Here is a 247,884-nt window from a genome sequence, read left to right on the forward strand (position 1 = left end):
CTTCCACCTCATGGATTCCGATAACCATTACAACAGCAACAACAACGACAACAATAGCAGGAACAACGATTCAGCCACAATAAAAATAAATTCCCATACTGAGGTCAGCTTTAAATTCTTTAGCTGTATATGGTATCAAAGGCATTTTCTTTTGGTAGCAGTGATAATCTTTGGTAACAAAGATTTCGGCTCCACAGATGGGATCAACACAGTCCAACTCAGTGTTTGAGTTCGAGGATCAGAGCCTAGTTGGGGGCGAGAAACATTCATTGGACGAGGTTCCCCTCAGGGCTCTATATTCTGGTGGTGCAAATGACTATTGTCCCTGTTTGAATTAATATTTGAACATTGGGCTGCAAGTGAGAAGAAGCCCAAAGATGCCAACTAAAAGAAGACTTGCCCGAAGCCCAGCACCAAGCCCAGAGACAAATTAGCGTCTCCCCATTAATATATAGGCCAAATACCTATGCATTAAATGCCAAGTGATGGAGACTAACTCACAATCAGCCAAAAAACACTTTTCAGTGGCAATACAAGTAAAAAGTTGATGACTCACTACCCTCCAAGTTGCTTTCAGGAAAATGCAAAGACACAACAGTCGGGCTAATTCATCTATAAAAGGAGGAAGAGGCCTTAGAGACAAGGACACTCAACCAATCAAACAAACAAACATACAAACTCTACTCAAGCTAGAGATTTGCATCTAAAAGTTGTAATTAGCCCATATATCAGTCATTTTCAGGATCATTCCCCACAAAAGACATCTTTTGTCTAGTTTAAAGCTCTGTTATCACCCCTAGTGGCATATCGATTTCCTTGTGTAAACTTGTTTACCATCCATCCATTTTTAGCATACAAACCCCTGTAAACTCAAAGAGAAGTGATCGCAAGAGGTTCAACTTTGCCCGACGATGTCAAATCTTAATCAAAGCTCTTTGTTTGTTTTCTAAGTTAATAGATCTACTGCTTAATGTATTCTCCAACATGTATCCAAATCATACCCATCAGTTTTCTTACTTTAAGAACCTGATTAGCACCTGGATCTGGTTAGTTTAATGGATATGCTTTCATTTAAAAACCAAGTAAATGGCTTAAGGGGATCTGGACTTCCTTCATTCGAACGTACAAGATTATAAACTATAAGTCCTTGGGTCACAGGGCAAGAAAAAGAACTTAATGTGGACTAAACTCATCCACGACAATCATTTGATAACAAGAATTCCGAGTAACTTGGGGTGCAAGTAATCGACTAAACACGCTCTTGTTCTACATCTGCTATACTGAGATAGAAGTGGCACGCCTAATACTTAGTTAGTTTTGATTGCGAGCCTTAAGGCCTAAACCTAAGACCCCACAAAGACACCTTTCAAAACTAACTTTGTTCTCTTCTTGCAGTACATCAGCAAGCAAGAGCCCGACTACACATCACAAGTGTCAATCCCTTGGGAAGCTGTGTTGAGTGCCAAGGAGCCCTCTTTGGAGAAATCTTCGCCCGAACAGTCCCCATATGTCATGAAGAATAGTGTGGTCGATAGCATCAGGATTGTAGTTTTCTCTGCCAAAATTAATTTGCTCATGCCTTTTGGCCCTTTAGCAATCGTGGTTGATAAATTAACAGGCATCATGTGAGTTTTCACTATCTTTTTCTGCGTGTGAATCTCTCGGATCATGACACGATTGTATATATGCTTAGTTTGTTTGATTTTTTTTAACGCGTTTCAGGGTTGGGTCTGATCGATTAGGATATGCAACAGAGTAAGATTTCTGCGTTCTCTTTGTATTCTTTGTTTACAACTATCCAGTTAACTTGATGTATTACAAAACAACATTTGTTAGGGTTTAATCCGCGTGCACATGAGACGGACGTCCATATTAACGGGTAAGCATGTTGTAAATGCAAATATCCGTTTTTTCTATTTCCAAAAAGTCTTCATAAAGCTTCCAGTTTGAGTCACTGATCAATGCAAGATTCCATAAATCTTCATAAAGCTTTTAAGTTTGGTTTGAGCATTCTAAAATTATCTTCATCCAGCCGGTACTTCACCCGCATCACATGCTTCCTTTCACATTTAACCCTAAAATTTGAAAGCGGTTACACTAACTTTACAATTAGTATTCATTTGTTGATCCAAAAATGTTATCCCTAACTCCAATTATGCCTTAATTCTGCAGTTGGCGGTCTTTTAAATGCCACCTTCGGAAACGCAACAGAATTGATAATATCAATTTACGCTCTGAAAAGAGGCATGATTCGTGTTGTTCAACAATCCTTACTAGGCTCAATCCTATCGAACATGTTGCTCGTGCTTGGATGCGCATTCTTTGCTAGTGGACTTGTGCATTCACAGAGGGAGCAAGTGTTCAACAAGGTACATTTCGTCTGTAAAAAAGAGGGCTTTGTTTATTTGGTTTTATTTTATTTTATTCGATCTTCCATATCTTTTTCTCGCAACTAAAGTTCAAAGTTTCTATATTCTCAGGCAACTTCTGGAGTGAACTATGGATTGCTATTGATGGCAGTCATGGGTCTGCTCTTTCCAGCAGTACTGCACTCTACTCGGACAGAGTTGCACCATATCTTTTTCTCGCAACTATGAAAGTCCTAGGAAGGATACTAACTTAATCTATAAATGACAACTTAACGCTAAAGCAAATTATGGTTTCGATTAATCAGTTATGCTAAATTAATCCTACACAAATATTCAACATGAATATAAAAAGCACACACATGATGTAGGATTTAACGAGGCAAAACCCACCACTGGGAAAATCCTCGGGCTACCAAGCCAAGAAGCACTAAGAAAGAAAGAATACATAAAGACTTACAAAACTCATCAACTAGACACTCATACCAGTTGGCAGCTTTGTCTCCGCGCTTTGCTACTCGATCTTTCTTCAGTCCTCGAGTTGAAGTGGCACGGTACTAACGCGACCGTCAATCACCTTTCTCTCGAACTTTGCACAATGCTAACTCGATCATGCAGAATGTTTATATGATGAAGTTTTTGTTTAGAAAACAATCAATTACGAAAATCACAAGGCTCATTTCCATAATTGATATTCAATTTAAAACCTCAAAGAAAAACAACATGAAAAATAATATCTTCTCTTAAAAACCCATGCTGTTGGAACCATAAGCAAACAACAGTATTTCAATTATTTTTTCACGCACACGAAAACCCAATTGATGCTTCTTCAAAAATCCTTTTCAATAAAATCAGTTTCTCTGCATAAATGGTTCCCTTTAAAAACACATGCTAATGAAAAACCACCATATGGCAGCCACTGAAAAATAATGTTATATGCTTTAAAATCACAAAGTTGCTGCACATATATCTTCCAAGAAAAACATGCATATATGCGGCTCCCAAACCAACACGTCCCTGACTTCCCATATATAATCAAAAAGCACCGCAACCGTTTTAATTGATAAGGACGGCATCCATGAGTTAGATGACTCCCACCAACATGCAATCACTTAAGTTTCAAAACACGGTTTGAACACTCAGTTTGATAAGTTCCAATACAATCAGATTCTTTTGCATGCGTGTTTTATTAAGTGATAAAGAAAGGATAAGTTATTTGAAAAGATAAACCACACAATGGTTAAGAGTCCTATCTCAAAACAATAATATGAAATATAGATGAATGTAGTTGGATGCATGCATGCAAACGTACCTGAATATTTATCGCGTGTAGGTAACATCTTTGCATCGAAAGTGTGAGAACCCTTCCTAGACTTAAACTAATACAATTGAAAATATATAACAAGTCTAAGCTATTACAGACTCAGGCAATTTGTCAGGGATTGCCAATTTTACCCTAACAATCTCCCCCTTTGGCATTTCCTTGACAAAACCCTCAATAACAACATTTTAGAAATCTTAATCCTAATGCACTGAAGTCTGTAATCTGCACACAGTTAAACAAAACACCCGTGACGTACAAAAGATAGATGTTGCAAGAATGTTAAGATAATCATTCAAACATATCAACATCCCTCATCGTTCAACAATTAAAAAGAGACTTTATTAAGAAATCCAAATAAGAACATAAATATGGAAACTCTCACAACTAAAAACTAAAAGGTAACTGCTAGCTAAAATCTCTCCCCCTAACTAAACTGTCTAGCTAAAGTCTCTCCCCCTAACTATAGGCTCTCCCCCTTTTTGACACAGGAAAAGCCAAAGACGATAGTAAATTAATCATGCTTGGCGAAACCGTCGTCATCAGAAATCCAGTAGAGATCTTCTTCTGGATCCTCTTCGGAATCCTCTTCGGGATCATCTGCGTGATTCTCTTAGGGATTCTCTTCTGGATCATCTTCTGGAGTAAGAGTAGGTAGCGGTGAGTGGTCCTGAATAGGTGGACAAGGAGTACTAGTAGACGGTGGAACACAATCAGCGCGGAAGTCAACCTCGTCATCAGATGAAGAAATTTGAATAAGAGGAGCAAATAAGTGGCTGCGAAGACGATGAAAACATTGCTCCAAATTAGAAATACGATGACTGAGATCATTTGTGGAGGACTTAATGAAACGTTCGAGCAAAGAAAGTTGCTTGTTCAGATCAAGCATTTGTTGGAAGACCGCTTGGGAAAAATTAATATTAGGCGAAGCTGAACAATCAGATGGGGAAGAAAACAATTTACGTTTCACAGAACGTGTATGGGGAGGAGAGAAGGAAGGATTAATAACAAGAGTCTTGCCTTTCAGAACAGGAGGAACTGCAGACTTGCGTGAGGATGCCATGACAAAAAAAAATGTTTTGTGTACAACGTGCAAAGAACAAGGAGAAAACCCGACTATAAATAATAGAGAAACACAAGGTGACTCCAATTGCAAAGCAACCAAAAGACCAAAAGGATAAAGAATAAAATAAAATACACTATGTAATGTCCACAGAAACATAATACGAACGGGAGACTGCCAAAACAATCGAAACCATAGGCATGCAATATGATGAAACAAGCCAACTTACCAGCAACCCCTAGATTCACACGGAATAGTATCAAATATCACTCAAAGTGTTTGGGTTAAAGTGTATACACTCAAAAAGAATCATTATGTGAATGCTTTACCATAGGCTTGCAGATCAATCTCATCTCCACACATCAACAACCTACCCTCAAGAGATGAAGTAAGTTCTTACGAAGGATTGGAATAGGGCTTAGGCACTGGATGAAGTTAGAAGGGAATAAGGAGAACAGAAGTTCGAGAAGCTATAGAGTCCTTGAGACTCAAAACTGGAGAGAGTTTGATGCAGAGAGAACCACTAGAGCAATATAGAGTGGTATGCACAGTGGATATATTCGTGGTCTTCAAGTGCAACTTGACCTTTGAGGATTGTCAGAGATAAACACCCACTATGTATGTCATACATACACCTTTTGATTCCCTTTGTCGTGTTTTTTTTTTTTTTTTTTTTTTTTTTCTGGGAATCTTTTCTTAACTGGGGAGGGTGCTATCATCACAATATTGTGGTCCACCATGTATGTCATACATACACCTTTTGATTCCCTTTGTCGTGTTCTTTTTTTTTTTTTTTTTTTCTTGGAATCTTTTCTTAACTGGGGAGGGTGCTATCATCACAATATTGTGGTCTTCAGTAGTGAACCAACCGTGGGCCTTTCTTAAAAAAAATATTTGATGCAACTGTCTTTGATGTTGCAACGGAGGTGAGAATTAGTGTATAATAATGGAAGAGGGTAAGATACACTTAAGGAGAGGCTCTATAATGCAGATAGGGAAAATAATAAGGCACTGGCTTTATAGGATAATGATGAAGAACGTAAGTCCTAATTTCATCTCAAGAGGAGAGTAAAAAGTGATACAAAGCCTTGAGAGATCTCAAAGCAAGTTCTAGAAAGTCAAATCACATAAGATATAGCACACAGAAACAATTAAGAGTGTATGAAAAATGCATACACTAATGGAGGCTCAAAAGCTCACAGGGTGCAGAGATTCTGGCAAGTAGTCATGTTTAATCAGAAAACATACATATAGTATCAACCACCAAGGCAAAATATATCATGTTTAGCACAAAGCAAAGAATTTTGTGGACAAAAGTTGTGCATAAAAAGATATGGTTTTTTTTTTTTTATAAAAATAACTAGAAAAATGAAAAGAGAGAAAAAGAAACATCAAAAATGAAAACCAACAGAAGTTAAGACACACGACATATTCCTAAAGCCTTGCGAAGGGTTTCAAAACGATGAGTGTCTAAAGGCTTAGTAAACAAGTCTGCAAGTTGATGTTCAGTGGCAATATATTCCAATACTAAAACCCTCTCTTCGACCAAAACACGAATAAAGTGATGACGAATGTCAATATGTTTGGTACGAGAATGTTGAACAGGATTCTTGGAAATGTTTATGGCACTAGTGTTGTCACAGAAAACAGAAAAGGAACTTTGATGAATGCCATAATCATTAAGCATTTGCTTCATCCAAAGCAATTGCGTACAACAACTACCAGCAGCTATATATTCGGCTTCGGCAGTGGATAAAGAAACACAGTTTTGTTTCTTACTATGCCAAGAAACAAGATTATTTCCAACATAGAAACAACCTCCAGAAGTACTTTTCCGGTCATCAGCATTTCCTGCCCAATCGGCATCGGAAAATCCAGCAATTTCAGAATTTGTTTCAAATGAATAATGAAGACCATAATCAATTGTACCACTCACATACCTGATGATTCTTTTGACAGTTTCCAGATGCGATTCTTTTGGATCAGCTTGATAACGTGCACAAGCACCAACGTTGAAAGAGATATCAGGCCTACTAGCAGTAAGGTACAAGAAGCTTCCAATCATGCTCCTGTAAAGTGTTTGATCAACACTTTTTCCATTTGGATCCTTGTGAAGTTTTGTGGTTGTTGCCATGGGATTTGAGACGGGTTTTGCTGAATGCAAGCCAAATTTTTTAACTAGTTCACTAGCATATTTTGTCTGAAAGACAAAAATACCATCTTCACTTTGTTTGACTTGTAGTCCCAAGAAAAAATTTAGTTCTCCACACATGCTCATTTCGAATTCACTCTGCATGACCTCAGTAAATTCTTTTACAAGTGTGGCAGATGTGGAACCAAACACTATATCATCCACATATACTTGTGCTATCACCACGTCCTTCTTGATTCTTTTGACAAACAAAGTCTTGTCAACAGCTCCACGTGTATAACCTTTTCTTAACAAGTACGATGAGAGTTTGCCGTACCATGCTCTCAGAGCTTGTTTTAAACCGTACAAGGCTTTTTTTAATCGGTACACATAATCAGGATGCTTTGGATCAACAAATCCCTTTGGCTGCTCCACATAGACTTCTTCTTGAAGTATTCCGTTTAAGAAAGCACTCTTGACATCCATTTGATATAATTTGAAACGCAGATGACAAGCAAAAGCAAGTAACAACCGAATGGACTCCAATCTCGCAACGGGTGCAAACGTCTCATCAAAATCCAAACCTTCTACCTGAGTGTATCCTTGAGCCACGAGACGAGCTTTATTTCTCGTGATGATGCCATGTTCATCAGTTTTGTTCCGAAACACCCACTTTGTTCCTATAACATTTGTTTCTTGGGGTCGGGGAACAAGGTACCATACATCATTGCGAACAAATTGATTGAGTTCCTCTTGCATGGCCATAATCCAGTCATCATCTAAAAGAGCTTCCTTGGTATTTTTTGGCTCAATCTTTGATATGTAGCACGTAAAGTTTACTACAGCAGTAGTTTTACTTCTTGTCAACATTTGATCTTCTACGTCACCAATGATGTCTGACTTGGAATGATCTTTCTGCACTTGCTTGTGTCCTTTCCTCAAAACTTTTGTTGAGTCAATATTTTGGTGCACTTCTCCCTGAGTAGCGGATAACCCATCAATTGATTTGCTTTGAAAGAATTCTTCATCTGAGGCAGGTTGTTCAACATTTAAGAGAGAGTCATTCACAATGACATTAATGGACTCCATAACATGTTGTGTTCTCTTGTTGAACACCCTGTATGCTCTACTTGTGAGAGAGTATCCTAGAAAAATTCCAATATCACTTCTTGAATCAAATTTTGCTAACATTTCTCTATCTCTGTAAATGTAGCATATACTACCGAATACTCGCAAATGCTTAACATTTGGTTTCTTCCCTTTCCAGATCTCATAAGGTGTGCATTTTGTACCGGGTCTAAGATAGACTCTATTTGCCGTGTAGCACGCAGTGCTAACTGCTTCAGCCCAGAAATGCTTTGCCAAATGAGCGCTTGTTAGCATGACACGACTCATGTCAAGTAAAACACGATTCTTTCTTTCCACAACTCCGTTTTGTTGAGGAGTAATTGGAGCAGAAAAGTTGTGATCAATACCTTTTTCATCACAAAACTTAGAAAACGATATGTTTTCAAATTCAGTTCCGTGATCAGTTCTGAGTTTTACCACACGATCATTTGAATCAACTCTATCATTTTGAATTTTATTCAATAAACCAAAGAATGCAGTGAACGCATCAGATTTCTCTCGCAAGAAGGCAACCCAAGTAAAGCGTGAGAAATCATCCACCAAGACAAGTATGTATTTTTTTCCCCCAATGCTTTCGGTTTGTACTGGTCCAACCAAGTCCATGTGCATCAGTTCTAAAGGCCGTGAAGTTGAGATGTAATTTGTGGATTTGTGTGCACTCTTTGTTTGCTTTCCCACTTGACATTCTCCACAAATTCCAAGTTCTCCAGTCAACATCGGTAAGCCCCTCACATACTCTTTCTTGGAAAGCTTGATCAAATCCTTACAGTTCATGTGACCTAATCGTTTATGCCATAAATCCAAAATATCATCAGTTGCCTTATTGCATATCTCAGGCACATGTAACTCATTTGCATTCACACAATAACAATTGTCCTTAGACCTTTTTCCTTCAAAACTGTCAATCTCTTTAGCAACCTTTACACTACATTTCAATTTATTGAAAAGTACTTCAGCATCATCATCGTCACAAATTTGACTAATGCTAATTAGGTTAGCTTTAAGCCCATCCACTAACATGACATTTTTTAAGCATGGAATTCCTAGTGTTTTGATTTCTCCTTTTCCAACGATCCTTGCTCGTTTTCCATCTCCAAATGTGACTGCTCCATTTTTACAATCCTCAGTGAAAGATGTGAACCATCTTTTGTCTCCAGTCATGTGCCTTGAGCAACCACTGTCTAGATACCAAGTATCAGACTGACAAGATGAGAGAGCAGTGAAGGCCACCAAGCATGTAAAATTGTCTTCCTCAGATGAAGGTGACACCTTATCCAATAGACAAATTTGAGTCTCTTTTCTTCTCCATACTTGCTTTAAGTTTGGAGTAAGGAAGTTAGGCATTATTTTTGAAATCCTATTCATTCCCTTTGGGTGAGCAACAAATCTCCCTTTGAGATTTGATTTTTCAGAAATCCAAGAAGTTTTAGTCTTATTTTCCTTTCGAAGCTTGTAACACCTAGGTCTAATATGTCCTATTTTTTCACAGAAGTGACAAATAGGAATAAAAGTTTTTGACCTAACGAACTTCTTTGTAGTGATACACGAATTTCTAAAAGGTTCATCACTACTCACTTTCATGCTAGGTTCTTGTAACGCTTTAACAAACTTGGTAACAGAAGTGGACGAACTTCTAGTTATATCAAAACCTAGACCACTTTTGTCACCAGAAATCTTTCCATAGCTCAACATTTTGTCAATTTTGCTTGAGCCAATGCTAAACTCTTCAACTTTCTTCTTTATGTTACTTAATTCATTTTCAAGACCTTTGTTGTCTGATGCTAGCATATGTAACTTCTCCAACATTGACTCTCGTAGCTTTTCTGCATGTTCCATTTGAGATTGATGCTCGATTTCTGCTTCATTCTTCTCACTTTCAAGCTGCACGAGTTTATTTTTCAGTTCTTCATTTTCCTTCTTCACTTTCATGGTGATATCATACAGTGCAGTGTACTTTTGTAAGACTTCTACGGAATCAGGCTCTTCAACTTCCGAATCATCCGTCTCATATCCATCAAAAGTTCCAAAAAATGCAACCACTTCCTCATCATCTTTAGATGCCGTGTCTTTCTCTGAATCACTGTCACTCCACGTGGAAGTTAAAGCCTTATTTTTTTCATCTTTCAGCCTTTTAAGAGTATTGGCACATTCATGAGCATGATGTCCATACCCTTGACACTCGAAACACTTATCTTTGTCATTCCAACTTTTCTTTTCACCAAGTTTGACAGACTTAGATGTATTTCCATGAGAACCATCTCTAGAACGAGGGACTTTGGAGTTTGAATCAAAATTGTTTCGATTTTCACGTCCCCTAGAACTTCTAAGTTTCAAAAATTTCCTAGCTTGTTTGGTAAGAAGAGCAAATTCATCTTGAGTCAAGGTTTCAAATGGATCCTCATTCATTTTTTCATTATTGACTTTAAAGGCAACATTTTTCCCTTTCTTGCCTTCTGTAAAGTCGGACTCATATGTTTGTAATGATCCAATCAATTGTTCCAACTTGTAAGTGTTCAAATCTTTCGATTCTTCTATAGCTGTCCTTTTTGCATGAAACCTTGAAGGAAGAGATCTTAGAATTTTCTTAACAACCCTATGCTCTGGAATGCTATCACCAAGATTGTGACAACCATTGACAATTACACTAAGCTTAGCATAGAAGTCAGAAAAACTCTCATCATCTAGCATTTTGATATTTTCAAATTTTGTGATGAGATTTTGAAGCTTGGATTCTTTGACAGTAGAGTTACCTTCATGAGTAACTTCAAGAATATCCCAAGCTTCTTTCGCTGTTATGCATTTACTAATGTAGTTAAATTGCTCAGGCGAAACGGCAGTGAACAAAGCATTCAGTGCCCTTTGATTGAACGTGCTAGAGCTGCGTTCTTCTTCGCTCCATTCCCTTCTAGGCTTAAGCGATGACATGGTTACTGAAGACTGTCCTTCGTCTTTGGTTTCTTTAACTGTTGGAGGTTCCCAACCTTCTTCAACCGCAAGCCATACTCTGTCGTCAAGCGCCCAAAGAAATGATTTCATCTTTGCTTTCCATGCAGCATAGTTGTCACCATCAAAATGTGGTGGATGAGAAACTGAACCCATAGCACGATTCATCCTAGACTACCCACGGATCTCACTAGATATTTTTAGTGACCTGCTCTGGTGCCAATTGAAAGTCCTAGGAAGGATACTAACTTAATCTATAAATGACAACTTAACGCTAAAGCAAATTATGGTTTCGATTAATCAGTTATGCTAAATTAATCCTACACAAATATTCAACATGAATATAAAAAGCACACACATGATGTAGGATTTAACGAGGCAAAACCCACCACTGGGAAAATCCTCGGGCTACCAAGCCAGGAAGCACTAAGAAAGAAAGAATACATAAAGACTTACAAAACTCATCAACTAGACACTCATACCAGTTGGCAGCTTTGTCTCCGCGCTTTGCTACTCGATCTTTCTTCAGTCCTCGAGTTGAAGTGGCACGGTACTAACGCGACCGTCAATCACCTTTCTCTCGAACTTTGCACAATGCTAACTCGATCATGCAGAATGTTTATATGATGAAGTGTTTGTTTAGAAAACAATCAATTACGAAAATCACAAGGCTCATTTCCATAATTGATATTCAATTTAAAACCTCAAAGAAAAACAGCATGAAAAATAATATCTTCTCTTAAAAACCCATGCTGTTGGAACCATAAGCAAACAACAGTATTTCAATTATTTTTTCACGCACACGAAAAACCCAACTGATGCTTCTTCAGAAATCCTTTTCAATAAAATCAGTTTCTCTGCATAAATGGTTCCCTTTAAAAACACATGCTAATGAAAAACCACCATATGGCAGCCACTGAAAAATAATGTTATATGCTTTAAAATCACAAAGTTGCTGCACATATATCTTCCAAGAAAAACATGCATATATGCGGCTCCCAAACCAACACGTCCCTGACTTCCCATATATAATCAAAAAGCACCACAACCGTTTTAATTGATAAGGACGGCATCCATGAGTTAGATGACTCCCACCAACATGCAATCACTTAAGTTTCAAAACACGGTTTGAACACTCAGTTTGATAAGTTCCAATACAATCAGATTCTTTTGCATGCGTGTTTTATTAAGTGATAAAGAAAGGATAAGTTATTTGAAAAGATAAACCACACAATGGTTAAGAGTCCTATCTCAAAACAATAATATGAAATATAGATGAATGTAGTTGGATGCATGCATGCAAACGTACCTGAATATTTATCGCGTGTAGGTAACATCTTTGCATCGAAAGTGTGAGAACCCTTCCTAGACTTAAACTAATACAATTGAAAATATATAACAAGTCTAAGCTATTACAGACTCAGGCAATTTGTCAAGGATTGCCAATTTTACCCTAACAAACTAAAGTTCAAAGTTTCTAGGCATCTTCCTCGTCACTCTCTTCACCAACCCCTCTCTCTCCCCTCTTTGTCAAACCAGTTTCTCATCAATCTCCATCCATGTCAATAGGCCATATCCAAAGGCACCAAGAATCCCAAAGATCCCAAGAGGTTAAGTTGTAAGTTCCAAATATCCAATCCCCTTTCATTCTCATTAGCATTAGGTTTCAAGATCCACAATTGAAAAAAAAAAAAAAAAAAAAAAAAAAAAAATTCAATGTGAAACTTTTTACCTAACCTATTCAATGATTGCTAACCCAACAATTTTACATATTTGTTGGTGTAGCACATGAAAATGGAGGTGGCAAGAAATATTTGATTATTAAATTACTACTGATCAAATCTTAAACATTACACATCTCTTTCTCATCCTCAATTCGCAATATTATTATAATTTTTTCAAATCATCAACTTCTATAGGAAGTATATGTCGGTTTTGGTGAACAAATTTCGCGACTCTAGCATTATTGTTTCGAGAAAGCATCTACATTTGCAAAGATGCAGTCTTTGAGTCGATCAATACGAGGTCAATCATTATATGACCCTCCACCATTTGCAGAGAAGATCACAGACGACCCTGTGACAACGAAAACCGCACAAAGCACGGTGACTTGCGTCTACCTTGCAAATATTGCGACATTTTGGCGGAAGGTGACGATCATATGGTGTAAGAAGCTCATGAATCATTCCCTCAGCATTCGGATTGATAGTTTAGACGGCGGTTTTCATTATACGCGCAAAACCGACCTAAAGCCATGGCATTTTTGGAACAATCAAAAAACAAAAAAAAAAAACCAAAAAAATTAAAATAGAGAAAAAAACAAAAAAAAATAAGTGGCACTCCTATTGGTTAGAAGGAAGAGCAGGAAGAAAATGAAGGTTGGTTCGAAGGTAGTGTTTCTGCTGAGAGACTCAGAGGGCTTCGGCGAAGCCATCTCAGCTGCTTTCCGCCCAAGTCCAAGCAATTATACTGTGTAAGATCTCTTCCTATCAACCCTTTTAAGTTTGAGATCAAATTCATATTATATCGATTGATTTCGATGCGTCAATTTGTTGCAGAGAAGAAAGTTTCGAGCTTTCTTTGGAGCTCTATGGAATCCAAAATTGCAAAGCTTCTGGAATCCTTCGCCACTTCCTCGATCCCCAGGGCCAATATGAGGTTCCCCTTCTCTCTCTCCCTCTGTCTCTCATGGAATTGTTTAGGACCCAGAAACGGGTTTGTATTAGTATAGATTAGATTCTATGTGGGATTTGGGTGTTGAGAAATGGGTCGTGTATTTTCTAATGGAACGTGTTCTAGTTTTTATGGTGAAAGGTGAAATTTGTGACAATTTGGGGTTTAGATAGTGAGTGATTGAAATTGAAAATGATGTTAGTTTTTCAAAACCATGTGGGGTATAAAATCGACTCGGTTTTATGAAATTGTGAGTGATCTGTAAGGTCTAAAGGGACTTGATTGCAGGCGTTTTTCAAAGAATGCTTGTAGATTTGGTTTCTATGCCCATAGTGGTAGAAACCCATTAAATTACTTTGTAAAAATTTTGTTCCTTTGTGTTTCAGAACTCATGCGGTGACGATAACAGTGGAAGGTTCCACATTATTTTTTTTATGCAGTTTTCTGTTTTTCATAAAGTTTATCGATCTACCACTGCTCTGAAATGCTTTAGTTGTTAGGATGTGAGCCAACAGCTTTGATATTGTGTTGAAGTTTGTCGATTTATTGCTGTTGGGCTTGAGTTACTAGGACAGAAGTATTTATCTTCTAACATATCTTGAAGATAACAAATTAGGGGAGCTTTATAAAAAATTTCTCTTCAATTTTCTATTTTTCAGGTGCCTGTGCTGCTTATGGAATATGAACCGCCAATACTAGCCTGCGGTATTATAGAAATTCATCCTCAGTTTCTACAGTCGTTGCCCCGTTTTTCCTAGAGTCATCCAAGCTAAAGGGGGAAAGTAAATCTGCAACAAAATTTGAAAGCAAATGTTCACTTTATGGTATAGAGATTGGTTCAGAAACAGCCATAAGCAAGGCTATGGCAACCAAAACCCAGAAGCCACCGCCATCCTTGCAGATTCATCATGAACATTTGGCTTGCTTTCTTCAGTTGGTCCGTATTTGAAGTTGCCAATATATGTTCTTATCGGGCAAAGAGGTCACATTTCTGATAAAGAAGAGTTTCAGGTATACAGCTTTTTTATTACTTTATCTAATGCAACTGTCAACATTCAGTTTACCTAGAATTGTTGTGACATATGGTTGAATTCAAGTAGGGTTTGGAGGCCATGATAGGATAGTAATTTGTATTTCTACGATTTGCTCGAGAGATGAATGGGAAAAATAGTGTATGCTCAGTTTCTCCATGTTCCAATGCTGAAAGTAAGTCGCTTAGCCTTGTTTCTTTCTCTTCCCTTTACTTGTCTATCAATCTGTCTGTTTCCCGAGTGTACGTATATTGTCTAACTCTAGATGGTTTCTTTTTCAGATACTTTATGAGATTGGAGAACTTTTAGCAAGCACCTTGAACCTTTCCTTTTCAAGAGACAAGATCACATGGAATCCAACAAGAAAATCAAAAGACGATCGGGAGCCATGGTGTGCATTATATGGTTAAACCTCTACTGTCTGTAACATTAGAGGTTGGGACAAGATCTATCGTTGGGTGCATCAGGTTGAAAAAACTTTCAGTTCTTACTGTGATTGATATATCTATGTTCAACATCATAGTGCTTAGATGTAAAACTACTTCATCTGGATTCCCAGTTTGTGAACTGGCCATGAAGGTAATGAAATAGCTTTTGCTACAATTTAAATTTACTTATGGCTTTTCGTTTCCTTTCTTTCTTGGTTTCATTAGTGAACTGGTCTATTGTCTTAAAGATGATGCGATAATCTGAATGAGTAGTTCATGTGCTCATCCTGTTGGGTGCCTTGTGGGGTTCTTATTCGAACCTGTAATGTAGTAACTACAATCATATCATTCATCAAACAACAAAAACGAATTAGTCAACACAGAAAAACAAAGACTTCCCTTAGTAATACGGTCTAGTGGTGTTTCTCTTCACTTGTAAGTGAAAGGTCCCTCATAAACCACCAATTTATTCCTTAATATATAATCCATCAAATCAGTTACACCTCTAATTTTAGGATCCCACATAAACAGATACAATAAGAAATATAAAAGAATGAAATAGCTTTACAACCAACGTTCCACATTCCTATTAAATATTCCTTTCCCGTAAGTAGAAATGGTAATTCTAACTAGGAGGGGGAATTGCATCCAAGCAAATAAAGTAACTGGAACACTTGAAAGAAGTATGGTTGGAATCACAATCCAAGAATGTCCACGAACTATAATTAGAAGGGCAGCAGAAAACGCAATAATCATGGTTGCAATAGCGAAGAAAAGAGTGGCAAGACCAATTATCATCTGTGTGGGTAAGGACTTTAGGAAATCATCTTCTGCGTAACGTGATGTGAGAATTCCGAGAAACGTCAGCGTAGCAGTTGTGGAAGAAAAGAGTGATATAGCATCTGAAATCATAAATAACATAAACAATTTTTCATCGATGAATGCGGGAAAGCCGGTATCTTTGTTTCCTCCAGGAATTGTGATTATTGCAGCAAACATGATGGTAATAATAAGAGCACCTACAACAGTGTAAGAAGTTGCTGTCTCTTTCATCCATTTTTCTCCCTCCTTTAGCAATCCACTGTGACTCTTTGTGAATAGTTCCCTTGCTGTCAAAATTTCGTTGTTCCTCCACTCAAGAAACCTAGGAGGTATAATAGTCTCTACTTCCTGCATTGCATTGAACAAGAAGTACTGACTTATGAGAGCATAAAACATAATTTTCTATAATCTTTATTATATTAGGATTAACTAGGTACATTTTACATTCCAAGGTTGGTAACATGTGTTAGGTTGTGTTAATTTTAACATTTGTACTGACATATGAGAGCACCTACAATTGGTCACGATGTTCAATTTTAACATTTTACACATTAAGGTTTTAAGATTGTGTTAAATTTACAACTTGTGTTAGGTTGAACATCTGCTTACAATAAATCGAAAAAGCAAATAACTCTCTTTCAAAATGCAGCACCTTTAATGCAAGAAACGTTTTAGGATAACAACACCTAGGAAGTGGATAATGGGGACTTGTAATTCAGTTGGTTACGAACATTTTCCCGAAGTGTCGAGTCCAATTCTTCCCTCCCTCCCCCAGTCCCTAATAGTTGATGCTGATTTGGGTGATTATTACAAAAAGGGAAAACAAATTCAGAACCTCCCGAATACTTAATTTGATTCTTTCAGTTTATATGTCATATAGGCAACGTAATTAAGAATTATGTCGAATCAGAAATCCTAACCTTGTACCATTGCAGTTCACGCTGCATTTGCAATGCTGCCCCTGGAATACGATTAAGTTGTGCTTGTGCAGATGGGGACAACAGCCCAGCCATGTGTAGCTTGGTATGACTTTCGCTATCGGTAATCTGCATCACCCGCTCTTTCGCAGAGATCCCATATAGAAGGTTATAAATCTTTTCTTGACGACATTCAATGGCAAAGGCAAATATGCACCTTCCCTCGTCATTTGTTCGCCACAGAAGTTCAGGATTTGCTTTACATATATGAGTAATAAACTCCACATTCCCATTCCTAACAGCTTCGAAGATTGCACAATTCGCATTGGGATAACTCATTTGATGCATTTCCAAATCTTTATTTATCTCTTCGCACGCGAGCTTTAAAAATGCAAGTGAGTTGACGTGGACAATCTTCATTTCATATATGCGTTTGATTCCTGAGTTCGACATTTAAAGCCTAAATATTTAGAACTGAAGCTACTTTGAATAATTGATTTGAATTTCAATTTACGACAAATGAAATTGTTACTAGCATACCAAGTATCTCAACGATTTTCGAAACAAGCCCTTCCTTCTGCTTTTTTGAATGAGAAACAAGCTGTTCCACTAAACCTCCGACTGCAATGGAAAAAATGTTGGTGAAACTCATGGAGCATGTTGTTAGATGTACGACCGACCTAATGCAACTTGCATAATGGAAATTCAATGTTTGTAGACCAAGAAGGGTTTCATAACCCTAGAGGGGCCAGTTTGACCAACAGTTGACTTTTTAACCAACATGCTTCAAGTCCTATCCTAAGATACCACTAAATATGACAGTAATTAGACCTCACACATTTAAGTTCTCATTTTTTTATAGTACATTGTCTCGGCCACGGAAACTATGAAAAGTGAGACATGTATACTTCGGCTTGATAACTTTTTGACAGAACATAAGACACAAAAACTTTTGTCTCTAAAAATAGGATCTGTTAAATAGTATATAATGTGTGACAAACAGGCTTTTGTGCCTTTACAGAAGCTACTAAACGAGGCCCTAGCGTTTAGTATATTTAAATAATATGTAAATTTTGTATAAATATATCGTGCCTGTTGTGTAAAATACAATTTATAAAAATTATGAAAAAAAAAAGTTATTAATCCTCTCTCCTCTCACCCCCTTGGAGAAGTCTCTCCTCCCTCCTGCATCCTCGCTCCCTCTTCTCTTTCACGCAACGGCGCTGCGGTCCACCGGTCATCAACGACTGTCAAATTATATCTCCATAATCCTCTTCCCGTCCTCTTTCCAAACCCCATGTTAGTTTCTACAAACTCGTAATCGAATTTCCTCAATTTTCGATCTAAGAAACGTAAGGATTTTGATCTAAGAAGTTGAAAGTTGACGAAGATTTTCCACAGAGACGTAAGTTGTTTGTCTATTTTCAATATATTGTTCTTAGCTCATCGCATTTTCTTTCGACTATGTTCTGTAAAAGCTTTATTTTTCAATTCATAAAAGCTGTGGGACTCTTAAAAGTTATAGGCAAGAAGGGAATGTGGTAAAGTGAGCTTCATTGCATCCAACGCCTGCGAGTATTGCATTGAGTTTTCTTGGTAGTAATGCATTTTTTTTGTTTTTAATGTTTGAAAGTTTTGGTCTTGAACATCACTGGAATATGTGGTAGTTGATATCATATCTCTTCGAAGGCATTTGGCCTTACTTTTGCTAGGTGTGTTGATATCATATCTTTTCAACTGTTTCTTAATTTAAGTTTGTATTTTTTTTAATGGGTTAAACAGCTAATGATGAGAATTGAATTTTTAAGTAGAGTACTTATTTATAGGAAGCAGGGTCTTAGAGAAAATTGTAGTAAATTCAAATTCATTATTGTTATTTTCCTTTTATGGGTCTATTCTTAAAAACTAACACAAACGCATTTTGTATTTCTCATTGCCAAACATGCACTTATGCTCCCAATAATCTCCACAAATGAAGAAAACTCGCCTAATAATCTCTCAAATTTAGCAAGGTAGGGAGGTATTAGTGATACTAATTTAGTGTCGAACTTGTCATCTATGTGAGTTATAATTGAGACCTTCTACATACAAGTAAAGATAAATATCATGTCCTCCCTTGGTTAAAGTTAATCAGGAATTCGAAGTGGATAACCCAAAGTAGATCGTACCTTTTATGCAACACTTCCTAACTTGTTAATGATGGGAGAGGAAGGGGATAGCAAACCTGAGCGAATTGACCTCCTTCCGTTATTAGCTTGGGAATTTTCTTCATTTTGAACAGTTACAGAAATATGGTTGATGCGACGAGGAGGTTGTATGTCTATGCCTATCAAGACAAGAAAAAATGTCATAAAAGTGAAAGCAAATAATTAATAGAAAGTGAAGGGAGTATGTTGTACACTAACTGTCATAAATCCGTTGTTGCCAGAAATTGAGCTCCACTCCACTCCGGAATGAAGAAGCCCAACGAGCCAAAATTTCTAAGGAGGCCGCGTATCCGTCGATCGAAGTAAGGGCCAATTTTGAGCAACGGTTAATTAAATCCCATGAGATATCTGTTTATTTTAAACGTTAAGAATTTTTCAAAATAATTAGTTTGCTATAATAATTTGTAGCTATGGGAAAAAGAGTAAACTGTAGCTAGTTTTGTAATCACGATTTTAATTTGAAAACCCAAAACTTGTTTGATAAATAGTTTTAATTTTCAGGTTTCATTAAAAAATAATAATAATAATAATAAAAAATAAAAAATAAACTGAAAGCTATTTTTTCGGTTTTCAAACTTCGAATTTCAGTTTTTTTTTTTTTTTTTGGAAATTTGGAAGTAGTTTACTAAACAACTGAAATCATTATTAAAATAACCCTTAATTTTCATTTTTGTAGTCCTCAACAGCATGTTAGTACTCATATTTAATAACTTTTACCAAATTCTTTGGATAGAAAACAATTGGAGATTATTGTAGCGCCATGAGGTCCTTTGTCTGGCATTAAATCTTCAAGTGGAGTGACGGAGTAGAGATATCGAGCCACATGCCAATGACCATACAAACAAGCTAGCACAAGTGGAGTGTCGTTTGCAACATTGGGAATGCTGAGTAATTTTTTGTTCTTTGTTACCATGCATTGAGCCATTTCGGTAATCCCTTTAATTGCAGCAATAGCAAGAGCTGTCAGATCACCCTGTGATTTTATTTCCAAGTCGCCCTCTTCCATCAACGACACCAATTCTTTCACAATATCCACATGCCCAGCCTCAACTGCAATGTGAAGAGCTGTCTTCCCGGAGAATGGATGGCTTACTCTTACTGCGTCCGGATGTTGGATGTGAAAGTCCCTTGCAGTTTCCCAACGACCAGCTTGCACAGCCTCAAAGAAAGGTTTACACCGACTATAATCAAATCCTGTCAACGACACCAATTCTCTGACAATATCCACATGCCCAGCTTCAACTGCAATGTGAAGAGCTGTCTTCCCAGAAGATGGATGTCTTACTCTTACTGCCTCCGGATGTTGGATGTAAAAGTCTTTTGCAGTTTCCCAACGGCCAGCTTGCACAGCCTCAAAGAAAGGTTTACACCGACTATATTCAAATCCTGTCAAATTTATCGTGTTTGTTATTGTTAATTTCCCCATACTTGTTTAGTTTGATGCATGAACTATTCTGTAGTTAAACTTCAATCATAGAAACGATGGAAGATAATGTTAAGGGTTCCTTGTTATTTAACTTTTTAATGAAGTTATATGGAATTATATGACAACTAGAAATCATTCATGATTTCTACCAAGAAATCATTCATGCCATTTATTAAATACACAGTTTAAATTTGTTCGAATAATAACAAAATAATGCTAAATGCACATGAATATGAATATGATTACAAATATATGAAATTTATGATAAAATTAGCATATATGTCCTTGAGATAATTTACATTTTAATACAATACTCATGATTGTTGACGAGTGTGTGATTGTGCAAGGGAAAAGTGATCCAATATGATTGGAGGAGACTCATTTACAATAAAATCGCTATATAGTAATAATGTTATGACCAAAATATTTTGTAAGCATAGGAAGGTTATTACTTAATAAAGGTATAGTTAAGAAAATGACTTAGTTATCTTTAATGAAAGGTATAGTTAAGGAAAGTTTTATCTTTTACCATGCACATAATATGCACATACTTAGTACCATGCTTGCATTGTGCACATAACATGCACAGAAAATGACAAACTATGAAAAGCTCAGATTTGTGATCATATCATGTGCATGTCGTGTCAGCAATGAAAATTACTTATTGGTTATGACTTAATTAATCTGCTTGAAGTTGATGAACAAACAAAGTGAACAAACACTTATTCACTAATCATGACATTTTATCAACTTAATTTATTCCCAGCTGCCTTCAACTCTACCCATTAAAATCAAGGGTTACCCAAATCAAAAGTAGTAGGAAAAAAAGGAAATAAGAGTGGATTATTCTGAGAGATTCTTGCGCGCAGGCACAGAATAGGAGGGGACATCTGCTGGAGGCAAAGGGAGGAGCGTCAGATGAGCGGAAAGAGAAGAAAGGATTGGGGTGGGGTTAAGGGTTAGGATTAAGGGTTTCCATCTCTTCCAGGAAGCCGCGACCGCAAAGAGGGCAAACAAGATTGGAGGTAGGTGAGGGGGTGATGGAAACCGTACGGTAGCACGGTGGCAAAAGTAAAGCTGGGGGCGATTGGACCGCCAACACTGCCGGAGGGAGAAACAAGAGAGAGACCTATTGATCGAAATAACCCATTTATATACGAGGGAATTTGGTCATTTTAAGTATTAAGAAAATCCTATTTTGGTCATATTGTTGTGCACATTGTGTGCATGCTTTGTACATATCCCAAAAGATTGAAATGATATATAGTATTAGTATTTAATTTTTTTTTTTTTTTTATCAATATATGTATTGTAGTTTGATATGACATTCCATAAAGTGCCATCTTAAATTTTCACGTTTTGAGCTTTGTTTAAGGTAACTTATACTGATATCGATATATTTATTGATATTTGTATAAATTTGTATATCGATACTTTAAACCATACACAATTGTACAATTGTGGTATAAAAATATAGAAAAAATTAGTATCCAGTCCTTAAGTTACTAATGTTCTTTGATTGAAACCTTATTAGTTTTCAGATTTTGATCGAGGTCCCTAGCATTAATGTAATAATGAATTTCCATATCAGTTACATAATTTTTAAAATAAAAATTAATAATTTATTTAGGATTTTAGTACTCACACATTTATTAAACTTCTAACTAATTTTCAATTCAAATCATTTCCAAAATAAATAAAAAATTAGAATAAGTTTGTACCCCTTAATTTTTTATGAAAAGGTTTCCAATTTTTTAATCTTATATGTACCCATTCATGTAATTTTTTAATTTTTTAATCTTAAAATGTACCTATTCTTAAATATACCAATTTGTTGTAGTGAAATGTACCCTTTTTTTTATATAAAATCTGTTCAAATTTTTTCTAATCCATTTTTAAACTTATATGGGTACATTCTTTTTCTTGATTTGAGAATGTATCCATGTCAATTTTAATCAAAGAAATTTACTAATGTTATTCAGCCTAATATCTATTTTTTTTTTTTGTGTGGTTTTGAAGAATGTACCCATATTTTGGTACAATAATTTTTTTTTGTTAATTTTTGATGAATGTACCCATGTTTACATACATACACACACACACACACAATCTATTGGATGGTATAATTTATATTTTAATAATTTTAATCCACAAATTATGGGTTTTTTTAATTTAAAATCTCATTAATACAAACTATAAATTTTAATTTTTAATTTAAAAAATATAGTAACCTACATAGAAATACGATATCACATTAATTTTAGAGATTTCGATCAAAAATTGAAAACCAACAAGATTTCAGTCAAACAATATTAATAATTAGGAATCGCATCTAAAGTGTCCCAAAAATATATCATAACATTTTCTTAAAAAGATATAGACGATTATTTAATTAGATAAAGAAATAATAAATGATTGTTTTGGCAGGCAGAGACACACCTGCCCATGCCATGGTCACCCACACCTTGTGCCACGTTCAACCTGTGATTCCGGTGGAGCATATCACATATACACACATAAGTAGGAGGACTAGAATTTGTGAGACTTTATAATACGTATAAAATGAAAGGTTATACCAATTAAATTACTACTTTTTAATTCTAATATATAGATTATAAGTTCATAACCCTAGCCCATTCCCATTTTGGGCGGAACAGATCTACAAATTCTTTGATTCCAGTTAGTAAGAGGGATCTTGAACTAAGAAATAGATTCTAGAAGCTAAAAAAGGGTATCCTGAGCAATTTCAATAATCGGGTTCATTGATATTCCTGGTATAGTAGATGCTATCACACATACAATCATACTCAATTCGATGGAATTGTTTGATCTTAAAGGGGATCTTCTATAATTTCGCACGTGAGGGGTTAGGTTTATGGAATTCTATGGGTTCTTGTTCCTATTTTGACTCTTGTATACAAAGCCAGTCTCCCTGGACTCTCTAGCCACGTACACCTCTCTCTTCCATCTTCTTCACAGTTTCACCGCCAAATCATCTACGGCAGGCTTCACTGCCAAACCCATCTCAAAACCCCATTTGGAGCGGGAGAAATATGGGTGCTCTGCCTATGAAGATTCAATATAGTCTTTGAGTATGATTTTTTTTGCGTGCTTGATGGAAAATTAGAAAATGCTGGTTAAGGTAGAAATTGGAATTGAAAAATACAGAAATTTTGAGTTCAAATTGCTCAAATTCTTCTTCCTAATTTTTTGTCATTAATTTCCCATTTCCACTTGAAGTACACAAGTTTCAGATCTTGTGTTATTTTTTTCCGGACCCATACACCACAACACATTCTAAGACAATCCTTACGTGGCTAGCGAGTCGGTAGAGACTTGTGAGCGAGTGTCCGTAGCAAATCTCATATATAAATTATTTAAACAAATAAAAAATTAGCTGTCAAAGTAAAGTAGTCTAATTACTACTTACAGATTGAAAGGAATTACTAGGTAAGAACAAAACCATTGAACATACATATATTTGAAAAGCAACTTCATAGTATAAAGTCATTCATCATCTATACTATAAAGAGATGTTCAAAACATGTTCTAAATATTATATCGTCATTCATCAAATATTTTATAAAGAACACGAGTTATAGGAAAAATAGTAATAATTCAAAATAACCTCAATAAGCATGTTGTCTCATAAAACGTAATCAGTAAATCATGCTTTTCATGTATGCATTACTACTGTTAAAACATGCATTTTTAGAAAGGGTCCACTCACAGATACTTTGCTGCCGAAGAGACACGCAAACTAGTAAAGATGAAAACGCCACAGATAATTGCCCCTAAGCACATAAAGTATACAATTAATAAAACTCTACTCAAATGATTTAATTTGGAAAAATGAATTTCAAAAACGGATTCAGGACGTCGAAATTAGCCTACGAGGGATTCCAGGTGAAACTCGAAAAAGTCAACGCTGACAGTTGATCGGGTCAAAGTCAACGGGTCTGGGCCTAAGGGGCTTGGGTCCAATAGGTTTTAGGGTTTAAAGGGTATTGGGTGAATTGGGCCGAAGGCCCTAGGTGAACAGCCCAAAGGTCTCAATTCAAAAGGTTCAGATTCCAAGGGTTTTGGGTTGGGTTTAAAGCTCATGGGCCGAAGCCCTTTTTGGTCGGGTTAAGAGTTTAGCGGGCTAAGGGCCCTAGTTTCTCGGCCCAAAGGCCTTGGTTGGGCTGCTGGGTTTTGGGGTTAATTGGCTGGGTAACCCGGCCCAAAGGCCTGGGTTGAGGGTGGTTTTCAGGCCACTCTTTGGCTGGTTTCTGGGCTACTTTCAAACGCTCATAACTTATTCATTACTCGATGAAATCAAGTGAAACAAAAATAAAAGTTGTAGTTCTCGACGAGACAAAGAGATTGATACCTCATACGCCGGCCAACTCGCAATGGTTTGACCGGAACATTCCTCGAAAGGGGCGGTGCTAGCTGGAAAATTTGGAAAAGCTTCCCCGAGCTATTTTCTGCGATTGAAATGTATACACAACTTAAAACAAGCTTCGATCTAACCCTAAAACACATCCCAAGGGTTTTTAGAAGCTTACCAATGTTGGAAAATCACGAAACTCGATGGAGAAGATGATGAACAGTACCGGCGAAAGGAAGATAAGGTTTGGGGTGTTCTTTCTTCGAATCTTAGTTCGCAGGGGTGATGGTGTTTAGTTGTTGTTATGTGGTATGATGGTGAGGGAGGTGAGGGTTTGTAGAGAGGGAGGGCACGGATGAGAGGGACAGAGTTAAGGGAGGGTGAGATATATAAGAAATGTATTTTCATTAAATGAAACTGGTTACATTTGGAGTATTTATACACAGCAGCTAATAATATTTAGTTAACAACTAATGTAACTAATTAAGCTATCTATGAATTAGTTACAATAGAAAACTTAAAGACTAAGCAATTGATGACTTGGACTCATTGTTGGCTGTTGGGTTGACTGAGAATAATGTGTCTTTAAGATAGAGAGTGACAGAGAGACTGCGAGAGTCAGAGAGACTGCGAGAGTGAGAGAGATTGCGAGATCGGGAAAAGAGAGAATGGGAGTTGGTGTTTGCCACGTAGCAGCGTGAGGCAGAAGAGAAATCGAGATAAAGGGTCCGGATTAGATTAGGATAAGGAACCAAAATGTAACTTCCAAAAACGTGTAAATATAGACACTCGTTTGACCACCAGCACAAAATGACGATATCACTACTATTAAAATTCAAAGTTTCAAATTGTTTTTCATTATTATTTTTTTACCCTTTTCGCTTTAACCGACAAGATATGACTTGCCTTTCCGTTATTTTTTGCCGCCTTTTGCTAGTGGGTTCTTTGAAAAGAGAGAATGGGAGTTGGTGTTTGCCACGTAGCAGCGTGAGGCAGAAGAGAAATCGAGATAAAGGGTCCGGATTAGATTAGGATAAGGAACCAAAATGTAACTTCCAAAAACGTGTAAATATAGACACTCGTTTGACCACCAGCACAAAATGACGACATCACTACTGTTAAAATTCAAAGTTTCAAATCGTTTTTCATTATTATTTTTTTACCCTTTTCGCTTTAATCGACAAGATATGACCTGCCTTCCCGTTATTTTTTGCCGCCTTTTGCTAGTGGGTTCTTTGAAAAGAGAGAATGGGAGTTGGTGTTTGCCACGTAGCAACGTGAGGCAGAAGAGAAATCGAGATAAAGGGTCCGGATTAGATTAGGATAAGGAACCAAAATGTAACTTCCAAAAACGTGTAAATATAGACACTCGTTTGACCACCAGCACAAAATGACGACATCACTACTGTTAAAATTCAAAGTTTCAAATCGTTTTTCATTATTATTTTTTTACCCTTTTCGCTTTAACCGACAAGATATGACTTGCCTTTCCGTTATTTTTTGCCGCCTTTTGCTAGTGGGTTCTTTGAAAAGAGAGAATGGGAGTTGGCGTTTGCCACGTAGCAGCGTGAGGCAGAAGAGAAATCGAGATAAAGGGTCCGGATTACATCAGGATAAGGGACCAAAAGGTAACTTCCAAAAACGTGTAAATATAGACACTCGTTTGACCACGGGCACAAAATGACGACATCACTACTGTTAAAATTCAAAGTTTCAAATCGTTTTTCATTATTATTTTTTTCCCCTTTTCGCTTTATCCAACAAGATATGACTTGCCTTTCCTTTATTTTTTGGCGCCTTTTGCTAGTGGGTTCTTTGTTCTTTGCTCTTTGCTCTTTGCTAAAGGAAAATAAAGATTTCGGTATCTTTTTGGGATTTACCGATCAATGAGATATGGAAACCGATTCCATTCCAATGATTTTGGTATCTTTTGGACGGAGTTACTGGGATTTTTCGGTTGGATTTGGAATTGTCAGGAATTTTTAGGGAAAAGTGAGAAGTACATGAAAAATGATGGAATTATAATAATAGGGAGATTAATTTTTTTTTTAATAAATTTACAAACCAATTGACGTGGTTGTTGATAATTGAATTATTACTTAATTGTTGATTAACATATTTTGAGCTTTTTGGTATAATAGTTATATTTGTTCTGTGTTCTTTCTTTTTGTTTTCTTTCTGTCCGTTCTTAGAATGTACTCCTTATCCAGTGAAGTGTAATTTGATGTGTTAGCTTAAATGAAAGGTTTATCTCTTCTCAAAAATGATGAATCCAACATGTTACTCTGATCTTCTGATCATTGCCCTTCTATTCAATATCTTTTAAATTCAACTGTGAGTTCGAAGTTAAAACTAAGTAGATTTGTTGCATATTCTTCGTGTGAAGATATTCCAAAGAGCCAGAATTCTATTATGCGTGAGAAGCAAAATATATGTGATGAATTTGGATTTTGCAGTCTCTAGATGAGGAGAGGCTCCACGCCTCTTCCTTTGGTTTTGTGGGATTTTAATTTAATTAATTTTTTTGGTCATTTACTTTGCCTCCCTTTTGGTTTATAGTGTGATGTGCATCATTGGTGATGGGCTCCAATGATATCGGATGCTTTAGGATTGAGAGCAAAACATCTAAATTGATTGGTGAATCAAGTATTGGATGCTAGCATCGGCTAAATTCTCTCGATAATTGGTTTAGTTAGTACATATTTGTATAAAATTTTGATAGCAAATGGGTTATATTCTTTCTGTATTTGGTTCACAAAGGGAGGGCAACATTTTTCGGGCTTTGGATATTAAAGACTAAAGATGGTTTTACTTTGCTAATTAGTTTAATTAGTATGTAGTTTGGTGGGACAGAAGAATCACAGTTGGTAATTTGTTTGGACCTAAAAGTACACTATGGACCCAAGTAATCAAAACCTTTGAATGAGCAGAGTTCTAGATCATCACATGAGTAAAATATCAAGAGGTGTTCGAATGCAATCACATTTGTGATGGCGAGATCACCTAACCAGGCCTAAGATCACGCATGCCAGCATGCTGTTATTCATTATTCGTTATTATCCTTTGGATAAAGGATTTAAACGAGATAATAGGATGCAAATTATACCTCCAAGCAAGTAGTGTGGTTCAAATGGGTTTGGGATTCTTGTCATCGGATTGGAGCAGCATGGGGGTTTAATCATAAATGTTAGGATGCATGGTCTTCATGCATGCATAGGTAACTTACAAAGAGGATGAACTCCAGTAGCAAATTAGATAGGCATCTGCAACGTGTAGGGCATATGGACATTGAGAAAAGCAAGGTGATTGTTTTGGCAAGTGAATAGAACCGTGTGTGATATTCCAACCAATTCAATAATGGGATAAATGATAATTCAATTGAGTTGGCAACGGCAGCATAAACAGTGATAATAGCAGTCCTTATTATTCAACTCAGACTAGTAACTCAACATCTTCTGACTTCTGCCTGTTTCTTCATGCATATAAGATTGAGTAAGGGAAACTAGCTTATAGAAAAATGAAAAAGAAAAATGGAAAAGAAAAAAAAAAAAAACAGAAAATGGTTGTAAAATTGTAAATTATGGCCGTAGCATTGCTTCATATATAAGGGTACTCTAATATTCATTTGATAATTTGTAAATTGAACTTTTTTAATTGTTGGTGTCACCCGTTTAGTGCTGTTATACTGGGTAGCCTTTGGTAGGGCAGGTATTTGGAGGATGATGAATGGTGGGAGGCATATATGATAATGTAAAATTGTATTCAGATTATATATGCAGGAAATTAAGAAAATTAAGGTCTAGAAATGCTATTCCATGATCTCCTACTTATTCTTGCAATTTTTCAAGTGGATTGATTATTATATTCTTGCCACTTTTATTTTCTCTGCGTGGAAAATTGGAGGGGTGTTGGTATAATGTGGATATGGCTAGGGTTTAAGAACCAATATTGCTGCTAATTTTTCAGGATAAGAAAGTGAAAAGAAAATGCTTCGAGTCAATATTCAAGTATCAAAAGTTACGACATTGTACGAACAAGTTCCAAAATTTAATTGTAGCCCAAACCATGAAAAAAGGGTGGATGAATTGATCACTCATTTTACACTTGTTTCGATAGATTAATCCAAGGCAAGTCATGTAAAATTACTTTTGATTTTCTTATTCACTGGTGTTAAATTGGTTGAACTGGAAAAAGTTCAACAAGATCAATGGTCAAGAGATTCTAGCAAATTAGGGTTACATATATGAAATTTTAGCAAAAAGTTCATCCAAATTTTGAAACCACCTGGAATTCAGACTAGCTAAGCTGCTTCCAATTTCAACAAAACCTCATCTGTCTTAATTTTTAAGAGATGTATGTCAAAACATCGGCCATTATATTAAATTTGAATATTTCCTATTCTAACTTATTTTCATTTTATCAATAAATAATATGTGACGTTTGTATGTTGCTTTGAAAAAGTGTGCAATTCTTTCACTTTTTGGGGAAAAAAAACGTATAATTTAACTACTCCTTGAAATTGTATGAAAAAATAAAAATATGTATGTATGATCGTAAAATGAGTATTAAGTAGCACTGTACTTTCATATCTCATCACCGCACCATAGCGAAATACTCTTTATTGGCTCCAATGGACGGAGGAAGCTAGGTTGGCCAAAATATATTTATCAGTTCAAACATGGTGTGCCATTAATTTTTTAGAATAAGAAAAGATGGAAAAAGTTTCTCAAGCCAATATTCAAGTATCAAGCATATATCACGAGGTGTGCCATTAATTCTACACTTGATTTGTTAGAGAAATTGGTCTGTTCTACTCATTTGCCACTTGAAACAAGATTTGAATCGTACTGTACTTTCTAAAATTGAAAAGTCGTCTTCTTTTCATCTACTCTATCTACAATCTAATTAAGTTGGGTTCTATGACTTTCAAGGATTAGTGACAAATTTTTAAAATGTTAGAGCGAGATTTTACCTTGACGTCATAAACCTTACCCCAGAAAGAAGAAAAAACAAATGCCATTGATTTAGCTAGTCAGCATTACGGTTTGCTGGTATTCTTCTTCACTCGGAAGTGAGAGGTCTTAGATTCGAATCTCGTGGATGGCGAATTCGATATCAAATTAGGCTGCTCGTTGTGTGGCTTAGCCGAATTCCCCATTCCTTTAGTGTAAAAATATCGATGTACTCAAAAAAAAAAAAAAAAAAAAAAAACAAATGCCACTGATTTTTTTTAGGTAGGATTTTATTATTTAAACTCCACACAAAAAAAAAAAAAAAACAAAACAAAACAAAAAAACAAAAGCGGCACTCGATCTCCTATATATTGCTAGTGCGCGCGCCTCCGGACATTAGTTAGGAGAAACAGCAGAAAGAAAATGAAGGTCGGTTCTGTTAACCCAGTATCTTAGATTCTTATGAAGATAGAAAGAAATAGAGACAGAGAACAAAGATTATAGAGAGAGAGAGATCAGAGAGAAAAATATCTGATTGAATTAATATCTGTATCTTACTATTCAAGCTATTACAAGATGGAGTTTTTATATCCTTAGTAAACCGACTCTTATAACAACTATAACAGACAAGCTAATCTGTTTACATGTGGCATCATCTCAGCCTTACATTCTTATACTTCTAACATCCCCCCACAATTTCATGCATGGAACCGCCAAGCATTAGATTGGTACAATGAATTCTAAACAAAGGAGCACTCAATCCCTTGGTGAGAATATCAGCAAATTGTTCTTGAGAAGACACAAATTGAACAATCAATTTGTTCTTGGCAACCCTCTCTCAAACAAAGTGAACATCTATCTCAATATGCTTAGTGCGCTGATGTTGGACTGGATTGAAGGATAATGCAATTGCTGAAAGATTATCACAAAATAATACAGGAGAAGAACAAACAGAAACCTTCAAGAAAGCCAGAAGCTGTTGTATCCAATCTAACTCAGCAGCCGTGGAAGAGAGGGCTCGATATTCAGCCTCAGTAGACGATCGAGAAACAGTTTGTTGTTTCTTAGATGACCAAGAGATGGGATTGGTACCTAAGAAGACAACTAAACCGGTTGTAGACCTCCTATCATTAGGATCACCTGCCCAGTCAGCATCACTAAAAGATTTCAGACTCAAATCACCCTTGGAATATGTGAGCCCCAGATTCATAGTCCCTTTTAAGTACCTTAAGATCCTCTTGACTGCTGTAAAATGAGAATTCATGGGTGCTTGCATAAACTGACACACCTGATGCACAGAAAAGGCAATATCGGGCCTAGTAAATGTGAGGTACTGAAGAGCCCCTACTATACTCCTGTACATGGTTGGATTGTTATAAGGCTGACCATCATCCTTCAATAGCCGAGTATAAGGGAGACAGGGAGTATCACAAGCTTTAGAATCAATCATTTCAGTTTTATGCAGCAGATCCCTTATATATTTAGTCTGTGATAAGAACAAACCATTTGGACCCCTAGTAATCTGAATCCCCAAGAAAAAATGGAGAGGTCCCAAATCCTTTATATCAAACTCAGTTGTGAGAGAGTGAATGACTTGTGTAATAGCTGCAGAACTGCTCCCTGTGATGATTATATCATCAACATACAACAATAATATCACAACAGATTCACCAGCATGCTTGACAAAAAGAGAAGAATCAGAATATGTATGTTGAAACCCCAGAGAAGGTAGAAATGCAGTAAACCTTTCATTCCAAGCCCTAGGGGCTTGTTTCAACCCATAGAGGGACTTGTGTAACTTACAAACAAGCTCAGGGTGTTTAACATCTACAAACCCAGGAGGTTGAGCCATATATACCTCTTCTTGAAGAACTCCATGCAGAAAAGCGTTTTTGACATCAAGTTGTCGAAGGGGCCAATCAAATTGAGCTGCTAATGCCAAAACTAACCTGACAGTAGTTGGCTTTACTACAGGACTGAAGATTTCTCCATAGTCTAAACCAGGTTCTTGGCTAAACCCTTTAGCAACCAACCGAGCCTTATGCCTAGCTATAGACCCATCAGAATGCTTTTTGACCTTGAATACCCATTTGCAGCCCACTAAGTTCTTTTGAGGTGGTAAAGGAACCAAACTCCATGTCCCTTGTTTATACAATGCATCTAATTCTTCTGTCATAGCATGGAACCAAACTGGAACCTTGAGTGCAGATTTGTAAGTAGCAGGTTCCACCAAAGAAAGATCAACAGGTGGAGACTCATCAAAAGTAGTCAATAGTGCCTTCTTTTTAACAATTCCACTTTTACTCCTTGTTTGCATAGGGTGTAAATTGAGTGGGGGTATTGGTAATATAACTGGCAGACTATCAGGACTAAAATCAGTTGCCACAGGGATCTCAGGAGAGGAATTTGCAGCTGCAGTAATGGACTGAGAAACAGGATTGAAGATGACTGGTTGTGAGGGTACGAATGAAGGGGAAGTGGAAACAGAATGGTGTAATGGTGTAACAACAGGACTATGAGGTGAAACACTTGGGGACACAGGTATAGAAGATGTATGTGAGGAGAAATGATATGGGAAAGTAACTAATTCATTAAGACTATTAGGAATAGGTAATGGATGTGTAAAAGGAGCTGCTGTAGAAGACTGTGAAGAAACCTTAGGTAAAGAATTCACTGCTGTCAATAAGGCTAAATAAGGAAACTCTGTCTCAGCAAAGATCACATGTCGAGAAATGTAGAATTTTTTACTTAACACCTCATAACAGATATACCCTTTATATTTGGAAGCATACCCAAGAAAGACACATTTGATTGTTTTTGGTTGCAATTTGGTAGTAGTATAAGGCTTAAGAAGAGGATAACAAGAACACCCGAAGACCCTTAAGTGTGAAATAACAGGTAAATCCCCAAACAAAAGCTCAAAAGGTGACTTATTGTGCAAAGTTGCAGAGGGCATCCTATTGATAAGATAGTTAGCAGTTTGACAACCAAACGTCCAAAATTGGGATGGCAATTGAGCATTTTGTAGAAGGGTAATTGTGGTTTCTACCAAGTGTCTATGTTTCCTTTCTGCTAACCCGTTTTGCTCAGGGGTATAAGGACACGAAATTTGATGAGAAATGCCTTTTTCTGTAAGAAACTTTTGAAATCTGTGACTAAGGTATTCCCCACTGAAGGAAAATTTGTGAAAAACATGTTCATTTAAGCAACATCAATAGCATGCAATTAACATATTAAAGGCGGAATCATGCTTGTATGCACTTAAAACAAAACATTTACCCATGAAATTCAAAGCCTAGTAGATAGGTGAATCAAGACTCAACTCAAAAATAAAGTGAGTTGAGAAATCAATACCTTTGTAGATTCCTCTTTGCATAAGCAAAGGCTAATCACCCAAAGAGAGGGTCTTCATTCCTTGCATCTTGGATCCATGGATTTGGATGGATGAAAAGGTTTCTCCAAGTTCCCAAAATTGAGAACCTCTAAGTCTCCACACCAAGGTATATTGAAAGAAGAAATGAGTGACCTAGAGGAAGTAAGATTGCTAGATTTTCCCCTCTAGATTGGCCGAATTCTTTGAGAGCAAAGGGAGGTTTATGTTCTCATCATTACTCCCTAGAAAACCCTAAGGATGAAATGGCTATAAAGATGTCTTTATACCACCTCACAATGGAGTGGCAAACTTGCAATTAAGCCAAGTTCACTACCCTCCTCTAAATGGCCGGCCTATGGGGATTAATTGGGCTATTTAGGCCTTTGTGAATCATTATTCATTAAGTTGTCATACAACTTAAGTCAATGGGCTTGACGTTCGAAGCCCATTGGGCCTTAAGGTCCAAAACTATCCCGAGGTCTTCAACGAACTTATTCGTTTGATTAATAATCATATTAATTAATCCTTGCCATAAATAATTAAACCATTTAATTATTCTTACTCATCTCCGTTGAATCTTCAAACTCTACCTTACACGGTGTACGATCCATTAGGTTCCTTTTAGCGAGGCAGTGGGCGATTCAAACTCTTTCAAATCGATTGTGAATTGAAACTTACTTTCAATTCTCCCGTTAGTGATAATACACTTTTAGGGCTTCCACAAACCATGAGTGACACCTAGCAGCATATCATGGTTACCCAAGCTAATCAGAAGAGGTGGAGAACCTATTCAGTTTAGGATTACAAATGCAATACGGTCTTTCTCTAATACAATACTCTTGACCACATTGTTTGGTTTGATAGTTTATTCATGTCTACTATCCAATGTGAATCTTGTGCTTATATGATTACCTTGAATGTGATCTGGAACGCATTCCAACATTTCATTCATACTCTGGCCAGAGATTCCAAATCATATCATAGAGTATTCTCCCTCAAACAGTTTGAAGGTTAGAGATCCCTTGTTGCGCATTCACTTGCCTCCATGGCTAAGTGGCTTAACCCCGACGATGCCGTCGACACCCTGATAGAGTGACTTTGACATAATCAAAGATTAAGGACCTAACCACAAGACAACTGTGATGCCTCAGGTCAAAAGACTAATTTGCATTATCCCAACCATGAGTTCTCATGTGACATGAATATGAGAACTCTTCGTTGATCGTGTTCAGTGAACTCATTCTCTATTGAGCACCTACGTACTTGTCTTGATGTCACATACACCAATGACTCGAGACTAGTCACTCTCCCTGAGAGAAGACATAGCACGTACTGATCTTAACGGACTGTCAATGCCCAATTGACAATCCTATGATCAGGAACGTTTAGGATGTGTCAACGAAAGAATGGTCTCATGAATCTAACTTCTTTAGATCGCATTCTTCCAATCACATATTCCTTGGACTTATCGTTTAAGCATATAACATTTATATGAGACGGCTCAAACAATAATGTTTGCCCTTTAAACTACATTAGTTTGAAATGTCCGTAAAGTATCATCATATGATTGGTTTTAGGGCACATTTCCAACAATCTCCCACTTGCACTAGAGCCAATCAGCTTAGTCATCATTGATGATACCTCTTCTGTAATTCATTTCATAAATGGCTGAGTAGTAGGCCTAGACAATGGATATCTATATGTTATCCATAGAAGCAACCTTGAGAATAACGACGTCACCATTATACATGATTCTCAATCATGTGGTTCAGTCTCTCTTTTGAGTTCGGACCTTGATGAGACCTTGATTCCCTGGCTTGAGTTATCGCCCCATTAGTGTCATACACTTTCTGGTTGGAACCGAATGAAGAGTTCATGAATGAACTTTCCCATCCAAACAACAATGTTGTAAGCTTCTATATGGCAATATATTTTGCATACATGATGGAACACATTAAAGTCATTTACTTTTAACGTTTCCACCCAAATATCTCTTTAGTCATAATAAAGAGATATCTCTTTATCACTTCATTCATAATGAAGAGATATTCTATGATGGATTAGATTCATAATCTAATACATTTACGCTTCCATTACGTTACTCTAATTCTTCCTCATTCTTGAGGAATCCATCCTTAATATTTCTTAAATACCTAAGGATTCACTTGACAGTTGCCATGGTTCTGATCCTGGGCTTGCATTGATATCATCTTGTACCGTTCTAGGTACGACTTATATCAATGTTTTCATACAATATGAAATACATAAATCACCTTTCTGCGTATGCATAAAGGATTCTATTTACGCATTATTTCTTTGGGAGTCAAAGGGTACATTCCCTTTGATAAGAACAACTTCCTAGTCTCACTAGAATTGTCATTCTAATTGAAGTTTATCATCATATGAGAAACTTCCTAGCATCTCATTGTCTATTTTAGGGATTGATATAATCCAATTATATCTTGAAATCTATCATTATAGATTTCCATCCCATGTATATAGACTATGTCTCCCATATACATTCTATCATTATAGAATGTTTAAAGTCATAACTTTAACGATGAAGAATTCCTTTCATTTTCAAAATTAATATATATCATGTATATATATTCTAATTTAGGAATATGATCAACTCCCACTAATCTTTTGTAAACCTAGTAAACAAAAGATTCATTTACATCTTTATGAGAAATCAAACAATTGATCTTTTCTCATAAGACGCTTATGGTTCCCACTAGCTTGCTAAGATCCATGATGGATGGATCTCTACAACTAACATGTCTTAGAAGTATATATCATATATATATGGGTAATTGATAATGTCCAACGAACTAAATCTTATTTATGTTCATTCTTCTCCTAATGGAGAAATACATTATCTTACGATGCTACTTTCCTTGATATTTTTCAAGGAAATTAATCTAAAGTGTTACTTTTTCCTTGGATCAAATCTAAGGAGGTAAATACTTTAGACGTCTTACTCATCTACTTACATTTCTTGAATTCTTTGAAACCTTTTGCAAAGTATTCGGACTTGTGTTTATTCAAAATAAACTATAGTCCAACCGAGAGTGATCTTCGGTGAATGTCATACAACATGAGTAGTATTATGTTGTGGACAAGTGCCACTAACATCTAAGTGAATTAACCTCAACAACTTTGTGATTCTTTCTTCTTTCCAAAAGAATAAAGATTCGAACATTTCGCCTCTATACAATTTTAACAAGAAGGTATTGGATCCGGATCTAACGATCCAAAGCATCCATCTATGACCAACTCATAACTTATGTTTTAGAGGTATCACAACTCAGTTGGGATTAGTCACTACCTTGCAACCTTTTGGGTTTTAAGCATCATCGTATTCTAAACAGTTTAAACTACCACATCATCTCTACTATAGAGATAACCAATTAAATTACAATAATCTAATTTTTGATTAATAAAGAACAATGTTTTGTCAAACAAAACATTTATCCATCTCTACTATAGTGATGGATTTAAGTTCCTTAAAATTGGAATGTAAAGACAATCTTTAGTATTTTCCAATTTCTTTGGTAGTTCATATGAGGAAGTAAGTACAATCCGCTTTCGCAGAGATCTATATTCGATTCACGTTTGGAATGTGAAGTACTTTCTCTTCTCTCATTTAATCTTCTACTTCTTATTAGCACACTTTTACATCATTGTAAAACATAGTTACTAATATAGAATCATGTATTCAAGTAGAAGAACCAACTGTTGTGAACTTTTCAAGAACATTTTACAACACCTTCGAAAGGTGTGTTCTTGACACTTGCAAGACATTTCTTGCAAATACCCCTTCCAATGTCCATCCTTTCATAAAGAAAGTTTGTTCCCTTGGAGTTATTTTGCCTTCTTCATTTGACTTCCCTTTTGATTACAATAGTCATGGTCCCTAAACTCCCACTATCTCTCTTGAAACTCATTTCAAATGTGTTATACACATCAAACGATTTGGAGAGCGTGCGGTTATTGTTCACTATATAGTTTACAATAAACTTAGTGAACCATTAGGATAGGGACACAAAGGTGAAGTCCTTGCCTAGTTTCCGTCTCATTAAGTGGTTTAACACTTCAATCACTCAATGATTCAAAATCATCATAAGTCCATATAAATGGACTATTTTTGTCAACCAACCATTATGTTCTAAACATAACAACAAACTCTGAAGAGTTGTTCAAGGCAACTCTCATTTCTTCATACAACAATTTGTAAGTGAAGAATCATGGCACATAAAGTGTCCATGCCCTTGTGCTTACTTCTCAAGTTCCTTGTTCGTGTAACAAAGAGACAAGCACTAAAGTTTGTGTTGATTAAGGGTTGTTCAAAGCAACTCTTATTTCTTCATACAACAATTTGTATTTGAAGAATTATGACATTAAAAGTGTTGTCCTTCTCATGTTAGACTTATCTAACATATTCTTCCAATGATACATTATCAATAGGAAGATTGTGAGGATGAGACTACTTAGTTACATCTACAAGCCATTAAAGACAATCTATGGGATTGTAGAACTAAGTCCGGAAATTAAAGCGTTCGGTTTTTTCTTTGTCAAGTTTTGGATAGTGTTTGCAAATATATTGGTAAACAAATACATAACAAATATAAATTGATTGATTTTAAGCCATTTGATTCGGGTCTTTAAATCAAATAGCACCACCCACTATTTTTGGCAAATTCCATATCCCTCATCGGAATTCGAGAGTTTTGGAGGAAACTCTTAGTAGGGTATGGGAGGCTCACTATTACCAAGCCCACCTCACGATGATACGATATTGGCTAGCATTAATAATAATGAGAGAGTACGCTTACTCATTTGCATCTTATGCAAGTACCCATCTTATTTGGCCTCTAGAGAATGTTGCCTCACAATGATATGATATCGGCGCCATTGCACTTAGTTAAGTTATTCCCACCATGCTTAGTTCATGAAGGGGTTCAAGAATAACCTCACAATGATATGATATTGGCCATCCTCGTTGCCTACACTCACCTCATCATATGCGTATAGACTCCTCCTGAGTGTAAGCATGCACTTTGTACTCCCCCATGATAGGGTGAAGCCGGTGTACAAGTCACAAACGATTGGAGCCTACCACGGTGGAAGGCCACGAAGAGATATTCAAAGCATCTCTCGCTTATCAACTTAATATTGATTTGTTGAGGGTTTTAGGTCTCATCACATATAAACATACATTTTAATCCAATTAAAACATTTTGATCCTATTACAACTATTGGTCCATTTGATTGATTTAGTTGTATATAATACTCCCACTAAGCTTTTAAAACGGTTTTTAAAGCAAAAGTATATGATACTACTAACATAAGGTTTGCATTCATTGATGGACTATATAGTTGCCTTAGGGCCTTAGGATGACTATGAACCTTTGATTCGATTCAAACACGAGCCTAGTGTTGAATCTCGGTCTAGGGATGGTGATTGATTTTAGTTACGCGTTTAATCACATTAAGGCGTGTTGTCTTATTGGGCGTTGGACCCAACTACTCCAATTTCATGCATATCGAATAAAACAAGAAAGGAGTACTTCAAAGTAAATAAGAGCTTATGCTCTTTTACAACAATTGATCAAATCAAATTACTTTAAAGTAAAGAAGAGCTTATGCCCTTTTACAACAATTGATCATATCAAATTACAACCAAAATTTAATCTACACATTCCCATGGTTCAAACAAATTTGAAACGGCCTTTCACATAGCTCAATTATCGTAGGCTAAGGTTCATAATCACCATTTCTTTAATTAATTAACGCTTTTAACTAATTAAACTTGAATGCAACATTTTCATTTGGTTTTTGTATCCATAGAATTGATTTAAATGGAACTAAATATAATGAAAATCCAATTCTCATTAAAGAGACAAAACAATTTTTGTTCTCATTCTATTTGGGCCATTTTGCAAAAACACAAACTTTTGGGTCAAAATACAAATACACAAAAGTATCAAAACTTTATTTAATTGCACAAAAGCACCCCACTATAGGGGTGGCCGGCCATAGGATAGTAACATAGAGATTTTTGATAAAAAGAATTTTGTAAGTGGATTTTGGTGGGTGAGATTAAAGATGGTGGGGATGGTTTGAAAAGAAAATATACCTTTGATATAATTAAAAACATTTAATTATTTCTTACCAACAAACATCATCCATCAACTAATATTCAAAATTATATCTTTGACATAATCATCACCCATTAACTAATAATCAAAATTATATCTTTGACATAATCATCACCCATCAACTAATAATCAAAACTTTATGTAAAACATAAAACTTTTGAATCAAAACTTCAAAACTTTTTGTTCTTGATAAGAACTTCAAGAAATATGAAGAACATACATGAAAACTCATAATAGCTCCATGGATGTTTTCTTTCATCAAAAACTCAAATTTTCACAACTCAAAAGAGGGTTAATATCCTAGGGTACTTAGGGGTTCCAAAAAGCACTTTAAAACCATTTTAACAAGCCTAACATGAACCCAAAAAATCACCCTTTGGATTTGGCCGAATTTCCCAAAACACTTGGCACCAACTTTTAGTTCCATTATTCATGCTCATATGAACTACATCTACAACATTTGAGATGGCAAATTTTCTAACAAAATTTACATTCAAAGAAGCAAGAATAAAGCTTGTAACAATTACAACATTCAAATCATAAACTATGAACTACAAAACCCAAAAGGATTCACCAACTACTAGGCTTAGGCTCTTGATACCACTTGAAGGAAAATTTGTGAAAAACATGTTCATTTAAGCAACATCAATAGCATGCAATTAACATATTAAAGGCGGAATCATGCTTGTATGCACTTAAAACAAAACATTTACCCATGAAATTCAAAGCCTAGTAGATAGGTGAATCAAGACTCAACTCAAAAATAAAGTGAGTTGAGAAATCAATACCTTTGTAGATTCCTCTTTGCATAAGCAAAGGCTAATCACCCAAAGAGAGGGTCTTCATTCCTTGCATCTTGGATCCATGGATTTGGATGGATGAAAAGGTTTCTCCAAGTTCCCAAAATTGAGAACCTCTAAGTCTCCACACCAAGGTATATTGAAAGAAGAAATGAGTGACCTAGAGGAAGTAAGATTGCTAGATTTTCCCCTCTAGATTGGCCGAATTCTTTGAGAGCAAAGGGAGGTTTATGTTCTCATCATTACTCCCTAGAAAACCCTAAGGATGAAATGGCTATAAAGATGTCTTTATACCACCTCACAATGGAGTGGCAAACTTGCAATTAAGCCAAGTTCACTACCCTCCTCTAAATGGCCGGCCTATGGGGATTAATTGGGCTATTTGGGCCTTGGTGAATCATTATTCATTAAGTTGTCATACAACTTAAGTCAATGGGCTTGACGTTCGAAGCCCATTGGGCCTTAAGGTCCAAAACTATCCCGAGGTCTTCAACGAACTTATTCGTTTGATTAATAATCATATTAATTAATCCTTGCCATAAATAATTAAACCATTTCATTATTCTTACTCATCTCCGTTGAATCTTCAAACTCTACCTTACACGGTGTACGATCCATTAGGTTCCTTTTAGCGAGGCAGTGGGCGATTCAAACTCTTTCAAATCGATTGTGAATTGAAACTTACTTTCAATTCTCCCGTTAGTGATAATACACTTTTAGGGCTTCCACAAACCATGAGTGACACCTAGCAGCATATCATGGTTACCCAAGCTAATCAGAAGAGGTGGAGAACCTATTCAGTTTAGGATTACAAATGCAATACGGTCTTTCTCTAATACAATACTCTTGACCACATTGTTTGGTTTGATAGTTTATTCATGTCTACTATCCAATGTGAATCTTGTGCTTATATGATTACCTTGAATGTGATCTGGAACGCATTCCAACATTTCATTCATACTCTGGCCAGAGATTCCAAATCATATCATAGAGTATTCACCCTCAAACAGTTTGAAGGTTAGAGATCCCTTGTTGCGCATTCACTTGCCTCCATGGCTAAGTGGCTTAACGCCGACGATGCCGTGGACACCCTGATAGAGTGACTTTGACATAATCAAAGATTAAGGACCTAACCACAAGACAACTGTGATGCCTCATGTCAAAAGACTAATTTGCATTATCCCAACCATGAGTTCTCATGTGACATGAATATGAGAACTCTTCGTTGATCGTGTTCAGTGAACTCATTCTCTATTGAGCACCTACGTACTTGTCTTGATGTCACACACACCAATGACTCGAGACTAGTCACTCTCCCTGAGAGAAGACATAGCACGTACTGATCTTAACGGACTGTCAATGCCCAATTGACAATCCTATGATCAGGAACGTTTAGGATGTGTCAACGAAAGAATGGTCTCATGAATCTAACTTCTTTAGATCGCATTCTTCCAATCACATATTCCTTGGACTTATCGTTTAAGCATATAACATTTATATGAGACGGCTCAAACAATAATGTTTGCCCTTTAAACTACATTAGTTTGAAATGTCCGTAAAGTATCATCATATGATTGGTTTTAGGGCACATTTCCAACACCCACCCCCATCACTTTGTAACACTTGAAGGGAAACTGAGAAGTGATTCAAAACAAATGAATAAAAACCAACAAATGTGGCAAACAAATCTGATTTATTGATGAGAGGAAACAGCCAACAAAACCTAGTACATTCATCAATGAATGTTACATAATATCTAAAACCATCAGCAGAAATACATGGTGCTGGCCCCCAAATGTCACTATGAACAACTTCAAAAGGTTTAACAGCCTTATTGACACTACAATGAAATGGCAGTTTGCTAAACTTGCCTTGTAAACAACTTGGACACAACACAGGTAATGAAGATTTTGTACAAGGTATTTTAGCTTTACTGAGCATTAAAGACACAACAGGGTTTGAGGGATGACCTAGTCTACTATGCCAAAGAGTAGATGAGACAAGTTGACCAAGGAAGGCTGTGGGTTGTAAAACCGATTTCTAAGATGCAGGATGATGATTGACAGGTGAAGGGAATGGATATAGCCCATTACTGCAAATTCCTTTGAATAGTATCCTCCCTGTAGCTTTGTCCTGTATCCAAAAATTATAGGCATCAAATATGACCCAACAGTTGTTGTCAAGGCAGAGTCTATGCACAAATAACAAGTTTTGAGACAATTTAGGCACATATAGTATAGAATTCAGCTTAATGGGATGAAGATGAGGTTTGAGAATTGTACTCCCAATATGAGATACTTTCAGACCTTCACCATTAGCAGTGTGCACTGTTTCAGAAGTAGGATAAGGAGTAGCCAAGGTCAAATTGTTGAAGTCAGCAGTCATATGGTTGGTGGCACCAGAATCCGCAATCCAAACTGGAGGTGAAGCAGCTGAATTGGAGGACAGTCCAGGTGATGACTGTGAGGAATTAGGAAACACAGTGTTCATTGCTTGCATAGAATATTGTGGAGAAGAGGAAGAATTAGGGAACATGCCAAACTGTGGTTGTGAGAAACGAGGATCTTTATCCTTGTGAAAACAAAACTGTGCCGTGTGATTCTGTCGCCCACAAATGTAACACTTAGGCTTGGACCGGAACTGATTAGGACAGAAAGGTGCAGTGTGACCTTCTTGATAGCACAATTGACAAGTATTATAAGGATCTGAACAACTCCCATAAGCTTGCGGAGGGGCATGACCAAGAAGACCTGGACTTGGAGTTGGAAGCACTCGAGTTTGAGTATTATATGACTGTCTTGGCATGTTGAATCTGTTGCCTTGAGGAACCTTGCCCTTCCCTTTGTATTTATTGGTGTATTGCCGAAAACCATAGTTTGATTGCCCAGAATTAGAAGAATGACCAGAGGAATGATCACTAGAACCCCTGTCAGTAGAAGAAGAATTGGTAACCAACATTGCAGACAACATATGAGCATTAGTACTGGCATCAACAATTCCTTCCTCAGCAAGCAATTGAGATCGAAATTCTTTCAACGAGATAACCTTTTCTCTTCCACGAATGACACACCGAAATGTGTTATATTCAGAAGGTAAACCATTTAGAGCCAAAATCACAATATCTTCATCTTCAAAGAACACTCCAGCAGCAGAGAGATAATCTCGAGCCTCTTTGATTCTCTGCAGATACTGAGAAATTGTATTGGAGCCTTTTTTAATATTTTGTAAGTCAGACTTCATCTGAAAGATACTAGTTCTTGAAACTGTCGAGAAATTATCTTTGAGACGAGTCCAAATGTCCTGAGAACTAGTACTCCCTATAGCGCAAGAAACAGCTACAGGGGATAGGGTAGCCGTGATCAACTGCATAAGGGCACGATCATGCAGTTTCCACACTTTATATTCATCAGATTCAACATGAGCAGATGAATCACCAGAACTGACTTCAGATGCAACAGAAGAAGAAGATACAAAACGAGGAGGACATGGGGACGAACCATCAACAAACCCCATAATTCCATATCCTTCCAGCATTAATTCCATTTGAAAATGCCAATTAAGGTAATTAGAGTCATCCAATTTGACATTCACAGAAGTGGACACAGAAGAAATCAACCCAGTAATCGGAGATTGCAAAATCTGAAGTTGCGAAGCAGTCACCATGATTGTATACAGAGAAACTGAAAATTACCTTTCTATGGCTCAGACAAGAAAGCAAACACCTGGTGTGCAGTCAAAAAACACCCAGAAAAACAAGAATCGTGACGTGATCTAGAAACCCTAGAATCTTGAACACCAAGAGAAATCACCAAGCAAAATCACCAAGAGAAGAGACGATTCAGCTCCAGAGTAGCAGACGAAGATTTGTAGAATGCGGAAGCAACAAAGGATCGGATCTTTATGCGTGAGCAACAATGGCGATTGATACCATGTTAACCCAGTATCTTAGATTCTTATGAAGATAGAAAGAAATAGAGACAGAGAACAAAGATTATAGAGAGAGAGATCAGAGAGAAAAATATCTGATTGAATTAATATCTGTATCTTACTATTCAAGCTATTACAAGATGGAGTTTTTATATCCTTAGTAAACCGACTCTTATAACAACTATAACAGACAAGCTAATCTGTTTACATGTGGCATCATCTCAGCCTTACATTCTTATACTTCTAACAGGTTCGAAGGTAGTGTTTCTGCTGAGAGACTCAGAGGGCTTCGGCGAAGCCATCTCAGCTGCTTTCCGCCGAAATCCAAGCAATTCTACTGTGTAAGATCTCTTCCTATGAACCCTTTTAAGTTTGAGATCAAATTCATATTATATCGATTGATGTCGATGCGCCAATTTGTTGCAGAGAAGAAAGTTTCGAGCTTTCATTGGAGCGCTATGGAATCCAAAATTGCAAAGCTTCTGGAATCCTTCACCACTTCCTCGATCCCCAGGGCCAATATGAGGTTCCCCTTCTCTCTCTTCCTCTCTCTCTCATGGAATTGTTTAGGACCCAGAAACGGGTTTGTATTCGTATAGATTCTGTCTCGTATAGATTAGATTCTATGTGGGATTTGGGTGTTGAGAAATGGTTCGTGTATTTTCTAATGGAATGTGTTCTAGTTTTTATGGTGAAAGTGAAATTTGTGACAATTTGGAGTTTAGATTGTGTGTGATTGAAATTGAAAATGATGCTGGTTTTTCAAAACCATGTGGGGTATAAAATCGACTCGGTGTTATGGAATTGTGAGTGATCTGTGAGGTCTTAAGGGACTTGATTGCAGGCGTTTTTCAAAGAATGCTTGTAGGTTTGGTTTCTATGCCCATAGTGGTTGAAACCCATTAAATTACTTTGCAATAGTTTTGTTCCTTTGTGGTTCAGAACTCATGCTGTGACGATAACAGTGGAAGGTTCCACATTATTTTTTTATGCAGTTTTCTGTTTTTCATAAAGTTTGTCGATCTACCACTGCCCTGAAATGCTTTAGTTGTTAGGATGTGAGCCAACAGCTCTGATATTGTATTACTATTTCCAACAGCTTGAGTTACTAGGACAGAGTGAATAACTATTGTATTCATCTTCTAACATATCTTGAAGATAACAAATTAGAGGAACCTTATAAAAAATTTCTCTTCAATTTTGTATTTTTCAGGTGTCTGTGCTGCTTATGGAATACTATGAACCGCCAATACTAGCCTGCGCTATTAATGAAGTTCTAGCGCAATTAGCAGGGCGGAGTTCATCCTCAGTTCCTACAGTCGTTGCCCCATTTTTCCTAGAGTCATCCAAGCTAAAGGGGGAAAGTAAATCTGCAACAAAATTTGAAAGCAAATGTTCACTTTATGGTATAGGGATTGGTTCAGAAACAGCCATAAGCAAGGCTATGGCAACCAAAACCCAGAAGCCACCGCCATCCTTGCAGATTCATCATGAACCTTTGGCTTGCTTTCTTCAGTTGGTCCGTGTTTTGAAGTTGCCAACATATGTTCTTATCGGGCAAAGAGGTCAACGCATTTCTGATAAAGAAGAGATTCAGGTATACAGGTTTTTTTCTTTTTTTTAATTACTTTATCTAATGTAACTGTCAACATTCAGTTTACCTAGAATTGTCGTGACATATGACTGAATTCAAGTTGGGTTTGGAGGCCATGATATGATAGTAATTTTTATTTCTATGATTTGCTTGAGAAATGAATGGGAAAAAAATTAGTGTTTGCTCAGTTTCTTTCTCTTCCTTTTAGTTCTCTATGAATCTTTCTGTTTCCCGAGTGTATGTATATCGTCTAACTATAGATGGTTTCTTTTTCAGATACTTTATGAGATTGGAGAACTTTTAGCAAGCACTTTGAACCTTTCCTTTTCAAGAGACAAGATCACATGGAATCCAACAAGAAAATCAAAAGACGATGGGGAGCCATGGCGTGCATTATATGGTTAGACCTCTACTGTCTGTGACATTAGAGGTTGAGACAAGATCTATCATCGGGTGCATCAGGTTGAAAAAAGTTTCAGTTCATACTGTGATTGGTAGATCTATGTTCAACATCATAGTGCTTAAACTTTCATTTATGGATTATATATTAAGGATGATGGGATAATCTGAATGATTAGTTCATGTGCTTATCCTGTTGGGTGCCTATTCGAACCTATATGTTGAGCAAAAATCGTACACAATATGTAAACAAATAATTCACTCGACACAATTTCACTCTTGTCCATTTTTTTGAAGAGGGTTTTATTAATTTGAGTTCGACCCATTCTAGGCTACGCGCCTATTAATTACAACCCTTCTTTTGGGAAAGGAATACCCTTTGATTCCAATATGAATAAATCGTAACTTGGGGATTTGGGTGTTTATTTGATTTTGTGACTGCACCTAGATAGAGCCCTAGGTTGCCTACGTACCCTCATTGAGGGATCAAGTCACTTGTAGTTCCTTATGTATTTGTTCGGTTTGATGCCTTATACAGTTTCAGCTCATGCAAGCAAGGAGCATTTGATGCCTTGTGTAGTTTTAGCTCGTGCGGGCGAGGACTTTGAGTCATTCGAGCGTTTGATGCCTTGTGCAATTTTAGCTCGTGAGGGCGAGAACTTTAAGCCATTGAAGCATCAAGTAAAATTAATGGGTATATTTGTGATCAACCCACTAATAATTTGGTATTTGACTTTGTCTTGGTGCCGTGCATCTCAGACTTCATGAATAATTTTAATTTTGATGGAGGCCATATTCATGAAGGCCACATGACTGGCATGGAGGTGTGCTTTTATTTTTCCACTGTAGCTTCTTTCTTTGCACAATGCACTCAAAGAGTCAAAATTGGAGTAGTACTTGAGGGAAAAGAAAACGTTGGCATCTGTTCCCTTTCTCTTTTCGCCGTTGCTTTTATCCATGTGATGCTTCCTTCCATCCTTTTTATTTCTTGGACAAAAGACGTAGGGGTAGTAATTCAGAGGTTTTTGTCTTGTTTCTTCGTAGGCCAATGGCCTCATTATTTTAAGTATGCTTTTGCTGGGACTTTCCTAATTGTAGGAAGACATCATTTTCTTTTTTGGTTTCACCACCGAAGCTTGCTGCAACACCCACGTGATGAACAATACGTTTTCTTCTTTTCCCTCTCTATTTTCCATTTTCTACTGTAGCTTTCTTTGTTCTTTTGTTGTCCCAATTTTAATGGGATCTTTACAAAAGACATACAACAACCCAGCAGATATGGTCCTTGAAATCATAGTGGAGATTGCTTTGTTCATCTTCATTACTTTTCACTTCCCATATTTGCACGAGAAGAAAATAAATGAATGAGGGTGGGTAAGGGGTCGCCCTCCTCTCATTTGCTGCAGCCATCAGAGTCGGTGGTTTCTTTCCCCTCTTTGAAGACTTGAATTTTCCAAGTCTCGAATAGTACTGCATGGCTGTCGGGTATGGCTGCAGGAACTTCACAGAGAGCTTTTGAGCTTCTGCAATCTGTTTTACAGTGCAACTTTAGAGCCACTTCCGCAACATCCTTGGACCTGGGGACTTTTTCTTTCCTCAAATTCTCGGCTTTCTTGCCTTCGGATGTCTTTCGCATTTTCTGAAGGCTTTGGGTTATTCTCGCCACTGTAGATGGGATGGGAATGGCTCGCAATGATTGGTGTTGCATTTTTTTGCCTTCTTTAACTTCTTCACATTGACCACCGCTGCCATCTTCTTACGTCGTATTTGTTGATGGTCTGGACCCGCGCGCCCAACTACATCGCTTGGTTCACCGTCCTCGGATTGAGAATTGCGGATTGCACTGCCCTTGGGCTTCTTCCGGAGGACTGCCGGAGACAACGGTTGAAGAGCGGCGGTGTTGCAGTTTGGTTGCTGCAGTGCAGTGATCACTTAGACTTGGTTGGAACTTTACGGGGTGGTTTAGACCACCCACAAGAAATTCATGGAGTTGACGGTAGTGGCGGGGAGCCGATCACTTAGATTGATTGGAACTTCACGGGGTGGTTTAGACCACCCTGAAGAAATTCATGGGACTAACGGCAGCGGCGGGGATGGGAGAGGTTGAAGAAACAAATTGTGTTTTTTGTTTTCCTGCAAAGCCGAGAGAAACCAAAGAAGGAAAGATTTAGAAGGATAGATTTTATACCTTTAAATGCTCTGTAGCTTCTCCTGCTCTTTGTTCTTGCGTGTAGCACATGATATGCTCTCCCTTTTTTTTCTCTGTTTCTCTTTTGCTTTTGTTCTCTTGCTTTGCCTCTCCTACTGTGCCCTTCTCTATTGTCTTTTTTTGTCGATTCCTCCCCCCTGCTTTTGCAGTCAATCTCCCCTTTTACAGACAGGGTGACAGGAAGAGTGGGGTGAGAAAGTGGGTTGTTTTTCACCAACTCCCTTTTGCACGTTGGAGGAAATGGGCAACTCCTCACACGTTCCAGCAACATGGTTCTTTAATTTTTCTGATTTAATTCATTTTTTATTTGTTTGAAAAAAAATAAGTGGTGCAGATTTTCTTGGTTAATCTTCACCGTGGATTTTTATTGCCAACATCATCTCCACTTTCCTTGAATTGAGGAACCATTTTTTTTTTACCCCAACACTGTAATGTAATGACTACAATCAAATCATTCATCATACAATAAAAACGAATCAGGCAATACACTAAAACAAGACATCATTTAGTAATACAGTCTAGTGGTGTTCCTCTTTACTTATAAGTGAGAGGTCCCACATAAACCACCAATTTATTCCTTAATATATAATTCATCGAATCAGTTACACCCCTAATTTTAGGATCTCACATAAACAGATACAATAAGAACTTTACAACCAACGTTCCACATTCCTATTAAATATTCCTTTTTCGTAGGTAGAAACGGTAATTTTAACTAGGAGGGGGAATTGCATCCAAGCAAATAAAGTGACTGGAACACTTGAAAGAAGTATGGTCGGAATCACAATCTAGGACTCTCGACGAACTATAATTAGAAGGCCAGCAGAAAATGCAATCATCATGGTTGCGATAGCAAAAAAAAGAGTGGCAAGACCAATTATCATCGTTGTGGGCAAGGACTTCAGGAAATCATCTTCTGCGTAACGTGACGTGAGAATTCCGAGAAACGTCAACGTTGCAGTCGTGGAAGAAAATAGTGATATAGCATGTGAAATCATAAATAACATTAACAATTTTTCATCGATGAATGTGGGAAAGCCAGTATCTCCATTTCCTCCAGGAATTGTGATTACTGCAGCAAACATGATGGTAATAATAAGAGCACCTACAACAGTGTAAGAAGTTGCAGTCTCTTTCATCCATTTTTCTCCTTCCTTTAGCAATTCACTGTGATTCTTTGTAAATAGTTCCCTTGGTGTCAAAAGTTTATCTTTGTTCCTATACTCACGACACTTAGGAGGTAAAATAGTCGCTACTTCCTGCATTGCATTGAACAAGTACTGACATATGAGAGCATAATATATAATTTTCTATAATCTTTATTATATTAGGATTAACTACCTACATTTTACATACCAAGATTTGTAACTTGTGTTAGGTTGTGTTAATTTAAACATTTGTACTGACATATGAGAGGACCTACAATTGGCCACGAATCATGTTGTTCAATTTTAACATTCTACGCATTAAGGCTTTAAGATTGTGTTAATTTTACAACTTGTGTTAGGTTGAACATCTGCTTACAATAAATCGAAAAAGCAAATAACTCTCTTTCAAAATGCAGCTAGCACCTTGAATGCAAGAAACTTTTCAGGAAAACAAACTAAGATTGACATCTGGTACGTGGACAAGGGGACTTATAGTTTAGTTGGTTAAGAGCATTTTCCCGAAGTGTCGAGTCCAATTCTTCCCTCCCTCCCCCAGTACCTAATAGTTGATGATGGATTTGGATGATTATTACAAAAAGGGAAAACAAATTCAGAACCTCCCAAACACTTAATTTGATTCTTTCAGTTTATATTTCATATAGGCAATGTAATCAAGAATTATGTCGAGTGAGAAATCCTAACCTTGTACCATTGTAGTTCACGCTGCATTTGCAATGCTGCACCTGGAATACGATTAAGTTGTGCTTGTGCAGATGGGGACAACAACCCAGCCATATGTAGCTTGTTATTAAAATCTCTATCGGCAAGATTTGTCACCCAGTCTTTCGCAGAGATCCCATATATAAGGTTATAAATCTTTTCTTGACGACATTCGATGGCAACGTGAAATATGCCCCTTACCTTACCTTCTCATTTGTTGCCCACAAAAGTTCAGGATTTGCTTTACACATATGAGTAACAAATTCCACGTTCCCCCTCCTAACAGCTAGGAAGATTACCGAACGCACATAGGGAGAACTCATTTGTTGCATATCCCAATCTTTATTTATCTCTTCGCACATGAGCTTTAAAAATGCAAGTGAGTGGACATGGACAATCTTCATTTCATATATACGTTTGATTCCTGAGATGACATTTAAAACCCAAATGTTGAGGACATAAACTGTTTTGGATAATTGATTTGAATTCAAATCTACAACAAATAAAATTGTTACTAGCATACCAAGTATCTCAACGATTTTCGAAACAAGCCCTTCCTCTTGTTTTTTTGAATAAGAAACAAGCTGTTCCACTAAACCTTCCACTGCAATGGAAAAAATGTTGGTGAAACTTATGGAGCATGTTGTTAGATGTACGACCGACCTAACGGAACTTGTATAATGGAAATCCAATGTTTGTACTTTGTAGACCAAGAAGGGTTTCAAACCCTAGAGGTGCCCCTTTGACCAATAGTTGACTTTTCAACCAACATGCCTTAAGTCCTATTTTAGGATCCCATTAATGGCTCGTTTACGTAACCGTAATCAAAATAAAAGGAATCAAATTGAGAAGAAACTGAATTGATGAGGAGTTGGAATGAGAAAAAGTCAGAATCAGATTCCTGTTGAGGTTATTTACTTAAATTGGGTGGAATCGGACTAAAGTTGAAACTGAGTTCATATAAGTTGTTTACTAATTCACCTCAATCGGAATAGAAATTAATATAATTACTAAAACGCCCATTTCCATAATAAATTATTTTATGGTCTAATTTTTTTTCCATTATTTTATATACTAATTAAATTGTTCGTATATAATTAAACTTTAATTAGTTTTATTCATTTTTTCCTATGCATTTCAAATAAATTATTATTACTCTTTTTTTATTAGTAAATAAGTTATTTTATAGTCTAATTAATAGAAAACATTAATTAATTTCTTATTAAGAGAAAAATAAAAAACAAAAAAAAACTTGTCAAACTTATCTATCACCGTAGCACTCTCCATCTCTCTCTATTCCCCACCGCCACACTCTCTATTCTCCCACCGTAACACTCTATCTCCAATGCATCTCAGGCAACTCCTGATAAAGAACTGAGCCACCACCACACCATAACTCTTTCACTCACTTCCAGTGTTCTGATTACAAAATTCTCTAGAGACAAACAGAGAGAGATGGTTGGGAATGGTTGCAGTGGGCATGAGATGTGGCCCTGGACGAAGGAGGGTGCGGTGGTGAAGGGATGAAAAATTTGCAGAGCTGGGCAATGTCTCTCTGGTGAGATGAAGGGCCATGTTGGAATACTAAAAACCAACTGATGACACAATTGGTAAAACAAGTCCATTCCGATTACCCACTTCTTTCGGAATCCAAATCCCTCCCTCTCATACAGGGAGTCCAAATCCTCCAAAAACAAGAATTGGATTTCAGAATTTAGATGGGACCCACATAAATTTTAATTCCTCCATGTTTGGAAAACAAAGAAGTGTTTCGTAATTAGAAATTAATTTCGTATTTTATTTCTGATTATGAGTACGTAAACATGTTGTAAATATGAGAGTCGTTAGACCTCACATATTTAAGTCTACATTTCTTGATAGTACATTGTCTCGGCCACGGGAACCATGAGAACTGAGAAGTGAGACATGTATACTTTGGCTTGATTACTTTTTGACGGAACATGGCTTTTGTGCCTTTACAGAAGCTACCAAACATGGCCCTTGGTTTAGTATATTTAAATATTATGTAAATTTTGTATAAAAATATCGTGTGCCTATTGTGTAAAATAAAATTTTAAAAAATTATGGAAAAAAAGTTATTAATCTTCTCTCTCCTCTCTCCTCTCTCCCCCTCGAAGAAATCCCTCCTGCATCCTAGCTCCCTCTTCTCTTTCACGCAACAACGCTGTCGTCCACCGGTTACAAATGATCGTCAAATTATACCTTCAGGATCCTTTTCCCGCCCTCTCTTTGTTATGAACTGAGGATTGTGATTATCTTAATCACAAATTAAGAGTCAAGTTAGTTGTAATTGAGGGTCTTTCTTGTTATTAGGGAAATTAATTAGAAATGCCAGCTGGCAGTAGTCACACTTCATGTAAAAGAGCACTTGCTATTTGGTTTGTAAGGAGATCAGAATTTACAAACAGAAATACAAAACCAAAAAACAATTCAAGAGCTCTGCTCTGCTCTCTCTCTCTCTCTTCCTTCCCTCTCGATCACACTTCATGTATAAGAGCACTTGCTCTTTGGTTTGTAAGGAGATCAGAATTTACAAACAGAAATACAAAACCAAAAAACAATTCAAGAGCTCTGCTCTGCTCTCTCTCTCTCTCTTCCTTCCCTCTCGATCACACTTCATGTATAAGAGCACTTGCTCTTTGGTTTGTAAGGAGATCAGAATTTACAAACAGAAATACAAAACCAAAAAACAATTCAAGAGCTCTGCTCTGCTCTCTCTCTCTCTCTCTTCCTTCCCTCTCGATCCCTCTCTATCCTCTGTGACTTGCAGGTTGATTAAGGGGTTAGAGATTTGGATCATATTGTAGAAATTTACAAACAGAAATACAAAACCAAAAAACAATTCAAGAGCTCTGCTCTGCTCTCTCTCTCTCTCTCTCTTCCTTCCCTCTCGATCCTCTGTGACTTGCAGGTTGATTAAGGGGTTAGAGATTTGGATCATATTGTAGAAATTTTCAGGTCGACGGGTCGAGGGCCCACTCCAACAACAACGATAATGTCCCCACTTAACCACCTGCACAATCCTCAGGTGTGGGGTATTTCTATTTAAAGCACTCTTCTCTTCTCCCTCTGTCCGATGTGGGACTGGGGGTTCCAACACTCCCCACTTATGGGTCACACGTGAATTTCCACACATCGGCAACCACATGAAGCCATGTCGGGACTCACCCAATCATGTGGGGCCAATGGGGACCCACCCAAACGCGTGGCATCTTTGGCCTACATGGACAATCACGCGGGGCCAACGGGGACCCACCCAATCACGTGGCAGTACGGGCCCCCCTCCTGGCTCTGATACCATGTAGAAATTTTCAGGTCGACGGGCCGAGGGCCCACTCCAACAACACCGATACTATCCCCACTTAACCACCTGCACAATCCTCAGGTGTGGGGTTTTATCACAAAAGGCCTCGATGTTAGTTAGAGAGGGGTATTTCTATTTAAAGCACTCTTCTCTTCTCCCTCTGTCCGATGTGGGACTGGGGGTTCCAACACATATCACTTTCCAAACCCCAGGCTAGTCTCTACAAATTCGTAACCAAATTTCCTCAATTTCAGATCTAAGAAATGTAAGGATTTTGATCGGCTTTTGTGTGTTTTGTAGGTATGGGATAGGCGGGACGGCGAAGAACGGAGTTGGAGTGGCGTCGATGTGTGTGATGAGGCCGGAGCTGGCGGTGAAGTCGAGCCGGTGGTTATAGCGCGAGTTTTGTGTATTTTTGCATTTTCAATCTCGATTTTACACTGCTTCAATTTGAATTAGGATTTTTTGTTGCTGTTTTGTTATTTTAATCTGTCACTGGTTGTATAGATTGCAATACAACATCAATTAATTGGATTGTTGAAGAGTCAAGTTTTCTTGGTGTAATTATTGTTCTACCTAGATGCTAAGAGTGTGAACATTGATTTGATGCTTGTGTGTGTGTGTGTACATACATATATATACATATATATATATATATATTTATATGCAGGTGGAGCGGAGGTGAAAGCAAACAAAGATGTTCCACAGAGACGTAAGTTGTTTATCTATTTTCAATATATTGTTCTTAGCTTATCACGTTTTCTTTCAAATATGTCCTGTAAAAGCTTTATTTTTCAATTCATAAAAAGTTGCGGGACTCTTAAAAGTTATAGGCAAGAAGGGAATGTGGTAAAGTGAGCTTCATTGCATGAAAAATTGGGGTCCAACGCCTGTGAGTAATGCATTGATTTTTTTTTGGTAGTAATGCATTTTTTTTGTTTTGGCCCTTGAACATCACTGGAATATGTGGTAGTTGATATCATATCTCTTCGAAGGGATTTGGCCTTACTTTTGCTAAAGGTGTTGATATCATATCTTTTCAACTGTTTCTTAATTTAAGTTTTTATTTTTTCAATGGGTTAAACTCCGCCTCTGTAAGTTTATCTTACATTTGCCGGTCCCAAGCTCGGATAAAGGAGGAGGAAGAGGACGTCAGGTAGTTAACAGCCGACACTCCTATCTTATGTCGAATCCTTGGGATGCGATCATACCAACTCACATGCATCGGATCTCATAAGAACTCCGAAGTTAAGCGAGTCTGGACGAGAATAGTACTAGGATGATGACCTCCTGGGAAGTCATCGTGTTGCATCACCCCACAGCTGACCCCACCTAATGGGAAAACGTTTTGTTGTGTTGTTATTTTTTTAATGGGATAAACAGCTAACGATGAGAATTGAATTTTTAAATAGAGTACTTATTTATAGGAAGCAGGGTCTTAGAGAAAATTGTAGTAAATTCAAATTCATTATTGTTATTTTCCTTTTTTCACAGGTTCCTGAAGCTTATGATCGGCCTCTCTTCTCATGTATTGATATAACCTGGTAAAGTCACAGGTGCGATCAATATTTTCGAAAGATGATTGTGGCGTGGGGAATCCAAATCATGCAATCATCTTCTCTTGTCAGTAAGTGCTATAAAGTCAAAAAGGGTAATCATGATTGTATTTTATGCTATTCATTTTATGGGTCTATAAAAACATGTCAAACGCATTTTATTCTCGTTTTGTATCCGTAAAATGAAAAATTATTTTGCAACATTACCAAACATGCACTTATCCTCCCACTAATCTCCACAAATGAAGAAAACTCTCCTAATAATCTCTACAAATTTAGCAAGTTAGGGAGGGATTAGTCATAGTAATTAAGTATTGAACTTGTCATCTATGTGAGTTATACTTGAGATCGTATCATTTATACAACGTTTTTAACTTGTTAATGATGGGAGAGGAAGGGGATAGCAAACCTGAGCGAATTAAACTCCTTCCGTTATTAGCTTGGGGATTTTCTTCATTTTGAACAGTTACACGGATATGATTGATGCGAGGAGGAGGTTGTATGTATAGACCTATCAAGACAAGAAAATATGTCATATAAAAGTGAAAGAAAATAATTAATAGAAAGAGAAGGGAGTCTGTGGTACACTAATAGTTGTAAACCCATTGTTGCCAGAAACTGAGCTTCGCTCCGCTTGGGAATGAAGAAGCGTCCCTAGCTAAATATTCTAAAGGGGTCAACTGTAGGCGGTCCCGAGTAACAGTCAATTTTGGGCAACGATGAATTAAATCCCATGAGATATCTGTTGATTTTTAACGTTACAAATTTTCCAGAAATAATTAGTTTGCTATAGTAATTTGTAGCTATGGGAAAAAAGAGTCAACTGTAGCTAGAATAAGCTATTTATTTTTCAAGTTGCGAATTGATAACCATTTCTTTTTTAGTTTTTGTAATCACGTTTTTAATTTGAAAACCAAAAACTTGTTTGATAACTACATTTAGTTTTCAAGTTTCAAAAAAATAAAAATTGAAGGCAATTTTTTTTATAGTTTTCAAACTTTTAATTTCAGTTTTCATTTTTTTTTTTTTTAGAAAATTGAAAGTAGTTTACCAAACAACTAAAATGATTATCAAACGAACCCTCAACAGCATGTTATTACTCATATTTAAAAACTTTTACCAAATTCTTTGGATGTAAAACAATTGGAGATTATTGTAGCGCCATGAGGTCCTTTGTCTGGCATTAAATCTTCAAGTGGAGTGACGGAGTAGAGATATCGAGCCATATGCCAATGCCCAAGCAAATAAGCTAACACAATTGGAAGTTCGTTGTTTGAATCGGGAATGCCGAGTAATTTTTCGTTCTTTGTTACCATGCATTGAGCCATTTCGGTAATCCCTTTAATTGCAGCAATAGCAAGAGCTGTCCGACCATCCTGTGTTGATTTTATTTCCAAGTCGCCCTCTTCCATCAACGACACCAATTCTTTCACAATATCCACATGCCCAGCTTCAACTGCAATGTGAAGAGCTGTCTTCCCCGAAGATGGATGTCTTACTCTTACTGCCTCAGGATGTTGGATGTAAAAGTCCTTTGCAGTTTCCCAACGGCCAGCTTGCACAGCCTCAAAGAAAGGTTTACACAGACATTCAAATCCTGTCAAATTTATCGTGTTTGTTATTGTTAATTTCCCCATACTAGTTTAGTTTGATGCATGAACTATTCTGTAGTTAAACTTCAATCATAGAAACGATGGAAGATAATGTTAAGGGTTCCTTGTTATTTAACTTTTTAATGAAGTTATATGGAATTATATGACAACTAGAAAAATTATATGGGATCATTGTGATTAACACTCCAAAGTTTTAGGAAAATAGATCACTGAAATTTAATCACAAAGAAAACCAAGAAATCATTCATGCCATTAATTAAATACACAGTTTAAATATGTTCAAACAAGGCTTTTTAGCCGAAATAGTTATTGAGATTTGCAAACTTTGGTCCCTGAGATTTAAAATCAATGGAAGTGGGTCCCTGAGATTATCCATCATTAATCATTTTGGTTATTCGGTGAAAAATCATGTTAAATAAGAATCAAAATGATAAAAAAAAAAATACCCTCAATTTAATAAATAATAGGCCAAAATGATTTGACAAAATTTGAGGATATTTTTTTTATCTTATCCTTATTTTATGGAGATTTTTCAAGGAATGATCAAAATAATTATTTGTAGATAAATTCAGGGACCAATTCTATCGATTTCAAATCTTAGGGACCAAAATGATGAGTCATTCAAATCTCCAGGACCATTTTGGCTAAAAAAACCTTCAAACAATAAAAAATAATGCTAAATGCACATGAATATGAATATGGTTATAAAATTTATGGTATAATTACACATTATATGTCCTTGAGATCATTTACATTTTACTACAATGCTCAAGATTGATTAAGTGTGTGGGATTGTGCAAGGGAAAAGTGATCCCAATATGATTGCAGGAGACTCATTTACAGTAAAATCTCTGTATAGTAATAATGTTATGACAAAACCAATTTTATAAGTATAGGAAGATTATTACTTAATAAAGGTGTATTTAAAAAAAAAAGGTTAATCTCAGTTTACTACCTTGGAGTTTTTTTTGTTTTTAACATTTAATACATGAAGTTTTTGTTATCCCAAAGTGGAATATAAAGTCATAATTTTGGACACTTTCATACATCCATTAAGTTTGCTGTTAAAACAAACGTTAACTAGTGACTTGGCGCTCACATGGACAGTGACTAGGTGCCACGTGTCATAGGGGCCCACATAAATATTAAAAAAATTAAAAAAAAAGTTTTTGGGCCCTACCTCAACCCCTGACCCCCTACCTCCCTCCCTTCTTTCATCGCTCAGCTCCAAGTACCTCTCCCCCCACACCTTGATCAACACCACTGTCGCCCTTTGCTCCAGCAATCTTCCCTTCCTCCATCGCTGCTTCGCCCTTGCTGCTTACTTGATGACAGGAAAGCTAGGGTTAGGGTTTTGTTCTGAGTCGGCGGCACCAGCCGCACCACCACTGTCACTGTAATCCGACCGTTCTGCCTCTGTGACGCCAGTGACAAGATCTCGTCATCCTTTTCCATCGATGCAACTGTTATCCCATGCCGATCTGGATCAGTCCGATCTAGATCCAAGACTCGGTGGCAAACTGCGCAGAGGTGTGTTGAATATCACTGATCTAAGAGCTGGGATTGGTTTAGAGGGATTGAGAGTAAGGATATGGTAAGTGCTACCATTCGCTAGAGGTCATATGATATGAGATATCGGCGATGTGAATTTTAGGTTTTTGGGGAAGGAGAAAAGGCTTGGTGGTAAGGGTGGGTATTAGGGAAGGGGAAGGGTGTCAGTGGGTGAGGGGTGGATGGGATGGAGGGGTGGAGCCGTGGACAGGGTGGAGGGGATGGACGGGGTGGGGAAGACGAAGGGGGTTCTGGGTTTCTTCTTCTTCTTTTTTTTTTTTTATTATTATTTTTTTAAGACTTTTATTTAATTAATTATTTTAATATTTTAAATTTGGGTGAGAATTTTTTTTTTTTTTTTGAAATTTTAATTTCCACGTGGACCCATTAATGACACGTGACAGCCAGTCATTATCCACATAGGCGCCACATCATCAGTTAACGGGAGACTTAACAACCAGACTAACGGATGTACGAGACTATCCTAAAATTAACACTTTAGGTATGACTCTGAGACGAAAAAAACTTCATGTACTAAATGTTGAAAACCACAAAACTTGAGGGTAGTAAACTGAGATTTACCCTTAATAAAATGACTTAGATATCCTTAATGAAAGTTATATGGATACAAAAAACAACATTAGTATTGGAGCATACCAATTTTGAAGATGTAACGTTGGAAAAAGAGTCACGTAATCCCTAAAAGCTAGTACATATATGTAACAATAAATTATTGGCTTATTAATTGATTCCCCCCCCTCTTTGAAACTACCATTTAGTCTTACTTTACTCTTTGAAACTGGTTTTGTCTCACTTTGCCCCTGAAATTGCAATTTTTTGTCTCATTTAGTCTCATGTCATCGAAATCAATGGGAGTGAACTGAGACTAAATGAGACAAAATCAGAACCAAAATCGCCAAATTAATTCAAGGAGTTAGATTTGTACATTGTATCAAATTAATTCAAGGATTTATATTTCTACATGGAACTAAAATTGCGCACATCTGCGGACGGAGGTGAAGATGAGAGTTGCCCTTGCACTACGGCGTAAGTTCGAACCTCATCGACTCCATAATCTAACATCTAATCTAACAAATCTATTGTTTGACAAAAAAGATTAAATGTGTTGGAATGATTTTTTCTATTGATATTGTTTTCATTTGAATTAAGTTATATATTATGTTTGAATTGTACATCAGTGGGATAAGATTCGGTAAGAAAAAAGATTTGTGGGATAAGGACTCCTTGAATCTCTTATCTGCGCAAAAGATGGACATGTTATGTAATCATTAATTTTTTTTTATTAATACATATATTGTGGTTTGATATGACATTCCTTAAAGTATTATTTTAAATTCTTACGTTTTTTAACAAATTTTCGACATTTTCTATAAAGGCAACCGATATTAATATTTTTATAAATTTTTATTTAATATTTCCACCTATATCGATATTTTAAATACTAGATGACACACAAATGTGGCATGAAAACGTAGTATCTTAGTATTTTCTTAAGAAAAAAGCATAGACGATTATTTAATTAGATAATGAAATAGGAAAGGATTTTCATTTTTTCCCTGTTCTTTTGGCAAGGAGGGACAGACGCACCTGTGCTTGTATTGGGCACTAATGGATGAAACACGCGTGACATGGCCGCCCAAAACACCTTGTGCCATGGTCTCCCAAAGACCTTGTGCCATGTTCCACCTGTGATTCGGTGCAGCATATCATATGTAGTATCTAAACAAACAAAAACTTAGCAATGAAATTAATGTAGTCTAATTACTACTTACGGATTGGAAGGAATGGAAGCCAACAAACTGCAGGTAGCTAGTTATTAAACTCTATTAAGTATGCAAATAAAACAAAGGATTGCATTGGCAAACTAATAAGAAGAAAATGGGGGAAAGTGGGAAGCTACTTAGAAATGAAGAGGTGCATGGGCTGCTTTTCCTGGAATAATATTACGGATCAGCTGGACACGCAACTTCCGCTGGAATATTGGTGTCATATTCCTAACATAAATGCAAAGTTGGGCAAAGCCTTGTTATTAACTGAAGAGGATTCAATAATTAAACCTACCTAAAGGTCGAAGGAGTAATCAAATGTAACCAATACAAAATAACAAAAAGAAAAAGGAGGCAATAGCCACGCTCAGAAAGCCAGGAAAGAAAGAAAAGGGAGGTGACTTGAGTCCAGAGCCCTCACGATTGTTCCTTAGTATTCTAGGGATTCCTGGCAATCTATTTGTCTGTTTGTTTAAAAATATTATCTCGGTAACCAGTGATCAATGAACGCATGGTTACTTGTTTTTAGATTTGATATTAAGAATGAAGAATAAATAGATATGCTTTTAGTGTTTTAACCTCTACTCTTAGTATCACACAGGAGAGTGACCAAGAAATTGAGATTCCAGTATTTTTGCTTATGTCATATATTCTTTGTTGAAAGTTGACCCGTAGAGTTTGTCTTTTTTTATGTAACAACGATTTATTTAAACTAAGATTAGTTAAGGATTTAGTACAGAAATTGACATTCACAATAGTCAATTGAAAACGAATACCACTAGATTGTATTTCCAATCTAAAACTTGAAGGTTAAAAGTTATGAAGTCATATTTGACTCTAAATGTGGTGCTGCAAGTTATTTTATATGCAATGCATATGAAATCAAATTTGACTTTTAACTTTAACTCTTGTAAATTAGGAGTCTAGTCAAATTTAGAGACAAATATAATTTTTGTATCTTATGTGGTGAGAATCCCATGTTTAGAGCTATATCAAATGTCAAATATGACTTTGCACTTGAATCATATATGAGTATAACTTTTCTAGTACATTGAAGATATCTTATAGTTTTATTAATATATAGTAATATATATTCTCCACACCTGCAATGGCCCCAATTCATGTTAGGGAACGGTGAAGCAACCCACCTTTTACGAATGGTGTAAAATATGCTCATTGTTCAAGGTTTAATTTACACATTTGATTTGGGGCATTTTGGCCATGATTTGGAGCTTTTCACTCATACTCCCCCACAACTTTGATTCAATCCTCCAATTAAGTTAATCTTGTACCATTGATTAAGTTGAAAACAAAGCAGTTACTAAGAAATATAAATGATTTATTCTACTCTAAGTTTTCATTTCTTTCTTCTTCTTTTGTGATTCTTCTTCTTCTCTGTTATTATCATGATGGTATCAACGAGCTAGTCTTGCTTGCGCATTTGATTTTGAAGATTTTGCAGTTGCATTCCAAGTAAAATGTGAGATAAAAGCTAATCTTCATCCCAAGAATCTTGTTCTTCAAGCTCCCAAACCTACTGTCACACACGTTAATGATAAAAACTTGTTTTTTTTTTTTTTCATGAATTGAACATGAAATTGAAGTTTGGAGGCACCACATGAGAAATGGCATATTATACAGCCAATCAGACCATGAGACAATTTTCAGTAGGTTTTGATTTATCTAAAACAATATATTTAAAGTTTGATCTACACTCAGCATTGTATTAGTTAGAGCATACATGTCAAACGAACGGCCCGACCAACATAAAACCCTGCCTAGCCTGTAGGTTTGGGTTGGCTATTTCAGCCCAACAACTTTAATTTAGTGGACATCAAAATGTTGCTTAATTATGTGGTTTATGATGCTTGGAGCCCTAGTACTACAAATCATCATCACCATATCTTGTCAATGTGAATGTTTTTTCACATTTGTTGGTTACAATAATGGGCTGGTCGATCGGGGGGACTCGTTAGTTTATAACTTCATATACATTGACCAACTTTAACTCAAATGTAACAGAACTTAGGATTTGGCAGTTGAGCTATAGTCTGCTGATTTGGCATGGGATCTGGTTGACCTGGCCCTGTCTTTATTTCTCTGGGAGAATATACATTATCTGACTGTTTTGTGCTGAAATTCGGGTAAATTAAATAAAATCGTTTGTAGAAAATAACAAAACAATGCACAGGGAATGTTGGATGAAATTTTATAATTTTTATCATATTATCCTTTGCTGCAGGCTGTTTGGTTTATGTGTTTGGAAGGAGGCAAATCCATTTTTTTAGTTTGAACTTGTGAAGCTCTGAGAGCATCTAAAGTGAAGTGCTTAAATAGGGACGATCACCATATAAAACGAGTATAAAATAAATATTGGAACAAAATAAATCTCTAATAGATCAGAGAATGAATCCCGAAAATATAATGACTCACCGAATATTTGATGTATGTACCCACATATACTGACTGTATAGCAACTGAAATAGTAGACCCATTTTTGCAATTTGAGTGGAAAAGTTGGTAATGAAATAACATCTACGTTTAGATGTCGGTAAAATGGCTGGGAAGTAAATATGTCCACTGCAAAGCAACAACTTGCACTTTGTAAAACTATTTATATATTACTCAAGTCTATACAAATTGTGGTTGTCATAACAATTTGGAATTTAGCCAATGGTAGTATGTCATTTTATTCCCCCAACTAGTCAATCCCCAGTCACCCTCCCTGGCCATCGAATAGATCCGCCCCTTTCCCTACTCATTGGTTTGGTGATAGAATATTCTCCACATATTTCTATTCCTTTGTTATCTATATGCCAAAATGGATATTTGTAAACATATAGTAATAATGAATTTCTCTCACTGTCAGGGTTAAAGGACGAAGTCAAGAGATTTGTATGAATAAAGTATCATTAAACAATAAAGTTACACTTCAAAAACTTAAGAATTTATTGAACAATTATATATTAATTTATACAGTTTTTTATACAATATATTGCAATATCTTTACGCATTTTCAAGTTTTAAAAACGTTACATAACAATATTATTACCAATACCATCAAATATCTATCTATAACAATAATTATATTATCATTTATTCATTGATCTCCCTTTTGATTTCTTAATTAATTCTTCAAAAATTTCTTGACTGAAAATGCTATATCAATGATGGCAGTAGCTACTGAAAGAGTTAGTATTAATGTCACAAGCAAATAAACTAGCGGATACACCTTATCTTTTTTGCACTGAACCATTTTTTTGCAAGATATCCAATCCCTTTTAAACCGGAAAACTCAATACTAAATCGCATATCCACAATGTTAAGTTTAAAATTGAATCCTAAGTATCTCCAACTCATTTATAGAGAAATCCTTAGAATAAAACTGAGCAAGACGCAGTTAAATTAATTATATTAATTTAATTGCCATCACGTGGGCCTTTGGGGGATGCAAACGGTAGAATTATTTTAATTGTCTACCCATTTTTTCAATTGTAGTTTAATTAGGGTGGTCATTGGGAAGTAAATGTGCTAATTAAGTTTACATAATCTAATTTTTCAACCAATTCTTTTTCATTTCCCTATGATTTTATTTTTTGATATTTTTATTGAGTTTCTATTTTAAGAAATTATATATAAATTAAGGGCCTCCGAAGTGGAGGCCCTAAGCGGGTGCCTACTTCGGCTATCCTCACGGCCCACCTTGTACACAAGAAGTGAAAAGGTGCTATGTGATGTACAAAAGGAAATCCTTGATGGCTGAAGCTCCTTGGTTGACAAGAATAAGGGATAGTTTTCTCGAACCTCAATCTTGTAGAATCTACTTCTGTTTAATGGAACAAGAATAAGGGATAGTTTTCTCGAACCTCAATCTTGTAGAATCTACTTCTGTTTAATGGAAGAAATAATTGGTTATGCACTTATTCGTACCTCTACCACTGTTGTTGAGTTGTACCATTTGGACTAATTTTACTCCACTTAACACGTGTTGTGCCACGAACGCTTGGGACATCCAAGTAGAATAGAAATTAGAACATGATGTGGCATGAAGCGGTGTATAGGACATCCCCTTACCAGCAATAAGGACCTCTTACCTATAAGCGGACCTTGCCAAACATGTTCACCGATGATCTACCTAGTATTTTCCTTTTATATTTCCTCATTCCTAGAATTACCAATTATTCTCAGCTAGCTGTACATGATTTTCAAAATCACTATTACTCCTTCTATTACTAAATTACCAAATGTATATTTAAGCATAGCCACATTACATAGAGCTTATGTGTTAGACCGTATGCACTTAAGTTTGAATTCTATTCATCAAATTTTTATAGGCTTAAAGTATAATAATATCGCTTGTATAAAAAAAATTACTGCATGATAATTTTGTTAGTAGAATTCAGACCTTCAATTACATGACAACTACTAAGCTCGTCAACATTTTAAACTAAATTCATTGTTATGAAAAATTAAATGTCTTTCCACAACTGTAAATTATTCTAACAAAATTAATTTTATACGTGAATCGATCTATTACCATAATTTTATAAATAAAGAACTAGCTAGCAAATGTACCCGGCCAAAAAATTGCACTAAAGCAAATGTGAGACCTTGTGGATGGTACCTCTAGCTAGCAACTATTAAAGCATGGTTCATCCTAGTGTTTTCACACCAAAATAAAATTTGATTTTCTTCAAATTAACAAGCTATATGTATAGCATGGGTTGGTTCAACGGAAGTGCAGTACTGCTGCTAGTCACGCTGGTTTTGTTCACAGTTACCATTTGTGATGCAGTCGAGAGAAAACATGTTAAGATCACAAACTCTTTGGAGAAAGGCCAGACCCTCAACCTTCACTGCAAATCCGGGGACGATGATCTTGGTCTCCAAACGCTTCCACCGAACGCCAGCTTTCAATTCCACTTCAAACCTAGCTTCATCACAGTAACAAAATTCTACTGCAGTTTTGAATGGCCAGGTGCATTTCAATGGTTCGATATATATGATAACTTTAGAGATGGTGACTATTGTGGAACATGTAATTGGGCTGTGTTTGAAGGCCATCCATGCCTGTGGAACTGGGACACCAACAATTACGACAGATGCTATAAATGGAATGATTAGTATAGTCCATTAATCAGTTATCTTTGGTTTGATTGAGTTTGGCTGTTATTACGTAATGAAAAATGAACTCGGATGAATTTATATTTTAAATAAATAATAAGAGTTTAATTGTTACTGTTTCTTAACAACATTATTTTACTCTTAAGGGTTATGTTTGTTCTAAACAAAAAGATGGGCTAGTCATAATTAACACAATTTTTGCTTTTTGTTTTTCGTTTTTTTTTTTTTTTTTTTTTTTTTTTTTTTTTTTTTTTTTTTTGTTGTTTTTGGTAACTTAACACAAATACACCAATTATAGCTAGCAACTGCTTGTTATGGTTAAAAAACAGGGAAGTACGAATAACTAACCAATCTCTAGTGTGATTCCAAATTAGTCCCAACCTTTATGGTTAAAAAAACAAGGAAGTACAAATAACTAAAATATTTCAAATAACCACAAAACATTTATAAATATAGACACTCGTTAGGTCACCAACATAAAGTGATAACATCACTACTGTTAATTGACAATGTCATCAAATTTAAGTAATGATATGGACAAATGTTGAGGCTAATTTTCATATTTTAGAATTGTGAATCCTCAATTTGAGCCCTTTCAGCCAAATTAAACACTAACTTTGTCTAGTTTAAAGGAATCAATTTGGGGAGTTAGAGCTTTATAAATGACGTCAAGGTAAAATCTCGCTGTAACACTTGTCAAGTTCCTCACTTAACGCTTCAATTTTTTTAAAATATTAGATTATTATTTGGAAAATTTTAAAAGATTAACACCATTTTAAAATTATCCCTAAACTGGGTAATTATATTAACTTCACCCTATAAAAACGTAATGTTTTTGGAGGCACTGATAAAAAAAAGAAACATTGGATTGTTTGAAAGATGTTTAAGTAAAAATTTTGAGTGATGTGATATTTTATTATTTTCTGTTACATGCAAATTAGGGGTGAGTAGAATCGATTGTAAGAACTTGAGTGCATAGTTAAATGTTTTTAAGCACTTGCTTAAGAATTTTGAGTACGTTTTTGCTCACCCCCTAACACAAGGTAACCGTTGACCAATGTTTTAAAAGGCAAAGGCGTAGGCGAGGCGTTTCATGGATAGCCCCGCCTAGGAAAAAGCCTTGAGGTGAAACCTCACGAGACCTAACTTTTTAAAATATATATTATATATAATTTTATACGAAATGTTATAAACTTCTTGTTTAAGTGTGATTGTAGATTAGATTTGATTCCAGATGCCCGTGATGCACCGGATCCCAGCCCCGTGCTGGTGTATCCATGTTCCGCATACACGCGATCCCAGCCTGCAGCTAGTACATTGGTGTACCTGCATCTGATCAATGCCCATTTGGGCCATTGTTTTTTGGACCCGGTTTTTGCAGCCCGGTTGTTGCTAATGGGCTTGCAGCCTAAATTGTGTTTGGGGCTTGATCAGCTCGTGTCTATCTAAGCCTAGTTTTTAGGCTTAGACCATAGTACAATTTTGCTCAACCCACCCGTGGACTTTGGTCCATGTTTTTGGACCTTGAGTATTAGTTGTCTATTATTTTTAGACACTTTAGGTTTTATAATTTTTCACCCACACTTTAAATTTGGCCTGAAGTCCAAATAATTAATTCAATTATAATTATAGACCTGAAGTTCTATTTGCATATTTTCTTGTTGCATATTTCTGTATATATATTTGCGTTTGTTTGTAGGAACATATGAACCTAAAGTTCATAATTATTTCGAAACCTGAAGTTTCTAGAAACATGCCTTGTTTGAAAACCTAAAGTTTTCCTTAAAACAACACCTATGAAAACCGAAGTTTTTTCATGCGAATTTAAACCAATAAATGTCTATTAGAACCCGAATGTTCTACTCCTATGTGAATGGATTGTTTTTTCTCCATTACCAAACCACATCTTGTCCATTATTTTGTGATAGGAACACGTCGAATTTGAACAAACTCAACTTTATAGCTTTGGAGGTTTCTGAAAGAAATTACCTCAAGTGGGTCCAAGATGTGAAGCTCCACCTCACTGCAAAGAATTTGCATCCCGTCATTGAAGATGAGACGGATAACCCAGTTCACAAAGCTAAGAAAGCCACTGCCATGATCTTCATCCGAAGACATATTCATGACGCACTGCAAACCGAGTACCTTGCTAGGGAAAATCCACGAGAACTCTGGGTCGCTTTGGCTAATCGTTTTGATCACCAAAATGACATCTTCTTGCTTGAAACAAGACATAACTAGCATCATTTGCGCTTCCAAGACTTTAAGTATGTGAATGACTATAATTCTAAACTTTGTTGAATCTGATCACTTCTCAAGTCTTGTAAGACCTTGACCGAAGAGGATCTTCTGGACGACTTTTTCTGCTACTAATATTGTCATGCAACAACAATATAAGGCTTAGAAGTTTTTTAAGTTTTCGGATTTGATCATTGTTTTACTTCTCACTAAAAAGTAGAATCAGTTGTTGATGAACAATCATCAAGCTCGACCTACTAGGGCAACTGCTGTGCCTGAAGCACACTATAACATAAACAAACACCAGAATAGGCATGGTAGAGGCGGCCATAAGCCATTCCGTCAAGGTCAGCAGAGCCAAAGCACATCTAAGGGAAGAGACCAAGCCCAGAAGTGCCCTAACCTCGCTCATAAGGCCCCATACTTCAAGAATAAGGGCAATGCACCTAAAACTATGGATGCAGACATGTGCTATCATTGTGGTTCAAAGGACTATTGGTCCCGTGTTTGTCTTGCTTCCTAGAAGGTTGTAGCTGAAGATCATTCACGTTGTAAAAAGTTTAAATCAAACTTTGTGCAAGTAGATGAACCGGAGAGTACCAAGATGGAGGTTTCTAACTTTCAAAAGGCTATTACCCCTATGGAAGTTAGAATCTTAGACACAAACTATTTTTCTAGTTGAAATTTAGACAATGGGGCCGAATTCCACCTAGTGGCCGAACCCTCCTTGTTTTTTGGTTTAATTTTTGAACAATTTTCTTTTATATTTGGATTATTTGTTGGTGATTTGTTTTTGGATATTAAGTTTATTAATTACCATCTTTGAATACTTAAATTATTTTGAATGGATATTTGTTTTTAGAACTTTTATGCATGTGACAGATTCAAATTAATTTTTATTCTAGGTATGACTAGTGGGAAAGTTAGTTGTTTGGTAGATAGTGTAACCACACACACCGTTTTACGTGAACACATCTATTTCACTAACTTCATACCTAAGAATGCACCTCTGACAACCCTCTTAGGCCCATCCAACTTGATCGAAGGATACGGTAAGGCACGTATAATGTTGTCCAATGGTATAATTTTGACCATTGATGAGGCACTTTATTCTCCACGTTTCGAAATAACATTGCTGAGTTTCGAGGACATTAGAGATAATAATTACCACGCTGAAACCTATGTAGAAAATGAAGTTGAATTTATATGCATAATTTCCTACGAATATGGCCAGAAGCGTATTCTAGAGAAGATGAAGCGTATCCCGAGTGGTCTGTATACTACAACTATACGCCCTATAGAAAGCCACTATATGGCCGGCCCTACATTTAGGACTGTGCACTAAATTACACTTTGGCGTGATCATTTGGGATACTCTGGACGAACAGCAATGCGTCGTATCCCCAAATCTTCACACGGGCATCCATTAATCGAAAGCTCAAGTTCAATTCAAGGAATCGCATGTTAAACCTGCTTTATGGGAAATCTTATTATTAAGACTTCTTATGATAAGATTCGTTCTACAAAGGATTCAGGGGGACATTTGTGGACTAATTCACCCTCGTTGCGAACCATTTAGATATTTTATGGTTTTGGTTTACACTTTCACATGTTGGTCACACGTGCACTTGTTGTCCACAAGGAATGTTGCATTCTCCAAACTGTTGGCTCATGTTATTAAGGTCAAGACTCACTACCCTAATTATCCTATCAAATCTATTCGATTGGATAATGCTAGAGAATTCACATCTAAAACTTTTGATGACTATTGCATGTCAGTTGGGGTTGAACTTGAACATCCAATACCCCATGTTCATACCCAGAATAGCCTGGCAGAGGCATTTATTAAGCGCTTACAAATGATTGCTTGATCATTGGTCATACGTACCAAGCTTCCCGATCGCTGCTTGGGGCCATACAATATTACACGCAGCTATGTTGGTCCGCTTGAGGCCTGTTGCAACCCAACCATATATCGCCTTTCAGTTGGTTAACGGATACGAACCCGACATATCGCATCTGCGTGTTTTTTGGTTGTGCTGTCTATGTGCCGATTTCGCCATCCTTACGTACAAAAATGGGGCCTTAGCAAAAGATGGGAATTTATGTCAAATACGAATCTCATTTGATCATTCATTACTTAGAACCTTTGATAGGCAATATGTTTACCATTTGTTTCACGGATTGTCACTTCTATAAGACAGTCTTCCTGTCATTAGGGGGAGATAAGAACGTCAACGTTCCTAAAGAACAATGCGAATTATCGTGGATGACTCCTACTTTGTCTCATTTAGATCCCCGGATCATAGTTTAGAGCATGCTAGATGTTTCACCGATCTAGCGCGAGTGACAAGATCACATATTCCAGCTGCAAATGTGCCTGCAAAGATAGATGTACCAAAGGTACGCTGAACTTTCCTCCTGGAGGTTTGGGATTCCACTTTGATCGATCCACATACATTATCAGCTAGCCAATCTTCTGCCCCTACACAAAAGCATGGCAAACCTCTTGGTTTAAAGGATTCATACCCCCGAAAGAGGAAATCCACGGAACAGGCACCTAAAGAGCCTACTGTGAATCCAAATGTCACCTACTCATTCTATCCAACTCATAAGGAAATTCTAGATTACGGAAACGTCCTTGAAGAGACGAATCCACCTCCCGAGAATCGTGAGATTTCAATCCATTATGATAGCTTGGTTGATGTTTGGTGTAGAAATGAAATGATCGTCAATGATGCATTAGCATATGCAGTAGCTACTGAGATAATGTTGAGCGATGACATTGAACCCCCTTTCGTTAATGAATGTCGATGTAAAACTAATTGGTTAAACTGGAAACAAGCAATCTAAGTTAAACTCAATTCGCTTACGAAATGTAAGGTTTTTGGACATGTAGCTTCTACTCCTTCACATGTGAAGCTCGTAAGCCAAGTGGGTTTTCATTCGAAAACGTAATGAGAAGAACGAAATTATGCATTACAAAGCTTGTCTTGTTGCGCAAGGCTTCTCATAATACCCCAAGATTAACTATGACGAAACTTATTCACCCGTTATAGATGTGATTACTTTTCGCTACCTTATCAGTTTGGTAATTTTTGAAAAACTAAGAATGCAATTGATGGACATAGTAACTGTGTATCTCTATGGGGATCTTGATACAGAAATTTATATGAAAGTTCCCCAATAACTTACATTAACTGGATCAAATATTTCCAAACCCCAGAACACGCTCTCAATTTGGTTGAAGCGTGCGCTCTACGGTTTGAAGCAATTTGAAAGAATGTCGTATAATCATTTGAGTGAGTATTTAACTAGTTAGGGATATGTGAACAACAAACTATGCGGAATATGATAGTTGTAGTATATGTCGATGACATGAACCTCATTGGAACTCCTCAAGAACTTGCGAGAACTGCCGCGCACCTAAAGTCAGAATTTGAGATGAAAGATCTATGAAAAACTCGATACTGGCTTGGTCTCGAGATAAAGCACCATTCGGATGGAGTCTTAGTACATCAAACGAACAACACCCAGAAGGTGTTGCGCTACTTTAACGAGGATAAAGCGAATCCTTCGAGTACTCCTATGGTTGCTCAATCGCTAGATGCAAAATAAGATCATTTCCATCTGAAGAAGGATGATGAAGAGATTTTGGAGCCTGAAGTTCCTTATCTAAGTACGATAGGTGCTTTATTATACTTAGCTCAATACACTAGACCCAACATCTCCTTCGCTGTTAATCTTTTAGCATAATACAGTAATGCACCAATATCCAGACACTAGACTGATGTTAAAGACATCTTTTACTACCTTAAGGGTACTACGGATGTGGACTTGTTTAATCTACTACCTTAAGGGTACTACAGATGTCAATTCTCGCCTTGTTGGTTATGCTAATGTAGGATACTTATCTGACCCGCACAAGGTGCGCTTTCAAATAGGTTATGTCTTTACTGTTGGAGGCACTGCAGTCTCTTGGAGGTCAACTAAACAGACCTTAGTTGCCACTTCATCTAACCATGCTGAAATTCTCCCTTACACCAAGCAACTCGGGAATACTTTTGGTTGAGAGCAGTTGTGGGCCATATTCAAAACTCCCATATTCAAAGCTTATGCGATCATTACCCCGTCACTGTTGTCTTGACGATGATTTATGAAGACAACGTAACATGCATCAAACAGCTTAAGAAGAGTTACATCAAAGGAGACAACACCAGGCACATTAAGCCGAAGTTCTTCTTCTCACATCAACAACAAAAGCATCAGAACATTGAAGTCACGCAAATCCGTTCACAAGACAATATGGCCAACCTTTTCACCAAATCACTACCGAAGATTACGTTTCAGAAGCTTGTTCAAGGAGCTGGTATGCGTAAACTTTCTAAGTTGTAACATTGCTAGTTCTCTTTGGAATTGTGTCAAACTCATGGGGAGTATCCTTAAGTATACATGATTGATCTTAATGCACTCTTTTTCCTACGATTAGGAGCATTTTTCCCACTGGGTTTTTGCTACCTAACGAGGTTTTGACAAGGCACCCACCTTGGGTTGATCATATCCCTGATGATGTCCCGTAGACATTTCACTTGACTTTGCATTACTCACGCATTTTTCCTTAGACTATGGGTTTTGTCCCTACTTGGGTTTTAACCATAGCCATATGGTTTTTTGTGAGACTCACTTCCTTATGCAAGTTCCTACCTTATTGAGATTAGCGTGTTCCCAGAATCAGTGTCGACGAGTCCACTTCCTCAACCTCTACATGATGCCGAATCTACTTGAGTATTTACACACTCAAGGGGGAGTGTTAAAAAGTTCTTGTTTAAGTGTGATTGTGGAAATCCTAGATTAGATTTGATTCTAGTTATTCTTCCATATTAGGACTTGTATTCCTTGGAAGAGAAGGATTTATTCTCCCTCTTATTACTATAAATAAGGCATTGCGTAGGGGGATAACAACATCTCACAATTAAATCTCTCTTTTCTCTCTTGCCGTCGGCCTCTCTCCCTCTCTAGTCCTAAATACAGTTCAGTCAAATAGGCCTACCACATGAAAAATATAATAATTTGTAAACAAATATCCATTGTCATTCAAAAGTGCACAAGTGATAAACAAATTTAATTCCCGTACAATAAATAAATCATTCATCCAAATATGGTCCACATACATTAAAAAAAAAAAAAAAAAAGAAAAAAAAAAGGAGATAGTAACAAATAGTTTCTTTCACTTGTTAATGTCTTCTCATTTTATTACATTAATATGTTGTACAAACATTTTCCATCCACTCTCTTTCCCTCAGTACACTTGCCCTCACTCTCACTTTCCCTCATCTCTCTCGTTAATATCCACTCATTTTACAACATTAATACGGTTCACATACATCCCTGCTCACTTTCTTTCCATCGGTACACTCTCCCTCACTCTCACTTTCCTTTTTCTCTCTCCTTTTGTTAATATCCACTTATTTTACATATTAATATAGTCTACATACATCCCCCACCTACTCTTTCCCTCACTCTCACTTTCCCTCTTCTCTCTTTCTTTTATTAATATTCACTGATTTTACAACATTAATACGGTCCACATACATCCTTTACCCACTCTCTCTTGGTACACTCTCCCTCACTCTCACTTACCCTCTTCTTTCTCTCTCTCTCTCTTTCTCTCTCTCTCTCTCTCTCTCTCTCTCTTTCTCTCTCTCATTAATATCCACTCATTTTACAACATTTATATGGTCCACTTACATCCCCACCCACTCTCTTTCTCTCAGTACAATCTCCATGACTCACACTTACCCTCTTCGTTGGGTGGTGGCGGTGCTACTCGGTTGGTGGTGTCGTGCGAAGAAGAGAAAGGAGGCCCTAAGGTGCGCCTTGACCACATCTAGGTGAGTTTTTGCCTACGCACACTGGGCTGAGGCGTTTTCACTTCTGCCCCACCTCTAAAGTCGCATAGGCACACCTCGGGCGTGTTTTTAAAACATTGTTGCTTACCCTCCCAGAATTATGCCTTGTGTCTATTTAATTGACCATAGTTTTTTATGCATTTAATTAAATCTCTTGTAAAAGACAATTTAAACCTTACAATAAAACTCTATAAGAGCATCTCCAAATGAGATGTCAAATTCAAAACATCAAATTGAAATATGATGGCTGACTTGGTATTTTGACATATTGTCAATATTTCCTTCCACCTGATATGCCAAAAATTTATTGCTTCATTTATGTTTTTTTTTTAACAAAATAATAAAAGTTGGGTTGTAAGATCCCACATTGCACAGGGGAGTGGATCCTATAAGCCTTATATGTATATTCTCATCTCTACCTAGCACGAGGCAAATTAGGAGCTCACTGGCTTCAGATTCCATCAAAACTCCGAAGTTAAGCGAGTTCACGTGAGAGCAATCCCAGGATGGGTGACCCACTGGGAAGTTCTCGTGTGAGTTCCCAGAAACCGAACCGTGAGGGCATGGTCGGGGCCCAAATCAGACAATATTATGCTACAGTGGAGTCGAGCCCAAAATGTGGTGGGGGCCCGGGCCGGGATGTGACAATTTGGTATCAGAGCCACTCTATCGTGTGGTGTAAGTGTGCCGACGAGGACGTTGATGCCCTAAGGGGGTTGGATTGTAAAATCCCACATCGCCCAGGGGAGTGGATCCTGTAAGCCTTATATGTATATTCCCATCTCTACCTAGCAAGAGACCTTTTGAGAGCTCACTAGCTTTGAATTCCATCGAAACTCGGAAGTTAAGCGAGTTTGTGCGAGAGCAATCCCAGGATGGGTGACCCCCTGGGAAGTTCTCGTGTGAGTTCCCAAAAACAAAATCGTGAGGGTATGGTCGGGGCCCAAAGCGGACAATATTGTGCTACAGTTGAGTCGAGCCCCGGATGTTGTGGGGAGGTCGGGATGTGGTGGGGGCCCGGGCCGGGATGTGACATGGGTTGTTTTTGGTTTAAAAATACTAAAATAATACTTAAATATGCTAACATGTTAAGATAAGACAAGTGGAATGCCTTTGGAAATAACAAAAACCACATTTGAAGGCAGCATCAATTTTGAAATTTCTTTGTCTTTGTCAGCTTAGTTTTATTTTTCATGTCAGCTTTGACATCTCAGTTGGAGTAAATGGTACGCCATTTGTTACTGTATTATGTTGATATGGCATTTTTGACATCTCCTTTGAAAATGGTTTAAGAGTTCTTTTATCGAACCAGTATAAATAAGATCGAACAACTAAAAATCCTGATATCAGTTCAAATCTTCAATTCGTTGTAACCTACGTTTTTTGCTCTGGAGTTGGAACTTGCATTTTAGCCATAGTACTAGCTGGTGACAATGGATAGTCAATTAGGAAGTACATAAACTTTTCTTGAAAAATGAAAAGTTAAAATTGTTAATAGTATTACATTTTAATAGTATTTTTCTACATCTGTGAGTTGTATGTGTTCGACTCTTAAGAATAACGAGTTGATCAATACAAAACATTATGGTTGCTTAATTATGTGCCTCTGCCAGAAATTTTTAGCTGTTAATGTAAGATATCGTGTATATTGATAGAAAATATAAAATAAAACTGCTTAATATGGCAATTTGAGAGTGGCGAGATTGGTCCGTGTCAACGGTGCAGCCTTTTTTCTGCTATGAAAACGGAATAAATTAAAGTGATTGAGTTGATGTAGATATCGAAATTTCAGTAAAACAAATGTTCACCAATGCATTAAAGTTTTGACGTGTCAAGGCATACATGGCGTGTGACTCAACAAAATAGGAAGAAATACCCTTGAAGGATTAAACAAGTTTTTCTTCTCATTTTGGGCAATGACAAGGCAAGTACATTTCAATCCATTGAGGATCAAAACAAGTTTTTCTTCTCATGTTGGGCAATGACAAGGCAAGCACACTTCAATCCATTACGGATCAAAGCAAGTTTTTCTCATTTGGGCAATGACAAAGCATACACATTTCAAGTTTAAAATGGTGTTAAGTGGGAAATTAGGCCATAAGTTACACCACTTCAAGTTTAAAATGGTATTAAGTGGGAAATTAGGCCATAAGTTACACCACTTCAATTTCAATATTGCATTAAGTGAGAAAATTAGGCAATGGTGCTTGGAAAGGAAAAAAATATTTTTGTGGTGGTGATTCATTCTCAAAGCCTATAAATAGGCTTCTCCATCAAGGTATCAAGCATCAAGGAATTCACAAATACATTTCTCTACTCCCAAAATTAGAAGAGGAATTCCCCAAATCCTTGAAGCTTTGAAATTCCAAAGCTTCCAACCATCCAAATTCCCAAGAATTCCGAAGGATCAAGAAAGCTCTCTTCGTTCTTCGTTAAATCCTCTTTCAAGATCAAGCCCCGACGGCCCTTGAAGAAAGTGTTCATCATTCATCATCCGTTCATCCTAAGATCAAGCCCCAATGGCCCTTTGGATCAACAACATTAACAAATACAGACACCAAAACCTTGAAGCCTTAAAGTTCTAAAGCTCTCAAGAAAATCCCGAAGGATCAAGAAAGCACTCTTCGTTCTTCGTCAAATCTTCCTTCAAGATCAAGCCCCAACGGCCCTTGAAGAACTTCCACCAACTCAAGATCAAGCCCCGACGGCCCTTGAAGAAAGTGTTCATTGTTCATCATACGTTCATCCCAAGATCAAGCCCCAACGGCCCTTTGGATCAACAGCACAAACAAATCCACACATCCAATCGTTCTTCAAGATTAAGCCCAAAAGCCCTTGAAGATCCGTTCATCCATCAACCTTCAAGATCAAGCCCAAAAGCCCTTGAAGATCCGCTCATCCATCAACCTTCAAGATCAAGCCCAAAAGCCCTTGAAGAAATCCACACAACCATTATTCAAGATCAAGCCCCAACGGCCCTTGAAGAAAGCGTTCATCATTCATCATCCGTTTATCCTAAGCTTAAGCCCCAACGGCCCTTTGGATCAACAACCTCAACAAACCCACACACCAAAACCTTGAAGCCTTAAAGTTCAAAAGCCCTTGAAGATCCGCTCAACCATCAACCTTCAAGATCAAGCCCAAAAGCCCTTGAAGATCCGCTCATCCATCAACCTTCAAGATCAAGCCCAAAAGCCCTTGAAGAAATCCACACAACCATTATTCAAGATCAAGCCCTGACGGCCCTTGAAGAAAGTGTTCATCTGTTCATCAATTGTTCATCCTTAGATCAGGCCCCGACGGCCCTTTGGATCAACAACTCATCCACAAACCTACACCCTACGAAGATAGAATCAGAGGACCAAATTTGAGAGAGATCGTAACCCCAAAATCATCAAACCAAAAAATATTATTTTGTACACGTTATTCTTGTTTCTTGTTTCAAGGAACTTTCGTGTTCACAAATTTGGCACGCCCGGTGGGATATCTCTACCTCTCATCTCTATCCTCAAATCATCGAAAAACGCAAATGGCATCAAGAAAGGATCAAGCTATTCCTGCAATCAAAGCAAAGAACAAGAACATCATCGCTGCAAGTGGTGATATTTCGGGCACCATAACCCGAAGTAAGGCAAGAGCTCTTTTTGCCGCGGCTTCCGCCCCTGCATTAACTCTGTCAAAGGAACAAGAGCACCTGAGGCACAAGCTTGTGATCACCCTAGCCTCGCTAAGGGCATCAAGAGGGGAAAGCCTGAGGAAATACTCAGAGTCCCTACTCTCCGACGCTGATTCGAGCGGCAGTACAACCATGCAAGTCATGACCACTGGAGTAACTTCAATCGAGGAGCAGCTAGCTCAGATGAATGAAGCAATCGCAAAGCTCACACGGACTGCAGAGGAGAAAAACTTGCAAACCGCCGGACTCATCAACCGTCTGGAGGCACAGCATGGCGTCAAAATGAAACCAAGCTCTCTTCCAACTAAGAAGACCGAAGAAGGCTTTAACCCAAATGCCTACGAACTCATGTCAAAGGCTAGGCATGACTTTGCTTCCTCTTCAAATCTTGGAAAGAAGGTTTCAAACACCGTCAATGACAAAGAACGTAACCTCACCAAAACTCAAAAGAAGTTGAAGAGGCATGGTTACGGAGTTGACAACAACAAAGCCGGACTTGGCTTCACACCAAATGCACCCGTGAAGATTTCAAGCAAAGTGAAGAAAGCTAGCGCTCAACACATCAGCGTGAGCATTGAACAAGACCAAAAAGAGCCTAAACCCGCCCTTTGGACGTCGATCTTCGATAGGATGAGCCATTCAAGCTCCAGAATTTCAGCGCTTAATCGCATTAGTAGTCAAGGCCGAACCTCTATCTTCAAGAGGCTTAGCGCGCCAACATCCCAAAGCTCTGTTTTTGAAAGGTTGTTAAAGCCTAAGAAACAAAGCAACACAGCTATCTCTCCTCTGCGACGATCAGCTTCGGAAAGATTTGAAGATAATGAGAAGCCTTTTGGAAAGAGGAAGACAACACCAAAGGAAGAAAAGTTCGATGGGTTAGCAGAAAAAGGCGACGTTCGAAGCTTGATTCCTTCAAGGATGAAGCGCCAAGCAATCCTAGAGGTCGACACAAAAGGACCACTGAAGGTAAGGAGGCGCATCATCGTCCACACTGGCAAATCTTCATGCCAACAAACCCAAGAGGACGACACTGAAGATGAAATCCCTAAGAAAGATGTCACTTCTGGCTCTTTCGACTCAAAGTCTTCACCTCGACTGTTGGGGGCATGCTCTAAGTCAAGTGAAATTGAAGGATGGACTCATGTCGCTTCGAAGAAACTGCACGAGAAACATATGTCTTCTCCACAAGTGCACCAATCAGAAAGGGGGGAAAGCAGCTTTCGCCAACCTCCAAAGCAATGTGAAAATGTTGAAGATAAGAAAATTTCAACACAAAGATCGTTCATGCGGGATCTTTTCTTCCTCGAAGACTTATTAAATTTCTCGATCAAGGCTCCTTGCTATGAAGATTGTGAGGAATGCCTTTCGAAGATCGCTTCGAAGAAATTGGACAAGCAGCAACCATCTTGTCCACAAGTTTATCAGTCGAACAGGGGGCAAAACAGCTCTTGTCAACCTCCAGAACAATGTGAAAGTGTTGGAGATAATGAAATTTCGACACAAAGATCGTCCATCCCCATCACAATGTGCGACCTCTTCCCAGAAGACTTCTTCAATTACTCGGTCAAGGCTCCTTCCTATGAAGATTGCGAGGAACGCCTCTCCCAGATCGCTTGACAAACCCACAACAACAACCAAAGCTCCTCGTTCGCAAGAGCCTAAAAGGCGACAACCAAAGCTCCTTGTTCGCACGAGCCTAAAAGGTGACAACCAAACGCTCCTTGCCTGCACGAGCTGAAACTGCAAACGGCACCAAACGCTCCTGGCCCGCAAGAGCATAAACTGTGTACGGCAAAATCATCAAAAAAAAAAAAACCATCACTCATTTGAACTACGTCATGACTTGATCCCTCCTCAACCAAGGGTACGTAGGCAACTTGAAACTTCAAAACTTCAAGTACAGTCACATCATCAAAATAAAAAATTAAAAAAAAAAAAAAGGGAAATAACACATCTTGGTGATGTATATGTTTTATCTGCATTTAGCACAATACACTGAATAAAATAAAGCATGTTCATTGATCTCCGAGAAATTACAAGTGCGTACAAAAAAAAAAAAAAAAAAAAAAAAAGATGAAGCTTTCACAAAGGATGTGTACGTGAAGCCCCACTACGTGGCAACACTCTCGGAGCAGGAGGCATCGGAGCAGAAGGCATCGGAGCAAGAGGCATCGGAGATAGAGTATTCGAGGCCTCAATACTTGGCGGAACGCTGGATGACCCAGGAAAAAGGTGCCTCTGGAAGAAAGACGCAAGCCTTTGACGGTCACTTTGCATTCGACCTTGAGATTCTTGCATCTCATCAAGCTTCCTCTTCATACCTGTTGAATAATTATTGGCAAGCACGTGCAAACTTCTATTCTCGTGCTTAAGCTGTTTGATCTCCTGCTGGAGATTTTCCACCTCTGCCATCAATGATTCAACCTGACGGGAGCGAGCAAGCAGGCGTTGGCCCATGTTGGACACAGAGCCTGCGCACTGAACACTGAGAGCCAGGGACTCTTGAACGGCCAACTCATCGGACCGTCCTGAAAACAGCTGACTATCTTTAGGAGTGAGGAGGTTCCGAGCTACTATCGTAGCTGTTGTTGCATCCATCATCATGGAGTCTTCACCTGTAAGAGGACCATTAGAAGATAAGAAAGACGGGCACCATACCTTAGCCTGACGCGGCGTAACCGGATCACTGCTCAGACTCAAATCTAAGCAAATGTTCGATGGGTTAGCCATTTTCAAAGGTGTTAAAAGAGAAGGGTGGATGGAGTTAAATCTCAAAGGACCGGAGACGATTTTCACAAATGGGCAATCTTCAAAGCGTGCATGTTGGAGGTGATCGATACCTCTATTAAAAGGAAAGGCGACGCTCTCTCGGCTTTTCAGAAAACGCGTGCAACTTTGTCAAAAGATCTCTGACAAAGCCGCATCCGCACTACTGTTTGCCATTCAGAAATCAAAGAGGCGCTTGCTCAAAAATCGAAGAAGCGTTTGTTCAGAAATCAAAGAGGTAACACCCTCCGAACCTCAAAAGCTGGGCCGCTTATTCAAGGATCGAAGAGTCATCACTCTCTGAATTTCAAAAGCTGGGCTCTTCCAGATTTGTCATCACCCTTCATATGCAACCCCAGCTTTGCAGAAATCACGAGCAACTTTGTCAAAAATTTCTGACAAAGTTGAGAACGCGTGAATCTTACTGTTCAATTACCCAACAGTTGTCGACAATGGTAAAGGAACAGTACCACCACTTGCTATTGGGAAATCCCTATATATGTCAACCTTCATCTTGTATGGCAAGGCAGACCTGCAAAAAAAAAAAAAAATGCCCAACTCTTCCTCACCTCTGAGGGCACACTCCCAGCCCTGCTCTCAAGTACTCATCTTCAACTATTGATGTACCCCCAAAAAAGATACCAGATGCCTGGAATACAGATGAGGCAGGAGGAAACGGTAAATCGAAGCATGTGGAGACAAGCACAACAAATATATGTGCTGATTCATTTGCTGCTTCTTCAAAAGCAAAAGTATCTCATATCATCAAGGGCGAAAGCAAAGGTATCTCATATCATGCTTTTTCCCTGTCTTTTCCTTTGCCCTTGTTCTCACCTGCCAAGACAAGGACAGAGAAAGCAATATGTCGGAACCTCCACTCAAACTTGCGCTGCCACCAAGAAGTGATGGTCCATTCAAATGCAAGGTTTGCATTCCACTCATGTATCAGAGGACAAATACTACAAGAGAAGATGCCAAACCTGCATAAGGAAATACCACTTCTGCAAGGAGAGCAAGTAAGGCAAGTGAAAATGATACATTGAAGCATGTGGAGACAAGCACAACAAATATATGTGTTGATTCGTTCGCTGCTTCTTCAAAAGCAAAAGTATCTCATATCATGCTTTATCTATGTCCTTTCTTTTGTCCTTGTTCTTACTCGCATGGCAAAGTGAAAGAAAGCAATCAGCTGGCACTTAGAGTCAGTCTTCCGATCTGGAACCGACTACCTGGAATCTATTCCCTGGTTGCTTACCTAGCGTTGCTCTCGAGTAGTCATCTTCAACGGTTGATACACTTCCAGAGAAGGGACCACATCTGCTTGGAGAACAGCTAAGACGAGTGACAATGAAACATCAATCTTGTGGATCGTCAGCAAACGCAACAACTGCATATGCTGAGTCATCCTCTAACCCTCTTCAATACGAATTGGAAAGATTGAACAAAGAAACAGGTCATCACCTCCACCTCGTGCTTGCCTGCCATGTGTCTGAATCCTGAAACCGCTCATGGTCCTATTTTCACTCAAGATCAAGCCTCGATGGCCCTTGAAGAAATCACAAGTCCGATTCAAAATCAAGCGTTCTCCACCCTTGAATCAAAATCAACTCCAGATAAAAGGAGTAAGTTCAGACATTCGGGGGAGACCAAAAGAATCCTCCAGCCCAATTCAAGATCAAGCCTCGATGGCCCTTGAAGAAATCACAAGCCCGACTCAAAATCAAGTGTTCACCACCCTTGAATCAAATTCAACTCCAGATAAAAGGAGTAAGTTCAGGCCTTCGGGGGAGACCAAAAGAATCCTCCAGCCCAGTTCAAGACTAAGCCTGTGGAAAATCAACGATTGGAGGAAACCAGAAAATCTTCCAATCGAACTCAAGATCAAGCCTCAATGGCCCTTGAAGAAATTTCCAGCCCAATTCAAGATCAAGCCTCGACGGCCCTTGGGTTGACATCTACATTAAGGGACTTCAAAACGCATCTTCTACACGTGCCAAGCACATGTCTACGACGTGCCTTGAAGTGGGGGCATTTGTAGACATCGAAATTTCAGTAAAACAAATGTTCACCAGTGCATTAAAGTTTTGACGTGTCAAGGCATACATGGCATACGCCACGTGTTGTACAAATTGTACACATGGCGTGTGACTCAACAAAATAGGAAGAAATACCCTTGAAGGATTAAACAAGTTTTTCTTCTCATTTTGGGCAATGACAAGGCAAGTACATTTCAATCCATTGAGGATCAAAACAAGTTTTTCTTCTCATGTTGGGCAATGACAAGGCAAGCACACTTCAATCCATTACGGATCAAAGCAAGTTTTTCTCATTTGGGCAATGACAAAGCATACACATTTCAAGTTTAAAATGGTGTTAAGTGGGAAATTAGGTCATAAGTTACACCACTTCAAGTTTAAAATGGTTTTAAGTGGGAAATTAGGCCATAAGTTACACCACTTCAAGTTTAAAATGGTATTAAGTGGGAAATTAGGCCATAAGTTACACCACTTCAATTTCAATATTGCATTAAGTGAGAAAATTAGGCAATGGTGCTTGGAAAGGAAAAAAATATTTTTGTGGTGGTGATTCATTCTCAAAGCCTATAAATAGGCTTCTCTATCAAGGTATCAAGCATCAAGGAATTCACAAATACATTTCTCTACTCCCAAAATTAGAAGAGGAATTCCCCAAATCCTTGAAGCTTTGAAACTCCAAAGCTTCCAACCATCCAAATTCCCAAGAATTCCGAAGGATCAAGAAAGCTCTCTTCGTTCTTCGTTAAATCCTCTTTCAAGATCAAGCCCCGACGGCCCTTGAAGAAAGTGTTCATCATTCATCATCCGTTCATCCTAAGATCAAGCCCCAACGGCCCTTTGGATCAACAACATCAACAAATACAGACACCAAAACCTTGAAGCCTTAAAGTTCTAAAGCTCTCAAGAAAATCCCGAAGGATCAAGAAAGCACTCTTCGTTCTTCGTCAAATCCTCCTTCAAGATCAAGCCCCAACGGCCCTAGAAGAACTTCCACCAACTCAAGATCAAGCCCCGACGGCCCTTGAAGAAAGTGTTCATTGTTCATCATACGTTCATCCTAAGATCAAGCCCCAACGGCCCTTTGGATCAACAGCACAAACAAATCCACACATCCAATCGTTCTTCGAGATTAAGCCCAAAAGCCCTTGAAGATCCGCTCATCCATCAACCTTCAAGATCAAGCCCAAAAGCCCTTGAAGATCCGCTCATCCATCAACCTTTAAGATCAAGCCCAAAAGCCCTTGAAGAAATTCACACAACCATTATTCAAGATCAAGCCCCAACGGTCCTTGAAGAAAGCGTTCATCATTCATCATCCGTTTATCCTAAGCTCAAGCCCCAACGGCCCTTTGGATCAACAACCTCAACAAACCCACACACCAAAACCTTGAAGCCTTAAAGTTCAAAAGCCCTTGAAGATCCGCTCATCCATCAACCTTCAAGATCAAGCCCAAAAGCCCTTGAAGATCCGCTCATCCATCAACCTTCAAGATCAAGCCCAAAAGCCCTTGAAGAAATCCACACAACCATTATTCAAGATCAAGCCCCGACGGCCCTTGAAGAAAGTGTTCATCCGTTCATCAACTGTTCATCCTTAGATCAGGCTCCGACAGCCCTTTGGATCAACAACTCATCCACAAACCTACACCCTACGAAGATAGAATCAGAGGACCAAATTTGTGAGAGATCGTAACCCCAAAATCATCAAATCAAAAAATATTATTTTGTACACGTTATTCTTGTTTCTTGTTTCAAGGAACTTTCGTGTTCACAGTTGAAAGAAAAACAAAAGAAAGGAAGAAAGAAACCATTGCATTTGCATGTCTGAAAATAGGAAAGGAGAGATACTAATATTTGCTGGGGAGAAAATGGCGGGTTTCCCTCAGATGGCTGTGGATCACATTTCGCGTATCAATATCTGTCAAAGCTGTTTAATTTCCACTTTTATCAAAACCATCAATTTGCAAATTTGCACTTAATAGCTACCTCCTTTGTTTTTTTCTTCTGCCTTCCATTCTTTTTGTTTACTTTGGAAGGAATCCCAGAACTTTTCTAGACAAAAAGTACATTTCTCATGCATGTTCTTTTGGGTCTGATTTTTTAGGGTTCACATTGGAGAATCTATATATAAACACGCATATATATATATATATATATATGCAATTCCATTATACCACAAGGTTAGTTCTTTACTTTCCATAATTCTGGTTCTTGTTTTGTTTGTTGGGGTTCTTATCCAAAATTTCATTAGGGTTTTGTTAGAAACAGGTAAAGAATACATACATAAATATACAAATATATATACATATATGTATGTATGTATGTATATTGATGCGTGATATTTTTTTATTAGGATTGTTAAATTCATGTTCTTGACAAAAAAAAAAAAATCATTTGGGATTTATTCTGATTCAAGGGATATTTTAATCTAGAGTAAAGAACGGGGAGGGGTATTCGAAGTTGAATTTGGGTGCTGAAGGGGAGCACGCTGCACTAATAAACTTGCTTACGCCCAGGTCTGCAATATGGGCTTTATTAAAAACAGGTAGGGTGTCTATGCATAGATGTTATGTGTATGTATAGGCATACATTTTTTAGATCTCATGTTAATTGATTTCTATCATTGTATGTATGTGTGTTGATTGTGGAGAATGTGATGAAGTAGCGATGCCCGTGTTTGGAGATGGAATTCTTGTTGATTTCTTGGCATAGAGTTTTTACTTCCACCTCATGTATTCTGATAACCGTTACAACAACAACAACAACAACAACAACAACAACAACGGCAACGATGGTAGGAACAACGATGCAGCTAAAATAAAAATCAATTCCCATGCTGAGGTCAGTTATAAATTCTTTAGCTATATATGGTATCAAAGGCATTTTCTTTTGGTAGCAGTGATAATCTTCGGTAACAAAGATTTCGGCTCCACAGTTGGGATCAACACAGCCCAAATCAGTGTTTGAGTTCGAGGATCAGAGCCTAGTTAGGGGTGAGAAACATTCATTGGATGAGGCTCCCCTCAGGGATCTTTATTCTGGTGGTGCAAATGACTGTTGTCCCCATGTCATGAAGAATAGTGTGGTCGATAGCATCAGGATTGTAGTTTTCTCTGCCAAAATTAATTTGCTCATGCCTTTTGGCCCTTTAGCAATCGTGGTTGATAAATTAACCGGCCATCATGTGAGTTTTCACTATCTTTTTCTGCGTGCGAAGGTCTCGGATCATCACACGATTGTATGCCTAGTTTATTTGATTCTTTCAAAGCATTTCAGGGTTGGGTCTTTCTTTTAAGCTTGTTGGGAATCATACCTTTGGCTGAGCGATTAGGATATGCAACGGAGTAAGATTTCTTTCACTCTCTTTGTATACTCTTTGTTTACAAACAGAAATGTTACGAGTGGAATCCAACAGCCATGTCTGAACAGCTATCCAGTTAACTTGATGTATTAGAAAACAACATTTGTTAGTGTTTTAGCGTATTAGGGTTTAATCTGCGAGCACTTGAGACGGAAGTCCATATCAACTTACCTTGCAATCAATATGCATTATTGAGTTCCTAATACAGCTTGGCTTCTTTTGATGCAGGCAACTGGCTTGCTATACTGGACCAACAGGTAAGCATGTTGTTAATGCAAATATCCGTTTTTTCCATTTCATAAGTCTTCATAAAGCTTGAAGCTTGAGTCACTGATCAATGCCAGATTCCACAAGTCTTCATATAGCTTTTAAGTTTGGTTTGAGCACTAAAATTTCCTCATCCAACCGGTACTTCACCTGCATCACATGTTTCCTTTCACATTTCACCCTAAAATTTGAAAGCGGTTGCACTAACTTTACAATTAGTATCCATTTTGTTGATCCAAAAATGTTACCCATAACTCCAATCATGACTTAATTCTGCAGTTGGAGATCTTTTAAATGCCACCTTTGGAAACGCAACAGAATTGATAATATCAATTTATGCTCTGAAAAGAGGCATGATTCGTGTTGTTCAACAATCCTTACTAGGCTCAATCCTATCAAACATGTTGCTTGTGCTTGGATGCGCATTCTTTGCTGGTGGACTTGTGCATTCACAGAGGGAGCAAGTGTTCAACAAGGTATATTTCGTCTGTGAAAATAGAGTGCTTTGTTTATTTGGTTTTATTTTTGTATTCGGTCTTCCATATCTTTTTCTAGCAACTAAAGTTCAAAGTTTCTATATTCTCAGGCAACTTCTGGAGTGAACTCTGGATTGCTATTGATGGCGGTCATGGGTCTGCTCTTTCCAGCAGTACTGCACTCTACTCGGACAGAGTTGCACTATGGGGAAGTCTGAGTTATCTCTTTCGAGATTCACTAGCTGCATTATGCTCGTCGCCTATGCTTCATATCTGTTTTTTCAATTGAGAAGCCAGCAGAATTTATATATTCCAGTTGATCAGGTTCGTACAAGTCTTTGCCAATAAGGACCTCAAACTGTGTTACTAATTCCTTTGCTTTCACTGTTCAAGTGTGTGATGAATTTGATTAAGTGGAGTTTGTGCACTTTCTCCTATATGTGATCTAATGGTTTATATGAATTTGGTACAAAACCAGTCAGAGAATCACACCGAAGAAAATTCAGATGATGAAGAGGCTCCCGAGATCTCTAAGTGGGAATCCATAATATGGCTATCAATTCTAACCGTGGTGATTTCAGTCCTCTCAGAATATTTAGTTAATGCTATAGAGGTAATTCATCTTGTTAGATCATTGTCTTATCGTACTAGAGTTTTCATCCTAATATTTATACCTCCAATTTTAGATGATTTGAAAATTTTATAGTATTTTTGTGGGGTTTGTTGTGAGGAATGTCTTGTGTTTCTGTATTTTTTTTTTTCCAGGGTGCATCTGTTGCAAAGAGCATGCTGGTGCTGTTATGTTCGCCATGAAAGACAAGCTTGTAAGTGATTGTCCTATCGGTATAATCACTCATGATTTATCATTCCTTGTTGACTTTGTCTCAATGTTTCGTGCAGAATATAACTTTAGGAGTGGCAATTGGCTCATCAACTCTGATATCTATGTTTGGAGTGAGTACCAAATATCATATGTATTTAGACTGACATTTACTATGATTTGTTTTTTTGGTACATATATGTGGTGTCGTGTTGATTCTGTTCATGCTTTCATATAATTTGTCCGTTCTTCTTTCTTGCTCAACAGTTTTCCGTTTTTCCTGGATTCTGCAGATTCCGTTTTGTGTGGTGGTTGGGTGGTTCATGGGGTGCCCTATGGACTTAGATTTCCAATTGTTTGAGACAGCGACACTTTTCATAACTGTTCTGGTGGTAGCCTTCATGCTGCAGGTTCGTCATTCAAACAAACCATAAATCTTTTCGTGGCACAAATGCAATAGAAAGACATGAATTTGTTTCCTTGTATCAGCACTGCAGCGACTACTTATCCTATACATAATGCGTATGAATGGATTGCATTTGAACTTGCAGGAGGGAACATCTAATTACTTCAAAGGACTGATGCTCATTCTTTGCTACATTATCGTTGCTGCGAGCTTCTTTGTACATAGAGATCCTAAAGTTCAAAGGACTGATGGTATTCACTAGTCCGGCTCCCAGTTCTTGTGATTTAATTGCAAGTGATTCCTTGTTAAGTAAGTCTCTGAAGCATGATATTTCTCCCATTGGGTTCGACATCGGTGTACCGTGTATGGATTTTTGGCTCACGCTCTCAGGTGACAGGTTGCAGCTTATGGGCCTTCGTCAGCTGTCCTTGCTTGATGCCATGAAAAATGGACCTACGGTGTTTAATCCCTTGCCCGATTGTTTTGCAACTTGGAGGGTTTTCCTTCGTTGGCTCCCACGTGCTGTTTTTTTTGATGAAGTTCTTATATGCAGTGTTTTTAGCTTTCACAAGAAGTAGAAATAAGGATAAGCTCACAAACTAAAAGAAACAATGGAAAGAAGATGAAGATGGTAGTGCTCTCTCTGTTAACTTGTACAGAGAGTAAAACTGTATATATGAATTCTTCACACGCACACACTGTGCAAAACGGTTGGGTTACAAAACATAATAGAAAGGGACTGATCTCTGCCACACATCAAAATGGACACAAGGAGATCTTTACACCTGTTAACCTTTTTACAATATGACCTCTACACTTGGTTTAATTACCAAAGTGAATACACAATTAGACACAAGACTTATTTACTTCTAATATTCATGTAAGCTCAATAGCTTATACACTAACACTCCCCTTTAAGCTTTGAGCTGTTATAACTCCAAGTTTGTCCCTGAGATAGTTGAATCTGTCCTTTGGTAATGCCTTGGTGAAAATGTCTGCCACTTGTTCTTTGGTAGGACAGTAAACCAAGTCAATTATCCCTTGCTGCAAGGCATCCTTGATGAAGTGATATCTCCTGTCAATGTGTTTTGTCTTCTGGTGAAACACAGGGTTCTTGGATATTGAGATTGCAGATGTGTTATCACACTGCAGAGGGGTTGCATCAACTTGTAACTCTCCAAAATCTTCCAGAACAAATCTGAGCCATATGGCCTGAGCTGTGGCTTCAGAAGCACTGATATACTCGGCTTCTGCAGTAGAAAGAGCAACACAGTGTTGTTTCACAGAGGCCCATGAGAACACTCCACTTCCAAAAGAAAATGCATAGCCTGAGGTGCTTTTGCTGTCTTCAAGAGATCCTCCCCAGTCACTATCGCAAAAACCAATTAAGACTGCCTTCTTGCCTTTTTCATACTTCAAACCATAGTCCAATGTGCCCCTAACATATCTGAGCACTCTCTTAGCTGTTCCATAGTGTTTATTGGTAGGACAATGCATATATCTAGCTAATAAACTAGCTGCATACATTATATCCGGCCTTGTGGCAGTGAGGTACAACAGACTTCCTACAATCTTCCTATACTGCTCCTCATTTGCTGCACCACTTCCATCATCTTTACTTAATTTCTCAGAAGCAATGAGAGGTATGGGAACAGGTTTACACTCCTTCAGACCAAATTTATCCAATAAGGAAGAAGCATACTTCCTTTGATGGATAAAAATGCTAGTATCTGTTTGTATAACCCCCATCCCCAAGAAATGATGAAGCAACCCGAGATCTGTCATCTCATATTTATCTTTCATGTCTTCTTTGAACTCATTCAGCATCTCCTGGTTATTTCCAGTGTATACTATGTCATCAACATAGATAGAAACAATTAGGATATCCTTATCTCCCCTTGTCTTAGTATAAAGAGTTGCTTCACTCAAGCTCTTTATGAATCCACACTGAGTGAAATAACTATCAATCTCTCCATACCAGGCTCTAGGTGCCTGCTTCAATCCATACAGAGCCTTATACAATCTGTAGACTTTATCTTCTTTGCCATTAATCACAAATCCTTCGGGTTGGTCAACATAGACTTCTTCCTGCAGTTGTCCATTCAGAAATGCAGATTTAACATCGAGTTGATATAGTTTCCAACTTTTCTGTGCAGCAAGAGCTATCAAAGTCCGGATTGTATCTAGTCTAGCAACCGGAGCAAAAGTCTCATTGTAATCAATTCCTGGTTTCTGCACATACCCCTTTGCAACTAGTCGTGCCTTGTTCTTTTGTACTGATCCATCCAAGTTCAACTTGGTTTTGAATACCCATTTCACCCCAATAACATGTTTATCACTTGGTCTATCCACCAATTCCCAAGTTCTATTCTTCTCAATCATAGTCAGTTCTTCTTCCATAGCTTTTATCCAAGCTTGATCTTGAGCAGCTTCTTCGAATTTTTCAGGTTCCACAATACACACATTGCACTGTGCCATAATCTCATTTATGCTTTTCCATTTCACTGGAGTATGATCATAAGACTGAGGAGTCTCAACAGTTTCTTGAATGCTGCTTTCTTGTTCTTCACTATGAGAAAATGTAGAGGAACTGGAGGCACAGCCTTGAATCTCACCCAATCCATGTGAATTCTGAATGTGGGTCACAGCAACAGAGTTCTCTGAATGTTCCTTCCAATTCCAGGTCATTGTTTCCTCAAAAATTACATCTCTTGAAAGAATTAATTTCTTAGTGCATGGATCAAACACTCTGTATCCCTTCTCACATGTAGCATATCCAACGAACACACATTTGACACTCTTGGCATCTAGTTTCTGTCTCATTTCAGATGGTATATGCACATAGCAGATTGATCCAAATACTTTTAGATGACCAATTCCTGGTTTTCTGCCACTGTATGCCTCAAATGGTGTCAGATTATCCAGTGCTTTTGTAGGTGATCTGTTTAGAATGTACACTGCTGTATGCACTGCCTCAGCCCACAGAAAATATGGCATGCTTTTATCATGAAGCATTGCCTTAGCCATCTCTACAACTGTTCTATTCTTCCTCTCCACTACTCCATTTTGCTGTGGAGTATAGGCCATAGAAAGTTGTCTTTGTATTCCTTCAGCCTCTAAGAATTGGTTGAATTCATTTGATACAAACTCACCTCCTCTGTCACTTCTTAGACACTTTACTTTGAAACCACTCTGTAATTCTACCATGGCTCTAAACTTCTTGAAACAAGTTAGAGCCTCAGATTTTTGTCTTAGAAAGTAAACCCATGACATTCTTGTATAGTCATCAATGAGAAGCATAAAGTACTTATTCCCAGCAATGGATTCAGTTTGCATAGGACCACACAAATCAGTGTGTATAAGCTCTAAAGGACTGCTTGCTCTCCAAGCTTTCTCTTTTGGAAACCAGTCACGATGTTGTTTTCCAAACTGGCACCCTTCACATACACCATCAATGTTTTCAAGATGTGGAAGACCATGTACCATTTCATTTTCTCTGAGTTGTTTAAGGCTCCTGAGATTTAGATGTCCTAATCTCTTGTGCCAAATCCAGGTAGGATTTGAATCGGTGCTAGCTTTCAGAACAAGTTGGCTGTTTTTCCACAGAGAAAGGGGATAACATCTGTTTTCCTTCTTCTTAACTTTGATCACAAGATTATCAAGAGAAGGTCCATCAAATACACTGCACAAGCCTCCTCCAAACAAGAGATAGTATCCATGCTCATCCATTTGCCCAACACTCAGTAAGTTTTCCTTTAATCCTGGCAGATGCATAACCTCCCTGATATACTTCTTGCCTCTATTAGTGTCTATTTCCAATGAACCCATTCCAGCAACATTCACTAACACACCAGTAGGCATTTGCACTTGTCCAGCAACATTGGTCTTTATGTCGACAAGCAGATTAGCATCCCCTGTCATGTGGTTACTACAACCACTATCAATATACCAGTTTCCATTTACATTTGACTCTGAGATCGCACTGTTTGCATAGAACAAATTCCCTGATACTTCCACCTGATTTGCAGAGTTTGCCTTTTGCACAGTCTTCCCTACAGTGCATTCTCTAGCCCAGTGACCAAATTTATCACAATTATAACACTTAGGTTTCCCCTTATATCTACATTCACCAGAATGGAATTTGAGACACACTCTACACTGTGGTTTAACTGCATCTTGCTTCACATACCCAGAAGAGTTTGAGTGCTGTGTAGGATTAGTGAATGACCTCTGTTGAAACTTAGGCCTAGATTCCCATTTCTTTCCCTTCGAATTCAAGTGCTTATAGGATTTGAATGTACCAGATTGAGCATTTCCACTAGTTTGTCCTTTTGAACTCACAGAGAATGAGGCAAAAGCCTTTTCAGTGACATCAACACTATGCAAATCAAATCGTTGTTCTTGACTCTTCAAAATTGCTACAACCTCCTGCAGTTCTACAGTTTCTAAGCACTTGGTATTTTCAATAACTAGACATATGGGATCATATGGTTTACTGAGACTAATGAGAACTTTCTGTACAAGCCTTTCATTAGACAGAATCTCACCAAATGTTTTCATCTGATTGATCAATTCATTTAGCCTAGTAAGATACCCAGACAGAGTTTCATCATCACGCATCCTAGCATACTCAAATTCACGTCTCAGATTTTGTAGTTTCACAGATCTTACCTGATCACCACCATGGTACTCACCATATAACAGATCCCATGCCATCTTCGCAGAATCTGCATTGGCTATTCTAGGGAATATCTGATCTGAGACTGCGTTCTGGATAATACCCAGAGCTTTTGCATCCTGCATATATGCTGCGACCATTTTCTCATCGTCTTCTTCTTCCTCTGAGCTTCCTTCAGCCTTCTTCTTCTTCTTTGTTTCCGAGATCGTAATCCCTTTTTCAACTAATTTCCATAACCCATGAGATTTAAATATCGTCACCATCTTGATTCTCCAGAACTCGTAGTTCTCACCGGAGAAGATCGGAGTTCTCACCTCAGAACTTCCAGATCCAGCCATCTTCGAGCTTTTGATGATGCGGACACAAATCGAAATCGGGTTTTACGAAATTCCGGCAACGTCGCTCAATCTGGAACGAGCTCAAGTGTAGCTCGATTGATTGTTACGCCCAGATCTCAAATGATCGAACTAGGCTCTGAGGCCATGATGAAGTTCTTATATGCAGTGTTTTTAGCTTTCACAAGAAGTAGAAATAAGGATAAGCTCACAAACTAAAAGAAACAATGGAAAGAAGATGAAGATGGTAGTGCTCTCTCTGTTAACTTGTACAGAGAGTAAAACTGTATATATGAATTCTTCACACGCACACACTGTGCAAAACGGTTGGGTTACAAAACATAATAGAAAGGGACTGATCTCTGCCACACATCAAAATGGACACAAGGAGATCTTTACACCTGTTAACCTTTTTACAATATGACCTCTACACTTGGTTTAATTACCAAAGTGAATACACAATTAGACACAAGACTTATTTACTTCTAATATTCATGTAAGCTCAATAGCTTATACACTAACATTTTTTTAATGATTTCCGTGGGTGGTATCGTAAGTATCTTATGTTCTCTCAATAATCACCTGGAATGCAATTTTGGTGCCTTGGATGTTGATCTACATGCTTCATTCATTCACCTATGCACTACTAGGCGTGAATTTCGGCCGGGATGGGATCCAGGAGAACCATTTTGACGACCACCCTCAATTATTAATCCCACAGCTGCACCCCATCAATCCTGCAGTGCATTCTACTTGTCTACCACTAGTGATACTTGCCATAGGTGTTACTAGAACCATTATCAGGCTTTTGGAAAAATATGCCAACTTGAAATGGCATACTGATGGGAATTTTAGACAAGAAGAGGAAGCATTTGCAGTTCTTATCCGTGGATACATAACTGATCATCTCAAAAACATGGCAGAATCACTTTCTCTTAATTTTCAAATGTTGATTTCTATGGTTCTTTCTCTAGCAGTGGGTGCTGAGCAGATTGGTTGCTCTTCTTTTTCTCCTAATCTTGTTGAGATTGAGAACTTGTATTGGATGATCATTCTTCCAAAGTTGCAGCCTCCAAATGAGACTGAGCATCCTAAGCTCATGGATAATGCATTGAAAATTTTCATAGCAATCCGGAATGCTACACTGGAAACTATGATATTACAGTTTTGTCTAACTTTGCCTCAATTCTTGGGTGCCGAGTCAATAGTTGTTTATTCAATTGCTATCAATGACCTTGACTAGTCACAAAAATGCAGGAACAATATTCTCCTGGAGCAATTTGGTGCAAGAAAGGCTAGTTTAGGCATTGCTTACTTCAATTTTCATGACAATGGGATTATTGCTCTTCTCAAACTTAATCTAGATTTTTCTTCAAGGTATTTCTCTGATCTCATTCCTTCAATGGCTTTCACGAGGTGGATGTTCTCCATCATCATGATCCATATTCTTTATGGGGAAGGAATACAAATATTACTTTCACGAGGTGGACAAGGGTCAAACAAGATAGAGTGGAAGAGAAATACTTATCTGATTCACTTATTCACCTACGCAGTAGTATGCTGTAATATGGTTCCTCACAAGTGATAGTTCATCTGCAGCTTGGATCAGACATGTTTGCTCTACGTCAAACCCATTTGATGGTGTGCCAAAATGTTTCGATTATTGGAAGAGTCTTGCTGATTTAGCACTCTTTTTGCAGCATAAGATGGCAATTTTTTCGAAGGCATTCAATCATCCATGGAATCTCTCAATTGGTGGGAGATCTCTTCGACATTTTTTGGTGTATTGCGGAACAACAATTGGCCTTCACTCACTAAGCTTGGGGTATTCTTGTTCACTAAGCTTTGGGTCTGCAATTTATGGGCGCATTTGTTTACGAGCACCAACAGTGATCTCATTGTCTTTAGCGCTACAAGTGGGATTGACCACCCAATGGGAGTTACTAAGCCTAAAAATCTGAATGCCAATATTCGAAGTTGTCTACTCTTGACCACAATTACTGAGACTTGGGTACCAGCTGCACAAAATGCAGAAAACCATTTGGACATCAATTGTCATTCTTTTGGGGAGTTGGTGGTCGGTTATGCAACAAAGCGGATTGTTCTTTTGCTCAATGCTATCAAGATTAGTGTGCTCCAACTCTTTTATTCCATCTCAAAGTATTTGGCAAATCTGCATGATTTCATTTGGCAGGATATGAGTTAATGATATTTGTTTTTTGGGTGAACACACTGAAGAAGTTTTGGAAGGACATGGTTCGTGATTTAAAGACCATACAAAAGCTAATACTGCATATAAGTATGGTACACCATTGGACAAATTGGCTGGCCTCTTTCCCGACTGCTGCATGCGTCTTTCTCAGTTTGAGAGGCTTGAGGACAAGCCTCATCTTAAGGGGGTGGGATTGATGCGACTCTAAGCTATTGTGCTTTTGACTAGTTAGACCACCTATTCTCATTACTATCCACTAGGCCCATTCATACCTCAAACCCTAGCTATTTTGGGTGTATTTAAACCTCTTTTATGATGTAAAGAGACTATGAACGAAGATATGAATTTCCTTTGATTTCCTTTTCCATTTCTTGCATTTACTTTCTTTCAATTTTCCTTTTACCATGTCTGATCCTATCAGTGTAGCACATGAAAATGGAGGTGGCAAGAAATATTTGATTATTAAATTACTACTGATCAAACCTTAAACATTACACATCTCTTTCTCATCCTCAATCCGCAATATTATTATAATTTTTTCAGATTATCAACTCCTATCGGAAGTATACATTGGTTTTGGTGAACAAATTTCGCGACTCTAGCATTATTGTTTCGAGAAAGCATCTACATTTGCAAAGATGCATTCTTTGAGTCGATCAATACGAGGTCAATCATTATATGACCCTCCACCATTTGCAGAGAAGATCACAGACGACCCTGTGACAACGAAAACCGCACAAAGCACGGTGACTTGCGTCTACCTTGCAAATATTGCGACATTTTGGCGGAAGGTGACGATCATATGGTGTAAGAACCTCATGAACCATTCCCTCAGCATTCGGATTGATAGTTTAGACGGCGGTTTTCATTATACGTGCAAAACCGACCTAAAGCCATGGCATTTTTGGAACAATTAAAAAACAAAAAAAAAAACCAAAAAATTAAAATAGAGAAAAAAAGAAAAAAGATAAGTGGCACTCCTATCGGTTAGAAGGAAGAGCAGGAAGAAAATGAAGGTTGGTTCGAAGGTAGTGTTTCTGCTGAGAGACTCAGAGGGCTTCGGCGAAGCCATCTCAGCTGCTTTCCGCCCAAGTCCAAGCAATTATACTGTGTAAGATCTCTTCCTATCAACCCTTTTAAGTTTGAGATCAAATTCATATTATATCGATTGATTTCGATGCGCCAATTTGTTGCAGAGAAGAAAGTTTCGAGCTTTCTTTGGAGCTCTATGGAATCCAAAATTGCAAAGCTTCTGGAATCCTTCGCCACTTCCTCGGACCCCAGGGCCAATATGAGGTTCCCCTTCTCTCTCTCCCTCTGTCTCTCATGGAATTGTTTAGTACCCAGAAACGGGTTTATATTAGTATAGAGTAGATTCTATGTGGGATTTGGGTGTTGAAATTGAAAATGATGTTAGTTTTTCAAAACCATGTGGGGTATAAAATCGACTCGGTTTTATGAAATTGTGAGTGATCTGTGAGGTCTAAAGGGACTTGATTGCAGGCGTTTTTCAAAGAATGCTTGTAGATTTGGTTTCTATGCCCATAGTGGTAGAAACCCATTAAATTACTTTGTAAAAGTTTTGTTCCTTTGTGTTTCAGAACTCATGCTGTAACGATAACAGTGGAAGGTTCCACATTATTTTTTTTATGCAGTTTTCTGTTTTTCATAGAGTTTATCGATCTACCACTGCTCTGAAATGCTTTAGTTGTTAGGATGTGAGCCAACAGCTTTGATATTGTGTTGAAGTTTGTCGATATATTGCTGTTGGGCTTGAGTTACTAGGACAGAGTGAATAACTATTGTATTTATCTTCTAACATATCTTGAAGATAACAAATTAGGGGAACTTTATAAAAAATTTCTCTTCAATTTTGTATTTTTCAGGTGTCTGTGCTGCTTATGGAATACTATGAACCGCCAATACTAGCCTGCGGTATTAATGAAGTTCTAGCACAATTAGCAGGGCGGAATTCATCCTCAGTTTCTACAGTCGTTGCCCCGTTTTTCCTAGAGTCATCCAAGCTAAAGGGGGAAAGTAAATCTGCAACAAAATTTGAAAGCAAATGTTCACTTTATTGTATAGAGATTGGTTCAGAAACAGCCATAAGCAAGGCTATTACAACCAAAACCCAGAAGCCACCGCCATCCTTGCAGATTCATCATGAACATTTGGCTTGCTTTCTTCAGTTGGTCCGTATTTTGAAGTTGCCAACATATGTTCTTATCAGGCAAATCGATCAACACATTTCTGATAAAGAAGAGTTTCAGGTATACAGCTTTTTTATTACTTTATCTAATGCAACTGTCAACATTCAGTTTACCCAGAATTGTTGTGACATATGGTTGAATTCAAGTAGGGTTTGGAGGCCATGATAGGATAGTAATTTGTATTTCTACGATTTGCTCAAGAGATGAATGGGAAAAATAGTGTATGCTCAGTTTCTCCATGTTCCACTGCTGAAAGTAAGTCGCTTAGCCTTGTTTCTTTCTCTTCCCTTTAGTTCTCTATCAATCTGTCTGTTTCCCGAGTGTACGTATATTGTCTAACTCTAGATGGTTTCTTTTTCAGATACTTTATGAGATTGGAGAACTTTTAGCAAGCACTTTGAACCTTTCCTTTTCAAGAGACAAGATCACATGGAATCCAACAAGAAAATCAAAAGACGATCGGGAGCCATGGTGTGCGTTATATGGTTAAATCTCTACTGTCTGTAACATTAGAGGTTGGGACAAGATCTATCGTTGGGTGCATCAGGTTGAAAAAACTTTCAGTTCTTACTGTGATTGATATATCTATGTTCAACATCATAGTGCTTAGACGTAAAACTACTTCATCTGGATTCCCAGTTTGTGAACTGGCCATGAAGGTCAAATAGCTTTTGCTACAATTTAAATTTACTTATGGCTTTTCGTTTCCTTTCTTTCTTGGTTTCATTAGTGAACTGGTCTATTGTCTTAAAGATGATGCGATAATCTGAATGAGTTGTTTATGTGCTCATCCTGTTGGGTGCCTTGTGGGGTTCTTATTCGAACCTGTAATGTAGTAACTACAATCATATCATTCATCAAACAACAAAAACGAATCAGTCAACACACAAAAACAAAGACTTCACTTAGTAATACGGTCTAGTGGTGTTTCTCTTCACTTGTAAGTGAAAAGTCCCTCATAAACCACCAATTTATTCCTTAATATATAATCCATCAAATCAGGTACACCTCTAATTTTAAGATCCCACATAAACAGATACAATAAGAAATATAAAAGAATGAAATAGCTTTACAACCAACGTTCCACATTCCTATTAAATATTGATTTCCCGTAAGTAGAAATGGTAATTCTAATTAGGAGGGGGAATTGCATCCAAGCAAATAAAGTGACTGGAACACTTGAAAGAAGTATGGTTGGAATCACAATCCAAGAATGTCCACGAACTATAATTAGAAGGGCAGCAGAAAACGCAATCATCATGGTTGCAATGGCGAAGAAAAGAGTGGCAAGACCAATTATCATCTGTGTGGGTAAGGACTTTAGGAAATCATATTCTGAGTAACGTGACATGAGAATTCCGAGAAACGTCAGCGTAGCAGTTGTGGAAGAAAAGAGTGATATAGCATCTGAAATCATAAATAACATAAACAATTTTTCATCGATGAATGCGGGAAGGCCGGTATCTTTGTTTCCTCCAGGAATTGTGATTATTGCAGCAAACATGATGGTAATAATAAGAGCACTTACAACAGTGCAAGAAGTTGCTGTCGCTTTCATCCATTTTTCTCCCTCCTTTAGCAATCCCCTGTGACTCTTTGTGAATAGTTCCCTTGGTGTCAAACGTTCATCATCGTTCCTCCGCTCAAGAGACCTAGAAGGTACAATACTCTCTACTTCCTGCATTGCATTGAACAAGAAGTACTGACTTATGAGAGCATAAAATATAATTTTCTATAATCTTTATTATATTAGGATTAACTAGGTACATTTTACATTCCAAGGTTGGTAACTTGTGTTAGGTTGTGTTAATTTTAACATTTGTACTGACATATGAGAGCACCTACATGTGTTAGGTTGGTAACATGTGTTAGGTTGTGTTAATTCTAATAGTTGATGTTGATTTGGGTGATTATTACAAAAAGGGAAAACAAATTCAAAACCTCCCAAATACTTAATTTGATTCTTTCAGTTTATATGTCATATAGGCAACGTAATTAAGAATTATGTCGAGTGAGAAATCCTAACCTGGTACCATTGCAGTTCACGCTGCATTTGCAATGCTGCCCCTGGAATACGATTAAGTTGTGCTTGTGTAGATGGGGGCAACAGCCCAACGATGTGTAGGCTGTTATTATTTTTGCTATCGACATACTGTATCATCCCCTCAGTCGCAGAGATCCCATATATAAGGTTATAAATCTTTTCTTGACGACATTCGATGGCAAAGGCAAATACGCACCTTCCATCGTCATTTGTTGCCCACAGAAGTTCAGGATTTGCTTCACATATATGAGTAATAAACTCCACATTCCCATTCCTAACAGCTTCGAAGATTGCAGAATTCGCATTGGGATAACTCATTTGATGCATATCCAAATCTTTATTTAACTCTTCGCACGCGAGCTTTAAAAATGCAAGTGAGTTGACGTGGACAATCTTCGTTTCATATATGCGTTTGATTCCTGAGTTCGACATTCAAAACCTAAATATTTAGAACTGAAACTGCTTTGAATAATTGATTTGAATTCCAATTTACAACAAATGAAATTGTTACTAGCATACCAAGTATCTCAACGATTTTCGAAACAAGCCCTGCCTTCTGGCATTTTGAAAGAGAAACAAGCTGTTCCACTAAACCTCCGACTGCAATGGAAAAAAATGTTGGTGAAACTCATGGAGCATGTTGTTAGATGTACGACCGACCTAATGGAACTTGCATAATGGAAATCCAATGTTTGTAGACCAAGAAGGGTTTCATAACCCTAGAGGGGCCAGTTTGACCAACAGTTGACTTTTTAACAAGCCCTATCCTAGGATACCACTAAATGACCTCACACATTTAAGTTCTCATTTTTTGATAGTACATTGTCTCGGCCACGGAAACTATGAAAAGTGAGACATGTATACTTCGGCTTGATAACTTTTTGACAGAACATAAGACACAAAAACTTTTGTCTCTAAAAATAGGATCCGTTAAATAGTATATAATGTGTGACAAACAGGCTTTTGTGCCTTTACAGAAGCTACTAAACAAGGCCCTAGCGTTTAGTATATTTAAATAATATGTAAATTTTGTATAAATATATCGTGCCTGTTGTGTAAAATACAATTTATAAAAATTATGAAAAAAAAAAAGTTATTAATCCTCTCTCCTCTCACCCCCTTGGAGAAGTCTCTCCTCCCTCCTGCATCCTCGCTCCCTCTTCTCTTTCACGCAACGGCGCTGCGGTCCACCGGTCACCAACGACTGTCAAATTATATCTCCATAATCCTCTTCCCGTCCTCTTTCCAAACCCCATGTTAGTTTCTACAAACTCGTAATCGAATTTCCTCAATTTTCGATCTAAGAAACGTAAGGATTTTGATCGGCTTTTATGTGTTTTGTAGGTATGGGAGCGGCGGGAAGGCGAAGAGCGGAGTTGGGGTGGCGTCGATGTGTGTGATGAGGCCGGAGCTGGCGGTGAAGTCGAGCTTGGGTATTTTCGCGTTTTCAATCTCGATTTTACACTGCTTCAATTTGATTTAGGATTTTTTGGTGTTGTTTTGCTATTTTAATCTGTCACTGGTTGTATAGATTGCAATACAACATCAATTGGGTTGTTGAAAGGTCAAGTTTTCTTGGTGTAATTATTGTTCTAACTAGATGCTAAGAGTGTGAACATCGATTTGATGCTTGTATATATATATATATGTGTGTGTGTGTGTGCGCGTGTGCGCGTGTGCGCGTGTGCAGGTGGAGCGAAGTTGATAGTTGACGAAGATTTTCCACAGAGACGTAAGTTGTTTGTCTATTTTCAATATATTGTTCTTAGCTCATCGCATTTTCTTTCGACTATGTTCTGTAAAAGCTTTATTTTTCAATTCATAAAAGCTGTGGGACTCTTAAAAGTTATAGGCAAGAAGGGAATGTGGTAAAGTGAGCTTCATTGCATCCAACGCCTGCGAGTATTGCATTGAGTTTTCTTGGTAGTAATGCATTTTTTTTGTTTTTAATGTTTGAAAGTTTTGGTCTTGAACATCACTGGAATATGTGGTAGTTGATATCATATCTCTTCGAAGGCATTTGGCCTTACTTTTGCTAGGTGTGTTGATATCATATCTTTTCAACTGTTTCTTAATTTAAGTTTGTATTTTTTTTAATGGGTGAAACAGCTAATGATGAGAATTGAATTTTTAAGTAGAGTACTTATTTATAGGAAGCAGGGTCTTAGAGAAAATTGTAGTAAATTCAAATTCATTATTGTTATTTTCCTTTTTTCACAGGTTCCTGAAGCTTATGATCGGCCTCTCTTCTCAGGTATTGATATAACTTCATTTTAATGCAGTATGATGCTTTAAGTTTAGAGATTGTTTTGGCCAAACAATTTCTCTGTCCACACTAATAAACTATACTAAGCTTAGAGATTGTTTGGGCGGAACAATTTTTCTTTAATTTATAATGTCGATTTCTTGTTTGAGTTTCACATTCGATTGATCTACCAACAACAGAAACCAAGGTGCGCCTCACTGGTACCGAATTTCGGTCTCATAGAATTAACTTTGCTAAATTTAAACTTATTCGTTTAATTTCAGTCTCATTTTGGAGAATGGATTCAGTTTGAGTGTCCTCCTCCTTGATTCAATTGCACAACTCTTTTGCCTTTTTTTTTTTTTTGTTTTTTTTGTTTTTAATTACAGTTCTGGAGATTGGGGTTCAATAATTTGAGATTTGTTTTCTTCTCAAAATCTTGGTTATTCTACAAATTTGAATCTAATTTGAAGAAGAAAATCAAAGACTGGTATATGTATCAAGAATGAAGGGAGAAAAACCAAGAAAACATAACACCGATCGAAGCTCTGGTTGGAGCTGACGTCGCTCTTCTCCTTCGTGAGGGCAAACAGGTTTCAGCCTTCTTGTTCGTGCCATTCTTTCTCGTTAAATTACAGCCGCATGATCTCATTAAGAGAGATCCGACGGTTGAGCGCATCATTCCTATTTTTTGTGTAAAATGGGGATCCTTCTTCTTAAAGAACTTGTGTGTGTGTGTGTGTGTGTGTGTGTATGCAGGTGACGCAAAGGTGAAAGCTGACAAAGATATTCCACAGAGACGTAAGTTCTTTATCTGTTTTTAGTATATTGTTCTTAGCTTATCGGGTTTTCTTTCGACTGTGTTCTGTAAAAGCTTTAGTTTTTAATTTATAAAAAGTTGTGGGACTCTTAAAAAAGTTAGGCAAGAAGGGAATGTGGTTAAGTGAGCTTCATTGCATGAAAAACTGGGGTCCAATACCTGCAGTGGGATGATGGGATTCTGAAGAAAGGTTTGGTTATAAATTATGTGGGATGTATTGTGAATAACTGAAATACATGTATATAGCGCGTGCCGTCTTGATTTTATGAAAATTTTGAATTTTTTGTTTTATTTCTAATTTTTACATTTTTTTTAAAAATAAAACCTATTGGTCACGATTTGAAAGCTGTGCGTATAGTTCTGTCATCTGGCATAGGCCTGGCAAACGGGTCGTGTCTGTCGTGTTCGTGTCGTTTTCGTGTAACACCTGTTATCTTAACGGGTCGTGTCGTGTCACACTCGTTATCTTAACGGGTCCTTAACAGGTCGTGTCACTTTACCCAACGGGTAAAGTGACCCGACCCGCTATGACCCGTTATGACCCGTTAAGAAAAAAATATATTTTTTTACAATTTGCACATACCACACATTGCGACATAAATATTACTTGAAAACATTAAAACATTTCTCGTTCAAGTACTATATCTACACTCGATGAAGATCGAATTCATTCATTGTATTCATATAGGGTCAAGGAGTGTAGTTATAAAAAATCATCAAAATCGGAGTTAAAATAACCGTTAAATCTTGATTTTTCGTATATAACCGTCGAAAAGCTTTGTCCCGTTACTTGATCTCTGAATGTTTTTTTTTGTGGTTTTTTGCTGATGTGATCTCCAAGCATATACAAACAATTTTGACGGTTTTGATCGTTGAAATTAGTTTTGGAGAATTCATAAAATGATAGATTGACTAACACTTAGAGTTTATTTATACTTTTATTAAGTATAACATAAGATTTTGTGGTATCCACTTGTGTAAATATTTTAAATTGAAGATCGAATTCATTCATTATATTCATATAGGGTCAAGGAGTGTAGTTATAAAAAATCATCAAAATCGGAGTTAAAATAACCGTTAAATCGTGATTTTTCGTTTATAACCGTTGAAAAGCTTTGTCTCGTTACTTGATCTTTGAATGTTTTTTTTTTGTGATTTTTTGCTGATGTGATCTCCAAGCATATACAAACAATTTTGACGGTTTGGATCGTTGAAATTAATTTTGGAGAATTCGTAAAACGATAGATTGACTAACACTTAGAGTTTATTTATACTTTTATTAAGTATAACATAAGATTTTGTGGTATCCACTTGTGTAAATATTTTAAATTGAAGATCGAATTCATTCATTGTATTCATATAGGGTCAAGGAGTGTAGTTATAAAAAATCATCAAAATCGGAGTTAAAATAACCGTTGAATCTTGATTTTTCGTTTATAACCGTCGAAAAGCTTTGTCCCATTACTTGATCTCTGAATGTTTTTTTTTGGTGATTTTTTGCTGATGTGATCTCCAAGCATATAAAAACAATTTTGACGGTTTTGATCGTTGAAATTAGTTTTGGAGAATTCGTAAAATGATAGATTGACTAACACTTAGAGTTTATTTATATTTTTATTAAGTATAACATAAGATTTTGTGGTATCCACTTGTGTAAATATTTTAAATTGAAGATCGAATTCATTCATTGTATTCATATAGGGTCAAGGAGTGTAGTTATAAAAAATCATCAAAATCGGAGTTAAAATAACCGTTAAATCTTGATTTTTCATTTATAACCGTTGAAAAGTTTTGTCCCGTTACTTGATCTTTGAATGTTTTTTTTTTGTGATTTTTTGCTGATGTGATCTCCAAGCATATACAAACAATTTTGACGGTTTTGATCGTTGAAATTAGTTTTGGAGAATTCGTAAAATGATAGATTGACTAACACTTAGAGTTTATTTATACTTTTATTAAGTATAACATAAGATTTTGTGGTATCCACTTGTGTAAATATTTTAAATTGAAGATCGAATTCATTCATTGTATTCATATAGGGTCAAGGAGTGTAGTTATAAAAAATCATCAAAATCGGAGTTAAAATAACCATAAATCTTGATTTTTCGTTTATAACCGTTGAAAAGCTTTGTCCCGTTACTTGATCTTTGAATGTTTTTTTTTTGTGATTTTTTGTTGATGTGATCTCCAAGCATATACAAACAATTTTGACGGTTTGGATCGTTGAAATTAGTTTTGGAGAATTCGTAAAATGATAGATTGACTAACACTTAGACTTTATTTATACTTTTATTAAGTATAGCATAAGATTTTGTGGTATCCACTTGTGTAAATATTTTAAATTGAAGATCGAATTCATTCATTGTATTCATATAGGGTCAAGAAGTGTAGTTATAAAAAATCATCAAAATCGGAGTTAAAATAACCGTTAAATCGTGATTTTTCGTTTATAACCGTTGAAAAGCTTTGTCCCGTTACTTGATCTCTGAATGTTTTTTTTTTGTGATTTTTTGCTGATGTGATCTCCAAGCATATACAAACAATTTTGACGGTTTGGATCGTTGAAATTAGTTTTGGAGAATTCGTATGCCATCAATCAAGTTCCGTGTGTGTGTGTGTATATATATATATTTATTAAGTAGATTTAAATCTATTTATTTTGTACGTATAAATTATAATTGACTGGTACACGGAATAGTACATACATCACGTGTCACGTGTTCATTATAAAAATAGTGAGATATGTCATGACAGTCATGTGTGTGATAAAAAGTTAATAACTTAAAAAAAAAAAAAAAAATTCTCACCACTTCTATTAATTTTCATTTTTCCCTCTCTTTTTTGTTTCCTTTTCAACTTTTTCTTATCATTTTCACTTTTCCCTCCAACATCTTTCCCTAATTCCCTCACTTTTTTGTTTTATTTTCATCTTTTCTTAACATTTTCATTTTCCCTCCATTTTTTTTTTCAAAAAGGACGGCAAGTTGGCAAATGCATGATCATGCATATTAAATTATTAATTAATATGCATTATAGTTTTTATAAAATTTAATATATATATATATAATATAATTAGTATAGATAGACTTAATATTTTGGGGGTATAATTATTATAGTATATATAATTATTATAATTATTATAAATTTTATAGTTAATTTAATATATATATATATATATATATATTTATTATAATTTTTAGGGGTATAAAATTGTAAAATTAATGTATATAATTATTACAATATTTTTTTAGGGTTATAAAATTATAAAAATAATATTCTGTTTATCGTGTATCGTGTTTACCCACGTGTATACCCGACCCAACCCGTTATCTTAACAGGTGCTTATCGGGTTACCCGATAAGACCCGATTCGTTATCGTGTCGACCCAAACACCTGTTAATTTCGTGTCGTGTCGGGTTATCGGGTCGTGTCAGAAATTGCCAGGCCTAATCTGGCATGGTTGTCAAAATTAAGGCACAAATAGGTTGCCTATTTGTGCTTAACTCTTTGAGCACAAATAACCTATTTGTGCCTCTCATCAAAGGGCACACCCATAGAGGGCACATATAATAGTTTAGTTGCTGCACTGTTACCATAGATATATGGCACATACGTTGGTTCCAAATTACTTTTTGTGCGCAGTGGCCATATATTTTTTTTGTAGTGAAATGAGATATCTATGCATGTTTCAGTTGTTTGTGAATTGAGAGCTAGAGGGTCGATAACATAGTGTCACAAGGTTGGGTGATAGTAAGTGTGCACCATGTAGCATTGAAATACATGACATCATACCTGGTAAATCCATATTGTGCGATGACTATGCATGAAGATTTATGTATCATGTAGCACTGAGGTGCATGGGATGTTGACTTGGTATATTCGTATTAAGAGATCACTACGAATGGGATCATAACCTGGTAAAGTCGTATGTGCGATCAATATTTTCGAAATATGATTGTGGCATGGTGAATCCAAATCATGCAATCATCTTCTCGAGTCAGTAAGTGCTATAAAGTCAAAAAGGGTAATCATGACATGATAAATTCGCCAGCAGCCCAAGTGCTGCCAGGTCGAGGAAGGAAGAAGAATATGGGAAAATTTTCACACTTGGGTTTTATTGTGTGAATTCTCTATGCAAACCTTGAATTTTATAAGTAAGGAATTTTCGAGAATTCAAGCAATGCTTATATCCTAAATTATAAATATTCTTGGAGTCCTATTTTAGATAGGTTTAGGATTTGTCTATTATGGACTACAACCTCCCTCCCGGTTGCCTACTAGGGTTTTTGTCTATAAATTAGTCGTGTCAAATAGGGAAAACGATAATCGTCATTTACGTCTCAGAACTCTCTCAACTTCATAGTTTCTCTCAAACTACTTTTTTGACTTGGGCATCGGAGGCCCTTTGGTGGATACATTCCCTCCTTTTTTGGGTGTTTGTCAATTAGATTAACGATGTTTCTTGATTTATATGTGGAATTTCGTCAATTCAACTGCACGAAATTTGCATCTATAGTGGCGATGATGATGGTAACATGGGTGAGGGTGTGGTTAACAATAAGGGTGGTGGAAATGGTGGTTATGAGGTAGTAAGATTGATGATGGCGGAGATGGTGGAGGTGGTTATGATCGTGGTGGCCCGGTGATGGGGTGGTGATGGGAGATACTAGTGATGATAGGTGTAGGATCTAGTGGCAATGATGCTTGGTAGTGGAGATATGGCGGTATGGATGCTATTTGCGAAGACCATTGTAAGGTGGTAGTGGGGAGTACAAGATTTTTTCTCTTTTCTTAAAATTCTGACCTTGTTTAATACTTAGTTTGTGGTTTTTATCTTTTTATTATGTTATTAAATTTCACATGAAAAATAACTTTAATGTTTTACACAATCTAGGCTAATATTGTATTTTATGTTATTCATTTTATGGGTCTATTCTTAAAAACTAACACAAACGCATTTTGTATTTCTCATTACCAAACATGCACTTATGCTCCCAATAATCTCCACAAATGAAGAAAACTCTCCTAATAATCTCTCAAATTTAGCAAGGTAGGGAGGTATTAGTGATACTAATTTAGTGTCGAACTTGTCATCTATGTGAGTTATAATTGAGACCTTCTACATACAAGTAAAGAGAAATATCATGTACTTCCTTGGTTAAAGTTAATCAGGAATTCGAAGTGGATGACCCAAATTAGATCGTACCTTTTATGCAACACTTCCTAACTTGTTAATGATGGGAGAGGAAGGGGATAGCAAACCTGAGCAAATTGACCTCCTTCCGTTATTAGCTTGGGAATTTTCTTCATTTTGAAAAGTTACAGAAATATGGTTGATGCGAGGAGGAGGTTGTATGTCTATGCCTATCAAGACAAGAAAATATGTCATAAAAGTGAAAGCAAATAATTAATAGAAAGCGAAGGGAGTATGTTGTACACTAACTGTCATAAATCCATTGTTGCCAGAAATTGAGCTCCACTCCACTCCGGAATGAAGAAGCCATACAAGCCAAATTTTCTAAGGGGGTCACCTCTCCGTTGTTCGAAGTAAAGGCCAATCTTGGGCAATGGTTAATTAAATTCCATGAGATATCTGTTTATTTTAAACGTTAAGAATTTTTCAAAAATAATTAGTTTGCTATAATTTTGTAGTACTCAACAGCATGTTAGTACTCATATTTAAAAACTTTTACCAAATTCTTTGGATCGAAAACAATTGGAGATTATTGTAGCGCCATGAGGTCCTTTGTCTGGCATTAAATCTTCAGGTGGAGTGAGGAGGTAGAGATATCGAGCCATATGCCAATGCCTGTACACATAAGCTAGCACAAGTGGAATGTCGTTGAAAGCATCGGGAATGCTGAGTAATTTATTGTTCTTTGTTACCATGCATTCAGCCATTTCGGTAATCCCTTCAAATGCAGCAATAGCAAGAGCTGTCCGACCACCCGATGATTTTCTTTCCAAATCCTCCGCTAGCATCAACAACACCAATTCTCTGACAATATCCACATGCCCAGCCTCAACTGCAATGTGAAGAGCTGTCTTCCCGGACAATGGATGGCGTACTCTTACTGCCTCCGGATGTTGGATGTGAAAGTCCCTTGCAGTTTCCCAACGACCAGCTTGCACAGCCTCAAAGAAAGGTTTACACCGACTATATTCAAATCCTGTCAAATTTATCGTGTTTGTTATTGTTAATTTCCCCATACTAGTTTAGTTTGATGCATGAACTATTCTGTAGTTAAACTTCAATCATAGAAACGATGGAAGATAATGTTAAGGGTTCCTTATTATTTAACTTTTTAATGAAGTTATATGGAATTATATGACAACTAGAAAAATTACATGGGATCATTTTGATTAACACTCCAAAGTGTTAGGAAAATAGAGCACTGAAATTTAATCACAAAGAAAACCAAGAAATCATTCATGCCATTTATTAAATACACACTTTAAATATGTTCGAATAATAACAAAATAATGCTAAATGCGCATGAATATGAATATGATTACAAATATATGAAATTTATGATAAAATTAGTACATATGTCCTTGAGATAATTTTCATTTTAATACAATACTCATGATTGATGACGAGTGTTTGATTGTGCAAGGGAAAAGTGATCCAATATGATTGGAGGAGACTCATTTACAATAAAATCGCTATATAGTAATAATGTTATGACCAATCTATTTTATACGTATAGGAAGGTTATTACTTAATAAAGGTATAGTTAAGAAAATGACTTAGTTATCCTTAATGAAAGTTATATGAATGCGAAAAACCACATTAGTACTGTAGCATACCAATTTAAAGATGTAACATTGGAAAAAGAAACACCTAATCCCTAAAAGCTACTACATTTATGTAACAATAAATTATTGGCTTATTAGTTGATTAGCCCCCTGAAACTGCCATTTAGTCTTACTTTACCTCCTTGAAACTCGTTTTGTTTCGTTTTGCCCCTGTAACTACCTTTTTTTTGGTCTCGTTTAGTCTCAATTCTCTCTAGTTTCGTACATATCGAAAAAGGTGTAGTTGCAACCATTGGTTTCAATGAGTGGATTGAATTAGATTTGAAACACAACTCATTATTTGTTTTTGTCAACAGCCTTTCCCTCCCGGAAACACTCGTACGACTCAATATGGCGACGACGCCTTTACTACAATTCAAAATTTAGGAGTGGGATCCTTTTTGCAAACATGTCAACTTTCATCTTCTACTTGCTTACACAGTAAAGCGCTTCGTTAGCTTTACCATCAAGGTACACAAGCTATTTTTCTGCCTCCATTAGCTTGTGGTTCCAATACACGGCAACGCCCGTCTCATAATTGAGTCTCCCACGAACCTGATCTATATTTTCCAGCTGCATCTCCGAGTCAACAGAGCTAAATGATGAAGTAGGATTTGCCTAAGGTGACCCTAGAAGTGGAGAAGGTTCTATGTTGTACCACCCGTGCAACTCTGCGTTAAACCCTGAATTTCATGTTTGAACTTAGACATGTATGTGATGTGAATTATTTTGGCTACGTGAGACGTAGAATGCTTTTTTTGCTATGGGGTTAATGGTTATGGCAAATTGGCAATCGAGTGTGAGCAACCTATTTATACAAGTGTAGCATAATGTCGATGAAAACTCATTGGGTAAAAAAGAGCTTGTGTTGAAGGTGTTTATGTAGTGAGGATGTGACGCATATGACAACTCTTTGTACCAACTTGGACGTTGCTTACCCTCCTTTACCTTATATTATTATTATTGAGAGGTTTCCATCCCTTTGTACATGCTTCCTTCGGGTATTGAGGGAATCCAAGGTGAGATGATGACAAAGCACATACAATGCACCTCAAGGGAAAGAGATCCTCTTCGGATCTCTCCCTTCAAAGTTCAAGGATCAAGTGATCCGAGTCTTTGAAATTTGATCAAACTGCTAAAAACGGAGAAATTAGTAAAAAAATTTAAAAACTATAATAATTTTTAGCCGATGGATTAAATTTCAAAAGTTCGGATCACTTAATCATTAAACTTTGGAGGAAGAGATCCGAAAATGATCTCTTTCCCACCTCAAATAGGTTAGGATGAGAATAAAGGTGAGGTAATGCACAACACGTCTTGTCTTGTCACTAAGGTTATAAAGTCAACCAATCTATTTAGCAACAAACCATGGAAGACAAAAAATGGTAACAAAGTTATGGTTTTTAGTTTGGGATATACACTATGATGTGATTGGCGCCTTTTCCAATAAAATAAATAAATAACTTTAAAAAATTGGGGTAGGTCTCATTTGTTTTGGCGGCGAGTGTGAGCAAGAATTCCTACGCCCGCATCACATAATCTCACTCTTACCTTTTTTATGCCAATTTTCACTTATTAAAGGCACATCTCCATTATAGGCTTTCAATTATGCTTAAAATAACATAACAAAATAAATATGAAATGTTTACTCACCCCAATTTGAAAGCCCTAATTGTTCGATAATTAATTGTGAATTTGTGGACAATGTACATTTCATGAGCATGACATGTGCAAGACATACATATGATGTGCATAACTTGTACACGGCATGTGTGTACAGTAATTTTAAAAAGATTTTTGGGTAGGTCATGTACAATTTTTGGATATGGTCTGCACACAGCATGCACATGTCATGTCAAGAATCCAACATTGAAATAATACTCAAGGATGCGTGTGATGGGTTGGTGGATGGTTGGGTTCTCGATGGTTGTCTTAATTAGGATTCTTCACGGTTGCATGCATGTGTATTTTTAAATTTTTTTGGTTTGGTTATTGTGCCTGAATGCCTATTAGCTTTCAAGAGAGGTGGTCTATTTATTCGTGATTGTCCAACCACAAACCATGAATCAGGTTCCACAACCATGAAGAAAGCCAGAAACTTGAAGAGAGCCAGAATGATGAAGAAAACCACATCCACCCCATCGTTGATACTACATCTTCCAGACAACCTTCATTTGGAAATACTCAAGAAGGTTGCTTCGCGATCTTTTCCGCAAAAATGAGCTGCAAGAAGTTCAACACGCATGGCTAACATGATCAGATCTTCGAGCACATCAACATCAGGACATTTGAAAGGCGCAACCCGTTTTCTTCATGGTGGAGAGATAATGAAGTGTCGAAGTTCCTTAAAAGGTGCAAGGACTATGGCAATTCTGAGGCCTTCTACAACCAAGGCATGGCAACGGTTCTTCGAATACAATAATTTCGAACTTGAAATTTAGTCTTTGAAGATGGCAATCTCCAAGGCTCATCCAGCAGCAACATATGTCTACAGTGTCATCTTGGTGTGTCACAAAGGGATTCCAAGAAGAGAGGCCTCGAGCTTCTCCATTCTATCAATGGTCAAAATTTGGTGACCGTAATGGATTGTAGCGAGAGAACTCCGCGGTCTTTTTCGTCAATTTGGGTGGACAGTGAAGTAAGAGGCATATTTATTAAACTTCCCGATGACAATTCTGCCACGACAACATGCATCAACTGTCGAAGTGAACATGGTTCTTTCACTCTCCGATCCCATTGAGATTACTGACGCCGTGACAGATTCAATGCTTGTAATATGCACATTCCATGCTTGCATTATGCACAGAACATGCACAGAAAATGCACAGAAAATGAAATGACCTCAGAGCGCATAAGCGTCATTTTTCTGATTTCTAAGAAAGAGTAGTGAGCTCTGGTTTTTGAGGTTGAACTCAAATCTGTGAGCATGTTATGTGCATGTAGTGTATGTCCAGCAATGAAAATTACTTACTGGTTATGACTTAATTAATCTGCTTGAAGTTGATGAACAAACAAAGTGACCAAACACTTATTCACTAATCATGACATTTTATCAACTTGATTTATTCCCAGCTGCCTTCAACTCTACCCATTAAAATCAAGGGTTACCCAAATAAAAAATAGTAGGAAAAAAATGAAATAAGAGTGGATTATTTTGAGAGATTCTTGCGCGAAGGCACAGAATAGGAGGGGATATCTGCTGGAGGCAAAGGGAGGAGCGTCAGATGAGGGAAAAGATAAGAAAGGATTGGGGTGGGGTTAAGGGTTAGGATTAAGGGTTTCCATCTCTTCCAGGAATCCGCGACTGCAAAGAGGGCAAATGAGATTGGAGGCAGGTGAGGGGGTGAAGGAAACCGTACGGTGGCACGATGGCAAAAGTAAAGCTGGGGGCGATTGGACCGCCAACACTGCCGGAGGTAGCCGCCTGAGGGAAAAACAAGAGAGGGACCTATTGAACGAAATAACCCATTTATATAGGAGGGAATTTGATCATTTTAAGTATTAGGAAAAATCATATTTTGGTCATATTGTTGTGCACATTGTGTGCATGTTTTGTACATATCCCAAAAGATTGAAATGCTATATAGTATTAGTATTTAATTTTTTTTTTTTTTTTTATCAATAAATGTATTGTAGTTTGATATGACATTCCATAAAGTGTCATTTTAAATTTTCACGCTTTGAGTTTCGTTTAAGGTAACTTATATTGATATCGATATATTTATTGATATTTGTATAAATTTGTATATCGATATTTTAAACCATACACAATTGTACAATTGTGGTATAAAAATATAGAAAAAATTAGTATCCAGTCCTTAGTTGCTAATGTTCTTTGATTGAAACCTTATTAGTTTTCAGATTTTTATCGAGGTCCCTAGCATTAATGCAATAATGAATTTATATATCAGTTACATAATTTTTAAAATAAAAATTAATAATTGATTTAGGATTTTAGTACTCACACCTTTATTAAACTCCTTACTAATTTTCAATTCAAATCATTTCCAAAATAAATGAAAAAATAGAATAAGTTTGTACCCCTTAATTTTTTATAAAAAGGTTTCCAATTTTTTAATCTTATATGTACGCATTCATGTAATTTTTCAAATTTTCAATCTTAAAATGTACCTATTCTTAAATATATCAATTTGTTGTAGTGAAATGTACCCATTCTTTTTCTTGATTTGAGAATGTATCCATGTCAATTTTAATCAAAGAAATTTACTAATGTTATTCAGCCTAATATCTTTTTTTTTTTTTTTGTGTGGGTTTGAAGAATGTACCCATATTTTGGTACAATAATTTTTTTTGTTAATTTTTGATGAATGTACCCATGTTTATATACATACATATATATATACACACACAAACACACACAATCTATTGGATAGTATAATTTACATTTTAATAATTTTAATCCACAAATTATGAGTTTTTTTAATTTAAAATCTCATTAATACAAACAACTATAAATTTTAATTTTTAATTTAAAAAATATAGTAACCTACATAGAAATACGTTATCACATTAATTTTAGAGATTTCGATAAAAAATTAAAAACCAACAAGATTTCAGTCAAAGAATATTGATATTTAGGAATCACATCCAAAGTGTCCCAAAAATATATCATAACATTTTCTTAAAAAGATATAGACGATTATTTAATTAGATAAAGAAATAATAAATGATTGTTTTGGCAAGCAGAGACACACCTGCGCTTGTACTGGGCACCGATGGATGTAATGATGGCTCCAACACACCTGCCAATGCCATGGTCACCCGCACCTTGTGCCACGTTCAACCTGTGATTCCGGTGGAGCATATCACGTATACACACATATGTAGGAGGGCTCGCTTACAAAGCCAGTCTCCCTGGACTCTCTAGCCACGTACACCTCTCTCTTCCATCTTCTTCACAGTTTCACCGCCAAATCATCTACGGCAGGCTTCACTGCCAAACCCATCTCAAAACCCCATTTGGAGCGGGAGAAATATGGGTGCTCTGCCTATGAAGATTCAATATAGTCTTCGAGTATGATTTGTTTTGCGTGCTTGATGGAAAATTAGAAAATGCTGGTTAAGGTAGAAATTGGAATTGAAAAATACAGAAATTTTGAGTTCAAATTGCTCAAATTCTTCTTCCTAATTTTTTGTCATTAATTTCCCATTTCCACTTGAAGTACACAAGTTTCAGATCTTGTGTTATTTTTTTCCGGACCCATACACCACAACACATTCTAAGACAATCCTTACGTGGCTAGCGAGTCGGTAGAGACTTGTGAGCGAGTGTCCGTAGCAAATCTCATATATAAATTATTTAAACAAATAAAAAATTAGCTATCAAAGTAGTCTAATTACTACTTACAGATTGAAAGGAATTACTAGGTAAGAACAAAATCATTGAACATACGTATATTTGAAAAGCAACTTCATAGTATAAAGTCATTCATCATCTATACTTTAAAGAGGTGTTCAAAATATGTTCTAAATATTATATCGTCATCCATCAGATATTTTATAAAGAACACGAGTTATAGGAAAAATAGTAATAATTCAAAATAACCTCAATAAGCATGTTGTCTCATAAAACGTAATCAGTAAATCATGCTTTTCATGTATGCATTACTACTGTTAAAACATGCATTTTTAGAAAGGGTCCACTCACAGATACTTTGTTGCCGAAGAGACACGCAAACTAGTAAAGATGAAAACGCCACAGATAATTACTCCTAAGCACATAAAGTATACAATTAATAAAACTCTACTCAAATGATTTAATTTGGAAAAATGAATGTCAAAAACGGATTCAGGACGTCGAAATTAGCCTACGAGGGGTTCCAGGCGAAACTCAAAAAAGTCAACGCTGACAGTTGATCGGGTCAAAGTCAACGGGTCTGAGCCTAAAGGGCTTGGGTCCAATAGGTTTTAGGGTTTAAAGGGTATTGGGCTTAGGGTTTTGGGTGAATTGGGCCGAAGGCCCTAGGTGAACAGCCCAAAGGTCTCAATTCAAAAGGTTCAGATTCCAAGGGTTTTGGGTTGAGTTTAAAGCTCATGGGCCGAAGCCCTTTTTGGTCGGGTTAAGAGTTTAGCTGGCCAAGGGCCCTAGTTTCTCGGCCCAAAGACCTTTTTGGGCTGCTGGGTTTTGGGGTTAATTGGCTGGGTAACCCGGCCCAAAGGCCTGGGTTGAGGGTGGTTTTCAGGCCACTCTTTGGCCGGTTTCTGGGCTACTTTCAAACGCTCATAACTTATTCATTACTCGACGAAATCAAGTGAAACAAAAATGAAAGTTGTAGTTCTCGACGAGACAAAGAGATTGATACCTCGCACGCCGGCCAACTCGCAATGGTTTGACCGGAAAATTCCTCGAAAGGGGCGGTGCTAGCTGGAAAATTTGGAAAAGCTTCCCCGAGCTATTTTCTGCGATTGAAATGTATACACAACTTAAAACAAGCTTCGATCTAACCCTAAAACACATCCCAAGGGTTTTTAGAAGCTTACCAATGTTGGAAAATCACGAAACTCGACGGAGAAGACGATGAACAGTATCGGCGAAAGGAAGATAAGGTTTTGGGTGTTCTTTCTTCGAATCTTAGTTCGCAGGGGTGATGGTGTTTAGTTGTTGTTATGTGGTATGATGGTGAGGGAGGTGAGGGTTTGCAGAGAGGGAGGGCACGGATGAGAGGGACAGAGTTAAGGGAGGGTGAGATAGAGAGTGAGAGAGACTGCGAGAGTGACAGAGATTGCGATAGTGAGAGAGATTGCGAGATCGGGAAAAGAGAGAATGGGAGTTGGTGTTTGCCACGTAGCAGCGTGAGGCAAAAGAGAAATCGAGATAAAGGGTCCGGACTAGATTAGGATAAGAGACCAAAAAGTAACTTCCAAAAACGTGTAAATATAGACACTCGTTTGACCACCGACACAAAATGATTTACACTCGTTTGACCACCGACACAAAATGATGACATCATTACGGTTAAAATTCAAAGTTTCAAATCGTTTTTCATTATTATTTTTTTACCCTTTTTGCTTTAACGGACAAGATATGACTTGCCTTTCCTTTATTTTATGGCGCCTTTTGCTAGATGGTTCTTTGTTCTTTGCTCTTTTGCTAGTGGCTTCTTTGTTCTTTGCTCTTTGCTCTTTGCTAAAGGAAAATAAAGATTTCGGTATCTTTCTGGGATTTACCGATCAATGAGATATGGAAACCGATTCCATTCCAATGATTTTGGTATCTTTTGGACGGAGTTACTGGGATTTTTCGGTTGGATTTGGAATTGTCAGGAATTTTTAAGAAAAAGTGAAAAGTACATGAAAAATGATTGAATTATAATAATAGGGAGATTAATTTTTTTTTTAATAAATTTACAAACCAATTGATGTGGTTGTTAATAATTGAATTATTACTTAATTGTTGATTAACGTATTTTGGGGCTTTTTGGTATAATAGTTATATTTGTTTTGTGTTCTTCCCTTTTGTTTTCTTTATGTCTGTTCTTAGAATGTACTCCTTATCCAGTGATGTGTAATTTGATGCGTTAGCTTAAATGAATGGTTTATCTCTTCTCAAAAATGATGAATCCAACATGTTACTCTGGTCTTCTGATTGCCCTTCTATTCAATATCTTTAAAATCCCACAGTGTATTCGAAGTTAAAACTAAGTAGATTTGTTGCACATTCTTCGTGTGAAGATATTCCAAAGAGCCAGAATTCTATTATGAGTGAGAAGCAAAATATGTGTGATGAATTTGGATTTTGCAGTCTCTAGAGGAGGAGAGGCTCCACGCCTCTTCCTTTGGTTTTGTGGGATTTTAATTTAATTAATTTTTTTGGTCATTTGCTTTGCCTCCCTTTTAGTTTATAGTGTGATGTGCATCATTGGTGATGGGCTCCAATGATATCGGATGCTTTAGGATTGAGAGCAAAACATCTAAATTGATTGGTGAATCAAATATTGGATGCTAGCATCGGCTAAATTCTCTCGATAATTGGTTTAGTTTGTACATATTTGTTTAAAATTTTGATAGCAAATGGGTTATATTCTTTCTGTATTTGGTTCACAAAGGGAGGGCAACATTTTTCGGGCTTTGGATATTCTATATATACTAAAAGCCGGTGGAAAAGCACTGTTCACTAACAGTGCCGTTCCGGTTTTGCCCCTGATCTAACACCCATTTTTTTGGCATATTGAAGATGCTACATGAAATGTCGTTTTTACCCCTTCCTTCATCCTTTTTTTTCTCACGTGTTGCTCGGCTTGGCCGTTTTGCCCTTTTGATTCTAGGTATTTGTTTCCTTTTTCTCTTCTGACTTCCCTGGCATGCTTACCTGCTATGCCTCACGCCATCTCACCTTCGAAACACAATAAAAAATTATAAATAAATTAGACAGCATGCACAAAATAATTGTTAAAAATTTTAAAAAGCCCACCTGTCTCCCGTTGGCCTTTTGGTTATTTTATTTTGTTTGGTTTTGCTCCTTTTTTTGTCTTCCATCGGGCTTTGTGGCAAACAACATATTAAAAAATTATAAAAAAAATTAGATCATGGACAAAACAATTATTAAAAATTGAGATATTTGTGCCATTTTTCTCTCCTGACTTCTCCTCCCATGGTTCCTGCATCCCTGTCATGTCATGTATGATTGCCTTATGGTAGGTGAGGATTGATTGTGCCTGTCATGTCGCCTGTTGCATGGTAGGTGAGGATTGATTGTGCCTGTCATGTCGCCTGTTGCATGGTACGTGAGCATTGATTGTGCCACGTGTTGGTGATCGTGTTGTATACTTTTTATGGTTTATATTGGTTCCCGGTTCCTTTTCTGTTTCAGCTTAGTGTCCTTTATGTTTCCTCATTTGTGCAATGAAAAGTCGATTATGCCCTTTTGTTGGGTGCTATCTTCTTTATTTCTTTTCCTCAGAGTTTAAGCGGCTGTTTCCCAGGCCACGTGTCAGTCATCGCCACCCTGCTTTTTGAAGCTACTAGAAGGGTCTTCAATCTATATCTTCATGTGTCTGTCGGTTTCGATTTCGATTCCATCGTCTAAAAAGGCAATTTGGATTTTTTTTGGCTGTTGTCGAGAAACCAATCGTGCCGTTTTAGGTGTGTTTTTTCATCCGCATCTTATTTCCTGTTTGGTTAGCAAGAATTATTTTTTTAATTGATTAGTGTAAGTCAAGTCTTGCCGTTTTAATTGATTAGGATTTAACATTAGGGGTGTCATATTGATTAAAATCCTCTGTTTAATGTACATATGTCTAGGGAAGTTATTATTTGAGTCAACTTCTGGAGGTGGATAAATATAAGATTACTCTACAATTTGATTAGTTAACGAAAACTGTACAATGAAATACTACTTACAAAAATGACCAGTAGTTTCTATTCTACAGTTTGGCAATGGATTTTAGTGGATTTAGTTTGTCAATGGATTTGTAGGCAATTACGTGTAGTGTGTAATACGACTGGCTTGATAAATTATGAACAATGTTAATATTGTCTACTAACTGAAAGGATTTCATTGTCTAAATTTTTTTGAAATCTTTTACCCTTTTAAGTTTCGTTCATCCCCTGACAATTTCTGGCTTTACCACTGTTTGGAATGGTTTAGATGTTTATAAAGTTGAAGAAACTGAGGTGGAAATAAGTAGTGAATTCTAATAACTACGATTTCTCTCAATTTAGAGCTCTATTAATTACATGGTTGGGAAAATTTAAGGGTTTAAAATTTTCAAAACACTTGTTAAAGACTAAAGATGGTTTTACTTTGCTAATTAGTTTAATTAGTATGTAGTTTGGTGGGTCAGAAGAATCATAGTTGGTAATTTGTTTGGATCCAAAATTACACTATCGACCCGAGTAATCAAAACTTTTGAATGAGTAGAGTTCTAGATCGTCACATGAGTAAAATATCAAGAGGTGTTCGAATGCAATCACATTTGTGATGGCGAGATCACCTAACCAGGCCTAAGATCACGCATGCCAGCATGCTGTTATTCATTATTCATTATTAGCCTTTGGATAAAGGATTTAAACGAGATAATAGAATGCAAATTATATCTCCAAGCAAGTAGTGTGGTTCAAATGGGCTTGGGATTCTTGTCATCGGATTGGAGCAGCATGGGGGTTAATCATAATTGTTAGGATGCATGGTCTTCATGCATGCATAGGTAACTTACAAAGAGGATGAACTCCAGTAGCAAATTAGATAGGCATCTGCAACGTGTAGGGCATATGGACATTGAGAAAAGCAAGGTGATTGTTTTGGCAAGTGAATAGAACCGTGTGTGATATTCCAACCAATTCAATAATGGGATAAATGATAATTCAATTGAGTTGGCAACGGCAGCATAGACAGTGATAATAGCAGTCCTTATTATTCAATTCAGACTAGTAACTCAACATCTTCTGACTTCTGCCTGTTTCTTCATGCATATAAGATTGAGTAAGGGAAACTAGCTTATAGAAAAATGAAAAAGAAAAAAGGAAAAGAAAAAAAAAAAAAAAAACAGAAAATGGTTGTAAAATTGTAAATTATGGCCGTAGCATTACGTCATATATAAGGGTAGTCTAATATTCATTTGATAATTTGTAAATTGAACTTTTTTAATTGTTGGTGTCACCCGTTTAGTGCTGTTATACTGGGTAGCCTTTGGTAGGGCAGGTATTTGGAGGATGATGAATGGTGGGAGGCATATATGATAATGTAAAATTGTATTCAGATTATATATGCAGGAAATTAAGAAAATTAAGGTCTAGAAATGCTATTCCATGATCTCCTACTTATTCTTGCAATTTTTCAAGTGGATTGATTATTATATTCTTGCCACTTTTATTTTCTCTGCGTGGAAAATTGGAGGGGTGTTGGTATAATGTGGATATGGCTAGGGTTTAAGAACCAATATTGATGCTAATTTTTCAGGATAAGAAAGTGAAAAGAAAATGCTTCGAGTCAATATTCAAGTATCAAAAGTTACGACATTGAACGAACAAGTTCCAAAATTTAATTGTAGCCCAAACCATGAAAAAAGGACGGATGAATTGACTCATTTTACACTTGTTTCGATAGATTAATCCAAGGCAAGTCATGTAAAATTACTTTTGATTTTCTTATTCACTGGTGTTAAATTGGTTGAAGTGGAAAAAGTTCAACAAGATCAATGGTCAAGAGATTCTAGCAAATTAGGGTTACATATATGAAATTTTAGCAAAAAGTTCATCCAAATTTTGAAACCACCTGGAATTCAGACTAGCTAAGCTGCTTCCAATTTCAACAAAACCTCTTCTGTCTTAATTTTTAAGAGATGTATGTCAAAACATCGGCCATTATATTAAATTTGAATATTTCCTATTCTAACTTATTTTCATTTTATCAATAAATAATATGTGACGTTTGTATGTTGCTTTGAAAAAGTGTGCAATTCTTACACTTGTTGGGGAAAAAAAACGTATAATTTAACTACTCCTTGAAATTGTATGAAAAAATAAAAATATGTATGTATGATCATAAAATGCGTATTAAGTAGCACTGTACTTTCATATCTCATCACCGCACCACAGCGAAATACTCTTTATTGGCTCCAATGGACGGAGGAAGCTAGGTTGGCCAAAATATATTTATCAGTTCAAACATGGTGTGCCATTAATTTTTTAGAATAAGAAAAGATGGAAAAAATTTCTCAAGCCAATATTCAAGTATCAAGCATATATCACGAGATGTGCCATTAATTCTACACTTGATTTGTTAGAGAAATTGGTCTGTTCTACTCATTTGCCACTTGAAACAAGATTTGAATCGTACTGTACTTTCTAAAATTGAGAAGTCGTCTTCTTTTCATCTACTCTATCTACAATCTAATTAAGTTGGGTTCTATGACTTTCAAGGATTAGTGACAAATTTTTAAAATGTTAGAGCGAGATTTTACCTTGACGTCATAAACCTTACCCCAGAAAGAAGAAAAAACAAATGCCATTGATTTAGCTAGTCAGTATTACGGTCTGCTAGTATTCTTCTTCATTCGGAAGTGAGAGGTTTTAGATTCGAATCTCGTGGATGGCGAATTCGATATCAAATTAGGCTGCTCGTTGTGTGGCTTAGCCGAATTCCCCATTCCTTTAATGTAAAAATATCGATGTACTCAAAAAAAAAAAAAAAAAATCAAATGCCACTGATTTTTTTTAGGTAGGATTTTATTATTTAAACTCCACACAAAAAAAAAAAAAAGAAAAAGAAAAAAAAGCGGCCCTCGATCTCCTGTATATTGCTAGTGCGCGCGCCTCCGGACATTGGTTAGGAGAAACAGCGGAAAGAAAATGAAGGTCGGTTCGAAGGTAGTGTTTCTGCTGAGAGACTCAGAGGGCTTCGGCGAAGCCATCTCAGCTGCTTTCCGCCGAAATCCAAGCAATTCTACTGTGTAAAATCTCTTCCTATGAACCCTTTTAAGTTTGAGATCAAATTCATATTATATCGATTGATGTCGATGCGCCAATTTGTTGCAGAGAAGAAAGTTTCGAGCTTTCATTGGAGCGCTATGGAATCCAAAATTGCAAAGCTTCTGGAATCCTTCACCACTTCCTCGATCCCCAGGGCCAATATGAGGTTCCCCTTCTCTCTCTTCCTCTCTCTCTCATGGAATTGTTTAGGACCCAGAAACGGGTTTGTATTCGTATAGATTCTGTCTCGTATAGATTAGATTCTATGTGGGATTTGGGTGTTGAGAAATGGTTCGTGTATTTTCTAATGGAATGTGTTCTAGTTTTTATGGTGAAAGTGAAATTTGTGACAATTTGGGGTTTAGATTGTGTGTGATTGAAATTGAAAATGATGCTGGTTTTTCAAAACCATGTGGGGTATAAAATCGACTCGGTGTTATGGAATTGTGAGTGATCTGTGAGGTCTTAAGGGACTTGATTGCAGGCGTTTTTCAAAGAATGCTTGTAGGTTTGGTTTCTATGCCCATAGTGGTTGAAACCCATTAAATTACTTTGTAATAGTTTTGTTCCTTTGTGGTTCAGAACTCATGCTGTGACGATAACAGTGGAAGGTTCCACATTATTTTTTTTATGCAGTTTTCTGTTTTTCATAAAGTTTATCGATCTACCACTGCCCTGAAATGCTTTAGTTGTTAGGATGTGAGCCAACAGCTCTGATATTGTGTTGAAGTTTGTCGGTTTATTACTATTTCCAACAGCTTGAGTTACTAGGACAGAGTGAATAACTATTGTATTTATCTTGTAACATATCTTGAAGATAACAGATTAGGGGAACCTTATAAAAAATTTCTCTTCAATTTTGTATTTTTCAGGTGTCTGTGCTGCTTATGGAATACTATGAACCGCCAATACTAGCCTGCGCTATTAATGAAGTTCTAGCGCAATTAGCAGGGCGGAATTCATCCTCAGTTCCTACAGTCGTTGCCCCATTTTTCCTAGAGTCATCCAAGCTAAAGGGGGAAAGTAAATCTGCAACAAAATTTGAAAGCAAATGTTCACTTTATGGTATAGGGATTGGTTCAGAAACAGCCATAAGCAAGGCTATGGCAACCAAAACCCAGAAGCCACCGCCATCCTTGCAGATTCATCATGAACCTTTGGCTTGCTTTCTTCAGTTGGTCCGTGTTTTGAAGTTGCCAACATATGTTCTTATCGGGCAAAGAGGTGACATATGACTGATTTCAAGTTGGGTTTGTAGGCCATGATGTGATAGTAATTTTTATTTCTATGATTTGCTTGAGAAATGAATGGGAAAAAAATTAGTGTTTGCTCAGTTTCTTTCTCTTCCTTTTAGTTCTCTATGAATCTTTCTGTTTCCCGAGTGTATGTATATCGTCTAACTCTAGATGGTTTCTTTTTCAGATACTTTATGAGATTGGAGAACTTTTAGCAAGCACTTTGAACCTTTCCTTTTCAAGAGACAAGATCACATGGAATCCAACAAGAAAATCAAAAGACGATGGGGAGCCATGGCGTGCATTATATGGTTAGACCTCTACTGTCTGTGACATTAGAGGTTGAGACAAGATCTATCGTCGGGTGCATCAGGTTGAAAAAAGTTTCAGTTCATACTGTGATTGGTAGATCTATGTTCAACATCATAGTGCTTAAACTTTCATTTATGGATTATATATTAAGGATGATGGGATAATCTGAATGATTAGTTCATGTGCTTATCCTGTTGGGTGCCTATTCGAACCTATATGTTGAGCAAAAATTGTACACAATATGTAAACAGATAATTCACTCGACACAATTTCACCCTCGTCCATTTTTTCCAAGAGAGTTTTATTAATTTGAGTTCGACCCATTCTAGGCTACGCGCCTATTGATTACAACCCTTCTTTTGGAAAAGGAATACCCTTTGATTCCAATATGAATAAATCGTAACTTGGGGATTTGGGTGTTTATTTGATTTTGTGACTGCACCTAGATAGAGCCCTAGGTTGCCTACGTACCCTCATTGAGGGATCAAGTCACTTGTAGTTCCTTATGTATTTGTTCGGTTTGATGCCTTATACAGTTTCAACTCGTGCAAGCAAGGAGCATTTGATGCCTTGTGTAGTTTTAGCTCGTGTGGGCAAGGACTTTGAGTCATTCGAGCGTTTAATGCCTTGTGCAATTTTAACTCGTGCAGACGAGGACTTTAAGCCATTGAAGCGTCAAGTAAAATTAATGGGTATATTTGTGATGAACCCACTAATACTTTGGTATTTGACTTCGTCTTGGTGCCGTGCATCTGAGACTTCATGAATAATTTTAATTTTGATGGTGGCCATATTCATAAAGGCCACATGAGTGGCATGGAGGTGTGCTTTTATTTTTGGGAAAATTTGAAATAAGTGCAATTTTATAGACTACTTTTTGAAATAGGTCTAATTTTTAGTGATTTTTTACTTTTGAAATAGGTCCAATTTTTAGTTACTTTGGATCCATTTCAAAAAACCCCTTTATTTTTCCACTGTAGCTTCTTTCTTGGCACAATGCACTCAGAGTCAAAAGTGGAGTAGGACTTAAGGGAAAAGAAAACGTTGGCATCTGTTCCCTTTCTCTTTTTGCCGTTGCTTTTATCCATGTGATGCTTCCTTCCATCCTTTTTATTTCTTGGACAAAAGACGTAGGGGTAGTAATTCAGAGGTTTTTGTCTTGTTTCTTCGTAGGCCAATAGCCTCATTATTTTAAGTATGCTTTTGCTGGGACTTTCCTAATTGTAGGAAGACATCATTTTCTTTTTTGGTTTCACCATCGAAGCTTGCTGCAACACCCACATGATGAACAATACGTTTTCTTCTTTTCCCTCTCTATTTTCCATTTTCTACTGTAGCTTTCTTTGTTCTTTTGTTGTCCCAATTTTAATGGGATCCTTACAAAAGACATACAACAACCCAGCATATATGGTCCTTGAAATCATAGTGGAGATTGCTTTGTTCATCTTCATTACTTTTCACTTCCCCTATTTGCACGAGAAGAAAATAAATGAACGACGGTGGGTAAGGGGTTGCCCTCCTCTCATTTGCTGCAGCCATCAGAGTCGGTGGTTTCTTTCCCCTCTTTGAAGACTTGAACTTCACGGGGTGGTTTAGACCACCCTGAAGAAATTCATGGGACTAACGGCAGCGGCGGGGATGGGAGAGGTTGAAGAAACAAATTGTGTTTTTGTTTTCCTGCAAAGCCGAGAGAAACCAAAGAAAGAAAGATTTAGAAGGATAGATTTTATACCTTTAAATGCTCTGTAGCTTCTCCTGCTCTTTGTTCTTGCGTGTAGCACATGATATGCTCTCCCTTTTTTTTCTCTGTTTCTCTTTTGCTTTTGTTCTCTTGCTTTGCCTCTCCTACTGTGCCCTTCTCTATTGTCTTTTTTTGTCGATTCCTCCCCTGCTTTTGCAGTCAATCTCCCCTTTTATAGACAGGGTGACAGGAAGAGTGGGGTGAGAAAGTCGGTTGTTCTTCATCAACTCCCTTTTTCACGTTGGGGGAAATGGACAACTCCTCACACGTTCCAGCAACATGGTTCTTTAATTTTTCTGATTTAATTCATTTTTTATTTGTTTTAAAAAAAATGAATGGTGTAGATTTTCTTGGTTAATCTTCACCGTGGATTTTAATTGCCAACATCATCTCCACTTTCCTTGAATTGAGGAACCATTTTTTTTTACCCCAACACTGTAATGTAATGACTACAATCAAATCATTCATCATACAATAAAAACGAATCAGGCAATACACTAAAACAAGACATCATTTAGTAATACAGTCTAGTGGTGTTCCTCTTTACTTATAAGTGAGAGATCCCACATAAACCACCAATTTATTCCTTAATATATAATTCATCGAATCAGTTACACCCCTAATTTTAGGATCTCACATAAACAGATACAATAAGAACTTTACAACCAACGTTCCACATTCCTATTAAATATTCCTTTTCCGTAAGTAGAAACGGTAATTTTAACTAGGAGGGGGAATTGCATCCAAGCAAATAAAGTGACTGGAACACTTGAAAGAAGTATGGTCGGAATCACAATCCAGGACTCTCGACGAACTATAATTAGAAGGCCAGCAGAAAATGCAATCATCATGGTTGCGATAGCAAAAAAAAAGAGTGGCAAGACCAATTATCATCGTTGTGGGCAAGGACTTCAGGAAATCATCTTCTGCGTAACGTGACGTGAGAATTCCGAGAAACGTCAACGTTGCAGTCGTGGAAGAAAATAGTGATATAGCATCTGAAATCATAAATAACATTAACAATTTTTCATCGATGAATGTGGGAAAGCCAGTATCTCCATTTCCTCCAGGAATTGTGATTACTGCAGCAAACATGATGGTAATAATAAGAGCACCTACAACAGTGTAAGAAGTTGCAGTCTCTTTCATCCATTTTTCTCCTTCCTTTAGCAATTCACTGTGATTCTTTGTAAATAGTTCCCTTGGTGTCAAAAGTTTATCTTTGTTCCTATACTCACGACACTTAGGAGGTAAAATAGTCGCTACTTCCTGCATTGCATTGAACAAGTACTGACATATGAGAGCATAATATATAATTTTCTATAATCTTTATTATATTAGGATTAACTACCTACATTTTACATTCCAAGATTTGTAACTTGTGTTAGGTTGTGTTAATTTATACATTTGTACTGACATATGAGAGAACCTACAATTGGCCACAAATCACGTTGTTCAATTTTAACATTCTATGCATTAAGGCTTTAAGATTGTGTTAATTTTACAACTTGTGTTAGGTTGAACATCTGCTTACAATAAATCGAAAAAGCAAATAACTCTCTTTCAAAATGCAGCTAGCACCTTGAATGCAAGAAACTTTTCAGGAAAACAAACTAAGATTGACATCTGGTACGTGGACAAGGGGACTTATAGTTTAGTTGGTTAAGAGCATTTTCCCGAAGTGTCAAGTCCAATTCTTCCCTCCCTCCCCCAGTACCTAATAGTTGATGATGGATTTGGATGATTATTACAAAAAGGGAAAACAAATTCAGAACCTCCCAAACACTTAATTTGATTCTTTCAGTTTATATTTCATATAGGCAATGTAATCAAGAATTATGTCGAGTGAGAAATCCTAACCTTGTACCATTGTAGTTCACGCTGCATTTGCAATGCTGCACCTGGAATACGATTAAGTTGTGCTTGTGCAGATGGGGACAACAACCCAGCCATATGTAGCTTGTTATTAAAATCTCTATCGGCAAGATTTGTCACCCAGTCTTTCGCAGAGATCCCATATATAAGGTTATAAATCTTTTCTTGACGACATTCGATGGCAACGTGAAATATGCCCCTTACCTTCTCATTTGTTGCCCACAAAAGTTCAGGATTTGCTTTACACATATGAGTAACAAATTCCACGTTCCCCCTCCTAACAGCTAGGAAGATTGCCGAACGCACATAGGGAGAACTCATTTGTTGCATATCCCAATCTTTATTTATCTCTTCGCACATGAGCTTTAAAAATGCAAGTGAGTGGACATGGACAATCTTCATTTCATATATACGTTTGATTCTTGAGATGACATTTAAAACCCAAATGTTGAGGACATAAACTGTTTTGGATAATTGATTTGAATTCAAATCTACAACAAATAAAATTGTTACTAGCATACCAAGTATCTCAACGATTTTCGAAACAAGCCCTTCCTCTTGTTTTTTTGAATAAGAAACAAGCTGTTCCACTAAACCTCCCACTGCAATGGAAAAAATGTTGGTGAAACTTATGGAGCATGTTGTTAGATGTACGACCGACCTAACGGAACTTGTATAATGGAAATCCAATGTTTGTACTTTGTAGACCAAGAAGGGTTTCATAACCCTAGAGGTGCCCCTTTGACCAATAGTTGACTTTTCAACCAACATGCCTCAAGTCCTATTCTAGGATCCCATTAATGGCTCGTTTACGTAACCCTAATCAAAATAAAAGGAATCAGATTGAGAAGAAACTGAATTGATGAGGAGTTGGAATGAGAAAAAGTCAGAATCAGATTCCTGTTGAGACTATTTACTTAAATTGGATGGAATCGGACTAAAGTTGAAACTGAGTTCATATAAGTTCTTTACTAATTCACCTCAATCGGAATAGAAATTAATATAATTACTAAAACGCCCATTTCCATAATAAATTATTTTATGGTCTAATTTTTTTCCATTATTTTATATACTAATTAAATTGTTCGTATATAATTAAACTTTAATTAGTTTTATTCATTTTTTTTCCTATGCATTTCAAATAAATTATTATTACTCTTTTTTTATTAGTAAATAAGTTATTTTATAGTCTAATTAATAGAAAACATTAATTAATTTCTTATTAAGAGAAAAATAAAAAACAAAAAAAAACTTGTCAAACTTATCTATTACCGTAGCACTCTCCATCTCTCTCTATTCCCCACCGCCACACTCTCTATTCTCCCACCGTAACACTCTATCTCCAATGCATCTCAGGCAACTCCTGATAAAGAACTGAGCCACCACCACACCATAACTCTTTCACTCACTTCCAGTGTTCTGATTACAAAATTCTCTAGAGACAAACAAAGAGAGATGGTTGCGAGTGGTTGCAGTGGGCATGAGATGTGGCCCTGGACGGGGGAGGGTGCGGTGGTGAAGGGATGAAAAATTTGCAGAGCTGAGCAATGTCTCTCTGGTGAGATGAAGGGCCATGTTGGAATACTAAAAACCAACTGATGACACAATTGGTAAAACAAGTCCATTCCGATTACCCACTTCTTTCGGAATCCAAATCCCTCCCTCATATAGGAAGTCCAAATCCTCCAAAAACAAGAATTGGATTCCAGAATTTAGATGGGACCCACATAAATTTTAATTCCTCCATGTTAGGTAAACAAAGAAGTGTTTCGTAATTAGAAATTAATTTCGTATTTTATTTCTGATTATGGGTACGTAAACATGTTATAAATATGAGAGTCGTTAGACCTCACACATTTAAGTTTACATTTCTTGATAGTACATTGTCTCGGCCACGGGAACCATGAGAACTGAGAAGTGAGACATGTATACTATGGCTTGATTACTTTTTGACGGAACATGGCCCTTGCGTTTAGTATATTTAAATATTATGTAAATTTTGTATAAAAATATCATGCCTGTTGTGTAAAATAAAATTTTAAAAAATTATGGAAAAAAAGTTATTAATCCTCTCTCCTCTCTCCTCTCTCCCCCTCGAAGAAATCCCTCCTGCATCCTAGCTCCCTCTTCTCTTTCACGCAACAACGCTGTTGTTCACCGGTCACCAATGATCGTCAAATTATACCTTCAGAATCCTTTTCCCACCCTTTCTCTGTTATGAACTGAGGATTGTGATTATCTTAATCACAAATTAAGAGTCAAGTTAGTTATAATTGAGGGTCTTACTTGTTATTAGGGAAATTAATTAGAAATGCCAGCTGGCAGTAGTCACACTTCATGTATAAGAGCACTTGCTCTTTGGTTTGTAAGGAGATCAGAATTTACAAACAGAAATACAAAACCAAAAAACAATTCAAGAGCTCTGCTCTCTCTCTCTCTCTTCCTTCCCTCTCGGTCCCTCTCTATCCTCTGTGACTTGCAGGTTAATTAAGGGGTTAGAGATTTGGATCATATCACTTTCCAAACCCCAGGCTAGTTTCTACAAATTCGTAACCAAATTTCCTCAATTTCAGATCTAAGAAATGTAAGGATTTTGATCGGCTTTTGTGTGTTTTGTAGGTATGGGATAGGCGGGACGGCGAAGAACGGAGTTGGAGTGGCGTCGATGTGTGTGATGAGGCCGGAGCTGGCGGTGAAGTCGAGCCGGTGGTTATAGCGCGAGTTTTGTGTATTTTTGCATTTTCAATCTCGATTTTACACTGCTTCAATTTGAATTAGGATTTTTTGTTGCTGTTTTGTTATTTTAATCTGTCACTGGTTGTATAGATTGCAATACAACATCAATTGGATTGTTGAAGAGTCAAGTTTTCTTGGTGTAATTACTGTTCTACCTAGATGCTAAGAGTGTGAACATTGATTTGATGCTTGTGTGTGTGTGTGTGTGTACATACATATATATGCAGGTGGAGCGGAGGTGAAAGCAAACAAAGATGTTCCACAGAGACATAAGTTGTTTATCTATTTTCAATATATTGTTCTTAGCTCGTCACGTTTTCTTTCAAATATGTCCTGTAAAAGCTTTATTTTTCAATTCATAAAAAGTTGCGGGAATCTTAAAAGTTATAGGCAAGAAGGGAATGTGGTAAAGTGAGCTTCATTGCATGAAAAATTGGGGTCCAACGCCTGTGAGTAATGCATTGAGGTTTTTTTGGTAGTAATGCATTTTTTTTGTTTTGGCCCTTGAACATCACTGGAATATGTGGTAGTTGATATCATATCTCTTCGAAGGGATTTGGCCTTACTTTTGCTAAAGGTGTTGATATCATATCTTTTCAACTGTTTCTTAATTTAAGTTTTTATTTTTTCAATGGGTTAAACTGTAAGTTTATCTTACATTTGCCGGTCCCAAGCTCGGATAAAGGAGGAGGAAGAGGGCGTCAGGTAGTTAACACCCGGCACTCCTATCTTATGTCGAATCCTTGGGATGTGATCATACCAACTAACATGCATCGGATCTCATCAGAACTCCGAAGTTAAGCGAGTCTGGACGAGAATAGTACTAGGATGATGACCTCCTGGGAAGTCATCGTGTTGCATCACCCCACAGCTGACCCCACCTAATGGGAAAAGGTTTTGTTGTGTTGTTATTTTTTTAATGGGTTAAACAGCTAACGATGAGAATTGAATTTTTAAATAGAGTACTTATTTATAGGAAGCAGGGTCTTAGAGAAAATTGTAGTAAATTCAAATTCATTATTGTTATTTTCCTTTTTTCACAGGTTCCTGAAGCTTATGATCGGCCTCTCTTCTCAGGTATTGATATAACCTGGTAAAGTCACAGGTGCGATCAATATTTTCGAAAGATGATTGTGGCATGGGGAATCCAAATCATGCAATCATCTTCTCTAGTCAGTAAGTGCTATAAAGTCAAAAAGGGTAATCATGATTGTATTTTATGCTATTCATTTTATGGGTCTATAAAAACATGTCAAACGCATTTTATACTCGTTTTGTATCCGTAAAATGAAAAATTATTTTGCAACATTACCAAACATGCACTTATCCTCCCACTAATCTCCACAAATGAAGAAAACTCTCCTAATAATCTCTACAAATTTAGCAAGTTAGGGAGGGATTAGTCATAGTAATTAAGTATTGAACTTGTCATCTATGTGAGTTATACTTGAGATCGTACCATTTATACAACGTTTTTAACTTGTTAATGATGGGAGAGGAAGGGGATAGCAAACCTGAGCGAATTAAACTCCTTCCGTTATTAGCTTGGGGATTTTCTTCATTTTGAACAGTTACACGGATATGATTGATGCGAGGAGGAGGTTGTATGTATAGACCTATCAAGACAAGAAAATATGTCATATAAAAGTGAAAGAAAATAATTAATAGAAAGAGAAGGGAGTCTGTGGTACACTAACAGTTGTAAACCCATTGTTGCCAGAAACTGAGCTTCGCTCCGCTCGGGAATGAAGAAGCGTCCCTAGCTAAATATTCTAAAGGGGTCAACTGTAGGCGGTCCCGAGTAACAGTCAATTTTGGGCAACGATGAATTAAATCCCATGAGATATCTATTGATTTTTAACGTTACAAATTTTCCAGAAATAATTAGTTTGCTATAGTAATTTGTAGCTATGGGAAAAAAGAGTCAACTGTAGCTAGAATAAGCTATTTATTTTTCAAGTTGCGAATTGATAACCATTTCTTTTTTAGTTTTTGTAATCACGTTTTTAATTTGAAAACCAAAAACTTGTTTGATAACTACATTTAGTTTTCAAGTTTCAAAAAAATAAAAATTGAAGGCAATTTTTTTTTATAGTTTTCAAACTTTTAATTTCAGTTTTCATTTTTTTTTTTTTTAGAAAATTGAAAGTAGTTTACCAAACAACTAAAATGATTATCAAACGAACCCTCAACAACATGTTATTACTCATATTTAAAAACTTTTACCAAATTCTTTGGATGTAAAACAATTGGAGATTATTGTAGCGCCATGAGGTCCTTTGTCTGGCATTAAATCTTCAAGTGGAGTGACGGAGTAGAGATATCGAGCCATATGCCAATGCCCAAGCAAATAAGCTAACACAATTGGAAGTTCGTTGTTTGAATCGGGAATGCCGATTAATTTTTCGTTCTTTGTTACCATGCATTGAGCCATTTCGGTAATCCCTTTAATTGCAGCAATAGCAAGAGCTGTCGGACCATCCTGTGTTGATTTTATTTCCAAGTCGCCCTCTTCCATCAACGACACCAATTCTTTCACAATATCCACATGCCCAGCTTCAACTGCAATGTGAAGAGCTGTCTTCCCCGAAGATGGATGTCTTACTCTTACTGCCTCAGGATGTTGGATGTAAAAGTCCTTTGCAGTTTCCCAACGGCCAGCTTGCACAGCCTCAAAGAAAGGTTTACACTGACATTCAAATCCTGTCAAATTTATCGTGTTTGTTATTGTTAATTTCCCCATACTAGTTTAGTTTGATGCATGAACTATTCTGTAGTTAAACTTCAATCATAGAAACGATGGAAGATAATGTTAAGGGTTCCTTGTTATTTAACTTTTTAATGAAGTTATATGGAATTATATGACAACTAGAAAAATTATATGGGATCATTGTGATTAACACTCCAAAGTTTTAGGAAAATAGAGCACTGAAATTTAATCACAAAGAAAACCAAGAAATCATTCATGTCATTAATTAAATACACAGTTTAAATATGTTCAAACAAGGCTTTTTAGCCAAAATAGTTATTGAGATTTGCAAACTTTGGTCCCTGAGATTTAAAATCAATGGAAGTGGGTCCCTGAGATTATCCATCATTAATCATTTTGGTTATTTGGTGAAAAATCATGTTAAATAAGAATCAAAATGATAAAAAAAAAAAAAATACCCTCAATTTAATAAATAATAGGCCAAAATGATTTGACAAAATTTGAGGATATTTTTTTTATGTTATCCTTATTTTATGGAGATTTTTCAAGGAATGATCAAAATAATTATTTGTAGATAAATTCAGGGACCAATTCTATCGATTTCAAATCTTAGGGACCAAAATGATGAGTCATTCAAATCTCCAGGACCATTTTGGCTAAAAACCCTTCAAACAATAAAAAATAATGCTAAATGCACGTGAATATGAATATGAATATGGTTATAAAATTTATGGTATAATTACACATTATATGTCCTTGAGATCATTTACATTTTACTACAATGCTCAAGATTGATTAAGTGTGTGGGATTGTGCAAGGGAAAAGTGATCCCAATATGATTGCAGGAGACTCATTTACAGTAAAATCTCTGTATAGTAATAATGTTATGACAAAACCAATTTTATAAGTATAGGAAGATTATTACTTAATAAAGGTGTATTTAAAAAAAAAAAAAAAAGGTTAATCTCAGTTTACTACCTTGGAGTTTTTTTTGTTTTTAACATTTAATACATGAAGTTTTTGTTATCCCAAAGTGGAATATAAAGTCATAATTTTGGACACTTTCATACATCCATTAAGTTTGCTGTTAAAACAAACGTTAACTAGTGACTTGGCGCTCACATGGACAGTGACTAGGTGCCACGTGTCATAGGGGCCCACATAAATATTAAAAAAATTAAAAAAAAGTTTTTGGGCCCTACCTCAACCCCTGACCCCCTACCTCCCTCCCTTCTTTCATCGCTCAGCTCCAAGTACCTCTCCCCCCACACCTTGATCAACACCACTGTCGCCCCTTGCTCCAGCAATCTTCCCTTCCTCCATCGCTGCTTCGCCCTTGCTGCTTACTTGATGACAGGAAAGCTAGGGTTAGGGTTTTGTTCTGAGTCGGCGGCACCACCACTGTCACTGTAATCCGACCGTTCTGCCTCTGTGACGCCAGTGACAAGATCTCGTCATCCTTTTCCATCGATGCAACTGTTATCCCATGCCAATCTGGATCATTCCGATCTAGATCCAAGACTCGGTGGCAAACTGCGCAGAGGTGTGTTGAATATCACTGATCTAAGAGCTGGGATTGGTTTAGAGGGATTGAGAGTAAGGATATGGTAAGTGCTACCATTCGCTAGAGGTCATATGATATGAGATATCGGCGATGTGAATTTTAGGTTTTTGGGGAAGGAGAAAAGGCTTGGTGGTAAGGGTGGGTATTAGGGAAGGGGAAGGGTGTCAGTGGGTGAGGGGTGGATGGGATGGAGGGGTGGAGCCGTGGACAGGGTGGAGGGGATGGACGGGGTGGGGAAGACGAAGGGGGTTCTGGGTTTCTTCTTCTTTTTATTTTATTTTTTATTATTATTATTTTTAAGACTTTTATTTAATTAATTATTTTAATATTTTAAATTTGGGTGAGAATTTTTTTTTTTTTTTGAAATTTTAATTTCCACGTGGACCCCTTAATGACACGTGACAGCCAGTCATTATCCACATAGACGCCACATCATCAGTTAACAGGAGACTTAACAACCAGACTAACGGATGTACGAGACTATCCTAAAATTAACACTTTAGGTATGACTCTGGGACGAAAAAAACGTCATGTACTAAATGTTGAAAACCACAAAACTTGAGGGTAGTAAACTGAGATTTACCCTTAATAAAATGACTTAGATATCCTTAATGAAAGTTATATGGATACAAAAAACGACATTAGTATTGGAGCATACCAATTTTGAAGATGTAACGTTGGAAAAAGAGTCACGTAATCCCTAAAAGCTAGTACATATATGTAACAATAAATTATTGGCTTATTAATTGATTCCCCCCCCCCCCCCTCTTTGAAACTACCATTTAGTCTTACTTTACTCTTTGAAACTGGTTTTGTCTCGCTTTGCCCCTGAAATTGCAATTTTTTGTCTCATTTAGTCTCATGTCATCGAAATCAATGGGAGTGAACTGAGACTAAATGAGACAAAATCAGAACCAAAATCGCCAAATTAATTCAAGGAGTTAGATTTGTACATTGTATCAAATTAATTCAAGGATTTATATTTCTACATGGAACTAAAATTGCGCACATCTGCGGACAAAGGTGAAGATGAGAGTTGCCTTTGCACTACGGCGTAAGTTCGAACCTCATCGACTCCATAATCTAACAAATCTATTGTTTGACAAAAAAGATTAAATGTGTTGGAATGATTTTTTCTATTGATATTGTTTTCATTTGAATTAAGTTATATATTATGTTTGAATTGTACATCAGTGGGATAAGATTCGGTAAGAAAAAAGATTTGTGGGATAAGGACTCCTTGAATCTCTTATCTGCGCAAAAGATGGACATGTTATGTAATCATTAATTTTTTTTTATTAATACATATATTGTGGTTTGATATGACATTCCTTAAAGTATTATTTTAAATTCTTAAGTTTTTTAACAAATTTTCGACATTTTCTTTAAAGGCAACCGATATTAATATTTTTATAAATTTTTATTTAATATTTCCACCTATATCGATATTTTAAATACTAGATGACACACAAATGTAGCATGAAAACGTAGTATCTTAGCATTTTCTTAAGAAAAAAGTATAGACGATTATTTAATTAGATAATGAAATAGGAAAGGATTTTCATTTTTTCCCTGTTCTTTTGGCAAGGAGGGACAGACGCACCTGTGCTTGTATTGGGCACTAATGGATGAAACACGCGTGACATGGCCGCCGAAACACCTTGTGCCATGGTCTCCCAAAGACCTTGTGCCATGTTCCACCTGTGATTCGGTGGAGCATATCATATGTAGTATCTAAACAAACAAAAACTTAGCAATGAAATTAATGTAGTCTAATTACTACTTACGGATTGGAAGGAATGGAAGCCAACAAACTGCAGGTAGCTAGTTATTAAACTCTATTAAGTATGCAAATAAAACAAAGGATTGCATTGGCAAACTAATAAGAAGAAAATGGGGGAAAGTGGGAAGCTACTTAGAAATGAAGAGGTGCATGGGCTGCTTTTCCTGGAATAATATTACGGATCAGCTGGACACGCAACCTCCGCTGGAATATTGGTATCATATTCCCAACATAAATGCAAAGTTGGGCAAAGCCTTGTTATTTACTGAAGAGGATTCAATAAGCAAACCTACCTAAAGGTCGAAGGAGTAATCAAATGTAACCAATACAAAATAACAAAAAGAAAAAGGGGGCAATAGCCACGCTCAGAAAGCCAGGAAAGAAAGAAAAGGGAGGTGACTTGAGTCCAGAGCCCTCACGATTATCTCGGTAACCAGTGATCAATGAACGCATGGTTACTTGTTTTTAGATTTGATATTAAGAATGAAGAATAAATAGATATGCTTTTAGTATTTTAACCTCTACTCTTAGTATCACGCAGGAGAGTGACCAAGAAATTGAGATTCTAGTATTTTTACTTATGTCATATATTCTTTGTTGAAAGTTGACCCGTAGAGTTTGTCATTTTTTATGTAACAACGACTTATTTAAACTAAGATTAATAAAGGATTTATTACAGAAATTGACATTCACAATAGTCAATTGAAAACGAATGCCACTAGATTGTATTTCCAATCTAAAACTTGAAGGTTAAAAGTTATGAAATCATATTTGACTCTAAATGTGGTGCTGCAAGTTATTTTATCTGCAATGCATATGAAATCAAATTTGACTTTTAACTTTAACTCTTGTAAATTAGAAGGAGTCTAGTCAAATTTAGAGACAAATATAATTTTTGTATCTTATGTGGTGAGAATCCAATGTTTAGAGCTATATTAAATGTCAAATATGACTTTGCACTTGAATCATATATGAGTATAACTTTTCTAGTACATTAGAGATATCTTATAGTTTTATTAATATATAGTAATATATATTCTCCACACCTGCAATGGCCCCAATTCATGTTAGGGAACGGTGAAGCAACCCACCTTTTACAAATGGTGTAAAACATGCTCATTGTTCAAGGTTTAATTTACACATTTGATTTGGGGCATTTGAGCCATGATTTGGAGCTTTTCACTCATACTCCCCCACAACTTTGATTCAATCCTCCAATTAAGTTAATCTTGTACCATTGATTAAGTTGAAAACAAAGCAATTACTAAGAAATACAAATGATTTATTCTACTCTAAGTTTTCATTTCTTTCTTCTGCTTTTGTGATTCTTCTTCTTCTTTGTTATTATCATGATGGTATCAATGAGTTAGTCTTGCTTGCGCATTTGATTTTGAAGATTTTGCAGTTGCATTCCAAGTAAAATGTGAGATAAAAGCTAATCTTCATCCCAAGAATCTTGTTCTTCAAGATGCCAAACCTACTGTCACACACGTTAATGATAAAAACTTGTTTTTTTTTATTTTTTTTTATGAATTGAACATGAAATTGAAGTTTGGAGGCACCGCATGAGAAATGGCATATTATACAGCCAGTCAGACCATGAGACATTTTTCAGCAGGTTTTAATTTATCTAAAATAATATATTTAAAGTTTGATCTACACTGAGCATTGTATTGGTTAGAGTATACGTGTCAAACGAACGGTTCGACCAAGATAAAACCCTGCCTGGCCTGTAGGTTTGGGTTGGCTATTTCAGCCCAACAACTTTAATTTAGTGGACGTCAAATGTTGCTTAATTATGTGGCTTATGATGCCTGGCCTAGTAGTACAAATCATCCTCACCATATCTTGTCCGTGTGAATGTTTATTCACATTTGTTGGTTACAATAATGGGCTGGTCGATCGTGGACTCGTTAGTTCTTAACTTCATATACATTGACCATTTTTGACTCAAAAGTAACAGAATTTAGGGTTTGGTTGTTGAGCTACAGTCTGCTGATTTGGCATGGGATCTGGTTGACCTGACCCTGTCTTTATTTCTCAGGGAGAATATACATTATCTGACTGTTTTGTGCTGAAATTCGGGTCAAATAAATAAATTCGTTTGTAGAAAATAACAAAACCATGCACAGGGAATGTTGGATGAAATTTTATAATTTTTATCATGTTATCCTTTGCTGCAGGCTGTTTGGTTTATGTGTTTGGAAGGAGGCAAATCCATTATTTTAGTTTGAACTTGTGAAGCTCTGAAAGCATCTAAAGTGGAGTGCTTAAATAAGGACAATCACCATATAAAATGAGTATAAAATAAATATAGAGACAAAATAAATCTCTAATAAATCGGAGAATGAACCCCTAAAATATAATAACTCACCGAATATTTGATGTATGTACCCACATATACTGACTGTATAGAAACTGAAATAGTAGACCCATTTTTGCAATTTGAGTGGAAAAATTGGTACTGAAAGAACATCTACGTTTAGATGTCGGTAAAATGGCTGGGAAGTAAATATGTCCACCGCAAAACAACAACTTGCACTTTGTAAAACTATTTATATATTACTCAAGTCTATACAAATTGTGGTTGTCACTTGTCATAACAATTTGGAATTTAGCCAATGGTAGTATGTCATTTTATTCCCCCAACCTGTCAATCCCCAGTCACCCCCTAGCCATCGAATAGATCCGCCCCTTTCCCTACTCATTGGTTTGGTGATAGAATATTCTCCACATATTTCTTTTCCTTTGTTATCTATATGCCAAAATGGATATTTGTAAACATATAGTAATAATGAATTTCTCTCACTGTCAGAGTTAAAAGGACGAAGTCAAGAGATTTGTATGTATAGGACATCCTCAAATAACAAAGTCACACTTCAAAAGCTTAAGAACTTATTGAACACTTATATATATATATATATATATTAATCTATATAGAGAAATCCTAAGTATCTCCAGGTCATTTATAGAGAAATCCTTAAAATAAAACTGAGCAAGCCGCAGTTAAATTAATTATTAATTTAATTGCCATCACGTGGGCCTTTGGAGAATTCAAACGGTAGAATTATTTTAATTGTCTACCCATTTTTTCAATTGTAGTTTAATTAGGGTGGTCATTGGGAAGCAAAACTGTATAATTATTATCTTTAAAAAAAATATTGAGGGGTAATCCACCCCTCCAAGGCTTCATAGTGGATCCGCCCATGATCAGAGCTTCAAAGTAGTTATTTTGTGTTCACATATTTTTTGTTTTTTGTTTTTGTTTTTATTTTTTTTATTTTTTTATTTATCTAAGAAGAGGAGTGGAAGATGACTAATTTTGGAATTCCAACAACTCATTATAGTGATAAGAGAATGAGCGATTATATTCACACTTTCCCAAATTACTTTTTTCATACTTTTTTACTTTTTTAAATATATATATTTTTTATATCATACACACCGGAAGCACTTGATATAAAAATATTAAAAAATAAAAAAGGGTGTGGGAAAAATAATTTGAAAGGTGTGAATATAACATCTCTAAGAGAAAATATTGTCTCGCACATGTTAGTGTTCATTATTGAGTGATCGCTCCCTATTTGGCTAGAAGATGCGATCTCGAGGCTTCCTCTCTCCAAGCTAGCAAGATGAGACCATCGTTTTCCTCAGTTACTAATAACGTATTTTTATGTGTATAACTTTGTCACATCACAAGGAATTATTGATATGAAATATTTATCACAGCAAAGACATCAAGTGTAAGTAGATCTCAAAACGTATAGCATATTATATGATCAAAAGTAATCCTACTTAGTTAACATCGATCAAATATTTACACCATATCAAAAACGGTATATCTTCAATATCCAACACTGTAAATTAATATATGCTACCAACCAATCACAACCCCTAGCTAAGACTGTCAACAAAGATCGTCCTTTGTGAGTTTGAAGGGTTGGCATAATTTAACATCTCAATTTTATAACCATATAACGAAAAAATAGACGGTGGTAAACAAAAGTGGTGACATGTGACACAAAATCTTAGGCCAAAACCCAAATGCCACGTGTCACTCTTCCATTGATGCATCCACCGTTACCTGACTTTTAATGATGTCCACTTGTTTAAATACTCGCGATTTCTGCAGATTTTTTTGTACTCCTTTACTACCGTCGAATAACTAGTAAAGTTAATATCTTGTAAAAGGTCCATAATACCCTCACTCCCATGCTCTCAGATTTGGCGTTGCGTTGCGTAATTAACACTAAGATGCAAAGGGTAAAGGGTCCCGAAATATCATCAAATCTCAGCTGCTAGTCCCAAACACTCCACTGTCAACCTCTGCAACTCTCAAAATTTCTTGTTACATGGCGTCCTCTGCAATGGCAGCGAGCGGAGTGCTCACGTCGCGATCGGTGTTGCCGAACTCGAAGCAAACCCAGAACATCAGCCGCCTCTCCTTCAGCGGCTCTCATCTCTCCGGGACCAAAATCCCCGCCCCCAGCACCTGTATGAGGAAATGCCCCACTCACAGAGTCCCGCCGCTGGTTGTCTCTCCGAAGGCTGTTTCCGATTCCAAGAACTCCCAGACGTGTCTTGATCCCGATGCGAGCCGGGTAAGTGATTCATTTCTCTCCCTCTCTGTCGCATTTGGTGTTTTTGTTTCTATGCATTCGCATAATGTGTTCTTGTTTGGATTGAAATTTTGGGAATTTTGTTTGTGTTAATGTGTAGAGTGTGTTGGGGATTATCCTGGGTGGGGGAGCTGGGACGAGGCTTTACCCATTGACCAAGAAGCGTGCGAAGCCTGCTGTTCCATTGGGAGCAAACTACAGGCTGATCGATATCCCAGTCAGTAATTGCCTCAACAGCAACGTGTCCAAGATCTATGTGCTGACCCAGTTCAATTCCGCTTCGCTCAATCGCCATCTTTCTCGTGCTTATGCTACTAATATGGGTGGCTACAAAAATGAAGGCTTTGTTGAGGTTCTTGCTGCCCAGCAGAGCCCTGAGAATCCCAATTGGTTTCAGGTGATTAAAAAGCTTGTTTCAAATGTGGGGTTGTGTTAGAAATCGGGTTTTGATTGGTTTTTGAGCTTGGATTTTTTGTTTTTATTGGTTTTTGAGTTGGGATATTTGGTTTTGGTGCTTTACAGGGTACTGCGGATGCCGTGAGACAGTACTTGTGGTTGTTTGAGGAGCACAATGTGTTGGAATTTTTGGTTCTTGCTGGGGATCATTTGTATAGGATGGACTATGAGAGGTTTATTCAGGCGCATAGAGAAACTGATGCAGACATCACTGTGGCTGCTCTGCCCATGGATGAGAAGCGCGCTACCGCCTTTGGTTTGATGAAGATTGATGAAGAGGGAAGGATAATTGAGTTTGCTGAGAAACCAAAAGGGGAGCAACTCAAAGCTATGAAGGTGAACGATCCACTTGCAGATTGTTTTTCATTATTTAGTGCATTACGTGTGCGTTTCATTTTGAACTTCAAACGATTGTGGGTTTAGGTGTGTGATTAATTATTGATGCAAAATGTTGTTTGTTATATAGGTTGATACAACTATCCTGGGTCTTGATGATGAGAGAGCTAAAGAGATGCCTTATATTGCCAGCATGGGTATATATGTTGTGAGCAAAAATGTCATGTTAGATCTACTTCGAGACAAGTTTCCTGGTGCAAATGATTTCGGGAGTGAAGTTATTCCAGGCGCAACATCCATTGGTTTGAGAGTAAGTTTTCATTCATATATTTTGTTCTGTAACTTCTATGAAAGATAAATCAAAAGAGGTGGAAAAGATTGGAATAGTTGTTGGTATTACATAATTGCAAATATCCTTCATTCGAAACTGAACAAATCCCTTTGTACTGAAAAAGATAGTATCCTAAATTGATTTTATATGGTCTGCTAAATATTTCCCAGTTCCACACTTTCTGTCCCCTGCTACCCTTCATCCAGATATTCAGCCCCCGGAATGCTAATTATTAATGCCTACAGGTTCAAGCTTATTTGTATGATGGCTACTGGGAAGATATTGGTACCATTGAGGCCTTCTACAATGCAAACTTGGGGATAACAAAAAAACCAGTTCCAGATTTCAGGTACCTTTTATTCTATAACTTGTTTGTATTCCTGTTTTGTTTGGCCAATTCATATGTTATGCTCTCAGTTTGATCTGGATTTAGTATTCCGGCCTAATTTTGAACTTTATACTGTAGCTTTTATGATCGTTCATCCCCTATCTACACCCAACCTCGGTATTTACCTCCATCAAAAATGCTTGATGCTGATGTCACAGATAGTGTTATTGGCGAGGGATGTGTAATAAAGGTAAGTTCTTTGTAGAAACATTCAGCATTTTGCTAAATTGTTTCATTATGATGCCACATCATAGTCCCGTGTTCTCTTCAATTTCAGAAAAAGTTGCATCTATGTGCTATTGTTGCAAGAAACGGGAATCAGTATAACCTATTTCAGTCCTGCTCTTTAACCCAATCCTATCTTTTACATAAACACAGAACTGTAAAATTCACCATTCAGTCATTGGACTTCGGTCTTGCATAGCAGCGGGTGCTGTCATTGAAGACACATTACTGATGGGAGCTGACTACTATGAGGTAAAACCTGCTGTACATTTAGCACTTGCTGCTTTTTATTTTAAGTCAAGACATGACCGTATAAACATTTTTTGTTTGTTTTATAGAGATGAATGGACTTTCCTTAGAAATACTGTCATTGTTCATTTGACCTCTCTATGGGTTGGATAGATTATACTGATGCAATTGTTGTGATTGTCCCAGACTGATGCTGACAGGAGGTTCCTTTCTGCGAAGGGCAGCGTTCCAATTGGTATTGGCAAGAATTCCCACATTAGGAGAGCTATAATTGATAAGAATGCGCGAATTGGAGAGAATGTTAAGGTAAGCATAGTATCATCTTAATCTGATTTTTTTCAGTTTTTTATTAATTTTAGGTCTAAATTTTATGGACAGCCAATTTGAAACTTCTTACATGGATACAGAAAACCGCCTCCTATATGTACTACCTATTTCCCGCTTACATTCGATGCAATGTCTGGTTCGACATACATTCAAATTAGAACTTTATTCTTCTTAGCTGATCACTCAAAACATTTTACATTTTATCTTTGTGAAACTGACCATCGACGAGTATGAACTGCAGATTATCAATAGCGACAATGTGCAAGAAGCAGCAAGAGAAACAGACGGATATTTCATAAAGAGCGGGATTGTCACAGTGATCAAGGATGCCTTGATTCCTAGTGGAACAGTAATCTAGCCGCCTCCTTATTTTCCACTCGTTTAATGCCAAGAGCGAAGGTTCTTTTGAGTTACTGGGCTGAGATGCAGCTCTAGCAACTTAGCAAGTACTTTGAGCCGTTCTGTCTACTGTTCATGTAATGTACATTTCACGGTACTACGATGTAGTTAATGAGGAAGAGACGAATTTGCTCTGTAGATGCTCAACTTCTATCTCAAATAAAGTTTTTTTGCCAATTGTTCACTTCACATCTTACCATGTTCACAGAGTCGATATCTGAAACGTTAACATGCTTCAAGATTATGACATTGATACATCCCTTTCACAAAATTACACAAGCAGCCCTGAAAATTTGTGGATCCTAGGCAAGCCTTCAAAGTGGGGCACTAGAATTCTCTGATCCTCGATCTTTTGTACGTTGATATATATTAAAAAAATTCGCTAAGTACATGAAAAAAAATCTACTTCTACATTAAATATTATTAAAAATTAATATAAAAAAAATATATAGAAATGTTACTTCAATATTACACATCTGCATTATTAGACGCAAATGTGCTAATTAAGTTTACATAATCTAATTTTTCAACCAATTCTTTTTCATTTCCCTATGATTTATTTTTTTTTGATATTTTTATTGAATTTCAATTTTAAGAAATTATATATAAATTAAGGGCCTCCGAAGTGGAGGCCCTAAGCGGACGCCTACTTCGGCTATCCTCATGGCCCGCCTTGTACACAAGAAGTGAAAAGGTGCTAATGTGATGTACAAAAGGAAATCCTTGATGGCTGAAGCTTCTTGGTTGACAAGAATAAGGGATGGTTTTCTTCAACCTCAATCTTGTAGAATCTACTTCTGTTTAATGGAAGAAATCATTGGTTATGCACTTATCCGTGCCTCTATCACTGTTGTTGAGTTGTACCATTTGGACTAATTTTACTCCACTTAACACGTGTTGTGCCACGAACGGTTGGGACATCCAAGTAGAATAGAACATGATGTGGCATGAGTAAAGGACATCCCCTTACCAGCAATAAGGACCTCTTACCTGTAAGCGGACCTTGCCAAACATGTTCACCGATGATCTACCTAGTATTTTCCTTTTATATTTCCTCATTCCTAGAACTACCAAGTATTCTCAGCTAGTTGTGCATGATTTTCAAAATCACTAGTACTCCTATGACTAAATTACCAAATGTATATTTAAGCGTAGCCATATTACATAGAACTTATGTGTTAGACCGTATGCACTTAAGTTTGAATTCTATTCATCAAATTTATATAGGCTTAAAGTCTAATAATATCGCTTGTATAAAAAAATTACTGCAAGATAATTTTGTTAGTAGAATTCAGACCTTCAATTACATGACAACTACTAAGCTCGTCAACATTTTAAACTAAAATCATTGTTGTGAAAAATTAAATGTCTTTCCACAACTGTAAATTATTCTAACAAAATTAATTTTATACGTGAATCGATCTATTACCATAATTTTATAAATCAAGAACTAGCTAGCAAACGTACCTGGCCAAAAAATGGCACTAAAGCAAATGTGAGACCTTGTGGATGGTACCTCTAGCTAGCAACTATTAAAGCATGGTTCATCCTAGTGTTTTCACACCAAAATAAAATTTGATTTTCTTCAAATTAACAAGCTATATGTATAGCATGGGTTGGTTCAACGGAAGTGCAGTACTGCTGCTAGTCACGCTGGTTTTGTTCACAGTCACCATTTGTGATGCAGTCGAGACAAAACATGTTAAGATCACAAACTCTTTGGAGAAAGGCCAGACCCTCAACCTTCACTGCAAATCCGGGGACGATGATCTTGGTCTCCAAACGCTTCCACCGAACGCCAGCTTTCAATTCCACTTCAAACCTAGCTTCATCACAGTAACAAAATTCTACTGCAGATTTGAATGGCCAGGTGCATTTCAATGGTTCGATATATATGATAACTTTAGAGATGGTGACTATTGTGGAACATGTAATTGGGCTGTGTTTGAAGGCCATCCATGCCTGTGGAACTGGGACACCAACAATTACGACAGATGCTATAAATGGAATGATTAGTATAGTACATTAATCAGTTATCTTTGGTTTGATTGAGTTTGGCTGTTATTATGTAATGAAAAATGAACTCGGATGAATTTATATTTTAAATAAATAATAAGAGTTCAATTGTTACTGTTTCTTAACAACAATATTTTACTCTTAAGGGCTATGTTTGTTCTAAACTAAAAGATGGGCTAGTCATAATTAACACAATTTTTGTTTTTTGTTTTTTGTTTTTGTTTTTGTTTTTTTTTTTCTTTGCTTTGTTTTTGGTAACTTAACACAAATATAAAATCGTCGCCACCACCAATTATAGCTAGCAACTGCTTGTTATGGTTAAAAAATAGGGAAGTAACTAACCAACCTCTAGTGTGATTCCAAATTAGTCCCAACTTTTATGGTTAAAAAAACAAGGAAGTACGAATAACTAAAATATTTCAAATAACTACAAAACATTTATAAATATAGACACTCGTTAGGTCACCAGCGTAAAGTGATAATATCACTACTGTTAAGTGACAATGTCATCAATGTTAAGCAATGATATGGACAAATATTGAAGCTAATTTTCATATTTTAGAATTGGGTTAATCTCTGTTTACTACCCTCAAGTTTCGTGATTTTCAACATTTAGTACATGAAGTTTTTTTCGTCCCAGAGTCATACTTAAAGTGTTAATTTTGGGACAGTCTTATACATCAAGGTCGCCCCTGAGGGTAGCCCAAGTAGGCGCCCACCTAGGGCCCCCACTTCGGAAGAGCCCTCAAAATTTTTTTATATCTTGTAATTAACATATAAATACCAAAAAAAATAGTAAAAAATATCATAATTCATTTGTTAGTGCAGTGGAAATGTTGGCTTCATTTTTCTTTGGGTTGCTGAGTTCGAAACATGAAGCTGCCTTTCAGTTACTAGATTTTTCTTGTTTTTCAAATTTACTGCCAATCCATCTGTCCAAATGCATATAAAGTTATAAAACTCAAGTCTCTTTGCAATCTTTTTTTCTTTCAACTTCTCATTTTCCCAATTTCTATCAAATGTTTAAACCAAATTCCTATTCTCTCCATTTCTATTGAATGTTTAAACCAACTATCATATGATTTTAAAGATTGTACTTTAAGATAATAAAAATTTTGAATTTATATTTTTCTTTTCAATAACTTTTTATTCAATGGATTATTTTAATATTCAATTCGTTAGTGTGATGTTGATTTTAGAAGAAAAAAAACACAAGAGAAACAATTGGTGTTGAATTTATTATACTTGTCAATCAAGTTTTATTGTTATTTAATCTCTTGATCATCAAGTTTTATTGTTCTTCACTCTCAATCTTAGACTCTTGATTGCAAACATTTAGTAAATTTGTGTCTAAAAACGTGAATCGTGTAATGTTTAAATAATGTTTGTATATTTATCTTCTTTTGATATTAATTTTTAATGATATTTGATGTGAAAATAGAACTTTTTATGTATTTAGTGAATTCTTTTTTTATACAAATCAATATACAAAGAACCGGAGATCAGAGAATTTTAGGGCCCCATTTCGAAGGCTCACCTAGGGCCCACAAATTCTCAAGGTCGACCCTGTACATCTGTTAAGTTTTTCGTTAGAACTTCTGTTAATTGATGATGTGGTGCCCATGTGAACAATTATTGGACGCCACGTGTCAATATAGGCCCACTTAATATTAAAAAAATAATTTAAAAAATTAAAAAATTAAAAAAAAAAACAAAAAACAAAAAAACAAAAAAAACAAACAGTCATCTTCTCCCTCATCCCCGCACCTTCATCTCCCTCACTCCGTCTGTTCTTCTCCTTCCATTCTCTCCTCTGCAAGAACCCACCAAGCCCTCCTACCAGATCAGAATTTACACCAAGAAATCAATACAAAAAAAATATTGGAGCTCTGCTCCTTCTATCTTCCTCATTTCTTCTCTTCTATGTGCATTAGTTAAGGTTGAGTTAGAGTTTCAGATTTGGGTTCTAACAATGGTATCACCCATATCGATTCCTGGATTCCCTTATGTGCACACCCGCCGATCTGCTGCTACTTGCGACTCTACCTTGGAGTCCCGTGTTGCTGCCGTGGAGGCTTCCTTGGCGGCTATCATCGCCACTAAGTACGCAAAAAGACCTTCGATGTACATCCCTCTGCGGCTATTGATGTACGTCCCTCCTATGGTGCGAATTGCATGCTGTGGTGTGAAGGAGGACATATGCAGCTTGTAGACTCAGCATCAGCTGCTGAAACAACTTCAAAATTTGCCAGTGATGCAGCGGCGCGAGCCTTTTCTCTGCCCTCCCGTCTCTTTTTCTTCCATTCTTCTTCCTTTTTCCTTCAGATTTTCCTTTTCTATTTCCGTTTTCTTTCATCTCAAAAGAGATCCCAATTTTTCTGGGTTCACAAAAGAAACCCAATATTAGTTGATCAGAATTTTTTTTTCTTTTAACTATATAGTTTTTTGGAAAATTGGGAGGATTTTGGTCTCCTCCACCTGCTTCGAGTTTGCATTTTCTGGGTTTTTCTTCTGGGTTAAAAGATCCATACTTGAAAATACCAAATTCTTGTTGAATTAGAATTCCTTTGGTGGGATTTTGTTGAGTTGGGTGTGCGGGGAGGGTGGGTACGAGTTGCAGATGAGAGAAGGGAAGGTGATACAGGTGTAGAAGAGAGAAGGGAGGGAAGGGGTGCGGGTTGCAGAAGAGAAAAGGGAGGGAGGAGAGGGTGCAGGGGATGAGGGAGGAGACGAATGTTTGTTTGTTTGTTTTTATTTTTTATTTTTTTTTTAATATTAAAGTGGGCTTACATTGACACGTGGCGCCCAGTAATTGTCCACGTGGGTGCCACGTCATCAGTTAACAGAAGTTCTAACGGAAAACTTAACGGATGCATGAGACTGTCCCAAAATTAACACTTTAGATATGACTCTGGGACGAAAAAAACTTCATGTACTAAATGTTGAAAACCACGAAATTTGAGGGTAGTAAATAGAGAATAACCGTCTAGAATTTTGAATCCTCAATTTGAGCCCTTTTAGCCAAATTGAACTCCAACTTTGTCTAGTTTAAAGGAATCAATTTAGGGAGTTAGAGCTTTATAAATGACGTCAAGGTAAAATCTTGCTCTAATACTTGTCAAGTTCCTCACTTAACGCTTCAATTTTTAAAATGTTAGATAATTATTTGGAAAATTTTAAAAGATTAACACCGTTTTAAAATTATCCCTAAAATGGGTAATTATATTAACTTCACCCTATAAAAACGTATTGTTTTTGGAGGCACTGAAAAAATACAAAACATTGGATTGTTTGAAAGATGTTTAAGTAAAATTTTTGAGTGATGTGATATTTAATTATTTTCTGTTACATGCAAATTAGGGGTGAGTAGAATCAATTGTAAGAACTCGAGTGCATAGTTAAATGTTCTTAAGCACTTGCTTAAGAATTTTGAGACAAATATTTGAGCACGTTTTTGCTCACCCACTAACACAAGGTAACTGTTGACCAATGTTTTAAAAGACAAAGGCATAGGCGATGCGTTTCATGGATAGGCCCGCCTAGGAGAAAGCCTTGAGGTGAAACCTCACGAGACCTAAATTTTTTAAATATATATTATATATAATTTTATATGAAATGTTATAAACTTCTTGTTTAAGTATGATTGTGTAAATCCTAAATTAGATTTGATTCCAGATGCTCATGATGCACCGGATCCCAGCCCCGTGCTGGTGTATCCATGTTCCGCATACACTCGATCCCAGCCTATAGCTAGTGCATTAGTGTACCTGTATTGCGTTGCATCTGATCCGTGCCCATTTGGGCCATTGTTTTTTGGACTCGGTTTTTGCAGCCTGGTTGTTGCTAATGGGCTTGCAACTCAAATTTTATTTGGGGCATGATCAGCTCGTGTCTATCTAAGCCTAGTTTTTGGGCCTAGACCACAATACAATTTTGCTCAGCCTACCCGTGGACTTTGGTCCATGTTGTTGGACGCCGAGTATTAATTGTCTATTATTTTTAGACAATTTAGGTTTTATAATTTTTCACCCACACTTTAAATTTGGCCCGAAGTCCAAATAATTAATTCAATTATAATTATAGACTTGAAGTTCTATTTGCATATTTTCTTGTTGGATATTTCTATATATATATTTGCGTTTGTCTGCAGGAACATATGAGCATAAAATTCATAATTATTTCGAAACCTGAAGTTTCTAGAAACATTCCTTGTTTGAAAACCTAAAGTTTTCCTTAAAAACATCACCCATGAAAAACCGAAGTTTTTTCATGCGAATTTAAACCAATAAATGTTTATTAGAACCTGAATGTTTTACTCCTATGTGAATGGATTGATTTTTCTCCATTACCAAACCACATCTTGTCCATTATTTTGTGATAGGAACATGTCGAATTTGAACAAACTCGACTTTACCGCTTTGGAGGTTTCTGAAAGAAACTACCTAAAGTGGGTCCAAGATGTGAAGCTCCATCTCACTGCAAAGAATTTGCAACCCGCCATTGAAGATGAGACGGAAAACCCAATTCACGAAGCTGAGAAAACCACTGCCATGATCTTCATCCGCAGACATATTCATGACGCACTGCAAATTGAGTAGCTCGCTAGGGAAGATCCATAAGAACTCTAGGTCGCTTTGGCTGATCGTTTTGATCACTAAAATGACATCTTCTTGTTTGAAACAATACATGACTGGTAGCATTTACGCTTCCAAGACTTTAAGTCTGTGAATGAATATAATTCTAAACTTTGTTGAATCCGATCACTTCTCAAGTCCTCTAACGAGACCTTGACCGAAGAGGATCTTATGGACGACCTTCTCTGCTACTAATATTGTTCTATAACAACAATATAAGGCTCAGAAAGTTCATTAAGTTTTCAAATTTGATCTCTGTTTTACTTCTCGCTAAAAAGTAAAATCAGTTGTTGATGAAAAATCATCAAGCTCGACCTACTAGGGTGACTGTTTTGCCTGAAACACACTATAACACAAACAAACACCAAAATAGGCGTGGTAAAGGCTGCCAGAAGCCATCCTATCAAGGTCAGCAGAGCCAAAGCCCATCTAAGGAAGGAGACCGAGCCCAGAAGTACCCTAACCTTGTTCACAAGGCCCTAAACTTCAAGAATAAGGGCAATGCACCTGAAACAATGGATGCAGACATGTGCTATCGTTGTGGTTCAAAGGACCATTGGTCTCGTGTTTGCCATGCTTCCCAGAAAGTTGTAGTTGAATATCATTCACGCCGTAAGAAGTTTAAATCAAACTTTGTGCAAGTGGATGAACCGGAGGGTACCAAGATGGAGGTTTCTAACTTTCGAGAGGCTATTACCCCTATGGAAGATTAGAATCTTAGATATAAACTATTTTTCTAGTTGAAATTTAGACAATGGGGCCGAATTCCACCTAGTGGATGAACCCTCCTTGTTTTTTGGTTTAATTTTTGAACAATTTTCTTTTATGTTTGGATTATTTGTTGGTGATTTGTTTTTGGATATTAAATTTATTAATTACCATCCTTGAATGCTAAATTTTTTTTGAATGGATATTTATTTTTAGAACTTTTATGCATGTGACCGATTCAAATTAATTTTTATTCTAGGCATGACTAGTGGGAAAGTTAGTTGTTTGGTAGATAGTGCAACCACGCACACCATTTTACGTGAATGCATCTATTTCACTAACTTCATACCTAAGAATGCACCTCTAACAACCCTCTTAGGCCCATCCAACCTGATCGAAGGATATAGTAAGGCACGTATAATGTTGTCCAATGGTATAATTTTGACCATTGATGAGGCATTTTATTCTCCACGTTTCAGAAGAATGTTGCTGAGTTTCAAGGACATTAGAGATAATAATTGTCATGCTGAAACCTATGTAGAAAATGGAGTTGAATTTATGTGCATAATTTCCTACGAATATGGCCAGAAGCATATTCTAGAGAAGATGAAGCGTATCCCGAGTGGTCTGTATACTACGACCATACACCCTATAGAAAGCCACTATGTGACCGGCCCTACTTTTGGGACCGCGCATGAAATTACACTTTGGCATGATTGTTTGGGACATCTTGGACGAACAGCGATGCGTCGTATCTTCAAATCTTCACACGGGCATCCATTAACCCAAAGTTCAGGTTCGATTCAAGGAATCGCATGTTAAACCTACTATATGGGAAAACTTATTATTAAGCTTTCTTATGACAAGATTCGTTCGAATCCTCATATTTTTCTACAAAGGATTCAGGGGGACATTTGTGGACTAATTCACCCTTCATGCGGACCATTTATATATTTTATGATTTTAGTTGATGCTTTCACATGTTGGTCACACGTGCACTTGTTGTCCACAAGGAATGCTGGCTGTTGGCTCAGGTTATTAAGCTCAGGAATAACTACCCTGATTATCCTATCAAATCTATCTGATTGGATAATGTTAGAGAATTCACATCTAAAACTTTTGATAACCATTGCATGTTGGTTGAGGTTGAAGTTGAACATCCAAAACCCTATGTTCATACCTAGAACTGCATGGCAAAGTCATTCATTAAGCGCTTACAAATGATACTTGATCATTGGTCATACGTACCAAGCTCCCGATAGGGGCCATGCAACATTTCATGCAACTATATTTGTCTGCCTGAGGCCTGTTGCAACCTAAACATATAGCACCTTCAGTTAGTTAACGAATACGAACCCGACATATCGCATCTGCGCGTTTTTTGGTTGTGCGGTCTACATACCGTTCGTTGCCCTTATGTATAAAAGTAGGGCCTCAGCAATGGATGAGAATTTATGTCGGATATAATTCTCATTCGATCATTCATTACTTAGAACCTTTGACAGGCAATTTGTTTACCACTCGTTTCACGGATTGTCACTTTTATGAGACAGTCTTCATGTTGTTAGGGGGAGATAAGAACGTCAACGTTCCTAAAAAACGATGTGAATTATCGTGGACGACTCCCACTTTGTCTTATTTAGATCCTCACACCACTCAGTCTGAGACTGCTGTGCAGCACATATTAGATCTCTAGATCATAGTTTAGAGCATGGCAGATGTTTCACCGATCTGGCACGAATGACAAGATCACATATTCCAGCTGCGAATGTGCCTGCAAAGATAGATGTACCAAATGTACAACGAACTTTCCTCTTGGAGGCTTGGGACTCCACTCTGGTCAATCCACGTACATTAGCAGCTAGCCAATCTTCTGCTCCTACACAAAAGCATGGCAAACCTCTTGGTTCAAAGGATTCACACCGTCGAAAGAGGAAATCCATGGCACAGGCGCCTGAAGAGCCTATTGTGAATTTTAATGTCACCTACTCATTCTATCCAACTCATAAGGAAATTCTATATTACGGAAGTGTCCTTGAAGAGACGAATCCACCTCCTGATAATTGTGAGATTTCAATCCATTATGCTAGCTTGGATGATGTTTGGTGTAGAAATGAGATGATCGTCGACTATGCATTAGCATATGCAGTAGTTACTGAGATAATGTTGAGCGATGACATTGAACCCCGTTCCGTTACTGAATGTCAACGTAGAATTAATTGGTTAAACTGGAAACAAGCAATCCAAGTTGAACTCGATTCGCTTACAAAATGTAAGGTTTTTGGATATGTAGCTCCTACTCCTCCACATGTGAAGGTCGTAAGCCAAGTAGGTTTTCGTTTGGAAACATAATGAAAAAACAAAATTATGCACTACAAAGCTCGTATTGTTGCACAAGACTTCTCATAATGCCTCGAGATTAACTATGATGAAACTTATTCACCCATTACAGATGTGATTACTTTTTGCTACCTTATTCGTTTGGTAATTTCTGAAAAACTGAGTATGCAGCTGATGGACGTAGTAATTGCGTATCTATATGGGGATCTTAATACGGAAATTTATATGAAAGTTCCCGAAGGACTTACATTGACTGGATCAAATATTTCCAAACATCGGAACACGCTCTCAATTCGGCTGAGGCGTTCACTCTACGGTTTGAAGCAATTTGAAAGAATGTTGTATAATCATTTGAGTGAGTATTTGACTAGCCAGGGATATGTGAACAACAAACTATGTACTTGTGTGTTCATTAAGAATCACATTTCGGTTTACGATAGTTGCAGTATATGTCGATGACATAAACCTCATCGGAACTCTCGAAAAGCTTGCGAGAACTGCCATGCACCTGAAGTTAGAATTTGAGATGAAAGATCTAAGAAAGACTCGATACTAGCTTGGTCTTGAGATAGAGCATCGTTTGGATGGAGTTTTAGTACATCAAACGAACTACACCCAGAAGGTGTTGCGCCGCTTTAACGAGGATAAAGTGAAGCCTTTGAGTACTCCTATGGTTGCTCAATCGCTAGATGCAAAACAAGATTCTTTCCGTCTGAAGAAGGATGATGAAAAGCTTTTGGAGCCTGAAGTTCCTTATCTAAGTGCGATAGGTACTTATTGTACTTAGCTCAATACAGTAAACCCGACATCTCATTCCCTGTTAATCTTTTAGCATAATACAGTAATGCACCAACACGTAGACACTAGACTGATGTTAAAGACATCTCCTACTACCTCAAGGGTACTACAGATCTAGACTTGTTTAATCCCTACAGATCCTCGAGTGATGCCGCACCCCCCATATTGAGTCGATTCTCGCCTTGTTCGTTATGCCGACGTAGGATACTTATCTGACCTGCATAAGGCGCATTCTCAAATAGGTTATGTTTTTACCGTTAGAGGCACTACAATCTCATGGAGGTCAACTAAACATACCTTAGTTGCCAAGCAACTCAAGAATGCTTTTGATTGAGAGCAGTTGTAGGCCATATTCAAAGCTCCTGCGATCATTACCTTGTTGCTACTGTCACGATGACAATTTATAAAGACAATGCAACATGCATCGAACAACTTAAGAAGGGTTACATCAAAAGAGACAACACCAGACACATTACGCCAAAGTTTTTCTTCTTACGTCAACAACAAAAGCATCAGAACATTGAAGTCACGCAAATCCATTCACAAGACAATCTGGCCGACCTCTTCACCAAATCACTACTGAAGATTACGTTTCAGAAGCATGTTCAAGGAATTGGTATGCGTAAACTTTCTGAGTTGTAACATTGCTAGTTCTCTTTGGAATTGTGTCAAACTCAGGGGGAGTATCCTTAAGTATACATGCTTGATCTTAATGTACTCTTTTTCTTACGTTTAGGAGTATTTTTCCAACTGGGTATTTGCTACCTAATGAGGTTTTGACAAGGCACCCACCTTGAGTTGATCATATCCTTGATGACGTCCCTCTTCTCTCTCCTTTCGTTAATATCCACTCATTTTACATATTAATGTAGTCTACATACATCCCCCACCCACTCTTTCCCTCACTCTCACTTTCCCTCTTCTCTCTTTCTTTCATTAATATTCACTCATTTTACAACATTAATACAGTCAACATACATCCTTTATCCATTCTCTCTCGGTACACTCTCATACTCTCACTTACCCTCTTCTCTCTCTCTCTCTCACTCATTAATATCCACTCATTTTACAACATTTATATGGTCCACTTACATCCCCACCCACTCTCTTTCTCTTAGTACAATCTCCATGACTCTCACTTTCCCTCTTCACTGGGTGGTGGCGGTGTTGCTCGGTTGGTGGTGTCATGCAAAGAAGAGAATGGAGGCCCTAAGGTGCGCATTGACCACATCTAGGTGAGTTTTTGCCTACGCACACTGGGCAAAGGCGTTTTCACTTATGCCTCGCCTCTAAAGCCGCCTAGGCACACCTCAGACGCGTTTTTAAGACATTGTTGCTTACTCTCCCAAAATCATGCCTTGTGTCTATTTAATTGACCATAGTTTTTTTATGCATTTAATTGAATCTCTTGTAAAAGACAATTTAAACCTTACTATAAAACTTTATAAGAGCCTCTCCAAATGAGATGTCAAAATCAAAACATCAAATTGAAATATGATGGCAAACTTGGTATTTTGACATATTGTTAATATTTTCCTTCCACCTGATATGTCAAAATTTATTGCTTCATTTATGTTTATTTTTTTAACAAAATAATAAAAGTTGGGTTGTTGTTGTTGGTTTAAAGATACTTAAATATGTTAACATTTAAGATAAGACAAGTGGAATGCCTTTGGAAATAATAAAAACCATATTTGAAGGCAACGCCAATTTTGACATTTCTTTGTCTATGTCAGCTTAGTTTTATTTTTCATGTCAACTTTGACATCTCGATAGGAGTAAATGGTACGCCATTTGTCACTGTATTATGTCGATGTGACATTTTTGACATCTCCTTTAAAAATGGTTTAAGAGTTTTTTTATCGAACTAATATGATTAAGATCCAACAACTAAAAATCCCGATGTATCAGTTCAAATCTTCAATTCGAATTTTCAATTTGTAACCTACGTTTTTTGCTCTGGAGTTGGAGCTTGCATTTTAGCCATAGTACTAGCTGGTGACAATGGATGGTCAATTAGTAAGTACATAAACTTTTCTTGAAAAATGAAAAGCTAAAATTGTTGTTAATAGTATTACAGTTTAGTAGTATATCTCCATATTTGTGAGTTAAATGTATGTGTTCGACTCTTAAGAATAACAAGTTGATCAATACAAAACATTATGGTTGCTTAATTATGTGGCTCTGCCAGAAATTTTTAGCTGTTAATGTAAGATATCGTGTATATTGATAGAAAATATAAAATAAAACTGTTTAATATGGCATTTTGAGAGTGGCGAGATTGGTCCATGTCAACGGTGCAACATTTTTTCTGCTATGAAAACGGAATAAATTAAAGTGATCGAATTGAAAGAAAAACAAAAGAAAGGAAGAAAGAAACCATTGCATTTGCATGTCTGAAAATAGGAAAAGAGAGACACTGATATTTGCCGGGGAGAAAACGGCGGGTTTCCCTCGGATGGCTGTGGATCACATTTCGCGTATCAATATCTGTCACAGCTGTTTAATTTCCACTTTTATCAAAACCATCAATTTGCAAATTTGCACTTAATAGCTACCTCCTTTGTTTTTATCTTCTGCCTTCCATTCTTTTTGTTTACTTTGGAAGGAATCCCAGAACTTTTCTAGACGAAAATTACATTTTTGTTACATAAGCATGCATGTTCTTTTGGGTCTGATTTTTTAGGCATTGGAGAACCTATATATAAACACGCATATATATATATATATACATATATATATATATATATATTATATATGCAATTCCATTATACCACAAGGTTAGTTCTTTACTTTCCATAATTCGGGTTCTTATTTTGTTTGTTGGGGTTCTTATCCAAAATTTCATTAGGGTTTTGTTAGAAACAGGTAAAGAATACATACATACATATACAAATATATATATATATATATATGTATGTATATTGATGCGTGATATTTTTTTTATTAGGGTTGTTAAATTCATGTTCTTGACAAAAAAAAAAAAAAAATCGTTTAGGATTTATTCTGATTCAAGGGATATTTTAATCTAGAGTAAAGAACGGGGAGGGGTATTCGAAGTTGAATTTGCATGCTGAAGGGGAGCACGCTGCACTAACAAACTTGCTTACGTCCAGGTCTGCAATATGGGCTTTATTAAAAACAGGTAGAGTGTATATGCATAAATGTTATGTGTATTATGTGTGTATGTATAGGCATAAATTTTTTAGATCTCATGTTAATTGATTTCTATCATTCTATGTATGTGTGTTGATTGTGGAGAATGTGATGAAGCAGTGATGCCCGTGTTCGGAGGTGGAATTCTTGTTGATTTCTTGGCATAGAGTTTTTACTTCCACCTCATGGATTCTGATAACCGTTACAACAACAACAGCAACAACAATAGTAGGAACAACGAAGCAGCCACAATAAAAATCAATTCCCATGCCGAGGTCAGTTATAAATTCTTTAGCTGTATATGGTATCAAAGGCATTTTCTTTTGGTAGCAGTGATAATCTTCGGTAACAAAGGTTTCAGCTCCACAGATGGGATCAACACAGCCCAAATCAGTGTTTGAGTTCGAGGATCAGAGCCTAGTTGGGGGTGAGAAACATTCATTGGATGAGGCTCCCCTCAGGGATCTTTGTTCTGGTGGTGCAAATGACTGTTGTCCCCATGTCATGAATAGTGTGGTCGATAGCATCAGGATTGTAGTTTTCTCTGCCAAAATTAATTTGCTCATGCCTTTTGGCCCTTTAGCAATCGTGGTTGATAAATTAACCGGCCATCATGTGAGTTTTCACTATCTTTTTCTGCGTGCGAAGGTCTCGGATCATCACACGATTGTATGCCTAGTTTATTTGATTCTTTCAAAGCATTTCAGGGTTGGGTCTTTCTTTTAAGCTTGTTGGGAATCATACCTTTGGCTGAGCGATTAGGATATGCAACGGAGTAAGATTTCTTGCACTCTCTTTGTATACTCTTTGTTTACAAACAGAAATGTTACAAGTGGAATCCAACAGCCATGTCTGAACAGCTATCCAGTTAACTTGATGTATTAGAAAACAACATTTGTTAGTGTTTTAGCGTATTAGGGTTTAATCTGCGAGCACTTGAGACGGAAGTCCATATCAACTTACCTTGCAATCAATATGCATTATTGAGTTCCTAATACAGCTTGGCTTCTTTTGATGCAGGCAACTGGCTTGCTATACTGGACCAACAGGTAAGCATGTTGTTAATGCAAATATCCGTTTTTTCCATTTCATAAGGCTTGAAGTTTGAGTCACTGATAAATGCCAGATTCCATAAGTCTTCATATAGCTTTTAAGTTTGGTTTGAGCACTAAAATTTCCTTATCCAACCGGTACTTCACCTGCATCACATGTTTCCTTTCACATTTAACCCTAAAATTTGAAAGCGGTTGCACTAACTTGACAATTAGTATCCATTTTGTTGATCCAAAAATGTTATCCATAACTCCAATCATGACTTAATTCTGCAGTTGGAGGCCTTTTAAATGCCACCTTTGGAAACGCAACAGAATTGATAATATCAATTTATGCTCTGAAAAGAGGCATGATTCGTGTTGTTCAACAATCCTTACTAGGCTCAATCCTATCGAACATGTTGCTCGTGCTTGGATGCGCATTCTTTGCTGGTGGACTTGTGCATTCACAGAGGGAGCAAGTGTTCAACAAGGTATATTTCGTCTGTGAAAAAGAGCGCCTTATTTATTTGGTTTTATTTTTTGTATTTGATCTTCCATATCTTTTTCTTGCAACTAAAGTTCAAAGTTTCTATATTCTCAGGCAACTTCAGGAGTGAACTCTGGATTGCTATTGATGGCAGTCATGGGTTTGCTCTTTCCAGCAGTACTGCACTCTACTCGGACAGAGTTGCACTATGGGAAGTCTGAGTTATCTCTTTCAAGATTCACTAGCTGCATTATGCTCGTTGCCTATGCTTCATATCTGTTTTTTCAATTGAGAAGCCAGCAGAATTTATATATTCCAGTTGATCAGGTTGGTACAAGTCTTTGCCAATAAGGACCTCAAACCATGTTACTAATTCTTATGCTTTCACTGTTCAAGTGTGTGATGAATTTGATTAAGTGGAGTTTGTGCACCTTCTCCTATATGTGATCTAATGGTGTATATGAATTTGGTACAAAACCAGTCAGAGAATCACACCGAAGAAAATTCAGATGATGAAGAGGCTCCTGAGATCTCTAAGTGGGAATCCATAATATGGCTATCAATTCTAACCGTGGTGATTTCGGTCCTCTCAGAATATTTAGTTAATGCTATAGAGGTAATACATCTTGTTAGATCATTGTCTTATCCTACTAGAGTTTTCATCCTATTATTTATACCTCCAATTTTAGATGATTTGTTGTGAGGAATGTCTTGTGTTTCTGTATTTTTTTTTCCAGGGTGCATCTGTTGCAATGAGCATCCCAGTAGCGTTTATTAGTGTTATTTTGCTCCCAATTGTTGGGAACGCAGCAGAGCATGCTGGTGCTGTTATGTTCGCCGTGAAAGACAAGCTTGTAAGTGGTTGTCCTATCGGTACAATCACTCATGATTTATCATTCCTTGTTGACTTTGCCTCAATGTTTCGTGCAGGATATAACTTTAGGAGTGGCAATTGGCTCATCAACCCAGATATCTATGTTTGGAGTGAGTACCAAATATCATATGTATTTAGACTGACATTTACTATGATTTGTTTTTTTGGTACATATATGTGGTGTCGTGTTGATTCTGTTCATGCTTTCATATAATTTGTCCGTTCTTCTTTCTTGCTCAACAGTTTTCCGTTTTTCCTGGATTTCTACAGATTCCGTTTTGTGTGGTGGTTGGGTGGTTCATGGGGTGCCCTATGGACTTAGATTTCCAACTGTTTGAGACAGCGACACTTTTCATAACTGTTCTGGTGGTAGCCTTCATGCTGCAGGTTCGTCATTCGAACAAACCATAAATCTTTTCATGGCACAAATGCAATAGAAAGACATGAATTTGTTTCTTTGTATCAGCACTGCAGCGACTACTTATCCTATACATAACGTGTATGAATGGATTGCATTTGAACTTGCAGGAGGGAACATCTAATTACTTCAAAGGACTGATGCTCATTCTTTGCTACATTATCGTCGCTGCGAGCTTCTTTGTACATAGAGATCCTAAAGCGATACGTGAGTCCTCCCCTCAATTTTCTCTCAAGTGACCAGTGGATACTTTATCCGACTTTCCATAGTTTTGAAGGATTGTTTTTTCCGCTTGCATAGTCAATATAATGCATAACAATTGGCCTCCTTTCTTATCAGCAAAAGTCTAGTATTTTCTTACTTGAGACTGCATGCACATTCTCTCTGCAGAGGATAAGCCCCAGAACCCGAAGCAGTAACTGAACCATCGAAGTGAATGATCAAGGACGAATGCTCATAGTTCATGTCATGTACTGAAGAAGCAGAGGTTTTGCCGGCTGGCCTCCCAAAATCATGATGATTACGAGTAACTTTTTTGGTCACGCTGGATAGTTTTGCATGTCGAAATAGTACACCTGATGCCGGAAAATGTGTTGCTAGTTTCCTCACTTTGCCTAGGCAGCCAGTGGATGTATGTATTTCTGTCCCAATGCAGCATTGGAGCAGAGAAGAGAGAACTGGATATTATAGGATTAAATTTTTAATTTGTTGCTCATTGCTAAAAAAAAATAGGACTGGTATGTAAAAGATTCAGCAAATTAACTGTTGAGAATTAAGTTGCATACTAGCTTAAATCTAACCTGCATATGATAATCCTGCAGCTAGACTTGAAGAGGAAGATGAAATCAAAGAAATGACGAAGAACTTACTATTTTTAGTAGTAGCCGTTAGTCTTTAAATTGTAACGGCTAGTTTACTTTCTGTTTTTAGTAAGTTTCACAGCTGGTATTCCTATCCTTTGGAATCGTATTATGTCACTGGATCCATTCCCAAGTGGAAGGATCGTAGCCATCGATGGCTTGAATGACTGGAGATGAGTCCTTGTTCCTTAATTTGTAGGATTTGAGTTTTTGACCAAGTTAGGATTTTATAACCGCTTAATAGCTTCTTCGATTTCAATCAAGAAAGATACTTTTTCTCCTCTCTCTTTCTGCATTCAAATTTTCTACAATATTATCAAATCTGTGTGTTCAAAGTTTCAACCTTGATCTTTGTTATCAACCTAAACCACATGCCTGGTACCATTTCAACATGGTATCAGAGCTCTAGGTCTGATTCCTAAGAAGGGGCGATACTGTGAATTTCTTTCTTGGAAAAAACAAATCCCATAAAGGGTTAAATGTGGTTCGTTTATCATCATCTTCGTGCTGCGTTACTTGAGAATATGGCTAGATCAAGTTCCTCCGGTGGTGACTTACGAACACCACATTTTGATAGTCAAACTATGATTTTTTGGCTATCAAAGTGGAGACCATTCTCCTAACTTACGATTTATGGGATGTGGTTGAAGTTGGCATCCTTGAGCAGCAAATTCCCAAAGAAAAAGGCTTTGAGGAAGAAGAAGAAAGCAAAACTAAACACGTTCCAGTTGAAGCTCCTGCTGTCTCAAAGGAAGATAAAATAAAAAATGACAAGGCTCTTAGCTTCATCCAAGGATCAATTTCAGATGAACTTTTCCAGCGTATCAGGAATGAGAAAACAACAAAGGGAGCCTGGATCATCTTGAGAAGAGAATTCATAGGAGATAAAAAGGTTAGAGCTATGAAATTACAAGCCATTAGAGCTGATTTTGAATATTTAAGAATGAATGACGTTGAAACTTTGGATGATTATTTAGCTCGGTCTTTGAAATAGTGAATAACTTGAAATCACTAGAAGAGGATGTGACCGAGAAAAGAATTGTTCAAAAATTGTTAATGAGTTTGAGCAGGAGATATAAGTCCATTGTTTCTATTATAGAAGAAACTAGAGATCTTGACACAATCAAAATAGAAGAATTGTTAGCCTCAGTTCAGGTCTATGACAACAGAGAAGATTTTCATGATGTAAGAGGCAAGTATGTAGGCATTGAGAGAGCATTTAACAGTCTTAAAGTTGGGGGAAATGGATGCTACAGGAAACTTCAAAGGGTCACAAGGCAAGCCAAACCAAAAATGGGGGCAAAACAAAAAGGGAAAAAATTGGCCTCAAGGAAATAACTAGAACAATGGCAGTGGTAACAATTGGAACAACTCTGGTGGAGGAAATTGGAACAACAAATTTAATTCTTACAACAAGCAACCTAGTGGTAGTCATGGAAATAGGAAACCACTATGCCAAGTATGTGACAAATATCACTTTGGTGTATGCAGATACAAAGGGAAGCCTAAATATGGTAAGTGCAACCGATTTGGTCATTTAACCAAAGATTGTGATAATAGTAAGCAGGTTACAAATTATGCAAAAGAAGAAGATACTATCACAGGAACAATGTTCTATGTTTGTCATGCAACTTCAATTGCACCAAGCAAATCTGCGTGGTTTGTTGACAGTGCTTGCAGCAATCATACGACTTCTCAAGAAGCTCTACTCATCAATCTTGACAAGTCAGTGACCTGCAAAGTGAAAATGGGCACTGGTGATCTTGTTCAAGCCACAGGAAAAGGAACACTTGTTGAAACAAAAAAAAGGAAAAAGATACATAAATGAAGTGTTGCTGGTTCCAGGTATAAATGAAAATTTGTTGAGTGTAGGTCAAATGATGGAACATGGATACTATGTTTTATCTGGAGGAAATGTTGTTATGATATGTGATAATAGCAGTCTTGACAATGTTGTTGCCAAAGTTATCATAAATGGCAATATGTGTTTTCCTTTGTCATTGGAATTAGTAAACTCAATGGCAAGAAGAGCATCAATAGAAGAAGATTCATGGATTTGGTACAAGAGATTGGGACATTTGAACTTTGGAGGCTTAAGGAAGATTGCAGCAAACCAATATGGTGCTTGGACTACCTGAGTTCTCAGAAAAGAAAGAAGTATGTGAAGGATGTATATATGGTAAAAGTCACAGAGAAGAGTAATCCACTTGAGCTTGTGCACACAAATGTGTGTGGTCTAATGCAAAATGAGTCCATAGGTGGAAACAGGTACTTCATCACATTCATTGATGATTATTCAAGAATGTGCTAAGTATATTTTCTTAGAAACAAGGCTAATGTGTCGAATGTTTTCAAAAAGTTCAAAGCATTTGTTGAACTGCAAAGTGTATTCAAATTGAAGATACTAAAGAGTGACAGAGGTGGAGAGTACACATCACATGAATTTCTAAGCTATTGCAATGATATTGGTATGGAGAGGCAGTTGACTATTGTCTACTCTCCTTAGCAAAATGGTGCTGCTGAGAAGAAGAATATAACTATTGGAGAAATGGCAAGATCCATTATAAAGAAGAAGATTCCTGTGAGATTTTAGGCTGAAACAGTTGGCACTGTTATGTACTTGCAGAATAGGTGTTACACTACCAAAGGAAATGACAAAACTTCATTTGAAGCCTTTACAGAAAGAAAACCAGGTATAAAACATAAAACACCTGAGAATATTTGGAAGCATCTACTACAGTCACATTCCCTCAAATCTTAGACAAAAGCTTGATGAGAAAACTAGTAAGGGAGTTTTCATAGGTTATGACAGCTATGAAAAGGGTTACAGGGCCTATAATCTTCAATCTGAAAAGATTGTTCTCTCAAGAAGTGTTTTATTTGATGAGAACAAGTCCTGGAACTGGGAAAATAGGCAGGTTGAATCACCCTACCATTGAATCTTGGAAATGGTAATTTTCAAGTTAGTGAAGCTGCTGGGTCATCTTTTGAAGCTCAGAGTAATGACTCTCTTAGTCTAAATCAATAAACTCTGATGATGATCATGTCTCTATGAGTAACAATGGAAGCTCAAGTTCAAGTTCAACACCAAGCAACACACCTGTGAAGTTGAAAAGCTTGGAATAAATCTATGCTAGGTGTCACTTGCACATAATTGAACCTAAAACCTATCATGAAGTTGTTGAAGATAAAGCATGGCAGGAAGCAATGAATGCTTAGATGTAAACAATTGAGAAAAATGGAACTTGGGAGCTAGTAGAAAGACTTGCAAACAAACATGTTATTGGAGTAAAATGGGTGTTTAAAACCAAGCTAAACTTGGATAGGACTGTCCAGAAACACAAGGCTAGGCTTGTAGTAAAAAGGTATGCACAAAAACCTGGTATAGTGTTTAAGGAAGAGGTCTACACAAAGCAGCCAGAAGGTTTTGAAGTGAAAAATACAAGTCATAAGGTTTACAAACTGAAGAAGGTTTTATATGGCCTAAAATAGGCTCCTAAAGCCTGGTATAGTGAGATTGATACCTACCTCACTAGCTGCAATTTCAAAAGAAGCACTAGTGAAGCCACTCTATATACCAGAATTGATGGAGAAGGGAAAATGATCATTGTCTCTATCTATGTTGATGATATTGTTTATACTGGTAGCAGTGATATGTTGCTCAGTGATTTCAAAAAAGAAATGATGCTGAGATATGAAATGACAGATTTAGAACTCCTTCATCATTTCTTGGGAATGGGAGTACTACAATCTGATAAGGGGGTGTTTATTCATCAAAGCAAATATGAAAGTTTCTTTTTGTGAAATTTGAACTTGAGGATTGTAAGTAAGTTTCAATTTCTCTACCTAATAGAAAAATTGTTGGCAGCCTGTTGTACTTGACAACAACTAGGCCATGCATTATGTTTGCAGCCAGTTTATTATCAAGACTCATGCGTGGTCCCACAAGGAAACACATGGGAAAACAAAGAAGGTCCTTGGATAGATTTAAGGCACTCTCAACTATGGCATTGAATTTGCAAGAGACAAAGAGGCAGTTCTAATTGGATTTTGTGATTCAAATTGGGCTGGAAGTGAAGATGACAGTAGAAGCACATCTGGATATGCATTTAGTTTGAAGTAGAGTATTATTATGGGCCTCAGTGAAACAAAACACTATTGCTTTATCAACTGCAGAAGCTGAGTATATCTCAACAGCAGAAGCAACAACTCAAGCCATTTGGTTGAGGTCTGTTTTAAATGATTTTGGTGAAATGCAAACTGATGCAACTCCACTATTTTGTGACAACATGTCTGCAATATCCATGGTCAAGAATCATGTCTTTCATCAAAGAACAAGGCACATAAATAGGAAGTATCACTTTATAAGGGAAGCATTATAGGAAGGATTAATTGATGTGCAATATTGCAGGAGTGAAGAATAACTTGCAGATCTTTTTACAAAAGCTTTGCCTAAAGACAGGTTCAATTACTTGAGAATGAAACTTGGAGTGAAGCCAGTAAGTAGCTTTGGAGAGACTGTTAAGAATTAAGCTACATACTAACTTAAATCCCACCTGTTAAGAATTAAGCCAGTAAGTAGCTGGAATTGAAAAGGAAGATGAAATTGAAGAAATGAAGAACTTACTATTTTTAGTAGTAGTCGGTAGTCTTTAAATTGTAACGACTAGTTTACTTTCTGTTTTTAGTAAGTTTCATAGCTGGTATTCTTATCCTTAGGAATCATACTATGTCATTGGATCTGTTTTCAAGTGGAAGGATCATAGCCTCCGATGGCCTGAATGGCTAGAGATGAGTCCTTGTTCCTTAATTTGTAGGTTCTGAGTTTCTGACCAAGTTAGGGTTTTATAACCGTGTAATAGCTTCTTTGATTTCAATCAAGAAAGAAACTTTTCTCGTCTTTCTTTCTGCATTCAATTTCTCTGCAATTTTATCAAATCTGTATGTTCAAAGTTTCAACCTTTATTTTTGTTATCAACCTAAAACACATGCCTGGTAACATTTCAACATTAAGGATGTATTATTTTCCCTGATATGGCTGCTATTCCAAAAAAAGAAAAACTTGTACGTAAGTCGAATTTTTTGATTTATTTATTTCAAAATTTTTATTTTTTGTTTCATTTGGATATTCATATCATGTGGATGAGTATAATTGTGAAGGCACGATTTTGTGGCAAATTTCTTCCCTCTTGAACGATATTTAGCCTTACTAGAGTCTAGAATGGATTTCTCATTACACGATTAATTATACTTTTGAGACATTTTTGTATGATATTGTAATTACACCAAAACTAGAGGACATAAATTGTGGTTAACCCTTTGAAGTTTGCATGTTGGATTTAGGGTAATTACACGATTTAGAAAATGAAAATTATATAAGGTTTTGCCTCGAGGGCTTTCATATAAGCCCTTGATGACATCACATTATAGAGAAAAACATTTTAAACTCAGTACTTGTTTTGTAACATCAAAATAATTTCACATTGAAAATCAATTAGTGCGTGGCACATTGATAGATGAGGGTTTTTTTTTTTTTTTTTTTTTTTTTGTTTTTTTGTTTTTTGTTTTTTAATATAACATATAGTTATTACAATGTTTAGTGTAAAACAACAGAAGAAAAAACTGGACTTAATACTGCTCGAACCAAATCAAACCAAATCTTCCAAAATTAGTTGGTTTTGATTTCCCTAGTGATATTTGTTTAAATCAAATCGAACCAAAATTATTTCAATCGATTCAGTTGAAATTTTAAAATATGTCCGAGCCAACTCCTACTCAAACTTAAAAAATACAAAAAATAATAAAATCGACAAACGGAAAGCTCACAAAACATTGAAAAGCCAATGGTTTCGTAACAAGGCTAATTTTCAAACACTATTTTTAGCATCACGTACATTTTTTTCATTTCCAACCATCCGATTAAATAAATCAAAATGAAATTAATAGACTGGATTAAGAGGGGGTGCTTAGGAGTTTAGCCTTATTTATCAATGGCCCCAATTGGTGCGTTTTTAGTAAAAGGACACATTTTTGGGTAACAACATGCCCAATCATAATCACCAACCTTACCGCGGGAATCTAGCCCATCAAGTCACTGCAATCTTTCACTGCTCCAAGTATAAAAACGAGAAGGCATTGAATTTGGATCGCTTCACACCTCACACGTTCCCTCCAAAAAGCGTTGCTGGAATCACTTTAAATTTCACTCAAAAGTTACTATGGTAAGTGTTTCGATCAATTCACTATCACAAACCCTAGAAAATTGGATTGCTTTTCAGATGAAATCATCTTATTAGGTCATAGTTCACTGTGATTGGGGTTTGATTTCGAATTCGTTTTTTGTTCGGGTTGTGGATGATTAGGCGGGTCGAGGAGGAGGAAGGGACGGGTTTTGGATGGAGCACCCACTAAAGAGTCGCGGTGGGCGGTGGGCGTGGGCTGCGGCGTTTGGACTCCAAAAACGGGAAAGCTCCGCCGTCCCGGAACCTCTGGCTTGGTAACCTTTCACATGGAATCATAGGGGACGACCTCATTAATCCCCTTTCTGCAGTTTGGAGAACTAGAAAGCGTGGTATTCCATGCTGATCGGAGTTATGCCTTTATTAATTCCATGCAGTTTGGAGAACTGGCAAGCAATGTTAATGTCTACAACAATTAACAACAAAAAATTTAAGTCCATTTTTAATGGGGCGCACTTCTAAGGCTAAAGCCATGTTCTTTGCTCTCATTCTGCGGTTTTCAGTATGATCATTCCTAGCATTACACATTTGATACTTTCAAAATTAATTCTTTGAAGGTGAAACACATGCAAGGGGATGCAACCCAATCGTGCTTTTCTTTCCATGTGTTTAATGACAAACCTTGTGACTAAACATAATAATTATGGGTTGCTTGCCTATCTAAGAAGGTTGAACAGCCACAGGAAATTCTTTTTCCTTGTATCCTTGCATAAGAGTAGCCGGAAACCATTTACAAGTTGGACACGTTGAGCTTTAACTGCAAAATATGTAAAATGGCAGGGGCATTTATGCCGTGGCTAGCATATCCTAAACCTCCCGTAAGTAATTTATTGCTACTTAATAAAGAAGGGCAAAGCACACCATTTTTTTCCCTTTATCAATTCTTGTCTAACTGGAGGTCACAGTGCACATATTATCAACAATGCTGGGGTTGATAGTTTTCTCACTGCAAATCATAATTGGGTTGGGTTGGGTGCTAAACTACCAATGTTCAAGGTAGTTGTGATTGTTAGCCCATTTACTCAATTGAAATTAACAGGTTTCAGGGGTTACTATGTTTGGTAGGAATAGATCCCACACTAGAGAAAACTTATAGGAATCAATCTGTTTTACTACTCGAGTGTTAGAGCTTTGAGCAAATAGCATTAGACCATGCTGTTAGATCTTTGAGAGAGCAAAGGAATACCTTATGTTATGCTATTTATGGAGACAAATGGACTTTAAATACGCATGTTTGAATTCACCATTTGTTACTTTCTGCGTTATCTGTTTATTTTCCTCTCTTGTTCATAATTTTTTGCAATCTACCTTGCAACCTTGGAAATTTGTAATGACCTTTTCAAAATAGTTGTGACCATAGATATTAAACAATAGTTTTGGCCTATTGAAAAGAGAGATTGAATATGCCTCCTTGTTAAAAAAGAAAGCATACAAAATTGGAGAGCGGTAAGATATTCATCAAAATCATTTAATTGCCTCATCAATAAGTTTATAAAGGAAAAAAAAAAAAGTGATTTGACAGAAATAACAGAATATGGAGTTGTTACTAGGTAAGAATTTAACCTTATCTCCAGATGTTGGAGTCTAATAAAAGGAGACCATTTTAGCATAAAAATTGGTGATGTGAATCATACATCATATATCAACATTTCTATATGCGTTGTATAAGCTCGTTCTGTTCTTACTTTTATGAATCTTTAATCACAGGATAAATCATCAGCACCATCGCATGAAGAAGGTTACTCCCAACGTCGAGATGAACAGCATTCAGCTCCAAGAGGATCACCTTTCTTGCAAAGGGAGTTTCGAGCACGCCAGAATAGTCCTGAGCAATTTTAGCACATCAGTACAGCTGGAGCACGTTTAAATCGCATTGCAGGTTGGAACATCTGAGCACATTACTGAATTCCCCAGATAAAAGCATGTCCTGATAGATGTTTGCCTATATTTACATTCTTTGCCCTGGGAGGCCAGTGCAGTTTAGAGCAGTTTTGTCTTTCCTTCGATTGTTCACTTGTTTAGTCCAGGTAAACAGTGTTATATTCCTGCAGTTGGTTTCACAATCTTGATTCTCACACTCATTGAAAAATCTGTAACAGTTATTGACCAAGTGTTTGTTTACTCTTTGCTAGCATGATTTACTGTGTTTCGAGTCATGAAATGTTATTCACAGCACCCAGATGTAATTTGTTCTAGTTGATTTCTTGTGCTGACTTATCTATTCTGATTTGAATAATTACACACATTTAGCAGTTACCACAGCATGTTTAAATTTTGTAGGATGTGAACCAGCATTGTTTTAAGTGTTTTCTAATGTCTGAGTGCATCTCGTAGTAAGTCGTCCGTCGTCCCTTGGTTTAACTTTTGTGTGTACTTGTCATGTGTGTCTTCTACACGAGACTGTCCGGATAATTTGCACGAATATAGAAGTAAGAAGAATATTTGGAATACAAATTCAGTAGGGATGTCTAAAATAGTATTAGTTTAATCCAAAAAGAAAAAGGGAAATTGAATAACAGCAATACTAATGTTGAATATATTTAGATGCACTGTAGATGGGTTATGAAAGAACACTTAATGCATGAGCTGGTCGAAAAGGATGTTCAGCATACATTGGTCGTTGGAGTAATCTTTATAAGATTGCACCCGTTGGTTACATTTGGCAAGGTGGTAGTAAACTTACATATGAGAAACAGTACGGAATTAATGGTTCAAAGTTAGAATCAACATTTCTATATGCGTTGTATAAGCTCATTCTGTTCTTACTTTTATGAATCTTTAATCACAGGATAAATCATCAGCACCATCGCATGAAGGTGGTTACTCCCAACGTCAAGATGAACAACGTTCAGCTCCATGAGGATCATCTTTCTTGCAAAGAGAGTTTCAGGCACGCCAGGATAGTCCTGAGCAATTTTATCAGGAAAAATCCAATATGAGTGATAAGAATGTAGAGCCTGGTGCGCTGTTTTATGGATAGGTTTTCCTGCTTTATTGAAGGTGGACGAAATGATATTAAGGAAAGCTTTCTCACCATTTGGTGGGATTGAGAAGATCTCTGCATTCCCTGGTTGTAGTTATGCTTTTGTGCTATTTAGGAGTGAAATGTCAGCATGCAGAGCAAAAGAAGCTCTTTAGGGAAGATTATTTGGAAATCCCCAGATACATATTTGCTTTGCAAAGAGTGAAACAGGCTCAGCAAACGGTGGAAGGAATTCAATGAATGTCCCTCCATCCCCACATTTTCAGGTGAATGGTCGCTCAGGATCATCTGAGTATTTTTGGGAGGGCACGAAATTTGGGAGCTTCACAGGGAATCCCAACATCAGATCCCCTCAGTATTTCCCAGATTTTGATGCTGGTGATTCTGATCCCTGTGGTTTTAAGAGGAAAGGGAATTTATGGAGAGGTGAAAGCAATACGTTTGAACAGAGGAGATACGGGGAAATGGGGTCTGAACTACGACTATCAGAAGATATGTATGCTCATTAGGCTAGTCCTAAAAGAGAGAAATATGCTCATTTACATTATTATTCACAGAGATTTCGTCAGACAATTCAACCTTATGAAGAACCATGGGACTTGCCAGAAGATATTCATTACTTTCGTGGGGCCAAGAAAATGAAGACGGAGTCTTTTCTTTCGAACAAAGAGCTTCCAGAGTATCCCCAATCTCACTGCAACCCAGAAAGACATGGATTTTCTAGGTCATACTCTGATATTTCCCAAGCTGACAGTTCCAATAGAAACTTTGAGGGTGGGCCTTTTGGTTACAACCAGTTACCTTATCGACCAATGAATCTACATCTAGCTCTAGGAGAAAGGGGTGACTGCTGGAAAGAATCTTATGAAGATTTTGAGGTAAGCTCGGGTTCTCAGATAGCAAATCCTGTTGATAGGAGAAGGTTCACTCCTGAATCAGATCAGCCTTCTTTCAATGTGTGGAAATGGGAACGGACTATAGCAAAGGGAGGAACTCCTGTCTGTCATGCTCGTTGCTTTCCTGTGGACAAACTCCTTGACATCACTTTGTAGGTAGTAAAATATTTTTCCGTAACTCAAATTTTCTGCTTACTTTCATGATTAATTGAACAGAATCATTGGCTGGGAGAAAAAAAAAAAAAAGTGGAACTAATAAAATCAAGAATCTGAAAAGGCTATATTTACCTTTTGCCTGTTGTATTTTATCTTTAACAGTGGCTGATTACTATAACTTTGTGATTGTTGCCTGTCCGTTAGTAGCACGCCATTTTTATTAAATGCGCAATATGCATTTTTATCAACTTTTTTACTCTTGGCAAATTACTTTGTTGCAGTGTATTTTGTTTTGTCAGAAATGGAAGAGTTCCAATTTATTTTTCATGCATTTGAGAGTTCACAGGACTCTGGCTGCATGATATTTTGGTTCATGTATCAAATATTCAACCATTAGCTGCAAGGGATTTTGTTTTCCGTTGTTTTTTCCCAGTAAGGAAAGGACTATGCTTAGGTGACCCAATTTTATTGAATTTCAGCAACATTGATTGATTAACAGACTACACAATCAAATTGTTTTTGTAATTTTATTGAGTGGACTTTTGTCTAATTCCGCTTGTCAATTCAGTTCCTGATTATACTTTATTGATGTTTTAGTGTGTCTAATTCAGAATTACACAATGTAATCTAGATAGACTAGTTTCCACTGCTCTGAAGACAATATACATATTTTCAAACCTTTTGTAACGCATGATGGTAATCAAAGTTTTGGATCTAAACCATTATTATCACCAATGTTCTGCTGCAGGCCTGAATTTTTGGATTGTACTGCAAGGACTGATCTAGACATGCTTTTGAAGCATTACTATCAAGCAGCAAGTGCTTGGGTTGTGTTATTTGCCCCTCAAAGTGATGCTGATATCGGATACTACAATGAATTTATGCATTATCTTGGGGAAAAGCAGCGAGCAGCCGTTGCGAAGTTAGATGACAAGAATACCTTGTTTCTTGTGCCCCCATCGGACTTCTCAGAGAAAGTGCTGAAGGTACCAGGGAATCTCAGCATCTCCGGTGTTGTTTTGAGAGTAGAGAATCTTAGTTCCAATTTTTGATCCCCTCATCAAGAACCTGAAAGAAAAGATATGAGATTATTGTCATTGCCTCGGGACACATCATATACAAAGCCATTAACACCTTCAGAATCTATTCATTCATTTACATCAGCTCCACCGGTGTCATTTTCAGGTTCAGCTTATGGTGTTGGAAATGATCTGATTCTTACAATGAGAACAGGCATGAGTATCCGCATCATATGGAAAGCCCTGCATCGGGGCCAAACTGGTCTTCGCTCAACACACAGAACTCAACCAACCCAAATGCCCAATAGTGCCGCTGATTCTAATTTTCAGGAGCATAAGATCATGCAAAGGGAAGCACAACAGTTGAGCATTTCAGGTGGAATTTCTCGTATTCGAAACCGCAATTCATCGCAGCAGGAAATCCAATCTTCAGGTTCTTTATCTATGATGTCTGCTGCCCCGCAACCAGAGCAACTTGAACAATTGCCATCATCTCTTATTGGGCAGCAGCAGAGGCAGCCTGGGAGAACTCCAAATCCATCTACTGGAGAAGATTTAAGACGGCGAAACACAATGAATGAGTCTGACAACATTCCAAGGACATCCCAGACATTTGATATGCAGAATAATCAGCTGAATTTGCAACTGTCAACGTCTCATTTTGGTCAAGTCCAACAGTTGCAGCAGCTGCGACAGCATGTATCAACTGTGTCTGCAATGCCTCACGCAGTCCAAACAGCAGTTCAGGGAAACCAACAGCTGCAAAGTACTAGTACAAATGAAGCAATAGAAACAGATCCACAGAAACGCCTGCAAGCAACATTACAGTTGGCTGCAGCTCTTCTTCAACAAATCCAAGGGGAAGGAAGTTTACGAGTACCTGATTATGATCGTGCTGGTCATCATTTTTTGAGAGTGAGTGACAGATAAAATTCGCAATTCAACACCCGCAACGAAGTGCAGTTGCACGAATTTTGCTTTCCCTACGGTTTGATGTATATCCTCCTCTTTTTTCCTAGTTTTAATGGTCATGCTACTCATCAACGTTCTATATTGACTAAATAGAAGAAAGTTACCCGCTAGAATTTGATAGCAACTTTATGCTCCTTTTTCCTTCATATGATAGTTTATATATATTCTTCGGCGCCATCACTCTGTCACCTATACAGAAGCCCTGCAAACGTGACTGAATTGTGCAGGAACACTTGTAAACTTGTTTTAGGTAATAATTTTGTTAATCGCAGGAATTTCCCCTTCTATTTTTTTCGATTTACGTAGTGACTAAAAAGGAATGAAGAACAAGGCAGAATTTGAAGAGAAACTCTGAAAATTATATTGCTTTTATTAATATGAAGAATTTTAATGCAAAGTTATATTACAAATTGAATAAGATTGAATGAATACTATAGGAATTGTGCAATATACATTTTGTGCTACAAATATAGACATTCTGACACTTCCTGCTAAGCATAGAAGTAGGTAGAGGCATCTGTAGCATTTTCTGTGTCTCTGCAGAGAATTGATCGGGCTTCAATTACTGAACGAGGGGGCTCAAGATCTTTCTCTTGCAGTGCATTGCCTTGTAAACGCTGCATCTGGGAAGCAAATGTATCGTCCAATATCTGCAGACAAAGTGAGATTCGAAGGTACTTCAGTGTGTTGCCTCTAATTACGTTAATTATGGTTTCAATCTGAAGCCACTTACCCCGAGAGCATAGTAAGATCCATTGTACCAAACTCGATTTTCCTTCCTGCCTTCGAGGAACTTCAAAACAATCTAGTACATAATAATCGAAATGTGTCAGCATTGAGAAGATTTGGAAATTAATTGTTGTGTGAAATACAGGTCTCTCTAATTTACCTGTCCCATTCTATCCCAGAATCCGCGACAAATTGTGATGAATATTTTGCTTGTAAAGACCTCATGCAAGTTGGAGATGGAGTCTACAAGCTGTGAACTCAGTGGATGCATTCTTTCGCGGACCTCAGCCTCTCCATCTTCTTCCTTTGTTTCCTCTAGAATCCTTTTCAGCCTTGTGTTACGGTTAGCTTGCACCTGAAACAATCATATATGAGAAACCGTTGCTAATTTTTACCTGTTGGACAGAAGTTTGAGTATTTGAACCAGAAGAAAAGACTTACATTGCTGATAAGCTTCCCTACAGTTGCCTGCAAGTAATTTTTGTATTTCGTTCTCAAGAGAACCGTGATTCCATTCATCTGCTCCCCAAACAGTGACTTCTTGTTATCACCCATGACAGGCAGAAAAGATGCCCATGACTTTAAGATGTCTTCTAATGTACAATGAAGGACATCAAGAATTCTCTTCATGGTGTTTAAAAAGGTTCCAAGCTGACAAATAAAAGATATTTATAAGATATACAAACAAATTAACATATGCAATTGCAACATACAAATGTATCTGTGCTACATCTGATTTCATTACATTGTATGGGAAAATTTTGCAACGGAGAACTCACCTGATTAGGAACGGTGTAGATTGCGACTGATTGTCTTCTTGTCAGCTTCTGGACCTGCATATTAAGCCTCTTTTGGATACCATCTTTCAATGGAGTCAAGATATCGTTATATTGTTTCTCCAGTGCTTTTATGATTGCTCTTTCAACATTAGCAACAGCCTGCACAGAGCCCACAAAACAGCTTAGACAAATGTTGAAAGCTCGTTTATAAATACTATAGGGATGAGATAAGGGAGTGACATTGCTGCCCGGGCCCCTGCCGCGGGGGGCGGGGGGGGGGGGTGGGTGGTGTGGGTGTGGGGGTGGGGGGTGTTGAAGAGGGGGAGAGAGGGGGAGGGAGAGAGAGAGAGAGAGAGAGAGAGAGAGAGAGAGAGAGAGAGAGGCAGAGAACCCACCTGTTCCAAAATCAGGGAGTATTGAGGCCATCGGTTGAGTACCACCTCGTATTGGATAAGGTTCTCTCTGATATTTTCGTACATATCCTCAGCAAATGGTGAGGTGGAATTATTTGTTGACACGCCAGACCATGGCACCTGAATCATTATTCAGATCACGTTAGTTATGGGCAATTCCTCAAGTTGAACAATTGCCTTCAGTGGAAGTTTGCGCTAATGTGAGCAAGAGCATCAAAGAATAGACTACACATGGTAAGCTACATAATAAGTTCTTGGAGTGATGTTATACCTTTTCTGCCCTGCAACGTTCAAGTAAGTTAAGTTGCATATCCTGTACCCAGACCATTATGTAATCGTGAAACAGATTCTTCGAGTCAACACCGCCCTGCACTGGACTGAAGCAAAAAAAACATGACATGATAAATTATTTAAAGTACACTCTACAAAACAACAGAAACTCGTTCTACAAAATCAAACCGCAAAAATTTATTCAATTGTATGCTATTAAGGATTTTGGTCCAAATCGCTTTCACAGACCTGATATTCCAAGACTCAAGGTTTCTTTCGAAGTCAGCAACTGCAATTAAAAGCTCATTTACATGTGGCTGTGGACCAGATGGAGGCAAGGCAGCAAGAAACGCTCGAAGCCTGCTGCACAGCTCAGTGCTGTAAATGGCAGCAGCTATATTCGAGAGGTCAATTGAACTGGAAATAAGTCAGATTTCAGTATTTTTCACTCAAAAATTCAAGAATATCAATCCAAGTGTAATGTTGAACAATGAATCACAGTATTAGGTTCAAAAGACACAGGCCTGTACCTGGGGAGTACATGCTGGTTGTGGATTTTGATGTCTGCCTGAATTTCCTTTTGTATATTCATACACAAATTCTTCATTTTCAGATATGCTGTCGAGATGGATATGGGGTCCATAAGGAAGCCTTCAGAGTTACTTGACACAAACTCATCAGTGTCTAGAGCATGCTTCCGGTACCTCTTTTTTGCTGCTGTCTGTTAAAAAATACATTTGGTTTTAAATTCTATTTTCCTGAGTAAGTTCCAATTAAAACAAAGTGCAAAACAAACCCAAGAAGTCATTGATTTAGGTCGTATGTTGAGTTGTTAAAGAGGAAAATTACATCTAGACACTGCCCCTAGAAAAAGAAAAAAACAAAATAGCAGCTAAAATGTTCGCAGGTGTATTCTAGTATGCATAACTGGGCATGTTCCCAAGTGTTTTATAATTGTCATAAGCTCTCTAATCTAGTGACAGTAATAAACCAGCACTTGAAATCTGCATGGTGGAACCGAATACACTCTTGTGTTAGGTCATCAATATTTGAGGATAAGAAAACTGGAGACTTCCAACTTCATCTGAAACATTCATATATTTAACAAGTCCTTTCATGGAAACATAAGGAAATAATTATTAACATTTTTCATGTACCTGCAAATAGTTGCGTAGCATAGTCTGGGCATCGAGAGTGAGGATATCATGAAGGATCATATACACTTGTACAGCAGGAGCTAGAGCTGGAGCTGCAGACTCTGGGGTTGGACCAAACGAGGATCTGAACCCTGTGGGTGATCCTTCATCTAATGACTTGTAGTTTTCGAAAACATTTGCCAAAAGACTCTCAATTTGGTTTTCACAGTCTAACAGTATACTTTTCTGCAAGAAGACAAGATCAAATCCAATTAAAAACGAAAGGAAGTTAAAATTTATTTCACAGGGAAATTCAAAAAAAAAAAAAAATTCTTGGTATTAAGTCTACCTCCTGCCTTGTCAAACATTTCTGACTCCTGGCCTTTATTATAGGTACTAGTAACTCATTCACAAGCTCTAAGCAACCTGTGGTCGGAGTTCCCACATTCATGACATGTGACAGATATCTACAACGAAACCAAAGGGAAGAAAATATGATGCCGTGCCATCACAAAGAGGAGCATACAAAGCTTTTATTTTATTATTATTATTTTTTTTTTTGGTTTGCAGGAGAAGCAAAGAATCACTAATTACTAGATTTGAAAAATTGCACATTTGCGACATACCTGAGCTTTGTGTATGACTGGGAAACTTCATAATAGTCTGCAAACTCGGTCAACAACCACTTCCAAGTTCCATGTAACCATAGGTTCCGGGAGTGAAAGTTTTGTGCCCGCATAGCAGCCTCCAGCAACAAATCATATGCTAGAGTCTCTGCAACTGGTCCACTCTATAATGTGTGAAAAAACAGGTGAGAACCCTAGCAATGCCAAATTCTTAGACTGAACAGGGAAGAAATGAAATGTGTGACAAGATTTTCTTAGATGAATAGAGATGGAAGAAGTGAAACCTTGATATGATTATCTTCATCACTTGTTATCACACTACCAATGCTGAGCTGAATCTTCCCAATACATTCTTGATCATCATGGTATAATGGCCACCAACGAAGTTTATCACTCTGCATAATCAAGAAAAATCACATCATATAACATGCGGATGGTAGAAAGATATTGCCCTGCCTTAAGAAATCAACATTGGGTGATAGGGTAAGGATTCATACGGTGCTGTCATTCAAGGATGAAATAGGAATTGTAGTTCGACATTGGACTGATTTTTTCGTGTCTTGAACTTCTACCAAAAGAGCATCCACTTGACTCTCTGGAAAACTGGAAGTACATAGACATGTAAGATCTTTTCTGCATTTAACATCATATGAAACTCTGAAGTCATAACCAGTCTCCCTTGAAGGGGACCGACACTTTGGTATATTAATTAGACTATGCCACAGAACTTCAAGTACCAACACAAGTTACCAACATATCCATTCAAATGAGGGTTAAATTGACACCAGGGTTTAGGGTTCAACTTTTTTCTTTTGATTTCATTAAAGCAGAAAAGCACTAAAGCCTAGAAACATGCTACTTTCCGTTAAAGTAAAACAGAAACTCACAACACATGGTAATCACCGCTTCCAGGGTGCAAACAAATTGCGGAACTTGGCTCTACTTCGGTTTCTTTGGTGGCACTACTAAGTTTGAATATGCATGAAAGTGGCTCTGCACACACAAATAAGATAAGTTTCAATCATCCATTAAAACACAAGACTCACATTGCCTATTAATTTTATTATCAAAAACACAAGACATAAGTCACAAAAAATCCACCAAGAGATGCTACCCATTGATATATCTCTTATCCTAATCAGTAAGAATAACTTTCTCGGGTTGTAATATATAAATTAAATGGTGGCTGAATATTAAGTCTTTGGAGGAAATTAAATTTGAGAACAAAAAAGGGTTCTTCATATGGCACAAACCTTCTGGTGTAATCGAGAATGACGATGACTTTAAAGAATTTATGCCAGTTTTTACTAGTGATGAAACATGACGGACGTATTCTGCCCCTGCTTGTATGTACATTGCACCTCGCAGTGAATATGTGCTCTTCAGTTTCCTTCTTGGTATTACTCGAAGTTTCCTCACTGCCATCATTCAAAAACTACATTAAGATACAAATACACAATGTGGCCTACTTTTATCAGCTTAATGTCTAAAATAAACCTAAAATCCTTGGATAAAATTATGCTGGCATAGAAACCTTTTATTACTGGCAAGAAATAATTGAGTAAACATTTCATATTTTCGGCCTCCCAAAACAGTTGTAAATAAAGAAACTAAAATAAATTCGGTAAAGGAGTTTTAAAGATCAAGTATTCACTATCTTACTAATAACTTTAATCCATTTATAAGATCATACCTTCAACTCTTATCTTTCCAACCACCTTCTTTGCTTTCGGAGCAAAAGTTTGTTCTGTATTCCGACTAGTCTTTGCTTCTAGTGGCTGTGCTCCTCTGGGTTGCAACAAAAATGTGTTTAGCCTGTATAATCAGTGTAAATCAGTGACCAATCAAAGCCTGAGAACTAGCCATGAAACTTCAAAGAACTGAATATTTAGGATTAAGAAAATGTAGCTAACCCAAAAGCATTCCGAAGAACCAGGCACTCATCACGTAGAAATTCAGGTGCCTCAGTGCAGCCTCTTGCCCATGCTTGTAGGCATAAGCGTATGCATGCCTCATGTGCAACCAAGGTTTGCCAGGCATATTGACCACTGCAATGATTCAATTGGATACTCGGACTTTAGAATGATAAAAGTAATATGTTTGCAGAATCTTTGATGCATTTACTTCACTAAATCAAAAGAAACAGTAAACAAGTATCTGCCTTCATATGAAATTCAATTGTGGAAGCACCTGGTATTATAATAAGAATGGTCTAATTGGCTGGCTTGCAAAGAAGGGACTTTCGTTTCTGTTTCTCCAGCTATGCTCTTGTTCACTCTACAGAAGACAATGTCAAATTATGTAAGAACTATTTAAAACCCGAAACGAAAAAGTTAAGAATCAAATTAAAGTCACAGTCCACATAAAATACCAAAACAAGAAGAGCAAAACCACTCTTTATTCAATACCTTTCACCAAGTTGAGAAGCTTTGAAGAACCACTATCCAAATCTGCTAAACCCTCTACACTCCCATCGAACCCCATTGATCCTCTTGATGGGCAGGTCCAATTTTCAGCTGCATTGCTTTCTCTCAGCCCCTCAGAAGCTTCCTGCCCTCCTTGAATTTCATCCTCATTACCCGAATTGTCTCTCCCAATTTCGAAAATCGGAGGCGCACTCGGAGTTCCCAAGTCTGCTGCTGAATCTCTAAGTACACCACATTCATCACCACTTGGGGCAGTGCCCTGCAACAAAAAAAATCCCACAAACACATAGATTAAAAATTTACAAACAAACACTTAACTACTAAACAAAAAACAACCCTAAAGTAAACCATATTATCATACAATATATTAAAAAGATAAACTTTTTTGCATCAATTCCTACATTGAAATTTCGAAGTTGAGCCCTTTTCAGAACCTGATTGCCAGCACCCGGTGTCGAAGTTTTCATAGCACATTTCTTCTTGAAACCCACTTCACCATCCGTAAATCTTCTGCAATTTCCGGGCAATTCAACCCTCAGACCCTCCTTCAACAACCCTCTATTCAACACACTGCTTGGCTTATTCCTATAACCAAACATCTCCTCTTCTTCTTCCTGATAGTACTTCTCCATTGGCTTCGACTCTTCCTCAAAGTAATTGGCAGACGAACCCGTATCAGAAACCGAAGCCACACTCTCGTTGCCGTCATCGTAGTCGTTATCGGTGTCGCTGCTTAGACACGGAGCCACCAAGCTGTGAGGCGCGAGCAGGCCAGTGTGGAACTTCAGCGGAGGTAGAGCGGGACCGCCGCCGCCGCTGTTGGTGCCGAAGCGCAGTGGCGATATTGGGTAAGCGTCGGAAGTGAGTTTCTCGGCAAGAGGCGATCGGACCGCTTGTGGGGATTGTTGCTGTTGTTCTAGCGCTTCAATTTCTGATCCCTGCAAATATTCAATTGAAAAATGAAAACTGGAAATTGAATGCTCAAAGATGTGACATGGGTTTTCGAAAATTTTTGAACTTTGGGGATTTGGGTACCTGTTTGATCCATTTGATCGCATTTTCGTCGAGGCCTTCGGTGAACATTTTTCTGGGTTTCAGAGAGAGAGAGAGAGAGAGAGAGAGAGGGAGAGAGAGTTGAGGGGAGCGGAGAGAGATGGAATAAGAGAAGAGGAGACGGAGAGAGCGTAGGTCGGTGGGTTTCGGCTGGCAACGGCTAGTTAGATATTTTATAATTTATTTATTTTTCGCATGAAAAGGTACCTTTCTCTTCTTTTTCGAAATTAAAATAAAATAAAATTGGGCATTTTGCATTTGGCATTCTTCTCCATATCTCCTATTTTCTCATTGTCCTTTGGGTGTCAATCTAACCATTTAGAAATAAAAATTCTTATTAATTTAAACTTATATAAAAAAAAAATAAATCTAATATATGAAAATGGAAAGATTCGAACACAGGTAAAATATGAGACACACTGCACTGCCTTGATTAACTAACGTAACTCTACTAATTATAAATTTTAGTTCCTATACTGTTGTCTCCTCTGGGGCCTTTTGGGGCATCTTTTGCGTACATAAGCATAACTAAAGTTGCCTATCGTAGCGTACTAACTTTTCTTCACCTAATTTCAAGTTCGTCATTTCAGAATTTAAATTACATTAAGTATGACTCGGAAAAAATAACACAAATTATACCCTTTTGTTTAAATTAAGTTATTCGGCTGAGATTTGAATTTGAGAAATTAAGAAGGAAATAAAAGAGTGAAATGAAATGCAAATGGAAGGCCTTTTTGCTAAGATCGCCTTTGATCTGAATTACTTGAAGAGTACCAAATCAAACTGTAGGGCAATTGGAAGAGCTTTCAACCCTTTGCAAGTTTCCACAAGAGATCTTCCAACTATGTTGCTCACCTTTTGGCCAAGTATTATTCCCTTATTATCTTGTTCTTAATATACCACTATGGTTGTTTACTCTCTTACAAAGTGATGTATATTCTTATTCTTTTTTGGGTCAATGTGTGAGAGGGGACTTTGACCTTCGAAGAAGAGGTATTACTAGACTAATAACCAGATGGTGATGCTAATTTTTTTTTTTTTTTTTTTTTTTAGTGAATAAGATTCCTCTCATACAGAAACAAAAGAGCAAGGAATGGGATTTTACTCGCATTTGGAATAGCAGGATCTTCTGACATACAATATTAACTTATTGATCAAGTGTCATGTAATTGCGTCATTACACGGGAAAAAAAAAAGAAAAAGAGAACAATGATGAGTTGCTCCTGCACATTTAGCATATAGCAGGCTCTTCTGACATACTATTAGCTTATTGATTAAGTGTCAGATAATTCCGTTGTTACATAAAAAAGGAAAGAGAACAATGAGTTGCTCTCGTGCATGTAGCATAGCAGGCCCCTCCAACAACGACAAACTATTAGCTTATAGGTCAAGTGTAATTATGATAAGTGTGTCATTACGTGAAAAGGAAAGAGAGCAATGAGTTGCTCCAACATTTGGTATAATGGACGCCTCTGACATACTATTAGCTTATTAGTCGAGTGTCCAAACAATTGCATAGTTACGTTAAAAAAGGAAATGTATCAATTGCTACCGCATTACGCTAGCAAGACCCTCCGACAAACAATTAGTTTATTAGTCAAGCATCTCCTAGATAATTGTGTCATTATGTACAAAGGAAAGAGAACAATGAGTTGCTCCAACATTTGGCATAATGGACGCCTCTGACATACTATTAGCTTATTGGTTGAGTGCCCAGACAATTGCATCGTTACGTTAAAAAGGAAAGGTATCAATGAGTTGCTACCACATTTGGCATAGCGAGACCCTTATTAGCTTATTAGTCAAGCATCTCCTAGATAATTGTGTCGTTATGTAAAAAAGGAAAGAGAGCAATGAGTTGCTCCAACATTTGGCATAACAGACGCCTCTGACATACTATTAGCTTATTGGTTGAGTGTCCAGACAATTACATCGTTACTTTAGAAAGGAAAGGTATCAATGAGTTGCTACCACATTTGGCATAGCGAGGCCCTCCGACAAACTATTAGCTTATTAGTCAAGCATCTCCTAGATAATTGTGTCGTTATGTGAAAAAGGTAAGAGAGTAATGAGTTGCTCCCGCATTTGGCATAGCGGATTCCTCTGACAAGCTATTAACTTATTGGTCAAGTAGATAATTTTATGGTTATTCCTAACCTAAGAGGTCTTTCAGCCACATGGATGGCTCAACGTGTCATCAGCGCTCGACCTTGAGATGTGAATCGTCCAAGCAACATTAGGTCAAAGAAAAACGTTAAGTGAAAAACTAAAACAATGTTTGGCTTCTTTTGTTAAGGAGTTATTTTTCTTTACACGCGAATCGCAAATTGAAACATAATGAAGGAGAAGTGATTTTTAAACTCTTTTAGATTAAATAAGATTAAAAGAGAATCAAAAGATAGAAAAAAATAATAGCGTGTGGAATGTGATAATAAGTGTGTATAAATCATTTTCCACGCATATCAGATTGCGATTTATATGTAACGAGAAATGAAAAGCGTCTTGTTACATGTAAGAGTCAGGTATTTTCTTCTTAAATGACCAAACAAAGCAAGACATGCCTTTCAAACCAAGGACAGATCATATTCATTTAGTACCACTACAAGTGCGGTTTGGCATTAAATCCTTGGGAGTAGTAATGAAAAAGATGGTAAAGACAATTAATTCACATGAAACTAACTGGATTAATGAAGCACCGGTGGATAGGATTTTTTTTAAACTCACTGTGTTCCGAGTTCAAACTTTTCCGATTAGAATGGTAATATCGCTTGCAATAAAAATTTAAAAAAAATGAAAATTAAAAGACTGGAGCAATGGCATAGCTTTCCACGTTTCCCTTCATGCAGTAGAAATTAAAGACAAACCTGCTGGCTTTGGCCTCTTCTGTGCCTTCCTCATGTAACCTCCAATTCTGTGCTAGCAAGCTATACACCACCACAGAAAGAGCTAGCCTTTTTATGCCCCTTGGGTTTTATCTAGTTGCGCTTCTGCATTTGCTTTCTCTCTTCTGAAAAGAAGAAGGGGAAAATGGTTGGTTTTGGTTGTAGTGGTGGTGATGAACAGGATTTTCAAGGATCTTGTCCGACTCCTATTGTCACTCGTAGCGATGACAGAGTTGTTCTCGAGGGTGGGGAGGCGGCGGTGGTGGAGGAGGTTGATCGTGAAACTCGTGATCTTCAGCTGCCTCAAGACTGTGTTCTTAAGGCAAAGCTCAGACCCCGACTTCAATGGACTCCTGAGCTTCATACCCGCTTTGTTGATGCTGTCAATCAGCTTGGAGGCCCTCACAGTGAGTAACCCTTCTCCTTCTTGCTTGGCTTTGAGATTTTTCGCTTGTTTTCGGATTTCGGTTTCTGATTGTGTCACGCGTTACATTTTGCAGAGTCAACTCCGAAGAAAGTTCAGCAGGCAATGGGTATCCAGGGAATAACTCTTTTCCAAGTGAAGAGCCACCTCCAGGTCTGTTTGATCCATGCATGATTCATTGATGCTTGTGGAAAAAATCTCTGAAAATATACGTAAACAGAACCGGTTATAAACTTTTAATAAAAGTTTGAATTAGATAAACATTAAACTGCCAATAAGACATTCGTAAACCGATTTAGTGACCCTTTACTGTGGAAAGATTTTTCAATGTGTCCAGAATACGGAGTGGAACACCACAGTGTCTCTATACAAGTAGTAAGATTCTTGTGTTAAAAAATTAATAACATAAAAAATAAAACTTTCCATCACTTATATAATAATATGTGATATACCACTTGTGTTACAAGAAAAAATTTATCTTTACTAAGGTCCTTATTAGTGTCCAAATCCGGCTCTGAGGCAATACGAATAAAACACGTGCATTCGGCCTCACTTTAAACCATGCTTCATAAGTTTTCTCATTTATCGTATTGAGAAGGAAAACCCACAAATTTTCCTTATTCTTCTAAATAATCTGATGTGCTTTAAATTCATAGTGTTTAAGGATGGTTGGTAGATTAGATTGGAAAGTTTTCTAATTTCACTAATTTTTTTAAAAAAAAAAAAAAAAGAAAATCATGTTAAGGTATAAATTAGGAAGGTATCATTGCATTTTTGTCTTTGACATCAGTTTGCTTTGAGACGGTTCTGTTAGTATCCTTTATATGTAAAAGTTTGTAACCAGTTTTATTTGCGTATAATTTCTAGAATTCTAATGTTAAGTGCTAATGTACTAGAGAAGTTTTTAAATTTCACTGTTACAAGTGATTGAGGTGGTAATCATTTTTGCAGAAATACAGACTTGGAAGGTACTCAGGGAAGGAATGGACGGAGGGGACACAAATCTGTATGTTCATCCTAGAAACTTACTACTATACCAGTAAAAATTATCCTTAACTAAACAGTTGGTATAGTGAAAACAAGGCCGGCCAGATCCAGTGCAAGCTGGGCGACCGTCTAGGGCTCAAAAAATTGAGGGCATCAAAATTATTAGGGTGGTATATTTATATATGTTTTTATAATAGTATAAATTTATAAACTTTGGTTAAATGATAAAGAAGTTCAGTTAGAACTAATGGTTTCTGTTGTTTAAAATTAATGAGGATGTCTTGGATTCAAAACAGTATGTCTCGTTAACCAGAAGTGAGGGTTTATGTTGTTTCAAATTAACGTGGGTGTCGTGATTCAAATGCCTTTCCCATTTGTACGAATTTCTTTTTCATAATAAAATTTATAAAATTTGGTTAAATAACTAAGAAGTTTTATCATAAACATTGTCTTTTTTTTTTTCAATATTATCGAGAGGTCAAAGTTTGAAATGCTATGTCCATGTTTTTTCGTTCCAAGTTTTACGAATTTATTTTTAGTTGTTAATTTCTTTTTAATTACTAGCTAATAGTTATGTGGGTTGCAAATTTTAAACTTTAATTTCAATTCAAGTCTAACCTTCAACAAAGAGTAATGTGTAGACCAAATTTGCAAATCATATAATTTATTACCAAGGTTTTAATTTAGTGTCCATTCATTGCTTATGCATGTCAATTAAAGACTCGAAAATATGATTATTTTTTTAGTCTCATATTGAAAAGGTTTGTAAATAAGAAAAAACACCTCACGGCTTTATAAATGTACTTTAAAAGTTCATATATAAGAGAAACAAACTCAACAACTATCTACTTGTAAACTCGGAGTTTTTTTTATTCCTTTCTCTGAATACAAAATAAATTAGTTTTCCTATGTCTAAATTATTGAGTTTGAAGTGTTTTTTAAATTATAATTTTATTGAAGCCTCACATGTGAAAACAAATAATTTTTATTATAGAAGTTAAGGCATATTTTTTGAGGTAGCCTCGGTCCTCAAAAATCTTATGACCGGCCCTATGTGAAAATAACGTGTGCGTTGTGAAAGATGTTTCATGTTTGAGTTGCTGCATTTAGATTTTCACTGCCACTAAGCGAAAGAGACCTCAGGTTCACAGGACTTGGAAGAAGGCCTAAGCACTAGGCGTACTCCCTTGCAACTCCCGCAGACCGCAAGAATGTATGATTTGCTCTGCTCCTCTATCTTCCATACGAATGCACTTGTTAACTTATTTGGAAAGGTAGTTATTTTCACACTCTCAGTTTCTCATTATGCAACTTTGTCCATTGATTCTCCCTCGATTTATTAAATCGAATGCTGGAAACGAGAAGACGAGTGCCGAAATAGAAAATGAGAGTGCGGAAAATCATTACCCTAGTTCCATTTTCAAGTGCATTATCTTGTAAATGCTGTGATGTTTTATGTTTTGGGTTGTGGCTCCATGTATAGGCCCTCTGATGAACTGGTAAAGGCAGCTGCTGATGAAGAAAGAATTAGAATGCAAATTGAGGTAAGTTTTCGAGTTCGGAAACTGATTTGGGAACTTAAGTTGATATATGTAAACCTTCTTCTGTATTCATAATACACACCACAACTTTGCAGGCTGGGAGGCAATTGCAATTGTGGCAGGATGCTGAGCAGAGATACATGAATTTTGCCATGGAGAATGCACATAAGAAACTTGCTGAACAATTTTTTGGTGGTGCAATTGCCGCGGGCGTACTAAACGGCGTTTCAGGTTTAGGAACAATGGAACTATACCCGGCATATCAGATGACTGCCGGAAGCAGCATGCAGCCTAGCCTTGAAGGCCACTCGACCTCTTACGGGCGTTCGGAGAATTCATCTGTTGAAAATTTCCAAACTTGTACTGAAGATGACGAGAAAACGGAGCAGAGCTTGGACGATGACCCTGCGGAAGCTTACCTGATCGACCCGGATCCAGATATGGAGTGATAGGGCACTCTGGATGAAAGAACAAAATCACCTTTGTGTTGTTTCCTTATGGAGTTTCATAAGTTTAAGATTTTACCTTTTGCCTTTTGGTGTAAAACTTTGACAGCGTCTGTTTGCTTATGTCGCAAGTTTCGCTTACCAAACAGTAAAGCAGTAAGGAGTACGAGTAATAAGAGCGTCCGTTTGATAACTTATTTCGTTTTTGAGAAAACTAAACTGAAACATGTTGAGAAAACTAAAATGACATCAATCGCCCAGAAACGGATATCAAATGCCCCTAAGCTTTCAACTTAAACAAATTTTAAATGTTGAACTGAACTTAACCCCGTAAATCAAATTGAGAAATTAATAGCAAAAAATCAATCTGTTGAGAATTAAAAGAATTATCCAATTTACTTTTCCATTCCAAATATGAAATAAAAGAGAATACAAGGATTGAAGGTCCCCGAGCTACAACTTTCTAACACAATGTGATTAAACTAAAGTAAAAGCGCAACGCTAGTGAAGCAGTAAAACGAAATGGGATAGACGGGTAAACGGAGAATCTGCCGCCGGTGATGTCGCAAACGAGGGCAGTACACAGAAAACAAAGGACGCTATCACCGGAGAGCTGCTTCAGATACCGCAACACCGTCAACTTTCAGATGCAACCAAGTGTAAAGGCCAAAATGATATAGCCAAAAATACTTCTTCCTAACATATAGCAGACTCACATTTCCCAACTGTTTGATAACAATGCCAGCCAACACTTTTCTAGTCGATCTTTACGGACGAGAAGAGGTAATGAACAAAGTAGAAAGACATGAGAAAGCCAATGGTGCCAGTTGACAACATGATTGCAGTTGCCATGATCAATGAATAACCGAGGTAAAGGATAGCCGACACAGGCCCACTCAAACTCTGCAGGTCAAATACCAGGTAATTGATGGAGTACAGGAACACGTAAAGGGAAACTGAACCTGAGGCAAAGAAAGCCTTCCACCACCACCTCCAATCCTCCACACAAAGATGCATGTATGTGAGAACTACTGAAACTTCAGCACAAACGATAACCAACAACATAAGCACTATAAAAAGGAAACCGAAGACATAATAAAACCTTCCAAGCCAGATGCTAGAAAGGATGAAGAAGAGTTCAATGAAAAGGGTTCCAAACGGAAGTGTCCCAGCACCAAGAACAAGAAGCCATGATGGATATTTGCGTGCAGGAATCTCCCTTGGAATCTGGTTGGTTCTTACGGGATATGAAATTGGCTCAGCTCGTGTGCCTAAGAATCCTCCAAGAAGGGTGAGAGGCACGGAAATGCAGAACCAGAGGGAGATGAGTATAAAATACAAAGAAATGGGAAGAGCACCAGTACTCTTGCTGCCCCATAGAATGAAATTCAATATTGTAAGAATAACAAAGACGATTCCAGGAAAGAAGCACGCCACAAACCAGGAAACCGATCTCCACCCTTCGGAAGTTCCCTTTATGGTTCTCCACATACGGACAGCAACATAACCAGCAATAATCCCAAGGAAAAGATATAGAATGATCATTCCGGTCAGTAGCATTCCTCGTGAAGCTGGTGACATGAAACCAAACGCTGCAAAGATGATTGTGACAACTGCCATCCCTGTAATCTGAACCCCATCTCCAACCATCACGCAAAGAAGCTTGGGAGAATCTGGTTCTCTGAACACATCTCCCACAACAAGCTTCCACCCAGAGAGCTCTTCATTCATTTGAGCTTGAGATTCTTTGTCCAGTTCTTCGTATCTTGTTAAATCCCTCCTCACTGTCCTTAGGAATATGACAAAGACTATACCAGCGAGGAAAAGGATCACCATTAATGAATTCAGGATAGAGAACCAGTGCACACGAGCACCCTCCATCTTCAAATAAGCATCCCACCTTGATGGCCATCTTATATCACTTTTCACAAACTCAACCTCATAAGTAAATGATACTTTCTCTTGCTCCCTTATTATTTGAGACTTTTCGACGTCTGAGGGGCAATTTACAGGTTGGATTTTTTCATACATGGCTTTTTTCTTCATGGCCTCTGGGTCATATTTAATGCTGCAAGGGGAAACCTCAAAGCCAACAATCTCAAACCCAGATGCCTTCTTCTTATCAGCTTCTGAAATGACACCCATGCCTTCTTCCCCAGTCCCGATTACCTGTACACCACTCCCTTCATACTCGTGAATCAAAACAGTGAACTTGAGGTGATTGATGATGTAATCTTCTTTACTGTTGGGTGGTGTGTACCCAACAGGAAACCCAGTCCACTGAATCTTAACCCCATTTTGATAAGCATACCTCATCGCAGGCAAATTATCAAGGATCATATTGACCTGATACAGATCACGGGTCCTCTGTTTCAGCAGCTTTACGTCGTGCTCAGTCAAGGCGGGTGTGGTACACAGGTAAAGAGTCTCATTCACAGTCATATTGAAGCGGTACGCAGAGGTTTCGATCTCATCTCCCATAAGGAGTTCCCCGAGATTCTCGGCGCTTTTCTTGATACCTTCAGGGGGTTTGCAATAAGGGAGACTGTAGTAGCTGAAGGGCAGCTCAGTCTCTATAGAAGTCAAGGAGTTAACTTTGGTAATGATTTGTTGCCCTTTCGAATATGTATGCATGTAGCTTCCGGGGAGATAAAACCCATTACAGGTGTGCACAAATACAATCAAAACAAGCAGAGCCCATTTGATTGAGGGCATTCCCGGAATCAATATCGCCATCGGAATCAAAAAGAAAACAACACTCACCACAAGTTGGGGTGAGCAGTGGATCTAAGCAAGCTCTTAAAGTTGCATCCACCAATTAATCTACACAAATTTCAAACAGAAAACATACTAATATTAGCCAAAAGAACACAAAGACTGAAAATTTAAGCAAAAAATACAAAGTTAAGCATTCGGGTTAACAAATTTGATCAAGAACTTGTTAATTGTTCAATTTCTATACTTCAACCGCATCAGATCCACTAATTAACAGCGCATAAACATTCAAATACTCACTCAATCATCCAATTAGCAAAACGATAATAAAAAAGCATACCCAGATCCAAAATTTGGAATTACAAAATAAATTGAAATCATGCGTTTCAAAAATACAACAGATCCATGAAAATTTTGAGAAATTGAGAACGAACCGTGACAGGTCCGGAACCGAAACGGATGCTGAGCGGCTGTGGTGCGCAAGAGAGAAGCAGAATCTCGGCGTCCCCTTTCGCTTAATATTATTCCGCTGCCATTAGACCGAACAGGTTCGGAGGGTTGACGGAACTAACTACTTTGCTTTCTTCGGAATAAACGGTGCGAATGGAGATGAGAATTATATTCTCAACGCGCTAATATGGTGGGCCCCAGCCCACAGTGGAAGCATATGGTTAGATTGGATCTTGGATGGGTGGTTTTCATTGTTTTTTACTTCCTCCAAAACCTTTTTTTTTTTTTTTTTTTTTTTGGGAAATATGCACAAATGGATTTTAATCGTTCCAGGTAACTAAGCAGCGCGTTAAGATGATTAGTTTCCGGATAAATGAGATAAGAGGATGAGTGATTTATTATCTTCACATGCTGAAGACAAATTAAGTATGTTTTATGCTTTTAGGTTAATAGAGTCGCAAGCCTTCAGGTTAGTAGGACATGCCAAACTCTTAACAAACGGTAACCAATTATCTTGTGAAATCATAAATAGATTATAATGAAATTTGGCATATCATGTAAAGTGTAAAACTTCTCAATATTTTTAATTAAAATTAAAGGATTTTGACATCTTCTTTAAAAATGTTCATTACTTGATCGGAAACTTATAATTAATTATTAACTTTTTATCAAACTTTTAAGCGTGACCATATAAGTAATGACATTCTATGTATTAAAAAAAAAAGTAATGACATTCTCCACATTATTGTTAGTCCATTGTGAGGCTAAGCTCATCTCTTTCTCTTAGTGTAGATAATATCGTTTGTTCAAAAAAAGTAATGGCATTCTCTATTCAAGATTAAAACCTTCTTGTGTGCATGTGATAATTATTTTTTGAACTTAAGCATGGGCTAAAATAAGTCTTAGAGAGAAAATATATCTCTGGGCTAAATTCCCCTCGAACTTAAGCATGACTTAAATTATTCTGGACCCACCAAACTGTCATATTTCAAATTTTTTTCTTTTTTGTTTATCACTTATAATCTAACGGCTATGATTAGATGAAATTAAATCTAATGGTAATATGTAAAAAAAAAAAGATTTGATGGCCCAAAATTAAATCTAACATCTAAAATAATTTAAGAAATTATTTAAATCAAACTTAACTTAAAACTTTATAAATACTTATGTATTTGTATGATTTTTAATTACTTATCAAAATTTAAATATTTTTAAATTATAATGTTCATAAAAATAAATTAGGATAATCTACATAAATTTTATTTTTAAAAAAGTTACCAAAAAAATTAAAATTAGGCTAAAATCATTGTTTAATAATCTCGGGTTAAATTTGAAGGAGAAAAACACTTTTTAGGTTATGGCTTAAAATTTCTGGCCTAATTTAAGCTTTATCCCTAAGGGTTGGAGATGGTCTAAATATCGTTGTAAAGGAGAATTTTTTTGATGAAATTATCACGTGATGTTACAAGCCAATTCGTATTATAGTACGTACTTTATTAATTTACTGGAAAATATAAAGTACAGTAATTGAATTTCTTTTGTACAGATTCCTCTTCTTAGGAAAAGCAATTAATTGAACGAAAACTAAAAGTGGTTTATATTAAAAGGAAATGGTAACGCCTTCTGATGTGGAACAAGAAAGAGGTATGTGTATACTTTCGCACGAGTCTGACCCTTTAATTTGGGGCCAATTATTGAAGAATGCTGCCTTACGAGGAAGATTAAAAAGAGGACGAGACTGGCTGCGGAAGCAACGGATTGTGAGCGCGAGGAGGAAGTGAGGAATGTTTGCACTAGGAATGCCACTATTGCTGAGGAAGCGGAGGAGGCCAGCCTTGAGGGGTCTCTAAGGTTGTCATGAGACTAATATATCGTCTGGAACGGTCAGGGTATCGGGATGCCTTGACAGTTGACAATTTATTGAGCAGAATAGGCTCCACATCCCGACATAGTGATACTATTGGAGACCAAAAATTGTAGTAGTCGCTATGGGTATCTAAGGAGAAGGTTAGGGATGGATTTTAAGCATGCGATGGAACCGAAGGGGATTGGTGGTGGAATGTGCTCTTGTTTTTTAAAGATGTGAACCATGTGGTGTTAGTGAAGTATGCAGATTTTCTTATTGAAGCAAGCGATCATGATCATCATGTGACAAGTGTATGAGACTGTATGCAATATATGCAAGTACAGGATGATAAGAAAATGTGTGAGCAGTGGAACACGTTGAGTCAACGTATGATGGGGTGTAATGATCATTGTTTACTAATAGGAGATTTTAATGATATTCTAGAAAATTATGAAAAGTAAGGAGGCAATTTCCGAACCATTGCAAGTTTGAGGGACTTCAGGGATTTTGTTACGTGGCGCAACAATCGAGGCGAACGACCGGAGGAAGGAATATGAGCTACGAAGGGCAATGAAGGAAGAGGAAAATTATTGGAGAACAAAGTGTAGGGTGCAATGGTTAAAAAAGGGTGATAAAAATACAAAATTCTTTCATGCACAAACGGTTAAATAAGGGTTTGGAGGACACTAATGGTGTGTGGCAAAACGATGGGAATGTGGTACGGGATATTGTGCGAATAAAATTACTGTAGGAAGTTTTTACCATGATTACTGGAATACGATCAAGGGTGATGTCGTTAATTTTGGCATCGGGCCAAGTTAACAACAAGGACAGGAGTTCGATCTTCTTTGGGACTAAGTGTCCGAAACGACGGCGGAAGAGGGTCGCGGAAAGTCTAGGTGTTCAGATAAAGGATTGTCTTGGTAAATACCTCTCTCGAAGAGGACTTTAGGCGTTGAAAAAAAAAAAAAAAGTTTTAACGAAAAGCTTACGGTACTGTTACCTTAACGAAATATCACATTTTTACACTAAAAAGTCAAATCTGGTACTATTCATTTTATCCTTTATTTTGTCTTTATCGTTAAAACTCAAAATTTTCAAGTCATTTTCATTACTTTTCTTTAAAAAAAAAAAAAGAGCAGTCTTTGAAAATGTGCGAACGAATGTGGAGTCGAGGATGAGCGGATGGGCTGAAGAATTCCTAACACAAGCGGGAAAGGAGATTCTAATAAAGTCGGGGGCTATGGCATTACCAAATCATGCTATGTCATGCTTCCGCTTACCGATTGGAGTATGCAAGGAAATTGAACGAGCTATTGCCCGGTATTGGTGGAATGGTTTTGATGGGAAGAGGTGTTGAAACATACACTTCGATCAAACCAAACCAATAACAAGAAACATGAACAACGGAAGCACACTTTATTGATTGAATAAAGGAATACAAGAAAACTCACACATACAAATCGTTTTCTTGTCTCATAAGTCTCTCACACACTATATACACACACTTGTACCCTAACGTTAAGGACCCTTTTATACTAACTCAAAAACCTAATCCTAAACTGAATTAAAATCCTAAACCTATCTGAAAACTTGCGTCCAAGTTTCCCATACCTATTACAATTAGAACTCCCACACCAGTTAGGAACCCTTCTCGGATTCTATACCAACTTCTAACAAACTCCACCTTGGTAAGAACTCCGCCTCGAGACTCCTTCTGCTTCCATCGCTCCACCATTTTCAAGTATCAAACCTGTCTTACATGCACCAAACCCAGACAATGACTGAATTTTGATGCACCAACCACCTTTGTTAACATATCTGCAGGATTATCAGCTGAAGCAATTTTCTTTACAAGAATCTCGCCTTCAGCTATAATCTCCCGAACAAAATGATATCTTACATCTATATGTTTGGTTCTTGCATGATGCACTTGATACTTCGCCAAGTAAATAGCACTTTGACTATCACAATGCACATCTATCTTGCGCTGTTTCACTCCCAAATCTGCTATTAATCCTAGTGTCCAAATAGCTTCCTTAATTGCTTCTGCCATTGCCATATATTCAGCTTCTGTAGTTGATAAAGCAACAGTTGGTTGTATAACTGATCTCCAACATATAGGACCATTCGCCATGGTGAACACATATCCTGTAGTGGATCTTCTTTTGTCTAAGTCACTAGCAAAATCAGAATCTACATATCCAATAGAGAACTTCTCGATTCCTTTATCATTCCGCTCAAAACAAATTCCCGTGCTCTTTGTTCCATGCAAATATCGCAGTATCCATCGAGCAGCTTCCCAATGCATTTTTCCAGGATTATGCATAAATCTACTTACTAATCCAACTGCATGAGCAATATCAGGTCGAGTACACACCATGGCATACATCAACCCTCCAACCAAACTAGAATAAGGAATGTCTTTCATCTTAGTCCTCTCTTCATCAGACTTAGGGCATAACTGCGTGCTCATCTTGAAGTGAGATGCCAGAGGTGTACTTACAGGTTTGGTTTCATCACGGATGCCAAACTTGTGTAGCAATCTTTCCACATACTGTTTCTGTGATAAACACACCAGCCCTTTCTTTCTATCCCGTGTAATTTCCATCCCCAAAATTTTCTTTGCTTCGCCAAGGTCTTTCATCTCAAACTCATTTTGCATATGAGTTTTGAGTTTTGAGATTTCAGTTTGATCACTAGAGGCAATGAGCATATCATCTACATAAATCAGTAAATATACATATGTACCTTCCCTTGTTTTCTTGTGATATACACAGTGATCGTATTGGCTCCTAGTGTAGCCAAAATCCTTCATAACCTTGTCGAACCTCAAGTACCATTGCCTTGGTGATTGCTTCAAACCATATAGAGATTTGTTGAGCTTGCATACTAGATTCTCCTTTCCTTTCTCTTCGTATCCTTCTGGTTGACATATGTAAATTTCTTCAGACAAATTACCATGCAGAAACGCAGTTTTTACGTCCAATTGTACTAATTCGAGATCGAACTGTGCCACCAGTGCTAGGAGGATTCGAATGGATGAATGTTTCACCACGGGCGAGAAGATTTCATTGTAGTCTATTCCCTCTTTCTGAGCGTAGCCTTTTGCTACTAATCTGGCTTTAAACCTTACTGAACTTGCATTATTTATTCCATCTTTCTTTGCATACACCCATTTGCATCCAATGGCCTTTCTTCCCTTAGGTAGCTCCACCAGATCCCAAGTTTTGTTCTTCTTTAGTGACAACATCTCATCATCCATAGCTTCATGCCAATTTTTAGCTTCTTTACTCCTTGATGCTTCTGTGAAATCTGTAGGGATGTCAACTTCGATTACTGGCAATGCATAGGCTATACAGGAGACGCAATCTTTGAATTTAGCAGGAAGCCCAACCTCTCTTTTTCCTTTTCTCTTGGCGATACAATCTTCTTGATTTGGTACATCATTAAGCATACTGTCCTCTTCTTGCTTTTCTTCTTGATCGACACTGATTTGACCCTCATTGTCTTGTTTGTCTTCATCTCTTGAATGTTCAGTTTGTTCCTTTGCTAGCTCCACCTCTTGCACAATCTTTCGATCTTCTCTTAGTTGCATATGAGTTTCATTAAACGTCACATTTCTGCTTATTACAACCTTCTTGAGTTGTGTACTCCACAATCTGAATCCCTTGACGCCACTGTTAAACCCTAGAAAGATAGCCTTCCTTGCTCTCGGGTCTAATTTATTTTCTTTCACATGGTAATACGCATCACACCCGAATACCCCTAGTCTGTCATAATCTTGAGCAATTTGTCCTGACCATACTTCCATTGGAGTCTTTCCGTTTAAAGCTGAAGAAGGGAGACGATTTATAATGTGACATGCATAACTCAATGCTTCTGCCCAAAAATGTTTATGCAGTTTTGCTTGTGACAGCATACATCTAACCTTCTCTAACAGTGTTCGATTCAACCGTTCTGCAATTCCGTTCTGCTGAGGAGTTTCTCTTACACTGAAATGTCGTGTTATACCTTCCTTTTTGCAGGTTTCAAAGAAGGGATCAGACGTATACTCTCCCCCATTATCACTTCTTAAAACCTTCAATTTTTTCTCAGTCTTCCTTTCGACTGTGTTTTTCCATTCTAAGAAGATATCCAGCACCTCATGTTTGTGTTTCATCATATAAATCCATGCTCTTCGTGAATAATCATCAATGAAGGATACGAACCATCTCTTTCCTCCTAGGGATTCATTCTTCGCAGGCCCCCAGACATCTGAGTGTACATAATCCAGGATTCCCTCCGTTTGATGTATTGCCGTGCCAAAACTTACTTTGGTTTGTTTGCCAAGGATGCAATGTTCACAAAAATCGATCTTTCCACTTTTGGCTCCCTCTAGGACCCCTTGTTTAATCAATCCTTGCAATGCCTTGTTTCCCACGTGCCCTAGCCTCATATGCCATAGACAAGATGTATCTAATTGATCACTTGCTGCTACCATAGCTATTGGAGATTCAATAGTGGTGCCTTTTAACAAATAAAGCAAACCCCTTCTTGGCGCTTTCATTATCACTAATGCTCCTCTTGCAACCTTCAATGTTTGTTTTTCTAAGTAGAATTTACAACCTTGATCTTCAAGAGTTCCAAGCGAGATTAAATTCTTCTTAAGATTTGGGACATATCTCACCCCTTGTAGCTCTCGGACTACACCATCATGGTGTCTGATTTTAACACTACCAATTCCCTTCGTTGCACATGGATTATCATCCCCCATATACACCATTCCAGTGAGGGTCTTGAACGAAGAAAACCAATGACGTTGAGAGGTCATATGATGCGTGCATCCAGTATCAAGCACCCAGTGATTCATATAATTTATTCCGTCTGATGCAGTTAGGGCACAGACGAAATCTTCATCGTTAGCCTCGACAATGTTTGCCTCTGAGTCTTCATACTTCTTCTCTTTGTTCTTGGCTTTGATTTTGGGACAATCCTTTTTCCAGTGCCCTTTCTCATGACAGAAGGCGCACTCATCTTTATCGAGAAACTTTCTGTTGCTTGAGGCACCTCTCGAACGAGACTTGCCTTTCTTCTTAGTTGCTGGTTTTCTTTCCTTTGATCTTCCTCTTACCATTAGTGCTTCGGAATTGTTTCTCTCTTGTCTGTCTAAATTGCGGACTTCATGATTCATCACTGCGCTTGAGATTTCATCAAACTTAAGAGTTTCTCTACCATAAATCCATGTCGTAACAAACGACTCGTAAGATTCAGGTAGGGAATTCATCTGAATCAACGCTTTATCTTAATCTTTGATCGTCTCTTCTAGGTTCAGAAGTTCAGCAATCATCTTGTTAAATTCTTCAAGATGGTCAATCATCTTCGTTCCTTCCTTGTACTGAAAACGATACAATTTACTCTTAAGATAAAGTCTGTTTTCTGCACTCTTCTTCAAGTACTTTGATTCCAAAGTATCCCATAGTTCTCTAGCTGATGAGATATTCATTACACCATATTTTTGTGCTTTTCCAAGACATAGTCTAATCGTGGAACATGCATGTGCATTCAGCCGCTGCCATTCCTCCTTCTTCATTGTTATAGGCATGTCTTCAAGCACCACCAGTAAACCTTGTTGAATTAGTACATCCTTTACTTCGCACTGCCACATAGCGAAGTTATTTGTCCCAATGAATTTCTCGATCTCAAACCGAGCACTTTGCACCGAAGTCTTGGTTACCTCAGTACCCTTATCATCTCCACTTTCAGTTTTTGTCATTGTTTTGATTTGACCACGCAACCTAAGGCTCTTGATACCACTTGTTGAAACATACACTTCGATCAAACCAAACCAATAACAAGAAACATGAACAACGGAAGCACACTTTATTGATTGAATAAAGGAATACAAGAAAACTCACACATACAAATCGTTTTCTTGTCTCATAAGTCTCTCACACACTATATCCACACACCTGTACCCTAACGTTAAGGACCCTTTTATACTAACTCAAAAACCTAATCCTAAACTGAATTGGAATCCTAAACCTATCTGAAAACTTGCGTCCAAGTTTCCCATACCTATTACAATTAGAACTCCCACACCAGTTAGGAACCCTTCTCGGATTCTATACCAACTTCTAACAAAAGGGGTTTGCATTGGATTTCTTGGGAAAAAATGAAGCGAGACAAGCAACATGGGGGCGTGGGTTTCAGAGACCTACAGTGTTTTAATATTGCGATGATTGTGAAGACGTGATGGAGAATTATGCATAGCCCTAATTCGTTATTGGCAACGGTTCAAGTATTTTCTTTGTAAGTCGTTCTTAGATGCTCGTTTCAAGATCGCTTAATTTGGAAATATACAACGAATGGCGAGTACACGGTAATTTCGGGATACAAGCTTGCAACAGATATGACGGAGGTAGGGGCCTCTACCATTCAAGAGGCATTGGAGGAGTGCAGCAGACATGGTTTGTCAAACATTATCATAGAGTCTGATGCTCGTGGAAACCATAGTGCAGGACATTCGGGCTATTACAAATGATGTGGGGATTGTTTCATTCGAGTTTGTTCTTCGAGAACGCAACCAAGCGGCGCATTCTGTTGCAGCGTTTATTCAGAAAACTAGAGGTTCTTTTAGATGGGATTGTATTGGTCCCGAGTTCCTTTTTAACATCTTGGCTGAAGATGTAAACATTTCGATTGGAATTTAACATAAAATCTATCTTTAAGGAAAAAAAAATTAAAAAAAAATCGGTAATTTTCCATTGTAGCTTGGAAATGTAAAAACATCCTTGTGTTTTATCTATCCACAATCACACAAAGGATAGCTGCTTAAGTGTAAAGACAAAAAAGACATAACCTTCCTATCATATAGCAGACTCACATTTCCCAACTGTTTGATAACAATGTCAGCCAACACTTTTACAGTCGATCTTTACGGATAAGCAGAGGTAATGAACAAAGTAGAAAGACATGAGAAAGCCAATGGTGCCAGTTGACAGCATGATTGCAGTTGCCATGATCAATGAATAACCGAGGTAAACGATAACCGATGCAAGCCCACTCAAACCCTGCAGGTCAAATACCAGGTAATTGATGGAGTACAGGAACACGTAAAAGGAAACTGAACCTGAGGCAAAGAAAGCCTTCCACCACCACCTCCAATCCTCCACACAAAGATGCATGTATGTGAGAACTACTGAAACTTCAGCACAAACGATAACCAACAACATAAGCACTATAAAAAGGAAAACCGAAGACATAATAAAATCTTCCAAGCCAGATGCTAGAAAGGATGAAGAAGAGTTCAATGAAAAGGGTTCCAAACGGAAGTGTCCCAGCACCAAGAACAAGAAGCCATGATGGATATTTGCGCGCGTGAATCTCCCTTGGAATCTGGTTGGTTCTTACGGGATATGAAATTGGCTCAGCTCGTGTGCCTAAGAATCCCCCGAGAAGGGTGAGAGGCACGGAAATGCAGAACCAGAGGGAGATGAGTATAAAATACAAAGAAATGGGAAGAGCACCAGTACTCTTGCTGCCCCATAGAATGAAATTCAGTATTGTACGAATAACAAAGACAATTCCAGGAAAGAAGCACGCCACAAACCAGGAAACTGATCTCCACCCTTCGGAAGTTCCCTTTATGGTTCTCCATACACGGACAGCAACATAACCAGCAATTATCCCAAGGAAAAGATACAGAATGATCATTCTGGTCAGTAGCATTCCTCGTGAAGCTGGTGACATGAAACCAAATGCTGCAAAGATGATTGTGACAACTGCCATCCCTGTAATCTGAACCCCATCTCCAACCATCACGCAAAGAAGCTTGGGATAGTCTGGTTCTCTGAACACATCTCCCACAACAAGCTTCCACCCAGAGAGCTCTTCATTCTGTTAAAACCCAAAGAACCACAAGAAACCTGAGCAAAAAGAAAATCTGATGCACACTATTTTCAGAATGATTTGCTTATTCAATTCAAAGATGACAATGCCCTTTTAAGGCTTTACAAGATAATGGAAAGTAAATGCAACAGCCCACGATTTTACAGCTCCTAGAATCGTGGTATTTGACTAAGCTTGAAACTGAAAATGCAACAAACCTGTTCCTAGAAAACAGGCATTTATTAACAGCTACACAACCAACTCCGTGAGTAGCCCTAGAAACAAGGAAACCTAAACCAACAACTTTAACATCCTCCCTTAAACTGAATACCAAGTTATTCAGTTTACTGTTGGATAAGAACCAACACCCATCAAACTTCGCAATTTCACGAACACATCAAACTTCAAGGGCTTTGTAAGAATATCTACAACTTGCTCCTGGGTTGAACACTGAACCAATTCCACAGTTCCCTCCTTCGTAAGATCACGAAGAAAATGAAAACGAACATCAATGTGTTTGCTACGACCATGCAAGATTGGATTTCTTGAGAGTTTGATGGTTGATACGTTGTCACAGAATAACACCGTAGCTTTGCCTTGATCATAACCTAGTTCCCTTAGAACTCTTCTTAGCCAGATAGCTTGACAAGCCCCGGACGCTGCAGCAATGAACTCAGCCTCAGTGGTGGAAAGAGTGACCACTGGCTGTTTCTTCGAAGACCAAGATACAGCACCTGAGCTCATTAAAAACACATACCCCGAAGTGCTCTTCCTGTCATCCTGATCGCCTGCATAATCACTATCCATGTATCCCAGAAGCTCTTCATTTCCTCCCTTCTTATAAAACACCCCGAAACCAATAGTCCCCTTCACATATCTCAAAACTCTTTTTGCTGCCTGTAAGTGCATTTCAGTAGGCCTCTCCATGTACCTACTGATCAAACTCACTACATATGTCATATCCGGACGTGTAGCGGTCAGATACATAAGACTTCCAACAATTTGTTTGTAAAAAGTGTTGTCTACCCTAACTCCACCTTCATCCTTCACCAGCTTGAATCCAGGAACAACTGGATTATTCACTGGATTGCATTGATCCATTCTGAACCTGTCGAGCACCTCCTGCGCATATTTTCGTTGTCCAATGAAGATACCATCAGATCTCTGCGATACCTCAATGCCAAGAAAGTACTTCATCTTTCCAAGATCCGTCATATCAAATTCTATCATCATAGACTGTTTGAAATCCTTGAACATAACTTCATCATTTCCAGTAAATATGAGATCATCAACATAGAGACAAATAATCAAAATTTTACCTCCCTCTGCTGTTTTGATGAACAAGGTATGTTCATATGGACACTTCTTGAAACCTTCATTAATAAAGTAAGTCTCTATACGGCTGTACCAAGCTCGTGGAGCTTGTTTGAGACCGTACAATGCTTTCTTCAGCTTGTATGCTTTGTGTTCTTGTCCCGTTTTCTCATAGCCAGGAGGCTGAGCAACAAAGACTTCCTCATTTATCTCTCCATGCAAAAATGCAGACTTGACGTCTAGTTGATAGATCTCCCATCCCTTTTGAGCAGCCATCGAAATCACAACTCGAATCGTGTCTAGTCTCGTTACAGGTGCAAAAACCTCATCATAGTCTATCCCATACTTTTGGCTGTACCCTTTTGCCACGAGTCGCGCCTTGTATTTGTCTATTTCTCCATTCTCATTGAGTTTCGTCTTGTAGACCCACTTCACCCCGATAACTTTACTGCCAGTTGGTAACTCTGTAAGTTCCCATGTATCATTTCTTTCTATTGCCTCGATCTCCAAGTTCATGGCTGCCCTCCATTTCTCATTTTTTACTGCATCTTCATAAAAAATGGGATCACTGTCAATGAACAAAGCCAAGTTGGCAAAGTCTTCTACCTTAGAGAGGCCTTGCCCACTCTCATAATCTTTCATCCATGTTGGCGGTCTTCGTGTCCGTGTCTCATGAAATGAGTCTTCTTGAGCACCATGATCCACATCTTCGACATCTTCACTGTCTTCAGTTTCACCACTGTCCTCATATTCTTCAGTGCTACTGGTTTCTGACTCCTCATTTGCATCAACTTCTGTCTCTACTTCTTCATCTGTTTCCCACTCAAGGTTAGCAACAATGGCTTCCTTGTAGCAAGCCTCCCAATCCCAGCTTTGATCTTCTTCGAAAACAACGTCTCGGCTTACAATTATTTTCTGAGAGATTGGATCAAATAATCTGTAAGCTTTTGACTCGTCACTTACCCCAAGAAATATGCATTTCAGGCTCTTATTGTCAAGCTTTACCCTTCTATTGTCAGGCACATGAGCATGCGAGATACATCCAAAGATTCTGAAATAGTTCACTGATGGTTTGACTCCACTCCATGCTTCTTCTGGTGTCTTGCTTCTCACGGCAAAAGTGGGACTTCTGTTGAGAATATGCACTGTCCAATTAACAGCTTCAGGCCAAAATGTTTTTGGAATATGCTTTCCAGAAAGCATACTGCGAACCATGTTCATAATCGTCCGGTTCTTCCTCTCAGCAACTCCGTTTTGCTGGGGAGTATATGCGGCTGTCAATTGTCTTCAAATTCCATTCACATCACAAAACGTTGTGAATTCTTGTGATGTGAACTCCCCTCCACGATCAGTGCGAAGGATCCTTATATATGCTCCTGTTTCCTTTTCAACTCTAGCTTTGTAGTTCTTAAAGACAGCAAAAGCTTCAGATTTTTCAACCAAAAAATATACCCAAGTCTTTCGACTAAAGTCATCGATGAAAGTAATAAGATACCGTTTTTTACTGTTTGATGTTGGATTTATAGGCCCGCAAATATCAGCATGTACTAGCTGAAGGATTCCAGAAGCCCTCCATGCTTTTTCCTTTGGAAATGCATCCCTTCGTTGTTTCCCCACCAAGTAATCCTCACAGACTTTAAAGGGAGTTTTGAATTCTGGCATACCCTCCACCATTTTCTTTTGTTGAAGAACTTTAAGACCACTCCAGCTTAAGTGCCCATATCGACAGTGCCATAGTTGGGATTGGTCTGTGATAAGGGAAACAAGACACCTTTGTTCATTTATCTGACATCGAGCAATGATAATGAACATCCTGTTGTGTGACATGGAGGTTTGAATAATTAAACCCCTCTCAGGATGAAAGATCTTGCAGGTTCCATGTTGCATGAAAACCGCAAGACCCTTCTCTTGGAGTTGCCTAATGCTCAGTAGGTTGTTCCTCAATTCTGGTACGTAAAACACCTCGGTGATCATGTGCATGATGCCATCAATCTCCATTCGAATGCTCCCCTTTCCTTGTACTTCCATGCTGATAGGAGCATATTCATGCGACTTAAATGGCTTGTTCTCGTGCATTTACGTTATGTTTCTCTAGTTATTTTAGTCCTTTATGCTTCTTTTGTGTGTTTTCAGGTTCTAAGGGCTTAAGGAAGCAAAAAGATGCATTTTGGAGCATTTTGGAGCAAAATTGGGCTTGGAATGGATAGCATATAATTGGAGCCAAAGTGTTGGACGAATTTGAAGGCCTTGTATTCACTTTGGACATAAAACAAAGGGCCTAGCCCATTCTCTCTCTTAAACCAACCCCAAGGCCATGCATTTCCTTCCAATTCCAAAGCCCACAATCACTTCAAAAGCCATGCAAATCCATATTCAACACCCTAAACTACAAGCATGCATCATTACACCACCTTCTCCATCTTTATTCCACATGCATTCATTTTAATTCACCCCACTACCACCACTCACACACACATGCACTTATTCTTTCATCAATGCACCACCAATTCAACACATGCAATTACACACACCATTCACTCCTTTTGTGCCGTGCATCCTCTCACCAAGCAATCAAACAAGCCACATGCATGTCCCTTTAATCATTCAACCACATTCCCACTTTCCTAGCTAACCCTACATGCATTCTTTATTCACTCTTCATCATTGCATTCATTCTCCAAACACTTTCTATGCCGTGCATTCCATTCTTTCTAAACCTTTCCACATGCAACTCTTCATCATTGCACCACAAATCATTCACCCACATGCACTCATAAACCATCCACACCTTTGTGCCATGCACATTCATAGCCTTTCCAACATAATTCACATACATCCCATTCCATCTCCCATTTGCATATTTCCCCTTTTGCATGATCCTTTAATCATACAAAACCACAAAGCCACATGCACATTCACCCCTTTCTCCACACCAAAACCGTGCATACACACTTCATTCCATTCATTCATCATTCCATCTCATGCATCACCATTTATTCCACCCTAGAGCCTCATTATTCAATCCATCATTCAACCATCTTCCACCCCCTTTAATCATTTAACCCACATACATTCACACATACTTCACATGCAAAACAACAACCATTCACACACAAAACAGCACTATTCACCCTTGTGTCGTGTATACCAACCCCTTTCAGCTTTCCCTCTCATTTCCACCACTCATTATTCATCATTGCAGCCACCTACATGCATATTCATTAACCTTTCATCATGTAGACAGAAAATAACACAAATTCCACTCCATGTCGTGGCACACATTGACATTCCAACACTTCACATGCAATTCCAGCTTGCATATGCTTTCCTAGCTGTTTGTTCATCATTAATTAGCCACTTGCATGCTTAAACAAACAGCCATTTACACCTCCACTACTCCTATAAATACCCTTGCATTCATGCATTCATTCATATCTCATTTCATACACAACACACCACAAACACTTCCATCTTCTCCCTAAGCCGTGAGCTTCTCTTCATTTCTGTGCAGTTTTTCTCCTCCATTGCAGCCACTATCCAACCATTTCCCATCCCTCCAAAACACTTCACACCATCACACAACCTATCCTTAGACCTTGTGCTACAACAACGAGGAAGAGAAGAGTGCCTAAACGTTCATACAATTCAAGTTTGAGTTGTTGGAATGTTTAGGCGTTTCTTTGATTTCAAGGTTTAGTTTCAATTCTCTTTGTTTTGTAAGTATGAGGAACTAAACCCCCCTTAGCTAGGGGGTGATTCGAAATATATGTTTATGCTTGCAATATGATTTGATTACTTTTAATTACGTTTCATAAGTTGTGAATTCAATTTGTTTAACTATTTGATTGATATCCTATTTATGTATGTTTATTAAGAATGAACGCTTAATTTTCATGCATGAATATGACGCTAGAATATAAGTGAGTTTCACGTAATAGTTATGAACTTATATTCACAAGTAGTGGAGGTTGCTTATAAACAATCGCGTTAAACAAATTCTTGGCATAAGTTTCATGCAATCATAGTAACGAATGCCTCGTCAACACTTATAGTTTTCATGTTGCTTAATGATTCTTGCTTGTATCTCTATTATGCAATTCATGTAGGGAACTTGTGAGGAATGCTTTGGATTGTCGTATGCAATCATCCAATTCATTAACTTAAGGAAAACTTGACGGTTAATTTAAGCGGACCTAATTAACCCGGGGCGTTGAGAATTCATGGTTTATTGAAAAGCAATTAGAAATCGTTTTATATGCAAGTATAACATGTATAGAGATGAACCCCTTAGCTAGCTTCCCATCCATTCATTTCCGTCAAATCCATATTTACAATTTGTTTTATTTCCAAGTTTCCATTTTAGTTTAAATTCGTCCAAATCCAATCTCCCCCCTATTTCGTTGAAGTCTTATTCTTAATCTTTCTTATTTTTAGTTTAGCATTCTTTGAGCATTAAATAGTGTTTTATATTGTGTTTTTATGTTTTTAAGTTAAATCCAAGTATCCATTTTAGTTTAAAGTCGTCCAAATCCAATCCCCCTTTACTTTATTGTTCAATTTAGTCAGAAATCAATTTAGTTTGTGTTTTTAAAAGCATTTTGAGTCTTTTGGTTTGTCTTAGTGTTTTAACGTTTAGTTTCACATTCTTTGAGTCTAGTTTAGTGTTTTATCTTGTTTTTACGTTTTTGAGTCAATTTCCAAGAGATTAACAATCCCTCCTAATCCCCGGTCCAGAACGATCCCTACTTATACTTATACTACAATTGACAAAAAGATGGTTTAATTTGTGTGCGTATAAATCTCGCATCACATGCGTGCATCATTTCCCAGTTTGACTGAATCCTGGAAGGTTTTATTAAGATCACAGAAAAACTCTTCCCTCCCACACATATGATTACTGCATCCTGAGTCCAAGAACCAAAAGCAGTCACTTCTAGCCTTGTTGTCATTCACATATGCCATGAGTAGCATTTCTTCATTTGTCTCAGCAATGTTCGCCTGCTTTTCCTTTTTAGGGCACTCCCATTGAAAATGACCAAGCCCATGACAGTAGTAGCATTCAACCATGGATTTGTCATACCCAGACCGACCACGTCCTCTTCCCCTTCCTCGATAAGAACCACGACCCCCACTTCGTCCTTCTGGCTAAATTTCATTTGTGACTTGCAGTGCTTGTTCATCCATGGTATGCCTACTCATTCGTTGTTCATGGACGAGTAAACGACTTTGAAGTTCATCGATAGACAGAATGTCAATATCATTGGACTCCTCTATGGAGCACACAACATAATCAAATTTAGGCGTCATGGACCGTAAGATCTTTTCAATGACCACCACATCACCCATCTGTTCTCCGTGAAATTTCATCTTGTTGGCAATGGTGAGCGTTCGTGCAAAATAGTCATTCACTGACTCTCCTGTCTTCATGTGAAGTACCTCAAACTCTTTACGAAGAGCTTGCAGCTGTGCACGTTTTACACGAGCTGTGCCTTGATATTTTTGCTTCAATGAGTCCCAAATGTCCTTCGCTGTGTCCTTCTTCAAGATTGTCTCCAGTATCGATCGATCGATAGCTTGAAACAGATAATTCTTCGCCTTTAGATCTTTTAGCCTGTGATCCTCGTTCGCCTTCTTCTGTGTCTCTGTAGGATCCACTCCTTCTGCTGCTGCAGGAATCCCAACTTCCACCAGACCCCAGTATTCTTTGGATCGCAGAAAATTCTCCATGAGCATGCTCCAATGATCATAGTGCCCATCAAACTTAGGAATGGCTGGCTGCACGAAACTGCTTTCATCAGCCATATCGTTACTCCTTCTCACTGAACTCGTGTTTGTTTTAAGACGTTGATCAGGCCCCGTGGTGGGGCTCTGATACCAGATGTTAAAACCCAAAGAACCACAAGAAACCTGAGCAAAGAGAAAATCTGATGCACACTATTTTCAGAATGATTTGCTTATTCAATTCAAATATGATAATGGCCTTTTAAGGCTTTACAAGATAATGGAAAGTAAATGCAACAGCCCACGATTTTACAGCTCCTAGAATCGTGGTATTTGACTAAGCTTGAAACGAGCACCCTCCATCTTCAAATAAGCATCCCACCTTGATGGCCATCTTATATCGCTTTTCACAAACTCAACCTCATAAGTGAATGATACTTTCTCTTGCTCCCTTATTATTTGAGACTTTTTGACCACTGTGGGACAATTTACAGGTTGGATATTTTCATACATGGCTTTTTTCTTCATGGCCTCTGGGTCATATTTAATGCTGCAAGGGGAAACCTCAAAGCCAACAATCTCAAACCCAGATGCCTTCTTATCAGCTTCTGAAATGACACCCATGCCTTCTTCCCCAGTCCCGATTACCTGCACACCACTCCCTTCATACTCGTGAATCAAAACAGTGAACTTGAGGTGATTGATGATGTAATCTTCTTTACTGTTGGGTGGTGTGTACCCAACAGGAAACCCAGTCCACTGAATCTTAACCCCATTTCGATAAGCATACCTCATCGCAGGCAAATTATCAAGGATCATATTGACCTGATATAGATCACGGGTCGTCCTCTGTTTCAGCAGCTTTACGTCGTGCTTAGTCAAGGGGGGTGTGGTACACAGGTAAAGAGACTCATTCTTATTCATTTTGAAGCGGTACGCAGAGGTTTCGATCTCATCACCCATAAGGAGTTCCCCGAGATTCTCAGCACTTTTCTTGATACCTTCAGGGGGTTTGCAATAAGGGAGACTGTAGTAGCTCAAGGGCAGCCCAGTGCCTATAGAAGTCAAGGAGTTAACTTTGGTAATGATTTGTTGCCCATTCGAATATGTACGCATGTAGCTTCCGGGGAGATAAAACCCATTACAGGTGTGCACAAATACAACCAAAACACGCAGAGCCCATTTGATTGAGGGCACTCCCGGATTCGATATCGCCATCGGAGTCGAAAGAAAACACCACACTCACCACAAGTTGGAGTGAGCAGTGTATCTAAGCTAGCTCTTACAGATGCATTCACCAATTAATCTACACAAATGTCAAACAGAAAACATACTAATATCAGCCAAAAGAACACAAAGACTGAAAATTTAAGCTAATAATACAAAATTAAACATTCGGGTTAACAAATTTGATCAAGAACCGGCAAAACGATAATTAAAAAGCCATGAAAATTTTTAGAAATTGAGAACGAACCGTGACAGGTCCGGAACCGAAACGGATGCTGAGCGGCTGTGGTGCGCAAGAGAGAAGCAGAATCTCGGCGTCCCCCTTCGCTTAATATTATGCTGCTGCCATTAGACCGAACAAGCTCAGAGGGTTGACGGAACTAACTATGCTTTCTTCGGAATAAACGGTGCGAATTATATTTTGTACGCGCTAATATAATTAACTTATTTGCTTTCTTCGGAATGAACGATGCGAATGGCGAACTTATATTCGATCTTGGATGGCCGGTTTTCATTGTTTTTACCTTCACTCCAAAACTGTTTTCCTGGAAATATGAACAAATGGATTGTAACGTTGCCGGCTTTAAGCTGATTGGATGGGCGGTTTTCATTGTTTTTTCTTGTTAAGGTGATTGGTTGCGGGATAAATGAAATAAGCGGGTGAGTGATTGATTATTGTCACATGCTGCTGAAGACAAATTAAGTACGTCATAAGCCTTCAGGTTAATAGAGTCATAAGCCTTTAAGGTATTAGGATATGTCAAACTCCTAATAGACGATAACCAAATTTGGCATATCATATGAAGTGTAAAACTTCTCAATATTTTAAGTTAAAATTAATGAATTTTGACATCTTCTTTGAAAATGCTCTTTATTTGATTGAAAAACTTATAACTAGTTATTAACTTTTTATCCAAATTTTAAGTGTGACCATATAAGTAATGACATTATCTATTCAAGATTAAAACCTTCTTGTGTGCATGTGATAATTATTTTTTGAACAAGCTGCAATTAAACGTACCAATTTGTTATACGTAAAATGTATCATTTTTAAAATATAAAATGTACCTATTTTTTTTAATATAAAATTCATTCAATTTTTTCTAATTCATTTTTTAAACTTATATGGGTACATTCTCTTTCGTTGATTTGAGAATGTATTCATGTCAAGTTTCTTTGAAGAAATTTAATAATATTATTTAGCCTAATATCTATTTTTTGTGCTTTTAAAAAATGTACCCATGTTTTGTTACAGTAATGTTTTGGTTAATTTTTATAAATGTACGAATGAGTTTATCGTCACGTGATGTTTTTTTTTTTAATAACACCTGTCATGTGTCAAAAAATTTACACATACAATATTTTTTTGAACGAGATGCTGCAATGGCGGTGGATCCATTCCGTTTGAGATGTTCTCGTAGCTCATTTACACATCATATTATTTTATTTATTAATGAAATATTGTAAAATATAATTTATTAACCATCTGTATTATAACAGTATTTATAAATAATAGCCAAAATTTAACACCTTATTTCATGAATGTCACATTTTATAAAAACTTTCAAATATAGCAAAAAACTCATGTGAATAGACCTAAATACCCTCAAAAGCTCAAAAGTCATTTACACAGAAAACCCAAAGCACTTGAATATATCTCCTCTACATTGTTGTTCAAAGTGTGAGGCCGTGAGGACAGTTGGTAAACGTCGTTGAGCAGTTGCAGGTGTTGTCCAATTGTCAACTAATTGAGTACCAACTTGAAAATTTGTTGCTCATATCTAAAACTCAATCGTTACTGTTAATACAATATCATCACGACAAAATATTATTTGTACAATCATTTAAGCATACGTGATATTAGTTGAGGATTATAACTCATTGAAACCAAATTCCAATCCTATTATGCTTATGAATTTTCCTTAAATTTGTTGGATGACGTGGATTTAAAACCATAACAGTTTTCATAAGAGGATCTTTCAATTAAATTCGTGCTTTTCTTCCCCGCAAATCTAATTAATCTATAATCCCTATTAGCAAGTTCAAAATTGTACCCGATCTCACAAACCAATCAAAACCAAACAATGGAGTGAGGGTGTGCGAAAATGCTGCTCTCAACAATGGGGCTAAAAATATTAATCCATGTGCAGAAAGTTTTAAATTTTTAAACATGAAAATGATTGGGAAGTTCAGCAATGTTGCTGCTCGGATATATAGTTGGGTGAGAGTTTTGCCACTAATTTTCATTTGGTTTTAATTTTGAAGGTATTTAGGTCTATTTAAGTAACTTTTCTGTTATATTTGAAATATTTTATAAAATGTGATATTTATGAAATTGAATGTTAAATTTTGGCTATTATTGATAAAAACTCTTTTATAACTCGTGAAATCCGATAACATTAATTAGGGTTCTAAGATAGCTCTAACATGTCATTTCTTACAAAGAGTCACAGAAAACATGAACAAACAACAAAGATTATTTCTCATATAATCTTATACAATGAGAGGGGCCAAATTAAATTGTACAAACTTAATGGAACTTGAGGCTGGTCAAGATGTTGTTGTTGACCGGGTCGGCCAAGTGATCCAGAAGGTTCTGGTAGGGCCCCACACCAGTCACAAGACCCTGAATAAAATAACCCAAAATTGCTAGCATGGCAAGCCTCCCATTCTTCACTTCCTTGAGCTTCAACTCTTTCATCGACTTCTCATCTTTCCCAAACCCTAGCGGGTTGAACAAGGGCCCACCTGGGTAAGCAGGGTTATCCGACCCACCCAAGTACTTCTCCAAGCCCAAGAAGTATTGCTTGCTCATGGACCCGGGGTTGTACCAATCCTGGAACCTCCGGTGCTCGGCAAAGCCCATTAGGGCGAGCTCTAGGACAAAGAGTGTGTAGGGGTCGGCCCAATAGTTGTAGGTCCCGGCTGGCGGGATAACTCCGGTTTGGAACCAGGGAAGGGCAGTCTCGGCAGGGATAAGGCCGAGCTTGCCCAAGATTTCTGGGGCAATTGCACCAACTGCACCCAGCATGGCGTAACGTCCGTTGATGATTTCACCGTAGGCTAGCCATCTAGGCTCGATGAACCCACCTGTGCCTTCTGGGTCAGAGAGGCCCAATGGGTCGAATCCAAAGTCGCCGGGAAGGCTGCAAGTTAAATTTAACCATTTCTCAAAGTTAATTTAGGTGATGACCAAGTGCTTTAAATTTACATTTCCTTTTGGGAGAAAATTTGTCTTATAATATGTTATACATTTCGTCATATTTATCTCTATCATCACGGAATAAAATCAAATACAGTACATACAAACACAATTGAATATACAATTAGAAACAGCTAAAAATTGCCCATTATATATAAAGTGATTATAGTTTTTGTTCAAGGAGTAATAATTATGTGAGTCACCTATATGGGTGGATGAACAATGAGTATATGCTTTAAGGCATAGGGCTTCTAAATATACATGTGGTATAACATGAGTCGTGACGGATTTTGGCCAGAAGCACAATCCGATTTTTGTAGATTTTAATTTCTTTTCTCTGTGTTAAATTAAGCTTATCCTCCTGCTAATTGTCAACCCTAATCCATCTCCCACGTTCTCATCTCAGTCAAATAAAAAAAAAACCTAGTTCCGTTGCTCAAACTACACTATATGAGTCATGACGGTGTTACAGTCATACTAAAAGGGTGAGTTGAGCATTGTTACCTGCCATCCAGGTAAGAAAGGCTCTGCTTGGAAGCAAACCACAACTGTCTATCTGCTCCTTGCTGCACCCAAATCAAACCATAAAATCATAGACAAAGAACGTCAGTTTTGTTACACTAATAGAAACCAAATAGTAATACCACGTGACAGTACCAAAAGTGACATCTACGTACCTTAACGGGAGGAGTAGATGCCGCCCTTACTACAAAGAAAGCAGATTTTCTCGACCCAAATGGAGATTGGACAGCATTTGCTCCTCCAAATATCTGCCTAGCAACCTCCTTTGAGGCTGTTAAAGAAGATGATGAAACCAGAGCTTGTGCTGCCATTTTCTCTCTCTAGCGCTCTCTCTCTCCTCAGGCCACTCAAATATTTAGCTCAGTCTCTCAAATACCACAACTTCCTCCATGCAATAAGGAAGATACAGAATTGGTGTGGGCCAGGATGGAACCAAAACTTGTGGGCAATGTGCCGCTGGGTTCTTGGGTGGACATTGGAGCTGGACTCTGCTTTCAGATTAGGTTGGGATCTCACTGCCCAACAAAGCTTGTACACGTGGCGCCATCACCTGGATAAGAGATATTGCAAATTTCTCAACGGATACCTGATTTCACAAACTTGGTTTAGTAAAAGGATTTTTCTTTAATATACTATTAAATGATACATAAAAGTGAATAGCTGTAATTGAAAATAAAATATCTAAATAATTGTAGAAATTAAATTTAACGGCTAAACATCTGTAATGCTCGATTTTACAAATTTAGTTTACTACTACGTGACATTAAATGATATATAAAATAAATAGTTGTGATTAATAATACAATATCTAAACAGTTGTAGAAATTAAATTTAACGGTTAAAACATTCGTAACATTAACAATGCGTAGCATCAAAGCCGTACTCTATATCATGAAGATATTCGTTTGATCAAGCTGATTATTTGAATTGATACTTAATTTGTTAAGAGTTGTTGTATGTGCAATGCTGCAAGCACTACAAGTTGTCAATGTGCTTGGTTAGGTAGGTAGTACTCAATTCGTTTGGGGGCTTTGTAATTCTAGTGGTAGAGTATATGTATGCAGAGAATAACTTCGTTATTTTATATTGTACATAATTATGTGTCATGTCTTTCTCATCACGTGATTAGTCATGTGATGATACATATATTAGTTACAATTATGAATTTATAATTTTTTTCTACTTTTCATAAGTAAGCATCTTGCTGCATACACTGTCTGCACCTCTTTGTGACATTTCGTAAGCATCTTGCTTCAAAATCATACTTGAGGATAACATCAAAGTAACATTGATCCATTCCATTGTATATGTAATATGAGACGGAGGCAATCACATATACTAGTCATTTGGTATATAAGCCTATGCATGGTTATATAATATATACAACTGGTTGCACTTGAATTATCTTCACAGTCGTATGCTCATATTCAAACTTTTCATTTCCATTTTTTTGGGGGAAATTTCTTCGACACTACTAGCATTAAATGATACGAGAATGAATGGTTGTGATTGAAAATAAAACATTTAAACAGTTGTAAAAATCAAATTTAACGGCTAAAACATTCGTTGCATTGAATGATACATAGCATTAAAATCACACATTTTTTGTGAGTAAAATCGATATGAGACCGATAACAAGGGGTCACCACCGATAGAGAAAATTATGATTCGTTTTAGGCGAGCCAGACTCCATATGAAAACGACTATCGAACAGCCGTCTTCGAACCATAAGACATTGAATCAATCGGCTAGCAAAAAATTGACATGGGCCTCAAAATTCAATATCTAACCCAAATTAGACTTCAAAGGGTAAAGCTAGCCCAACATGAAGATCCAAATTACAAAGTAAAACGTGGGTCCCAAGGTCGAGCGCAGAGGATCCCAACCCGTAAATATCTCTTTCATTTCGTTTCCATAAACTCCTTCGCTCCACATCAGAGGTGACTCGTTCCCTCACTTCCTCGCCTCTCACTTAAACCCTAAACCCCAAACCCCAAATCCCAAATCCCAAATCTTAGGGTTTCTCTCTCTCTCTCTCTCTCCTCCGAAACCCTTAACCCCTTCGAATTGGATAAAAAATGATGGCCACCATCCTCCGCCGTACGCCTACTATAGCCACGGCGCGGACCTTCGCCGCCATCGAAACCCTCCTGATCAACCACCATTCATTTCTCGGGGCGCCAGGCCCCGAACTCGTACTTCCTGAAAATGGCGCCGTCGGCGGCGAGGCTAGGTTCTACACCGTCTCACCCCCGAAGACGAAGTTGGGTCCTTCGTACGGGTATCTAGTGAGGGACTTGCACGCGAAATCTGGGCCGTTGAGTTTTCGGGCGTCGACGCCTCTGGGCGCGCAGTTTGCCGTTGAGTACTCCTCCGAAGAGTCGACTAGAAGGAGCGGCGACGATGAAGGACTCGAGATCGCGAAGCTAGGGATTGCTAAGGAGATCGTGTCGGCTTTGGCCAATAAGGGTATCAGCAAGCTGTTCCCCATACAGGTGATTAATCATTTCCCAATTTTGTGCTTTGGTTGATGAGAAATGATTGAAAAAAGAAGATGTTTTTTTTTAGTTTACCTGTTGGTTGATTTGTGTGTGGACGATGTATTAATTCATTGTTTGGGGATTTTATGTAGAGGGCTGTGTTAGAACCAGCAATGCAAGGGCGGGATATGATCGGTCGCGCTCGAACAGGAACAGGGAAAACTCTTGCGTTTGGGATACCCATCTTGGATAAAATCTTTAAATACAATGCCATACATGGGTTTGTTTCGCAAATCACAATCATCAGTTAGATTATTAATGTGCTCCGATAGGGGTTTTCAATATGACTATCTAATTTCCCCTTGCTTCTTTTTGGTTTTTAGAGTTTGTATTTGATTTATGTTTGATTATATGTAGGCGTGGAAAGAATCCTTTGGCTTTGGTTTTGGCCCCGACAAGAGAACTCGCAAAGCAAGTTGAGAAGGAATTCCATGATACAGCACCTGGTTTGGATACAATCTGTGTCTATGGTGGTACCCCCATTTCAAGTCAAATGAGAGCGCTTGACTATGGAGTTGATGTGGCTGTTGGCACGCCTGGTCGTGTAATTGATCTTATCAACAGGGGAGCCCTGAATTTAGAGGAAGTTCAGTTTGTTGTTCTTGATGAAGCTGATCAGATGCTCCAGGTGGGATTCCAGGAGGATGTAGAGATAATCTTAGAGAGGGTGCCAAAGAAACGTCAGACGTTGTTGTTTTCTGCAACAATGCCTGGTTGGATTAGAAAGCTTAGTCAGAATTATTTAAAAGATCCAGCCGTTATTGATCTTGTAAGTATGTTTTTATTTGCCTGTTTTCGCCGACCAGGTGTAGCTACTTCTAGGATCAGATCATAAGCAATGTTATGCTGGACTGAGGACAACAAGCTTAAATTGAACGAGCAACGTGTCTTCTCCATTTTGTGTCTGGATATTTAGTGATAGTTTGCAAAGACGGAAGAATTAGGTTTCTAAAAAAATTTCAAATTGCACTAGTGGCAATATATTTTCTTTTGATTTTTTGTTTGGTAACATGGAAACTACTAGTATAAGGATGGCTTATGGAATAGACATATTCATCTGGTCATGTTTGCTAATTGAGAGCTGGCATGTGCTGTAGGTTGGGGATTCTGATCAAAAATTGGCAGATGGAATTTCTCTATTCTCGATTGCATCAGACTCATACGGAAGAGCATCAATTATCGGACCACTTATAACAGTAAGTAATCTTAACCTTTTCAGTTCTTACATTTTCCAACATCTGGTTCCTCCTCACCATCAAGTATGTGTGCCTGTTAGGAACATGCAAAAGGAGGAAAGACTATTGTTTTCACTCAGACAAAGCGTGATGCTGATCGATTGTCGTATGCCATGTCAAGAAGCTTTAGATGCGAGGCTTTGCATGGGGATATTTCACAAAGCCAGAGGGAAAGGACCCTTGCAGGTTTTCGAGATGGGAATTTCAATATTTTAGTTGCCACTGATGTTGCTGCTCGTGGGCTTGACGTACCCAATGTTGATCTGGTGAGATTTATTTAACCGTTTACCTTTGATTTAGTTTCATGTGTATTAATCTGTGTAGGTCTGCCGTAGTTTATAGTCACTGGACAAATGTACTACTACATTCTTTAATCTAGTAGTTTCTACAACATCCTCTCTTTCCCTTCCCTTTCATTAGCTTTCATGACTTGATTAAAGCTTTTAAATGCTCTAGTTAGGTCCATATGGTTTTCCACTGCATTTGGCAGTGATAATGTTATGGATACGAATTAAGGAAAAGGAGTTGGACTGACTTTCTTCACTTTCTTGGTCATAGGTGATACATTATGAGCTGCCAAATAATCCAGAAATATTTGTTCACCGGTCTGGCCGAACAGGTCGTGCTGGGAAGAAAGGAAGTGCTATTCTTGTTTACACACAGGATCAATCCAGGGCTGTTAGGACTATCGAGAGAGAAGTAGGATGCAAATTTACAGAGGTAAAGATGAAGTTTTTTTGTCTATGCATCTTCCATTTACTTTTAGGCTGGACGCTGTTCATAGTTCAAGGCATTGAGAGTAACACAATTCTGACTTTGATTATCATGTGCTTTTGGGTAATTGAATGATACTCATTTGACAGAAACAAATAGACGTTCCCATTAAAGATCTGTGTTTCCTCTAAAATGTTTGTGTGGACTCACGAGCATGCTTTCTGCTCATGTGATTTTATTCTTAGTTTGAGTCGAAGCTTAAAAGTGGTCTGACATAATGGTCTCCGGTATAGTATGGCGAGCTTCGCAACATAACCGAAAAATTCTATTATATATATTTCTCGGAGAAAATGTCTGGTTTGTGTATGTACTAGCATCCCAGACTGATTATATGATTACTTTTTTATCACCAGCTCCCCCGGATTGCTGTTGACAGCAAAAGTATAGACATGATGCCAGACATGGGTAGAGATCGATTCACGAAGGGTAGTCGATTTGGTGGTCCATCGGGACCAGGTTTTAGCCGTTCTGGTGGGTTTGGTCGTTCCAGTAGCTATGGTGATTCTTCTAGTCAGATGGGTAGATCTAGTGGACCTCGTTCCGGTCGTTTTGGTTCCTATGGTGATTCTCAATCTGGAGGTGGGTTTTCCGGATCTAGCTCAAACCGCGGAGGAAACTTTGGTAACTCAGGTTTCGGTCGTTCAAGTGGTTTCGGTAATTCTGACCGTTCAGGAGGTTTTGGTAGTTCTGACCGTTCAAGTAATTTCGGAGGGTTTGGTAGCTCTGATCGTTCTGGTGGTTCTAGGAACAATAATTCTAGCCGTTTTGGCAGCTTTGGGGATGACAAGTTTTGATGATGAACAAAACACTAGAAGACCCTAATTCAATGGTAAGTCTGTTTATGTATTTCTTATTGCTATCCCATACATTTATCGACTCAGGTTGGTTTCTTTTAATTGAGATATTCCCATGTGGTATTGGGTGAACAATGCTGATGATTCGCTGACTCGTCTGTCTTGCAATGCCAGTTAAGAAGATATGGAACCCAGGAGGAAAGAATTACCAAGAACAATTATGAACCGAAGTTAGAGGGGGCGTGTAGGGAGTGGTGCAGGCGTTTCTGCACCCGCGAGGAAGCATCTATAGGTGTTTTTTCTCTGTTTATATTAAGTTTATATATTAGAGTATGAAACGAAAGTCGTCATCGTATTCGGATGATGAGAGGAGGGCTCATAAAATGTAATGTATCTTTTTAGTATTATTATGCGTACGCTACTATTTTTTGTTGTTTATTTGGGTTGTCTTAATCCTTGAGAATTGAGTCAATATTCACCATTTCGATTTTTGAGTCAATATTCACCATCTATTTTTTAGTGTAATTTTTCACTGTTCATTTCTCGAACTACTCAGGAAAATATGTTTTAAAGTTACTCTCTTCCAACAAAGTGAAAACTGCGTGTCAATAAAATGTTGGACGTAATTCGGGTTAACAAAATGAAAGGAAAATTAAGGACAGTAGTTTGAGGTTTGTAATAATAAGATGACACCATATATTCACGTTACAAATTTTGGACACTCTTCTCTCAATTTGATTGGAATTTCAAATCATACTATACGCCAAAGACAAAAATAGCAGAAAGTGTATAGCACTAATCTAACTCTACTTAACTATTGCGAGATTTTTAATACAAAAATGAAAAAAGAAACAAGCTAAGAACCAGTACATGATTTACATTTCTATAGGATATAAATGTTGTCATGTGTTGAAGAGCTTCCTGAAAGGCCCGTCTTTTCTATCTTTTGCAGCTTCGGTTAACGCCAGGAACCTCTTGAACCCTGTTGTGGCTGCACCTCGCCCCAGTGCAGCTGCTCTGGTTAGCACATCGTCTCTGGATGCAATAAGTGCGGCTGAAGTAGGATTTGGTATCAGAGCAGCTGCGGGGGCAGTTGGGAGTGGGATAGTTGGGGCAGCGGGGGGTGGGAGAGAAGGTTTTGTGATTCCCGAGCCGTGCTTGTTAAAGTCATCTAGTATGCTTTGCTGATCTGCTTTCTTAAGACCCTGCACATTCATGCTCAAATTCAGTGAAACATACATTGAATTAACCGGATTATCCAACTCGTAACTCTTTTTGAAAAGTAAACATTTCTTCTAACTCTTGGAGTGGTAAAAATCCGCAGATTCCTTTTGTTGTTCAAAATAGTATGAACAGAACAGAATTGCGCTAAAGTTCAACGTCTGCTTGCAAGTCAGTCTCCTCTAGTTTCTTAAGAACTTTGAATTGATGAATGGAAAGAAAAAATGTCTCATGTGAAAAATGAATGGCTGTGAAAAGGCAGGAGAAGTTGATGACCACCTTGAGCTCCAAAATTCTCTGAAACTCCATGGGCGTTCCCTCTGGTAGCAACGCACGATATGTATCTGCAACAGAATCAATTGGCGACAGTATGACCTGTATGCAAAAAAAAAGAGATGAACCTACTTCTGAAAAGAAACCAGAGGCTGCCAGAAAGAGCACCAATAGACTGATACCTACCTTCAGAAGTGCTTCAGCTTTGCTCATCTCCCGGCTTACAAATTTCAAATAGCTAGCAGCACGTGAAGTCTGTTTGAAGAAATTATATTGATCCGTTACAGGTTTGATTTGTGTGCTAAGAAAACTAGTCAATTATGACGAGAAAGCTATCACGGGCACTTATGAGTAGGAATCAATTTCTCATGCTTTCAACCCTGTAATGTATAATTTAGGTGGAGTGTGACACTAATAGGATCATAACAGCTGTCCTTATAGCCGTAAACGAGGAAGGGGCTACTTGTACTTCATAGTTCTGATCATACTCGTAACTATAAACATATATCAACAATTCACTCACTTGGTGACCAAGGGATGGTATCTCCAAAAGAATTGTCTTTACAGCTTGAGTATCCAGTAGCATCTGCAATAGCATCCAAAGCATTTTTATTAATCACATGAATCAATCACAAAGTTCACTTCAGATACAAACTATAAAATTGCTTGGAGGAAAAAGAAATACATTTGATAAACGTATAAGAAAGATACCCTAAACTAGAGATAAACATATAATAATTCAAGAAAGTTTGATTGATTGATTTCTATCACAAGGTAAGATTTAAACTACTTTGAATTCAAGACTCGAGGGAAATCCCCGGTATATATCCCTCAACTCTCATTTGTGAAGCGGTTATATATACGTGTTCTCATTTCTTAAAATAAACAAAATCAGGTTTAAAAGGAAACAGAGGAGCTTATTAGGAATGCAGTCCCTACTTGTTGAGCTCCAGTTTCTGATATTTGCTTGCATTTGAAAATGTTAGTATAGAAACGCGGACCAAGAGATGATGCAAGCTGCACAGATGAAGTCAAGAGATTAGAACTACATTAGCAAAATGTTCAGAACGGACTTTAGTGTTAAGTATAAGGTAGATAACTGAGTGAAGGATGGCGCCACACGACTTTAAAATGGTTGCAAAAAGCAAGTCTTATCAATAAAAGAAAGAAAAATAAAATTATAGAAATAAATAATGACTCATGAACCTTGGGAAACAAGACTAAGATCTATGGTAAAAAAGATAACATAAAACACGTCAGCCCCTTGTATTACCTTGTCCAAGAAAAATTGAAGTAAATTGGTGAGAGAAGTGTTCCAAGTATAGGAATACTACTAGCAAGGATCATATTTATGCCATTAACATACCTACAAAAAGGCGGGTTTAGTCATTTGTAGAAAGTGTGTATTTGATGTAAAGAAGCAGAATCTAGATTATTCCTAGCTTACTCTGATTGGTCACCAACACTGTCAAGCGTAGCCCATGGAACTCGTGTCATTGCAGCCATTTCAACATCAAACTTAGTTTCTAGGCCATGCACCAAGGTTACCAATGCTTTTGTTATAACGGCTGAAAATTCATCCTGCACAATTGCACAACTCTTGTAGAAAATGAACATAAAAAAAAATGCCATAGGCGAACTACTTATAAAATAGCTTATACCTGCACTTCCGACATATCCACCCCATCAGCAAACTGAGAATCAATTATTTTGGATACACTTTCAGCCAGTTCACCAGACTGCAAATAATTAAACATAAATTACCAAGAATGTAAAATAGTTTTCATTCTTGTACTATAGTTGTTTATACACACACACATAAATCATGTGAACGGTGCTAATCATAAATTAATCACACCTCACAGTGATTTCAGAAAGAAGACATGCAATACCAACTTAGATAGAAAACTGAAAAACCACCAAGTACTGACAACAATTTCCATCGGAAATTCAGTGTACATGGTAATTACAAGTTTTTTTTTATTTTTTTATTTATTTTTTAATGATAATTACGAGCACATATGTTTTACACCTCATGTTAATATTTATAAGCTGATCAAGATAACAAGATTCACATGACACATTATGGCAACATATTAATGCAGTCGGTGACGCATACAATAAGCCGTGCATTCATTTTTCACTCAAGTTATTATGGAGGTATGTGTGTCAGACACCTTACAATCAGAATGTAATGTAAATCATTAATTTAATCAGTGCCTTTGTTAGCTTCTACCTTTTGTAATGCAAAAAGATAAGAAAATACATTAGACAAAAAGAATCATCTAGTTCTAATTTATCTGGAGATTCCCATCGGACATAGAACCCCTTTCTCATAACAGCATCTGCTGTAAGTTTTAGTTGAGACGAAGCATTACAACTTCACACGCAGATAGGAATTCAGCTAACAATCAAAAGTCAGAGCAGTTGCATGTCTCCAAAAACTGCTTACCGTCTTATGGCAGTATTCTGCCGAGTTGACAATGTAACAAATCACCTTTTCATCTCTGTCAGATGTCTGCTTAAGCATAAATGAAAATTAGCACCTATTCAGAATAACAAGAATTTTGTGAAATAGTCATGAAGCTTAAAATTGGTCTTTTATACCTTTATCTGTCCGTCCATACCAGTTGCTGCTGCAACAATTCCTGTACCACCTTTAGGTATTCTTGCAAAAAGCTTGGTAGCATATGCTTTGAGAATCCTTTGAAACACCTAAACTTGGAAAGACACATCATATCTGATTATTTAAAAATATCTATTTACCTGTACAGTTTAAGTCACAAGGACGAAATTTGAACAAAAAAAAAAGTCGCAAGGAAGAAACATGCATTTTTCTTCTAATGTTTGAAGGTGGTTGAAGTAGAATAGTCTTGCAACAAAATATGATGGCCTAATATCACTATGCATCCACAATAGAGTTTTGTTTATGGATATGTAATATTATATGCACTATGTGTGTCGATACCAATTAGGATATTAAGCAAGGAACTTCAATAAAGTACCTTGAACAAATTAAATAATGTCTGGTTCTTTGTCAAAGCACTGCATCTCTTTAAGCTCCTCTTGATTATAAGAAACAACTGCAAGACCAAAAGGTGCAACCAAGTCAACATTATTAACATCATTAACGAAATAATCATAACCTAAAGAAAATTTAGCCATATGTGATTCTAAGGCATGGTTCTAAGAATTCAGTGTCCTAAATAAAAAAAGTTTCTTGAAACAAATAAAGGATCTACAAGAATATAACGATTTGAGTATTGAATAACATTTTATATGTTCATATCACATAAATCAGTTAAAGAATGACATCAATAAACTAAGAGTGACTGAGGACAGTGGAAACACGCACTGGGGCCAAATCAAAGGCATTCAGTCTTATTCTAGTCATTCTCATTAACTGCAACACTAAACTTCTAAAGTGACAGTAGGAAAATGTTCTTACCTGCATGCTACTTGATAAAACATTATTCTGACTTCCCTCTTCAATGTCCCATGTTTCCTCCTATTGGAAAGATGAAAACAAAACCTAAATCAAATGGGAAAAGACACTAACAAACTATTGAACATATGTTGTAAGAAGTAATAAATCTATTCTACCTGAACAAGTTTCTCCAAATACTCCATCAGTGTCTTCTCTTCTAGTTCTGTGTAAACATTCAAGTGAGGCTCAAAGCAAGATGAAATGATTCCACGGAAGTTGAACTGCCAAATCAAACAGTACAAGTAATTCTCAGAAATTATATCTATGAGATGATAGACTTAGCACTAAAATACAAGAGGACCATAATAATAGACTGTAACTGCAAACATGATGATATCCTAGTCATCTTATACCAAAGTGACAACCCAAATTTTTAACCAGGATACAACAAGTCAACATCTTGATATAACTTCACATGGATTGCTTAAAATTATTTTCAACACACACTCAAGCAATCTCACTATATAAGATTCACCATTATGGTATGATAAAGGTAACGCAGAAAATATACAGGAATGACATACAAGAAAAGTCAAATCTAATTATACACACATTAATCGCTCATTTCATATATATTACGAGGTTACTTATTATGAAAGAATATATGTAGAAGAAAAATATTTACCCCAGCTGCAGGCGCTGATAACTCTTTATCCTTTTCCTGGAAAATGAAAATCAGAAGGAGAGCTTATTAACTTGCTGGTATAAGGAATTCACATTGTGAATTTTCAACTATATTAAGCAATACATAGCATCCATACCTCTGTGGTACTTTCCTGATGTGCAGCAAGCTTCTTTTCATACTTCTTTCTAATATCTGAGGCACTTTCACTAGTGTTTTCCCCTCTACCAATTTCTTCAATCTCATTTCCAATCTCCCTGCCTCGAGTACCACCACCAAATTTCTCTGCCAATTCATCCTCAAATTCAAGAGTTCGCTGTAGTGCCTATAGGCAGCAGTCAAAGCATTAAAAAAACCAACAAATGAGAACGTTTTGAAGGCCATGAGATTGGATATAAAATGTCAACTACAATAAATATTATTGCGTTCTATTTATCACAACCATATCCTTGCAAGAACCCTAATATAGATGTGCCACTTGAGGTAAGGAAATGCTTAATGATTATAGTTTCCCATATTAAGTCCAATTAGGCAGATCCAACCAAACTTGCACAGACAATCCAATCACAACCATAATTGGGTTTGGTTCAGTTTGCTCTTGCTATTGTTTTTTCCCTAGTATAAACTTCATTGATTCATTAAAGAGAGCACCCATACAGAATAGCGACTGGAAGATCTCAAGAAGACAAGCAATGCATGATCCATGTGGCTCCTAAAAAATTACATATGCATGCACTACATTGCTCATGGGTTGTTTAAAGGTTTCAACAAATGTACCCAATATTATTAAGGAAAAAACTAAACTAAGCTTTTGTACTCTGCTGATTGGGTCAACATCTTTCACGTGGTTTCTAAAAAAAAGGATGTCTCACTTGTTTAATGGCCATTTCCAGTTATTTTCAAGAGGCAAAACAAATGATATCACATCATATGGATATGGAGTTGAAATAACAAACTGAAGAGAATAACTGACTGCAACAAGAGACGGATGGTTGCACTCATACCTAAGCCAAAAAGGAAGTGGATTAAAATAGTGCAAGACGACATGATAACATAACGATATTTGATTCAAATGCCTCAAAAAAGGTTGAAATTGGGTTTATCTGAGCTTTAGGTTGTTTGTGCTGCTTCTACAAGAATAGACAAGAATCAAACTAATCTAAGACAAACTAAAGAAGCACCAAATATCACTCCTCAACTACATGTAAAATCAATCCAAAACATAAATAGGAAAAAGGCTTACCAACAATAATATCCCAACATCGAGCTTTTCTTTCTGATTATTATGTATATCTTCCAGCTGCTTTCTGAAAAAAGAACAATACAAAAAAGTTCAACTTTTTAAGTTTCTTTGAATTCTCTGGTGAAATCAGATGTACACTAGAACCCCCTATGTCCAGAGAGTCAAGTAAATGGCAAAAAAGGAAACAAATAAAATGTCAACCTCAAAAGTAAACTAGGTTGTCTTTTATGGAATTTTACTTCAAACATTTTTCTTCTCCTCTGATTGAAAAAAAAAAATATATATATATATATTAAGCAAACTAAAATCTCAAAACATTAATGGAGGAAAGGAAGAAACATCTATTTTATCTCTATGTGTGATGCCATCACTTGCCTTCCCTTCTACTTAGTTACACATGTAACCACCAGCACAGAGAACACTACTATGTTCAGATTTTTTTCTTGGTTCACCATGTTGAAACCTTGAATATAATAAGGATTGCAATAGGAACGACAGTTTCCAAATGCTAATAGTTCTTTTTGGGTATTTAAAGAAGTTGATGGCTACATTTTATGTAAAAGGAAAACTAAGAAAATTCCACCCTCTGTGAAAAGGAATTGAAGCTATCGACGAACTTTGATATCAGAGGGAAGTCGATTGTACCTTGTTTTTTTACAGAACTGAATACAGAGCCGATAAGGAACATGCCATGAAGTAGGAAAGATTTTCCAAATTTCTTCATTTGTTCTCATACGACGCTTGATCCATGCATATCTTCGTTCAGTTTTATCCAACTTAGCTAGTTCTACAAATAGAGAAAACAAGATGAAATTCAAAATTAAGGACAATTAAAGTGAAGTCTTCATACATACTGAAAGCATCTGCTAAGAATAACATCAAACATGAGCACACACCAGCTCCTTCAAATATCTGCTCATAGGAAGTAAGCTCCCTGCTGCAAAAGTTATTTACTAGTTCTTCCCTCACAGATGGCTCCAAAGCATCAACAACCAGGCAAGCATCAGATAACTGCTGAAGTAAATTTGTTTCCTCCGTCTCCTTTCCAGTACCTAAGCTGAGAAGAAACCGCAATAGAGAAGATACTAAGGATACTAAAGAGTCAAAGACAGCAAAAACATTATAGTTGCAGCAGTTTAACTAATAGTCATACACAAACAACTCCATTATATAGTTCTAGGCACACACATCCTAACAAAGAATAAAGAATATGACCAAATGCTATAATTAGTAAACCCCAAAACCTAGTATCAATAGTTGTTCAATGATCTATCTTTTAATGGTCTGCTTAAACATTAATTTGTATATAAAGCACTGCATATTATTTTAAACACATACCTTGAGAAATCAGAAAACACGTGCGACTTTAGTATTTGTTTGATATTCTTAAATTTTTCCCTCAGCTCCATGATTTTCGGAATGTCCCGATAAGCTTCAAAATGGCTACATAACTGGTTAACTGCCTGATACACATCATAAACTCGAATCAAAATGAAGCACTTTCTCAAAATTCATATAACACTAATCTTCTAAAACTAGCAGTTACTTTTCAATCATCTTTGTATAATGCAAAAGTTCGTATCACGAAGAATACTATTCTATTCCCACAGATATTACAAAAGGAAAATAACACAGAATGCATCCAAAAAATGCACTTCTTATGAGGATCTTCCAAATGCTTAAACAGTGTACCAATAATCAGATGCTACAAAAGACCAAAGCATAATTGAGAACATCAAACAAAAGGAGTCACAAAGTAAGCTCCTGTTTTATCTACAGTAAAATGACACTGTATACTAGGAGATACCTTACCTCCAACTGTGTGGCTGCCTCTTTATAGTGTCGTTTCGAAGCCAGTACTTGAAGCTGCTCAACAGCAGAGACTGCCATGTTACCAAAAAAAAAAAAAAAAAAACCAAGTGCACTCCCATGAGAATAATATAAAGGCATTCATCATCAGTTTCTAATCAGGGTCAAACAGTTGATCTATAAATCTTGATCAATCGTCACTGTAAAAATCATAAACGAGGAACTAACCGAGCATGGTTAGGCGATGAAGAGCAGTAATCGTCGTTGTTATATGCTTCTTTGCAGAGTCTAACTTCTTAATATCCCTACATATTTCTTGAACCATTGTCTCGCTTTGCTCAGCTTTCGTTTTAATTTCACGGATTTTATACATGAGTTCCTGCCTTAGAGCATCACAAAGTAAATAAATAAAACAAAACAAAAACAGCAAACTAAAAACTAAAAGCCAAAGAAAATCCATTTACAACCCTTTTATTCTGCAAATTACATCAATGCTTATGAACCGAGTTTAAGAACAGACCTCCACGGCACGTGTAGCGGCAGCAAGATCTTCTTTTGCTTTCATGCCCGAATTGCTCTGAAAAACCACACCAGCCAATCCATAAAAAACTACAAAACTAGATAAAAAATAAAAAAAAAAACGTGCAATTGCAGTTGTGAGCTCAGAGCTCAAAAGGCAAAGGCGACGACCTGCTGGCGAACAGCGGCTAAAATTCCAGCATCTACACGCCGAATCTCACCGTGTATCTTTTGCATTAGCGGCTCCACACCAGATAAAGACGCCTCTGTTTGCACAATTCAAAGCATTCAAAAAGTAAGTTCAACACCTACACATTCTGCTTATACAACACAAACAGATACATATACGCATATATACACACACACACATAGAGAGAGAGAGAGAGAGAGAGAGAGAGGGAGGAGAGACACATACCTGTGGGGAACATCTGGTTGATGTATTCCAAAGCGCTTGACTTATCCATGGCTGCCAAATTAAGCTCGAGCTCGTTGCGTTGGAGTAATGGATGGGAAGAAACAGTTGGAAGGAGGAGATCTGAGAATTTGGAGAGTGGATTCTCTCTCTTCTCTCTCTCTCTCTCGCTTTGCTTTTGATTCAGCAATGGCGCTGTAAAATGGGTCGATCTAGGATCGACGTGAATGTGTGAACCGGGTTTCGGAGGAGTACCGACTCTGACCCGAATTTTTTGGAGCGGGCTAGAAAGCCTGGGTTTGTATCCAACTTACATGGGCTGGGCCTCTACTTTATGAACCCGTGGGCCGAAGAATTTTGCATGAGTTTCTTTGACGAATAAACGATTTTTTAGTAAAATCTAATTAATGTAGCCTGCAGCCATTTACTATTACGATATATTAGTATTCATGTTCACTTATAAGTGAAAGGTTTTATATTCGATTTTCGTCTGAAGAAGAAGTTGAACAATATTATTGCTAGTCCATTATAAGGTTAAACTCATTCTCTCATCTTTAATCTAGATAATATCGTTTGTTCAAAAATAAAAAATAAAAAAAATAATATAGTCTTCATATACGGTTTAACTCAGTTTGCCAATGGCATTTTGTACGTCTATTATATCAAGGTTCACGTCTGTTAACGTAAATTAGAACAATTTAGAATACATTTTATTAAAAACTAAATCTAGCCTTATTTCGAGTGGGGCACATATTTTGAGAACTCTTCATTATTAAGCCTAAACTCTCTTAAAGAAATTGCTAATCAACAATTTATTTTTTAATAAGACAATAAACTATTCTAAACCACTCTCGTTTCTTTAATAGAACTTAAACTCACGTTAGTTATACTCATATTCATAGAGAGAAATGTTAAAGAGATTCTCTCAAAGTGGGACTCTTTATGGATTCTCTGTCACCTCACAGTTTAACGTTAATTCTCATGTTAACATTATAAAATATTGTGTAAAAGATAAAAGGTAGCAAAAAATTCATGAAGAGTTTTACTTTTGAAAAAGTTTCTTTAACATTTCTTTTATTTCTTATCAACCAAATAATAGAATTCATTTCTTTGTACAATTTAATATGATCTTTTTTTAAAGGAAACGCTTGTTTCGATGATTCCTTCCCCTCTTCAAACTCAAACTCTAATTTAATATGACGTAGAGAAATCTTTGATAAGTAATAATTTAATTTTCACTTTACCAGACAATCGAATATAATATGAAAATTGATAGAAGGAGTTTTTGAGTTTATCCATTGTAAAATATTTTAGTCATTTCGTAAAAAAATTGTTACTGTGCTCGTTAAGTGAATGAGTTAGTTTGACAAAAATACCCTTCAAAAGGTGGTCACGTAATCATTCATATAACAATTTAACGAAAATATTAATAATTTTTCATTGAAAGATCAAAATGACAAACTTAGAAACCAAATTATCCAAAAACCAAAATGAAAAGCTGAAAAGACTTATTTCAAATAAAAAAGTAAGCATATCTAATTTAAAACTTAAAACATTTCACTACTTAGTATTACAGTATAGTGATATTTCTATTCACTTGTAAGTGAAATGTCTTAGGTTTCGATTCTTGCTAAAGACGATGTTAAGCCACATATTGCTAGCCTATTATGGAGCTAAGCCCACCTCCTTCTCTAGTGTAGGTAATATTTTTTCTTCAAAAAAAAAAAAAAAACTTAAAACATTTCTAATTTAAAACTCAAAACAGGACCCCATAAAAAGCTATTTGATGTGTCATCCTTTTTGTCCTAAGCCTTTGTTTGTACTAACAAGTTAAATTAAAGCAGCTAATCATGCTTAATTAATAACTAAACAAATCAGGTAGTAAAGTAAAGCAGAAGCAAAGGTAAAGTCAGATAAGAGAATCCACCAGCATTGAGCACGCTGATTACGTTGGCGGGGATTATAAAGACAAAAACGATTTAAAAGTTCCCAAATTCAAAAGGAACAAAATCTGATTTAATATTTGATAATTTTGATTCATGTCCGATCACAATTTGTTGTCTCCGTCATTGCCACTGTTTTCTATGCTTTTCAATTTATGCTCAATTTTGGTGACTGCCAGCTGAAAGCAGACTCTCAGTTTTCCAAATTAGGGTTTTTTGGGTTCCATTTTTGGTAAAGTTCTCTGGTTATGACGGAGAATTCAGCTTCCGAGCTTTCGCAGGGTGAGGAATTGACTTTGGAGAGCTCCTCCGATCAGTCCCAGGTGAGTTTTTGCCCCAGATTTTACTCTGTAGTAGTTTCAGAAGTAAAGTTTTGATATTTTCTGTTTGTTTCCTGCTTTTTCTGGGTAACCAAACAAAGTGTTAGTATTTGCTTTTGTCTAGTTACTCTGAATTGGAAAATGATAACTTTAACAGGGTTATTCTCAAAAGATGATTTTTTTTTTGGTTCTTTGTTGCTGAAATTTGGTTTCCATGACGTCCATTAGTGAAAACCACTTTGAGTTATATACTTATATGCACTAATTACATTGCTTTCTTGTTTTTAGCATATCGGACTTCGGTTTCTCGACAGTTCAGATGTGGATATAATCATATAAAGTTTTTAATTTTAGTTGTTGTCCATGTATTTACTTATGGTGAAGTGATTGGACACTATAACATTTCTGATTTTCGATCTCATTGTTGAATTGCATAGTGATGGAATCGTTTGAAGGTTTTGCAGATTCATGATCAAAAGTTAAAGAATGAAGAAACCTTGTTGGTTCAACAGTCTAGACGACCAAACCTTTCCTCATTGCAAATACCGGCAAGGACACTGGAAAGTAGTTTGTCCACTTTTACGAGAATTGATATTCCCTCTGCGCCAAGTCCAAGTTCTAGTAGAGTTGGACTGCCGCCTAGGCCACATTCAGCTAAGATCAAATCAACGGTGAAAAATCTGTTTCCTCAAAAAAGCTTTAGGGTGAAAAATTTGCCCCTGGATGGTGAGAAGACCATTCTCATTGTACCGGACACTCCCCCATCAGATAGTCCTTTGGAAAAGCCTTCTACTTCACGGTCTTTCTCCCTTAATAAGGTTTTCTTCTCTACATCAATGAAAGGGACACATTCTTTACCAGTTACACCAAGTGCAAATCTGGGTTCTGAGACTGGGCAGGGAAGACATATGGAGAGTCATTCTGATTATCCTGTAAGTGATTCTAATTTACCGTTTGCATGTACCAGTGCCCAGTTTAGAAATTCTTGTGTCACACTACAAATGAATTTTGTTTCAGAGAATTGAAGCTAAGCATCATATGTCCCGCTCATTCTCAGTTCCAGTAAATATTACAGGCAGAAGTTTAAGGCGGATGGATTCTGGAGGCATGATCCGTGTAATTTCAGCAACTCCACGTCCTTCAGCAGTTGTGGGTGCCTCACCAAATGCTGACCCAGCACTGGAAACTGGTAAATGCTACCTCTTGTCATGAAAAGAATTTGAAAATTTTGGCTTCTAGGAGATTGAGCATATATGGTTAATATACTTTTGTTCGAGTATTACATGCAATAATCATGCTGGAAGGAAGAATGAGCATATTCAAGAACCTCTCCTACAGGCATGATTACTGCATAGATACTCCTACGGGTGTCAAAATTTGGCTAGTGAGAGAATGAGAGAATATTCACAAACCTCTGCTACGGGTGTTAAAACTCCGGAAGTACATATTATACTCCAATAGACTTTCTATTGGTTTATGTTCCTTCACTTGCAACTGGGAATGCCATTCGTAGTTTTCAAATAAGAAAAATTCAGAGCCAAGGTTTTCAAATTTGCTCGGTTGAAGTTTGAACCATTAACTTTTATCAAATTCTTACAGATTTATTATTTACTTTTCCCACTTTTTTTTTTAATTTATTATTATTAAGGGAAGGGGAGGATTCGAAACTATTACAAAATTTAGGGGAGGAGAAAGTTTTGAACCCGAGACGCATGGGTGGAAACTCAACACCCTATCCACTACGATATCCACATGCATTACTAAGCCCACTTTGAGTGCTTCTTAAATTTGTGTATTATCTAAGACATATAAACAACTGTAATTTATGAATGATAACTGGCCTTCAGCTACTGAAGATTCTGGTGAGGATATTCCCGAAGAAGAAGCAGTTTGCAGGATTTGTTTGGTTGAGCTCGCAGAAGGTGGTGATTCTCTTAAAATGGAATGCAGCTGCAAAGGAGAGCTGGCGCTTGCTCACAAAGACTGTGCAGTAAAGTGGTTTAGTATTAAAGGAAACAAGACCTGTGATGTCTGCAAGCAGGATGTCCGAAACTTACCTGTAACACTACTCAAAATACACAATCCTCAAACTGTTACTAGACGACCACCAACAATAATGGAGCAGAGGGAAGTTCCTCGTTACAGGCAAGTCCCAACTTTTCTGACGTTCATAATGATCCCACATTCCCAGCATGGCATCATAGTTATGACTCATTGTAAAAGAGTCCTAAGGCTCCATGTTTCCAAATTTAAAAGAAATGCATGTGGTCTGTTCACCGCATAAAATGTCTCTGCTAAAAGAGAAACTACCACACAACCACCTCCCTCCCAAGTAAAAACGAAGAGAGAAGACAGCTGTTATGCTGTTGTATCTATGAAATGTTCATAGATATCATCACATTGATATGTTAGTAATTCTGGTTACTTGATGGCTGACTAAACTATGCTCCGTTAATTCACCATGTTTTGTTTCTTTTTGTTATGTTCTTCATTTTCACTTTTAATATGAGTTACTCTTCTGATCAAATGGATTTTCACACGTCTTCTACAACTCCTGTTAAGCGCATAGAAAAAAAAAAAAATGAGTCAAACATATCACTTGGCACATTTTCTAGGAACTTTTGGTATCATGCTCTTTGTTGACACTTGAGCTATTACCATTCTGAGTTTGATTTTGGATTTTTCCTTGTTCCATGCATGACAGGGTCTGGCAGGATATACCAATTCTTGTCCTGATCAGCATGCTCGCGTATTTCTGCTTTCTGGAGCAACTTCTGGTATGTTTTATGCTTTTTTACTATAAACTCAAGCTCTTCATTAATAGAATCATAATTAGGGTTGTACGCTCACTCTTGCTGGCAAAGAGAAAATTCGACTAGATTCTGAAAGTCACCTCAGTTTCAATCATACTTCATATTGTCCTTATCAGAGCCTGATTTTGTCAAGATTTAATAATTTAACAAACATAACTTACGGGAGGCAACATGGCAGTGCATTTTAGAAATTTTCTTAACCTCAACAACTTACCAGTTGCGGTTTCTACATCTATGGTGGTTGTTTAAACATTTGTATGAACATTTTACTTGTGACATTTTCTTTTTTCATTCTGAACAGGTATCTGACTTGGGCCCTCGTGCTCTTGCCATTTCTTTACCCTTCTCTTGTGTTTTAGGTCTCCTTTCATCCATGATTGCTTCCACAATGGGTAAGTTTTTTCTTCCTTTTACTATCAGTATGTTTTTAGTTTTCTGTCCGTTCATTTCATAAAAGATACTGCCATACAGCTCAATTATTTTCCCCAACCCATCTGTGAAGTTACTAATTTAAATCCGTTCTCTTTAGTAAGAAATGGAAGCTTTGTCATATCAAGCTTTAATTAGGTAATATTTATCTGCACCCTTTTAAGAATAAAGTTGTGGCATCTATTGCCAACTTGAATTTTATATTGTCAATCCGATATGGCCTCGAAAGTTAAGAGGGGACAAAAAGGAACATCAAATCTTAAAAAACATAAAAGTACACTGGATAAAAAGTACCCTAGGAGTTCATTTTGGACAATTGAAAGAATAAAGGAGGAAAATCAGGAATTTTGAGACGTGAGAAAAATATTATCCTAAGGAACTATTTTCTATAACGGCTTTTTTTTCTTTCAATGAAACGACCAGAGTGGTCCTTTACTAAGCAACTCATGAGTCATGATGTTTCCTACTCTCTCATTCCGCCCCCTTTCAAGCTCTATTTTTGCTTCAAATAGGTGGAGCATTCTATTTTTTCATGAATTATAGTTGAAATACGCTACCTGATTATACATGATGGTGGCAGTGAGCAGGAGCTACATATGGGCTTATGCCTCCTTCCAGTTTGCCATTGTGATCCTGTTTGCTCACATATTTTATACTGTTGTAAGCAGAACCGATTTCTTTCAAGAATTTATAGACCCCACGTGTTCCTTTCTTTTCCTTGTTCTTCGTATTCTATTGGTCTCTGATGCAGCTTCTCATGTTCACTCACCGGCAGCTTAATGTAAATCCAGTTCTCTCGGTTCTACTTTCCTCATTCACTGGGTTTGGGATTGCAATCAGCACAAATTCCCTTCTGGTGGAGTATCTTAGATGGAAAACCAGCAGACAACTGCAATCTTCCCATCAACACACTAGCAATGCATTGCATCGGCATGAACTACAACTGCAGCAGCACCGGCAACAGCACCAGCAGTGGCAGCAGCAAGAAGAGCAATATCAACGCCAATACCAGCAACAACGACGGCAACAATTGATGGAAGATTCACATAATCAGTACCAGCAACTACAACGACAGCTGCAGCAGCAAGAAGAAGAGCATCGTCAACACCAACAGGAGCAACAGCTGCAACAGTTAGACGGAGATCTAAATACTGATGGTTCCAGGCAGCTAGAAGTTAGACAGGGCGCATAGTTCATAAAGATTGAGCAATTTTGGCTTCTTTGATAGGTAAATTTGAGCTCTGTATACTGAAGATCATTCCTTTTTTCCCATGCACATTAACATTTAATAAGGCCTTCTCTTTTCCTTGCCAGCCATGTAAAATCTGTATTTACTTTTAATATGATTGCTTGTTTTATTTGAACTTTTTGCAGATTTTAAAGGTTATACGATCGGGAATCAGAGACTCAAATGGCAAGTAACCTAACAAGAGGAATGTTGTAGAAATACTCAGATTCTTAGGAAAGGCAGACCTGATGGTATGTTGTATTCACCTGCCTTTGTGCTCGACTCCTTTACGAACATTATTGTAAGCGGAAACATCTCGGGCACAACGAGGTACTCCCTGCCAAAGAGAAAGTGAAATGCCCTGTCTTGATGGACCATCAAATCTTGACGGTAGCGACGAGAAATTTACAAAGTTTATCTTCTCATCTTGTCTCTGTCCTTTTAAGGAACGAAGCTTTCTTGTAAGGGTTTTGCAAAGTCTGTGCCCCTTGCGCAAGCAGGGTTTACGCTTTTGGGGTTGTTTCACTTTAGTCGTCCAAATTATTTTTCCTGACAAGTTGGTCTTTAAATTTTTAGTGTGTACGAATGAGGAATAAGGTTTTAAAAGACACTAGACGCTACTTGGGTGGTGGGTTGGGACGTAGGCAGGCTAGGGAGATGTAAGCAAGTTATTTTATATTGTATAATTAAATGCCTATTTATATTTAAAAAAAATACATAATTGTATTGGGATATATAAATTGCAAAATAAAAATAACATATATATTATAAAGTATTAAAATATATTGAAAATATAAGGAACAATCATATAATGAGTGTTGACTCGAGTAGTGTCAACCTAGGAAGGTCTAGGTGTGCTAGGCGGGCTCCTAGGCTTACTAGGCAAGACGTCTAAGCAATATAAGCGCTCTTTTATTTTCAAATGCCTTTTATTTTCAAATGCCTAGAACCTAATCACGTCGGTGGTCAACCATGTAACGTCTATGCAAAACTTTAGGAGAGCTAGGTAGAGGTTTTCAGAAGTGTAATTAGGACAAAAATGACGCTTGTTACAGAAGTTGACATAAGTAAATAGGCCTTGGCGCGAAGCAGGTCGGCCCAGGTTTGCCCATCACATTAACTTATAAGTTTGAACATTCTTAAAAACGAGTAACCGCCGATACCGTCTTTGGTAACGACGGTAACTCATCACACACATCACCGCCCTCGATTGTTAGCAGAATTCAATTGAAGATAATTCCCATAGAGTGCAAGATTTTGATAAATGGAACGAGATATTTTTTCTACAAAAAGTTAATAGCACGAGCTTAGAACTGCTCATAACATCTCAGCAAAATTTGAACAGTGCCTAAATCGAAACTACATAAATTGAAGGAATCTGTAAAGAATCCTGCGTGTATCAATCTAGCTACAACAACCATGAGTTCCCCTCCGGCAGATCAAAAACTATAATAATAATAACATGTATAAAGAGATGCCAATGTATTCACATATTGGTCATCACCACTAAGAGGGGGAGCAAAAAAGTGAGTTACATGAGCAGTAATGCACATTTCAGCTCTCACCTCCGTTTTACATCCAATGTCACTTGCTAACCGGGAAACGTTAGTGTCCATCTGGAGATGCGCTTGAGTAAATTGTATTAGCAGACTCCCAGAGTTTATCGCAGTACACTTCTAGCATGTGGTTTGGCCATCAATGCTTCAACAAACCTGTACATCCATCGGTCTAGCAGTCCTGATGCAAGAGAAGGAATAACAGAGTTAAATGGAATGGGTAATTAATGAAAAAAGACCCTCCCATCTGCAACAAAATATGGTACAAATGGAAGCTTCAACTTTGATGGCCTAGACTCTGACGTAGAGCAGATCGATTAGTTGGAACTTCAATAAGCAGAAACGGAAGTTCCAAATCCACGGTATATTTTGATAATGTTGACTTGAATAAAATGATACAGAATGAGCAAAAAACACAAACCTGTCAAAGCAAAGGTACCGCCCAATACAGCACAAAGCCGAGTGATGAAATGGAGAAAACTGCGGCGTTCTTCTTTGATAGTTACAGTAATTGGTGAGAGATCATACAGGAAGTATACAGCTGGACACAAACAAACAGGGTCGATAATTAACACCATGAACTCAATAAAAGGGACAGACAAATAAACTTCCTATAACCAACCTGGCCATGTCCTATCAAACTGCTTCATAGGAGAGAAATATTCTGTGACAGAGAATTGGTTGGTTGGCAAAACTTCTTTTGAGATATACCTATATTCAGTTGGAACAATCTGCACGGCAACGAAAGCAAACATTTTCAGCATAGATCATCAAGCTTGCTAATTTATTCACGAAAACCGTCTATAAAGAATATATCAGAACATGAAACAAATCCTTCTGGTTTTCTTTTCCTAGCAATTGGATCGTTTGAAAACATTAGTTTGAAGACAGATGCTTAATATTTCTAAAAACGAATCCTCTGAATCCTCTTCACGTTCACGACTTATGGTGCTGAACTATATCAAAACGCCAACTGACAAATGAAGCAAAACTCCCATTACACTTTGATAAGGAACTAACCAATTAACAATACAAAAATCAGATCAAATAACTAATATTTGGTTGGTAATGACATTGCCACACATGTTTGATTGACTTTTTTATTCTAAAGGTAAGGAGTACGCATGTCATGCCTCACTGTTGAGGCAGAAGAACTGACAGGATACAGCCCCGGGGAAGTGTAGAACTTTCTTATAGACGTTAGGTATAATTATTGTGATAAAATCAATTCAGGTATCCATTTCTGAACAGAGACATAATTATTAATTCGAGAAAAAGGTAACGAATACCATTACTCAATGTATTTCGGCATTAGTAAAGTATTGCAAACCACTTAATGAAAGAAACAGTACAAATTCTTGATGGGAAAGACAAGTTCTTGGCTAGTATGCCTTTTTGGATGCAAGTCTCTTCCTAGCCGGGAAACTTTCTTGCTTTGAATCTCACCTATCTGAGTTAAAATATGGGACAACTACTTTATCTTCCAGAAGTAACAGAAGGGAAAGAAAAAATAGCGTTCATTTTAAGGCTTAGACTCAAGCAAGCATTCTTGCACAGACGTGCATGAAATAGGCCAGTGTATATTGCAGATACCAGATATTTAGATCTACCAAATAGCTTTATATTAACCCAGATGAAGTTCAAGTTTGAAACCTTTATATAATATTTGAATGTGCCACTTGTGTCATGCAAAATTCGGTCTGTCCCATCAAGTGGGTTGTGAATTCCTGGATATTTTGGGCCAAACGACAAGTCATGTATGATGTGGCTTACATTTACATTTCTAGATCCTTCAAAAATCTGCACAGAAACAGTTAGTTGGAAGCTGTAATAAACTAGAGTAGCAAGCTTTAAAGATATGCTATAGGAAAAAAAGCTAGTTGGCACAATACTGATCCACAAAGCACCCCCATGATACAAAATTGAGACGGATAAGTTTACTCAAGCACCTTCAATCCCCATATCATTTCGAAACCCAAAAAGTTGAAAAAAATTAAAGATATCTAATAGGACTTAAACAAGAGTTTATCAAGTCAAAATGAACCGATCCTATGGTTTGGCAGTTCAAAATGCCAAAAACCAAATTTTATCAAAATTTTCATTCAGGGGACGATAATTTGGATCAACCATAAGTACTTCAGACCAGGCACATCACTCTGCATGTTCTAGAACACATGGAATTCTTTCACCACAAAATGGAAAGAAATTGTAGGGAGAAGAAAACAAGATATTAAGGCAAACTAACCATTTGCGCAGCAAAAATGTTTAACCCATGAACTGATATATGAAAGTTTCCAGCAACCCTTTGGACATCTAAAACACCAAAAACCTGCAGCAAAATTTTATATCAGATATATGCAATATCAGAAGGAGCAAGTGCAGTTCATTAGTACAAAAAATGGAGATCTGTGTTATGAATATACCCGGCATCCTTCTCCATTTGCTATTGCATGCTTTACCCTCTTGATAAGATCTTCTGCAGCTTGATCAAAAGCTCCTTGTGGATAAACTTCCTTGTCCTTATCGTCATGATGATCTTTGCCGTCATCTGGCCAAGGTTCTTTATCAGAAAACGAAAATCTAAAAAGCAAGACATACAATCATAACAAAATGTGATATGCAATGCAACACAGATGTTACCGTGCTTGTGAGAATGCTCCTTTTCAACAAGGTCAGACACATATTCAGTGCCGATGATGTGTCCATGACTGTTCAGGCGAAGCTGCAGCCACTCTAAACTGGTTAGGAGAATAACTATGAGAGAAGGGAAGGACAGAGACAGATCACAAGTTGCCAATTTTGAAAACTAAATTTTACTATATAAATGCATGGGTAAAGGTAGTCTAATAGCTAAATGAAATTTAAGACAGTGGATCAAAGGAAAGAACAAAAATAGTCATCACTACCAACCGATGATGGCCCAGCAAAGAATCACCAGAAAAAAGGCTTGAGAAAGCACTAAGTAAAGGAAGATCCAAAGAATCCCATATGAAGTGGTGCAGGTTAAACGAATTATGTTCGCTTGAATCAAAGTCTCATACTTGAACAGTTAAATTGGTACCTAACAAACAATGTGCAGCATGTGTATGACAAACGTGAAGATAAGACTTAGAAGCCAAAACCTTTGTAATACATTCATAAAAGTTTAAACAGATATAACACTTTTTCTATCATTGTACAAATGCAGTTCTTTACTTTTTGACATGAAACACCATATCACATTGCACCCCAATATCAAGAAAAGGAAAATACATAAGAATCAATAAAGTCTCTTACTTTCCATATGTTTGTATCAAGATCTACTTCATGCTTGCCTGACATATCGACTGCATCAACACTCAAGACTGCAATCAAACGTTGAAAACCGAAGATTATCATCACACAAAGCTACCAAATGATGAACATATTAGCCTACAAAGAAATCGACATTCACTTAAATAGCAAGAGAAAAAAAAAAAAAAAAAAAAAAAAAAAAAAAAACATGCTAACCATCACAAGGTAAAGCTGGAAATGTCATATTTATGTGAATCGGAAGAGTCTCTCCGCGCTTCAAGTCTACAGACATCTGCCAAAAACACAACTTTTTCAATTAGACAACTTACAATCTCTTGGCAATGACATTTCTTTCAATTCATTACCCACTTATTTACCTTACAAAATCCCCCAAAAACAAAAGCAATGCATTCGAAATTCGAACCTGATGGACGGTATATGTAGTGAGATAATATCTAAGCTCGTGCACAAACAATGTCGCCATTATAAGCAGCCCAACAACAGAAACTACAAAATAAAAAAATAAAATAAAAACGCCAATAAATTTCCAATCCAAAACACAACTCACAAAAAACCCAAATACAAAACCAAGACGAAAATCTGAAGAATTACCGAGTGCCCCCGATTGTGTTTTCTGCAGCAAGTGCTCCTCCGCCCGAGGAAACGCATCCAGGCTCTTTAACGCTTGTTTAACCCCCATTTTTTACCGCGATTTTCACCAACAACAACCGATAAAGTTACACAAATCCTGCATCATTTTCAAAAATTTCAACTTTTGAAGCATCAAAAACTTACTTGGATTCAATGATTCCAATCAAATCAAAATCAAGGTGCTTTTTTAGAGAGGGAGAGGAGAGAGGATCGGATTTAATTGGAATTGAAGGATGGAGGGAGGCGTACCAGTAGATTTTTTTTTAATGAGTCGCCCAAATTTTGCGCTCCGGAAGACCGAAGACCAAAGTCTGGAGAATCGTAGCTGTTGGACTCCGCTGCTTTTATAGTTCTGAGTTGGGTTATGGTGCGCGCGCGTCTAACTTAGTCTTCTCCTGAGCTCGCGCCTTCCTTAACTATTTTAATTTCTTCAAGATTTCTAGGGTCATTTTCTTTTAGAATAAATTGTAGTAATGGTCCATTAACTTTAATTCAATTGAAGTAATGATCTTTTAATAAAAAATTCATTATCATTGGTTCATCAACTCATCAAAACATGCAACTATAGTCTCTTAACTAAAAATTCATTACTAATGGTCCATCAACTTGAATTCAAATGGAGAAATTGTCTTTCCACATTAACCTAATTTGAGAAATAGTCTCTCAAGTTTAACCCAATTGTAGTAATGTTCTTTCTAACATAACTTATTTTGACAAAATTCTGACGAAGTTGACTGAAAATGACCATAACTATACACTTTGATGAGTTAAAGAACGAATGGTAATAGATTTTTAGTTGAGAGATCATTGATCCAATTTGATTAAAGTTAAGGAACTATTGCTAAAATTTACTGTTTTCTTTTACATAGTTGATAAAAAAAAAAAACAAACTTGAGGGTAGTCAACTTTTTGTTGGGAATTTTTTTTTTTTTTAAAACAAACAATATTATGTACACTAGAGGGTGGATGAGTGTGCTAAACCTCACAATGAGGATAGCAATAATGTGGCACAAATTCGTTTTTGGCGAGAATCAATTCTAAGACCTTTCATTTACAAGTGATGAAGAATACCTCTGAATCGGAGTACAAAGTGATGTTGGAAAATTTTATGAATTCATATAATCTCACTCTAGCAAGTGGCCATTTACCACAGTAATGGAGAGAAGTGTTACCCTTGCACCACGACATGGGTTTAAACCCCGTCAGCTCCCAAAATTTAATAAAACTAAAATTTATCAATAAACCCACACAATCTTTATCTTATGTTAAAACCTTAAAACGCTTTCTAAGAGAAAAACAAACTTTTTCTACCAATGCATATTGAAGTTTTGAATCTTCCAACTAATGCATGAATTGGTTTATGCAAGTTTTTTCCATTTGATTTAAATTTTTTTTAGGGTTTATGAACAAGAATTTGGTGATTGTAGAGTTTCTTATATTTATGTGCCTTCTTTCTGCTTGATGTTTGATTAAAATGTTTTTAGTTCACAAGACCTTAACGAACTTGAAGGCTGTAAGTTTTATTCGTGCAGAGATGTCTACATTCAAAGGTTGCATCACTTATAGTTTGTGTCTGTTTCTATTCGTATGTTCCTTTGAATTGCATCTTCTGCTTTTAAACTAAATTCATTTTAGGCTTAAGATTAAATTTAGTTATGGTTGTGTGTGTGGTCATTGCCGCAGTTCCTAATGCAATCTTTGGGAGTCTAAGTGCTTATGAAAACTGAAGAGTTGAGATTGTTCTTGCCTTCTTCAATGGTAGAGAGATGAAATCCAAGCCCTTTGACTAAGTAGCCATGTCTAAGTTCAATTAATAATGAAAACAAGTCTTTTTTGTTTATAACGGTGTCACTGGTCTTTCATCTCTCAAAATGACTCTTAGGAAGAACCCCATACAATGGTGTCACTGGTTTTTCATCTCTCAAAATGGCTCTTAGGAAGAAGAACCCCATAGAATGGTTAGATCTTCCATCTCTCAAAAGGAAATTAAGTTGTAAGAATACAAAAATTTTAGCAGAACTACAAGCATGTTTGTGTAAAAATCATTGTGAGTGTTCTATATAAGAAAGAAGGAAGTAAGGAATCACTTGCCATTTCAACGTCAGACATACTCCACAACATAATGGGATTGCTAAGAGACTAAATAGAACTTTGCTCGAGAAGGTTCGTTATTTGGTGTCTCAAGTTAAGTTGCCGAAGAGATTTTGGGTAGAAGCTCTAACCTATGCATGTCGTATTTTGAACTGATTGCCATCTGCTACATTAAAGCCAAAAATACCAATTGAATTGTGGTTTGGAGAACCAGCTCAGGATTACGATAAACTTTGATTTTTTTGGATGCAGTGCTCACATTCATGTGAAGGAAAATAAATTGGATCCACGAGCAAAGAAAGTTGTATTTATGGGATTTAATAGTAATGTGAAAGGTTTTAGACTTTGGTGTCCTGAGTTGAATAAGATTATAGTTAGCAAAGACGTGATGTTTAATGAAAGTTACATGAAGTTAAAAGAAGATGTTCAAATGTTAGAGCTTGAGGAACAAGTCATCATGAACTCAAAGCCAAGGGAAGAAGTTGTGGAAGAAGAAAGACAGGAGATCAACATGAATTTGAAGAGAGTGTTCATGAAGAAGAGACAACACCAAAAGAACTGAAGACACAAGATAATTGCATAGCCAAAAGGAAGGGAAAAAGGGAAACATCCCTACCTACAAATACAAGGATTGCATGGCGAGCATGGTATATGCACTGCTATAATTGAGGCTAAAATTCCCACAAACTTTGAAGAAGCATCAAACAGTGAAAAAGAGAGTCTATGTCGTGAGGCAATAGATGATGAGATGTTCCCTCTTCACAAGAACAAAACTTGAGAATTGGTGGAGCTGTCTAAAGGAAAGAAAGCACTAGGTTGCAAGTGTGTTTATGCAAAGAAGGATGGAATGGATGACAAGAGCTTGGTAAGATTCAAAAGCTAGGTTAGTGGCTAAAGGATATGCTCAGAAGTAGGAAATGGATAATTACAATGAGATATTTTCTCCTGTGGTTAAGCACTCCTCCATTCAAATATTGCTTGTCCTAGTTGCACAATTCAACCTTGAGTTAGTACAACCAGACGTAAAAACTACATTCCTTCATATGAATTTGGTCGAAGAGATTTATATGAGACAACAGAGGGGCACCAAGAGAAAGAAAAATAAAGATTGGTTTGAAAGCTTAAGAAATCTCTCTATAGTTTGAAGCAGTCGTCCAGGCAGTGGTGTTTAAGATTTGACAAGTTTTTGAAGGGTCAAGACTATACAAAAAGTCACTATGATCGCTGTGTTTATCACATAAGGTTGAAGATGGTTCATTTATGTAGGCGACAAAGATAGACTAGTTGAAAGGACAAATGAAAAGGGAATTTGAAATGAAGGATCCCGGTGAAGCCAATAAAATATTGGGAGTGAAGATCACAAGGGATTGACAGAAAGGTTTAGAGTGCTTCTCTCAGAAGCAATATCTTGAGAACAAAAGTTTGGAGTAACAGAAGACACTAAGCTTGTGAGAACTCCATTAGCCTCTCACTTTAAGTTGAGCAGCAAAAATGTTTCAAAACAGATGAAGAAAAGATGAAGATGGAAGGTGTTCCATATGTTAATTTGGTTGGAGGATTAATGTACGGTATGATATGCATTTGTCCTGATATTACACACGTAGCTACAATTGTCAGTAGGTTCATGTTTAATCCTGGAAGAGAGCATTGGAATGCTGCTAAATGGATACTAAGGTATCAAGACTACAACGAACAATGGCAAAATATCAACCACAGAAGCAGAATACATGGCAATCTCTGAAGCCATCAAATAAGCAATCTGGACTCTGGGTTGTTAGGAGACTTAGGTGTGGAACCACACAAGTTGGTGGTATATTGTGATAGTCAAAGTGCAATTTATTTGGCTAGGTACCAAGTACATCATCCAAGGACTAAGTACATTGATAAACGATACCATCTTAGAGAGAAGTGATAGCTGAAGATGAGATACGTCTCCAGAAGGTTGCTACAGAAGATAACCCAGCTGACATGTTAACAAAGGTGGTTAATGCAGCCAAGTTCAAGCACTGTTTATATTTGGTGCAGATGAAGCAAGTTTGATCTTGCAATTATGGTGGAGCAACGGAAGCTGTTATGTTGGATGCCTCAGTATGGATTTCATGCCAAGGTGGAAATTGTTGGATTTGGCATTAAATCAACATGTGCCTAAACCAAAACAAGAATTAGGAAAGGTGTAGGGCTGGGATAACTTGGACACATGTTATCATTGAGTACAACTTTCTAGTTTGTTTTGGATTTGGTTTTAGTCTATGATTTGGTTTCCTATATTCTATAGGATTTCTATAAAACCCACGACATCTATTGTATAAATAGATGGCTTTGGGAGAGATTTTGTATGTGAGTTTGAGTGGCATAAGTTTGTATACGTGAGAGTGCTTTCTGTTTATGAGTTCTCTTGTATTTGTTAATAATCAATAAAGCTTCCGTTAGGTACTCCTATATTGGAGGAACTCTAAATCGTGTTGTATGTTTTATTTATTACTTGATTGTTTGGTCTAGTTTACAACAGGAACTTCCAATAAAATTTGAAGGCAATTGAATGAAAAGCTGGTAGAAGTGCATAGCTTTCGAAGAAGAAACAAGCTAGGGCCCTGTTTAATACTTTATTTGAATCAAACTTTTCAACTCAGAAACACTTTTCAAGTTTTAGTCATTAAACAGTTGTTTGGCAAGAATATTTTAAAAAACTGAACTTAAGACTAGCTAACTTAAAAATAGTCTACTCTCTAAAAACACCAAAAGTGAGTTTTTACAGTACTTAAATTTAAATCTCACTCCTTTCTTTTCCCGCTCTCTTCCCCTCTCACTGCGAATCTCTCTCTCTCTCTCTCTCTCTCTCTCTTTTCTTCTATCCTTCTCTTTTTTTTTCTCTCTCTTCTTTCCCTCTCCTCAAATCCCCTCTCTTCGTTCTCTCTCCTCCTCCAACTCCTCTCTATCTCCTCTAATCCTCTCTATTCTTTCTCTCTCTTCCGATCCTTTCTTACTTTCTCTCCTCCTCTCTCTTCTTTCTCCCTTCGACTCCCTCTCTTTGGATCTATTTGTTTAGTTTAAGTTTTAAGATTTAAAATTTTTAAAATCTCATACAAAACAAGTTTTTGAGTTTTAAAGAAAATTGTTTTCAAAAGATATTCTTAAGAAATGTTTTGAGAAATAATGAATTTTTTTAATAGGATACCAAACAGACCCTAAGCGATCTCACGAAATTTGATTTGTCTATAACTTTTTTTTTTTTAGTTTTAATTTTTTATAATTGTACAGTTTAGAGAGTAAAATTTTTATTAAAATTATTTTTAAAGCTTGGGTGTAGTAATGAAATATGTGGGTTCATTCGGACATTCCCATTTTTTATATATAGTTCATGAAGTACCTTGTCGACACAATGCTTTCTGCAATGACAAAATCAGAGTGTTGTTCTTGTATTTACCGCCTTTTTCCAAGAATCTCCACTTCGAAACTCCCGCCAGCAGCTGGAAGCAACACTACCACGGCGGACGGCCCCAATAGCCCCCGGCAGCTGAAGCAACCTCCCCCCTCTGATGGTAAACTCCGTCAACGAGTACCTCTCATTGACTACAAAGACATTATTATCGAGATCCTCTCAAGGCTCCCAGTCAGATCTTTACTCCAATTTCGGTGTGTATGCAAGTCATGGTGCGCTTTAATCTCCAATCCTCATTTCGTTACGAAGCACCTCAGCCACGCTGTACTCACATGCATGAACAACAGAACCTTCACCCTCTTTTTCTCATCCACGCGTATCCACTCCATTGTCCACGTCGCATTGACTGATCAGCAGAGTGATTCTCATGTTCGTGTTACAGGTAAAGAGCTTGATTTTCCAGTGAGGATCCCGGATATTGTTCTTACACGAATTGTGGGTTCCTGCAACGGCTTGATATGTCTACAAGTAAACTGCAACAAAATTATCATATGGAATCCTTGTACTGGGCAGTCCAAGGTATTACCAAAACCTCTTTATTCCGGTTCGCTGATTTATGGATTCGGGTATGATTCCACCACGGATGATTACAAGGTAATCCGAGGATCGTCTAAAACAACACTTGGTTCTAAAGAAGTCACGATTCAAGTTTTCTCACTCAAATCCGATTCATGGAGGAGGAGTGCTGATGATGATCACGGCAATTATATTCACTTGAAAGGGAAGGGTTGCTTCTTAAACGGAGCTCTACATTGGGTAGAAGTTAGTATGGTTGCTTCGCGAATTTTGTCTTTCGATTTAGCAGAGGAGAAATTTAAGGAGATGTTGCCGTTGCCCTACCTTGGCAACAATAACTATGTCTTTGTGGGAGTTGGTGTTGGTAAAAATTGTCTATTTGTGTATTCATACTCGATGGAGACGGATCTTCGGATATGGGTGATGAAGGAGTACGGAGTCGCAAAATCTTGGACTAAAGTCCTGAAAATTTCTTTGGATCGGATCCTACCTGACGAGCGCAACGAATCTTTCAAGCCTCTGTGCATTTTAGAGAATGATGAAGTTTTGTTGGACTACAAGCGAAACATATTGGCGTTGTATAATCCGAAGGGAAAGACGTTTAGAAACATTGCTGTCGGGACTCAGTCGGAAGTCGCGGTTTACATGGAAACGTTAGTCTCGCCGGTAACCGGCAGGGGAACGGACATCTGAATCAGACCAAATGTGAGCCCTTGCAATTGTTTCCTTCACACTTTTTGCTTCATTTCCTTGGCACATTAAGCATTGTATTAATTAGTGTATTCGACATGTGTATTTTGCCAATTTTTTTTCTTCCATTATATATGATTGCCTAATATGTTCCTTCGCGCTAGAGATTTGATTAATCATGTTTGATTGCATACAGTTGTGTTTTTAGATATAAAATGAGCAGTAGTTTTCAGCTTAGTCAATTTGGCTTCGATAGAAGGATGTACTGAAAACAATGCATGCATATAGCACTTTGTATTACAGTATAATGTTATTTTTATTCATTTATAAGTAAAAGGTTTTAGTTTCAAATATTGTGAATGTTGAGTTCGATATCAATTTATTTCTCTCACCCCTTATTGTAAAATATTGTTATATCATTACTCGTCTCTACATACGATCTAACTATCAAATTAACTGTTATTTACCATTATCATTTTTTCTCATTTTTTTTTCTGACAAATGATAGGATAATGTACATTAAACTACAGGGAAGGGAAATTCGAATCCAGAATCTCAGGTGCAAGGACAGATGCTCTTAACTAACTGAGCTACAAACCACTTGCAAGTAGAAGTGGGTGTGTGAAATCCCGTCTCTGGAATTTCACTATCCGTTATGTATCTCGTAATTTAAATTTGTAATTTACGTTTACGTTATCTTTATTAGTTAATTTTAATTCCGTAAATTTTGAGAATTAAATCGAATAGTTATCGGGTTTGAATTTTTGTAATTAATCTTAAAAATTTGTTGACCTTTCGAGGTCACAATTAGTGTTTTCGAATAGATTTCGAAACCACGAGCGCAAAAGTGAAAGCCGATTTTGAATCCAGATTATAATGGAAAAGTTACGGGGCATTCAGATTCATGTTTTTGTAGTGAATTCCCACCTTATGGGAGGGCTGACCAATCAAACTCAATGCAGGGAAGCCAATGAGTGGCTGGGAAGAAAAAAAAAAGAAAAAAAAAGAAAAGAAAAAGAAGCTGCCTAATGGCAGTGAAGAAGAGGGGAAAAAAAGGAGAGGTGTGGGAGAGTGAGGGAGGAGGGCATTGGCTGCCCAATTAGAGAAAAAAGGATGAACCGATTAGGAGAGAAGAGGGAGATATGGATGAATGAGAGACAAGGGAAAGGAAGGAAAGGAGGGAAGGAGAAAGTGAGGGGGAAAACCGGGTTCCCCTTGACCCGCACGACCAGACCGAGCACCACAACCAATAGGCTCCCCTCAACCTTAGAAACTAAGCCCAAGCAATGGTGGAGGTGTCCGAGCGAGTATGGAGGTCGAATTGAAGCACACCCAATTCTAGGGTTCCGGCGGTTCATGGGCAATTTCAGGTGTTTCCTAACCGAATTGGATTTCGACCCAGGTATGAAAATTTCTCCTCTCACTGAGATCTACATGCCTATAAAATTTGGAAATTTTCGGAAATAGTTAAATTTTCCGGCAAAACGGGGCGGCCGATTGCCATGTGCGGCGGTGTGTGGGCCGAGACCCCACCTGCCCTTCCTAGACTAATTTGGATACCCTGATTCCATATGTGATGTTTGATTGATGAAATCTCATCGTATGATTATAGTTTTGATAGAGATCACCACTTGGACATTATATGAATTAACGATCTGACCGTTAGATCAGCACTAAATATAAATACGTAATAGTACATAATATTTGAGGATATTAGGAGCTGACGGATCAGGAATTTGATGTATGGATCTTTCCAGATTGGTTTCCTAAGTTTGTAAAATTAAATGTCGGCCGCCACGTAATTTTATCGATTGACGGAGATCTGACCGTTGAATCGTTCCAAAACTTTAGGATTTTGTTCTAGATGCTTAATGAAACTATTGGGAAGTTGTGGATTGGAGATTCGTGGGCGGATCTTTCAAACTGAGTTAGGTAGGATTGTTGATCCTACGAGTGACAATGTCGACCGAGGGTTGACTTTCGGATAAAATGTTCCGAATCGTTTGTAAATGATGAGTTTAGTATGACTAGAAACCTAATAGAGCCTAGCAGACCAATCTTGGTTAGTAAGCTATTCCAGTTAATGCTTACCTCGGTTTACGTGATTGGAATGCCTTATTGTGACATGCATTTGTATATTTAAATTCTTGATAATATGAATGATGTGTATGATTATTTTTATGATGATGTGAACCTAGAATCGTATTAGAAGTCTTATGTAGAACTTTTATGCTTGTATGACAAGATAGTTAGTGGTCATGAGAAGTTGATAGTGCATGTGCCTACTTTGGAAATCAGAGGGATTGAGGTAAGGGTAGATTGTGTGTTGAACTGATTATACCAGGTAGCAGTGATGCTTAGACAGTTATGCTTGGTATATCCATGATAGGGGGATTGTTAGGGGTGATCATCCTCGGTATATCCGCGATGGGTGATCACTACCTACGTTATTAGACTATGCCTATGGTTCTGTTTTGCTTATCCGCGATGAGGGACCAGATGCATTCTAGGAGTGATCATGCTTGGTATATTCGCGATGGGTGATCACTACCTAGAGTTGGAATGTCATCCTGCTTGGTATATTCGTCAAGGGGGACCATACGTATTTCAGGGGTGATTATGCTTAGTATATCCACGATGGGGGACCACATCCTAGGAGTGATCATACTTGGTATATCTGCGATAGGTGATCATTACCTAGAGCTATATGATACAATCGTGCTTGGTATATCCTCTATGGGGGACTGATAAGGGTGATCATACTTGGTATATTCGCGATGGGTGATCATTGCCTACGTTATTAGACTATGCTTATGGTTGTGCTTGGTTTATCCGCGATCGGGGACCATATGTATTCTAGGAGTGATCATGCTTGGTATATCCGTGATGAGTGATTACTACCTAGAGTTAGGATGTGGTTCTGCTTGGTATATCCGCGATAAGGGACCATACGTATTCAGGGGTGGTCATGCTTGTTATATCCGCGATGGATGATCACTGCATGTACGATGAGATTATGCTTACGGTTCTTCTTTGTAAATCTGCGATGGGGCGCCATACGCATACCAGGGGTGATGAGGATTAATGGTACTAGGGACATTTCAGTAGGTGACATATTTTAGTTGGATTCCGCTGAGTGGTTCGAAATCGTATCCTGGTTTGGATTCTGTTGAGTGGTCCAGAATCCCTTTTGGTTTCTTGGTTTCGTTGAGTGGACCAAAATCGCATCATTTGAGTTGTTGGTTCCTTGGTTTTAATCCCATTCTTTAGAGACGTAGACTTCGGCCGAACTGTGTTGCTCTAGCCCCGCATTTCAATGTTTTGTACATGTTATTGTTTGGTGTGATTATTGAATGCTGTTGGATATAGTTGTTATGATTATGATTAGACTCGTTGACCAATGTGGCTAAAGATTATGTTGCGCTTTGTTGAATGTTCCTAGTGATGTTACATGCCTGTAGTGTTGTTTTATGTTGAGACATAGTGAATTATGTGATGATTGTTCGAGTATAGTGAAGAACAAACTACGAATGGCTTGATCCCTGTTTAGGGTACGTAGGCAGTCTAACGAGGAGGTTAGATTCAGCCATAAAGTATACGAAAATTACTACGCAATTTGGATTGTTAGCTGTGCTTTACACATATCCCGGAGGTGGGGTATGTTAGATATATGGATACTTGGTGACATCATGTGTTGATCTTGGACATATGTTGGGATTAGGGGGGGGGGGGTGACAAGGTGCAAGTTGAGCCAGGTTC

The 247,884-nt window shown here is 37.3% G+C and overlaps 25 protein-coding genes and 5 pseudogenes across 36 annotated transcripts; 17 read left to right on the top strand and 13 right to left on the bottom strand.

Moving 5' to 3' along the window:
- Positions 1–10: 10 nt before the first annotated feature.
- Positions 11–2,597, top strand: LOC125474768 (annotated as a pseudogene).
- Positions 2,598–13,267: 10,670 nt separating this feature from the next.
- On the top strand, positions 13,268–46,305 carry LOC125474989. 3 transcript variants are annotated; one of them, XM_048579290.1, is made up of 5 exons: positions 30,118–30,213; positions 44,292–44,382; positions 44,468–44,567; positions 45,255–45,638; positions 45,912–46,305. In XM_048579290.1, the coding sequence occupies exons 1-5, from the start codon at positions 30,204–30,206 to the stop codon at positions 46,038–46,040; spliced, it is 714 nt and encodes a 237-aa protein (XP_048435247.1). In that variant the 5' UTR covers positions 30,118–30,203; the 3' UTR covers positions 46,041–46,305. The 3 variants fall into 3 exon arrangements, with proteins under 3 accessions (XP_048435248.1, XP_048435247.1, XP_048435249.1); XM_048579292.1 differs by having other exon boundaries at positions 45,255–45,606; positions 45,912–45,999; XM_048579291.1 differs by lacking the exons at positions 30,118–30,213; positions 44,292–44,382; positions 44,468–44,567 and adding exons at positions 13,268–13,425; positions 13,511–13,610.
- LOC125474991 lies at positions 16,595–19,310 on the bottom strand. The gene is made up of 3 exons (XM_048579294.1): positions 19,048–19,310; positions 17,364–17,444; positions 16,595–17,263 (listed from the first exon to the last, which is right to left on the bottom strand). The coding sequence occupies exons 1-3, from the start codon at positions 19,172–19,174 to the stop codon at positions 16,803–16,805; spliced, it is 669 nt and encodes a 222-aa protein (XP_048435251.1). The 5' UTR covers positions 19,175–19,310; the 3' UTR covers positions 16,595–16,802.
- Positions 19,224–115,045, bottom strand: LOC108866908 (26S proteasome non-ATPase regulatory subunit 10-like). The gene is made up of 6 exons (XM_048579328.1): positions 114,866–115,045; positions 114,688–114,784; positions 24,187–24,250; positions 22,896–22,937; positions 19,748–20,416; positions 19,224–19,378 (listed from the first exon to the last, which is right to left on the bottom strand). The coding sequence occupies exons 4-6, from the start codon at positions 22,906–22,908 to the stop codon at positions 19,224–19,226; spliced, it is 837 nt and encodes a 278-aa protein (XP_048435285.1). The 5' UTR covers positions 22,909–22,937; positions 24,187–24,250; positions 114,688–114,784; positions 114,866–115,045.
- LOC125475063 lies at positions 54,634–54,751 on the top strand (annotated as a pseudogene).
- Positions 64,663–65,067, top strand: LOC125474769 (S-protein homolog 3-like). Its single transcript, XM_048578747.1, has one exon. The coding sequence runs from the start codon at positions 64,663–64,665 to the stop codon at positions 65,065–65,067; it is 405 nt and encodes a 134-aa protein (XP_048434704.1).
- On the top strand, positions 84,292–86,150 carry LOC125474992 (annotated as a pseudogene).
- Positions 86,245–87,284, top strand: LOC125474770 (vacuolar cation/proton exchanger 5-like). The gene is made up of 5 exons (XM_048578748.1): positions 86,245–86,409; positions 86,562–86,588; positions 86,697–86,750; positions 86,910–87,026; positions 87,168–87,284. The coding sequence occupies exons 1-5, from the start codon at positions 86,245–86,247 to the stop codon at positions 87,282–87,284; spliced, it is 480 nt and encodes a 159-aa protein (XP_048434705.1).
- Positions 95,201–97,170, top strand: LOC125474990. Of its 3 annotated transcripts, none has more exons than XR_007256344.1 (5): positions 95,201–95,358; positions 95,444–95,543; positions 96,134–96,517; positions 96,604–96,712; positions 96,819–97,170. XR_007256344.1 is itself a non-coding variant. In XM_048579293.1 (4 exons), exons 1-4 carry the CDS (start codon positions 95,258–95,260, stop codon positions 96,945–96,947), a joined length of 714 nt encoding a protein of 237 aa, XP_048435250.1. In that variant the 5' UTR covers positions 95,201–95,257; the 3' UTR covers positions 96,948–97,170. The 3 variants fall into 3 exon arrangements, 1 of the variants encoding a protein (XP_048435250.1); XR_007256343.1 differs by having other exon boundaries at positions 96,607–96,712; XM_048579293.1 differs by lacking the exon at positions 96,604–96,712.
- Positions 97,465–98,586, bottom strand: LOC125474993 (ankyrin repeat-containing protein NPR4-like). The gene is made up of 2 exons (XM_048579295.1): positions 98,484–98,586; positions 97,465–98,135 (listed from the first exon to the last, which is right to left on the bottom strand). The coding sequence occupies exons 1-2, from the start codon at positions 98,508–98,510 to the stop codon at positions 97,527–97,529; spliced, it is 636 nt and encodes a 211-aa protein (XP_048435252.1). The 5' UTR covers positions 98,511–98,586; the 3' UTR covers positions 97,465–97,526.
- LOC108866907 lies at positions 98,679–107,270 on the bottom strand. The gene is made up of 3 exons (XM_048579298.1): positions 107,010–107,270; positions 106,829–106,930; positions 98,679–99,101 (listed from the first exon to the last, which is right to left on the bottom strand). Exons 1-3 carry the CDS (start codon positions 107,068–107,070, stop codon positions 98,941–98,943), a joined length of 324 nt encoding a protein of 107 aa, XP_048435255.1. The 5' UTR covers positions 107,071–107,270; the 3' UTR covers positions 98,679–98,940.
- Positions 115,046–120,564: 5,519 nt separating the features above from the next.
- LOC125474994 lies at positions 120,565–122,618 on the top strand. 2 transcript variants are annotated; one of them, XM_048579297.1, is made up of 4 exons: positions 120,565–120,774; positions 120,860–120,959; positions 121,666–122,038; positions 122,216–122,618. In XM_048579297.1, the coding sequence occupies exons 1-3, from the start codon at positions 120,674–120,676 to the stop codon at positions 122,026–122,028; spliced, it is 564 nt and encodes a 187-aa protein (XP_048435254.1). In that variant the 5' UTR covers positions 120,565–120,673; the 3' UTR covers positions 122,029–122,038; positions 122,216–122,618. The 2 variants fall into 2 exon arrangements, with proteins under 2 accessions (XP_048435254.1, XP_048435253.1); XM_048579296.1 differs by having other exon boundaries at positions 121,666–122,017.
- Positions 122,619–129,438: 6,820 nt separating this feature from the next.
- On the top strand, positions 129,439–129,556 carry LOC125475038 (annotated as a pseudogene).
- A 1,348-nt stretch (positions 129,557–130,904) lies between these two features.
- On the bottom strand, positions 130,905–134,921 carry LOC125474771 (ankyrin-3-like). The gene is made up of 3 exons (XM_048578749.1): positions 134,754–134,921; positions 134,570–134,667; positions 130,905–131,395 (listed from the first exon to the last, which is right to left on the bottom strand). Exons 2-3 carry the CDS (start codon positions 134,658–134,660, stop codon positions 130,905–130,907), a joined length of 582 nt encoding a protein of 193 aa, XP_048434706.1. The 5' UTR covers positions 134,661–134,667; positions 134,754–134,921.
- A 4,084-nt stretch (positions 134,922–139,005) lies between these two features.
- Positions 139,006–142,263, top strand: LOC125474995 (glucose-1-phosphate adenylyltransferase small subunit, chloroplastic/amyloplastic). Of its 2 annotated transcripts, XM_048579299.1 has the most exons (9): positions 139,011–139,350; positions 139,469–139,765; positions 139,891–140,160; positions 140,291–140,470; positions 140,737–140,840; positions 140,958–141,069; positions 141,258–141,356; positions 141,540–141,659; positions 141,922–142,263. In XM_048579299.1, exons 1-9 carry the CDS (start codon positions 139,102–139,104, stop codon positions 142,036–142,038), a joined length of 1,548 nt encoding a protein of 515 aa, XP_048435256.1. In that variant the 5' UTR covers positions 139,011–139,101; the 3' UTR covers positions 142,039–142,263. The 2 variants fall into 2 exon arrangements, 1 of the variants encoding a protein (XP_048435256.1); XR_007256345.1 differs by lacking the exon at positions 141,922–142,263 and having other exon boundaries at positions 139,006–139,350; positions 141,157–141,356.
- A 1,427-nt stretch (positions 142,264–143,690) lies between these two features.
- Positions 143,691–144,095, top strand: LOC125474772 (S-protein homolog 3-like). Its single transcript, XM_048578750.1, has one exon. The coding sequence runs from the start codon at positions 143,691–143,693 to the stop codon at positions 144,093–144,095; it is 405 nt and encodes a 134-aa protein (XP_048434707.1).
- Positions 144,096–155,566: 11,471 nt separating this feature from the next.
- On the top strand, positions 155,567–159,560 carry LOC125474739 (vacuolar cation/proton exchanger 3-like). 2 transcript variants are annotated; one of them, XM_048578714.1, is made up of 13 exons: positions 155,567–155,720; positions 155,852–156,006; positions 156,086–156,346; positions 156,439–156,506; positions 156,752–156,780; positions 157,060–157,256; positions 157,367–157,579; positions 157,734–157,868; positions 157,990–158,106; positions 158,183–158,236; positions 158,397–158,513; positions 158,655–158,751; positions 158,935–159,560. In XM_048578714.1, the coding sequence occupies exons 2-13, from the start codon at positions 155,917–155,919 to the stop codon at positions 158,961–158,963; spliced, it is 1,407 nt and encodes a 468-aa protein (XP_048434671.1). In that variant the 5' UTR covers positions 155,567–155,720; positions 155,852–155,916; the 3' UTR covers positions 158,964–159,560. The 2 variants fall into 2 exon arrangements, with proteins under 2 accessions (XP_048434671.1, XP_048434672.1); XM_048578715.1 differs by having other exon boundaries at positions 156,101–156,346.
- A 900-nt stretch (positions 159,561–160,460) lies between these two features.
- LOC125474773 lies at positions 160,461–171,718 on the top strand (annotated as a pseudogene).
- Positions 171,719–172,021: 303 nt separating this feature from the next.
- On the bottom strand, positions 172,022–179,244 carry LOC125474774. The gene is made up of 22 exons (XM_048578751.1): positions 179,084–179,244; positions 178,450–178,986; positions 178,031–178,307; positions 177,813–177,897; positions 177,536–177,670; positions 177,316–177,437; positions 176,876–177,040; positions 176,510–176,615; positions 176,120–176,225; positions 175,907–176,017; positions 175,623–175,786; positions 175,346–175,463; positions 175,018–175,242; positions 174,391–174,581; positions 174,110–174,277; positions 173,862–173,967; positions 173,573–173,710; positions 173,178–173,336; positions 172,840–173,049; positions 172,559–172,753; positions 172,403–172,474; positions 172,022–172,319 (listed from the first exon to the last, which is right to left on the bottom strand). Exons 1-22 carry the CDS (start codon positions 179,129–179,131, stop codon positions 172,161–172,163), a joined length of 3,597 nt encoding a protein of 1,198 aa, XP_048434708.1. The 5' UTR covers positions 179,132–179,244; the 3' UTR covers positions 172,022–172,160.
- Positions 179,245–182,128: 2,884 nt separating this feature from the next.
- Positions 182,129–186,053, top strand: LOC125474997 (protein PHR1-LIKE 3-like). The gene is made up of 6 exons (XM_048579301.1): positions 182,129–182,390; positions 182,484–182,560; positions 183,359–183,413; positions 184,538–184,607; positions 184,878–184,938; positions 185,031–186,053. Exons 1-6 carry the CDS (start codon positions 182,129–182,131, stop codon positions 185,382–185,384), a joined length of 879 nt encoding a protein of 292 aa, XP_048435258.1. The 3' UTR covers positions 185,385–186,053.
- On the bottom strand, positions 185,768–188,694 carry LOC125474996 (transmembrane 9 superfamily member 12-like). The gene is made up of 2 exons (XM_048579300.1): positions 188,531–188,694; positions 185,768–188,204 (listed from the first exon to the last, which is right to left on the bottom strand). The coding sequence occupies exon 2, from the start codon at positions 188,115–188,117 to the stop codon at positions 186,138–186,140; it is 1,980 nt and encodes a 659-aa protein (XP_048435257.1). The 5' UTR covers positions 188,118–188,204; positions 188,531–188,694; the 3' UTR covers positions 185,768–186,137.
- Positions 188,695–197,580: 8,886 nt separating this feature from the next.
- LOC125474775 (transmembrane 9 superfamily member 12-like) lies at positions 197,581–198,500 on the bottom strand. Its single transcript, XM_048578753.1, has 2 exons — positions 198,495–198,500; positions 197,581–198,270 (listed from the first exon to the last, which is right to left on the bottom strand). The coding sequence occupies exons 1-2, from the start codon at positions 198,498–198,500 to the stop codon at positions 197,581–197,583; spliced, it is 696 nt and encodes a 231-aa protein (XP_048434710.1).
- A 6,220-nt stretch (positions 198,501–204,720) lies between these two features.
- Positions 204,721–205,377, bottom strand: LOC125474776. The gene has a single exon (XM_048578754.1). It carries the CDS (start codon positions 205,375–205,377, stop codon positions 204,721–204,723), a length of 657 nt encoding a protein of 218 aa, XP_048434711.1.
- Positions 205,378–205,483: 106 nt separating this feature from the next.
- Positions 205,484–206,925, bottom strand: LOC125474998 (transmembrane 9 superfamily member 12-like). The gene is made up of 2 exons (XM_048579303.1): positions 206,771–206,925; positions 205,484–206,602 (listed from the first exon to the last, which is right to left on the bottom strand). The coding sequence occupies exon 2, from the start codon at positions 206,512–206,514 to the stop codon at positions 205,615–205,617; it is 900 nt and encodes a 299-aa protein (XP_048435260.1). The 5' UTR covers positions 206,515–206,602; positions 206,771–206,925; the 3' UTR covers positions 205,484–205,614.
- Positions 206,926–208,917: 1,992 nt separating this feature from the next.
- LOC125474999 (photosystem I chlorophyll a/b-binding protein 3-1, chloroplastic) lies at positions 208,918–210,573 on the bottom strand. The gene is made up of 3 exons (XM_048579304.1): positions 210,403–210,573; positions 210,230–210,291; positions 208,918–209,669 (listed from the first exon to the last, which is right to left on the bottom strand). The coding sequence occupies exons 1-3, from the start codon at positions 210,556–210,558 to the stop codon at positions 209,054–209,056; spliced, it is 834 nt and encodes a 277-aa protein (XP_048435261.1). The 5' UTR covers positions 210,559–210,573; the 3' UTR covers positions 208,918–209,053.
- A 1,609-nt stretch (positions 210,574–212,182) lies between these two features.
- Positions 212,183–216,089, top strand: LOC125475001 (DEAD-box ATP-dependent RNA helicase 53, mitochondrial-like). Its single transcript, XM_048579306.1, has 8 exons — positions 212,183–212,742; positions 212,880–213,007; positions 213,145–213,556; positions 213,885–213,983; positions 214,064–214,288; positions 214,581–214,742; positions 215,150–215,625; positions 215,765–216,089. Exons 1-7 carry the CDS (start codon positions 212,326–212,328, stop codon positions 215,588–215,590), a joined length of 1,884 nt encoding a protein of 627 aa, XP_048435263.1. The 5' UTR covers positions 212,183–212,325; the 3' UTR covers positions 215,591–215,625; positions 215,765–216,089.
- A 153-nt stretch (positions 216,090–216,242) lies between these two features.
- Positions 216,243–225,382, bottom strand: LOC125475000 (vacuolar protein sorting-associated protein 53 A-like). Its single transcript, XM_048579305.1, is given in 25 exon segments — positions 216,243–216,795; positions 217,091–217,186; positions 217,271–217,339; positions 217,608–217,670; positions 218,024–218,101; positions 218,358–218,374; positions 218,377–218,450; positions 218,532–218,665; positions 218,746–218,823; positions 219,537–219,602; positions 219,692–219,799; positions 220,090–220,167; positions 220,533–220,592; positions 220,688–220,792; positions 221,197–221,232; positions 221,333–221,518; positions 222,437–222,500; positions 223,082–223,223; positions 223,333–223,493; positions 223,775–223,899; positions 224,249–224,319; positions 224,474–224,624; positions 224,766–224,822; positions 224,936–225,030; positions 225,180–225,382. Coding segments are annotated over 25 exon segments (2,466 nt in total). The 5' UTR covers positions 225,229–225,382; the 3' UTR covers positions 216,243–216,492.
- Positions 225,383–227,079: 1,697 nt separating this feature from the next.
- On the top strand, positions 227,080–232,332 carry LOC103966489. Of its 4 annotated transcripts, none has more exons than XM_048579307.1 (9): positions 227,086–227,442; positions 227,895–228,371; positions 228,457–228,628; positions 229,287–229,584; positions 230,144–230,216; positions 230,554–230,644; positions 231,262–231,341; positions 231,457–231,909; positions 232,056–232,332. In XM_048579307.1, exons 1-8 carry the CDS (start codon positions 227,368–227,370, stop codon positions 231,871–231,873), a joined length of 1,683 nt encoding a protein of 560 aa, XP_048435264.1. In that variant the 5' UTR covers positions 227,086–227,367; the 3' UTR covers positions 231,874–231,909; positions 232,056–232,332. The 4 variants fall into 4 exon arrangements, with proteins under 4 accessions (XP_048435267.1, XP_048435266.1, XP_048435264.1 ...); XM_048579308.1 differs by having other exon boundaries at positions 227,088–227,442; positions 227,904–228,371; XM_048579309.1 differs by lacking the exon at positions 231,262–231,341 and having other exon boundaries at positions 227,085–227,442; positions 231,473–231,909.
- An 820-nt stretch (positions 232,333–233,152) lies between these two features.
- Positions 233,153–237,780, bottom strand: LOC103966490 (endoplasmic reticulum-Golgi intermediate compartment protein 3). 2 transcript variants are annotated; one of them, XM_048579311.1, is made up of 12 exons: positions 237,639–237,780; positions 237,351–237,486; positions 237,163–237,245; positions 236,955–237,030; positions 236,742–236,809; positions 236,106–236,187; positions 235,889–236,013; positions 235,711–235,794; positions 235,119–235,265; positions 234,088–234,196; positions 233,887–234,006; positions 233,153–233,646 (listed from the first exon to the last, which is right to left on the bottom strand). In XM_048579311.1, the coding sequence occupies exons 2-12, from the start codon at positions 237,436–237,438 to the stop codon at positions 233,570–233,572; spliced, it is 1,059 nt and encodes a 352-aa protein (XP_048435268.1). In that variant the 5' UTR covers positions 237,439–237,486; positions 237,639–237,780; the 3' UTR covers positions 233,153–233,569. The 2 variants fall into 2 exon arrangements, with proteins under 2 accessions (XP_048435268.1, XP_048435269.1); XM_048579312.1 differs by lacking the exons at positions 237,351–237,486; positions 237,639–237,780 and having other exon boundaries at positions 237,116–237,232.
- Positions 237,781–242,796: 5,016 nt separating this feature from the next.
- LOC125474777 (F-box/kelch-repeat protein At3g06240-like) lies at positions 242,797–244,128 on the top strand. The gene is made up of 2 exons (XM_048578755.1): positions 242,797–242,820; positions 243,055–244,128. The coding sequence occupies exons 1-2, from the start codon at positions 242,797–242,799 to the stop codon at positions 244,126–244,128; spliced, it is 1,098 nt and encodes a 365-aa protein (XP_048434712.1).
- The last annotated feature ends 3,756 nt before the right edge of the window (positions 244,129–247,884 follow it).

This window comes from the organism of the source record quoted next, unplaced genomic scaffold, assembly GCF_019419815.1.
Source record: "Pyrus x bretschneideri cultivar Hongxiangsu unplaced genomic scaffold, Pyrus_bretschneideri_v1 Contig13, whole genome shotgun sequence".
Classification (NCBI taxonomy): Eukaryota; Viridiplantae; Streptophyta; class Magnoliopsida; order Rosales; family Rosaceae; genus Pyrus; species Pyrus x bretschneideri.

Bases quoted from the DNA above. Each gene is read 5' to 3' on its own strand.
- LOC125474999 (XM_048579304.1), bottom strand. From the start codon at position 210,558: ATGGCAGCACAAGCTCTGGTTTCATCATCTTCTTTAACAGCCTCAAAG. The intron at 210,292-210,402 runs GTACGTAGATGT...ATTTGGGTGCAG, and splicing joins CATCTACTCCTCCCGTTAAG to CAAGGAGCAGATAGACAGTT. The intron at 209,670-210,229 runs GTAACAATGCTC...TTTAACTTGCAG, and splicing joins CTTTCTTACCTGGATGGCAG to CCTTCCCGGCGACTTTGGAT.
- LOC125474739 (XM_048578714.1), top strand. From the start codon at position 155,917: ATGGATTCTGATAACCGTTACAACAACAACAGCAACAACAATAGTAGG. The intron at 156,347-156,438 runs GTGAGTTTTCAC...AAAGCATTTCAG, and splicing joins ATAAATTAACCGGCCATCAT to GGTTGGGTCTTTCTTTTAAG. The intron at 156,781-157,059 runs GTAAGCATGTTG...TTAATTCTGCAG, and splicing joins TTGCTATACTGGACCAACAG to TTGGAGGCCTTTTAAATGCC.
- LOC125474774 (XM_048578751.1), bottom strand. From the start codon at position 179,131: ATGTTCACCGAAGGCCTCGACGAAAATGCGATCAAATGGATCAAACAG. The intron at 175,464-175,622 runs GTATGTCGCAAA...GTTTCGTTGTAG, and splicing joins CAGTCATACACAAAGCTCAG to ATATCTGTCACATGTCATGA. The intron at 172,320-172,402 runs GTAAGTGGCTTC...CTTTGTCTGCAG, and splicing joins GATCTTACTATGCTCTCGGG to ATATTGGACGATACATTTGC.
- LOC103966489 (XM_048579307.1), top strand. From the start codon at position 227,368: ATGACGGAGAATTCAGCTTCCGAGCTTTCGCAGGGTGAGGAATTGACT. The intron at 227,443-227,894 runs GTGAGTTTTTGC...AATCGTTTGAAG, and splicing joins GCTCCTCCGATCAGTCCCAG to GTTTTGCAGATTCATGATCA. The intron at 228,372-228,456 runs GTAAGTGATTCT...ATTTTGTTTCAG, and splicing joins AGAGTCATTCTGATTATCCT to AGAATTGAAGCTAAGCATCA.
- LOC125474991 (XM_048579294.1), bottom strand. From the start codon at position 19,174: ATGACATTTTTTCTTGTCTTGATAGGCATAGACATACAACCTCCTCGT. The intron at 17,445-19,047 runs GTTTGCTATCCC...TTTCCATTGCAG, and splicing joins AAGGAGGTCAATTCGCTCAG to TCGGAGGTTTAGTGGAACAG. The intron at 17,264-17,363 runs GTATGCTAGTAA...TGTCGAACTCAG, and splicing joins GAAAATCGTTGAGATACTTG to GAATCAAACGCATATATGAA.
- LOC125474998 (XM_048579303.1), bottom strand. From the start codon at position 206,514: ATGGCGATATCGAATCCGGGAGTGCCCTCAATCAAATGGGCTCTGCGT.
- LOC125474990 (XM_048579293.1), top strand. From the start codon at position 95,258: ATGAAGGTTGGTTCGAAGGTAGTGTTTCTGCTGAGAGACTCAGAGGGC. The intron at 95,359-95,443 runs GTAAGATCTCTT...AATTTGTTGCAG, and splicing joins AGTCCAAGCAATTATACTGT to AGAAGAAAGTTTCGAGCTTT. The intron at 95,544-96,133 runs GTTCCCCTTCTC...TGTATTTTTCAG, and splicing joins GACCCCAGGGCCAATATGAG to GTGTCTGTGCTGCTTATGGA.
- LOC108866907 (XM_048579298.1), bottom strand. From the start codon at position 107,070: ATGGCTTCTTCATTCCGGAGTGGAGTGGAGCTCAATTTCTGGCAACAA. The intron at 106,931-107,009 runs GTTAGTGTACAA...TTGTCTTGATAG, and splicing joins GCAACAATGGATTTATGACA to GCATAGACATACAACCTCCT. The intron at 99,102-106,828 runs GTTTGCTATCCC...TTTCCATTGCAG, and splicing joins AAGGAGGTCAATTTGCTCAG to TCGGAGGTTTAGTGGAACAG.
- LOC125474995 (XM_048579299.1), top strand. From the start codon at position 139,102: ATGGCGTCCTCTGCAATGGCAGCGAGCGGAGTGCTCACGTCGCGATCG. The intron at 139,766-139,890 runs GTGATTAAAAAG...GGTGCTTTACAG, and splicing joins AGAATCCCAATTGGTTTCAG to GGTACTGCGGATGCCGTGAG. The intron at 141,070-141,257 runs GTAAGTTCTTTG...ACATAAACACAG, and splicing joins GCGAGGGATGTGTAATAAAG to AACTGTAAAATTCACCATTC.
- LOC125474989 (XM_048579291.1), top strand. From the start codon at position 13,325: ATGAAGGTTGGTTCGAAGGTAGTGTTTCTGCTGAGAGACTCAGAGGGC. The intron at 13,426-13,510 runs GTAAGATCTCTT...AATTTGTTGCAG, and splicing joins AGTCCAAGCAATTATACTGT to AGAAGAAAGTTTCGAGCTTT. The intron at 13,611-45,254 runs GTTCCCCTTCTC...TGTATTTTTCAG, and splicing joins ATCCCCAGGGCCAATATGAG to GTGTCTGTGCTGCTTATGGA.
- LOC125474769 (XM_048578747.1), top strand. From the start codon at position 64,663: ATGGGTTGGTTCAACGGAAGTGCAGTACTGCTGCTAGTCACGCTGGTT.
- LOC108866908 (XM_048579328.1), bottom strand. The intron at 19,379-19,747 runs GTAAAAGTTATT...TAAAATAAACAG, and splicing joins TTTTCTATCCAAAGAATTTG to ATATCTCATGGGATTTAATT.
- LOC125474997 (XM_048579301.1), top strand. From the start codon at position 182,129: ATGGTTGGTTTTGGTTGTAGTGGTGGTGATGAACAGGATTTTCAAGGA. The intron at 183,414-184,537 runs GTATGTTCATCC...AAGAGACCTCAG, and splicing joins GACGGAGGGGACACAAATCT to GTTCACAGGACTTGGAAGAA. The intron at 184,939-185,030 runs GTAAGTTTTCGA...ACAACTTTGCAG, and splicing joins GAATTAGAATGCAAATTGAG to GCTGGGAGGCAATTGCAATT.
- LOC125474996 (XM_048579300.1), bottom strand. From the start codon at position 188,117: ATGGCGATATTGATTCCGGGAATGCCCTCAATCAAATGGGCTCTGCTT.
- LOC125474777 (XM_048578755.1), top strand. From the start codon at position 242,797: ATGTGGGTTCATTCGGACATTCCC. The intron at 242,821-243,054 runs ATTTTTTATATA...CTCATTGACTAC, and splicing joins GGGTTCATTCGGACATTCCC to AAAGACATTATTATCGAGAT.
- LOC103966490 (XM_048579311.1), bottom strand. From the start codon at position 237,438: ATGGGGGTTAAACAAGCGTTAAAGAGCCTGGATGCGTTTCCTCGGGCG. The intron at 237,031-237,162 runs GTTCGAATTTCG...TGTTTTTGGCAG, and splicing joins CTACATATACCGTCCATCAG to ATGTCTGTAGACTTGAAGCG. The intron at 234,197-235,118 runs GTTTCAAACTTG...GTTGCCGTGCAG, and splicing joins CATTCAAATATTATATAAAG to ATTGTTCCAACTGAATATAG.
- LOC125474771 (XM_048578749.1), bottom strand. From the start codon at position 134,660: ATGGCACAAGGTCTTTGGGAGACCATGGCACAAGGTGTTTCGGCGGCC. The intron at 131,396-134,569 runs GTGCGTCTGTCC...TAAATTTGACAG, and splicing joins AGTGCCCAATACAAGCACAG to GATTTGAATGTCAGTGTAAA.
- LOC125474993 (XM_048579295.1), bottom strand. From the start codon at position 98,510: ATGCAGCGTGAACTGCAATGGTACCAG. The intron at 98,136-98,483 runs GTTAGGATTTCT...AATGCAATGCAG, and splicing joins GTGAACTGCAATGGTACCAG to GAAGTAGAGAGTATTGTACC.
- LOC125474776 (XM_048578754.1), bottom strand. From the start codon at position 205,377: ATGGCTGATGAAAGCAGTTTCGTGCAGCCAGCCATTCCTAAGTTTGAT.
- LOC125474994 (XM_048579297.1), top strand. From the start codon at position 120,674: ATGAAGGTCGGTTCGAAGGTAGTGTTTCTGCTGAGAGACTCAGAGGGC. The intron at 120,775-120,859 runs GTAAAATCTCTT...AATTTGTTGCAG, and splicing joins AATCCAAGCAATTCTACTGT to AGAAGAAAGTTTCGAGCTTT. The intron at 120,960-121,665 runs GTTCCCCTTCTC...TGTATTTTTCAG, and splicing joins ATCCCCAGGGCCAATATGAG to GTGTCTGTGCTGCTTATGGA.
- LOC125474770 (XM_048578748.1), top strand. From the start codon at position 86,245: ATGGTTTATATGAATTTGGTACAAAACCAGTCAGAGAATCACACCGAA. The intron at 86,410-86,561 runs GTAATTCATCTT...TTTTTTTTCCAG, and splicing joins ATTTAGTTAATGCTATAGAG to GGTGCATCTGTTGCAAAGAG. The intron at 87,027-87,167 runs GTTCGTCATTCA...TTGAACTTGCAG, and splicing joins TGGTAGCCTTCATGCTGCAG to GAGGGAACATCTAATTACTT.
- LOC125474772 (XM_048578750.1), top strand. From the start codon at position 143,691: ATGGGTTGGTTCAACGGAAGTGCAGTACTGCTGCTAGTCACGCTGGTT.
- LOC125475001 (XM_048579306.1), top strand. From the start codon at position 212,326: ATGATGGCCACCATCCTCCGCCGTACGCCTACTATAGCCACGGCGCGG. The intron at 212,743-212,879 runs GTGATTAATCAT...GATTTTATGTAG, and splicing joins GCAAGCTGTTCCCCATACAG to AGGGCTGTGTTAGAACCAGC. The intron at 213,557-213,884 runs GTAAGTATGTTT...CATGTGCTGTAG, and splicing joins ATCCAGCCGTTATTGATCTT to GTTGGGGATTCTGATCAAAA.